We start from the raw sequence: 247,625 nt of genomic DNA, 5'->3' as shown, positions 1-247,625 counted from the left end.
AACTTAGTAACCCTCCTCATCTCTGGGCCTCGGTGTCTCGGTCTGTACCATGAGAGGGTTCATTAGATGCCCCTGAAGTCTCTCTAGCTGGGCTGTTCTATGACTGATCCCAAGGGCAGTGCCCCAGGCATAATCTGGGGTGGGAGAGAAGACAGAGTGTCACTGGGGTTTGATCCGAGTTCTGGAGCAGCTGAGAGTCCGGCTGAGCTCAGTGTGGGCAGCGTCGCGGTCACTGATGGAGGAACCAGGGAAGTTTCTTAAAGGGGGCAAAGTTGGTGTTAGCTGGAGGAGGGTCAGGGTTTGGATAGGTGGAGGGGGTTGGAGGCATTCTGGGCTGGAGCGATGAAAAAGTTGGGCTTCTCTGACCTCTGTGATCCCCTGAGGCTAAAAGAAAAGGCTTTGAAATCGGGCTGGCAGGAGTTTGACTCCCTGACCCGCCACTTAGTAGTAGCTGCGTGGTTGCAGACAAGTTCCTTCCCCTCTCTGGGTCTGTTTCCCCATCTGTAAAATGGGGGTAATACCTGGGGGGGAGGGACGGGGTGGGCGAGGGGCGGGGGCCTGGGGCTAGGTGGTGGGGAAGATTAGGACGATGCTGGGAGTGGTTGGCCGTGGGCCGAAGTCTGAGGGGCCCGGCGGGCCGGTCAGAGGCTTGGAAAGCGGCACAGGCATTAATACTGTTGTGTAAAATGGGGGGTAATACCTATTAAGAGGGCTTCATACGGTACCTATGGTTTCATTCCCCAGCCCCTGATGCTTCTGGCCCACTGGGGCCCCTGGGGGCTAAAAGCGTGTGCTTCTCCCCGCAGGCGTGTCTATCCTCATGGGGCCCATCCTGTCCCTCATCCCCCTGGCTGTGCTGTTTGGCATCTTCCTCTACATGGGGGTCACATCCCTCAGCGGCATCCAGCTCTTTGACCGCTTATTGCTTCTGTTCAAGCCGCCCAAGTACCACCCGGTCGTGCCCTACGTCAAGCGGGTACAGAGCCCTCCTGGCGGCCCGGCCCAGAGTGGGGTGGGGGGTTGCGGGGTGCCAGGGCAGGGCGGGCGGTAACCCCAGCCTCTGCCCGCAGGTGAAGACCTGGCGCATGCACTTGTTCACGGGCATCCAGATCATCTGCCTGGTGGTGCTGTGGGTCGTGAAGTCCTTCCAGGCCATCTCACTGATCCTGCCTTTCATCCTCATTCTCACGGTGCCTCTGCGCCGCCTCCTGCTGCCGCTTATCTTCAGGGAGCTGGAGCTCAAGTGTGTAAGTGTCTGCTCCCCTCCCCTCCCCTGCGCCCTCCACCCCCACCCCCCGCAGAGCTGCAGGGGGCAGGGAGGGGTCATCCCCGGGGCTGGCAGAATAGGAGGGGTGGGTCTGGAAACAAAGGAAGGCAGAAGGGCGCAGAGGTTAAGGTCTGGGTCTGGGGCTTGCGTCCAGATCCAACACTGCCTCGTCCTAGTTTCTGACCCGGAACAAGTGGCTTCCTTTCTCTAAGCCTTGGGTTTACTCACCTATAACAGAAGTAATGGCAGGGTTGGAGAGAGTTAGGAAGCACACGGGCTGTGTTCCACACGAGCTGTCCTCACCGCTGGGGGACTGGTCCTGTGGTCTTGTAAGTCATTTTGGACAGAGTCTCTCCTCCAGTGGAATGCTTCCACGATGTGACAGTCGCTGTGGGGCTGCCCTGGCGAAGGGGTGCCCTGCCCACCCTCTGTAGGCCTTCTCCTGCCGGGGCACCGGATCCCCGGGGGCTCCTCGCCCATTGGACACCGCTCATCTGGACCAAACCTGGGGGCCGAGGGGGCAGGACATGACTCGTCCAAGGTTCAGAGAGAGCCAGGCCCTCTCCCTCCAGAGGTGCTGTCAGCACTGGGGGGAGGGCTCATCTGCCCCGCCTCTCCCCGGAAGCTTACCCTCTCTCCTGCTACTCTACCCTCCAGCTGGATGCCGACGATGCCAAGCCAAACTTTGATGAGGAGGAAGGTCAGGATGAATACAACGAGGCGCCCATGCCCGTGTGAGGAGAAGGCCCAGGCCTCAGAGCCCCCTCCACCTTCCCGCCTCCCCTCTCTCCCAGGAAAAGCAGAAGTTCATGGGTATCTCATAGACTCTCATGTCCCTCCTGGGGTAGCAACTGGAGCCCTGGGGCTGTGGGTGGGGATGGAAGGAGTGACTAGTAAACCAGCTTTTATGGCTGGAGATGGCCAGTAGGGCCCACATTAGGAAATCCACTGTGTAGTCCCCTCCTGCTGCCACACTGCCACGTGGGGTTCCCAAGCTGGAAGGCTCTGATCCGAGCCAACGTCTTCACAGCCAGCACAGACAGGGGCAGTGGCAGGGGAGGTGGAGGGGGTGAGGTTCAAATTCCTGCGTGCTGTGTGACCTTGGGCAAGTCCTCCAGCCTCTGCTTCCTCTTCTGTAAAATGGGTATAATTATAATAATACCCACGCTACAGGATGGCTACTGAGGACCAAAGATAAATGTGAAAAAGGAGCCTTGTCAACTTTGAAAGGACTGTCAGACGGTATCTTCAGGCTGGCCCAAGGTCACACAGCTCCTGAGCTGTACAGCTGGGGTTTGAACCAGGTCTCCTGACTCTGAGGCCAGAGCCCTAGGCTCTACTTTAGTTACCCACCTTCCCATGCCTAGAGATGCCCCTGCTGACTCCCCTTCCCTATTCCCACCCCCATCCCTTGGACCCTCTCGTCTGGGGCAGAGGGAGGTGTCCTGGTGAGGGCAAGGAGCAGGTGAAGACGCAGTCAGGGCGGGGAGCCAGGACTCCTAAGTGCTCACTCCCTCCTCCCATGCTGTCACTCAGTCATGTGTTCATTCATTCTGCAAACACTTACTGAGGGCCCTGGTCCCTACAGATACAGGGGCAACCGAGAAAAGACTCTGCCCTGGGGTGGGGAATGGGGGTGGGGGGGGGGGGCGGGAGGCGGTGATGCAGAGTCTGTGCTAGATTTGGATGGAGGGGGTGAGATCAGATGGGGGGGGAAGGGAGGGAGGTTTGTAATTTATTGTTTGCGTATTTCTAAGAGCTTTCATTGTACTTCGGCTTCACACAAATGCCCAGGCCTCCCGTTGGAGACGCACTGCCCACAACCTCACCCCAGCTGAATCTTGGGGAAAACCCAGATTTGACCAATGGGGGTAAGAGACAGTGGACTCTGCAGAATAGGGGCATAATCTTTTTTTTTTTTTTTTTACAAAACAAAAATATAAAAAGAGTGGAAAGAGCTGGAAGCGGTGAGAAATGGTTGAAACGGAGAATCAGGTGCCTTGGGCGCCCGATGGGAGGCTCTTGGGTGCATCCCTGAAGGCTGACAGCTGCCTCTCACCACTTCCCCATTCTATGCCTCAGCTTCCTCATCTGTAAAATGGGGACGATAATGGTACCTACCTTGTAGGATTCTTGTAAGGATTAAATGAGACAGTGCATGTAAAGCGCTTGCTTAGCACAGCCTGGCCTCAGGCCTCAGAGGAAGCGCTCAATCAACCTTCGCTGCTGGTATTGTGATCCTCACTGGGGTGTCCCTGCCCCCTCCCTCCTTCTGCTCCTTGAACACTGCTCAGGAAAGTGGAAAGAAAGTCGCCCGCACTGCTAGCACCCTTCCCCTTGATGCTTGGGAGTAGGTTTTGCCAATAAATGCATCTGTGGTGGAGTGACTGCCTTGCTGCAATTTCCCTCCGAGAGTCGGGGGTCCAAGGGGTTTTGGCCGGACCCTGTGGACACGGCACGCATGCCGTGGGGCTGGTCCCCAGAGTAACCCAGGGTGCGGGCAAGGAGGGCCAGGCTGGGGGGTGGCAGGGTGTATCCTGGGGGGAGGGATACAACTGGTGGCCCTGAGTCTTAGGGTGGAGAAGGCCAGCCGCCAGTGAGAGGGTGAGAGAGCAAGGGAAGACACATTACGCTCTGGACATCCCTCTTCAGAATGAACAAGACCCAGTGGGGGGAGGGGCTGAAAGGACTGTCATCCGGTATCTTCAGGCTGGCCCTGTCCCTTGTACCATGGGCCCCACATCCCTTGGGGCCAATCAGCCCCTTGGCTTGCACGCATCAAGGTGGGCAGCGCCTCTGAGGGGCCTCGCCAGGGAGGGAAGGCAGTTTGCGCTCAGTTACGCAGGAACAGCGTCTCTTGACCAGCTTTTCCACTGGCCCTCACTCTGGTCCCCGTGGAAGACCACCAGCTTCCAGCAAATCTAGAAGGCTTCTGGGCCAGGTGTCACCCCCTGGCCAGGAGGGTGCCAAAACATAAACCCTCCCCACACTTCTCAGCCTTCCAACGAGAGGTCAGCGCAGGGCTGGGCCGCCTGGCTTCCTTCCCTGCATCTATATTTACTTGCCGCCTATCCCCAGCTGACCCCTCCCAGGCTGCCCGGGACAGCCGCCAAAGGGCCAGAGAGCTACCTTGGCCCCAGGGAGAGCCGTCCTGGCTGTCCACCTCCTGCAAACAGCAGCTTCATGTCTCCACAGCAGCTGGCCCGGTCCTCAGGGCTCGCCAGAACCCCACTGGCCACCTTGAGCAGGCAAGGCATTAGGGAAGCGTGAAGGCCACAGAAATCAGTCCCATCGACTTCCTGCCTGTCCTGAGGCCTTACTCCCTTTGTGCTTCCGGCCACCCCCAACAGATGCCCTGTCCCACTCTCTCTACTGCCCACGTTTCCTCTAAGAGCTGTCCTTCTGCCCCCTCCAACCCCCCAATACATACACACTCCCTCAACATCTCTGCAGTTTTAAATCCTGCTCACCCACTCAACCCTTTCTCGAAGACTGCCTCAATGTGAATGGGCTGCCGAAACGAGGTCCACACTGCAGTGTGAACGCAAAATAACCCCCCTCAAGGTAAGAGAATAATTCAACAGAATCCAAAAGCTATACACCTGAAGACTTTCTCTCTTTTTTTTAAATATTTAAAAATTTTTAAGTAAACTCTACTCCACACATTGGGCTCGAACTGAGGACCCCAAGATCAAAAGTCACATGCTCCACTCAGCCAACTACGTACTCCTATACCTGAAGATTGCCTTTTTTTTTTAATTTGAGAGAGAGAGAGAGTGCGTGTGTGTGTGTGTGTGTGTGTGTGTGTGGAGGAGAGGGGGCAGAGGGAGAGAGAGAATCTTAAACAGGGTCCATGCTCAGTGGGGAGTCTGACGCAGGACTCCATCCCTAGTCCCTGGGATCATGACCTGAGTGGAAATCAAGAGACAGTCACTTAACTGACTGAGTCACCCAGGGGCCCCTGAAGCTATTTTTTTAATAGGACTATCTATGGTAACAAAAAAAAACTAGAAAGAGGCCAAATACTCTGTAATAGGAGGGTGGTTAGTAAATTATAGCAAATCACCCTACCTCAATATGATAGGCCACTAGGCAGGCCTTACAAATAATAATAATGAGGGGCGCAGGGCACCTTGGGGGGCTCAGTGGGTTAAGCATCCGACTTCAGCTCAGGTTGTGATCTCACAGTTCGTGGGATCGAGCCCCACGTCAAGCTCTGTGCTGACAGCTCAGAGCCTGGAGCCTGCTTCCCATTCCATGTCTCCCTCTCTCTCTGCCCCTCCCCTGTTCACACTCTGTCTCTCAGAAGTAAATAAACATGAAAAAAAAATGATGAGGGGCACCTGACTCGCTCGGTCTGTAGAGCATGTGACTCTTGATCTTGGGGTTGTTGGTTCAAGCGCCTACTTAGGAAAAAGACCCACAAAATAATAATGATGATGAAGAAGCTGCTGAATCAGCTTGGTGCAATCACGTGATCCTGGGCCTCTGAGGCCAATGAGTTTGGAATTCCAGCTTTGTGATTTAGTTGGAGAAGGACAGAAAACGCCATCTGCATTTGTAAAACGGTGGTGGTAACGATATTGACTTCACAGTGTTATTGAGAGGATAAATTGAGTTCACCCGCCTCGAGGTCCTAGCCCGGTGCTGGCCTTTATTTTATTTTATTTTATTTTATTTTATTTTATATTTTATTATGTTTATTTATTATTGAGAGAGACAGAGCGCAAGCGGGGGAGGGGCAGAGAGAGCCGGAGCCACAGAATCCGAAGCAGGCTCCAGGCCCTGAGCTGTCAGCACAAAGCCTGACGCGGGGCTGGAACCCACAAACAGTGAGATCATGACCTGAGCCAAAGTCGGATGCTCAGCCAACGGAGCCACCCAGGTGCCCCCGGTGCTGGCATTTAGGAAGCAAAACGTTTATTCCTGTTTCTTAAGCAAAGCATGAAGTGCTGTGACAGTCAAGGTGACAGCCATGCAGGAAAGGATAGCGTGCCCAGGAACGAAGTTTAGAGGCTTAGACGGGAAATATGAAAACGCCACAGTGGTAGAGTTATAGGGGTATTTTTTTTCCCTCCCTTGCCTGGACTTCCAGGGCAAAGGGTTAAATTCATCATCCTCAGTTCAGGGTAGATTTGTTTGTTTCATCTTTCTCGCAATGCTTCCAAATGAATCTCAGACGCACCCTTCAGCTGTGCACCTTCCCACCAACACTGATCATTTTCTTAACCAGCCGCGGTGCCACCATCACACCCAACAAAATGAGCACTCGTGCCTGATATTATCAAATATCCAACCTACAATAAATTTCTCAAGATGTCTGCGCTTGGGGTGTGTGTGTGTGTGTGTGTGTGTGTGTGTATCTGTCTGTCTGTCTGTTCTTATACATTATCAGCATCATGTTCTAGTCCCGGCTCTGTTGGTGCTGTTTCTGCCCCACACTATGGTTTTAGGATCCAAAGGTGAACACTGAGTTGCCTTAGCTCCTGTGTGGTGCTCCATGGAGCACCTTACCTTCGGCTTCTTCTGTCTCCCAAGAAGGGACACCTTGCTGCACCCTACTCCCCTCCCATAAATGACTTGCAGCGTCCTCAGGCTTGTCCCCTTCTGGTTCTGGTGAGAACCTCTTTGGGTTATGTATCCAGGGGCCAGGGGTGGATGTGCTAGGTCATAGGGTATAAATAGGTCTGTCTTGACCAAATATGGCTATATTCCTCTCCGCGTTGTCTGCACCATTCAGCACTCCCACGGGCAGCCCACGAGGTTCCTATGTCCCCATATTATTGACATTATTCAGCCCTTTTGATTGTTGCTAGTCTGACTGAGGAATTACCTCATTGTTCTTTGTTTTTGGGGTTTGTTTGCTTGTTTGTTCTTCTGCATTTCTCTGATCACTGTAGAGTTTGAGTATCTCTGCATTTGCTGATTAGTCTTTAAGATTTCCTATTACAGGCGCGCCTGGGTGGCTCAGTCGGTTAAGCGTCTGACTCTTGATTTCCACTCAGGTCATGATCTCATGGTGGGTGAGTTCAAGGCCCTCATGGGGCTCAGTGCTGACAGCTTGGAGCCTGCTTGGGATTCTCTCTTGCCTTCTCTCTCTGCCCCTCCTCTGTGCACGCGCACTCTCTTTTTCTCTCTCTCTCAAATAAATAAACTTAAAAAAAAAAAAAAAGATTTCCTGTTAGGGGCGCCTGAGTAGCTCAGTCAGTTAAGTGTCTGACTTCGGCTCAAGCCATGATCTCACGGCTCATGAGTTTGACCCCCGTGTTGGGCTCTGGGCTGACAGCTCAGAGGCTGAAGCCTGCTTCAGATTCTGTGATTCTGTGTCTCTGTCTCTCTTTGCCCCTTCCCCGATCTCTCTTGGGCACTCTCTTTCTCTCAAAAATAAATAAACATTAAAAAAAAGATTTCCTATTATATAGGGGCACCTGGGAGGCTCAGTTGGTTAAGCATCTGACTTTGGCTCAGGTCATGATCTCACAGTTCGTGGGTTTAAACCCCACATCAGGCTCTGCACTGACAGCTCAGAGCCTGGGATTCTCTCTCTCCCTCTCTCTCTGCTCCGCCCTGACTTGAGCTTTCTCTCTCTCTCAAAATGAATAAATTTTTCAAAAACTTCAAAAAATGATTTCCCATTATATACACGGTTTTGTCATATCATTTGGTCATATTCTTACTGAGGTTGATGCTTTTCTAGGTGTTGATTTGCAAGACATTCTCTATCCTTTGTTGGTTTGAGATCTCGTTAAAATATTTTCCCATTTTGTCAGCTCTGTCTTAATTTTGTTTACCTCGTTGATCAAATCTTTAATTTTGATGTAATTAAATATACCCAAGAGGAAGAGTTTGGACTTGATTCGGTAGACACCAGGGAGTCATTGCAGGTTCTTGAACTGGGGAGTGACATGATTAAAGTGAGGCACTTGGGAGCTATATACAGGAGGGACTGGCTGCAGGGAGGCAAATTGAGAATCTGAAGGTAAGTGAGCCAATAGCAGAGGCAAACAGACATAGCCCCCACCCTCACAGGCCCTGCGATCAGCACAGGACCATGGCATTCAACAAGAATGGTGAGGATTTGCACAGAGTGGTGGGAGCAGAGCGGGGCTAGAATTAGGCGTGGCTTCCTGGAGGTAGAGACATTTGCTCTGATTCCTAAGGGGAAAGTAAGAGCTGGCCCAGTGATGAGAGAGGGGGAACATCTTCGGGGAATAAAGGTCTAGAGAATGAATATATTCAGGGGTGCCTGGCTGGCTCGGTCAGTAGAGTGTGCAACCCTTGATCTCGGGGTCTGGGCCTCATGTTGGGTGTAGAGATTACTTAGAAAGGAAAAAAAGAAAAGAAAAGCTCGGCAAAGTCAAATGACATGGTGGAAAGCCTGCCGGGTTGGCAGGCCACAGGGTGACCTCAGAAAGTTGTTTCTTTCCCAGGCACCTGGGCCCAGAGCCAGATGACAGGAGGTGAGGAAGAGCTGGTGAGAAAGCAGAAGCAGGAGGTGTAGGCCATGGTTGGGGAGCTTGGCAGGAATGGGCAGGCAGAGAGAGCCCAGCTGACTCTTCTCCAAGGTGATCCAGAGACTGCTTTCCAGGTAGGGAGGACACATTCATAGGCACGCAACCATCTCTCTTTAAACCACATCTTCATATTTTCTTTTGTTGTAAAGTTTCTGTATTTCCTTTTGAGAGAAAGAGAGAGAGTGAGAGAGAGAGTGTGAGCAGGGGAGGGGCAGAGAGAGAGGGAGAGAGAATCCCAAGCAGGCATCTCACCGTCAGCACAGAGCTCAATGTGGGGCTCGAACTCACCAACCATGAGATCCTGACCTGAGCCAAAATCAAGAGTTGGATGCAGGGGCGCCTGGGTGGCTCAGTCGGTTAAGCGTCCGACTTTGGCTCAGGTCATGATCTCACGGTCCGTGAGTTCGAGCCCCGCGGCGGGCTCTGTGCTGACAGCTCAGAGCCTGGAGCCTGCTTTGGATTCTCTGTCTCCCTCTCTCTCTGACCCTCCCCCGTTCATGCTCTATCTCTCTCTGTCTCAAAAATAAATAAACATTAAAAAAAAAATTAAAAAAAAGAGTTGGATGCATAACCTACTGAGCTACCCAGGTGCCCCCCCATCTTTTCAATTATTAAAAATTTGTATGTGAAACACTTAAAATTATAGAACTATCTAATTCAGAGAATAAAAGCCTCCAGAAAACCTCTCAGTAATCACTCACTGTTAATCATTTAGAATATTTTCCTGCAGATTGACTTATATGGGAACACTAATTTACCTAGTTTAAGAAAATAGATCATACATAACTTTTAAACACAATTTCAGGGGCACCTGGGTGGCTCAGTCAGTTGAGCATCCGACTTTGGCTCAGGTCATGATCTCACAGTTCTTGAGTTCGAGCCCCACGTGGGGCTCTGTGCTGACAGCTTGGAGCCTTGAGCCTGCTTCAGATTCTGTCTCTCTAGATAATCCCCAATTACAGTAGGAAACCACAACTCTCTCAATTAACCATAGAACAAGTAGGCAGAAAATTATTAAAGATATAGAACACCTGGAGTGCACTATCAACCTACTTGACCTAATTTATGTTTGTAGAGCCTTCCAACCAATTATAGCAAAATACGCATTCTCTTTAACTACACCCATTCACCAAAATAGACTATGTTCTGGGCCATAAAACAAACCTTAACAAATGTGAAAGAATTGAAGTCAGAGGAAGTATAATCTATGCCCATCACAGAATTAAATTAAAAATCAGTAATGGGGGGTGCCTGGGTGACTCAGTCGGCTAAGCCTCCGACTCTTGGTTTCAGCTCAGGTCATGATCTCATGGTTTCATGAGTTTGAGCCCCACATCGGGCCCAAGCTGACCGTGCTGAGCCTGCTTTGGATTCTCCGTCTCCCTCTCTCTCTGCCCCTCCCCGACTCGCGATCTCTCGGTCTCTCTCAAAATAAATAAAATAAACTTTAAAAAAATAAAAAAATAAATCAGTAATGGAAAGACATCTGGAAGAAAAAAAAAGCCTAAGTATTTGGAAACTAAGCAAGTCACTTCTAAGTAACCCATGGATCAAAGATGAAGTCACAAGGGAAACAGAAAATATTTTAAACTGAATGAAGATGAAAACAGATCAAAATTTGTGAGATGCAATTAAGCAGTGCTTAGAGGGAAATAGTATTAAATACTTAGGTTAGAAAATAAAAAAGATCTCAACTCAGTAATTTAAGCTTCTACCTTAAAAAACTAGAGAGGGATGCCTGGCTGTCTCAGCTGGTGGAGAATGTGACTCTTGATCTCAGGGCCATGAGTTCAAGCCCCATGTTGGGCATAGAGTTTACTAAAGAAAAAAAAAAAAAACTAGAAAAAGAAGAGCAAATTAGAACCAAATCAGGCAGAAAAACGAAATAATAAAGCTAGAACAGAAATCAATGAAATTGAGTATAAATAAGAGAGAAATATAATGAAACCAAAAATTAGTTCCCTGGGAAAAAAATCAATAAAATCGATAAACTTCCAGCCATGCTTACCAAGAAAAAAAGGAGAAATAGAAATGATAAATAACAGAAATTAGAGGGCATCACTACAGACCCTAAGACATAAAAGGATAGTGAATGAATACTACAAACATAGCCATACATTTCACAACTTAGATGAAACTAAATTCCTTGAAAAACATAAACTTTTGAAGCTCATTAAAAAAGAAATAGAGGAGAACCTGGGTGGCTCAGTCAGTTGAGCATCCAACTCTTGATTTTGGCTCAGGTCATGATCCCAGGGTCATGGGATCGAGCCCGGCGTCCAGCTCCATGCTGAGCATTGAGCCTGCTTAAGATTCTCTCCCTCTGCCTCCATCCCTCTCCCCAGCTTTCATGCTCTTTCTCTATCTCTGTCTCAAAAAAGAAAGAAAGAAAAAAAGGAACAAAGAAAGAAAGGAAGAAATAAAGAAAAGAAAAAGAAATAGAGACAACAATAATAATAAAACAACCCAATTTAAAAATGAATAAAGGACTTGAATAAACATTTCTTCAAAGAAGATCTACAAATGACCAATAAACACGTGAAAACATGATCAACATTACTCATCATTAGGGAAATACAAATCAAAACTACAATGAGATACCAGCTTACACCCATTAGGATGATTACTGAAAGGAAGGAAGGAACAAACGAACGAAGGAACAAAGGAAGCAAGGAATGAAGGAAGGAACGAAGGAAGGAAGAAAGGGGAACAGAAAATGACAAATGTTGGTGACGATGTGGAGAAATTGGAACCCTTGTGCAATGTTGGTAGGAATGTAAAATGGTGCTGTTGCTATGGAAAACAATATGGTGCTTCCTCAGATAATTAAAAATAGGATTACCATATGATCCAGCAATTCTGCTTCTGGCCATATACCCAAAATAATTGAAAGCAGGGTCTCAAAGAGATATTTGTATACCTATGTTCATAGCAGCAGCATTCATAATAGCTAAAACTTGGAAGCAAGCCAAGTGTTCATTGATGGATGAATGGATAAGCAAAATGTGGATGGAATATTATTTACAATGGAAATTATTTACAAAAGGAAGGATTTTTTTTAGTTTTAATTTTTTAGTTTTAATGTTTATATATTTATTTTCTGAGAGAAAGAGAGCAACCTGGGGAGGGGCAGAGAAACAGGCTAGAGAAATTCCAAGCTCTGAACTCGTGAACTGTGAGATCATGACCCGAGCTGAAACCAAGAGTCAGACCCCTAACTGACTTTGCCCCTCCCCGCTCAAAATAACACGTTAAGTGAAATAAACCATTCACAAAAAGGCAATGTATGATTCCATTTATGGAGATACTTAAAGTAGTCAAAAATGATGAAGACAGAAAGTGGAATGGTGGTTGCTAAGGGCTGGGGGGAGAAGGAGCAGAAAGTTACTGTTTAATAGGGACAGAATTTCAGTTTTACAAGATAAAAGAGTTCTAGAGATAGATGGTAGTGATGGTTGCATAACATAAAGCAGTAAAGATGGGGTGCCTGGGTGGCTCAGTTAAGCAACTCACTTCGGCTCAGGTCATGATCTCACTGTTCATGAGTTCAAGCCCCGCATCAGGCTCTCTGCTGTCAGCACAGAACCTGCTTCGTATCCCCTATCTCCCTCTCTCTCTGTTCCTCCTCCACTCATGTACAAGCATGCTCTCTCTCTGTCTCAAAAATAAACATTTTTTAAAAATAGAAATAAAAGGGGCACCTGGATGCCTCAGTCGGTTAAGCGTCTGACTTCAGCTCAGGTCATGGTCTCACAGTTTGTGGGTTCGAGTCCAGCATTGGGCTCTGTGCTAACTAACAGCTCAGAACCTGGAGGCTGCTTCAGATTCTGTTTCTCTCTCTCTCTCTCTGTCTCTCTGTCTCTCTCTCTCTCTCTCTCCCCTCCCCCTGCTCATGCTCTGCCTCTCTCTGTCTCTGAAAAATATATAAATGTTAAAAAAATATTTTAAATAAAAATAAAAATAGCAAAGATGGTAAATTTTATGTTAAATGTGTTTTGCTACCATTTTTAAAAACGGGAAAAATAGGGGCACCTGGGTGGCTCAGTCAGTTAAGCATCTGACTGGCAGGTTAAGCCTGCCACCCAGGCACCCCAGGAAAAAAGCTGTTTGTTTTTTTTTTAATCAATAAACCTCTAGCTAGGCTAACAAAAAAAAAAAAGAGAGAAGACACAAATTGCTAATATCAGAAATAAGATGTCATCACTACAGATCCCATGGATGTTAAAAGGATATAGAGGTATATTCTAAATAATTCCACAAATTTGATAAATGGATGAAATGAAACAATTCCTTGAAAGGATACAATCTGCCCAAATTCACACGAGAAGAAATAGACAACCTGAATAGGCCTATATCCATTAAAGAAATTGAATCAAAAATTAATAATCTTTCAAAACAAAAAGTACCAGGCCCAGATGTGTTCATTGGTGATTTCTACCAAACATTTAAGGAAGAAATTAAATCAATTCTGTACAATTTCTTCCAGAATATAGAAGCAGAGGAAATACTTCCTAATGCGTTCTGTGAGGCCAGCAGTACCCTAATACCCAAATCAAAGACATTATAAGATCAATATAGATCAATATCTCTCATAAATATAGATATAAAAATCCTCAACAAAATATTAGCTAATTTAATTCCACAATGCATAAAAAGAATTATACAACACAACCAAGTAGGCTATCCTTCACATATGTTGGGCTGGTTCAACATTCAAAAATCAATTAATATAATCCATCATATCAATAGGCCAAAGAAGAAAAACTACATGATCATATAAATGGATGAGAAAAATCATTTGACAAAATTGAATACCCATTCATGATATAAACTCTCAGTGTACTAGGAAGGAATCCCCTCCATGTGATAAAGGACATCTACAAAAAACATACAGCTAACATCATACTTAATGGTGAGCAACTCACTTTCCCACTTAGATTGGGAACAAGGCAGGATGTACCTATCCTCTTGCCACCGATTTTCAACATCATACTGGAAATCCTAGCTAATACAATAAGAGAAGGAAAAAAAAAAAAAAAGGAAAAGGTACACAAATTGGGAAGGTAGAAATAAAACTGTCTTTGTTTGCAGATGACATGATTGTCTATGTACAAAATCAGAAACAGGGGCACCTGGGTGGCTCAGTTGGTTGAGTGACTCTTGATTTCAGCTCAGGTCATGATCCTAGGGTCATGGGATAGAGTCCTGAGTCAGGCTCTGAGCTGAGCCTGGAGCCTGCTTAAGATTCTCTCTCTCTCTCTCTCTCTCAAATTAAAAAAAAAAAAATCAGAAAGAACTAACAATAACAACAATAAAAAACTTCCTGGAACTAATAAATGATTATAAAAAGATCGTAGGACACAAGGTTAACATGCAAAAGTCAGTCACTTCCCTATATAACAGCAATGAACAAGAGGAATTTGAAATAAAAAATGTATTATCATTTATATTGGCACTCAAACTGAAATACTTAAATATAAATCTAACAAAACATGTACAAGAACTGTATGACGAAATCTACGAAACTCTGATAAAAGATACCAAAGAACTAAATAAACGGAGAGATTTCCAAGTTCATGGGTAGGAAAGCCCAATATTGTTGTCATTCTTGCCTTTTTGATATATAGATTCAAAGCAATTCCAATCAAAATCCCATCAAGTAGTTTTGTGGCTATTGGCAAACTGATTCTAAAGTTTATATGGAGGGGCAAAAGACCGGGAATAACCAATACAATATTGAAGGAGAAAAACAAAACTGGAGAACTGATACTACTCAGCTTCAAGATATACTAGAAAGCTACAGTAATCAAAACAGTGTGGTATTTGCAAAAGAACAGACAAGTAGATCAATGGAACATAACAGAAAGCCCAGAAATAGACCCACATAAATAGTCAACTGTTGGACAAAGGAGCAAAAGAAATACAATGGACGAAAGACAGTCTTAAAAAAAAAAATTTAATCTAGGGGCACCTGGGTGGCTCAGTCGGTTATGTGTCCGACTTCGGCTCAGGTCAGGATCTCACCGTTTGTGAGCTCGAGCCCCGCATCAGGCTCTGTGCTGACAGCTCAGAGCCTGGAGCCTGCTTCCGATTCTGTGTCTCCCTCTCTCTCTGCCCCTCCCCATCTCATGCTCTGTCTTCTGTCTCTCAAAAATAAACATTGAAAAAAAAATTTTTTAATATATAAAAAAAATTTAATCTAATTAGACCTTATATCTGTCATCAAAAAATTAACCCAAAATAGATCATAGATCGAAATGTAAATCACAAAGGTAGGAAGATGTGATGTATATATATCCAATGGAATATCACTTAGCCATCAAAAGGAATGAAATATTGGGGACACCTGGGTGGTTCAGTCAGTTGGGCATCCGACTCTTGGTTTCGGCTCAGGTCATGATCTCATGATAGTGGGGTCCAGCCCCGAGTCAGGCTCTGTGCTGACAGTGCACAAGGAGCCTGTTTGGGGGGCGCCTGGGTGGCGCAGTCGGTTAAGCGTCCGACTTCAGCCAGGTCACGATCTCGCGGTCCGTGAGTTCGAGCCCCGTGTCGGGCTCTGGGCTGATGGCTCAGAGCCTGGAGCCTGTTTCCGATTCTGTGTCTCCCTCTCTCTCTGCCCCTCCCCCGTTCATGCTCTGTCTCTCTCTGTCCCAAAAATAAATAAAAAACGTTGAAAAAAAAAAATTTAAGGAGCCTGTTTGGGATTCTTTCTTCTCTCTTTGCCCCTCCCCCCTGAAAATAAATAAATAAATAAACATTAAAAAAAAAGAATGAAATCTTGCCATTTGCAATAACTCGGATGGAGCTAGAATGTATTATGGTAAGCGAAATAAGTCAATCAGAGAAAGACAAATACCATATGATTCCACTCATATGTGGAATTTAAGAAACAAAACAGATTAATATATGGGAAGGGGCAGGGAAAGAAGAGAGGGAAACAAACCACCAGAGACAGAGAACAAACTGAGGGTTGATGGAGGTAGGAGAGTAGGAGATGAGCTAGATGGGTGTTGGGTATTAAGAAGGACACTCAACGGGTGCCTGGGTGGCTCAGTTGGTTAAGCATCTGAGTTTAGCTCAGGTCATGATCTCGCAGTTTGTGAGAGCCATGTCGGGCTCTGTGCTGACTGCTCAGAGCCTGCAGCCTGCTTCAGATTCTGTCTCCCTCTCTTTTTTAATGTTTATTTATTTTTGAGAGAGAGAGAGAGAGAGAGAGAGCACAAATGAGGGAGGAGCACAGAGAGAGGGAGACACAGAATCCAAAGCAGGCTCCAGGCTCTGAGCTGTCAGCACAGAGCCCAACGCCAGGCTTGAACTCACAAACTGCGAGATCATGACCTGAGCCGGAGTCAGACGCTCAACCGACTGAGCCACCCAGGTGCCCCGGTGATCACTTTTTAGATAAAACAACACCAAGGGCATGAAAGACATAATTGATAAGCTGGATTTTATTAAAATAAAAAAAGTTCTGCTTTATGAAAGACAATGTCAAGAAAACGAGAAGACAAGCCACAGACTGGGAGAAAATCGTCGCAAAAGATACATCTGATAACGGACTATTATTGAAAATATATAAAGAAGTCATAAAAGTCAACAATAAGAAAATGAACAACCTGATTGAAAAATGGGCAAAAAATCTGAACAGACATCTCATCAAAAAAGATATATAGAGGGCAACTAAGCCTATGAAAAGATATTCAACATCATATGCATTAGGGAATTGCAAATTAAACAAAGAGATATCATTACACACCTATTAGAACGGCCCAAATCCAAAAACCTTGACAACACCATTTGGCGATATCATTAATGTCCAATATATTTATATTCTATGATGCAGGAATTCCACTCTTGGAAATATACCCAGGAGGAATGTATGCACATATCCACCAAAAGATACGCACAAAAATGTTTGAAGCCGTTTTATTCTTAATAGTCAAAAACTAGAAACAACCTGAATGACCATTAAAAGTAGAAAGGACAGGGGCCTGTCGGTTAAGTGTCCGACTTCTGCACAGGTCAGCTGGTGAGTTCGAGCCCCAAGTCGGGCTCTGTGCTGACAGCGCAGAGCCTGGAGCCTACTTCGGATTCTGGGTCTCCTTCTCTCCCTGCCCCTCCCCTGCTCGAGCTCTCTCTCTCTCCCAAAAATAAATAAACATTAAAGAAAAAAAGTAGAAAGGACAAACTGTGGTGTATTTATACAATGGAACACTATATAGCAACGAAAATCGATGAACTTCTGCTATATGCAACATCACAAATTGATCTCAGTCGTAACATTGAGTGAATGAGGCCAGGTGTAAAGGAGTACATATTGTATGATTCCATGTACGTGATGTGAACTCCAGAAACAGGCTAACTTTATCAATGGCGATGGAGCTCAGAATACTGGTGATATTTGGAGGGGAATATTGACTTTGAGTAAGTTTGCTAGATGCTAGAAACATTCCATACCTTGATCTGGGTGTTAGTTACATGGTATATATGTATACTATGTATACATATGTAAAAATCAGGGGCACCTGAGTGGCTCAGTCGGTTAGGCATCCGACTAGGCATCCGACTTCGACTTTGGCTCAGGTCATGATCACACAGCTCATGAGTTCCAGCCCTGCATCGGGCTCTGTGCTGACGGCTTGGAGCCTGGAGCCTGCTTTGGATTCTGTGTCTCCCTCTCTCTCTGCCCCTCCTTGGCTCGTGCTCTCTCTCTTTCTCTCTCTCTCTCTCAAATAAATAAATAAATATTAAAAATATATATGTAAAAATCAAACTGTGAACTTCAGATGTGAGTACTTCATTATCTGTAAGTTATACCTCAATAAAAAAGAAAAAATAAATAAGGAACAGTAGCTCAGGGGAAAAAAAATGGAGGCTTTATGTCATTATCTTGAATAAAAATTTAAAAACGGAACATTTATTTTTTGAAAACATTTATTTATTTATTTATTTATTTATTTATTTATTTATTTATTTATAGAGACAGAGCACCAGCAAGGGTGGAGTAGAGGGAGAGGGAGAGAGAGAATCCCAAGCAGGCTCTGCACTGTCAGCACAGAGCCTGACTCGGGGCTCAAAGTCATTTACCGTGAGATCATGACCTGAGCCCGAATCAAGAGTCCAATCGATGCTTAACTGGCTGAGCCATCCAGGTGCTCCAATGTTATGTGTATTTTAATGTGTATTAGAAACGTTCTGGAGCGCCTGAGTGGCTCAGGTCATGATTTCAGGGTCATGGTATCAACCCCTGTGTTGGGCTCCCAAGCTCAGTGTGGAGCCTGCTTAAGGTTCTCTCTCTCTGTCTCTCTCTCTCTGTCTCTCTCTCTCTGTCTCTCTCTCTCTGTCTCTCTCTCTCTGTCCTGCTCATGCTCTCTCTCTAAAAAAACTTAATTGATTAAATAAAATACACATAACTTGGAAAATAATGTTCATTGTGGAGCATCAAATAAATAAAAATGACTCCACGTACACTAGGAATTCAAGTACCACACTTTGGCTAACGCATTCCAGGCACACTAGGGGTTTGATATGAGCCGGGTGCTGGGATACTGGCAACCGAAGGAAGGGCTGGGGCCAAGTGGAGAGTGTGTAGCTAGGATTATGCCTTGTCACCAGCTTGGGCTGGAGTTGTGGAATGCTGAGGCTCTGCTTGAAGGTACAGGGCAGAAAACTGGAAAGGGGGGAGGGTACAGTGAGAGAGGGGGCAAAGAAAAAGGACCAAGGGCAGATTCCCTCATGCTCTGGCCCATAGCCCAAGTCCTAGACTCCTGACCTCACCAGAGACGCAATAGATGTAAAACAAGCCAATTGGTTTCCAAGTGGGAAGAGTGCCAGCCGTGATTCTTGCTGCCCAAGGAATGAAAAATCAATAATAATCATTTTTATGATTCATGTTCATCCTGTTTTATTCCAGAGCACTTTACCGAAAGGCCCCTTGGCCCAGCCAAGAAGTTCAGGGACGAGAGCCAGGACACCTGGACTCCAGATCTGTATGTGGAAGACTTGGGGAACCTTCTTGGGATCTAAGTTTCTCAATTGTGGCAAGTGACACGGTGGAATATTCTACAGTGTACATGTATCATCTCAGTTGACCCTCCAACCCCCGAGGGGGAAAGCAGAAAACATAGGATTGCTGTTCTCATTTTACTGATGAGGAAACTGGAATCAGATGAGGGTAGGAGACTTGATCACATGCACACAGTTAAGAAGGTGGGAAAGCCGAGAAACTGGGAGCTGTGACTTCTAACTCCAAAGGCTTTGCTCTTTCCCAGTCAAAATAAAAAAGTCAGTCCCTGCCTTCTCCAAGTACAGTGTGAGATGGCTTGATCCTACAGCAAAATGCTCTAAATATGCTGCAAGGGCAGAGCCGGATTTGTGGAGACCTAACTTGTATAATTGGGGGGTGGGGGGGGTCTTTAACAAAAATAATACCAAATGATGAAACAAAATTAAGTACAGGGCACCTCACAGGCCCTTCGAAACAGGGCCCATTAGCTTAAGCTTCATTAGCATCAAGGTAAATCGGCCTCTCCTACGTGCCCTGCCGACTAAAAAATCCGGTCACACCAGATCTTTGACAGGGTTTTCCTCCCTGCCTGTAAAACGTGGCAGATGTGGGCTGTGGAAGTCCTGGGAAAGGAATCTCATTGCTCCCAGGAGACATGAGGAATTACAGCAGCAGTGAGGCCGCTGAGTGAGGATAGAAAAGGCTGTGTGCCAGGGGAGAGTCCAAGGGGCCGGTGACCCAGTCGGACGAGATGTGGGCAGTTAGCAGTGTCGGGGTGGGAGACGGGCAGCCCGCGGGCCCCGGGAGCCTGGAGGCATGGCGCTGCCCGGGGAGCGACGGCCCAGACCGCAGGCTCGTCTGTTGGAAGCAGGCGTTCTTCAGTCTTCTGGCTCCCAGCGTCCCGACAACCCTTCCTCTGAGGAGAGGAGGCCGGGACGGGCGACCGCAACCGACGGCAGCGGGAGGGTGGCTGGTGGTCCCCGCCCAGGCCCTTCGACACCCGCTCCGCAGGATGGTGGAGTGCCGGAGGCCTACGCGAAGGCTGCCCCGGGGCGGCTCAGGCGACGAGGCCCGGGTGCCAGGCTCCCCTCGCGGCTCCCCGCCGCCGCTGGAGGGAGAAGGGGGGAGCAGCGCCCGCGGCCTGCTTTCCCAGGGCTGGCCGAGTCTTTTTGACAAGCTGATTGCATGGCGGGGATTGGCTGGTCCGGGCGTGACGCCGGTAACAACAAAGGTGGAGTTGGAAGAAATTAGATTAAAGGAGAGGGAAAAAAAAAAAAAAATTAAAGGGGGAGCTGGCAGGGGACCGGAGGCAGAGACCGAGGGGGAGATGCGCGAAGCGCGGTCTCCCGGCTCCCACTTCGCCCCGGAAGCCCCTTCGCTCAGACCCAACGGGATTATGCTCTCCACCCTAACCTCGGCCCAACTACCGACACCAGGGTTGGGGGGATGGCTGCTGCTTCTAGAGAAATCCCAACTCCCACCCTGACACCCTTTGCTACGGCCCAGGGGGAGAACTTTTTGCTCGGACTCCTCGGATCCTAAACCCGGCGGAGGTGAGGGGCTTTGAGAACAACCAGAGGCTCGCTCCAAAACCCGGAAGGCCCTCGCGGGAAGCCGAGATCCAGCGAGGCAGGGTGCTCCCCCGGTTTTTCAATGTGTTGCAAATCTAAGAGCTTCTTTCTTGCCTTTTCTTTTTCTTTTTTTTTGTAACGCCCCCCCTCCTTTATCCCCCACCCCCTCGCTTTGGCTTCAGGGTTGCAAAAGCAAAGAGCAATAAAAAAAAAAAAAAAAAAACCCGCGCACACACTCAGACACACACCAGTGGCGACAGGGGAGAGTTGGAAAGACGCAGGAGAGAAGCAGGAGGCAGGAGGCAGTGGGGAGGGAGCAATGGGAGCGGGAAGCAGGCAGGTTCCCTCGCAAATCCCCCTCCGGCCCCACGTCGCTTCGCCGGCCCCGGCAGGGGAGCGAAGAGCCGGGCTAGCAGATGGAGGAGTGGAGCTCGCTCTAGGCAGCGGGCTTGGCCGGAGAATGGAGGAGCCGCCAAGCGACCGGCTGATTGGAAGAGAAACGCAGAGCGATGGAGGCGGGGGTAGGAGGACGATTTCTCTGCGGGGACTGGCGGCGGCGTATACGCCCGGGTCGGGCGCTGCAGAGCTTGGCTAGCTTTCAACCCGCGCTCGCCGGCTCCAGCCCCGCGCGCCCCCACCCCCAGCCCTCCCGGCGGCTCCGCAGGTGAGTGCGAGCTGGGGGCAAAAAACCCCAAAAGTCTCAACACGCCAACCCTTCCCCCCCTTCAAAAAAAAAGAAAGAAAAGCATTTTTCTTTTTCTTTTTTTATTTTCCTGCAGCCCCCATCGCGGTGGGAGGGAAGGGGTAAGGCGGAGTGGCCCGGAGGAGGCGGAGGGGCCAGGCGAGGCCGGTGTGGCCCGGGAGGCGGCGGCGCCGAGGCGGCTCTGACGGGCGAGCGCTCGGAGCGGCGCTGCGCTGCGCCGAGGCGGGCGGGCGGGCGGGCGGAGCGGGGCGGGCGGAGCGCGGCGCGTGGGGCTCGCCATTAGCCGTCGCTCCGCTTCGCCATCTCGGGCTTTGTCTGGCGACTCGCTGCCCCGGCGTCGGCTGCGGCGGAGCTGCGGCGGAGCTCTTCGGCCCGCCGCACCCCTAGGTGCCCCTGGCCCGCGCTCCCATTCACACGCTCGGTAAGTGAGCCCGGGCTCCGCGGATTTCGGGGGAGAGGGGTTGCTGCGAGTGGCGGCGGCGCCGATCTCCATGCGCCCGGGCAGGCCTGGGGAGCCATGCCGGGCTGGATTGAACCGGCTCCCAGAGCGGCTCCTCCGCCGGAGCCCATCGCCTCCTCACCTTTTCCGGGGTGTAAGGAGCAAAGGGAATTTTTTATTATTTTTTTTAATTCGCAGGGAGGGCATTTTGTCGGGGTAAAACAAATTTTTTTTATGTAAGTTTCGTGTGTGTGTGTGTGTGTGTGCTGTTCGGCAGCAAGGGGACCGCGAGGCAGGCACCGAAGACTGGCGCCGCGATGGGCGTGCGTGCGCCCCAAGCCGGTGGCCACGCTCCGGGGATGAGGGTGGGCGCGGAGCGCCCGCTCCAGGAGGCGGGAGAGGGGAGCTGGTGAGGACGGCCGTGGAAGCCCGAATCTGAGCTGGGAGGACTTGGGGGAGAGCTCCGAAGCAGGGCTGCAGGCACCCCTTCAGCCTTCCCAGCCGCCGGGGGGCCCCTCCAGGCACCCTCTCGCGGCCGCGCCTCGCGCCCTCCCTCCCGCGCCGGCCGAGTCTGCTAGTTCCCCCGCGGGTCTGGCGAGGTCGCTCTCGGCGCCCGCCCGCCTCGGCTCCGAGCCCCGCCGCCATCCGGGCGGCTGCGTGTCTCCCTGCCCCGGCCCCCCCCCCTCCCCGGCGGCAGCAGCAGCAGCAGCAGCCGCCGCCGCCGCCACCACCACCACCACCAGCACCACCACCACCACCACCACCCCCCTCCCCTCCTTCCTTCCCTCCGCCTCGGCCGCCCGGGTCCCCCCAGCTCCCGCCCCTCCTCCCAGCTGCCCCCCGCGGAGCCCGCCCGGGCAGGCTGTGGGAGGGAGCGGAGCCGGCGAGGCGGGCGGGCTGGCGCTCGCTCCCCGGGGGTCGGTGTGCGCTCTACGGGGAAGGACGCGCTCGCTGCCCCGCTTCTCCCGCCCCCCCTCCCGCTCCTCCTCCTCCCTTCTCCCTCCTCCTCCCCGCTCCGGCGGCGGAGGCTGCGGCGGCGGCGGGGGGTGTGCGAGCTGAGGCCGGGGCCGGCGGGCGGGCGGCGGGCGGCGGGCGGGCTGCCTGCAGGCGGAGGGCGCTGTGCTTTGTGCTTTTCGCCGCGAGGAGCAGCAGGCAGCAGCAGCCACAGCCGCCGCCGCCGCCGCCACAGCAGCAGCCGCCGCCCCAGCGCCGCCGCCGCCGCGCCCGGAGGAGGAGCCGCTGCCGCCGCGGGAGGGAGCTGCGGCTGTGCCCGGCCGAGCGGGGGAGGGCGCCGCCGCTCAGAGCCGGGGAGGGAGACGCCGGAGCGGGAAGCCCGGAGGCCGCGCTGCGCCGGGTAACCGAGGCGGCTGAGGACGCGCGCCGGGGTCGGGGCCGGGCGGCGGGGAGCGAGCCGCCGGTGCCGGAGACGCCGAGGGGGACCCGGGGCGCCCTCCAGGCAGGGGACTGGACGAAAGAGGATCAGGGCACTGGAGAGGACGCCGAGAGCCGGGGGAGGGGAGGGCAGGAAGCGAGGCCCGGGCCCGGGCCACGGGCAGAGGAGCCCGCGCTTCTCCGAGCCGGCAGGCGCAGTTCTCGCCGGCCGCCGGAGGGGGCGGCGGGGCCGGTGAGCGCTGCGCCCCCGCCTCCCGGCCGCCGTCCTCCCGCCCTCTCCTTGGCTCGGCTCCCCGGAGGCCGGGGCGGGGGCGCCGGCGGGGCTGGGCCGCAAGCTCGGGGGAGGAGGCGGCGGTTCCCGCCGTGGTCGCGCCTCTGCGCCGGGCTCCTCCGTGCGCGTCGGGGTGGCTGGGCGGTGGCGGCGCCTCTGGCCGGGGTGGGTGGCTCGGGGGCGGGGGGCAGGCTAGGCCGCTTCTCTCCGGCTGCTCGCCCGCCCAGGCGGGCGGGGACGGCGTCGGGAGCCCGAGAGGGGGGGCGGCGGGAATCCGGATCCGGTCCCCGGGGGCGGTGCGGCCGCTGCGCTCCGGGGCCGGCGGCGGCTGCGCTGCGTCCGGGTCCCCGCCGGGTTGCGGAGGCGGGGGGAACCGGCCGGGGGGAGGCGGGAGGAGGAGACTGCGGCGCGTGCCCGCTTTCGCGGTCGCGCGCGCCCTTTACCCGCCCTTCCTCCTCCCCCGCCCTCCAGCCTGGGGCCTCCCCGGGGCGGGCGCACGGAGGAGGAGGAGGAGATTTTTTTTTTTTTTTTTTTTTTTTTGGCCCGGGTGGGGGAAGGAGGGTGGAGGGCGGGCGCTAACTGCACGCGGGAGCTGGGAGCAGTCTCTCGCGTGGGCAGGGGAGGGCGCACGCGGTGGAGCCGGGCTGCAGGGGCTGGGGCGGGGGGGGAGGGGGGGCGCTCCCACACCCACCGACCCATTGGGTCTACTAGGGTCTTGGCAGTCTCCGTGAAAGTGTGGACTTGTGCCCCCCTCCCCTTTGGGGGAGGGAGGAATAGAAAGTCCCTCACCTCGCATCCCGCCTGAGTGGGGACTGGTATCTCTCCTAAAGGGTGAGGTGGTTTTGACCGCGGGTTGCCCGGCCAGCACGACCCGAGGAGGTGGCTGGAGGAGGTGGCTGGACGGCTAAAGAATGAACGGAGAAGCTGACTGCCCCACAGACCTGGAAATGGCCGCCCCCAAAGGCCAAGGTAGGAGCTCTTTAACTTAAGCTCTCTTTTTCACATGGCTGTCTGCAGGGTCCGCTCTCCTTCAAAAGGGTTGCCGTCTGCATTCTCTGAACTGAGATGAGGTCGGTGTCTTCAGTTTTATGAGTTAAGTTCGACCAAACCCAAATTATTTGGCCTTGAGACAGTAAGCTGTATTTTTCACACTCCGTTTCCTCTCTTAGAGAGGGAGAGGGAGGCCTGTGCGAGCCTTCTTTCTGGGGTTCCCAGGCAGACCCCAGTGTGCCCTCTCTACACCCGGTGTCGGGGAATGGGAGGTAGGACGAGGAATGTGGGGGGGAAGAGGGAGAAAAGAGGGATTGGGAAGGCTTTTCAGGTTTTTATTGTTATTAAGAGGACAAGATTTTTGGTGAGGCAGGTGGAGAGAGAGGATGTTTTGGTGGCTTTGAGGCTCCAAGCCATAGGCCGTCCATAACTAGACCCTACCCCATCCAGTAGGGATCCCATGGAGGGGGAGGGGGCAGGGGGTAGGATGAAGATGAGCATCTGGCCATGACTGTGGGACACTGAGAGGAGAAAGGATTATGGGTCCATGTGACCCACCCTGCGGAAACCCTGACCAGATGCAAATGCAAATGAAGAGCCCTTTTGACTACTAGCCTTGGATATCTGTTCTCGTATCTCACCTTCCAGAGTCACCAACCTCCAGGGAGGCCTTCTGGAGCTGTATTTCAGTGACTGGAAATCGCTGGTTCAGACCCACCCCTTTTTTTGCCTCCCTAGGGAGTTGGGCTCAACTCCCTGGATCCGGGGGGTTCCGGTTCTCCCTGGAGCCAGGGCCCTTTGCCCACCTGCCCGTCTTGCCTCCCAACTCCCCTGTATGGTTCTTCTGTTTCCACTCCATTTTTCTTACTTGCCCCAAATTTTCCTTTGGTCTTCCCTGAGAGGCCAAGAGGGAGTGGGGGATGATGGGATACCCATGTCTTTAAGGTTAGTTTCCAGTTACGCTGGAGAAAAACGTCTGCGTGGATTCTCCTTACTGCCCACACTCCATCCTGTCTTTGCACATCTCCGGTGTCTGCCTAGAACTTAAATTTGGCAACACGTATCAATGTGTTGTGCCTCCCTCCCCTCTCCCAGTAAGTTAGCTGTTTTCCCACCGAGCCCCAAATCACTGTAGCTCATTTCTTCCTCTCCCCTGTAATAAATAGTAGCCTGTGGCGGCCTAGCATGTTAGAAACGGTTGTAGTCTTGATGCCTTCTGGACGGGAATCCCAGCTCTAATCCATATGGTCACAGTTTTCCCTTATGACAAGGTCGTGTCTTGTCCGTGCCTTCCCATAGGAGGCAACCAGGGATGTGGGGTTCTCTGGGAAAGAAGGACTAGGGAAGAGATGAGGGGAAAGGATGGAGCTGGGCATGACTGCCTTTCTTTCCCCTCCCCAGACCGCTGGTCTCAGGAAGACATGCTGACTTTGCTGGAATGCATGAAGAACAACCTTCCATCCAACGACAGCTCCAAGTTCAAAACCACCGAGTCACATATGGACTGGGAAAAAGTAGCATTTAAAGACTTTTCTGGAGATATGTGCAAGCTCAAATGGGTGGAGATTTCTAATGAGGTAACTGATCTCCCCCCCCCCCCTTCCTGACACAGCTACACGAACTCTGCCTCAACCTTCCTGGTGGGGGAGAGGAAACAGAAGTCTGTAAACAGGAAGGAAAGAGACCAGGCGAGGTGCTCATGTGGTCGCCCTTGTGCGTTTGGGAGGTGGCATGGTTGACAGCACTGGCCTAGAGTTCTCAGTTCTGCCACTTTCTAGCTGTGTGGCCTTGAATACTTACCGTCTTGGAGCTTCTGTCGCCTGAGCTGTTCTGGGGATTGAATGAGGTGCTGGCATGGACAACCACGTCGAGGTCAGGTGGTCACCTTGTTGCTGTCCTTTGGTGTATACGGACTGCCTGGTCCTCTGCAGTAGGCATGGGCCAGCGCCTGGGTGCCTGCCTGGGGTGTCAGGGGCTGTCTGAGTTGTGTGGCTGTTGGCCTCTGCTCCTCCCGTGATAAATTCAGCCTAGTGGAAAATAGAGGAGACCCGCTGGAAAAGGGGGTAGGCTCTGGGGTGGTGTTTCCCTGTCCTGAACGTCCTCTTGCACTCACTTCCCTTCTTCCTCCAGGTGAGGAAGTTCCGTACGTTGACAGAATTGATCCTTGATGCTCAGGAACACGTTAAAAATCCTTACAAAGGCAAAAAACTCAAGGTGAGTTTCCAAGAGGAGGAGCATGGCATGTAGGAGAGGAATGGTCCAAAGAACGGATGCTGTCTGACCTTCACCGTGTCCTTGACCCTCCTTCCAGAAACACCCGGACTTCCCAAAGAAGCCCCTGACCCCTTATTTCCGCTTCTTCATGGAGAAGCGGGCCAAGTATGCGAAACTCCACCCTGAGATGAGCAACCTGGACCTGACCAAGATTTTGTCCAAGAAATACAAGGAGCTGCCGGAGAAGAAGAAGGTGGGGGGAGGGGGGCTTTGGCGGGAGGAAGGGAGAGGCAGGGAGCAGCTGGTGTGGTGTAGGTCAGCCGTCGGGGGGGAGGCTCAGACAGAGGGACTCGGCTTCAGGGATACGGGTGGGTCAGCGTAGCAGAGTGTAGGGTCTTGGGCAGCCACACTTGATCTCCCCGTCCCACACACCGTCAGGCACGGGCATTGTCGAAGGTGTAATCCAAACTGAAGCAGGCGCTCAGACCAACATTTTGCCCCCCGGACCATTCACAGCGTTCTCTCACTCGGCTCTGCCCCTGTGCACGCGTCCTCACTCTGAGGCTGGCACAGCAGGTCCACCCTCTGACATTTCCCAGTGTGGTCTCATTTGATGTGTGCCGTATCCTTGGAAAGGTAACCCCCCGGAGGAGGGGTTGTTCCGATCCTGTGGGCAAGGAACTGAGGCTCAGGTGGGACTCGTGTCCCGGGTCCCACAACTAGTGACAGCAGAGCAGGACTTGGGTCCGGTGCTCTTCTCACTGCCGTGTCCGTCCGTACGTTATCAGGTGGGCTTCCTCCGTACGCATGTTCGCCCAAGGACATACCTTGTCCTTTGGGGCCTTGTGCTATCCCGGGCCATCGGAGATCCTTAACCTTGGGCGGAGGTTACCCGAGTCGCCCAGGGCAGGGGTGGACACGAGCGCAGTGAGGTCAGGTGGACCCTCACAGAAGCTGGCAGCAAAGCAATGGAGGAGCCTGTAGCAGGGCCCAAGGGAGTTGGGGTGGGGAGAGAGACAGACACCGCTGGTGCTGGACTTGCAGGGTGGAGCCAGGGAGAGGAGTCGGGGAGGGGCAGCGGGAGAGGCAAGAGGGCACGTTCGCCGGAAGAGGAAACAAAGCCATAACCCAGCCGGCACACCACGCGCAGCCCTCTTCTGGTCTGTGTACTCTGGCTGCAGGCTCACGTGCCCTTGGTTCTGTGCCCAAAAAGGAGCCAGCTTGGCTGGGGGAAACCGGCTGCCCAGGCCAAGCAGGAGTAGGAACTGGCGGAGTTCTCCTTGACCCCTCTGATGGGGATGTTGCAGAGCTGGCTGCCCACACGACGCCCAGACACACACGGGATGGGAGGGAGAGGCAGAGGGTCCAAGGACCAGGGAAGGACAAGAAGCTACATGGTAGGGTGGACAGGGTGCTGGCCTGGGGGACGCAAGACTGGGGCCCGGTCTCCTGACTACCACTGAATTGCTCTGTATGTGACCTTTGGTAAGTTACTTCGTTTCTCTGGACGTGGTCTTTACCTGAGGTGCAGAGAGTAAGCCCGATCCGTCCGGTGCCTTCCTGTTCTGAAGGCTGCTGAGTTGTGTGAGGAGGGCCAGAATTGGGGCAGGGTAGGCTGGGCGCTGCTCCCTGTCTTCTGCAGGAACCACAGGGGAAAGTGAAGCTGTCCCTTCCCGTGCCTCGTGCCTCTTCCGTGAGAGGCAGGGGTTAGGCTCGGTTGTCATGAGCCCCTGGTCCCTTCTAAGGCTGACTCTTGTGAGTGGGGGAGAAAGGAGAGCTGGACACCGAGTGGGAGCCAGGACAGGAGGCAGATGAGGAAAGGAAAGAACGGATTGGAAAGGAAGTTTGAGGAAGGAGCCTGGAAGAAGGGATTGGAGGCAGGGAAGAAGGTGATGGGAGGGGGTTAGGAATGGGAACTGGATGTAGTGGCTTGGGAAGAAAACCCAAATTCAAGAGACAGATCTATCGGAATGTCATTTACATTGCAAGAATTCACTCTAGGTTCCTTCAACACCATCTCCCCTCAGCCCTCGAAAACGGGGTCCAGCCTGGCCCTGTGGGCCACCCCTGAGGCAGCAAACCATTATCAGCTGCCACAGACATTGGAGGATCATTGGAGGAGGGAATGATCCGGAGGAGGCCTACACCCCCCCCCCCCCAGCTCCTCATCATGGAGAGTTTTGCGGTGCTGGGGAAAGGTGGGGAGGTAGGGTCAGGGGGAGTCCCAGCCCGGTCACTGCTCACTGTGACTGGCTACGGTTGAGTCTCCCCAGCCCACTGGAAGGCAGGCCACCATCTCCTGCGAGCTCATGCCACCCTCTGTCCACGTCACCACTGGGAGGCAGAATAGCTAGCAAGGAGGACTCGGTGGTTTTTATAGCTCAGGCTTTGGGTCTTGGATGACCCCGTCCCCTCCTCCCCCAGATGAAATATATTCAGGACTTCCAGAGAGAAAAACAGGAGTTCGAGCGAAACCTGGCCCGGTTCAGGTAAGGCAGTGGAGCCCAGAGGAGGGCCACAGGGCATTGGGTGTGGCAGGATAGGGTGACACTGACCAGAGCCTCGAGTTTGCCATTTGTGAGGCATGGAAGATGGATGGGTCATGTGTAGACCCTAGTGGGTCACGCTCAAGGGCAGGGACAGGCAGGCGGCTGCTGTCCCAAGAGGCCCCGATTGATAGGCCTAGGAGCCTTGGTGGGTGGGGCAGCTAGACGGGGTCTCCCGGGCAGGATTCCCCCCGCACCCGCTGATTGTTGCTCCCCGTGCCCTGGCTAGGGAGGATCACCCTGACCTAATCCAGAATGCCAAGAAGTCGGACATCCCCGAGAAGCCCAAAACCCCCCAGCAGCTGTGGTACACCCATGAGAAGAAGGTGTATCTCAAAGTGCGGCCAGATGTGAGTGTCCGGCCAGGGGGTGGGGATGGAGGGCGCACGGTGGTGGCAAGGGGGGAGCCGCGCCAGGTCGGCCGGGCACGGTGCAGGGGAGCAGGAGAGGAGGCCCCTCCCCAGGGGTGGGCTGCATGGACAGGGCCTGGGCCAGCTGGCGTGCGAGCGTGTGCGTGCGTGCGTGTGTGAGCCTGTCCCCTTGCACCCAGGCGGGACCCCCGCCTCTCCACCTTCCCCTCCTGGCCTGTGGGGGACACTCATGTGACCTCCTGTGGCCTGAGGGGGCGGGGGCCTCTGTGCCCCCCTCCCCCTCCCCTCTCCCTGCCCCTGGCTGCCTGTGTGTGTCTGACGGCTTTTGGTTTGCAGGCCACTACGAAGGAGGTGAAGGACTCCCTGGGGAAGCAGTGGTCTCAGCTCTCGGACAAAAAGAGGCTGAAATGGATTCATAAGGCCCTGGAGCAGCGGAAGGAGTACGAGGTTAGGCTTCCGCTGCGCTCCTCCCCATCCGGCTCTTCAAGAGCCTCTGCCCTCCGTCTCTGTGACCTCCGCACTCTGCGGGAGGCGGTCACTCCCTGTCCCTCCATTGAGGGAGGGGCCTTCTGGGCCCCTCACCTCTGCCCCTACCTTCCCCGCCCCCCTCCCCTCCATGAGATCTCAGGCTAGGGCAGGGCAGGGCACCACGTCTCGTGTGACATAGCAGACACACGGCCACCCCCCCAGCTTTGCTCCCTGCCTCCCCTCCCCAGCGGCTCTCCCCCCTCCCCGGCCCCGGCTAACCCCACACCCCGTTGCCCTCCGTCCCCCCACCTCACTCTGCAGGAGATTATGCGTGACTATATCCAGAAGCACCCCGAGCTGAACATCAGTGAGGAGGGCATCACCAAGTCCACCCTCACCAAGGCCGAACGCCAGCTCAAGGACAAGTTTGATGGGCGACCCACCAAGCCACCTCCGTGAGCGCTGCCCTGGGGTGGGGTGGGCGAGTGGGCAAGCGGGCATCTAGGGAGCTGGGCCAGCAACATTGGCCAGCGTCCGAAGTTGAGGAAGCCTGTCGCCTTGAGCCGCCCCGGTCGCTCAGGGAGATGCTCCTCCTTTCCTGCTGGTTCTGATAGGAACAGCTACTCGCTGTACTGCGCGGAGCTGATGGCCAACATGAAGGACGTGCCCAGCACTGAGCGAATGGTGTTATGCAGCCAGCAGTGGAAGCTGCTCTCCCAGAAGGAGAAGGATGCCTATCACAAGAAGTGTGACCAGGTGAGCTATGCTGAGGAACTTCTGGAGACCCTTGGGCCTGGCCTCAGAAACCTGAAGCATGACATCTGGCCCCAGCTAGGGGTCAGTCAGGGATTGACCAAACGGATCTTGGGCGCCTGCTACAGACTCGGTGGTGTCTAGGCCGATGTCGACCACCTATAGGGGAAAATGAGGTCCTGTCCGGGTTCTGGACGTTTTGCAGAGGACTATTGTCCCTTGGGAACTGGAGGGCCTGACCCTGACTCCCCCTTCCTTCCCCAGAAAAAGAAAGATTACGAAGTGGAGCTGCTCCGTTTTCTAGAGGTGAGCGTTGTTATAGGCGGGGCATTGAGCAGACAGGCATTGGGATGGAACAAGTCCCTTTGGACAACCTGGGAGCAGGCTGGGAGCCACGTGCACAGCCCCATGCCACCTCTTGTCTCTGGACCAGAGCCTTCCTGAGGAGGAACAGCAGCGGGTCCTGGGGGAGGAGAAGATGTTAAGCATCAACAAGAAGCAGGCCACCAGCCCAGCCTCCAAGAAGCCCTCCCAGGAAGGGGGCAAGGTGGGCAGGGGGCAGAACTGGGGCGGAGGGGGGGAGATGGGGCTCCCCACCAACACCCCATGGAACCCGGCCCTCTTGGTTCACCTGTAGGGAGGCTCAGAGAAGCCCAAGCGGCCCGTCTCGGCCATGTTCATCTTCTCTGAAGAAAAGCGGCGGCAGCTGCAAGAGGAACGGCCCGAGCTCTCGGAGAGCGAGCTGACCCGGCTTCTGGCCCGCATGTGGAACGACTTGTCGGAAAAGAAGAAGGTCAGGCTCCCTAGGCCAGAGGGGCTGCCGGGCCGAGACCAGGCCGCTTCTCCCCCAGGGGCTAGCTTCACTTCCTCACCCTTGGCCTGTGTGAGCCACACGTGTGCCTGAGCTCAGAGCGAGTGAGCGAGTGAGTGAGCTTAGTGAGCCAGGCTGGGAGCTTCGCAGGCCGGAAGGCGGGAAGCTGTCAGCTGAGGGCTCTGGCTCCCTGGGGAGCAGAGCCGGTTGGCGGGCTGAGCCCCAGGCTGGAGACATCTGCACCAGCCCACGCCTCTGCCTCTGCTCTGCGCTCCCCGCCCTTGCAGAGGGGGTTGGGGGGGGGGGGACTTCAACTGCTGGCTGAGGAACGCGCGCCCCCTTGGGGCGGCCGGAAGGCTGACGCCACTGCCATCCCTCCGCAGGCCAAGTACAAGGCCCGGGAGGCTGCGCTGAAGGCCCAGTCGGAGAGGAAGCCAGGCGGGGACCGCGAGGAACGGGGCAAGCTGCCTGAGTCGCCCAAGAGAGCTGAGGAGATCTGGCAACAGAGCGTCATCGGGGACTACCTGGCCCGCTTCAAGGTGGCAGGGAGCTGGAAAGGGGTTGCTCAGCAGGCTGCCTACACAGGCCACCTCTGGCCCCAGGGGACCCTTGCCATAGCTGACACCCCTGTTTGTCTCCAGAATGACCGGGTAAAGGCCTTGAAAGCCATGGAGATGACCTGGAACAACATGGAGAAGAAGGAGAAACTGATGTGGATTAAGAAGGCAGCCGAAGACCAAAAGCGATACGAGGTGGGAAGGGTTCTGCTGTTCGGCCCAGTGGGCGGGGTGGAGCTGGGGCCGCCTCCCTCCACTGCACTGGTGGGAGCATCCTTTTGGGTGGGCAGCTTTCCTCCCTGGGTGGGCCGTGGACCCAAAAGGCCCAGCCTCGGTTGTGTGACCCCGAGCAAATCTCCCAACTTCCTTTACTGAGCCTCGGTCACACATCAGTAAAGTGGGGACAGTGATGCCGGTCACGTGGGTGCAGTTGTGACTGCACTTTCGAGCAACGGCGCCTGACCCAGGTGTGAGCTGTTGGGAAGTGGCTCCCTGGCTCTGCCTCGGTTTCTCCTCCTCCCCCGGGACGTAAAAGGAGAGCCGGCTCAGGCACTGATGGCACGGGGCAGGAGGTAGGAATGTTTCTGGGTGGGAGGGGGGGTGGAGCGAGTGTGACCTTTCTGGGCGTCCCCGCAGAGAGAGCTGAGCGAGATGCGGGCACCCCCAGCTGCCGCGAACTCATCCAAAAAGATGAAGTTCCAAGGAGAACCCAAGAAGCCTCCCATGTGAGTCCCGTGTCTGGAACCCACCCTGGCGCTGGGGAAGGTCACGGCTGAAGGGCTGCTGGGCCAGGGTCCTAACCCTGCCTGCACCACCCCACCTCCTAGGAACGGTTACCAGAAGTTCTCCCAGGAGCTGCTGTCCAACGGGGAGCTGAACCACCTGCCGCTGAAGGAGCGCATGGTCGAGATTGGCAGCCGCTGGCAGCGCATCTCCCAGAGCCAGAAGGAGCACTACAAAAAGTTGGCAGAGGAGCAGCAGAAGCAGTACAAAGTACACCTGGACCTCTGGGTCAAGGTGAGCGGGCTTGGACCCTGGGAAGAAGGAGGCCTCATCTAGTTGGTCCACATTCATGATTGCGGTCAGCGTCCTAGCAGCCCTGTAGTTGCTATTGAAGTCCCAACAGTTGCTATTAAAGAAGAGAAACCAGGGCTCAGAGAGGTTAGGTAGGTTACCCAAGGTCCTACAGCTAGTAGGTAGAATAGTCCAAATCAGATTGTCTTTTCCTACTTCCATCCAGGACCAGAGGACCTCTCCCAGACTCTGGTTTGGCCCCAAGCCTCTGAGCTCCCCTTCTGTCCCTTGGTTGAGTGGTCAGATCTGTAGCGGGAGAGTCCCCTGTGTCCCTACCCAGCCATCCGGGCAAGTTCGCCAGGGACCCTGGGAAATAGGTTTAGGTTAGCAGGGTTTAGGTGGGCAGAAGTTTGGGGAGCCCCAGACTGCCTCATCTGTGACTCCAGGCTTGTTGGGTGGGAATGATGATGCCAGGCTATGTTAGCCATTGTGGGGGTGGCGGGGGGAGGCTTCTCTGAGCTGAGGAAGGCCCTAACTCGAGCCTGCACTCGGGTAAAACAACAGGAGGGACAGGAAAACCAACAGCCCTAGGAGAAGGTAGCTTAGAAAAGGATTCGGGGCATCTTAAGCAGTCGTATGGGAGCTGTGTTCTCAGATCCTGGGCGGGGGGCTCTCTGCGGAGGCCCAAGGTATGGGGAGGGAAGCAGGGGTAAAGATGGGACGATGGCATGTCAATGCTTAGCCCACTGCCTGGCTCTTGGTCAACACGCTTGGTCAGCAGAAGTTCAGGGGGGCGGGGGGGGGGGGGGCGTGTTCCAACCTTTCCCTCCTCCTCTGTGTCCCACAGAGTCTGTCTCCCCAGGACCGTGCAGCATATAAAGAGTACATCTCCAATGTGAGTCGGGGAGCAGGGCGGCGCCGGGGAAAGGAGGGTTTGGGGAGTCGTCGTGTGGAACTCACGGCGGCTCCCTTTGTCTGTCTCTGGCCTTCCCTACAGAAACGTAAGAGCATGACCAAGCTGCGAGGCCCGAACCCCAAGTCCAGCCGGACCGCCTTGCAGTCCAAGTCGGTAAGGAGCTCCGCCCGGCCGGGGGAAGGCCAGGAAGGGGTCTGCGGTGCCCCGAGTGCCGGGGCGGAGACCACTGACGCACCTCCTTCCCTCCCAGGAGTCTGAGGAGGACGAGGACGAGGATGAGGACGACGAGGACGAGGATGAAGAGGAGGAGGAGGATGAGAACGGGGACTCCTCTGAGGACGGCGGGGACTCCTCCGAGTCCAGCAGCGAGGATGAGAGCGAGGACGGAGACGAGGCGAGGCGGCCGGGCATGGTGGGAGGGTCGGGCGGACCTTGCCACGAACTCCACCCGCTGACTGCCCGCCCCTTGCCCCCCAGAACGAGGAGGATGATGAGGACGAGGACGACGACGAGGATGACGACGAGGACGAGGACAACGAGTCTGAGGGCAGCAGCTCCAGTTCCTCCTCGTCGGGAGACTCCTCGGACTCTGACTCCAACTGAGGCTCAGCCCCACCCGGGGCTCCCCTCCCCAACCAACCACCTTTGTTTCTCCCCCATGTTCTATCCCCTGCCCCCTGGCCTCCCCCACTTTCTTTTTCTTTTTCTTTTTCTTTTCTTTTTTTTTTTTTAAACAAAATACGGTGGGGGAGGGGCTGGAGGAGCCCAGGCCAGGACTCTGCTGCCTCAGAGACATCAGCCCTGGGGGGCCCTCCAGGGAACGCAACCATCAGACTGAGCCACCACTGGACCGGGCCGGCCCACCCCTCTTCTGCACTTGCGGCTCCGTCATGGACAATGGACCTGGGAGTGGGGTGGGGGGTCCCAAAGAGTTCGGTGAGGCCCTCTACACCTGCAGCCCAACCCATGGGAGGGTGGAAGCTTGGGGAAGACCCCTCCCTTCCCAGAGGGGCTTGCCGACTGGACCCCTACATTGGAACTGGAGGCAGGGAACAGGTGGGGAGAGGAGGGTGGGTGCCTAAGAGCAAACAGGCACTGCCCCATAGCCCTCTCCCCTGCCCTCTGCAGGAAGGAGCTGCCTGGACCCACTCATGGGGGGAGGGGGCAGAAGTGTTTTTTATATATGTGTATATATTTTTTTTTTTAAGCTCTGAGCTGTCAACGAGACGTTTCCTACCGATCTCGGCTGCCGTCTCTGTTGTCATTTCTGGGAGAGGGTGGGTTTAGGGGGGTAGGTTTGGGACTTTTTTAAAACGGTCTTGGCACGAATGGAAAAGTGTGTGTGCGTGTGTGTGTGTGTGTGTGTGTGTGTGTGTGTGTCGCCTGTACATAGCATGGGTGCACCTGTGGATGTGTGCAAAGGCACGTGTGAGTGTGTGTGTGGAAGAGAGAAGGGGGAGCCCGCTTCAGTCTGTGAATCTGGTTGAATGGGTTGGTGAGGCCCAGGGAGACGTTGATCCTGGTGGGAACAGGCTGGGTCAGCCCCTTTCTCCACATCCTCTGCTTTGCCTAATCTCTGATTCAATTTGGGGAGGGGGGTTACTGAAGCCACTCTGATGCTTCCTGTACCTGCTTCCCTCTGCCAGGGCTACAGGACTCTTAGCTGCTGCTGGTCTCCAGCAGGGCACTGGGGAGAGGGACAGATTGGGTGGACCTGAGAGCTTCTACTTGGTGGGAAAGGCCTTTCCAGTTCATCTGAGAGGTTGCCTGGCCACCTGAGGCTCAGAAATTGGGCTTCAAGCTCTTAACACACATCCCTCCTCCCTGTCCCTCTCTCTTCCAGCTCCCCACCCCCATTCCCTATGATTTCTCAGGTCTGCTCCCTTCCCCACCCCTCCAAACCCCCAGCTGGGGAAGGGGTCTGCAAAGGCTGCTTTTGCGGCTGTCCCTTTAACCCTTCCTGGCCATCTCAAAATTTGGGGTACCCTGATTCCTAGAACCTTAGTAAGCCAAGCCACCTGGTCTCTGTGGATTTAAATTTTTTAATTTTTGATTAAATTTTGGCGCCTTTTTTTTTTTCTCTCCTTATAATCATGTCAATGACCTATTTAATTGGGGCTTTGTGCTTTTCTGCCTTCTCCCCCTGAATGAAAGTCAAGTGATGGGGGAAGAGTGGGAATTCTACCCAGGAGGTGGAATGGGAAAGGTGGGTCCCGCTCCCAAAGGAAGGCAGACAATCTGCTTTGCCTTGGACATGGTGCTGGGGTTGGGGGAACTGGGGGGGGGGGGGGACACTCCCCGCTCTCACTCCCCTTCCTTTGTCCTGACCCTGACGCAGGGGTTCATAGGTTCTATTTCTTCCCAGGAGCCCCTGCAAAGAACCCCACTTCCCTGTTTGAATGCCCCTGCGCTGTTGTGTTTTAGTGGAATGTGTTTTCATTTAAAAACAACTTTGAATGGGGCGCTTTTTTTTTCCTGTTTTAAAAATTGAAAAATTCTTACAGTACAAACAGGGCTGTGGGGGTGGGGGTGTTGGTGCTGTAAGAGGTCACTCTGAGTGCATTTTGGCACTGGGATGGGATGGTTGGAGTCAGAGGACCCCCCCACTCTCTCCCCTTTTTTTCTAATATTTAAGGAGTGTTTTTGTAGGTTTCAACAACAACCACAACTTGAATTTGTACCATGGGAGGTGGGAGGGAATGTCTTAGAGGTGTCTGCCTAAGCTTAAGGCCAACTGTAGAAGTTTTGTTTTCCCTCTTTTTGTACAATAAAGCAAAAAACAAAGGTTTGACTGCTGTCTGGTCACTGGAATCAAGGGCAGGGTGTAGGGGTGACCCAACAGGTTCAATGGGAAAGACTTGAAGTCTGGCTTGTTTGCGCTTCTCTCTAGAACCAGCTTTCTCTTGCTGAAGGCTCCACAGGCAACCTACCTTCACATTGTTCTGGGTTGTTACTGAGCTTCCGATTCTGTCTGTACACCTTGGGTTGTCAGACCACTAAGGACTCGGAGAATTTGAGGGAACAGGTAACAATATTTTCCCCCAGAGTGCGTTGCCTTGGGAAATTGGGGGTGATGATCAGCTTTGCATGACTAGGGTGAACCCTGACCCTAATAAGGGGTCACTTTATGACTATTCGCCCTAACCATGCAAAGGTTTATCATTGGGAGTTGGGGTAACTCTCCCACCTTGAGCCGTCCGCCTCTCCCAGGGTTAGAGATGACTTTCCTAACTCCACCCAGGGCTCTGATAGGAAGTAGGCTGAACCTAGACGATTCCTCTGAAGTTAAGGAAGATAGCCTTCCTGGAGTGCCTGGGTGGCTCAGTTGGTTAAGTACCCCACTCTTGGTTTTGGCTCAGGTCATGATCTCATGGTTGGTGAGATCAAGCCCCGCGTGGGGCTCCACACTGACAGCACGGAGCCTGCTTGGGATTCTCTCCCCCTGTCTTCTGCCCCTCCCCTGTTCACACTTTCTCTCAAAATAAATAAACTTCAAAAGTTAAAAAAAAAAAAAAAAAAGTGAATCCCTGCACAGGCCTTGGCTGGATTCCTGGAGCCACCGACGCTGGAGACCTAGGCCTCATCCAAGAGCTCTCCCTTGGCCCCACACCTTTCTCCTGTTCTTGGTCAAACTGCTAGAAAACTCACTGCCCTTTGTGGTCTCCATTTCCTCACCTCCCCTGGGGTGACTCAATTGACCAGCATGTTCATCATCCCATCTGGTGGACACCTGTCCATCTCTTGACTTCTTGGTCTATTCTGCAGGCATTGGTTCCTCCTCGTTCTATCCTAGGTGTTCATGTCACCCTATGAACCTCCGATTGTCACCCGTAGGTAACCAATCCAAAGGGTGGTATCTCCAGAGACCAGTCTTCCAAGCTGCAAATCTGTGTAGATTTCTGTGTGCCCTCTGGAATATCTGCCAGGCACCTCACCTCAAGACCCAAAATGATCGCCAACCATCTGGTTATTCAATCTAGAAACTAGGGTGTCAGCCTTGACTTCTCTCTCGTTCACCTCCATGTTCATTTGCTCACCTAGCCCTGTCCATTCCTGTGTCTCTCTCAAATCTGTCTACCCTTTCACCATTGCTGTCATCCCCATCCTATTCAAGGCCACCACCATCGCCCAACTTCTGCAAAGACTTCCTAAAACTGGTCTTCCTGCTTGTACTCCTGCCCCCTCCGTCCATTCTGCACACAGCTACAAAAGTTATCTTTTAAAAAGAAATCTCATGACCTCTGTACTAACAACTTGCATGACTCTACAAGGCCTGGCCCCTGCTTCCCATCTCCCACCTTCGCTCACCCACAATGATCCAGCCAAGTGTTCTCTTTTGTTCTTCAAACATGCCTACCACAGGGCGTTTGTACTTGGTTCTTTCTGCCCCAGATGCCAATCCCTCAATTCTACACATAGCTGGTTTTCTTAACCCTCAGGCTTCAGATTAAATGTCACCTCACAGACAGGCCTTCCCTAACAACCCTTTCTGGTGAGGCCTCCTCCTACATCTTGTTTCTACTATTTGTTTGTTTCTTGTCTATCTCCCCAAGTAAAAGACACTTAACACCTTATCTGCTTGTCCATTACAGTAATCCCAGCACCTTTCAAAGTGCCCTGGCACACAAACTTGACACTCAAGAAACATTTGTCGAATGAGAGACAAAGTATGGCTGACAAGGCCCTGGCAGATCTGTTGCCCCTGCTGCCTGTTGCCTCTGCCCAACCCCAGCTATGCCAGCCATTCAGGTCTCTCCTCCAGGGCCGGTACCCATTCTGCCTATACACATAACCATTCCCTCTGCCCCCATGTTCCTCGTCACCTCACTGTGTAGTTAATTCAGGGCTCCCCTTAAAAGATCACTTCTCCCGGGGGGGGGTCTTCTCTGACCCCTTGACAAAAACATCTTCCTGTCATTTGTCCCCCCCCTTTTTTTAATGCTTTTATTTATTTTTGAGAGACAGAGAGAGACAGAGCATGAGTGGGGGAGGGGCAGAGAGAGAGGGAGACACAGAATCGGAAGCAGGCTCCAGGCTCTGAGCTGTCAGCACAGAGCCCGAGGGGAGGCTTGAACCCATGAACCATGAGATCACGACGTGAGCCGAAGTTGGACGCTTCACCGCTTAACCAACTGAGCCACCCAGGTGCCCCCAGTTCCTTTTTTTTTTTTTTTTTAATGTTTATTTATTTCTGAGAGAGAGAGCAAGCAGGGAAGGGGGCAGAGAGAGGAGACAGAGGATCTAAAGCGGGCTCCTTGCTGAGAGCGGAGAACCCAAGGCGGGGCTCAAACTCATGAATTGTGAGATCATGACCTGAGCCAGAGTCAGATGCTTAACCAACTGAGCCACCCAAGTGCCCATGCCATTTGTTTCTTCAGCAGCCCGATGCCTTCACAGTCTTGTTTCACCCACATCAGGCTTTGCTGGGGTGTAGACTCTACTAGGATAAAGTCTGTGGGTTTCTCTGGCTCGCTGCCCTAACGCCACGCCCTCACCCACGGCCCAGACCAGCACGGTCCTCAGTATTTGCGGGCTGCTTGATGCTACCTGGGGAGACCAGGCATGTTCCCAGAGAGGTCACCGCCACAGAGCAGCCCAGGCCAGGGCCTGGATGAACAGAACCATCCAGTTGTAAAGGAGTTGGTGTGAGGATGGCCACGGGTGGGAAAGTGAGGAAGTATTTAGGTAAACAGAGAGGAGACAGGAAGGCTTCTTGGGCATGTGTAAGTTCCTCAGGGCAGATACACTGGGCATATTTAGAGACTAGGAAGCCGATCAGCATCACTGGTGTGGAGAATTCCTGATTCACACTTCGGAGCTTCCTGAAGACTTGGCCTCATTCTTTTGCAAGTTCAATGACCTTCAGAGTCTCCACCAGCTCATCCCACAGCACCTACAACATAAACCAAGTCGAACTTGTCATTCTCCTTATATCCTCGCATCTCCTCCTCAGAGCTTAAAGATGTTTTCAGGGCCTCTTTGTCCTTTACCCCATATACCCCAATTGATAATTATCCACATACCAGAGTGATTCTACTTAAAATTCAATCTGGTCACGGGCACCTGGGTGGCGTAGTTGGTTAAGCATCCGATTCCTGGCTTCAGCTCAGGTCATGATCTCGCAGTTTGTGGGTTCGAGCCCCGCACCAGGCTCTCTGCTGTCAGCACAGAGCCCACTTTGGATCCTCTGTCTCCCTCGCTGTCTGTCTCTCCCCTGCTTGTGCTCTCTCTCTCTCCTTTCAAAAATAAATAAACATTGAAAAAAATTAAAAGCTGGTCAAATGAGTCCTTCCCCTTGAGGACTCTTCGTGGCCTATAGGGTTTAAGTCCATATTGCTCAACACACCTTCAGTCCTCTATGGTCTGACCTGCTCACCTCCTGCTGCTTCCCCACTCATTCCTGTGTTCCAGCCAGTCCCCAAACTGAGCCATATTCCTGAAGCTTGCTGTTTAGGATGTCTAGTGCCCTCCTAATCTCCCACTACAAAAAGCCTTTACTGACCAACTCTCTTACATCATTTTATCTATCTTTCTGGCCACCCCATCCCCTGTGCATCTCTGTTTTTATCACAGTGTTTGGCAATTATTTTCCTACAGTTTTATCTGACAAACTGTGAACTTCTTGAGGAGGCACAAACTGTCTTATTTCATCTTTGCATCCCAGCACAGCGCACCGTAAGAATTCTTGCAGGGCACGTAAGAATAACAGGTAAGATTTATAAAGCACTTACACTGAGCTAAGAGTTTCACATGCACTGACTTGTCAGTCCTCACAACGACCTAATGAGATAGGCACTATCATTATACCCAGTGACAACAGAGGAAACTGAGGCAACAGAGAGCTCATTTGGCCAAGTTCATTTTTCAAGTCCACAGATTTAAATTCTAATCTGACTCCTGGTCTGAAACACTTAGGATTATTGTCGCAATAAATGTTTGCTGAAGACTAAACAGCCAGTGACGGTCCCAACCAAGTATATGAAGACTTTCCTCGTTTAATCTCATCTTCTAGGGGGGAGAGAGCTGTCAGACACCCGCTCCAAAACTCCAGACCTAGAGAATAACCCAGATTGAAGCGCTAGTCTGGGTATCGGTGCGGCTAGGAAAGGCCCTTTCCTCCAGAAGGTAATGGGGGACTGTGAGAGCCCGCGGATACGGGCACACCCAGGGGAGTAGCACTGGGTCGGGGGAAGGGTCTGGCTAGTGCCGGGCAGGCTGGCTGAGAGGTGGGGGTCCAGCGTGGGTTCCGGAAGCAGGAAAAGCGAGCAGGTGTGGGATCTAAATTAGGCTGAGGGCGGGGAGGGCGCTCCGCTCAGAAGGGCACAGCTCGGCCTCCGCTCTCAGTGGAGGACCCTCATCTCGGGCATTCGTTGGCTCGCAGGCCTGGAGTGGGCTGAGACCCGCCCAGAAACAGGGGAACGGAGGCTCAGACGAGCCCCTTTGGCTCCATAGGTTTTCTGCCCTGAGGTGCTAACAGAGCCCCACTTCAACTCCGGCCTCTTCAGAGAAGTGGCTGCACGCTTCGGGGTAAATGCCGGAGTGGGGGCGCCGGGGGACTACACGGGGCGGGGGGGGGGGGAAGAGCCGGGAGCCCCGAGGGAAGGGCGGGGGAGCCTGGGCCGGAAGGCGTCCCAGGCTCGGCTGGGAGCCGGCGCTCTCTTTCGACGCCACCCGCTGCCCCCGCCCCGGAGCCGGCCGGGACGGCACAACGTCTCCGCCCCCAGCGCACCGCGCACCTCACCTTGAACGTCGCTCCACCCACCGCCATCCTATTGGGCCGACCGGACCGAGGCGAGACGGCGATTGGCCGAGGTGGCTCCAGAAGGCCCCGCCCATCTCCCCGCCCCCGTCCCCGTCCGCCGGTACTTTGGACGGCGGCGTGGCGCCCCTCCTCCCCGCCCGGTCCCCGCCCCCTGGAGCAAATGCTGCCGAGCTGCGGCCGCGGGGCAGATGCACGCGCTCGGGCCCTTCTAGCAGGCGCGAGCAGTCGCTGGGCGCGCGAAAGCGAAAGAAGGAAGAGGAAGGGAGGGCGGGGGCGGGGTGTTGAAGAGGGGCGGGAGGAGGAAGAGGAGGAGGTTGGAGCGCGCTCGCGCTTGGCCTCGCGCCCGCGCGGAGGGAGGGGGAGAGGGGCGCGCGCGCGCACGCTCGCGTTCTCGCTCGCCCCATCCATCCATCCTCCGGTCGCGGCACGCGCGCGCGCTCCGGGCTCGCGCCGCACCCCCCGCCCGGGAGAGGCGGGCTGGAGTGGGGGGCGGGGGGAGGGGCGCGCGGACGGCGCGCGGACTGCGCGCGGGCGGGGTGAGGTGAGGAGGAGGAGGCGGCGACGGGACGAGAAGGGAGGGGAAGGGGCCATGGCCGCCCGGTGAGGCGGCGAGGCGGGGGGGCGGCCCGACCCCCCGGCCCCGGGCCCTGGGCCCCGGGGAGAGGCGAGGACGGACCGACGGACATGGGGCTCCGGAGCAGCCGCCGCCGCCGCCGCCGCCGGAGGACGCGGCCCTGAGAGGCCGCCGGGCCCCGGCGCGGCCCCCCGGGCGGGGTGAGTACGGGACGGAGACGGGGACGGGGGAGGGGCCTGCGGGGGGCGGGGGGCGGGGCCCGAGGCGGGGCTTGGGCCCCCTCCCCCCAGGTCTGGGTCAGCGCCCCTTCCCCTCCCCCCGGGCCGACGCGGAAACGCCCGGCTTCCCCCGGCTTCCCGGCCCGGCCGGGGCCCCCAGCTCTCCCCCTGTCTGGGTCCCCCCTGGGCGGGGCAGGGCCGGCCGGGGAGGGGGCGCGGGGCCTTTGTTAGGGAGCCAGGCCCCAGCCCCCGGGACAATAGAGACACCCTCCCGGACTCCTCTCCCCGGCCGGCTGGGGCTGTCGGCGGGCGGGGAAGGAGAGGGGCCGGGACGCGTCCCACTCTGCCCACTCTCTAGGGGTCGGTCTGTCCCGGACCGGCGCCGGCCTCGGGCGGCTCGGCTCTCCTCCCCCCAGTCGGTATGATGCAGCAGCAGTGCCGCAGGGACGGGGGAAGAGCCGAGGCCCGGCCTCCTACCCTCCCCAGTGCCCCTGGCTCATTTGTCAGTCCCCACCCCACTCTAGGCCGGCAGCTCCTTAAACTCGTACCCACCGTTCAGAGGGGCCCCGGACTGTGGGCGCTGTTTCTGAATCCTTTGGTGGGGATTCCTGGACTTTGGGGCTCTTGGAGAGACTTCCGGGCTGGTCCTGAGGGAGGGAGGGTGGTTATCTAAAAGAAGAGCAGGTAAGGGGAGTGCCCACTCCTGGCATGCCATCCCAACCAGGCTCTACCCCCTCTTCTTGCTCATGGGGGCTAGAAATGCTCCTTCGGCTCTAGGTTTCTGTGGGCTCTGCTCCCCTTCCGTGGTCACAGGCTTATTTCAAGGGAAGACAGAGTGGGGTGAAGGTTGTAGGGTTCTAGGGCCGTTCCTACTTCTGGTAGCAGTACCCCCCCAAGTGGACATCCTGGCTGAAAGCAGAGGTGACTCTGAGGAGAGCCTAGGGAAGGGGGGGGGCGTATTTAGGAGTCTGTGCAGTTCTTTGCCACACCCTGTGGGTTTGCTTTGAGGCCTTAGAGTTCCTTCTCCTCCCCCTGCTGCATTGCACCATGGGTATCGAAGAGGGGTTTGAGTTTGGGGGACCTGGGTTGAGCTGCTGCCTCCTATAGACCCAGACACTGACTGGCAGCCGAGTCCAGGGCCTGAGTTCAGTCCTGGGAAAGACTAGGCCGCCTTTGGGTTTCGGGCCCTGCAGGACCATCCAGGCTTAGTGAGCCTAGGCCTTGGGGAGGGGTATATCTTGATGCCAGGATTAAGCTCTGGGCAGTGAGGTGCAGAGGGGAGGTGGCAGTCTTCACAGGTGCCTTGGACTCACACCAGCACCCCCCACCCCCGTGTGTGCAGCCGTGTTGCCGCCCGCTGTGCTATGAGCAGTCAGAGCGCCGTCTCCACAAGAGTTTACAAATGAAAATGGAGGAAATGTCTTTGTCTGGCCTGGATAACAGCAAACTAGAGGTGAGGGCTCCCCCACGTGTGCCTCTAGTTCTTTCTCTTGATGTCTCTACGTCGCTATATCTGGCATTCACACCAAAGAGGAATTTGGGTAGTCAGCCTGGTTCCTTAAAGGGAATAGCCAGCCGAAAAGGTCCAAGGCTCCGGAAGAAGAAAGGACGCGAAGTCAAGATGGGGAAAATGGCAAAGAAAGCATTATTTTTGGCCAGGGCGAATTGGCAGACTTGGTTGGTGAGAGAGAGTTGCTCTCAGTCCAGGGGGCTGTGACTCTCCTGACCGTGGATGTTCTCCCCTGGGCCCAGGCCATCGCTCAGGAGATATACGCGGACCTGGTCGAGGATTCTTGTTTGGGATTCTGCTTTGAGGTACACCGGGCTGTCAAGTGTGGCTACTTCTTCCTGGACGACACGGACCCTGATAGCATGAAGGATTTTGGTGAGCTTCAGGGTTGAAGGAGAGCAGTCCAGCCCAGCCCCGGGGGCGCTCGGAGGTCCCTTCTCTGGAAACTGTGCCAGAAGTAGTGCCTGGAGCTCCTGTGAGCTTAGGCAGGGGGGTTTCACGAGGCCACGGGGCCATGGGCGGGAACACGAGGTGAGGGTCCCCTGCCCACCCTGATCGCCACGCCTCTCCTGTCCCCAGAGATCGTGGACCAGCCGGGGTTGGACATCTTTGGACAGGTTTTCAACCAGTGGAAGAGCAAGGAGTGTGTTTGCCCCAATTGCAGCCGCAGCATTGCCGCCTCCCGCTTTGCTCCACATCTGGAGAAGTGCCTGGGAATGGGCCGGAACAGCAGCCGGATCGCCAACCGCCGGTGAGGGCTTCTCCCGCTGCCGGAACCAGAGCTGCGCGTCTTCCGTACCCTGTGCCGCGGTGTAGTCCCTCGGGGGCGTTGGTAGGGCACAGAGGGTGGCTCGTGCTTGGCCTCCGACGCTGCACTGTACCCGTGAAGTTGGGGGCAGAGAGGTGGCCGCCTTGACCCGTTCTCTCCCCTCCCGTCGGCAGGATTGCCAACAGCAACAATATGAACAAGTCGGAGAGTGACCAAGAGGATAACGACGACATCAATGACAACGACTGGTCGTACGGCTCAGAGAAGAAAGGTGTTTGGGGATCTGGGGGAACTTGGGGGGCATTGGGGTGAGGTGGCAAGTGGGAGTTGGGTCACAAGTTATCTTGAATGAGGAGGAGAGAATGCAGCTTTGTCCTTTTCCGTAGAGGTCCTTAAATTGAGAACTTAAAGTGACCCTGTCCTTTGTCCTTTTGTCCTACACAGCCAAGAAGAGGAAATCAGACAAGGTGAGAGCGGGGGCAAGCATGAGGGAAATTTGGGCGAAGGACAGACACCCTCCCATTTGGGCAGGGAGTCCTCGGGTATTTTGACTCAAGTCTGAGGTCATCGGGTGCCTCTCTGGGTTTCGGGATGAGGGTGTCTGTGGTGGGCAGGAGGGCAGCGGAGGCCCTGGGGGAATGGGGGAGGAGGGAATATGGGTAGATGGGCCTCTTACTGGGGAGGAAGAGTAGGAATTTGAGGATGTTTCTTTGTCAAATCTTTTTTCCTTCCCTGGGTTCTCGGCTCCCCCTTATCGTTACCCTTTCCCCAAAGCTATGGTATCTCCCATTCCAGAACCCCAATTCCCCTCGAAGATCCAAGTCTTTAAAACACAAAAATGGTAAGTGGGTCTTGAACAATGGGAGCGATTCTAGCTGTGTCTTCTGGGACTCATTGCCGGAGGGTGGAGGTGGGGAGCTTAGGGGACAGGGGTATCGAGGGAGGGCCTGTGATCCTTCTGTCACCCCCACTTCCTCTCTGGTTATTTTCAGGGTTCTCTGTCTGTACCTCTGCATCAAACACCCTTCCCCTTCTTTTTTCTTCTTCAGGGGAACTTAGCAATTCGGATCCTTTTAAGGTGAGTAGGTGCTGCCCCTCTTAGGTTCTCTCCCGTTTTTCTTGTTGGGAGTTGGGTGGGATTTGGGCAGGTGGGGTCAGGATGCTGATGGCCCGAAGCACTAGATGGGGTATTTAGGTCTTGGCATGTTTTCGTTCTCGCTGGGTCCCAGCCCCTCCCCGATGAGCAGGTGGGGTGGACAGAATCACTGGAGAACTGCTGGGCAGTCCCATGTAGAAAAGGATGAGAGGGATGGGTTCCCTGTCCTCCCCTCCCCCCTCCCTCTTGGGCTGCCCCTTCTCTGACCTGTACCTTTGGTTCTCGCCCAGTATAACAACTCAACTGGGATCAGCTACGAGACCCTGGGGCCGGAGGAGCTGCGTAGCCTGCTCACCACGGTGAGAGACCAGGGGAGGGAAGGCCCTTGGGAGTGGGCTGGAGCCACAGGCGGTGGTCACGTCCCTGGAGGAGGCTGGTGACAGCAGGCAGGGCCATATAGCTCACTCTCTCTGGAATTAGGTTTCCTGGCCAGTGGTGGTCTGGGACTGTCTGTTCTGGACACCCCGGGGCCGTTTCTGCTCGTGCAATCTAGAGTTTGTACAGAAGAGAATATCTAGTGTCTGGAGTGGGCTCCCCTCCGCCCCTCCTTTCAGCTTCTGTTCCTCTTCCAGCAATGTGGGGTGATTTCTGAACACACCAAGAAGATGTGCACAAGGTGAGCTCAGAACCTAGCAAAGGCGCCCAGGGGCCTCCTGCACACGCATCCTGGGCATGGGGTGGGAGTACCCTTGGACTTCAGCAATGGGGCCCCCGCTCCTCCCCTCCCTCCTCTAATGGTCAGGCCTTAGGCCACAATCTGGGGGCACTCTGTGTATCCCTCGCCTGTCTGTTTGTCCCTCCTCTGTTGAGGGAAGGGGCTTCACCTGAGTTCCTCCTACCCTTCTTCCTGCCTTGTCAGGAGGGTCTGATTAATTCTGTCCTTGCCAGGTCCCTGCGCTGCCCCCAGCACACAGATGAGCAGCGGCGAGCCGTGCGGATTTACTTCCTCGGACCCTCAGCGTAAGTGACCCTCTGAGAAGGGTGGTGGGTTGTGAAAGATGAAGATCGTGATTGGTATCCCTCAAGCCCTTCTTTGGCCCCTTCTCCTTCCAGCGTCCTTCCAGAGGTCGAGAGTTCCCTGGATAACGACAGCTTTGACATGACTGACAGCCAGGCCCTGATCAGCCGGCTTCAGTGGGACGGCTCCTCTGATCTCTCACCCTCTGATTCGGGCTCCTCCAAGACGAGTGAGAATCAGGGATGGGGTCTAGGTAGGTGATACATCTGGGCCCCCTGGTCTCTCTGCCCGAAGCCGAGGACGTGGGGACACCTGCGTTCTCCTGACACAGCCCAGCCCTCATCCCGCGTGCCTCTTTCTTTTCAGGTACCAACAGCTCAGAGTCACGGAAAACCAAGAAAAAGAAATCCCATCTGAGCCTGGTAGGGACTGCCTCCAGCCTAGGCTCCAACAAGAAGAAGAAGCCAAAGCCACCGGCACCCCCAACGCCCAGCATCTACGATGACATCAACTGACTTGGGTGCAAGGGATAGCCTTTGGCTGAGCAGAGCCCTCTCTCCCAACCCCCACCCAGGTGGCGAAGCCTGGCAAATGGACGGCTGCTGGGGGTTTGGGCTTGGGAAGCTTGGTGGGCCAGGCAAGCAGAGGATCCAGTTATGCGCCCCTGGGGGGTGTCAGGGTCCTCTGCGATGGAGCACGACCCCTTGGCATGCAGGACTCAGACCTGGACATATTATGCCTCGGACATAAGTTTGGTGGGGAGGCGGTTTTCCTATTTATTCTGTGAGTTACTGGATGTCCAGCTAGGCCAGGGGCCTGACCTGGGCACTGTGCCAGGGCACTGCCTGCCCCCCACCCCAGGAACTGGACTCAGCCCTGCCGAGGAGCATCGCGGCTACCCGGGAGGCTGTGGGCTGGAAGCTGAGCCTGGAGGGGGCCTCCCCCAGCTGCCCTCAGCAATGTGAATGGGTCCGGTGCTTGGAGCTGAGGGGCAGGGCTGGGCGTGTCCTGTCTGTGTGCAGAATCCTATCAAATGCCCCCAATCCCAGGGGTAGGCAGGCACAGCAAGCTGTCTGCTGAGGTGGGTGTCCAGAACTGCCACCGCCTTCCCTGCCCCTCACAGGGGCAGCCCTTTCCCCTCAGTCCCCATGGGCCTCCTTGGCAGCAGGAGCTGTCCTTTTGTTGTTGGGTGCCAGGAAAGGGCCTCCAGCCTCTACAGCTTCACGGAACGGGCGAGGGGAGGGTAGGAAGAGGGAGCTGTGTATCAAAATGACTCCCCCCTACCTTTCCTCCCTGACCCAGGGCTGGTGAGGAGTGGGGCCCCAAGGTGAGAGGGAACGGTGCTGCTTTATTTGAAATGTTTTCTTACCTCATTCCCTGCCCCAGGAAGGGGCCCAGCCTCACCCTCCTGGGGTGGCCCCATGTTCCTCCTGCCTCCCCTGCCCCACTGCCCTAGCAGGGCAGCCCAAGTTCCCGACTGCTGCTTGCTACCCCCCTCTTTCACCTTGACCAGCTTCAGTTCCTCTCTCAATGCTCCTGCCTCCGAAGCCTGCCCTGTTTCCCCTTCCTTAGCCGCTTTTAAGTTATTTATTCTGTACTTGTGGTTTGGGGCTCTGAGGAAAATCCTGACCTTTTACCTCTCCCCCCTTGCTAGGAGTGGGGTGGGAAGAGGCTAGTCTCCGTGCTCTGGGTCGTCAGTGGAGGGGGAAGGGGTGTCATGCCCTCCGGTGGGACTACCCTGCCAGCGCGGCCACCTGCCTGGTCTACATCCTGAAGAGATACGCCATCCTGCCTCCATGTGGGCGCCATCACTCCCAGGAGCCGAGCTGGAGGACTGCAGTCTTTGCTGGGAGCAGAGCTGACTGATGACACGGCACGGAGTTGACCCTGAGCTGTGTTCTCTGGCATTTGCTGGATGTGTCCCCTGCCCTCTTCCCAGGAGGAGCCATCCCACATTTGGGTAGCTAGTACCCAGGACTGGTTGGACTGATTTGGGTTAGGGACCCTAGAGGGTTAAGGGAACAACAAGAGCTAGGGCTGCAGTACCCTGTCTGGAACCCCAATCTCCCCTCCCCCCCCCCCCCCCGGGTGGTTCTGATTGTGGCTGACGCCTGGTTACAAATTGGTTTTTAACCCACGAATTGTGATTATTTTTTAAAAAGCCAAACAAATTTTGGCAGGAGTTAGAATAAATCCTAGGGCCTGGGCTCCTCTGTTCTTGACCCTCTGTAGCCTTCTCCCTCTAAGGGGAAGCCAGAGGGGAAGGAGGATTTCAGCCAGCCTCCAGCCTGCTTCCAAATGAAGTCTTGGGAGTGGGTTGAAGGTGAAGGGAGGAAGGCCACAGGCCACTCTCCCTTCTGAGAGGCAGCTGCAGCTCAGGCCCTACCATACCCTTTCCCCTCTGGCCTCTCCCTTTCCCCCTTCTGGTTGGAGGAGGGAGAAGTGGGAAGTAGTTTGGGAACTGGTTTGTCCACATCCACTTCCCCATTGTTCCTTGGCCCGCCCTCAGGGCAGAGCCCCCTGCCCAAGCTGGGTAAGAGATGGGCTTGGTCCAGCAGGGACCCTGAGGGAGCAAACCCTTTTCCTTCCGGGGAGAGTGTGCCCCCCCCTACCATGTAGTTGAACAGGGGCTAGGAGCTCCCCACTCCCCTCCCTCTAACAGCAGGCTGTGTGGGTTTCAATTCCCATCCTTCCCACCCCGGCTAGGTGTCGTCCACCCTGTATCCTATCATGTGTCTGAGTGTGTGTGGGGGGGGTTCTGTACTAATTTCCATGGCCGGTGGCTTTTCCTTCCATGCATCACTCCCCCCCGCATGCCCAGGGGCCACCCGCCTGGCATTACCGCATGCTGGGGTCATTGGGGGAGGGGGGTGGGGCTCACGCTGTCCTGTGGTCTTGAGATTTTTATTTTTGCATATGTAATCCATCCTGTACAGGTAGCTAACTTTGTAAACGCTGTGTATTTCCCCCGCCCCCATGGCTGCTGGTGTAAATAAACTGCATTTCCCATTGGTAGCCCAGCCTATCCACCCTCATTACCATGTTGATGGGGACAGAGCAAAGCCATTCTCTTAATGTCACAGAAGGAGGCTCCACAGCCACAAAACGGAACTTTATTTAGTCACAGACACTGACCCTCCATCCATGAGCCCCAGAGGCAAGGGCCTGGGGCCCAGGGCTCCATACCCAGAGCTCGTCCTTGGAGCTGGGCAGGGTAGGACACTGGCTGAGGGCCAGAGCTGTCTCTTGCTTACAGCCTTAGGCCTAGGGTAGCAGCAGCTGTGGCTTGGCCTCTCCCAATGCTGGGGGCTTGGCTTTGTGCCGCACTCCCCTTCCTGACTGAGCTCTATAAAGGACTATTAAAAAAAAAAAAAAAAAATACAAGCAAAGTGCTTTGAAAAAGGGGAGAACACTGGAAACTATCCAGAACACAGAGAACACCCTATTCCTGCTACAGGGGTGGAGGGAGAAGGTAGAGGCGGCTAGGTGCCTACAGGGGAAGCGGACACAACCTTCATTCCTGCTGTGTGACTTTAGTCTCAAAAGATGGATATTCCCTTAAGAAACAGAAAAATTCTCCAGGCTCCCTACAGAAGTATGCTGGGGCCATGCTGAGCTGCCCTGGCAGGCAGCCCTGGGTACTGAGGAGCAGACATGCAAGACAATGGAAAGAGCTAGGGCCACAGCTGGGAGGGAATCCTCCGAGCCCCGGCTGCCCACTGAGCTAGACCGCCAGCTCAGCTCTGAATTTCTGGACCCTAAAAGTGAAAGAAGATGACGTCCTCGTTTTCTACCTGAGTTGTGCTTGCACAGAGGGGACGTCTGTACCCTCGTGGACGTGAAGGGGAGGCCCTGTACCTGCCTCCTATGTCCTAAGGAGGAGGACCCACCACATCCTTTCCACCCCTCCCTCCCAAGCCCTTGGGCCCAGCTCTGGCCAGGAAAGGGGGGAGGCCATAAAGAAGGAAGACCATGCCTTTCATTTTCTCCCTATATCCTTATCGTCCATACATCCCAAATACTAGGAAGCTGAAAAAGACGGTGACCCCCACCAGGGAGACGGTGGCAGGTGCTGTGAAGAACTGGCGGTAATTGATACGGAAGTACCAGACCACACCCAACAGCACCACAAACACGGGCACCATGAGGCTGCCCACACTGACGCCAAGGCTGGGGGGTTCAGTGGCCGAAGAGGGGGCCAAGGATGCTGAGGGGCCTGGAACAGCTGACCCTGGGGGGGAGCGGTGGCAGTGAATCACACAGTTGTCGGTAATGTTCAGAGAACGCAGTGTGCGGGCTGGGTCCTGCAGCAGACGGCCCTGGTAGATCAGTTTCATCTGGCTCTCTTGTCCAGGGAAGTATTTACTGTAGGGATGAAAGAGGCAGAAGGAAACACAGAAGGCGAGGAATGAGAAGGCAAACAGGCCTGGACTGACAAAGCAGGGCAATGAGGGGAAAAACCAAAGGGTGAGTTTCTAAGAAGCATCCTACGCAATCCTAGTGGGGGCTGGATGGACCTGACCCATCCCTGCTGCTCCCATGTGGACACCAGCCTCCTCCCAGGTGGCCAAGGGCTGAGGGCACGGGCTACGAGAAGCCTCCCGCTCTCCAGGCCACTCACCTCTTCAGGGCACCCACGGTATCCTCCGGCCTGGCCACAGCCAGCTCCTCGGTGTCATTGAGGAATTTGAGCCGCACATTGATGAGGCCAGGGCTGGGGGGGAGGCAGCTGCCATCCTCAGGTCTCAGGGGGGCCTCTGGACTGCTGCTTTCTGGGCCCGCTTGTCTTTTGGTCAGGCCTTGGATGTCCAGCAGATGCTCAAGGCTCGGCTCAACACCACCCCCGGCTCCGGGCTCCCCTGTGGGGTCTCCCCCACCTTCGCCAGCCTCTTCAGCCTTCTCGTCATTACCCTCTGACGGATGGGGAAGTTCAGTGGGCTCTGGGGTGCCTTGGCCCGCTACTAGATGGTCCACGTGTCCCAGGTGGAGGACGGATGTGTCGCCAGCTGACACAATGGTGCCCAGGAGCTGGTTGCTACCGCTGTCTGCTACGTAGGTAGAGAGCCAAGCTAGGACCAAGGCTAGAATCAGCACCACCACACCTGCCACCACAGTCACCTCATTACCCACACCCTCAATGAGGGTGACATCAGAGAGCTCCATGGCCTGGCTGCTGACTGGGTCGACACTGCAGGAACAAAGGGGGATAGCATAAGCAGGGTACGTGGGGTTGCAGCCAGGTCCCTAGTTTGTTTACGTTTTAACTGAGCCAGCCCTGAAAGAAAATGGGAGTTCGGCTCCCCATAGAAGGGGGAACAGACCTTCCTACCTCCGGACCCCCAACCTAAAGCTAAGGACTTCCCTTTTGTCTCCAATGTGAAACACTAGCTTTCGGGATCCACACCTTCCCTCTCTCACATTTCAACCTCCCGAGAGCATGGATCATCAGGAAAACCTCAGGACTTTGTTGCTGCTGCTGCTGCTGCTGCTGCAACTCGTCGTTGCTTTTTTGGTAGGCGGGGAAAAACATTTGCCTCTTTGAGCCCTGAGTTTCTCTAGGATTTCTATCACTTGGTCCAGCAACTATGCCCCCCCACCCCCACCCCGAGAAGCCTCCAAGGAGGCTTCAGAGAGACCAAAGAGCCTGAAATATTTCATTCTAGGGCTTTCTGGAAACACAGTGCGGCCACTCTTGCCAGATTGTCTCATTTGAACCCTACCTCGTTCGTGGTCACCTATTCAGGTGCAGGTGTCAAGAACCAAAAAAACATTTTTTCACCAGAAGCAGAGTCACAGACCACCCCAAAGGGACAACTGTGTAGGGCCCATCAGCAGACATTATGCAGCAGGCACTGTGTCTCCCGCCTCTGAAACACTTCCGGCGAGCCCTAGGGAGCGAAGGAGGACGGACACCAGAAACACCACCCTTCTGGGTCATCGTAGGCTCACGACTGCAAAACCACTACCTAGGTGGAAACGACTTGGAAGAGATTCCAAAATAGCTCTCACAATCCATACCTGTATCTCTCTTCTCATACCGTGTAGTTTCTCCCTTGGTAGTTCCTTAGAAAGGCAGGAAAGCCTTTCTTTTGCTCCTTAGAGGACCTACTCTTTCCCTTGGAGAGTGTGCTGTTTTCACAGCTGTCCCGGACAAATCCGATCGGATGATTATCATTAATAAACTATTCTCACGATACCTATAACATTTCATTACACTCATCTACTTGTCCATCTCTCCCTACTAGATTTCTGGATGACAAGTATTTTTCTCTGTACCCCAGTGCCTAGCATGATGCCATAGAAACTGCTCAAAGAATATGTGCGTGACATGTCAACATCTGAATAGCTTCCACATCCTTATTTAGAACATGGGCCCTGGAGTGAAAACAAAAACAGAACACTAATTACAATCCTGCTCTTGCCTCTTACTAGCTCTGTAACCTCGGACAACTTTCTCAGAGCCTCAGCTTTCTCATCAGTAAAATGGGGTTAAAAATAGCACCTACCTCATAAGGTTGTTTTGACGGTGACGGGAAATCATCGAAGCAAGATACCTAGCACAGGGTCTGGCACATGGCAACCGTTCAATAAATAAATGGTAGCAGTTACTTCTCGCTCCCCAGACTAGCCCCTGATGGTAAGAAGGTTAATGTCACCAACCCTGATTTACAGAAAAGGAAACTGCGGCGAAGAGAAGCGAAAACGACTGGCACAGACACAGGGAACTTTCGGGGGCAGGGGCCAGGCAGGACCCCAGGTCTCCGGCCTCAGAGGCCTCTGCTCTCTCCTCAGCCTGTGAGCGACACTGACGGCGCGGTGAGGAGGGGTCCCGACCCTGCGTTTTCTGAGGCGCAGGCTCCGCGTTGGGCGGTCCTATTCCCGCGGCGCCGGAGAGAAGTCCGTGGGCCCACCTGAGCCGAAAGGCTGCCCGGTCCCTGGCCAGCAAGCTCAGTTCTCCCAGCCCGTAAGGGGTAGAGTCGGAAGAGGGGGTCACAAACCATCCACACCCCTCAAACTTCGGGGCGGGGCTGAGGGCCTGGGGGCGGGGCTTGAGTACGCGGGGAGTCATGGGAAATTAAAGGGGGCTTGGACCAGTACGGTGCCTGGATAGGGAAGGAGATCCTCACCAGCAAGGGCCAGACCAAGTGTTTTGATTTCGCCAGGAAGGCCCATGGACTCACCTTTCCGTAGGGGCCGGGGGAGGGGCTGGCTATCCCCGATTCTGTCCAGGGTCCGGTTTCTTCCGGCTTCTCCCGGAAGCTGTTTGAACCAGAGAAGGAAGTCCCGCCTCCGCGCTTTGCACTGATGACGTAAATCTACGTAAGGCGGGCTGACGTAAAGTATTCTTTAAATAAAAGGGACAGGTTTCTCAGCGGAAGGAGGGGCGGAGTCACTGTTGGCGGGATCGTCGCCCTCCCGGGGCGGGGCCACACTCACTGGGAGGGGCCTAAGGAACCCATGGGTGGGGGCGGGGCCAGATGGGATTGGGGGAGGTGCTTGGGGGAGGGCGTGGCTTCGCGTCTGGAAAACTGAGGCGGGCTGGCACAGCTGGGCAGAACGTGAGCGGCGCTTCCCTTGTCCCAGCCTGTTCTTCCGGTCTTGTTCCCAGCCTCCCGGGCTGATTGGATTTAATACTGCTCTGTCCTGTGCACTGAGTTCCTGGTTAGCGGGATCAGTGAGGACTGACCTCCAAAAGTTCAACTCAGGCTAGTCTAGAGACAGACAGGAGGCAATTTAGTCACCGGCCGGCTGCTCCAAGAATGTGGCCCCAGGTAGCGTGGGCCTTGGTGAATAAGGCGAGAAAGCATTTCAAAGAAGGCACAGATTCAGCGCAGGCTTAAGGCGCAAGAAAAGGAGCACAGAAAAAGACAGGGGGAAAAAGGTTCATCTCCCAAGAACTTATCCGGATTTTTGCAATTAAAATTCTTTCATGGGGCGCCTGGGTGGCTCAGTCCGTTGGGCGTCGAACTTCGGCTCAGGTCACGATCTCGCAGTCCGTGAGTTCGAACCCCTCATCCGGCTCTGCGCTGACGACTCAGAGCCTGGAGCCTGCTTCGAATTCTGTCTCCCTCTCCCTCTGCCCCTCCCTCGCTCACACTCTGCCTCTCTCTCTCTCTCTCTCTCTCTCTCTCAAAAATAAAATTCTTTCGGGGGTGCCTGGCTGGCTCAGTTGGGGGTGTGAGTTTGAGCCCCACATTGGACATAGAGATTATTTAAAAAAAAATTTTTTTTTCCAAAAGACATGCTAGGATTTTTGTCGTTTTCTGGTGAACTACTGAATGAAGTATAAAAAAGGCAGACAGGGGTAAACTTATAAGTGAAGAGCTGGTGGTTTTCACCAATTGAATACCAGTGGAACCCACACTCAGATAAAAACATAGCAAATGACCCCATAACCCCTCTTCATGTCCTTTTCCAGCCACTGACTTCTGTCACCATAGATTAGTTTTCTCTGGTTTTGTACTTTGTGTAAATGGAATCAAACCATCTAGCTTTTTTCCCCCAAGTCTTATTGTGAAATACACATAAATTTACCGTTTTGACCATATAATTTATTTATTTACTTACTGGTTGATTTGTGTTTTAGAGAGCATGTGCAAGTGAGGGAGAGGGGCAGAAGGAGAGAGAATCTTAAGCAGGCTCCACACTCGGCATGGAGCCTGATGTGGGGCTTAATCCCACAACCCTGGGATCATGACCTGAGCTGCAACCAAGAGTCGGATGCTCAACTGACTGAGCCATCTAGGTGCCCCTATTTTGTTTATGTAAGTAATCTCTACACCCAACCTGAGGCTCAAACTCATGACCGCGATCAAGATCAAGAGTCACATGCTTTACCACCTGAGCCAGCCACGCGCCCCCACTTTAACCATTTTAAGTGGCTAAGTCAGTGGCATTAAGGACATTCCTAATGTCATGCACACATCACCACTATCCATTTCCTATACCCATGCCTCCTTCCCACCTCTATTATACTTTCTATGAATTTTCCTATTCCAGGTATCTCATATAAGTGGAATCGTACCAATATTTGTCTTTTTTGTATCCGGCTTATTTCACTTAACCATGTTTTCAGGGCTCATCCATGTTGTAGACTCTACCAAAATGTCATTCCTTTTTCAGGCTGAATAATATTTCATCGTATGTATATAGCACATTTTCTTCATCCGTTAATCTGTTAATGGACATTTGTGTTGTTTCCACCTTGGGGCTATTGTGAATAGTGCTGCTACGCACATTGATGTACGAGTTATCTATTTGAGTCCCTGCTTTCAATTCTTTGGTCTGGCTTCTTTTGATCAACAGTACGTTTGTGAAATGCAAGGTATTTAAAAAAATTTTTTTTTTACGTTTATTTATTTTTTGAGAGACATAGAGAGACAGAGCACAAGTTGGGGAGGGGCAGAGAGACAAGGAGACACAGAATCCGAAGCAGGCTCCAGGCTCCGAGCTGTCAGCACAGAGCCCGAGGTGGGGCTCGAACCCACAAACCGCTAGATCATGACCTGAGCCGAAGTCAGACGCTTAACCGACGGAGCCACCCAGGGCCCCAGCAAGGGATTTTTTTTTTTAATGTTTATTTATTTTTGAAAGAGAGGGAGAGCACAAGTGGGGGAGGGCAAAAAGAGAGAGAGGGAGACACAGGATCATAAGCAGTCTCCAGTTTCTGAGAGACTGTCACAGGGCTCGAACGCATGAACCGTGAGATCATGACCTGAGCAGAAGTCGGTCACTTAACCAGCTGAGCCACCCAGGTGCCCCTGAAAGGTAAGGTATTGTTTTAATGTCTGCATATGTGTATTTTGGGGGGGTTAAAATATAGTGTTTTTATTTTGAAGAATGCTGGAGGGGGCAGGGCATCATAATATAGCTACACGGAGTTTTGAAGAGTGAATAGAGATTTATCAAGCAAAGTGCCAAACAGAGAGAGTAGCAAGTTCAAGGGCTCTCAATAAATACTTGAGGGAACGAATAAGCCAATGAGCTGAACCACTATTAGCGCTCTTGAGAGTTTATTATGTGCCAGGTACTGTGCTAAGTACTTCATATACATTATCTTATGGAGCCCAATCAAGTAGCTCTTATTATACACATTTTATAGGTTTGGGAACTGAGGCTCACAGAGAATAAATAATTGTCCACATGAGGCCATTTGTGCTGTAGCTAAAGTCATCCAGTGCCTGTGCTCGAGCTGTCTCTTTCTCTCTCTCTCTGTCAGTGTGATCTAATTGTCAGTATTTGGTCCCTTCCTTTTTTCATTAATTGTATACCATGAAGCGTCTCCTATGTCACTGAATATTTTTATAGCATCATAGCATAGCTTTAAATAGCTGTTCAACAGTATTATCTTCCATGTTGCACCGTAATCTTTTTTAATGTTTATTTGTTTTTGAGACAGAGAGAGAGAGCATGAGCGGGGGAGGGCAGAGAGAGACAGAGACAGAGACAGAGAATCCGAAGCAGGCTCCAGGCTCTGAGCTGTCAGCACAGAGACCAACGCAGGGCTTGAATCCACAAGCCGTGAGATCATGACCTGGGCCAAAGTTGGACGCTTAACAAAAATTTTTGTGTGTCTTTGATGACAGATTTTTGTACACATCCATGATTTTTTCCCTAGGATAAATTCCTAAAAATGGAATTGCTGGATCGAAGGGTGTTCACATTATCAAGGTTTTTGATACATGCCCTCTAGCAGGTTGTACCTATTTCCATTCCTATAGCAACGTGAGTGGCACCCACTATTGTTTCCTTCCCCCAAAACAGGGTGGAGGCTAGAGAGAACGGGGATTAATGGGGGGGAGGTGCTGAGAATACTGATACAAGATCCTACAAGGAGGAAGAGCAGAGGGAAAGGGGGAAGTGAAAATCAAGGCCATCTGAGAAGGGAATACTTGACTGAGCAGTGACCTCTGAAGCCCAGGAGGGCAGAGCCAGTGGCCAGGGCTGCCCTGCAGAAGAGGCTGGAAATCCGGCTTTTTGACTGCCCCAGCTATCTGACTAATCCATCTGGGGACTAGGCACAAACACTCTCGTGTTTCGTAAGCTGCATGGACCGACTTCTGCCAGGACGCTTATCATACTGTATTGTCGTTTTTAATTTTTTTGTTTTACCAAATTCCTTAAAGGGAGGAGCTGTGGTTTTCGTGTCCTATTTATTTATTTATTTATTTATTTATTTATTTATTTATTTATTTTTACTCCACTATCCCCCCAATCGATTCCGGTGCCTGCCTACAGGAGTTACTTGGTCAAGATATATTCAATGAATGATGGTTGGATTCAGAGAAGCTGGAGGGAAGAGATGGGGAATTTGAGAGAGTTCTCTTCTCTGCTGGCCAAAGGTGAAGTCCTAAGACGGCCGTGGCAGGGAAGAAAATGGATGGAACAGAAGAGGAAGAAGGATTGGCTAGGGGTGAGGTAGACTTGGAATGCTCAGCTGCTGGGATGAAGGGCTGATAAAAGTGGAGGTTGGGCATAATGTATAGAATTGTAGAATCACTATGTTGTATACGCGAAACTAATGTAACGTTGTATGTCAACCATACTTCAAGAATACAAAAAATTTTTTTAAAGTTTATTTATATTTGAGAGAGAGAGAGAGAGAGAGCAAGCAGGGGAGGGGCAGAGAAAGAGGGAAAGAGAGAGAATCTCGAGTAGGCTCTGTGCTCCTTGTGCAGAGCCCTGAGAGCCCAACACGGATGCTTAACCGACTGAGCCACCCAGGCGCCCCCAGAAGTAGACGTTTTTTATGTTTATTTATTTTTGAGAGGGGAGGGGAGAGAACAAGTAGGGGAGGGGCAGAGAGAGAAGGGAACAGAAGGTCTGAAGCAGGCTCTGCGCTGACAGTAGAGCCCAATGCGGGGCTCGAACTCTCAAACAACGAGATCATGACCTGAGCTGAAGTCAGACGCTTAACCCACCGAGCCACCTAGGTGCCCCTAAACATTTTTTTAAAGAGAAAAAAGAAACCGGGGAGGTTGAGTGTAGCAAAGGATGCATTTTATGAATGTGGAGAGAAAAGGACAAGAAACAGTTAAGAGTGTTTTGAAAGGGGCTTTCCGGGGCACCTGGATTGGAATGTGTACAGTAAGTCTGTTTTACTAAAACTGCTCCTTCCCCAAGCACCCTGTGTCATTCATCCATGTTTGCCAATCTGATAGAGAGAGGCGTGTCTGTTCCTTTGATTTCCTTCATTGGCTTACTAGAGAGTTTTCCATTTTTCGTATTTCTTCAATCACTTTGTCAATTGATTGTTTAGGCCTTTTGTGTTTTCTTCCCTTAAAAAACTTTTAATTTCACAAGAATCCATGGGTACCTGTTTCTAAAAAATTCAAATATGAAAAAAAAAAAACTTAAAAAAAAAAAACCCCACATAGTGGCAGGGTGCCTGGCTGGCTCAGTCATACAGCAGGAGACTCTTGATCTCAGGGTTGTGAGTTCAAGCCCCACACTAGGCGTGGAGCCTACTTCAACAACAACAACAACAAACACATGGTGGGATTGAAATTTTTTTTAAAAATTTAAAATATGGACCATATATTTTTTCTTTCTTTTTTAATGTTTATTTTTGAGAGAGAGAGAGAGAGAGAGAAATAGAAGAGAATAGAATAGAGATAATGAATAGAAGTCCATGTCTGGACTTCTAACCCATAGGAACCGTAAGATAATAAATGTGTGTTGTTGTTGTTGTTGTTGTTTAATGTTTATTTTTGAGACAGAGAGAGACAGAGCATGAGCGGGGAAGGGTCAGAGAGAGAGGGAGACACAGAATCCGAAGCAGGCTCCAGGCCCTGAGCTGTCAGCACAGAGCCCGATGTGGGGCCCGAACCCACAAACCACGAGATCATGACCTGAGCGGAAGTGGGACGCTTAACCGACTGAGCCACCCAGGCGCCCCTTAAATACAGACCGTGAAATGCCCCACTGTCACAGTCCTTCTCCCCTCAGAGGAGAATTTTTGGGCACCTGCCTCTGGGCCTTTCTCTCTTCATCTGCGATCGTGGGGTCTGGTTTTGTTTGTTTGCTGGACGTATCGCATTCCGACCTATTTTTTTCTCTTCAACAACGGCCTTGAAAATCTTTCCAAGGTAATACCTCGTGCTGGTCACGTGGAAGCCCTCCCCAGTTCTTTCCTGCTGGAGAGACTACCCTTTGTAAGGGCCGCGTTGTACACCAGAGTATGGATTTATTCACTATTTCCCGCTTCGTTGTGTCCTCCTTGCAGGCAGTGCTGGGGCGAACGTTCCCATGTGTGCCAGCCTTTTGTGTAACTGGGGAGCAGTGCTTAAGGGTGCCGCTAAATCGCCCACTAAAAAGGCAATTTCCCTTCCCACCAACAGGATGAGCAAAAAGTTCCATCTTCCTGGGCACTGTGTGTTATCAGTCTTTACCAATTAATTCCCTCAACCTGGTGGGCGAATAATATCTTATTATTGTTTCAGTTTGCATTTTCCTGATTGCTGGCGAGGTTGAGCATCGCCATTCATGGATTCGACAGATATTGGAGGGTCCACTCTCCGCAAAGCCCTGCACAGGCACCCAGTCACCAGTGGTGAATAAACCAGATACTGTTCCTGGGGCGCCCGGGGGCTCAGGCAGTTAATCGTCCAACTTTGGCTCAGGTCATGATCTCGAAGTTTGTGGGTTCGGGCCCCACGTCGGGCTCTGTGCTGACAGCTCAGAGCTTTGGATACGGTCTGTCTCTCTCTCTCTGCCCTTCCCCCGCTCTGTCTCTCTCTCAAAAATAAATAAACATTAAACACAAACAAAAAACCCAGATACTGTTCCTATCCTCACAGATGAAGGAAGTGAAATCTTTTAGTTGCAGATTTTCCCCCCAATATTTTGTCTTTTTTTAAAAAGTTTATTTATTTTGAGGGGGGAGGGGCAGAGAGAGAGGAAGAGAGAGACTCCCAAGCAGGCTCCACGCTACCAGTGGGGGCTCGAACACATGAACTGTGAGATCATGACCTGAGCCGAAATCAAGAGTCAGACGCTCAACTGATTGAGCCACCCGGGCACCCCCCAATATTTTGTCGTTTACTTGTGCTTAAGATTTGGTGGTTTTATAACCAAATAATTTTTTTTTTCTGTATGCAATCTATTAATCTTGTATGCTTTCACCCTGGAAGATCTTCTCCTACCCCAAAATAACATACATAATCTCATGTCTCTTTGGGGGTTTTATTAAGTGGGTATTTTGTCACGGCTGTAAATAGAACAGAAGAGGCAGAGCTCACTGGGGTCTGCCTGCTGTTAAGGGGTGGACCCCTCAGCATCCTCCCCAGAGAGCGAGGCTCCCAGCTTGGGCCCAGGACTAGAGAGGATTTCCCTCTCTTCTCTTTGGGTCTGCGAATTTAAAGCAAAACTTTATTCCAGAAAGGAGAGGTTGCCTCTCTGCACGCCAAGGTACAAAACCGTCCTCGTGTTGGGGGAAGGGAAGATCCTCAGATGCAACTCTCCCCGGAGGAGAGTGGGCCAGGCGACAGCGGCAGGAGGCGGCCCCCAGGACTCCTGACCCATCTCTACCGTGTGACTCCAGGTAGTAATGGCAGGGGACAGCCCAGGTCCCTCAGCAAAAGGACTCTCCTGCGGTGGGTACGACAGGCTCAGGGTCTGGCAGGGGCCTTCTGTTTGTTCTTACACCCTTTTTCCTATCAGAAGAGTAACAGGTGCTCCGTGCAGAAAACTTGGGAACCACGGAAGAGCACAAAGGTGGGGTGAAAGAAATGGAGTGAGGGGGACCTCAGCCACATTTTTTTTTTTTAATTTTTTAATGTTTACTTTTGAGAGACAGAGCGTGAGCGGGGAAGGGGCAGAGAGAGAAGGAGACAGAATCTGCAGCTCCTGTCGGGGGCTCCAGGCTCCGCGCTGCCAGCACAGAGGCCGATGTGGGGCTCGAACCCTCGAACCCTCGAACCCTCGAGCCATGAGATCATGACCTGAGCCGAAGTCGGACGCTCAACCGACTGAGCCACCCAGGCGCCCCGTATCTCAGCCACATTTCAATCTCACACATCCACGCTTTGATTCTGGGCACAAGTCATTTATTTGCATTCATAACAACTGCTTTGGCTCAAAAGGTTCCTCTTAAAGATGAATGATGGTACTTTAGACTCTGGGGCCGGAGGAAGAAGTGAGAAGGGGGACAGCTGGTGGCTTGTCCTCCTGTCACAGGCCCTTAGAGACCACAAGTGTAGTGACCATTGTTTAAGACACCATGCATCACTGCACGGGGGGCACAGGGGGGCACGACCGTAAACAGGTCCCAGGCATCACGCATTTATTCCTTCCTCAACAACCATTTGCTGAAATGCCTGTTCCAGGAATGCAGTCCCGGTCTCAGCCAAGCCGATGCAGACACAGGCTCTTATTTTTAAAAGTGCAATCCAAAGAGGGCTCTGAGGAGATCGTGCTATTGGGCTGATAGCGCTATTTTGTCCTCAGCTTCGACCAGGCCAAAAAAATGCGGGAAGGGTACACCAGGCAGAGGGAACAGCGCATACAGGTGCCTGGAAGCGAAGCAGCGTGGCTCTTATCCAGCAACCAGCTGCTAAGTTTGCTAAGGCTGGGTCACAGGAACCTCAGAGGGAGAAGGGGGGGCGGGTCAGAGGACCAGAGAGCTTGGCGGAGGCAGCGGTGGAAGATGTATCAATCTTACTGAATTTGGATTTTAGCCTGCAGGTAGTGAGGAGCCGCTGAAGGGCATGATCAGAGTTGTGATTCCCAAAGGGAGTTCCGGCATCCTTGCCGGGCATGGGTCTCAAGACCAGGCAGTGAGGTCTTCCCGTCAAGCAACAAAGGCAGTTCGGGCAGAGGCAGTGCAGGTACAGGCAGAGTCTGTGACTCTTGACGAGGCCAGACAAGTACACGGGTGGCAGGGGATGGGGGGGACAACAAGGATCCCCCCTCCTCGCCTGGGGGCCGGGTGGATGGCGGGGGGGGCATCCATGTAAGCAAAGGAGATGGAGGTGGGTGAAGGCGGAGTGTGCAGACCTTCCCATCGGACAGCGGAAGCCCGGGTGGGGTTGGAGGTCAGCAAGCAGCTCGGGAAGCCGCCGGAGGGATGAGCTGGCGTGGGGCTCACTGGATACGCCCCTCAGCACGCAGCATCAGGTAGTCCCTGAGGACGGGGGGCAGTGGGAGGCTGGCGACGGCCTGGCGGCAGCGGCCACCCAACTGGGCCCGCACAGCCAGCCGGGCCAGGTGCTGCAACCGCCTGGGCTGGTTCACCATGCACAGGGCCGAGGTGTAGAAGGCTTCGTGCTCCTAGGCCAGGAGTGGAACGGGATCAGATGGCCCAGTACCCTTGACTCTGACCTCTCAGGATGACCTAGAGCTGGGGGCCCTGGGGGCATTTGCAACATGCACCCCCCGCCCCAGGTGTTTGGTGCATCTTGAAAGACTCAGATTCAGAGCCCAGAGGCCCGGCAGGGGTCATGGGAGATGGGACCGCGCTGTAGGGCAGGGTCTCAGCCATGACTGCACCCACGCCCAACTCCAAAGATGCCAACACAGCCCGCTGATAAATGCCCGTGCTGGCACAAGTGACAGAGGCAGGAGAGGTGTGTGGGATTAGAGGTTGTTCTGAGGTTGTTCTCCCTCAGAACAGGAGGGGGGCCCTGGGAAGCCCACCCTGGACGGATAAGGCCTGGGGCTCATCCTTCCTCTCCATCTCCCCCAGAGCCCAGGAAGGAGCTGTGCCCCTGGGGTGGACATGCTTACCTGCCACAGCTCTGGGAGCACTGCCTCCACCCAGGTATCACAGGATGGGACATAAGGGTAGGCATTAAGCAGGACTTCCAGGGCCCGAGGGAAGTTGGCACAGTGTTTCAGCATCTAGGAATCAAAAGAGGGTCTTAGGGTCACCATGGCTCTCCCAGCCAAGGGCAGACCCAAGCCCAGCCGAAGCCGAAGCCCCATTCACACCCAAATTTGGGAGGCTAAAGTCTGAGTCTCTCCCCACTCTTTCCCATGCCTCGGTTTACCCCACCTTCAAGTGGGCTGCAACCTGTTGGCCCCAACCAGTCTCCTTGGGAGCTCTCTTCTCCTTAGACACACTCCCCTATAGCCCTCAGTGGTCCTTTCCAAGGTGGGGACAGACGACCACAGAGCCGGGCTCTCAGTCTCTCGGTCCCCCTCTTCCCGGGGGGGGGGGGGGGGAGGGAATTCCAGCCGTGAGCTCCCCACCCAACTCGGGCCTCCTTGCACAGGCCCTCCCTGCACACCTCAGGGCGCACAGGCTCGGCCCCGTAGTCAAGCAGCGCTGAGAAGAGGACCTCGGGCTCCCAGTTGGGGGCGTCCTGGACGGCCTGCAGCGCGCAGTCCATGGGCGTGTGGCCCGCCCCGTTGGGCACTCCAGCGCAGGCCCCGTGGCGCAGCAGCAGCTCGGCCAGGCCCCCGCAGCCATTGGCACAGGCGTTGTGCAGCGGCGTGTGGCGCTTGCGCCCGGCAGCGCGGGCATCTGCCCCGGCCGCCAGGAGCCGGCGCGCTGCCGCCTGGTGACGTCGGCAGCTGCCTGGGCCCTCGGCCCCCGCGCACGCCGCGTTCAGGGCCGTCTCGCCCTGGCTGGTGCGCAGGTGCACGTTGGCGCCGTGCTCCAGGTAGAGGGCCACGTGCTCCTCCAGGCCGCGAGCCGCCGCCACGTGCAGGGGTGTCATCTCGCTGTCCTGCGCCGCCAAGTTCACAGTCGCGCCCGCTTCCAGCAGCAGCTTGGCGCACCTGGGGGCAAGGCGCAAGGCCCAGAGGCCAGTGCTGAGGGACCAAGGCCTGGCCTGCGGTCATCCCCTTCCCCCTTGCTTCCCATCCCGCTCGCCTAGAGGCTGGAAGCGAGCGTGGTGTGCACCATCAGACTCACAGAAGCCCCAGGACAGACGGCAGAGCTTCAAGGCCTATCGATGTCACCAGGAACATCTCCAGGGTTCAGATAAAACCTCAGCCAAGAAAGGGCTCGGCACGGCCAAGGACCCACAGCAAGTTAGAGGCAGCGTCAGAATTAGTACTCACTGCTTCAGACAGTTCCTCCCAGAATCTATTTCCTCAGTAAATTCTAATCATGGGCTAATTTTTGTTTCTGAAACCTGACTCCCCAAGCGGATTGGGACCCCGCCCGCCGCCCCGCCCCAGGGCCTGGTTCTGATCCCCTTGCCAGTGGTCTCCTAACATTTTGATAGCACAAAATGTTTTGAAAACCCACTACTGTGTCCGTGATGAATGTTACGCATAGAAAATTAGAGTATGAGACGGAAAGAAAAAGAAATAGAAGTCCTAATATTTTCTTCATGCCTCCAACCTGGAAGACCACCCTTCTGGACCAGTGATATCCACTCAAGCAGAGGAAGGCACCTGAAGACCCACCCGCTCCCCTCTCCCCTAGAGAAAACAACAAAACCCAGATTTTAGGGAGCACATGTTTCACGGTCTTCCAGTCCCTGGAAAAATTATAGGCCAGAACACTGTTGAGGCAAACATACATCATTAACCACCACGGGGTAAAACAAACACGAAACAAACTCCATTAATGATGCAATGAAACTAACAGTAATTTATAATTAAAAAGCCAGAATGGGAGCCACCGGAAGCCCAGGAGCAGAGCCGGCATCCCCAGCAAAACCCTGATGACCAAGTGTCAGTGTCCCTCCCCCAAATGGCCAGTATTCCAGCCCCCCCTCCCCCCTCCTCAGTTCACAGATGCAGGAGGCTCCATGCTCCGTGGCCAAGAATGGAGTAGCAGCCCAGTCATCCGTAAACTTTATTTCCTCAGTCAGTTCTAATCATGGGCTAATTTTTGTCTCTAAATACTACACTTAAATAACACTTAAGTGTCATGATCTCGTGGTTGGGGCGTTGGAGCCCCACGTCGGGCTCTGTGCTGACAGCTCGGAGCCTGGAGCCTGCTTTGGATTCTGGGTCTCCCTCTCTGCCCCTCCCGCGCTCGCGCTCTGTCTCTCAAAAAAAAAAAAAAAAAATGAATAAAGATTAAAAAAAAATTTTAATGAAAAATAAATAGATAACACTGGAGAGCTCACTCAGGAGGGTTTCGGTAAGTTTCACTTAAAAGGATAAAGTCAGTTGGAAAGTGCACCGTGTGCTTGTAAGAATTCAAGAAAGGGATGGAAACTTAGAATCACTTGGGTCCATCGCTGATCTAGATCCAGCTGGGGAGAGGTCCCCAGCATGTGGGCTGTGGAGTGTCTCCCAGAAGCCCTTGACTCCCTACCACTGCCAGCCCTGGCTGGGGACCTGATTTGGAAAAGTACGAATACCGTCATGTAGGGGGGGGGCCAAAACCCTGTTAATCTTTTTTTTTTAAGTTGTTTTTTTTTTTTTTAGTATAGTTGACACACAATGTTACATTAATTTCAAGTGTACAACTTAGTGATTTGACAAGTTTATACATTATTCTATGTTCACAAGTGTAGCTACCGTCTGTCCTGTTACGTCGCTATAACAATGTTCCTTATGCTGTGCCTTTTATTCCCCTGCCTTATCCATTCCGTAACTGGAGACCTATATCTCCCCCTCCCCTTCACCCATTCGGCACAACCCTCGACCCCTGGAAAAACTTGTCGATCTTAAAATTTGGGAGGAGGAGGTGTGTGTGTAGCCGGGGCTTGTACTAAGGTTGGATAACACTGGGCTACATCTTTCTTGATGCCTGCCTTAAAACAGGTAGGAATTTGGCTACAGAGGATGCATAGAGGCTAAGAGACTGTGGTTGGGATAGGTTTTCCAAAAAAGCAACAAGGCTTCTGCCCCCTGGGCTTAGCTCACATGACGGACAAGTTACTAAAACTTTTTGAGCCTCAGTTTTCTCACCCATAGGATGACACCTGTCTCCCAGGTTGTTGTGAGGACATGTGTATGTGAGGTGTTTCCCCTTCTTCCGGCCATGTGAGCTGGACACACACACACACACACACACCCCTCCCCTGGGCACCTACTGCAAGGACTCAGGGGCTGTGCAGAGGTGCAAGGGGGTCGTGCCCTCCTCGGACAACACGTTGGCCTTGGCACCGAAGGTCAGCAGCAGCTGCACACAGTCAGACTGGGCCCGGGCACAGGCCTCATGCAAGGCTGCCCGGCCTCCGACCCGGGCGTCCAGCTCAGCTCCCTGCCGGATCAGGTGGCGGGCACAGTCAGTGTAGCCTCGGGCAGCAGCGATGGTGAGGGGTGCCGTCTGCTTCGTCTTAGGCGTCAGCACCCAGAACCCTGGGGAGAGGAGGCAGTGTTGGGGGCGGGGTACGTGATATCCGCAGGGCAGGTTGTGGCATGCAATTGACCCTGGCCTTCCCTCTGCACCCTTGGCTGAGCACGAACGCTGTGCAGGGCTGTACCTACGGAGAGGGGCTCACTCAATATAAATTGGGACAGCCTTTTATTTTATTTTACTTACATTTTTAAATTTTTATTTGAGAGAGAGAGAGAGCACACACACGAGAGTGGGGGAAGGGGGCAGAGAGAAAGAGAGAGAGAGACAGAGACAGAGAGAATCCCAAGCAGGCTCTACGCTCAGTGTGGAACCTGACTCGAGGCTTGATCCTAGGTGAGATCATGACCTGAGCTGAAATCAAGAGTCAGACATGCTCAACCGACTGAGCCAACCAGGCACCCCCAAGGGCTTAGGACGCAGATGCCTAATATCCAACTGTAAGTTGTTTGCATTACGGTGAAGGAGATTCCTGGGTTTGCCAAATTTGGGGTAAAGCATGCTTTGTTTTTTATTAGGATTGAAATTAAGGCCGAGTTCCATTTGGGGATAGATATGCTGCAGGATGAGACCAGGATACCCTGGGTTGGGTCACATTTCTAACAGTTAAGGCCAAGCAGGAGTCTGACGCTGGCAGTGACTGTGAGAACATAAGCTCTCCGAGGATTTTGAGCCCCCAGGTCCATGTGTGGGATTTGAGGCAATCTCTGTCGGTCTTAAGAGCAGGGCAATCTCAGTTGAGGTATTTGGTTTACACGGACAAACCCACGGGTCAGAATAGCACCTAAGGAAACTCTCTGGCAAGTACACAAAGATGTTCATCATATTGCTATTTAAAATAATTTTCTAAAACAGGAACCCTATCTACCCAGTCTATTTGGGGGCTGGTTATATAAATCATGGCACACTCATACAATATAATTTATGCATCTATTTAAAATATTATGTGGAGGCGCCTGGCTGGCTCAGTTAGTGAAGTGCGTGACTCTTGATCTTGGGGTTGTGAGTTTGAGCCCCACATAGGGTGTACAGATCACTTAAAAATAAAATCTTACTTGTTTTATTTAAAAAATCTTAAAGCGTTTATTCCTTTTAGAGAGAGAGAGAGTGAGTGGGTGCATGTGTGCACGTGCACAGGGATGGGGGGACAGAGAGAGGGGGAGATGGAGAATCCCAAGCAGGCTCAGCACTGTCAGCACAAAGCCAGACACGGGGCTCAAACTCACAAACCATGAGATCATGACCTGAGCAGAAATCCTTAAAAATAAAATCTTAGGCGTGCCCGGGTGGCTCAGTCGGTTAACCGTCCAACTCCCGCTTTCGGCTCAGGTCATGATCCCACGTTTGTGAGACTGAACCCTGCGTCACCTGCTTGGGATTCTCTCCTTCCCTCTCTCTCTGCCCCTCCCCTGCTTGCGATCGTGTTTACATGACTCTCTCTCTCTCTCTCAAAATAAAAAAACTTAAAAAAAAAACCCTTAAATATGTGTGTGTGTACACACACACACACACACATATATATATATATATATGTATGTATTCAGAGAAAAAAATGCATTAGAATAACTGTTCCCATGTAATTGATATGTTAATATAACTTTAACTCTGAAAAGACATACAAACCGCTAACTATGCTTCATCTCTGCTTAGGAGGGAGCTAGAATGGGCTGTAGGAAGGAATGGTCAAGGCTGTGGTCGGGAGGGAGGCGGCGGGGACAAGGCTGTCCTCTTCCCCACCCCCACCCCCACCCCCTTACCCTCCCTCATCTTCTGCCCCACTGGGTGCTCCCTACCCTGTTCAGCTGACCAGGCCAGCTGGTTGCTCACAGTCTCCACAATCATGTTGGCAGCGTCTTCATCTTGGAACAGGGCTTGGACCTGTGGCAGGTCACCGGAGAACAGAGCATTGTGCACGGCCGGGTCTCGGCAGCAGCGGCGTGGCCTGGTGAGTCGGGCCCGGGTGCTGGGGGGGCACCTTTGGCTTCGGCACTGCTGGGCCGCAGCCCGCCGCCGGTCCTCCCACTCCAGCCACTCCCGCTGCAGGCGGAGCGCGCGCAGCGCGGAGGAGGTGAAGGGGAAGGTCTCCTCTGCCATGCGGAGGGGCCCAGGGGTCTGGGCAGTGGCAGCTGGGCACAGCCCGGTTCCCTCGGCCGACTGCCTCCCTCGCTCTGAGCAGCCACCCTGCCCCTCACTCGTGACCCAGCAAGAAGAGCAGCTGAGGCTATAAATAGGTCCTTCGCTGGTTTAGTAAACACCGCTTGCCCAGAGTCGTGATCCTGGTGCAGAGAAGGTGTTGGGCCAACGCCTGCCCCGGCTGACAGCCTCCCAATGGGGCAGTGGCCCTCAGCTGAGGCCATCCGGGACGGAACTTCATGGTCAGCATCCCCTACTTCTCTGGAGAGAGCATCTTGGGTTGGCAAGGGCCGAGGGGAGTGAAACAGTCAATCTGGGAGATGGGCAGGACAGGGAGGAAAGAGCCTGAGTGCCCCCGCCTCTCAGATGTTGGCTGGAGGGCGGAGCCCAGCCCAGGAGATACGGGCAGGTGGAGACAGGATGCAGCCAGGTCTTCCAGCGTCTGCCTGGAATAACTCTGCACACATATGCACAGGGCTTTGCAAGTAATTACATTACCTTTACGTTCATCTTCTTTTTTTTTTTTTTGATGTTTACTTATTTATTTTGAGAGAGAATGTGCAAGCAGGGAGGAGCAGAGAGAGAGAGAGAGAGAGAGAGAGAATCTCAAGCAGGTGCCTCGCTGTCAGCACAGAGCCTGATTCAGAGCTTGAACCCACGAACCATGAAGTCATGACCTGAACCGAAATTAAGAGATGGATGTTTAGCCAACTGAGCCACCCAGGCACCCCAACTTTTACACCCATCTTCACTCCAAGGGCCATACTTCCTGGCTCACGGAGGTAAAAAGCTTGGTTTTGACAATAAATTATACAATCAAGCCACTGATCACACTTGAACACCTCTGAGGTGGGTGGTTTTATGTCGGTTTTAACGATGAGGAACTTAAGGGGAAATTAACAAGGGAAATTACTGGCTCCAAGGTCACCGCTTGGAGCGGAGCCAGGACTAGGACCCCAGGTGGCCAGACTGCATAGATGGTGCACTTTGGCTCCAGCTGCTGTGGCCACATGAGGGCGGACAGTGGTGAGAGCCTCTCCCCACCCTCCCAGCAGGCCAGCATGATCTCTAGAAACTGCCCGCAATGAATTTTGTGTCCCCGCCCCCCCCCATCCCCCGGCACCTAAAAGGGCTCACCTGCCTGCCAGGCAAGGGGTCCACCTGGCAACTGGGCACTAGGACCAAAGACACCTACAAACCACAAACTCATTCACCAAGAGAAAGCAGCTGTCCTTCCAGGAGCCTCTAGGGGGAGGAACGAGGCCGTGAAATAGCACTGGCGGGTGCTGCGGCCAAGACGGGGAGAAGGGGAGGGTACAAGGGATGCCCCAGCCTCGGCTGTCCCAATCCCCGACCTCTCCCAGTGTGCTGGCAGGAGGCCCCTCGGCCCCTCAGGGCCAGCCGAGCCCCACGGCGGCCCGGTCCCTCTGCGCCAGCGCTGCGGGCTCTCCTGGCCCCTCGGCCCGCAGCGCCTCCTCCCCTCCCTGGCACCGCAGCAGCCCCTGCTCCCTTACCTCCGACTACTTCCTCCCCCTGATCCCTCACACAAAGTCCCAGCGCTGCTTCTCGCACTGTCAGTCACCATCTCAGTGCCCTTAACTCAGACGGGCCCAGCCTCCTGCTGTTCCTTTCTCTGGCCACAATCCCTCTGCTCTGCCACCCAAGTGGAGGGATCTAAAATGGTTCATTTCCTAGCTTGACGGTGTCTGCTGGCTTCCAACAGCTGCCCTCTCCAAAGTGAAGCCCGGTTCCTCGGGCCCGAAGCATCCTCACTGAGGTTCCTCACCCTTCCCTGCCACTCCCCTGCCCCGCGCTCCAGGGGGACTTCACACGGACTTTGCGAAGGACCTAGCCCAGTGTCCCGTGGGCAGAAGTCGGCCATGCTGGGCCAGGATTTATTCAGCTGGGTCTCTGCGGCCCAGCAAGGGCCTGGCACACAATAGGTCTGGATGTGGTGTTTAGAAGCGCTTGGCTGGCAGCAGGCTGGCCCCTTATGTGTAGTGCATTGACTGAGGGCCCTTGTTCTCTGCCAGCCTGAACACTCATCTGCCTGCCCAAGTGGGTGGCAGCAGCCTGGGCTGTTTCCGGCACTGCCCTTACCCTGCTGTTCACCCACTCTGGCCCCAGCTTCTTGGTGGTATTCCAGGGTGGGGGATCCCAGAGGAGGAATGACATCATGCGCAGCGAGGTCTTTGGAGATCCTCAGAGAAAGGCGCCTCTATAAATGCGGCTGTGATTAACCCTGTTGGAACCCATTTGGTGTTTTAATTGCCCCGCCAACGGCCTAGCTCAGCACCCACAGCTGGGTTCCCAGGGTTGGGAGCCGATGGGCCGGGTGGGGCCAAGAGGGGCCAAGGTGGGGTGGGTGTCCCCGTCCTTCTGAGGCACACAGTGGTCATGACGTGTAGGGTGAAGGGCTGTGTTGACCTCCTCAGCCCCTCTGCAGCCTTCTTGTCTGTCACGCAGGCCTGAAGGTGCTCTGACTACAACCCAGTCCTCAGAGATACCGTGTGTTGTCTCCTGTCTTTAGCCTTAGCTTCCTGAGGGCAGAAAATGGAGGCTTTTACTCCAACCCCCACACAAACCCCCAGGGAGCCCAGTTCTAGTGGCGGGAACAGTGCCAGGTGACTGGATGCCCACCCTGCCCTCTGGGAGCTGAGCCTGTAGGGTAAGGAAGGACACAAGATTCCAGGATGCTGGTCAGGACTGTGAGCGGTAGAGAGCGGGGCTCAAGGGGACTGAGTGGGGAGTGGTATTGCAGGCCAAGGGGCACGGAGCGGTGTAGGTACCGGGCGACCCCCCAGCACAGGTGGGCTGTGTCCCAGATCTGAGCTGCGTCAGCAGGGCTGGGGAATTCGCAGTGGCTAGAAGAGGGAGAAGTGCAGGATCTGTTCAGGTAGGAAGGTTGCTAGCAAATTAGCCCCTTCTTGCTCCTGGGTTTGGAACACAAAAGCCTTTTAGAACAGGGCCCCACAGCAACCAGAAGCCAGCTGAACATGGCGTTCTTAAAGCACTCGCTCACTTCAGCCTTGACACAGGGATCCAGGGGATCAGCCTTTCTTCGGGAAGAAAGAGATTAGCGCCTTCCCCCAGAGCGGCGCCAGACCCACCGGAGGCCTCAGACGCACAGCAGCTTAGGGAAGGCTGAGGCCGACGCAGGGGAGGCTGGCAGTCAGACTAGGGTCTTTAACCCACACCCCCTCAACCACGAGCTGGGGGACAATTCCTTTCTTCCCTTCATTCCAGAGAGGAAAACAAGGTTGGCAACTTGGTATAATCACACCTTGTACACATGCCCCTTGTCCAACTCTGGTCTGAAAGGTAGCACAGCAAAGCTACAGGACAAGGCACTGTTGGACAACACAATAAAGTAGCGTTGGGTTATGACCCGACACATAAAACAAATACCCACGAGCCCACACTGATATAAATGTAGGACTGAGTAAGAAATGAGGGAGAATCCCCAATAATCTATACAGACATTCTGCCCTTAGAGAGGGTAGAACAGGACTCCTCATTCCTCAGCATGGGCAACACCTAGTGACTTTCTGTCAAAGAGGACAGTATGAAAAGAGAGAGGAAAATTTACAGTGGAGAACCCTGACAAACGCCTCCTTCAGCCAGGTGGTCAAGGTCAACATCAACCCTTGATGTGTGGTTTTACTTCTGTGGTCTTCCTCCACAAGACACGTAGCCCTAGTCTCATCTTTTTTTTTTTTTTTTTTTTTAATGAGACAAATTCCAATAGGGGGCCTCCTGGAATATGCTGGACCCATACTCTTCCAAGCTGTCAAAGTCATAAAAAACAAGGAGAGTCTGCCAGAGCCAGGAGGAGCCTGAGGAGACAGGACAACTGAATGGAATGTGGGGTCCTGGACCAGAAAAAGGACAGCAGGGAAACTGTAAATCTGAAGCAAGCACAAAGTCCAGTTAATAATCATCATGTACGGATACCGGTTCTTTGGTTGTAAGAAGTGTCCACGCTAACGTAAGATGCCGACAGGGAAACTGGGTGTGGGATACACAGGAACTCCCTGTGTTACCTTTGCGATAATTCTGTAAATCTCAAACTGTCTAGAAGAAAAGTTTATGAAGAAAGAGACAGAGAGAGACAGAGAGAGAAGGAAAACGAGCGGCTTGGCTCTGCCCTGGCCAAAGCCCCGCCGGCAGGACAGACAGGACCAGGAGCAGCGAGGGTGGAGGGGAGAGGGAGGCGGGCGGAACAGGCAGCTGCTTTATTTCAGAACAAGACACCACAGCCACACCCCTGCCCCCCAACACCTTGGAACCTTGGGCACGGGTGAGCTGGGCAGCCACAGGCCTCAAGAGACAAAGCAGAGGGAAGTCTGAGTGTGTTCCTTCCCCGACCGGAGGGACGGCCGCCACTGCTGTGGTGTGGCTCCTCAGGTGTTCAGGGGATAGGGAGTAAGGAGCTCAGGGGCCCCCAAAGTCAAGGTGAGGCAGAAGAGTGCCACACCTTCCCTGACGGCAGAAGGAACGGATGCACCCAAGGGCTTGGAGGACAGAGGAGCAGAAGGGCCACCCCTGGGCTGAGTTCCGGTATGAGTGACAGCAGCGGAGAGTCCGAGGGACAAGGGCGTTCCCAGGGAAAGCATCCAGGGTGGGGGTGGCCATAAAAGTCCTCAGCTGTGTTTATTCCCCAGTCGTGCCAGGCCTCCTCTCTCCCGGGGACCCGATCAGACACAACCGGGGCCTTGCTTGGGTGCTGAGAGGCTGCCTGCTCACGGTGGGTGCCTTGCCTCAGGGCAGTCCCAACTGCTGGTCCCACAGAAAAAGTCCTCAGGGAGCTCACTCAGGAGTCCATCTAGGTCATCTGCAGGGGGAGATGGAGAGGGTAGGCAGACTTAGTGTCAGCGTTAGGGTTCCACGTGACTCAGATCTAAAGCTCCTGCCCTTCAGGGAGGCCTGGACCAGGCCACACAGTTGGGCAGTGGTGACCGCACTAATGGGCCCGAGGCCGGCCTGACTCCCACCTTCCCTCTGCTTCCCACACACACACACACACACACACACACAAGGGGTACGGACAAAATGCCTGGGCCGTTCTGTCAAGAAAGACGCTTTGCCTAGGCCTCAGTGGTTCCTCTCTTTCCATCCAGAGTGCCTGAGCAGACAGACGTTCTCTAGTGCTACCCTCTCATTGGCCAGAGGGAGAAAAAAGGCGGGGAAAGCCATTTGAGGTGTTCAGAATCATTCCCTAATCATTCAGAAGCATTCCCTAATCTGGTTTCTCACCTCAAGAGCGTGAGACAACATCATCCCCTTCCCCAAAGGGCATTCAGGGGCGTTTGGAATGAAAGTAACTGACCCTGACTGTAGTTCTCAGACGGGTGCTTGTGTCTGAGAACTTGGAAATGGAGCTTGGTACTGTTACTGCTGACACAGCAGCTAACACATACTGAGCGTGTGCTGTACCGGGTGCGGGGCCGCACCCGCCGTACTCACCCCTTCCTTCCAGTCCTCACAGTATACTTCACGGGGCAGTTCATGGTGCTTCCTGTTAGAATCCCCACTTTATCTGAGAGAACCGAGTTCAAAGAGGTCAAACGGCCTGCCCGTGGTGAGCCTACTCAAGCTCCATCCCATGCCAGCGCCACGGCTTCCAGCTAGAAAACTCCCGCGCCACGGACGGGATCAGACCGCCCGCGGAGTAAGTCGGGCTGGAAACTACCCCTGCAGAGGCGAGTCTGGTCTGTCTCAGGGCACGTGATAAACATGGCTGCTGGAAGGATAGAAGCCTGTTTGGGGGCATTCAGAATTTGATTAAGGTGACCAGCCCCATACTCGGGGAAGTGGGACTGAAATTTGTAACAAAAAAAGGTGCCTCTCACTAGCTACATTAGGACGGTTCGGGGAAACTCTATATTTAATGAAGGGGAATGAGCAATCAGTGAGGGCCCAGGAAACTGGGAATCAGAGTAAGAACGAGTATTGGCGTCTCCAGGCCCTGTCCAGCCACCACGAGTAGTTGTCCGCTCGGCATGTCTGTCCCTACAGCGGAGTCGTGACACCAGCCACAATATCGTACAGGCAAGTCTCCTCAGTCTCACTCCCTGACCACCGGCGACCTTCTGAGGATGGTTTGGCTTGTCAGCAAGCTTACTTACAAGGACATTCCAGAGAAGATTCCAGCATAAGGAGTACTTTCTCATAGGCTATAAGTAAATGGGCTCTGTGGTTTATCCGTTGGTCTAACGCGAAACTGGTTCATGTGAGACACTTAAAGATTTATTTATTTATTTAAGTAACCTCTACACCCGGTGTGGGGCTTGAACTCACAACCCTGAGATCAAGAGTCGTACACTGTTCCGACTGAGCTAGTCAGGCGCCCCTAACGCGAGACACTTACCCATAATCTCAATGAACTGTGAGGCCAGACAGGGTTGAATTTATGGAATCGAAAAGCTAAGGCGCAGACTTGGATTGTGCTAGCTTCATGTGGGGGATGCTGCCCCCCGAGGAACAAGCTGGCTGTACCCTAACCCAGTATTTGGGCCTCTCGGGTCTGTGTCCTGGTCCCACACGGACGTGTGAGTCCTCAGCACCGCCTGCAGGGCCTCTGAGCTTGGTCAGGATACGGCAATCTGCCTCTGGGGTCTGGCCATCAGCCCACGGAAGACTCAAGCTGTGGCAGAAGGACGGTGCCGGTTCATCTCCTCCTTGTGGCTAAAAGCACACGGCGTGGAAATGGGGGAGACCTGTGGCTCACGCTGTATCTGCTTTATGTGGCCCCTATCACACCGGTAGTTAGTTCGGGGCCTGCAGCCTGGCCAGAAAAGACACCGCATACAATTTCTGTAAGGTTGCGTAAGACCCAAAGATTCACAGGAGGAGGAGAAAGATGCAGCCAGGTTCTTCTGGCTGTGCTATTCAAGAGGAAATAGAAGGAGAACCTCTTTTGCTCCTGGGGAGCTGACTCCCTTACCTGCTTCTGGGAGTTCTTCCTCAGGGGATGCCCCTGCTTCTGCATCGTGCGCTGTTCTGAGGCCTCTTCCAGACTTCGCAGTCTCATGGTGGAGGCTGCCAGGGAAGCTCCCTGGGTCCTGGGGACAGACACCCTGGTTACTAAAGCCTGTGCTCTGGATACCCCTCTGGACAATTCCACATCCACCCAGACGACCTCAATGGAATAGGTGGGGGTTCAGGAAAGACAATACAGAGGAGTGTGGCAGGGGCCAGTCACCCAGGGGAGGGAGATAAAAATACCCAACACCCAAAACAGCAGGTAATTAAAAAAACAAAACACTTTTTGGGCACTCTTCTTTCCTAATTTTGTTGGCATCTGGTGCTTTAGGAAATCTATATATAGTTGGAGCAGAGAGTGAAGAAGCCATTCAAAAATATGCTGAGGAGTTAGCCTGGGATTAAAAAGCTTTTAATAATGCCCACACTAGCTGATATATGAGCAGGTAGTGGAAATTAGTAATTAAACTGTTAACTATGGTTAGCCCTAGGGGATGGCAGCGGAGAAGAGTAAGTTACAAGCTTTGCTTTATTCTCTGTACCATTTCGATTTTTGTCAAGGGGTATGGATATCTTGAAACTTAAAAAGAAAGATGATCTTTTGGAAGCAGGGTGATTTTGAGAAAATGTGGAAGGTTAAGGGGAAAGATAAGAGAAATGGAAGTAGGCCATTAGAGCCAAGGGTGGAGCGTGAGCAGAAGTCATCAGGTCTAACCCTTCACTTCAGAGATGAAGCAACAGCAGGGGCAGGGACGGGACTTGCCCAAGGTCACGTTACAAATTACCAGCAGAGTGGGGACATGACCCAGGTCTCCTGACCTCCAGGCCGGGCCACGATAACAACCCAGGATCCCGGGAAGTGTGGAAGTGGCCACAGAGGGGACACTGTGTGCCAAGTCAAGGCCAGGCTCTGCACTCTTAGCCTGGAGTGGAGCTGCCTGGAACCCCGGGCTCCTTTAGTTCCCAAGGGGGGTGTCCCCACCTGGGTTCTGTGTGGGTGCCGCCTCACCTAGCATAGGTGGGGGCCAGGAGGGAAGATGCAGACTAAGTGCCAGCTCACCCGACAGTCTGAATGTAGCTCACTGTTCTCTGCCACCTGTAGCAGATCTGAGCCTCCGTCACTTACTGAGGGCCACACCCTCTGGGGGACGCACAACTTGCTTAGTTCTCAAGTGACTCCTATCCTCTCCAGTGCTCAAGCCTGCCATCAGATCACGATCCCCAAGAAGCCAGCTGCTCTAGGTCCTGTTACTGTGCCATCTGGCAGGCGGCTGGACCAGGAACAGAAGGAGATGACCCTGTCCCCAGAGGCATCTCTTCACCTCAGGGCAACTGCCCCCTTCACACCTCTGCTCCCCAGGGTGAAGGAGGGGAAGACACCAGAATATACAGGCAGAAAGCGGATCTCCCGGGCCCCGTTCCATCCCGCTCCTCTTACCTTGGGGAAGGGCGGAGATGGCTTGAGGAAGTTCCCATCCCCAGAATCTGGGCCGTAAATATGGACCAGGTTGTTGGGCGTCACGTTGAGGTAGTGATTTCGGAGCGAAGGAGAAAACACTCCAACCTCGGGTCGAGGAAGGGGAAGGTCAGTGCCCTGACGGGGCGCTAAGATGCTGTCCCATGCCACCTGGTCCCCGCCTGCCTCTCCCTCTCTGGCTTCTGCACCAGGCTCACCCAAACCGCTCCTGCCCCCGCCCTGTAGAAGCACATACCACACCCTCCTCTCCACACAACACAACCCCCCCCCCCATCCCCATCTGCCCCACAGAATAGGAGGCGGGGTCTAGCACCAGCCCAACCATTCCTGGCCTGGGGACCGGGGAGGGAAGGGAGCCAGACGGACAACTCAGGGGCTTCTCCAGGGTTGGGAGGGTTGGAGAGGAGGTCCGCATTTGGAGCCCCCCATACCTGCTTCAGCAGCAGCACTGAGCCAGGCTTCAGCTCACTCTGCCGGGCCTCGAGCAGCAACCTGTGCACCGTGCCCTGCATCTCTCCTGCAAATACCGCGCGGCCCATCAGTCTGGGTCAAGGACAGCGCAGTGACTGGTTTGGGCCCTGGCTGGGAAGTGGGCTGCTCACTGCCTCAATTTTCCCATCTGCAAATGAAGAGGGTGACTCCTCCTCATCTCCTGAACTCCACAAAGGCCACTCATCAGACACCCCCAGGACCTAACTTCTCACCCGTGGGGTCCTTGAAAACCACACTGGCGTCCATCGTGCTCCGACTCAGGGACTTGATCATCACTGCCATGTTGGGGACCTTGTTCCTGGGAAGCTGCCTCAGGGCTGCCTGGTTACAAGGAGAGGCATTTGCTGAGCAAGCCACATCCCACCTGTAAGGTTCCCAAGTGCACCAGGGCAACCGGAGGGGAGGAGGGGAGGAGAGTACAGGTGTGGTGATGCTCTTTTTGTGGGGGGCAAAAGGGCCGTCTGAAGGACCCATCCTGTCTCTCTCTAGCAGACCCGAAGCTGGCAGGTCCTTTCTGCCTCCTGCTTCCTTTCTCCAGCATATACGTATTTATAGAGAGCTACATCACAGCAGGCCACCAGAATGTGTCTGCATATGACCCTTGACCTCTAGGGAGCTCGATGGGTAACAGTGTGCTTACCCCCGCCTCATCCAGGGCCTGGATGTGCAGAGACATAGCCATAACCCACTTCCTGCTTCCACCTGTGCCTGATACTGTCGATGCTAGTGAAATGCTAGGTGAGCCGAAGATGATACAACCAAAAGGGACTCCGTGCTGCTGCTCAGAGACAGGCCTGGGGTAAGAGGGAGCAAACGGACAGCCCCTTTCCTAAGGTGGAGTAGGACAGCAGGTTGGTAGGAAGGGTAAAAACGGTCTTTCTTGCACATCTCAGCACTCAGGACCCTTACCTTCCGCAGCACCATGACGATGCTATAGGTACAGAGAAAGCAGGTGGGGTCTCTCTCCTCCAGGCCCAGAGCAGATTTCATGGCCAGCCAGGGCCCTCGCCCAAAATCCTCCTCCACCGACGCCTGGGAACTAGTAACAATCTGGCACCACAGAGCAGAGGGGGAGCCTGTGTTAATGGACCCACCTTGCTACAGACCTTGACTGAGACAGGATGGAGGGGTGGGAGGGAAGGGCACATTCCCTGCAACACGGTAGCCAGTCTCTGCTTTCGTTTATCCCCTAGGTCTCAGAATGGTACGTGAGATCTGGTTGCACAGCACATCTTTCATTTAACAGCAATAGCAAAGGTGCTCCTTGTTTATTTCATTTCATTTTAGGGCACCTGGGTGGCTCAGTCGTTAAGCATCTGACTTCAACTCAGCTCGTGATCTCACGGTTCATGAGTTCGAGTCCCACATTGGGTGAGCACAAGCCCGCTTCGGGTGAGCCCCACTCTCTCTCTCACCCCTCTTTCTCTCTCTCCCTCTGCCCCTCCTGGGATCCTCTCTCTCTCTCTCTCTCTTTGTCCCTCACTCACTTGCACCCTCTCTCTCAAAAATTTTTTTTAAATTTTAAATCAGTGCCTGACTTTAGTTGTCCCGAAGCAAAAGACGGTCTATCCATGCTTGTCTCTTGTGTAACGGCCTCGAAAAGTCTTAGGGCCAGGGAGCCCCCACTTACATTGATAGGCTTTCACAGTGCCTTAAGTCATTTCGAAACAGTCATATTTTATTTGGGATGCCTCTGGCTTAACTATTAACCTTCTTATATTAAAAAATGCTCATATTAAAAAACGCCTGGGTGGCTCAGTCGGTTAAGCATCTGGCTTCGGCTCAGGTCATGATCTCGTGGTTCATGGGTTCGAGCCCCGGGTTGGGCTCTGCGCTGACAGCTCGGAGCCTGGAGCCTACTTCAGATTCTGTGTCTCCCTCTCTCTTTACCCTCCCCTGCCCGCACTCTGTGTCCTCTCTGAAAAATAAACGTTAAAAGAAAAAAAAAATGCTTTGAACCCAGAGGAGTATTTGCTGCTTTGGACCTGAAGTGGACTGATAGATCTGTGGAACTACAGCAAAGAGAAAAACTGCTAGCGAATTAAAAGCAAAAGTGGGTGTGAGGGCAGAGTAGGTCAACGAGAATCCCAGTGAGGAGGAAGGATGGGTCTCCCCCACCAAAAAGGAATCCACTGGAGGCAAGATGAAGGCAGATCGTTCCCCACTCAATTCTCAGAAACCTGAGAGGAGGGGTTCCTGAGACACAATTTCCTAATACCTATTACGCTCCCCTCCCCTGAGGAAAGACGGGAGTTAGCTGGGCCTTTCTTTCTTAGAGGAGTAGGGAAGACTGGACCCCTGGCCTCGGTCAGCATCAGGACAGGCTTCACTTTGTGCCAGGAGAATCGCCACTTTCCCAAACGGCCTTCGCCACGTGCCCTTTGGTGCGTCACCGCGGGGAGGCCTAGCAGCATAGACTGCTTCTCAACTCCTAAAACGTGCAGGGATGTCCCTTACTCTTAAGTGATGCCCAGGAAGTGAACATCCGCAGGGAACCAGTTACCTCAGCCCGGAATTTAGCCAGGGCACCATGAGTCGGAGTCTGGGGTGTGGAAACCATGATCTCCTCCAGATTTTTCCCACTGTGCTGCAAGGGGAGAGAGAAGAAGGCGAGAGCGAGCTCAGCAGCTGTTATTTACAAGTTGCAGCTTCTTGTCTGGGTTACATAATGAGTTCAGGAAACTATCAGGGACAATTAACACATATTACATCTCTCCTAACGAAGTCTCAGGAGCCTCGTTGGCAGCTCAAAAAAAGATGCTTTGGGGACTGTTTTGGGAATGTGAGGGAGCTGGAGCTGGCCCAGGAACAAAACCCAGGGCTTCGTGAAGGAGGCAATGACCCGGATAGAGAGGCCTGGGCTAGGCAAAGGGGCAGCTTTCCCCAAATCCCTTCTCAGGGACCGAACCCTTCCCTGCAGAGATCTAGCCCGGGAGGAAGGTAGATGGCCTCCTTGGATTTCCCTTAAAGTGCCAGCGAAGAGCAAGGAACAGGCAGAAATTATCTGAACTGCCCTAAAACGTGAGAAAAGGAGTACACCAATCACCACCAGATCAGACCCGCAGAATCCCGTTATCTGGGATCTGATCCAAGATGCTTTGACGGATACTGTCCCTCCACCACCGCTGAAATTCAAACTCTCAGCACAGCCCGGCTTCCCCACGCCGACCCCGCACACCAGCCGCAGTGAGCTGTTCTCTGCACCTCTGATGGCATCTTGCTCTTACGCCGCTGTGCCTTCGCACACGCTCTTCCCGGTCTTGCCACCGCTGACATGCCTCCCGGAGAGCAGCCTTCCTACACACACCTGTTAACCTCCTAGCCATCCCTCCAAAGCCCACTCGGTAAGCATAAGGAGTCCAGTGTCTCCCCTGCACCTAGGGAATGACCTCTACTCACACTATGCATTTTATGTCTAATCGCTCGTTCGCGTCCGCTTCTTCCACTGCACTGGAACTACTTCTGTTTTAACCTCTGCATTCCCAGTTCCAAGCGAACTGACCAACACATACAAGTCCTTAGGAAACACGTGAATTAATCTGCCTTGCCTTAGTGCTAGCAAACAGTAGGGGCTCAACAGAATAAAAGTTGTGAGGTTCTCAGAGCCAAAGCACCTCTCTCGCCTGTGGTTTTTCAAGCACTTGATTCTTTCTTCCCACTTTTTTTGACTTCTTCTACCACTTGGAAAGCACCCCTCTCTGGGGTGCCTGCGTGGCTCAGTTGGTTAAATATCCGACTTCGGATCAGGTCATAATCTCGCGGTTTGTGGATTCGAGGCCCGCGTCAGGCTCTGTGCTGACAGATCCGAGCCAGGATCCTGCTTCGGATTCTGTGTCTCCCTCTCTCTCAAATAAAATAAACATTAAAAAAAACAAAACAGCCCTCTCTCTGCACTTTCTCCTTCCCTCCCTCCCCCAGGAGTGAAGATATTCTGGGACCAGATTCTCCCCCTTGTCCCCGCAACGTCCTGGACCCCTTCTGCCAACGAGAACCTGTCACTCACCTGGTGGGGCAGGATCCCTGCGGGGCCGGGGAAGCGGCGGGTTTTGGTGCGGGCGGGTCGCTGGGGTGTCCGGTTGGCAGCAGTGACCAGCTGCACCAGGTGGTTGGTGACTATGGGTGGCTGGAGAACTGCTTGGGGAACCAGGGAGGAATGGGGGCTCTTTGGGGTGCCGGCAGGACACTTGACGGAAGCCGCTGGAGCTCGGGGTTGTAAGGGGCTCCGAGGAAATAACGCAGAGATAGTCCTCGAGGGAGTAGAACAGATCGAGTTGGGAGTTCGTGGACCAGGAAGGTGAGATTTGCCACGCAAGCAGGCATTTGGACGTTGGAATGACTGACCAGGGAAAGGACTTTGCGGGCTGCTCTGAACAGGCCGGCCAGCAGCTTGGAGAGGCTGTGCCGCTCGAAGAGCAGGCCCCTGAGGGCAGGCTTCCGAGTGGGGTTGCTGAGCAGGAACTGTTGAGGCAGCTGGGGTAGGAAGGTTGCTCACGGCACCGGGTCTCAGGTGGGGCTGTGCAGTCCTACAGTAGACCCCAGGTGCTGGGGGCTCATCGTCGGCTAACATGACACTCGTTATGTGGGAAGCAGGCGTGGGCCCCTTTAGGCAAGACCTGCTCAGCTCAGCTACGCGAGCCTTTTTAGCCAAAGCTAAGTCCTCCTGCTGCCAGGTGGGCGGGATTCCCGTGGCCTCACTGCTGATTCCAAGTTCCAGCTCCACGCCAGGCCCCTCCAGCTCCATGCTTGCCAGGACCTTATCAAATTCATCTTGTTCAGGCCCCTCAAAGCCACTAATCATCTGCTGTTGGCTCTCAAAGGTGAGCAGGGGGCGGGAGGCTGATGTCTGGGGTCTCGCTGGCTCTTTGAGCACTTCTGGCAGGGACACTCGTCTCTGATGGCCAGTCCAGCTGCTAGAAGTCGAGACAGGCCTTAGGGGGGCTGTTCCTATGGAAGGCGGGTCCCTGATGGCCCTGGGCATGCTGGAGGTAGGAAGGCGGAGTCCCAGGGCCGACGGGCCCAAAGCCTCTGAAGGAGCAGTGGGGCATGACGGCAGCTGCCCAGAAGACTGTGCCGGCACGGTCTCCTGTGGCCTAGAAGAGACAGGTCTCAGGCATCCAGCATTCAAAGGCCGTGAGCCAGCAAACTCGTTCTCTGCATCCTCCACAGCAGATAAAAAATCCTACAAAGAAGCAGAGATAGTGGGTCTTGGCATCTGGAAATCAACAAACACACTCTGTCTCTCTTTTTTTTAACGTTTATTTATTTATTTTTGAGAGAGAGAGAGAGAGAGAGAGAGAGCACACACCCACACATACAAGTGGGGGGTGGGGCAGACAGAGAGGGAGACAAGAGAATCCCAAGCAGGCTCCGTGCTGTCAGCACAGAGCCCAACACAGGGCTTGAACTCATGAACTGTGAAACTGAGCCAAAAATATGAGCTGGACACTCAACCAACTAAGCCACCCAGGTGCCCCAAAGGAACACTCTTGCTCTTACTTTCATGCATGTGGCGTGTATATAAGCACAGATACATGCAAGTGAAAAACCAAGCCATGAAAGACAATGGTGGAGTCTCTCACCATCTTTGACCTTGTCCATGAGCCCACCTCCAGACTTTTTTTTTTTAAGATTTTATTTCTAAGTAATATCTATATCCAACGTGGGGCTCAAATTTACAACCTAGAGATCGAGTCCCATGCTCCACAGGGGCGCCTCGTGGCTCAGTCGGTTAAGCATCTGACTTCATGGGGCACCTGGGTGGCTCAGTGGGTTGAGCGTCCAACTTCAGCCAGGTCACGATCTCGCGGTCCGTGAGTTGGAGCCCCGCGTCGGGCTCTGGGCTGATGGCTCAGAGCCTGGAGCCTGTTTCCGATTCTGTGTCTCCCTCTCTCTCTGCCCCTCCCCCGTTCATGGTCTGTCTCTCTCTGTCCCCCCAAAAAAATAAAACATTGAAAAAAAAGCATCTGACTTCAGCCCAGGTCATGATCTCGCAGGTTGTGAGTTTGAGTCCCGTGTCAGGCTCTGTGCTGACAGCTCAGAGCCTGGAGCCTGCTTCAGATTCTAGGTCTTCCTCTCTCTCTCTGCCCCTCCCCTGCTCATGCTCTGTCTCTCTCTCCTTCAAAAATAAATAAATGTTAAAAAAAAAAAAAAAAGTCTCATGTTCCACCCACTGAGCCAGCCAGGTGCCCCAGAATGTTTCTGGTAGAAGCCTGGAGGTGATGGGATGCCTGGCTAGCTCAGTCGGTGGAGCATGGGACTCTAGATCTCAGGGTTGTAAGTTCAAACCCCACGTTGGGTATAGAGATTAGTTAAAAATAAAATCTTTAAAAAAAAAAAAGGAAATAAGGAATGAAAGAAACATTGTTTTAAAAAAAAAATTTTTTTTAACGTTTATTTATTTTGAGACAGAGAGACCGAGCATGTACGGGGGAGGGTCAGAGAGAGGGAGACACAGAATCTGAAACAGGCTCCAGGCTCCGAGCTGTCAGCACAGAGCCCGACTCGGGGCTCAAACTCATAGACCGCGAAATCATGACCTGAGCCGAAGTCGGCTGCTTAACCGACTGAGCCACCCAGGCGCACCAAGAAAGAAACATTCTAAGGCTAAGTCTTCAGGTAGCTTCTCTCGGGGGACAGGGAAGCGGTGGCAGTCAGGGGAGTGGCAGGAGAAGCAAACATACCAGGGCACAAAGGAATCCAATCACCCAAGGCCACACACCCATCTCAAGAAAACAAGCTTTCTGGTGTCCAGCCTGTGCAACAGGGGTCTATCCAGCTGGTCATGCTGCCTGTTCTCAACGCACTCCTCCCCCCTCCTCCACCACACACACACACACACACACACACACACACACACACACACACACAGCCTTCACTAAGCCAGAGGCCTTGGATCCAGCAAAATAGGCAGAAGTTAAATATAGCTTTTCAGGCAAGTTAAATTAAGTATGGATTCCAGTTGGGAAGCAAGGTGAGATTGACGCCTTCGAGAGCAACAGACCTGTTCTGAGGGTGTTTTTAAGTTAGAACTGCTGATTTAACTGACAGGAAGGTCCCCTCCACCCCCAACCCGTGCTGCTGCATTGGAGTGTCTGGGCCAGAGAAAGGTTTTTTCTGGCTTTGTGTATTATCGGGGGTGTAGCATACTCTAGCAGGACTATCAGCTAGAGCTGATAGATTTAGCAATAATAACAATATTAGAATTACAGCAGCAATAAAATCCTGATGATCCTGGAGGTTGACAGATCCCTTTTCTCCTAAAGAGCTCACTCACAGGGGTGCCTGGGTGGCTCAGTCGGTTGAGTTTCCGACTCTGGCTGAGGTCATGGTCTCGCGTCTGTGAGTTTGAGCCCCGCGTCGGGCTCTGTGCTGACAGCTCTGAGCCTGGAGCCCGCTTTGGATTCTGTGTCTCTCCCTCTGTCCCACCCCACCCTCAAGCTCTGTCTCTCTCTCTCTCTCAAAATAAATAAATAAACATTAACAAAAAAAAAGAGCTCACTCTCATACATGATGTCATCTGCCTTGGGAAGGGGGAAACGGACTGGCCATGGAACAGAAACTTGAACTGTCAGAGTCCTTCACTCTTCTTTTTTTTTTTTTTTTTTTTTAAGTAATCTCTATGCCCAATGTAGGACTTGAACTCACGACCCCAAGATCAAAAGTCACATGCTCTACCCACTGAGCTGGCCAGGCACCCCACAGACCTTCATTCTTTTAAAAAAAAAAAACTTTTTTTAATGTTTATTTATTTCTGAGGCAGAGAGAGCCAGAGCATGAGTAGGGAAGGGGCGGAGAGGGAGGGAGACACAGAATCAGAATCAGAAGCAGGCTCCAGGCTCTGAGCTGTCAGCACGGAACCTGATGTGGGGCTCGAACTCATGGACTGTGAGTCATGAGACCTGAACCGAAGTCAGTCGATTCGTGACTGAACCACCCAGGTGTCCTGAGACCTTCATCCTTAATCCCGTTACTGGCCCAGCCGTCCTACCATCACCTGGTAAGAACCAAGTGGGGCACTTAGCCACTTTTGCAGCCTGTAAATACACATCTACAAAGCTGAAAGACAAGGACAAGGACACATCTCCTCGACAAAGCTGGCAATTTTGAATTTTTTTAAAAACCGAATTAGGGGCGCCTGGGTGGTGTAGTCGGTTAAGCGTCCGACTTCAGCCAGGTCACGATCTCGTGGTCCGTGAGTTCGAGCCCCGCGGTGGGCTCTGGGCTGATGGCTCAGAGCCTGGAGCCTGTTTCCGATTCTGTGTCTCCCTCCTCTCTGCCCCTCCCCCGTTCATGCTCTGTCTCTCTCTGTCCCAAAAATAAATCAATGTTGAAAAAAAAAATTTTTTTTAAATAAAAAAAAAATAAAAACCGAATTAAAGTCTCCAAGTGATAACAAAAACATGTAACAATCTGAAACCATGCCGGGTGCCAGGGACCATGTAAACATTTTACCAGAATTCTCGCAATGAATTTTCACAATGGCCCTAATAGATATTATTATTCCTGTTTTATGGATTCAGAAATGGAGACTCAGAGAAGTTAAGTACCTTCACAGAATCAGGATTAGAACTCATATGTGCCCCTGTCACTATGTCTTAGGGCTTCTGTGAATGAGCAAAGCCAGAGACTGATTTTTAAGGGGTCTGAGGAAGTTCTGTTTTCCCTTTCAAACCTCAGGTTCCAAAAGCCTCAAAAGAACTGTGAAAAGGACTGTGGGGCCCCTGGTGCAGCATTCATCACCATACTAGGTACAAACTGGGCATCTGGACAAATTCTAAACGTGATTTTTATTTTATTTACTAAACATGATTAAAAAAAATTTTTTTTAATGTTTATTTTTGAGAGAGAGAGGCAGAGCATGAGCAGGGGAGGGGCAGAGAGAGAGACACAGAATCTGAAGCAGGCTCCAGGCTCTGAGCTGTCAGCACAGAGCTTGATGTGGGGCTTGAACCCACGAACCTGTAAGATAGATCATGACCTGAGCTGGAGTCAGATGCTTAACTGACTGAGCGCCCCATTCCTAAACATGATTTTTAAAGCACAGAGCTGGGAGACAAAAAATAGGCTGGAATGGCTTGTCGCCGATAAAATAAAGCAATTCTACTCTATAAATGCAGCTTAATAGTTTCCACATATGTAGACTGGAATCAGGAGGCGAGGACCTCACCCGGATTGTTGGTGCTGTATTCTTAAGCAGGTTAATTTACCTATTTGGGTTTTACTCACTTCAATCCTACCTCTTTCTGAAAAGGATTTCAGGTAGCAATTTTGGGCCTCCCAGAGGAAACTATATCCATTGGATCTGAGCAGAAAGAGAGCTGTGGGGATGGCTAGCTTATTCAGTGATCTCTGACTATACCCCCAGATTAGAAATAGCCCTGCCTGGGCCCATCCCTAGAAGTCCTGGTTTAATTGGTGTGTGTTAGGGCCTCAGCAGGGGTGATTCTAATGTGCTGGCTTCCGATCCCTCAGTCTAATCCCTCATCTTCTGAGAAAGAGGGAAGGGAAGAGCCTCTGGAGCAAAAGAATATCCCTCATACTGTAGAAAACACAAGGCCAGAGAATGAAGTAATTTTCCCTGGCTCACATAGCCACTTGGCGACCGACCTCAGGCCTCCCGTCATCCAGTCACTGTGTTGTCTCTGGCTCCCATAAACTTTCTTTCCCACCTCAAGTATGTCATCGTAAAGGTGAATCGAATCATCCACATAATATAGCTTCCAGGCCAGGGCCCTTACCATTTAGGCACCTCCCGTCTCTGGCTTTGTGTTTCTAAAACGGTTAAGTAGGCTGTTTACATGTCTCCTGTTTTCTCAGCCTCTCACAGACACAAAAGCTATACATGTCAAAAGAAAGGAGGCTGGGGCAGGCTGCTTCAAAATGTTCTGAGTCTGGGTGTTTACAACTCAAGACCTCCTCTGCTATCTCTGATCACCAACACTTCCTTACCTCATCTTCAAACTCCTCTTCCACAGTAAACAGCTTCTGCAAACTGCATGCCTGAGAGGAAAACAAAGCAATTGAGGTTGGAGGAGAAATTCTGCTTGCAAGTACATTCTGTCCTCACTACGCTTCTTTCCAATTCTAACAGGACCACCAGGTGTACTGTTTTTTATTTTTATTTATTTTTTATTTTTTTGCTAGTGCTGAGGGAGGAATAAGGGATGAGGAGGGGAGAGATGGGATTTACTTAAAGGCTCGGATGATTTAGAATCCCTTCTTGTAAAATAACCCACGCAGATCCAGCTGCATTAGCCCTGGGAGAGGGGGGAGGAGGCAAGAGGAAGGCTGCCAGAGGGAACCTGGGTCATTCTTTGGACTCCGCGCCGTGCACATGGGCTTAAGGATTTTGCAACATCCCAAAGACCTGGCCTGGGGAACCCATGTCAAACAAGAGAGAGGTCACCATAAATCCAAGCATGCCCAGCGGTGCTAGTGGCCTTGTTTCTGAAAGCCAAACCAATGGTTTCCTTCTATCTAATCCCATGCCCCAAAGCCAGCGTCCCAGGAGGGTAGGATGTCCCAGTCCACGGTTCCTTCTTTCTAGGCAGCAGGGCTACTGTGGCCAGCTCTTAGACTGGCGTCAAACTCAAGAGCAGCGGGCTGTGCCTAAACCCCGGTTGCCAAAAGAGCAAGAGCTACAGTTAGGCACCCCCACCCCCACGCGTCCAAGGATCAGAGTGACCGGGTTAGGGGAAGGGGGTGGGGGCTCTGGAGGCGTGACCTTTGAACCAACCGGGGAGGATGACCAGGAGTTCTCCAAGAAGAGATGGAAGGCAACAGGAGGGAAACTGAGGCCCAGAGAGAGGGAGGTGTGTGGCGAGGACCTTCCCAAGGGTCTCCGGGCAAGCACTGACTAGAACCTAGGTCTCCCGAAGCCACCAAGCTCTGACCCAAACCCTAGCCGGCCTTGCAGCTAGCACGAGAGAAGGGCTGGAAGCCAGAAGGCAGTTCTGCGGCCTCGGGCGCGGCATTACCATGGCGACGGCCGGCGGGCTCCGGCGAGGGGGGTGGCCGGGAAGCCCCCGACTCGAGGGGTCGCCGGGGCCTCGGTCTTGGTTGCGGTGGGAGCGTCGGAGTCCGGGCCGCACGGTCTCTGAGGCGAGGTCGGAGAAAGGCTACTCAGCGACCCTGGCGGGGGCCGACAAACCCGGGAAGCCGAGCACCAGCGCCCGAGGCCACTTTCGAAGCGGCCGCGACTCCCGAGTCTCCGCCCTCTTAAAGGGGCTGGCCTATTTCTATCCCGCCGACACAAAGGCCCTTCCTCCGTCAGTCTTCCGCCTCGGCCTTAAAGGGAAATGAATGGGCTCTCGGTCGCCCCCCAGCGGCCCCTCGGGTCAGGTCGGCGGCTTCAACAGGAGTTCTGCGAGAGCAGGCTGGGAATCCTGGGTCCCCGGTGCCGCCCACACCCTCCTCTCTAGAGTTAAGCACACCAGGGACCTGGCACTAGAGCGTGAGTCTCATTCACATCAGAATCCGCCCCATTGGTCTGTCTATCCATTCATCTGTCCATCCATCCTTGCAACACGTAGGTATTAAGCAAAGATGTTCTTGGTCTTGCTCTTTTTACCCTTCATAGTTCAGCTTAGATCTCAGATCTTCCCTGTCACTGGTCTCTCAGGTAACATCCCTCCACCCATGGTTTACATCTTTATTGTGTGTCTTCCTCACTCAAATATGAGCTCTCGGGTTTCAGCACCAAAACCAAAACAAACCAATCAAACAAACAACAAACAAGCAAAAAATATGAGTTCCGTGTGGGCAGGGACTTTGGCTTGTTCAGCTTTGTATCTCCAGCACTTAGCACAACGCTCAATAGAATTATTGAATGAATGACACAATGACTACCGTGTATCTGGCACAATGCTTAACACTGGAGACAGAGACGTTAAGAAGAGTCCTTGTCCCTCAAGTTCACAAGTCAAGGAGACATAGGTCAAAAAATAGTCTAGGATAGTTGTGCAGAGAGATGCACAGGGTCCCAGTGAGCTGGCATAGCTAGTTAGCTCTTATCACTGAGCCAGTCCTCAGTCCTCCTGTTTTCCTTCTTGCTTGTCACTATAGGGAGTGACATGAGAGCCGCATAGTCATTTATTTGTTTGTTTGTTTGTTTATTTATAAGTAGGCTTCCCACCCAGCTTGGAGCCCAACATGGGGCCCGAACTCATGACCCTGAGATCAAGACCTGAGCTGAGATCAAGAGTCTGAGGCAAGGGGCGCCTGGGTGGCTCGGTCAGTTAAGCGTCCCACTTCGGCTCAGGTCATGATCTCACGGTCTGTGAGTTTGAGCCCCGCGTCGGGCTCTATGCTGACAGCTCGGAGCCTGGAGCCTGTTTCAGATTCTGTCTCTCCCTCTCTCTCTGCCCCTCCCCTGTTCATGCTCTGCCTCTCTCTGTCTCAAAAATAAATAAATGTTTAAAAAAAAAAAAAAAGAGTCTGAGGCTTAACCAACAGTGCTACCCAGGTGCCCCTAGAGCTGCATAGTTTTGAGGACTCAAAAGGCAGGAGGAAGGTAGCTGATTCAAGTTCTTAATGATGTGATCTTGGATCTTCTCTAGGGTGGCCTGGACTGGCCTCACCTCTGGACAGCCGTCATAGCTTCATATGGACCAGTTTACCCATCACATGTCAGAATGGAAGCCAAAATGGCGATGGGAGGTGAAAGCTGGACTCCTCTCATCCAATCTGGGAATTCCTTCATAGCCTCTGTGTTCGTCTGACCTGGGACCTCCTCTCCTTACTGGAATCCTGGGCACAGCTCTTCCTGCTTAGCTATGGATGATCCTGGAGACCCAGTCTCAGGGCCCCTCAGGCATCCGGGCTCTGTCAGCTCCAGCTGAAGGGGGATCACAGACCCCAAAAGGCCAAGAGGACTAATAGCAACTCCTATCCACACTGGAGTCTGAGGCTTCCAGTATTAATCACGAGCTCATTTTGTCTCCACAAAGATCCCATGAAGACTGAGGGGCCAGTATTATTTTACAGGTTAGGAAACTGAGGTCCAGGGGATAAGAGACCCCCTGAGGGTCACACAGTCACTTAGTGGTGGATCTTCTGATGGGAAATCCTATTTTCTCCTCCATCACTTTTCTAAGTTAAATGAACTTGGCCATCTACTGCCCCACCTCTTGTTAGAACCTGGATGGAGTTGGGGATAGGTGGTTGGAGCAAAGGGAAAATGTGGACCTGTGACATTTTAGAGAGGAGATGGCAGGACACAGTGAGGAGGTGGTCTGCGATTTTACAGTTGGGAAGGACCCCCATACTGAAGGGTCTCCCTTCCCCCAAATCAAATGTCATCTTAAGGGAAAAGCAAGGATTGGGTCTCCATGGTGATGGGACCTCGATCCTTTTCTCCCTCCTCCTAGAAGAGAGGTTAGTGTTCACTCTAAGAACCAGCCTTGAGGATGATGGAGACTCAGGCCAAAGAGGAAGGGGTGGGTTCCGGGAAAGGGCAAAGTGGTCTGCCCGGACTTGGGCTAGAGGGCCACACGAGAAGACACCAGCTCCCCAGCTATGAAGTGGGGTACAAAAAGGAGTGAGTGTAGTGAGAGGGTCTTACTAGCACTCTGATGCAACCCGTTATAACAGCCAGTACTTCCTGAGCACTGTTCTGGAACTTTCCATGTATTGGCTCACTTGATCATTGTAACAAGCCTCGACATAGGTGCTAGGACTACTTCTGCCTTACAGAGGAGGAAAAGGTCAATGTCTTGCCCAAGCTCCTATAGTTAATAGGTGGTGGAGCTGAGATGAGGAAGCAGGCAGTCTGATTCCACACAGGTTTAACCACTATGTCGTTCTGCCTGTTAGAATTCCAAGGAACGGGGTTCTTAACCTGGGGCTTCAGGGAATATAAGCCCCCTATAATTATAATTATGCGCAAAAACTGTGCACCTATGCCTATATGCCCTGTTCTGAGCGAGAATCCGTGGCTTTGATTACATTTTCAGGGGTCAGAAACCTGTTGCCTTGCTCTTTCTTGGGACTAGGATACACCCCAACTCCCCCATCCCCATCTATCCCTCACCTTGTCCAGATGCCTTCCAACTGTATGTACATCAGGGCTTACAAACTCCCACCTGAGCTATGGTGGTAGCTTCCTGCATGGTCTCCCTAGTCCAAGCTCTCTTCCCTCTGTCCATTCTTTCTAACATGCCAATGGGATACTATTTTCCATCATAAAAACATTTCAGTCCTCTCAGTTGCTGAGGGATGAGATATAAAATCCCCAGGGCCTGCAATGCCCTGGTGTGTGCCTCCCTGCCCTAGCTCATCTCTCAACCAATCTCCTAATCAATACCAATCCTTCTCCACCCCACTCGTTCTTCATGCCCTGGCTCACAGGCTGCCTCCTCTAAGAAGCCTTCCTTACTGCCCCAGGAGATCTTACTGAGAAGGTAAGAGAGCTTACCTTCTCTTTGGTTCCCTGCATTTTTGGCCTACTTCCATTATGACTTGGGTCTCTTATATACCTTGTATTGTCTTTAGGCTTCCCTCACACCTCTCTGCTGGATTTCAAACTCCTTCAGGGCGACAACTGTGGCATTCCTTTTGTGAACTGGTACTTGGAATAGGACTTGAACACCGAAGACACTTAGCAAGTGTTTGTTGAATGACTTAATGCCATTTGTCAAGAGGGAATATAAATGAATCTGCTTACTTCCCCAAATCCCTGCAGTTGCTGGATGAGGAGACTCACCTTCTTAGGTACAAAGGAGGATGCACCTTGAGTGTGTATGTGTGTGTGTATGGGTGTGTGCGTGTGTGTGTGTGTGCACGTGCACCAATGCCAGTGCATGTGTGTTTGCAGACAGCATGCTGCATTGACCATGAAGTTAAACAAATCTTGGTTTGTATTTGACCCTGTTGCTAACTGGCTGTGTGACAGTTTGCGTTAAGTTACTTTTCTTCTCTGAAACTTAGGTGCCTCATCTATAAAAATGGGACAATATACCTTCCTTGCAAAGTTGCTGTGAGATTAACTGAATTAACGCATCGAAATGGCTAACTCCATGCCTGGCACGTTGGCAGGGACTCAACAATGTGGGTTCCCTTCCCCCCTACTTGAGTTGGCAAACATGTGCTGAGATTTGTTATGAGAACCACATGGTTTGAGTTTGTATCTATTTCAGCATGTTTGCAAATGCATTTTCCCCTAACTTGTATTTTTATTGTACCAACAGTTGTATGTGAATCGGTGTGCTGATGTGTGTGTGTGTGTGTTTATGTTTAGATTTTCCTTGGTATGGACATTGTGAGTCTCGCGTGGCCACGTTGGCAGGTGGGTGCTGTGTGAGCGTGTGTATGGAATTAAATGACTGTTGCGTGCTGCATAGTGGGTGGGGGTGCTGAGTGTCTGGGCTGGGGGAGGGCTGATCTGTTTGTGTGGCTTTGTGTGCGTGAAGGTTGTGCAGACCAGCGCTACTGATAGACCATTCTGTGTTGATGGAGGTGTTTTCTATCCACTCTGTGCGACGGAGTAGCCACTAGTAACCTGAGGCTTTGAGCACTTGGAATGTGGCTAGTGAAACTGAGGAACTGAAGTTTTTTGTATTTAATTTTAATTAATTTGAATGTAAATAGCCATGGGTAGACTAGACAGAAACCTCAAGACTTGTTCTCCACAGACCAAGTGGTGTGCATCCCCCTCCGTCTTATCCCAGAAACCCGTCTATGGGGGCACTGACCCCAGCAGGTAAGTGGACCCGCTGGAGCCCCGCCCCCGCGCGCGCGCGCGTGTGCGCCCGTGTGCGCGCCCGTGTGCGTGTGTGTGCGACAGTCTGAGTCGTACAGAGGGGGCTGCTGCAGCCTCCCCCCCCGCCCTCCAAGTCCCCAGGAGAGCAGTGAATCAGCCTGACAATGAGGTGAGTCATTCATGAACTGCTCGGCCGACCCAGCAGGCGGGAAGCAAACGTCAGCCAGCCTCCCAGCCCTACCCCCTACAACCCCCCAGTGGGATCGCTCAACCCCACGCACTGCAGATGTTGAAGAAACTGACGCGGGCGAATCAAGGCACCAAAGCTCATCTCCTCAGCCCCTCCCTCTGGTTTGCAATCCATTCATCCCCCAGCCCCTTTCTCCCGTCGGGTGGCGGGTGGCCTTATGAGTCATCTCAAGATCTACGCCCCCAATCCGACACCCACCTGCTCTAGCCTCTCCCGGTTGGTCTTCCTCCAAGGTTGGGGGAGGGGGAGGGGAAAGGAGGCTGGACCCCTGGTGGGGTGCCAGGGTCCGCCTTTGGAAGCCAGACTGACCCACTCAGAGCTGTGGGGGTGGGCAGGACTCTGGGCAGGCTGCAGCTGGCTGGATCTTGGAGAGCTGGCATCCAGCTTGCTTGGAGGAGCTTCAAGAGGAACAGGGGGTGGCAGGGAAGGAGTTCCTGAAGTGTGCTGCCTCGAGCACCTGTGGCTGGTGGTGGGGGGGGGCAAGAGTATTCCTCTGGTTTCCAAGGAAGTCCTACATGGTGTCTCCCCAGTATCCCCAGTACCTGACAGTCTTCAATGCCTGGTAGCTTCTCTCCTCTGTACCCCCCCCCCCGCTTGTTCCCCCTATCACCTATACACCGCCACTCCCATGTCAGCCTTCAGCCGTCAGTCGTCTTCTCTTGTACTGAACCCCCTACCTGAGGCTTCTGACTTGGACAACGGGTCCCATGGTAGTGTCCCTTACTGGGTCGGAAAATACTATCCAAAGCCTTAAAAATGTGTAGACCCTTTGACAAAACAACTCCACTTCTAAGAATTTATCCTAAGAAAATAATAATTGAAGGGCGCTTGGGTGGCTCTGTTGGTGAAGCGTGGGACCCTTGATTTCAGCTCTGTGCTGACAGCGAGAAGCCTGCTTGGGATTCCCTCTTTCTGCCTCTCTCTCTGTCCCTCCCCTGCTCACACTCTGTCTCTCCCAAAATAAATTTTAAAAACTTAAAAAAAAAAAAAAGAATTTGTGGCTTTATACAGGAGAAAAACGATTTATTAAATGTTTAAAAAAGCAATTTGTGGGGCGCCTGGGTGGCGCAGTCGGTTAAGCGTCCGACTTCAGCCAGGTCACGATCTCGCGGTCCGTGAGTTCGAGCCCCGCGTCGGGCTCTGGGCTGATGGCTCGGAGCCTGGAGCCTGTTTCCGATTCTGTGTCTCCCTCTCTCTCTGCCCCTCCCCCGTTCATGCTCTGTCTCTCTCTGTCCCAAAAATAAATAAACGTTGAAAAAAAAAAAAAAAAAAGCAATTTGTGGGCACAGTCATGGGAATTAATTGTAAGTGGGTACTTATTGGGGTGATGACAATGTTTTAAAGCTGGATTTTTGTGATGGTTGTACAACGTGGTAAATTTACTAACAAATATTGACTTGTACACCTAACACGGGTGACTGTTATGTTATGCAAATTGTACTTAAAAGTGCTTAAAAACTCCTGATAAAAGCCATTTCCTGGGCTGTCCGCCATTAAGGTCAGTCTTCCAAGGGGATCTGGGGCGTGGATGCCAGATAAAATAAAGGACACCCACTTAAATTTGAATTTCAGATAAGGAATAATCTCTTAATATAAGTATAAAAACAAATAAGTTTTAAAAAGTTATGAACTTAATATAATAAGTATACAAAATTATTCTTTATCTGAAATTCAAATATAACTGGGCATCCTGTATGTATTTTTATTTGCTAATTCTGGCTACCCTCGCCTGGAGTCCTTGCTCCTGCAGGTTTCCTGGAGCAGGGAAACAGACTTGGGGGTGGATATCTGGGCTTGCACCCCCACCCATCCCCAGGGCAATTCTATAAAGCCTGGGAGTGTGAAATGGGGAGCTCAGGAGCCAGAAACAGCAAGGTGAGAGAGGGTGGGGAAGGAGTCATTTCCGGTGAGGAAGGTGAGTACCTTGCCCAGGGAATGGGAGCGGCCAGTAGCCTATCAACCACCTCAGAAACCCTGGAGTGGTAACACCGAGGTTGCAGGGGGAGGGGAGGGGGTTACCTGGAGCCTAGCCGGCCAGCCTTTCACACAAGTACTGGGTGTCAGGCCCCAAGGACGCAGTGAGGAGGATGTTGTCCATCTTTAGAGGTGATAAAACAGATTCGAAGAGTTTTAAGTACGTTTCCAAGTTCATGGCTAGGAAGTGGCCAACTGGGTCTTTATACTCCGTCCTTGGGGTGGAATCCAGTGGTTAAAACAAGCAAGCTCTGGGCTCCACTAACCTGGGCAATAGCTGCACCCAGAATAGCCTTTGTTTTTACTTTATTTTATCTTTTTAAGTTTATTTATTTATTTTTAGAGAGAGAGCACGAGCAAGCGAGGGAGGGGCAGAGAGAGGGAGAGACAGAATCCCAGCACTGTCCGTGCAGGCCAAGCAGGCTCCCTACTGTCAGATCACGCATGACCTGAGCCAAGATCAAGTGAGATCATGACCTGAGTGATCATGACCTGAGTGAGATGACCTGAGCCAAGATCAAGACCCAGACGTTTAACCAACTGAGCTACCCAGGCGCCCCAGAATAGTCTTTGTTTTTAAACAAATGCCCAGCTTGTTGTAGGAGCCATGACGCTAGCTTTCCCCAGGCGTGGCCGTTGCTGAGTGTAGAGACAGGGGTCTGGGCCAGGGAGGCATCTCCACTTACTGGGTTTGTGGCTTTCGGCAGGTTTGTTAAGTCTCTTGAACTTCATCTTTTTTTTTTTTTTTTTTAGATAGAGAGCAGGCGAGAGTGAGAGAGACTCTTAAGCGGGCTCCACGCTCAGCATGGAGCCCGATGCGGGGCTTGATCCCAGGAGCCTTGGGATCATGCCCTGAACCGAAACCAAGAGTCGGATGCTCAACCAGCTTAGCCACTCAGGCGCCCCTCCTGAACCTCATCTTAAAAGTGAGCTACTAACAGTCACACCCACCTATGGGTCAGAAGATGACACCGAATGGTACAGGGAAAGTCTGTTGTCTGCTGCTCTGTCTGCCAGGCACGATGGACGCCCTGCTGCTTAAGGATGATGGAATGTGCCTTCCAGACATATGAATCAAGGATTTCCTGCGGAGGTCCTGGGTCCTCAAGGAGTTTCCTGGAGAGAGATGACAGAGCTGTCTCTGCCCGTTTGGGGAAGACCCCCTCAAAGCTGGGGAGACCTCACCTGGTGCTGTACCCAGAGAGCCTGGGTTGTGCCCTGGCCTGCCACATACTGGTTGCTCAACCTCCCCGGTCCTCCTCTCCTTGTCTAGAAGATGGAGTTCATAATATCGACCTTGTAGAGTTGTGAGAACGAGAACATAGGAGACAAGGCCCTTCAAAAAGGAAGTCGCTCGACAAATATTTACAAGAAGGGGGGGCGAAACGTGTGTCACCTGAAGACTGTTTGCTGGAGGGAAGGCAATTAGGCCGGGTTTTGAGTGGTGATAGTCCTTGCCCCTCCACGTAGCATGTAAGTCCATGTCTTGTTCTCTTTTGTTTTATGACCTTTGGGCCAAGAGGGTCTTCCAGAATTAGAGGGTCCCACCCTCCAATCACAGAGGGGAAACTGAGGCTCAGAGAGAGCAGATGATTTGCGTGAGCTTCTAGGCCAACCTGACCTGTGTCTCCCAGACTCCCTCCTTCCCCACTGTTCCATCTTGTTTTCTGGGGCTCTGTTGTTTCCAAAGGATCATAAAGTTCTGAGAGGGCAGGCACATTTGCATACTCTGTTCCCTCCCAAACACCCATGCTCTGCCCAGAGAAGAGCTTCTGGAGGAACCTGCGGACATGTGGGATGTGACTGACCACAGCTGTCGCTTCCAGTCTTGTGTTCGTGTGGCCTCGACTCTTGAGCAGGCAGAGAGGAGCCCTGTATAGTCCAGGAAATCCCGGGCCTCATTTCCAGGTCCCAGCAGGGATGTGGGGGAGAGGATAGGCTTCCTTTTCAGCCATCCCCCTGGACCTCCTGCTCTTCTTGCTGTTAGAGGGGTAAGAAGGTTCTGTGTGAACCGCTCCAGGCTCCTGGGGGGATCTGGGCTAAGAAGCATTGTCTTCTGTGCTAGGCCTTCTGGTCACCTGCTGTCCCTTAGCAGGTACCTACCTGGCTGCTGTGGGAGGCTCTTGGTAGATGTGACCAGAGGACTGGCAGAGAAGCTGCTCTCTCCACCCCCCCACTCTTTTTAAGTTTATTTATTTTGAGAGAGAGAGAGAGAGAGAGAGGCAGAGAGAGAATCCCAAGCAGGCTCTGTGCTGTGAGCACAGAGCCCGACACAGAACTTGATCTCACAAGCCATGAGATCATGACCTGAGCAGAGATCAAGAGTCAAACGCTTAACCCACTGAGCCACCCAGGCGCCCCTCTGCTCGTTCTCTTTGTGTGTGTGTGTGTGTGTGTGTGTGTGAATGCACCATGACAAATTGTGGTAGCTGCACCCAGAGCAGTCTATTTTTTTTAATGTTTATTCATTTTTGAGAGGGGTTAGCGGCAGAAAGGGAGGACAGAGGATCTGAAGTGGACTCTGTGCTGACAGGAGAGAGCCCAATGCCAGGCTTGAACTCATGAGCCACGAGATCATGATCTGAGCTGAAGTTGGACGATTGACCGAGCCACCCACGCGCCCCCAGAACAGTCTATTTTAAGCAAATTCACGGGGCCTGAGTGGCTCAGTCAGCTAAGTGTCTGACTCTTGATTTCGGCTCAGGTCATGATCTTGTGGTTTTGTGAGTTTGAGTCCCACGTCAGCCTCTGCGTGCTGACCATGCGGAGTCTGCTTGGGATTCTCCCTCTCTCCCTCTCTCTCTGCCCTTCACCCACTCACGCTGTCTCTGTCTCTCTCACAATAAATAAATAAGCTTAAAACAAACAAACAAACAAATTCATACCTTAATCTATGAGCCATGATGCTGGCTGGCTTTCCCCAGGCTTGGTCATTACTGAGTATGGAGACAGGGACCTGCTCCTGATCTCTGGTCCAGAAAGGCAGGAGCTGGGTGGCGTAGGAAGGGACAGAAAGTGTTGAGGGCCAGGTAACACTCAAGTGAATGACTGAGGCTCTCACCTCCAGCAGGCCTTCTTGGTTTTGGTTTTGTTTTTGTGAGCTACAACTGTAGAATTGTTGGCTCGCAGAGCTGGAAAAATCCTCGGAAGTTAGCCATCCAATCATACCATTTTACCGATGAGGAAACTGGCAGAGGAATGGCAGCTTGCCAGGCACCTGTCACTCTTCCCCCAAAACATCTCAGTCAAGATGACTCTTCCTGGATGCTGGCCTGAAAGCAGTTCCCTTCAGCCCTAAGCCCAGAGAAGAGGGCCCTAGGGGAGAGGAAGGAAGGGCAGGAAGAAGGAACTCCTTTTCCATCCTTCCTTCTCAACTTCACCTTGTTGGACCATCCAGAAAAGTCTCTAGCTGGAAGGAAGGGAATCCAGTCCAACCCTCTAATCCTACAGATACACAAGCAGAGGCCCAGATAGAGGAAGGGACTTATTCAGGGTCACACAGAGAGACCTGAGCCAAACTCAGGCATCCTGGGGGCAGTTTTCATTATATTCTGCACAACTCTGACGCCTTTGCTTTATGCCTCAGGGCACATGAATTGTTTGCCCTGAAATAAACTCTTCTGCCCCTAGAACACATTGTAAACAGCCCAAGGGCAGGACTTAAAGCATCTCAGGGAATGAAGGTCCAGCCCAAACTTTGAAGTCCAGCTTTATGCTGGATGTGGTCACATCTGCCATCACATCTAATTTGGAATTCACAGAATGTCAGAACTGAAAGAGACCTTAGAGAACAGAAGTCCAAGTCCTGTTTCCCAGATAAGGACACGAAGGTCCAGAGGGAAAATGACTCATCCAACAACACACCGGGATAGAGCTGATCTTAGGACCCAGATTGTCTCACTTCCTGTCCTGTTTTCTTATTTTTTTGTGCAGTCCCCACAGTACCTTGCACTGTGTTAGCCTCATAACCTTTCAATATGCTCAATAAGTTCTTGCTGGATGGAATAGAAACAAGGTGCCTTATGTACAAATCACCCTTGGTAATTGACAAAAGACTTAAAGAATGTACATTTCCTTTGATAAATATCTAGTAAATATCTATTGCTTGGGCTTATCAGCTCACTTTTCCCTTGTTCTATATTATTTTCTGCCGGAGGCTATATTTAGGCACAATTGGACTATTTCCACCCCAGGCACTCTTTGGAGGCCAGCAAGACCACTTAAGTGCTCCTCCACCATAGACTGGAACTGACCAGAGCCTCTGGAATCCTGTCTGTGGATCTGAGGATTTCTACTGCATAAGAAATTCTGGGTGAGAGTTTGGAAGTAAGGGTGCCCTGTCTGTTCCCCAGGAATGCTAACCTTATCTTTTTAAATTTGTATTATTTTTTTTTTAATTTATTTTTAAGTAATCCCAACACCCAACATGGGGCTTGAACTCACAACCCTGAGATCAAAAGTCATCTGCTTTACTGAGTGAGCGGCCGACCAGGTGCCCCTAGGTTATGCTAACTTTGGAGGGCCTAGGCCTGGGTGAGCCAGAGGGGTGTGGCAGCAACGGGTGCTATCAGTTCAGGAGTGTCCACTGATCGGGGAGGAAGCTTGTTCTGTCTCCTGGTCCAGGTACTGGCCAGGGCATTTCTCATGATTCCAAATGGGAGTTGCAACTCCCATAGTCCTTAGCAACGTTGTTCGCCATCCTTATTCTTCTCCCCTGATGCTTCTGCTTAAAGTCCAGTAGCGCTGCCAACCTGTCAGGCTAATAGGTTAAATGTCCAGCTCTCCTCCAAGATTGATTTCCTTCCTACCAAGGGGCCAAATTCACTATTGGATCCCAGGGACAGAAGTTCCCTAATCATCTACTAGGTTCTATCTGCAGGCTCCTTCTACATTGGGAAACTGAGGCAGCATTTGAGACAGACCCCTGATCCCTGTTTCCATGGTGAATGGTCTTAGCAAGGGCCTACTCTAGGGACTCATAACAAAAGACAGTTTTATTTTCTGTGAGGAACTCTAAGTTCCTTAAAGGCAGATTCATTTCTGTATCCCCAGCACCTACCACAGGTACTCAAAAACATAATGTAGAGTGAGTGCAGGATTATTTAACCCCCGCTTACCTGAGAAGGGGAAATCTGAGGGCTCCTCAGGGCGCCTCATGGTGAATTCTTATAACCCCTGGGGTATTTGGCCCCTGGGGAACCGAGGTGATAATCTCAGGGGCATCTGGAGGAGACACCTAGAGTGCTGGGAGCCCAGCCCCTTCGGGCCCTGTCCCTTGTATTTGGGAGACAGACGGACCTGAGTTTGAATCCCAGTTCTTGCCTGCGTGAACCCTGTGACGTTGGGCGAGTCAGCTCAGCTTTGCTAGGCCTCAGTCCCCTCGTCTCTGGAATGGGAAGGGCCTGGCCAAGGTGCTCTGTGACAGTTATTGACATCTATCATCCCACATGGGGAGATTCTTTCCCCGTGTTCTGAGATCTTCAGAGAAGAAATTCTAGAGTCTTCAGTATCCTGAGGCCTTGACTGAGTACCTGCTATGTGCAGGGTGAAGTGCTAGGTACTGGGAAAGCACAAAGAAATATGATCTTATCTCTTTTCTCAAGTGGCTTATACTCTTTTTGGGTAGGTAAAACATGCACTGGGAAAGCAAAATCCCAGCCCAATCCAACCCAACCCAACCGCCCTAGAGACAACAACATAAGGTTGATCAAGAGTAACAGCAATTGGGTGGCACCATCTTTATGGGGTGGAGGCCAGAGGATCCCTGTCTTGGAGCGACAGGGGATGACCTGGGCGGGGGGGGGGGGTGGTCTTTCTGCCCAGAGTCCATTGTCTAGTCAGAATGTGCTTCCTTTGGCTTAATGTTTTTTTGGTTTTTTTTTTTTGGTAACATTTATTGATTGAGAGATCGAGTGGGGGAGGGGAGAGCGAGGGGGAGACACAGAATCCGAAGCAGGCTTCGTGCTCCGAGCTGTCAGCACAGAGCCTGATGTGGGGCTCGAACTCACGGGGTGCAAGATCATGCCCTGAGCTGAAGTCCAACACTTAATGGACTGAGCCACCCCGGTGCCCCAATTTTTTTTATGTTTATTTACTTTGAGAGGGAGAGAGAGAATCCCAAGCAGGCTCCAAGCTGTCAGTGCAGAGCTCCATGTGGGGCTCAGTCTCATGAACCGTGAGATCACGACCTGAGCAGAGATCAAGAATCTGATGGCTTAGCTGACTGAGCACCCAGCCACCCCAGCTTAATCTTTTAATACTCATTCATTTCACTCAACAAATATTCATTAAGTCTTTTTGTTGTTGTTCCAGGCACTGTGCTGAGAGGAAATGTAGGGTTTCTGCACTCAAGAAGCTTACAGTTTAGGGGAGGACACGGACACTGAACCAAAAATGCCATAAATAGGTACATATTTGCAAGTTGCTATCAGGGTCAGTTAAAGCATATAGAACAAGGGGAATTAATTTAGCTTAAGAACCAAAGAAGGCCACTTTCAGGAAGTGATATTTTATTGAGTTCTATGGATGAGTAAGAGTTAGCCAGGCAAAGAGAAGAAGGGAGTGGAGCATTCCAGAAATTAAAAAAAAAAAAAAAATAGTGTATGCAAAGGCCCTGAGGAGCAAGGGGCACACGGTTCAAGAACATAAGAGAAAGCCAGCTAAAGGAAGAAAGGTGAGGTGGGTAGGGACCAGATCATGTAGAAGCTTCTAGGCTGTTTGTTTTTTTCTCCAAGTATGAAAAAAGGGCTGGCTGCAGCAAAATCCCCTGGGGTACTTATAATATCTGTGGTCCCATCCCCACTGAAAAAGGTAATTTGTAGGTACCCCAAAATTTGGAAACCACTTTTCTGGGCCAGATACAGATTTCAGTGACAAAAATGGAAAGGTTTTAAGCCCTCCCTCTATTAGATGTGTGTTCTTTTTTTTTTTTTTTTTTTAATTTTTTTTTTCAACGTTTATTTATTTTTGGGACAGAGAGAGACAGAGCATGAACGGGGGAGGGGCAGAGAGAGAGGGAGACACAGAATCGGAAACAGGCTCCAGGCTCCGAGCCATCAGCCCAGAGCCCGATGCGGGGCTCGAACCCACGGACCGCGAGATCGTGACCTGGCTGAAGCCGGACGCTTAACCGACTGCGCCACCCAGGCGCCCCAGATGTGTGTTCTGAAGGGGTTACCCTGGCTTTGGAAGAACACTGGGATGGAGGCAGGGAATGGACCTGTCATGGAGGCAGCTAGTATTTCAGGTGAGGTATGATTTGTTTTAGACCAAGGGGTGGGGTTAGAGATGGGTCAGAGTGGACTGATTCCCGAGACACTTTGTAGGAAGAACCTTTATCATTCATTACAGAAACATTTATTTCGGTCATTTACTTTTTCTGATTAAGTAAATCAGATATACAGAAAAACTTCAGCTATACAGAAAAAGATGAAGAAAGCAAAGGTAAATATTTAGGTATATATTATTTTAGGCTTTTTTATATGCATACGTATTCAGACATATGGATCTAGCTTGTCGTGTACAATAATGAAACAGTTCTGTAATGCTGGATCAATGATTTTCTTTTTTTTTTTCTTTTTAAAAAATTTTTAACGTTTATTTATTATTGAGAGACAGAGAGACAGAGCATGAGCAGGGGAGGGGCAGAGAGAGGAGAAGACACAGAATCCGAAGCAGGCTCCAGGCCCGAGCTGTCAGCACAGAGCCCCACGGGGGGGGGGGGGGGGGAGGGGGCTGGAACTCACAAACCAGGAGATCATGACCCGAGCGGAAGTCAGACGCCCAACCCACTGAGCCACCCAGGCATCCCCGGATCAATCATTTTCAAGAGAACAGGGTATCGTGTGCATCTTTCAGGTCAATATAGACGTGCATAATTTTTAATGTCTGGATGGTATGCTGCTTAGTGGGTGTACGCCAGTTCCCTACTGATGACTAGTTAGGTTGTTTCCAACTTTTCACATTATTATAAAGAACCTTCTTACCTCTGTACTTATTTTTGAACGCAATTCCCATTTCCTCAGAAAAAACTTTTGTTAGTGAAATTACCGGTCATTGACAAACTGTCTAGGTTTAATTACACATACTCATAGAGTGTCCTAAGGGGAGTTGTAGAGGAGCAGGGCATCAAAGTCGGGAACCGGAAGTCTTCCTTTTGAAGGCCTTGAACTGTTACAGCCATACTCTGCCCTTTCTCAGTTTCTCCTTTCCCTGGCAAGGATGCAGTGTGGGCGGTGGGATCTGGCGGATTCGGGACCTGTGCCAGCCCTCCGCCTCCAGCCTAGCCCCCTAGGTGGGGTCTCGGCGGCTCTCCTAGTCCCTAGGAACCCATCTCCAGTTGCCCTCCCCCACCGCGGGAGGACGGGTCAGGGAGAAGCTTAGGCAGGCAACGATTGCACCATCCACGGTTTGAAAAGGAAGTCGAGGGAGCGCAGGGAGGAAAGTCGAGCGTCCCAAAGGCCGGGGCCCAGGAGTCAGACCGGGTCCCCTGCAGCGCTCCTTCCACCCCTTCTCGCAGGGCTCGGATCCCTTGCCTTCCACCCCCTCCCCAGCCCAACCCTTTGCTGGGTGTCGGCCCTTTAAGAACCTATCCCGGTGGCGCTGCTGGCCCCGCCCGGCGGGGAGGGCCGAGAGGGAGGGGAGGAGTTGGTGGTGGCTGAAGCTAGGGTGTTGGGGGGGGGGGGTCTGGGTCTATTTTTAGCTCTGGGTCGGGTCACGTGACGGGAGTGACGTCTCCGAATGTTGTTGTTGGTGGCGGCGGCGAGCGGAGCCGGAGGAGCCGCCGCAAAGATGGAGGAGCCGTCGAGGAGGCGCTGCCGCTGCTGCCGCCGCCGCTGCTGCCGCCGCCGCCCGCGAAGCCGGAGCTCGAGCCGCAGGGGGTGAGCCCGCCGAACCACCCCGGATCCCATCTCCCCCGGGTGCCCGCGACGCGAGGCGGCGCCCCCTCCTCCTGCCGTCGCTGCCCGCGGGCTCCCCGCGCGCGCGCCGAGCTCCGCGCCCCCCTTCCTTCCTCCCGGCTCCCGGTGCCCGGCGGCGCCCCCCGGGAGCATCGCCAGCCCGCGAGCCGGGCCTCGGGGTTATTGCGCGCGCCCCTCCCCGCCACTCCCGTGCAGGGGCGCGTTCCCTGCAGGTGAGGGAGGGGCCCGCCTCCCCGCGACCCGCACCCCCAAATGGCCCGGAGACCAGCCGGGGCTTCCTGATTTGCCCCTTCCCAGGCGGCGCATGTTGCGTTGCAGAGCGATTTGAGCCCTGCACCCGGATTCTATGCAGACCCCTCTACGCTGGACACTCCTTTCTTGGTACTCTGAGGTGAGGGGCGCTGCCCACCCCGCAGCGCTTCCACCCAGACCTAAGAACGCATCCTTGATTTTGTGTCCTTGACTTCCGTGCGTGAGGAGGGGGCCTGTGGGCCCACCTTACTTCTCTCTCCCATTATTCTCACCCCCTCCCCCGTGAGGCGTTATTGCGTTTGTTCCCACCCTCTCCACCGTCTGACACCCTGGGGCCAGAGAGAGATGAAAGCTACCCTCCTTCCTGTCTGGGGTGGATGCCCCCCGTTTTTAATCCTGGATCTGTATCTCATAGAGGCAGGGTCTGCTCTTGCCTTTTAACTTGAGGGAGGCTGCCTCCCTACCCCACCCTTCTCTGGGGCCCTGGGGAAGATGAGAACGGGCTGGGTGATAAGGAATTGATTTGGGAGTCTGGTTGTTGGGGGGAGAAGAGGGGAAGGTGGGGGTGCCTCATTTGGGGGAAGAGGTGACCATCTGATACCTCCACTGTTGGCCTTCTGAGATGAGGTGTGTCCCCAAAGAGGAAGGGGTAGTAGTGGCTGCAGTTACTTTGGGGGGGGGTGCTCAAGAGACCCACCACCCTGACAGTGATCACTGTGCTTGTGGGGCCTGGAATTAGTTTTGGCAATTTGGGGTGATGATGGTGATGGTTGGGTTCACCTGAGAAGGGAGGATGATGCCAGATCTGAGGAACAAAAGGAGGCAGGGGATGGGAGATCCAGGAGGCTTGGCCAGAGGGACTCCTGGCCAGACTGCCCTGCAGGACTGGAGCTGGAGACTGGGTCTTGCCCCGGGCCTCTTCAGGTTCCGAGGACTTAGACAGAAGGGATCCTCAGTCCGAGTTCAGGTGCGAGGGCCCCGGAGTCTGTGCTGGCTGTTGAGATGCTGGGCTGGGCTGGGCTGGGCTGGGGCTGGTGGGTGAGCCATGTTGGGGGCTGCCTGCTTCTTCCTTCCAGTCTTCTCTCCTTCCTAAAACACAAAGCTTGGGACATCTTGGTTTGCCCCCTGCCCCTTTTGAATCCTCTCTTTGCTCTGTCTCCCCTTGGACTTAAATGTGGACTCTGTCTTGATAAGGCAGGCGGAGGTCTTTCTGAGTTAGAGGGGTGGGCCCCCAGTATCCCCACTCTGTCCTGTATATGCATGTCAGGGGCCAGAGAGACAGAGACCAGGTGTAAGTTACTTGGGGAGCAAGGCTGGAGGACATGTTAACTCTGTGCCAGCCTTCCCTTCCTCCCCAGTATATCCTCCCCAGTAGCTGGACCTAGTAATGGAGGTGGGGGGCAGCGGTATCACATGCCCCACCCACTCCAAGTAGCAGCAGAGACAAAGGTTTGCTTTCCTTTCCCTAGGGGTGGCATCTTAGCTATGTGTTTAGAAATGGGGCCTGGGGATGGGGGGTGGTGTGGTTTGTGTTTCTGCCTAAGGGGGAGGGGGATCAGCTATAGGAGCTGGGGGGAGTGCAGTCGGTGCCGAAATACCAGCTGCTCTTTAATAATTAATTCTTCCTACTCACATCCCTTTGAGGAGGGATGTCTGGAACACGGCATCAGGCTCAGCCAGCCTGCTAGAGGACGCACTCCTGTTGGGGGGGGGTGGGGGAGAGACTGCGAGGGGGGGCGGTTCTTGGCATTTTTGGAGCACTGTCGCTTGCTCATGAATGAAAACCTGATGCAGCCCATGAGGGGGCCTATTGTAGTCGACTTTGGCTAATTAAACTTTCTCTGCCTTTCTTCTCCCCTACCCCACCTCACCCCAGCCCCCGCCTCAGCCCTTTCTTGAATGAGGACCCTGTCTGGTAGTGCTGGGGAGGGGGGTATCGGTCTGCCTGAGGTTTTAGGGCAAACAGACCCGGTCTTCTGCCCTCTGCCTCCACCTCCTCCCTCCCTCCCCTCTCATTCCCCCCCCCCCCCTTTTTTTTTCTAGAAATAGCAGCCTCCTCCATCTGGCTTGTGCAGATGCCTGGAGCTGCGTCTGAGCAGACAAACAGAAATGGGCCGATTGCAAAAATGAATTTGTCAGCCTGGTGCCTTTTTTCCTTTCCTGTTCTCTCCCCCTTCCCTTAGTTTGGGGCCTAGAGATCCAAGTCAGCCACCCCTCCTGGCTCTGATAATCCTGGGTTTCTGGTGGCCCAGCTTGGGGGAGGCACAAGGTGGAGGGAGCTCTTGGAGGCTGGGGAAAGTGATCTGCCAGGGCCACAGTCAGCAGGGGTCAAGATCATAGGTCTTTTGTGCCGGTGGGATGGGATGTCTGGGCTTGCAGCTTTCTGATGAGGTCTTTGCAACTGATCTCAGATTCTGGGTAATCTCAGGTTCACAGGGTTTGGTTCAGACAGCTCCACCCAACTGTCTGTGACCTGGGGAGGGGACCCCAGGCTGCAGTGCTCAGGACCTGGGAGAAGGCTCCTGTTGGTGCTGGAGTCCAGGTTCCAGAGAGGCTGTTGAAGGGACACCTGACTCCCCAGGAATTCTGAGAGAGTTGTTTGAGGGACAGATCCCTGCAGGGCAGCCCTGTGAACTTGTGGCCTTGGGGTCATTACATTGTTCCATGCCTCCCTTATTTGTCTGCCCTTCTCCTCCCACCCTCTGCCAGAGTTTTTATTACTCATGAATGGGGTGGGGGAGTCTTTGCCCTACCTCCCCTGGTTTAGCCATGAGCTTGTGGGGTGAGGCGGGGCCGGTTTCCCTCATTCCACGCCCTGCCATCCTGGCTGGAGGTGGGAGGTGGGTTTGGATCCTGGAGTGGGACAGAGGTCTCACTACAAGAGAGAGTTGATGGGTTGGAGACTGGGCTCTGGGGGTCTGCCTGCTGATGATGTCACGGAAGCCAGGCTGCTCACTGGTCAGGCATCAAAGTGTTCTGTTACCCAGAAGTGACACCTCTCTCCGTCCCTCACTGCCCACCGAGACCCTCGTATAACTATAGCCAACAGTGGAGTTTTTGCAGCAGAGGAAGGACCAAAGAGCCAGGTTTTAACCATTCCCCTGTCCTTTTTCCCTTTCATGCCCCACCCCAGACAAGAATCTTTGCCTGTCCGGATCAGGCAGTGAACTCTGCTTTGTTTCCCAGGGAGGCCCCTGTTCACTCAGGAGGAGGCTTGACAGAGGGATGGGGGCGGGGACGGGGGGGAGAGACTCAAAGTTGATCTTAGGTTTTGTACCGTTGAGGTCCTGCCCCTTCTGAGTGTGCCCTGCTATGGAGGTGCCGAGATGGGCTGGGCCACTCGGGCTGCTGGGAATCGTGGGAATTTCTGAACGTGTGTTCCCCAGCCCACGGGAAAGGGTGTGAACAGGACTGGGCGCCAGCCCTGGGGTGGGCACGGGCTGAGCTGCCTGCCCACGCGGGCCCGGCCAGGGCACCAACAGCCCCACCTGCTACATTCCTGAGCTTGGCCTGAGCCCTGTGCAGCCTCTTTTGTCCTTGCCCCACATCTGTGCCTGCTGGGAACAATTCAACCCCTTTACTCTGCCTCATCCTAACTCCCCATCTGAGTGCACCTTTCTCCAGCTATAGAGTGCAAACCTTGTGGATGAAAGCAGGGGACAGCAGGCTTAGGAAGACTTGAGGTCTTCTGTGTGTGTGTGTGTGTGTGTGTGTGTGTGTGTGTGTGTGTGTGTGTTTCCTGTGTCCGGGCCATGCCTGACTCCCTGGCTACTGGCTCCAAATGGACCCCTCTCCTGGAATCCTTGATGGCAGTGCAGGGCTTACTGAGAATTAATCCTGCCAGGAGGTGGGGCTGTCCAGGGGGGAGAGCTGGTTGCTTGTCCCTGGCTGGGGGAACCAGGTGAGGGCTTAAACATATACCTCCTTTCAGCCTCACTGGATCACTCAGCTACCTAGTTTTCACTGGGTATTGGAAGACCTGCCTTCATTTGGATCAGATGAATGAGATCATGTCTGGGGTGGATCATGGGCTGTTTAGGGATGGGCCCAGGTGGGTGCCTGTGTAGCGTCTGAGGCTTGAAGAGTACCTGTGGGGCTGGAAGGGGGGTAGCGAGTTGCTGAAGGAGTGAGGCCAGGTTGGAAAACTCACGGTCCTGTAATACTGGGCTGTCCTCCATTATTGTGTTGGTCTGGGCATACCTGTTATTGGGGTCTTTGGTGCCTTGGTACAAACTGGAAAGAAGGTGTCCCTTATTCTGGGTGGTCTCAGCCTGGCTGACTCATTGCTTGGCAGGCAGAGAACAGGTTGGTCTTCAGACCTCCTTGCACAGGGCACAACCTGTACAACACACGCAAAGCCCTGGGTTTGGGCCCTGGACCCTAGTCCGGGGAGTGCTAGATGTGGGGTGCGTGTGTGTGTCTGCTTTTCCAAATCCCTGGAAACAGCACGGGTTATGGGTAGAAGAGGCGGCTACCCTCTTTCCTGGACCTGTTGTTGAATGGGGGAGACCAAGACAGAAACCCTTCACGATTCCAGAGTCGGGTGACACGAGGATCAGAGAGGAGGGAGAAAGTGACTGCGTTCCGATCCCAGCTCCGGCTTCTGGGGCTGGGGTACCAGTTTCTCCCGTAACTTTTGCCAGAGACTCCAGATCAGCCTGCCTCGCCCCACTGCCGTAGACGGTTCAAAGCCTCCCTGCACTTTTTTCCTTTCGTGTACACCCAGTCCCACATCAGGCCCCCTGAGCGAACGAGTCTGTAAGGTCTCCCCACCTGGTAGTGGGCACTGTCACCTGAAAAGGAGTTTGGGTGTGGCTTCTGTAGCCATTTCCCTTTCCTCGAGTGCTGGCAGCCTCACCAGTTAGAGAAGAAGCGAGGGTCTGGCTGTTTTTGCTGATTTCCTCTGGGCCCCTGGGGCAGATGTCCCTCCTTCTCTTCCCCAGGTGTAAACTCACAAGCCCTGAGGTCTCCTTCAACTCTCATTCCTGAGTTGGGGGCCTCTAACCCTGCTCCGTCTCTCCCTAGGGATGCCGTTCTGAGTGCCTGACTGCCTCGCCCCGAAGGATGGCCTCTGATGGGCATTAGAGGCACAGCGGCCCCGGGCTCCTGTCCCGTCCGTCTGTCTGTTTTCGTCTGTCTCTCTTGACATCACCGCAGCTCCACCCCCTCCCGTCCCAGCCCCCAACGCCAGCTTCCTGTGGGCCCAGAGCCGGCATGAACTCTCCCACCGAGTCGGGTAAGAGCTGGGAGGCCAGAGAAGGGCACCCTGGGGTGGTTTTGGCTAAATGAGCTTGTGTGAGTTTCCAGCCAAGGCCAGCTGACCTTTGGGGTCTGAGCTGTAAAGGAACAAGGGGGGTCAGGAATGGAGAAGCCTTTGGAGAAAAAGACGGAGGCAAACCTGAAGTTATTGACCATGGGGTAGAGCTGGAAATTGATGAGCTGACGGTACAGCTTGGCCCTGGGAGGACATGGGTCCAACTCTGTCCCCATGCTTACCTTCTCAACTAGGGAGCCTCCAGTCCCCCTTCTGCCCTGCCCTGTTTGCCAAGACAGGCAGGCCTGAGAAGGGGACATGTATCCCTGAATGTCTCTGGGCCATCTGAGGATGATACTGGAAGATTTCCTACAGCAGCCGAATGCAGCTTCCTTTTTTGTGGTGGTGTTTCTCCTCCTGGTGGAGAGTTTCTCTGTGTTCCATGTTTTTTTCTTAGTGGAGGTTCTCAGGGCCTTTGGCCTTAGCCTTTGCTGGGATGTGTGGTACTGGGATGGAGGGGTGCAGTGATGCGTTGGTAGAGGAGTCTTGGCTTTCTCCTTTGAGTCTGGGTACCCCCTCTCTTCTTGGGCCCTGGATATGGTGGGTTCCTAATTTGGGGTCTTTGGCCCTGCAATTTCCTAGTCCCCTTTGCTCCTAGGAGGCTGCCTCGTACTGCCAGAAATAGTCTATGGGTGAGTCTCCAGGCAGATTTATGGATGGGTGGGTCTGGGTGTATGCCCATGAGGAAGTGTCCAAGTGGCCCGAGCTGGACCCTCAGGAGTTTCACAGGAGGGTCATGGGTCAGTGTGGTCAGAGTAATAACTACCTTCTTTCCCTGGCTGTCTCCTTTGGCACAGTCTTAGAGGGTCAGAGTCCATCATGTTCCATTTTACCGCCCCCCCCCCCCACCCCAGCCCAGCCTGTCCCCCACATCTTTTTCCGTAGGGGTAGAGGGATATTTCCCCATCTTGTAGAGGCAAGACAACTAGGGCCTAGAGATGAAAACCCATTTGCAGGATGGAAGCAGCATCAGGATCCAAGGCTTCTCCCATCTCATTGCTGATCATTGATTTGCTGGACCTGATGCTTTCTTAAAAAAAAAATTTTTTTTTATTATGTTTGTTTATTTGTTTCTGAGAGAGAGAGAGAGAGAGAGAGAGAGAGAGCGTGAGCGCACACAAGCGTGGAAGAGGCAGAGAGAGAGAGGGAGACACAGAGTCCAAAGGAGGCTCTAGGCTCTGAGCTGTCAGCACAGAGCCCGATGAGGGGCTTGAACCCATGAATCGTGAGATCATGACCTGAGCCAAGGTTGGGTGCTCAACCTACTGAGCCGCCCAGGCACCCCTAAAAAGATGGGTTTTTTAATGTTTATTTTTTTTTAATTTTTTTTTCAACGTTTTTTATTTATTTTGGGACAGAGAGAGACAGAGCATGAACGGGGGAGGGGCAGAGAGAGAGGGAGACACAGAATCGGAAACAGGCTCCAGGCTCCGAGCTATCAGCCCAGATCCTGACGCAGGGCTCGAACTCACGGACCGGGAGATCGTGACCCGGCTGAAGTCGGACGCTTAACCGACTGCGCCACCCAGGCGCCCCTTTAATGTTTATTTTTGAGAGAGAGACATAGTACAAGTGGGGGAAGGGCAGAGAGAGAGGGAGACAGAATCAGAAGCAGGCTCCAGGCTCTGAGCTGTCTGCATAGACCCTGATGCGGGACTCGAACTCACAAACTGTGAGATCATGACCTGAGCCAAAGTTGGATGCTTAACCAGCTGAGCCACCCAGGCGCCCTGGACCTTGGCTTTCTGTTGTGGGGACCCAGTGCTGGCGCTCTGTGGCAGAGGTCCTGACCAGGGTCCTGGGGGTTCTGTAGACTCAGGGAAGCTGGCAGCTGGGGGGATTGTTTGGCTTTGCGCCGTTTGTTTTGGTCAAGGTTGTGCCCCTTCCCCTTTCCAGCATGACATACTCAGGGCATGGGCCGCTGGCAGAGTAGGGCCCCGGCTGGTGAGGGCTGTGCTCTTAAGACTCCCCACATCAGCTTTGCCTGCTGAGCCCCCTCCTGCAGGGTCTTTGTTTCCCTTTTGGAGCCTCTGGTCTCTGTCTTTGCCTTCATTCAACCTGTGGGGGCTGTGGCGGGAGTTAGACAGGAGTTAGACGTGGAGAGGTCTGGGTGACTCCCGTGCTGGGGGAGGCTCTGACTTCCTGCTTCCTCCTCTGAGGTGGGGCTGGCCAAGGGAAGGGAGAGGCCTGGTGGGTTCTCCGCAGTCCCGGGCCCACCTCAGCTGGGCCCTGTTGCAGCATGGTCACTTGTGCCCTGGTCGCTTGTGCCCAGCAGCAGGGCCCAGCTGCTCCTTTCCTCTGAGCTACTGTGCTGACCTATCTAGGCGCCACCTGCAGTCACACCGAGCCTGGGTCAAACCCTTGGTCAAGGGAACAGAAACTGCCCGGAGGCATCTGGCTGTGGCTTGGGAAGGACATTTCCCAGCTTTGGGATTTTATTCCCTTACGGCGAAAGGCTAAAAAACATCACCCTTGGCTAGATGCGGTCACTAGGTTGCCTTGCCAGATGCTGGTGGCCCAGGTTCCCCTGGCAGCTGGTTCTGCCAGGGCTGGTAGGAGTGTGGTGGTAGATGGAGGTGTCCACCAGCGCAGGAGGCAGGCAGCCTGGGAGTAGCTGCTGAGCCTGGCCAGGAGGGGCCTCTGGGGCCTGGAGAGCTGGCCTCACCTCCTGGCTGGTTTTCCAGATCCCCCCAGCAGGGGGAGATGCTGTCTTCTCATGTTTGGGAAGGAGTTAGAGGAGGAGGGGGCCAAGAGACTGGGAACCACATTTCAGGACTGTGGAGAGGCCTCAGAGCTGGGGATCGTCGCCCGGAGGCTCTTCCCGTCCAGTTTTCCTGGGGCTCCGGGGCTGCCTCTCCTTGCGGAGGAAGAGCTGCTCTGGGCCGGGGGCGGGGGGTGGGGGGGATGGCTCGCCTCCACACAGCTCTTCCTTTTTGAGGGGCCCCTGCGTCTCCTGTTCCCAGGGCTCAGAGTGGTATCTGGGCTGGGGCTCCTGGTGCCTGTGCCTGGCACGGGCCTGGAAAGCACGTGCCTTTGGCTCCGCAGAAGTAAAATGAAACTGTAGCTGGGCGGGTGGGTGTCCACTTGGCCTGTGGACACTCTGAAGGGAGCCCCAGAAAGAGCGTGGGGCCCTGGGGCTGGGGACAGAGGTAGGAATGATGAGAACGGGTAGTGCCCGGGACCTGGGTGCCCTGGCCCCTGAGCACCCCTCCCCCTCTCCTGAATCCCCGAAGACTCCCTCCTCTCTCCTTAGGGCACAGAACAGCACTGTTCCTTGGTTCCCTCCACTCTCTCAGGGTGGGAGCTTTCCTATTTGGCCAGTGCTTGCTGAGTATCCCCAGCGTGCCCAACCCTGAGCTCAGCCTGCGGAGGGGACACAGAAGGAAAATAGAAGATGGTCCATCCCTGCCCTCCTAACAAACGAGTTAGTGGGAGAGAGTCTCCTGGGTGAGGGGCGGCAGGCAGAGGGAGCAGTTTGCTTCTGGGGCTCGCCCCTCCTCCCCTGGGGGTAGGAGCTGATTGACTTACCTCTGGGCTGGGCTGAACGCCAGCATTTGACCTGATTTGCCTCTTTTGCCGTCTTGGGAGTACAGGCAGAGGCCATTGATGGGGCCGCCTGCTTCCCTGAGGAGGCCACTCCCTGGTGTCTGGCTTCTCTTCGGGCCAAAGGGGGCTCAAGGAGCGAGGCTTTCTTTATTTTTCTGGAACTGGTCGTTTCTGCTCCCCTCAGTGGGGTTGAAGGACTGACAGAGCCTGCCGCCTGTCTGGGCTCAGACAGGCCAGGTTGGAGGAGATGCCCTGGCACCTGGGACCTGGGACCGAGGCCTGCTCTGGTCCCTGCCCCGTCCTCTGTGCTGTTGCCCAGAAGGGAGGGCAAGAGTGAGGCCCGCCGTGGGAGCCAGTCTGGATGGCGGCAGGGCCCCAGGAGGAGGCGGCCAGGTTCCTTATCCCCAGCGTGGGAGGGGAGACAAGCTTCATGACAACACCTGCCTGGCCAGCACCTCCCAACACACTCCACACTTTCTCTCCTTCCCTTTCCCAGGAAGGAGGGAGGGAAGGCAGCTGCCCCCTCCGGGTGACCAGAGAAACTGGGGCATGGGTGTGGGGTGGAGCCAGGAACCTCGGCGTCCTGCCTCCCAGCCTCGGGCTCAGGCTCTGCCTCTGACGCCCCCCCCCCCCCCGCCTTAAGGGGAGGCAGGCACCCAGCCCCGAGAAGGAGAAAGTGGGTCAGTACGGGCGTGGGCCTGGGGTCTGGGAAGTGGACTCTCTACTTAGATGCCCCCTGGCACACCTGTGCTTACTGTAGATTGGGATCTGCTCCGCCCTCCTCTTCCCTGCTTCATCAGTCGAAAGGGGTTGAAGGCTCAGATGGGACGGCAGGGTCAACCCTGAGGGGATGTGAAAGCTGCCAAAGTAGGTGTTCACGTTTTTCCGGGACTTGGTTTCAAATGGGAGGCTTCAGCCAGCACCTAGCGTGGAGCCTGGCACACGGCAGCTCTGTCTGATGCCATGGGGCTGACGGGCTCCAGCATGATGGGGGCTCAAAGGGCAGGAGAAAGCTGGAGGGCAGGCAGGCCTGATGTCCCCAGGGCCGCAGGGCACCTGGTACCCTCCCTCGATCCAGGGTGCTCCTGAGCCAGCCCTCGGGTTTTCACTGTGCACGAATAAGATTTGCTTTCTTCTCTTAGGTCAGGGCACTACCCCAACCTTTTGTGCCCAGGAAATGAGAGCCTGGAGGAACTCAAGGAGCCAGCAATGGCCTCTTCCCCTCCTCTAGATTTGGAAGGTTAGGAGGCCTGAGGCCGGCCTCTGAGGGAGGGAATGAGATCGTTGTGGTCTGGAGGGGATGGTGCCAGCTGCCAATGGCGTTCACGCACCCTAGGCTTGGTGGGTGCTCTGTGAGGTTTGTGGGATGACACATGGCGGGGCTGGATGCCTGGTGACAGAGAAATGAACCACGAGGAGAGGGGCTGTAGAGTGGGAAACGTTGAGGGTTGGACATGAGGAAGACCTTATTGCATCACCTGAATCTCAGAAGGAGAAAAGACACTTGTTCTCACCCCAGGCCTCGTCTCCACCTCCCCTGGAGGATTCTGGGAAGTGCGTTGAGGATTGTCTGGTTGTCTGACGCTTTGCTTCCCACTTCGTGCTGTTACAGGAAGTCCTAACAGTGCTGGGAACTGCCCCGAGCCCCAGGCTCTGGCCACCTCTGGTTGCCCAGTCTCCTGCGTGCTCGTATCTTTCCTATGCAAGGAGTTCTCTTTCCTTAGGTTTCTGGCTGCTCCAGCTTCTGGGGGCTCTGCTTTTGAGGACGTCCTCTCCTCCGGAACAGGGCTCCCCGACCATATTCTCCTGTGCCTGGGGCAGGCAGAGAGAGCCAGGACAGGGCTAGCCAGCCCTTCTGGTTGCTCCCAGCGTGGGTGGGTGGAGTCCTGAGCTGGGAGGGGCTCCTGCCCCTGGCTCTCCGGGCTGCCTTGAGTCTGCTGCCCATCCCCTCACTGAGGGGACTTTGGGTTTTTGCTTCCCTCCCTCTTTAGAGAGTCTGGTTGGCCAGGATGAGGTTGGGGCAGGAGGTGGTGAATGAGGTCCCCAGACCCACCCTGAGATGTGTGCCAGCGCCAAACCCCTGCGGGGAGCACTGCCGCATCACCATTTTTTTAGAGTCTGCCTTGGCAGAGAAGCTGAAGCTCCAGATCTTTGTTCGGGTCCTGTTTCCCGCCCTCCACCCCAGTGTCCGTCTTATTGTGTGAGATCAGCTCGTCTAGCGCCTGGGAAAGCCCATTTCTGCCACCTCCCTGTCTGTATGGTCCCCCACCTGAGGGCAGGAGGCCCCTCTGCTGTCATCCCTGCTTGGCAGAAGCTGGCTAGAATACCGGGCTGCAGGAGCCACGGCTACCATGTCCTTGGTTGGCCAGCTCCTTCAGGGCTCCTGACAGGAGGGTGAGGTCATCCAGTCCAGGGAGAGGACAGGTGTCCCTGGCTCCGTGCCTGGAGTTGGGGGCAAGGAGGGGCCAGGAGGGGGCTCCAAAATAGCAACCGTGACATCAGGAAGGGGGAGGGGGACCGAGACCCAGGAATAACCAGGCTATTAAAAGGCTCCAGTGAGGTCAGGGGGCCAAGTGGGATCTCTGTACCAGTGGGAGGTATAACCCGAGGAGAAGGGACGAGCCAGCAGTGAGCAGGGTAGGCGGGTGTCACAGGTCCTCGTGTGCACTAGCCCTAGGTCCCAGTAAGGCCCCAGGAGCATGGGCTGCCGTGCCAGGCCTGGAGCCGGTCGGGAAGGGCTGGGTCCTGGCAGCCTCTGGAGTCTTCTTAGAGGGGCTCTGTCCTCACGTGTCTTCCTCCCTGGGTACTGGGGGTCATCGTACCTGTGAATGGAAACCCTGGGGCAGCTTCATGTGTTCCTTTGTGTAGGAGGCAGTGGGCTGTGGTGGTTAGCACTCAGACTGGAGCCTCAGACATCCCGGCCTTACCATTTAAGCAGCTGTATGACCTAGAGTGAGTGACTTCATCTCTGCCTCAGTTTCCCCATCTGCACCTATCTCCTGAGGTCATCGTGCAGAGTAAACGAGGTGATGTATGTGCTGCCGTTAGCATCGCACCTGGTACATAGCCAGGGAGGAGCTCCGTGTGCCCAGAGTGGGCAGGTGCCCCCGCCCCCCGCCCCGCCTCCCCCCCCCACCCGCTCCCTTCCATGGATGCGGCAAGGCCTATCGAGGAACTCTCCCTGCCCCCTGGAAGGAAGTGGAGCAGCCCATGGAGGCGACACCCCTAGTGGGTAGGAGGGAGCTGCCATTTAGCTGCTGCTCAGGGGTCTCCCTGCTGGTTGAGGGGGTGGGGAGGCACCTTCCAGCTCCGAGGGAGGGCGGAAGTTAAATCAACTCCCATCTGGCTGTTAGAAGGACTCCAGGGAAGATGTGAGGTTAGGCCAGGTGGCCCTGTCTGCCACCCTCTCCCAGACCCTTCTGGTTTCTTTACCTGCTCTGATGGCGAGAGGGAACATAGAGATGGAATCTGGCTTTTTGGTCTCCAGCCCCTCGCCTGCCAAGAATAGTGCCAGAGCAGCTCCTGAACACATGGGTCCTCTGGCCTGTGCCCTCCTCCAGCTCAGCCTCTGGCCACCCGGTTCTGTGGCCTTGGCCCTGAGTGCAGGCCCTCCCCTGTTCCCATCCCCCTGCCTGGCGCTTCCTCCTGGGGTGGAACGCGCCTCCCCCCCCCCCCATGGGGCCTCCGCCAGGCCCGGGCTCCTGGCAGCCGGCCGGCGGCTCCCTGAGCATGCTCCACCTATTTATAGACAGGGCCCTCCCCCAACTGCTATTTCAGTCTCCTGCCAGCTGCCGGCGGCTCATTCGGGAAGGAGGAGCAGGGAGCCAGGCCCAGAGCTGTCACCCAGGGCTGGGAGGGAACACAGAGAGCCCGCCTGCCTGCTGAGCTCCCCTTCCTGTCCCCTGAGCGCCCAGCCATACCCCGGCTCCTGGGAGCTGGGGAAAGGCCAGTGGTCCCATGCCCCTCTAGAGGAGAACCGGGCCTGTAGCTCCAGAGCCTCCTGGCTCCTCCTGCCGCCAGGAGTGCCCGGGCCGGATGAGGCACCTCCCCACAGCACGGGTCCCAGCAGCAGTGGCCTAGGGGAGCCCCTGAGCAGTGAGGGCCCCGCCCGACCACCTTCCCTCTGGCCGCCTCCCGCCTCTGGCGGCCCCCTCCCTGGCATGCTGCTGGTGCCCAAGGCTCAGGGGCTCGTGGAGATGCTGCAGACCATCTATGAGACGGAATCCTGTTTCTCAGCAGATGGGATGTCAGGCCGGGAACCATCCTTGGAAATCCTGCCTCGGACCCCTCTACACGGCATCCCTGTGGCAGGTAAGTGCTTTGCTGTCCCCGCCTGCCCTCTGCCATTGGGCATCCTTGTCCCTGGGGCTGAGCACCTGGCTCCAAGCATCGCCCAGACGGGGTCCTGCTTAGATGTTTTTGGAGGGCTTTGTTGAGAATGTGTGGTCAGGGGAGCCGTGCTCACTGACGTCGGCTCCCCTGCCCTCCCTGGCCCAAACCTGCCTTCCCGCCGTGCCCTCCAGCTGCACTCTGCTGCATTCTGGAGTCTCTTTGGCCTCCGGCAGGGTGGCAGGGTCGGCGTAAGCTGCTGGGGGCTGTGGAGTACTGGAGGATCCTGGCCTAGTTGGCACTGTGGTCAGAGGGGAGGAAGTGGGTCAGTGACCTGCCTCCCAGCGGCCTGCTCCCCAGGTCTGGACAGGGGCATGAGCCATAGCTGAGTGTTCACGAGAGTAAAGGCCACCCCAGCTCCTGTGACTGAGTTCTTGGGGGCGGTGACTTCTGCAAGTCCCCAGTCAGGAGTTCCCCAGATGCGAGGCAGTTGTGGTAGGGTTGGGTAGAGGCTGGCAGCTTTGGGGTGTCGGGGGTCTTGACTTCCTTAGCTCCCCATCTCTCCTTCCGTCTGGCCTTGATTTCATCCCATCTCATGACAGCGAAGGCGTGTCACTCTGATTCTTAAGGGCTTGAGGACCCCCTAGGACTGCCACTTTATCAGCAGGGACATTTTTGGCTCTTGCCGGGGGGTGGGGTCCCCCAGAGCTGGGCCACTCCCTCCCTCCCTCTCAGGAACCTGTTGGCAGCATGAGGCCTTTCTGGCACAGCCTTCCCACCAGGCCGGCACCACAAGATGCTTCTTCTAGGGAGGGGCCTGCTGGCCCCATGCCCGCTTGGCCCCTCCTGGCAGTGCCTTGGTGCTTGGGTGTGGGTGTCTGTGTGCATATGTATCAGGAGTCTTTGCCTTTGGATAGGTGGGTGTGGGTCCCAGGCTTTGAATTGGAAGGTGGGAGCTGTGTGCCTCCGTGGGTACCTGTGATTTGGCTCTAAGCTGTCCAAGGATGAGGTTGCAGCTGAACTAGGATACGTGAGAGGATGAATGTTTTGGGAAGTTTTGGAAAATCTTTGGGATAAGGCCTGCCATCTGCCTGGGCAGTGATGCCCGCAGTGTTTCCTAGGGAAGGGGCATAACCCTGGGAACCAGCCCTGCAGGGTGCCCACGCAGGCCCCTGTGTTGGGGGCATGACCCTGGGGGCTGGCCGTGCAGAGGACCTACACTGGGAGGGAGTATGAACACAGGAGCGCTCTAACCCTGGTCTGGATGAGCCGGCGGCTCTAACTGAAGACCTGGCCTGAAGCCCCTGGGAGTCGAGCTGGTCTCTTGGAGAGCAGAGGACTGACTGTGTAGAGCATTGCTTGCAGGCAGATGCCATATCGGTCCACCCATCCTGCCCTTCTCCCGCTGTCCCTTGCTTCCCAGCAGCAGCTGGCGGTTGGCCTGAAGTTTCCTCCTCAGCATGTTCTCTTACCTTCTTTCAAGTTAGACCTCAGAATCCTTGCGGGCTGGAACCCTGCTACTCTTATCCCTTCCCTGAGCCTCCTGTCCTTGCATAGACCCCCCCCACCCCCTGCCAGCATCTCTCTCTAAATCCCTGTGCCCCCGCCACACGCACACTGCCTAGCCTTCTGATCGGTGGTGTGGTCCATGCTGGCAGGAGGGAGGTGTGAGTCACCTCAGCGGCTCGGGGAGAGGGCTAAGAATGTTCCCCCTGCGCAGCTCTGATGCTGTGTCTGTGACGCGGCTGGGGACAGATATAGGCCTGGAGCTCGGCTGCCTTGTTTTTTTTTTTTGGACTCTGGAATGTAAATAGATGTTTCAAATAGAAACGCTTTAACCTTTGGGTTAAAAAAAATCCACCCCGGATAAACACGGCCATGAGGGCCCAGGCAGCCTGGTGTTCCCCCACCCCCACCCCCTCCCGCCTCCTCTCCCCATCTCTTGATCAGTCTCCAGACAGGATGCAAAAGCCTGTGGCTAAAAAAGCAGGTGTCCAGGGACGCTTCTTGGGCAGTGTGTGTCGCCAGGCCTCCCCAGCCCGACGGATTGGGGAAGAGGACTTTCCGGGGTGGCTGTCTACCCTGGACTCTGCCTACTCCAGTGGCAAATCTTGGGAACCCTATTTTAGGGCTATCCTTCGCTCCGTGGGCTGTCTTGTTCCCCGTCACTTAGCACAGTGCCTGGCACATGGGTGAATGAATGTTGCTTGAAGGGCTGGTGTCCAGAGCTGACGTCAGGATTCCTGGGTTCTATTCTGGGGCTTGGCCCTCTGGGTGAGTAGACAGATACGGTGAGTTGCCCCCATGGGAGAGCCAGAGCCTTGGCAGGGGGTGCTCCCGGGGGATGCAGGGCACTCTTTGCTGTTGCTGCTTGATGAGGGGCACAGATTGCAGCTGCCAATGGTGCCATCAGAGGTCTTCCTTGACGGGCGCGGTCTCTGCCTGGCCCCTCTACAACAGCCCAGCCCACAGTGGGCACTCCCCTCACTCAGGCCTGGTTGCAGCTTGGGGAGCCTCGGAGCTTGCACCCCCGTGTGGGATTCCCAAAGATGCGGTTCTGGGGGATCCCCGTCACCCTTCTGTGGGCTCTGGATTCCCCTGTGGCCTGGACTGGACAGAGCTGATGCTTGGGCATCGTGCCGGATTTTCTGAGCAGGCATGGAAGAGGAATCTCCTTTACCCAGTGAGGGAGGGTGTGAATCCTGCCTGTGCCAGGAAGGGATGCTCTGAATGCTGGGAAGTGCCATGGGGTTGGGGTTTGGTATTGGGGTTTCCCCTGGATATTCTCATTCACGTTCTTCAGGCCATTCCCAGCTTGGCTGGGTGTGTGGGTGTGTAGGTGTAGGGGTGCGGGGAAGGTAGGAAGGGCGAGGCTCAGGTGGGAAGGGAACTAATATTATAATGCACTAAGTGACAAGAGTATCAGGTGCTTTCCTTACCTCGTCTCTTTTAGGAAGATATTATTAGCCATGTTGTACGATTGAGAAAGATCAGAGAGGTTAAGGAACTCGCCCAAGGTCACAGAGTAAGTGACAGCTGGGATTCAGATTCAGGTCTCTGTGAAGGGCTGCGGCCAACCCACACAAGCGTTCCTTTGTGCACCTTTTTTAGAGGGGGCCCTTCTTCCAGGTGGATACATCTTCATGCCAGGGCACGTGGCTTAGCAATTGGAGCGTGGGCTAGATTTCAGCCCCAACTTGCCCCTTTAAGTCGGTTGCTCTTTGTATACACAGCGTGTATACACAACCTGCCTTTGTGCCTCTCCAGTTTGTGCTCCTGGAGAGTAGAGACCAGTCTGGCTTTGGGGGGGACTTCTGAGGTTTCTGAGAGGAGACTTTGTTCTCTATGAGTAGTGGGGAGCCACTTGGTCAGCTCTCCCCCTCCCTGCAGGGATTTCAGGAGAGAAGCGGGCTCAGGAACAAAGTTGAACACTCCATCGCATTCAGACAGCCTCCCCTCCCCCGCCCCCCCCCCCAGCCCCTCCGACTTCATCACCTCTTCTTGTTTTTGAGACCCTCAGCTGTCCCTTCCCTGCTGCACAGCTGCCAGACAGGAAATCAGATTAACTGTGTCCACACACACAGCTGTAACAGCTGTCAGGTTCGCAGCAGAAATGAGTGCAGCCGGACCGGGGACACGGTGAGAAAAAGTAGTTCTCCAACTTTCAGTCGTACCCAAAATACCAAGGGAATATATTAAAATGCAGAGCTCCAAGGCTTCGCCCCTGCCCTCCCCCACTGAAGGGTTTGGATTCTGTAGGGCAACCCGGGAACCAGGATTTGGGACGCATGTCAAATGGTTCTGATGTGTGTAGACCCGGCCTATGCTTGGAATAAGGGCTGTGTGGACAGGAATCATGTGGACGGGGTCGTGGGGCCCGGCAGCCTGCCTGTGGATGTCACCAGCCTCCCCGGAAGGCCTCAGTGGGCTCTGGGACTCCTCGGAGAAGGGTTGACCGCACCGGGAGGAAGGCTGTGGCCCCGGTCAGAGTCAAACACAGCCCCCGGCCGCCTGGCGGTCTGCGGAGGGGGGATGTCTTGAGACGCTGGGCAGCAGGTGTGTGAACCCCAGCTGGGGTGGAGGATTATGGCAAGTGGCCAGGTGGGCAGGGCACCCCGCTGGATGCTCAGGGCCGCGTTGTACTTGCGGTGGGTGGGTTGGGGGGGGGGTGGGGGCAGAGCCCCTGCCCTGGGGCCCCTGCTGTCCACCCCAGGTGTGGAGTGAGCAGTCCCAGCGACAGCTGCAGGCTTTGCGATTAATGCGCCTTTTAACTGCTTCTCGCTTGGTGCCCCAGTGTTTCCTGGAAATGGTGGGGCTGGGAGAAGTGAGTCTGTTTCTCTTCCAGATAGCCGTCTGAGATGAGCGAGTAACTCTCTCTTCACCAGTGAGAGATGCTCGTGCCTTGCACCAGGACTCTCTGCACCCCCTAGGCTTAAGGTCCATCAGAGGCCCGGTCTGCCTCAAGATTTCTGGGGGTTCCAACCACTCAGCCCCCTTCTCACTGGTGCTCCTGGACTCTGGTGTTCTGGAGGCCAACGGGGTGCCCCATCTAGATCCCTGCATCCTTAATGCAAAGTTTGGCTCCTCGCCCCATCTCTCATTAAGTGCAGGAACAGCCCTCAAGGTTTCTCCTGTTTGTTTGTTTGTTTGTTTGTTTGTTTGTTTTTTCTTCTTTTTTAGTGGGAGGCAGATGGAGAGCCAGAAGACCTGAGCTAAGCCTTAGCTCCCCTGCCTCCCTTCCAGATGATGTTGGACAGATCTCTTTGATCTGTGGCCTCACTGTCCTCTGTCACTTTGGGAAGTTGAGTTGCTGATCTGCAAGCCCTTCCTGCACTGATATTCTGAGAGTCTCTGAAGTCAATTGCACGTTGCTTCTGCCTTTCCAGAAGAGGGGCCCAGGAAGATGTGGGATGGTACTGGGGAGACAGTTGGAGCCTGCAGTGGAGTGAGGTTAGATACCAGAGAAGGCTTTCTGACTGCTTGGAGTCGGGACCCCCAGAGCAGGGATCAAAACCTTTGCTCCTCTGTGCTAAGCAATGCTTTTGAGGGACCAGAGGGATGCCACGGCCGTGGGCTGAGCCGCAGAGGACAGAGCGGCCCTTCTTGGAGGTAGCAAAGCAGCAGAAACGGCCTGGATGTGCTGTGGTTGGGAGGAGGCCGTTCCCAGGATTCCTTCTCTGGCGCTGGGATCTCTCGCCGCTGGCCGGTCCAGTTCACGTTGTGCCCCATAGGCAGGGCTTTGATCGGGACAGGACCACAGAGTGACCTTGCAGCAGGCTGAAATGAGAGAGCTGAGGCCTCGCTCTGGCGGGGGTCTGAGCTTGGCGTAGCGCTAAGTATTTTGTATCATGCACTTTAGAAACATTCTGAGAAGTGGTCCCGAAATCTTCCCCTAGACTGCCAGAGGGGTCGAGGATAGAAACAGATACCAGGAGCCATTAGTAACAGCCCTGACTAGCATCTCCTGAGATCTTCCCGGGCACAGCGCCAAGCTCCCCGGCGTGTCCTCCCCTGAGCCTAAGCGCTCTGGGAGGAAGGTACTAGTCTTACTCCCATTTCACAGATGCCCGCACGGAGCACCGAGAAGGTGCTCGGTGCCTTGCCCTGGGAAGTGGCGGAGCCTGACTTGAACCCTGGCATTCTCTTGCTCCAGAGCCCTGGCTCTTAACCATCATGTGATGTGTCTGCTTGCGTTACATGAGAAGCTGTGACGATTGCTAGGTGAGAGTCTTCCCCAGCTCGCACATGTGGAAATACCGTCTGAATTGTGGTAGAACCTGTTGAGCCTAAATTGGCCTCACTAGTCACGTAAGAGCACAGAAATAGATCATGGGAAACCGTCCTTGGTGGGGAGGAGTCATCGGCATCACGGGGAGGAGTGTGAAAGGCTGTTCCCTGCCTCCTTCCCAAAGGCCGAGGAAAGGACAAACCCCTTTTCCCATTCTCCGGAGGGACAGAACGAGGTCATTAGCCATTTAAGGAAGCTGCTGACTGCCCCGCGTGGAGAGGGAGCTCCTGAGGGTACGGGGTGCTGGTGGAAGGTGCCGCCCGCACGTTGCTCTCCAGTGGGGCCAGTTATCCAGGCTGGCTGGTGTGGAGGGCCCGGGATGCCCTGCATTGGAGCCAGGCTGTTTAGGTTAGTGTTCAGAGGGTGGGATTCCCTGCTACTTAGCCGGTGGAATCTTCTACACAGCGGCCTAAGAGGTTTGTGCAAAAGAGGGGGCCGAAACAAATGATCTCAAAGGCCTTTTTCCCCCCTTCCCCTCTTTTGATAGGGTAGCTCCTTAGATCCAGGGCGTTTCTGCAGAGGCCTCATTCTTTTTTTTTTTTTTTTTTTGGTCCTGTTTATCCCAAACAGCTCAGCGCACCCCTCTCTCACACTCTGTGTACCCTGGGTCCCTTCCTTCTCCCCTAGCCTTCTGTGGCTGGTGGCTCCTGGGAGCAGGGTCTTTTTAGAGCCCAGCGTTAAGCTTTTTAGGTCTGTTGGACGGGTCCACTTGCTGTGCTGGCCCCTTCCATCTACATCTTCTCCAGGGGGAATGAAAGGTGCCATCTATCCGCTGCCAGGGTTTGGGTGACAGGTATTCTGGAGTTGGTGATTTCTCCATTTGAGGGCTTGGAGCCGGGGCATGGCTTGCAGTATGCTCAGAGCAGGAGGACAGCTTGGCCGTGCCCTGGAGCACCCAGATTTGTTTTTCGTTTTGAACCCTTGTTCCCAAAGTACCGCGAAAACCTGCTCCTCCTGTCCCAGAGCTCCTGCCCGCTCGGGGGCAGTGTCCCTCTTTGTCTGGACACTCCTTTTGGTCTCAGGCTGTGCTGGTGGCCGTCCCAGAAGTTGTCCCGTCAGCACCTGTACTATCTCCCCCTGAGGAGCCAGGCTATCTCTGCTTGCGCCGCCCGAACCATCTGCCGTGGGAGCCCCAACTGGGCTGCTGGGGTTCATGGAGAGGTGGGAGACCCAGATGGATGGGAGAGAAGTATCATCGTTAAGAGTTCGCCACTGCCCAGGTGTTCCTGTGAGCTAGGCAGGGTGGCCCCTTCTGAGCCAGCGCCTGGTATGCGTGGGGCCACTCTGATGGCTAGAAATACGCAGCCCTGCCCACTCACCTACCTGGGCTGGGGCTTCTCCATGGTGGCAGTGTGAGTCAGTCTTGCAGAAGGCCGAGGACAGGATGGTATTGCCACTTTTTCCTAAGGCCACCACTCCCAGGCAGAGGGGTCAGAATCCTTCAGGAGTAGAGTATGGAGCAGGGTAGACCTGGACCCTTCCAGCTTCCCTCTGTAGGAGAGATTACTGTGTGGGCTGTCTGGCTTCCACTCTGTTCTCTACAGCTCTCTGTCAGAAGGAGGCATGGGGGCTGGGGGAAGGACCCAGGGCCTTGCCCTCCCAACTGATCCCTCTCCTGGCCTTTCAGGGGGCTCTTTGCTAGCCAGAGTTCCCAGCCTTTCCTCTTAGGGAATATTCCACCCCACCCCCCTCTCTTCCCTTTCCAACGTCCTCCCACTTTCTTGGTCCACCAGGAGGCGGTCGAGAGCCTTCTCCTATCTTGACACACCCATTTCTCCCGCCAGGTGCTTGGTTCTAATGGCAGCCACCGCCACCTGCTCTGCTCATGCCAAGCTGGCAGAGGGCACAAATCCTCTAGGGGGTGCAAGGCCAGCCGGGCTCTAGGTTTTGTGCCCAGCAGACTTCACCCAGGAGGTTCTGTGCCTCCCCCACATCCTTTCCCTGACTCCAGCTGCCCAGCCGTCACCCCTTCCATCATAGATGGAGCCAGGTTATGACCCGGCAGAGCCCTGGGGTGCTGCATTTTGTCGAGGCCCTCCCAGGGCCTGCAGGTTAACATTCTCTAGTTGGCTGTGCTTCCTGCTTGCATGGGAACAAGGTTGTTCCCGGAGCCCGTTGGCCGTCCTGCCACCTGCATACCAATGGGGCTGTGGCTCCCACTGCATTGGGGCCTAGCATCTCTGCTGTGGTGGCGGCTGCGTGGGAGCCCTGGTGGGAGATTCCCCTTGCCTGATCCCGTGCCCTCTCTGCAGGGCTCCTGCAAGGGAAGCCAGCACTGCTGGCTGTAGTTCCATCCCTAGCAGGGTTATCTGCTGGGAGCCAGGAGTGCTTGGACCCCTGCCCTTCCCTGGGCGGGCAGGCTGGCAGGCATCCGGCTCCTGCAGCCCCAGCAGCCCCAGCACCGCCGGGAGCAGCAGGTTGAAGCCTGTCCTCCTCTTGGCTGAGTGGTCAGAGTGCCACGGGCCAAGCCAGCCTCACTGAGGAATAGATAACTCTCCAGCCGGCTTGGGGCTTTGTTGAGCACTTCTAGTACTGGGGAGACCTGAGGCTGGCTGCTGATTCCTTGCTGTCACCCTGCTTTGCACCCTGGGTGGGGTCGGCCACCTCCAGAAAAGCCCTTTGCAGGGCCTTTCCGAGGGCGCTTCCTCCGGGTGCTGGGGCAGGACGTGGGTTGGGAGGGAAAGTGAGCGAGTGTGTGTGTGTCTGTGTATGGAACCCCACCCTCCTGGCCACATCTGGCCACTCCTGCACATGTGGCTCTGGCCTCGTGGCCACAGAGTCGTCAGTGTGGCTGGCGGGCAAACCGCAGAGGAATGTGCCTAGCAGTGCTGGGCGGAGAAGGGGCTGGTGGGGACCGAGATACTCTGCTCAGGCTTTACTGTCCCATCCCCACCTCCACTGGGTCCCAGGGGCCATATTCAGGCATAAGGGTGGTAGTGGGGCCTTAGCCTTCAGCAGGCTTTGCCCCTGCCTGGGTGACACTCATTCAGTATGGGTTCCCTGGAGAGATCCAGGCCCATGAGTTGCACAGGGTCTAGAAGCCTCTCTTAGCTCAGCCCTTAGTCCTCTCCCAGCTCCCTCTCCACTCCCGATGAGGATCCATGATGGGGGCCTGGGCAGACCCCTGCGTACGAGGGGAGGAGACACTGGTAGCCACCAAGATGTTGGGGTCCTTCCTTCTCCAGGCCCTTCCTTGCCACAGGAAGGTCTTCCCAGCTCCCTGTGGCCTCCCTGGGCTGGAGTGAGGAAAGTGAGGGCTTTCTTTGGAGAATGAAATGGAAAAGAAACAAGGTGGGTCGGCCCTGCCTCTCTCACTTCCTCCTTCCTAGGCAGTGGGTAGCCTGCCTTCCCCTTCCTGCTGGAGGCTCTGTGGAGTGTGGGTTGGGCTTGGGGCTCCCTGCTGGTGTGGTGTTTGCCCAGTTGCCCTGGCAACCACGGGGCAGTGGTGGGGAGTGACATTCAGTGACCAGAGGACAGTGTACAGGGATCAAGAGGTCGAGACCCATGCTTCCCATAAGCCCATTGGAACATTTGCCTCTCCCTGGGGCCCCCTCAGCCCATTGCCCACATGGGGGCCTGGACCCGAAGTCTTGGGACCCAGCAGACCGCTCCACCCCTTTCCCCTCCCCAGCGGGTTCTCCCTGAGACCAGAGTTCTGAGATCTCTGCCTGAGCTCCAGCCTCCGCCCCCCTTGCCATTACCCTTCTTCCTGTCTGATTCCCTTTCCTTTCCTGTCTCCTCCTCCCACCTCCTCCCTGCGCCTGCCCGCCCATTCTCTCATTCCCCCTCCCCCCAGGCACAGCTGCTGTTTGGCTCACTCTATATATAGCGGCATTTTCGGGGTAATTACAATAAAACTGTTGAAAGGAGATAATCCAGCAAAGGAAGCAGAGTCTGACTCCCAGCCCCCTCCTGTCCCTGGTTTGGTGCAGCCCTGCACCCCCTTTCCCTGAGTCCTCCTGCTCCAACCCCCCCCCCCCATTCTTACAGCCTCTCCCTTGGGCCCCATCTTCCCTAGCTGGGTGTGGAGCAGAGAAAAGGGGAAAGGGTACGGGTGTCCTGAGGTCCCCACAGGCTTCTCCTGGGTTTCCCAAGCGCCCTGGCTGCCAGCCCCATCAGTTCTAGAACCAGCCTCTGTGCTTCAGTTTCTTTAGGTTTCTTGGCAGGGAATGTGTGATGCTGAGAGGTGGGGAGGAGGCATGGGAAGGATAGTGGTTAGAAGCCTAGGGTTTGGATTCACATTCTGGTTCTTTGATCACCTGGCTGTGTGTGTTTGGTCATGTACTTAAACCTTTTTTTCTTTCGGGGCACCCGGGTGGCTCAGTTGGTTGAGCGGCCAACTTAGGCTCAGGTCACGATTTCACAGTTTGTGAGTTTGAGCTTCGCGTCAGGCTCTGTGCTGACAGCTCCGAGCCTGGAGCCTGCTTCGGATTCTGTGTCTCCCTCTCTCTCTGACCCTTCCCTGCTCATGCTCTGTGTCTCTCTGTCTGTCTCTCTCAAAAATAAATAAATATTAAAAAAAAATTTAAAAACCACAACAACCTATTTTTTTTCTCTTTTTAAGTTTATTTATTTATTTTGGGGGGTGGGGAGACAGAGACAGAGAGAGAATCCCAAGCAGGTTCCACACTCAGCCTGGAGCCCGAGTCGGGGCTTGATCTCACGAACGGCGGGATCACGATCTGAGCTGAAATCAAGGGTCAGACGCTCAACCTAACCGACTGAGCCACCCAGGTGTTCCTGTACTTGAACCTTTCTAAAGCCCGGCTTTCTCGTTAGGAAAGTAACTCACGTAAGATGCCCAGTGGTGTTAACAATACGAGACAATGTATTACGCGTTGAGCACTCACGATCTTCCAGGTGGCGTGCTTCACGCTTTTGCGTATTTTCTTATTGAAGTTCATGGCTTGGACCTCAATTACGGAAGAACACTGATTCTGTGGAGCAGAGGGCTTTGACGGCCTCCACCCCCCACCCCGCCTGCCATCTATTCTCTTGGGTCTAGTGGGCCTGCCGGGGAGCTTTCTGGGCCCCCAGCATGGCTGCCACGGCCTAGTAGCGGTAGGATCGGGCTCACTGACGCCTGTCTCTTCTCCCTGCAGTGGAGGTGAAGCCGGTGCTGCCGGGAGCCATGCCCAGCTCCATGGGGGGCGGGGGTGGAGGCAGCCCCAGCCCCGCGGAGCTGCGGGGTGCCCTGGCGGGCCCTGTGGACCCCTCACTGAGGGAGCAGCAGCTGCAGCAGGAGCTCCTGGCACTCAAGCAGCAGCAGCAGCTGCAGAAGCAGCTCCTGTTCGCCGAGTTCCAGAAACAGCACGACCACCTGACGCGGCAGCATGAGGTCCAGCTGCAGAAGCACCTCAAGGTGAGCGAGGGGGGCGCGGGGGGGCTGCCCAGACCTCCGACCCCCGCCCGGACCTGGCTCACCCCATCCCTCCTTCCCCCTGCCCCCCTCCCTGTGCCTCTGCAGCAGCAGCAGGAGATGCTGGCGGCCAAGAGGCAGCAGGAGCTGGAGCAGCAGCGGCAGCGGGAGCAGCAGCGGCAGGAAGAGCTGGAGAAGCAGCGGCTGGAGCAGCAGCTGCTCATCCTGCGAAACAAGGAGAAGAGCAAAGAGAGTAAGGCCTGGGGCCTCCCGCTCCTGCCGCCCCCCCACCCCCCGCCCCCAGGCTGTGGGCTCCTGGCCCTGAGCACCCAGGTCAGCGGCGCCCTGTCCTGCAGGTGCCATCGCCAGCACTGAGGTGAAGCTGAGGCTCCAGGAATTCCTCTTGTCGAAGTCAAAGGAGCCCACGCCAGGCGGCCTCAACCATTCCCTCCCACAGCATCCCAAATGCTGGTAATGGCCCTGGGCGGGCATGGGTCACAGAGGTGTGTCCCCCCCCTCCCCCCCCATCAGGGGCTGCCCGGTTGCAGGATGGCAGGGGGCTCCTGGCCGGAAGCCAGATACAGGCCCTGCGATCTCTCTCGGGAGACGAGATTGCCACCCCTGGCTTCCCTCCTTGTTCCCCTCCCCAGATCCACTTCCTGTCCCTTCATGCAGTGGGTATTTCCAAAATGTGACTGCCACTAGGTGGCAGGCCCAGCTGGCTGGGTAATAACCTAGGTCTGTTTCCATCCCCACCCCGTACCCCCCCAGGGGAGCCCACCATGCTTCTTTGGACCAGAGTTCCCCTCCCCAGAGTGGCCCCCCTGGGACGCCTCCCTCCTACAAACTGCCTTTGCTTGGGCCCTATGACAGCCGCGATGACTTCCCCCTCCGCAAAACAGGTGAGCAGTGCCCAACCTGGCCTCCCAGAGTATGGCTCCTTGGAGGTAGGGGTGGGAGTGTGAAGGGGCCAGGCTGCAGGCGTGTGCGCATCCGTGTAGCTGTATCTGAGCCCTGCCTACCTTCTCCCTAGCCTCTGAACCCAACTTGAAAGTGCGTTCGAGGCTAAAGCAGAAGGTGGCTGAGCGGAGAAGCAGTCCCCTCCTGCGTCGCAAGGATGGGACAGTCATTAGCACCTTTAAGAAGAGAGCGGTTGAGATCACTGGTGCTGGGCCTGGAGGTAAGGGCTCCTCTTTTGTTCCTGTTCTGAGGTCCTGGGAGTGGGGGGTGGCTCTGAGCAAGCCCAGGTGACAGCCAGTTCTCCCATAGTGTCGTCCGTGTGTAACAGCGCACCAGGCTCCGGCCCCAGCTCTCCCAACAGCTCCCACAGCACCATTGCTGAGAATGGCTTTACTGGCTCAGTCCCCAACATCCCCACTGAGGTACAGGCCTGCTGAGGGCTGGGCGGGCGGGCCAGAGCTGCTCTGTTTCCCTTGGAAGAAGGAAGGCAGCTCCTTCCTGTCTGTCTTGCTGAGAGTACCCGGCAGGGACCTCTCCGCCCATGTGGACAGGCTAGAGGGACCTGTTGCCTCTAAGTGGGATTTGTCCCATGGGCCTCTGAAGGACTATGATCTCTCAGTACTGCCCAGGTGGGGCTTGGTGTGGGGAGCGGGGAGCGAGGCACCATTCAGAGCCCTCGGCCCCAGGTGGCCCCCCCTTTGCCTGCTCTCATGCCCGTCTCTCCCGACTGCTCCCTAGATGCTCCCCCAGCACCGGGCCCTCCCTCTGGACAGCTCCCCCAACCAGTTCAGCCTCTACACGTCTCCCTCTCTGCCCAACATCTCCCTAGGGCTGCAGGCCACAGTCACTGTCACCAACTCGCACCTCACGGTAAGTATGAGGCACACGCCCCATCCTCCCTCTGGTGTCTAAGTTTGTGGTCCTGGGTGCCCCCAGCTGGGGTTTTTGTCCTCACAAGGCCCCGAAGGAGATCAGATGGCCTTCCTCAGAGTTGGGGGGTGGGAGGTGGGTGGGTGAGGGATGCCGATCCAAAGTTGGCGGGACTGGGGATGGTATGTGCCTCTCCTTCATTTCCATCTCTCTTTCCCTCCCCCAGGCCTCCCCGAAGCTGTCAACGCAGCAGGAGGCCGAGAGGCAGGCCCTCCAGTCCCTGCGGCAGGGTGGCGCGCTGACGGGCAAGTTCATGAGCACATCCTCCATCCCCGGCTGCCTGCTGGGCGTGGCGCTGGAGGGTGACACCAGCCCCCACGGGCATGCCTCCCTGCTGCAGCACGTGCTGCTGCTGGAGCAGGCTCGGCAGCAAAGCACCCTCATCGCTGGTGAGTGGGGGCGGCAGCTGTGCGAGGGAGTGGGTGTCAGGCTCCTCCTCCGAGGACGCGAGGCAACCACCAGGGAGTAGCCGGGGACACTCTTCAGCTCTACCACAGCTCCCCTCCATGGCATCGTTGATTTCTTCTGTATCGCGTTGCTCGGACATTATCGAGCACCTCCAGCCCGCCAGGTGCTGTTCTCCACGACATCGATTGCTGCGATGTGCTCAGGTTCCAGAGCAGTGCCGTCCAGTAGAAATACAACACAAGCCACGTGTGCAACTTAAAGTTTTCTAGAACCGCATTAAAAATATATATAAAAAGAGGGGCGCCTGGCTGGCTCGATCAGCAGAGCATGTGACTCTTGATCTCGGGATTGTAAGTTTGAGTCCCGTGTTGGGTGTGGAGCTTACTTAAAATCTTTTTTTAATTTGAATTAAATTTCATTTCATTTCATTGTTTTAAAGTTTATTTAGAGAGAGAGAGAGAGGGAGAGAGCACACACACATGCACAGGTGTGCACGTGAGCTTGTGAGCAAGGGAGGGAGAAGGAGAGAGAGGGGGAGAGAGAATCCCAAGCAGGCTTCATGTTGTCAGTGCAGAACCCAGTGAAGGGCTTGATCTCCCGAACCGTGAAATCGTGACCTGAGCCGAAATTAGGAGTTGGACACTTAACCAACTGAGCCATCCAGGTGCCCCAGAATCTTTTTATTTTTATTTTTCATTTTTTTTTTTTTATTTTAGAGAGCACACAAGTGGGGCAGAGGGAGAGAGAGAGAGAGAGAGAGAGAGAGAGAGAGAGAGAGAATCTTTAAGCAGGCTTCATGCTTAGTGTAGAGCCTGACATGGGGCTTGATCCCATGACCCTGGGATCATGACCTGAGCTGAAATCAAGAGTTAGACCCTCAACCGACTGAGCCACCCAGGCACCCCAAAAATAAAAGCTTTAAAAAAATTGTGAAAGGAAACAGGTGAAATTAACTTTAATATATATACGTACACATACATATTTTTAAGATTTTATTTATTTAGTTATTGTGCACACCCAGCGAGGGGCTTGAACTCACAACCCTGAGATCAAGAGTCTCACGCTCCTCTGACTGAACCAGCTGGGTGCCCCAACTTTGATATATGTTTAATTCGCTAGGTCTGGAATATTACCATTTCAACATATAATCAATATAAAGGGTTACCTATGAGACCATTTACTTTGTGCTTCATACTGTCTTGGAAATCCAGTTGTGTATTTCATGTTTAGAGCCCATCTCAGCTCAGGCCACATTTTAAGTGCTCAGGAGTCGCATGTGGCTGCAACTGTGGGATTGGATGGCACGGCTTTGGGCAGTCAGACCATAAGCAGCCGGTGGCATCAGAAGAGGTTCTGCTTAAAAGACAAGTGATCCTGGCCCCCAGACTTCCCCACCTGATGGGATCCTTGTCTATGATCAGGGGGGTCTCGTTGCCGTTGGGGAAAGCTAGTCCTTGTTCAGCCATACTGAGGGCCTAAGACCGTATGTGTAGTCATAAGGGAATCAAAGAGAGAGAGTGGTGAATCCAGGATGGCTTGCGGGAGGCAGTGGCTCTGAGCTACAAAACTGTTGCATTGTGGGGAGGAGGAAGAAGGGGGCTCAGGTTTGGGGGCAGGGTGCCCCAGGCCCCTCCAGGGTTTCTCCTGATCATGTCGGTGGTGGTGTTCCAGGAGGGGGAGAGCCTCGGGGTAGAGGGGGGCAGCCCGGAGCCCCGACAGTGATGGTTACTCGCCTTTCCCCACTGCACAGTGCCACTCCACGGGCAGTCCCCGCTGGTGACAGGTGAACGTGTGGCCACCAGCATGCGGACAGTGGGCAAGCTCCCGCGGCACCGGCCCTTGAGCCGCACTCAGTCCTCCCCGCTACCCCAGAGCCCCCAGGCCCTGCAGCAGCTGGTCATGCAGCAGCAGCACCAGCAGTTCCTGGAGAAACAGAAGCAACAGCAGCTGCAGCTGGGCAAGGTGAGCTGGGGGAGGCGAATGGCCAGGGCTGTGCTGGGGGCAGGACACCAGACGGCACCGGGCTGGCAGGCAGGGAGCGGGGGCTGACGCCCGGGGCCACTCCCCACGCCGTATCTGCTCTGAGTTGCCACCTTGCCTCTTGCGGAAGCTCTGTACCGGCAGGGCGGCTACCAGGGAGAGGCAAGGAGAGGACGGACCCTCCTGAGCCACGGGCCGCACGGTTGCTCCCCCTCCCAGCCGGCGTGTCCCTTTGCTCTGCTCCCAGATCCTCACCAAGACTGGGGAGCTGCCACGGCAGCCCACCACCCACCCCGAGGAGACAGAGGAGGAGCTGACTGAGCAGCAGGAGGCCTTGCTTGGGGAGGGGGCCCTGACCATCCCCCGGGAAGGCTCCACGGAGAGTGAGAGTACGCAGGAAGACCTGGAGGAGGAGGAAGAGGAGGAGGAGGAGGAGGAGGAAGAGGAGGAGGAGGACTGCATCCAGGTCAAGGACGAGGAGGGCGAGAGCGGCACCGAGGAGGGGCCCGACTCGGAGGAGTCCAGTGCTGGTTACAAGAAGGTGCTCCCTCCACCCCGGCCCTTGATTGCCACCCCTCTGTCCCCTGCAGCCCCTTCCCATCTTTGCCTTTCCCTCTCCCTGGTCTGCGCTTCCCAGGCTTTCTGAAGAGAGCCAAAGCAGAGTGGGAAAGAGACAAGGGGCTATGGAAGGGGGCGCTGCTTGTGTTGGTCTCAGAGCCATCTGTGCCCCAGTCTGCCAGCCCCTCCCTGTGTCTGTGTCTGCCCTTGCCACAGGCTGCTTGTGTGTGTGTGTGTGTGTGTGTGCGCGTGCGCGCGCGCACATGGCCTGTGTATCTGCGTTTCTGCTTGCGTAGGGCCGGTTGCGCATTGGTCTCTGTGAGCATGCGCGTGTGTACACACACACCCCCGCTGTTACTACAGTCCCCCTGCACCTAGAACGCACTCCATTCATTGCGGACACAGCCGAGCCCTCCGGGCCTGACTCATCCTGCCCCCTCCCACGCCCCCGTCCCTCCCAGCCTCTTACCTCAATGCTACTCTGGCGTGACTCATCCCTTCCCCCCACCCCCCTATCTCCTGGGAGGTGGAGATGGTGAAGGCTGGAGTGCCTCCTGTCCCTGGTGGGAGGAGATGGGGGAAGGGGGAGGTTTGGAAGAAAAGGACTGGAACAGGGGCCCCTTTGGAGGGCCCGGGACATTTGCCCTCACTTGCGTCTCACGCTCCCTCCCACTCTCCTCTTGCCCAGGTGTTCTCAGATGCCCAGCAGCTGCAGCCCCTTCAGGTGTATCAGGCACCCCTCAGCCTGGCCACTGTGCCCCACCAGGCCCTGGGCCGCACCCAGTCCTCACCTGCTGCCCCTGGGGGCATGAAGAGCCCCCCAGACCAGCCCACCAAGCACCTCTTCACCACAGGTGAGCCCCACCCCCGCCAGCTGTCCTTCCACCGTGTGCCAGGGTGCCTGTGCATCGTGTCTAGCCTCGTGCGACCCGCTGAGGGACCACCTGTTTTTCGCACCATGGCCACATAAGCCCTTGGGGCCCTGGGTGAAGAGAGCTCACTGTCTCAGTTGGTCCCTGCCCTTCTAGCTTCCTGTCCTCCTCCCTGTGGGGTCAAAAGTGAGGCCTCAGTCCATTCCAGAAAGCTTTCCCACATGAAGCTGCCCTATGCTGGGCTCTGAGGGGGCACAGTTGCCTGGGGATGGTCCTGCCTCACCAGTGGGGTGTGGGGGGCTGGGGGAACGGCACACGGGCTGTGACAGAGGGGGGAAAGGTGGATGTGCCCTGAAGGGAGTAGAGTGTTGAGAGCATGATGTGCAGAAATCAAAACCAGTGGGGGGGGGGAGGGGCCTGGGTGGCTCAGTCAGTTAAGCGTCTGACTCTTGATTTCAGCTCAGGTCTATGATCTCAGCTGAGATCCAGCCCCGCATCAGACTGTGCGCTGACCGCGCAGAGCCTGCTTGGGATTCTCTCCCTCTGTCTCTCTTCTCTCCAAATAAATACATAAACATTCAGGGGCAGGCTGGTTGAGGCTTGAGGAGCGGTGGGGGGGCTTTTGACGGGCGGTAATGGGAGAAAGGAACCGCAGGAGGAGAGAAGAGGGGCCGGTGTGTGGGAAGGCGGCTGGGGGTGGCCGGGGTGGCCATGGGGAGGTACTGGGGCCAGGGCTGACTGGGGAGAGCTTGGTGAGCTCTGCCGGGGATGGCAGTGGCTAGGCTGCCGTGGCCCAGAGCGGTGCTGGCTGACGGGTATGTCTCCGGTCCAGGTGTGGTCTACGACACGTTCATGCTGAAGCATCAGTGCATGTGCGGGAACACACACGTGCACCCTGAGCATGCCGGCCGGATCCAGAGCATCTGGTCTCGGCTGCAGGAGACAGGCCTGCTTAGCAAGTGTGAGGTGAGGGAGCCTCTCCTTCTTCCAGCTCCCTGCCCCCACCCCCGCCGCCCAAACCCAGCCAAGGCCTTTGTGTCTCTGTGTCCATGAGGCCTCTCTCTGTGTCTTCCTCATTTTTCTTTCAACCCCTGACCTCAGGGTCAGTCCCTTCGGCCACCTCTCGGTTCCATCCCTCATAGCACATTTTGCCGAGCGGGGGTGGTCCCGGACTGGGGTACGTGGGGGGCCAGGGCATACAGTAAAACCTGGGATTGTGAGGAACTTATTCTGCGAGTGTTCCACAAGACGCCTCTAATCAATTTGAACTTGATAAACAAGCGATGTCTTGCAATACGAGTGGTACGGGACGCCGAACGTCACATGATCACCACTGAGCCAATGGTTCTTGAAATTCGCTTTGATATACGAGTGCTTTGGATTATAAGCATGTTTCCGGAACAAAGTATGTTCCCAAAGCAAGGTCTTACTGTACTCTCTCAAAATCCTTTGGATCTCTTAAGGCCAGAAAGCAGCTTCATGTGTCCCGGGTGGTAGGACAGAGAGAGGGTCTGGGCACCAGGGAGAGCTGGGCCTTCAGTGCATCCCCTCACTGGCCTCTTCTGCGCTCCCCGTACAGCGGATCCGGGGTCGCAAAGCCACACTGGACGAGATCCAGACGGTGCACTCCGAATACCACACCCTGCTCTATGGGACCAGCCCCCTCAACCGACAGAAGCTTGACAGCAAGAAGCTGCTTGGTGAGCCAGCAGGCATGGGGCAGGCTGTGTGCGCTGCCCTGGGGGATAGGGAGCTGTCAGCGTAGACAAGTGGGTCCCAGTGGGCACAGATCATACCCTTGGCCGAGGTGGCACAGCCGCCACATTGCACACCTCCAGGGGGTGCCATTCACATAGACCACCGTGTGGGTGGGGTGCATTGCAGGAGGGTGGAGGGTGGCAGGTCAGGCTTAGTGATGGGGGAGGGCTTTGCTCGTCTCCCTAATCGATCCATGCCCCTTTTTCCCTGCCTTCTGCCCCAGAGGTAAGGTGTTCCCGCCTGAGGACAGGGGACAGACCTCTCCCGACTGGCGTGGGGTGCAGAGGCCTGTTCTGTGCTTGGGTCTGGCCTTCTTTTTTTGGTGCTGGAGCTCACTGCCCTCTGGAGGCCCCAGCCTGTAGCTTTGGCACTTGAGGCAACTTCCAGAGTAGCTTTGTCCCTCTTCCTTGCAGGCCCCATCAGCCAGAAGATGTATGCCATGCTGCCTTGTGGGGGCATTGGGGTGAGTAGGGCACCTGCCAGTAGGGATGGATGGGCGGCACTCCCAGCTCTTGCCCCCCACCCCCCTTTCCCGCCCACCATGGCCGCTGGCCCACTGTCCAGGTGCCCACCCCCATTCTTGCCCTCCCCCTGCAGGGGGCACGCTGAAGCCTGCTCTCCTGCCCCCGCAGGTGGACAGTGACACTGTGTGGAACGAGATGCACTCCTCCAGTGCTGTGCGCATGGCAGTGGGCTGCCTGGTAGAGCTGGCTTTCAAGGTGGCAGCAGGAGAGCTCAAGGTGAGTGTGTGCCTGGGGCCTCGGCATCACGTGGCCTGGTCCTGCATCCTCAGGGGTAGAGGACGGGGGCAGCCTTGGCTTTCCCCTGAGCAAGCAGGCAACCTGAACTCTCAGGTGCCAGAGTGGGGGGGAGGTGATGGCTCCCGGGCCAGCCGGGGGGGTGAGTGGTAAAGAGGGACTGGCAAAGAGGCACTAATATCTGATGCTCTCGTGGGTCTCTTGAGATCAGAGGTGGTGTCTACGTGCCCACGTGGCCTGCGGCTGTGTTCTTAGTGTGTGGGATACATGTTTTTGACCTGTGTTCTCTTCCCTGCCTGGTTTGTGTTTCTCTCCTCTGCGTCCACCCCTTCTGTGGCCACCTTGCCTGTCTATCTGTCGTCCCCGTCCCCCTGTCTGCACCTCTTCAGAATGGATTTGCCATCATCCGGCCCCCAGGACACCACGCAGAGGAATCCACAGCCATGTGAGTGCCACACCCGCCCTGCCCTAGACCCGCTGCCCTCCTCCCTTCCCGTCTCCCTCTCAGCTGAGCTGATGTGTATCTTTTGCTCATGCAGCAAACAGTCTGCTAAAGCTGACCTCCCCCATCCTTTTCTCCCCCCACCCACCAGGGGATTCTGCTTCTTCAACTCTGTAGCCATCACAGCCAAACTCCTACAGCAGAAGCTGAACGTGGGCAAGGTTCTCATCGTGGACTGGGTAGGCAGGGGGCTGGTGGGACCAGGGTCAGCCTTCAGGAAGGCACCCCCCCCCCCAACACTGCCACCTATTCCTTAGGTGCCCACACTGCTGCTGGGCCTGATGACTTCCCTTGTATCTTCCTGCTGGAGCATCAGCCCAGCCCTCCCATTCCCATGGGCCTCCCTCCTTGCTAAGAGAGACTCAAAAGTGGCCTGAGCCCCAGTCCACCTTGGCCCCGACCTTGTAGCCTCAAGCAACCAAGATTTTCTACCGTGAACAGTGTAGACTGTTGCCACCGTTGCTAGAGGTACTCTTGACTGGGGTTGGCTGTGTGCCAGGACACACGGTACTGCTCGTGGCTCATATCGAGTGGTAGGAGTTAGGATGTGCATTTCTATAAATGGAGACACACTGAGCTGTTGGGTGAAATAGCCGACCAAAGTCACAGAGTTTGGGATGTTGGCACTGTGCTTCGGATGAGACCTTTTGGCCCCAGCACTTCTGCTCTTGCTCCTGGGCGCCACTTCTCAAACCCCGCCTCTCACGGCAGAGGGAAAGGCACCCGCCACTGCCCATAACTGGGAAGTAGCCAGGAGCAGTGCTCATCAAAGATGAGGACTCTTTGAAGCCCAACTTTGGCTTAAAAACTCAACGTAAGTTGGGTCCTTCGGAGTGTATCTGCTTTCGGTTCCTTACTAGCCTTAAGGTTTCCCTCCACGCTGTTGAGGACAATGGTGCAGGGCGACCCGCCGTATTCGTCCCACGGCTTTGTATCTCTTCTGTACCGTGCCATGTTCTGGCCCACAGACCCTGGGTAGAGAAGTGTGGGGCGATACTGTTGCGGACAGAACACGCTGCCTCGCACCCCCAGAGTTCACCTTAGGGTGGAGGTGGGGAGCAAGTGGAATTTTGACCGTTGGGCCCGAGACTGGGCCTTCTTTCTGACGCTCCCACCTCTGCCGTCTAGGACATTCACCACGGCAATGGCACCCAACAAGCGTTTTACAATGACCCGTCTGTGCTCTACATCTCCCTGCATCGCTATGACAACGGGAACTTCTTTCCAGGCTCTGGGGCTCCTGAAGAGGTACAATTCCTGGATTCAATCAAATATGGGGCCCCTTGGGGAGGTAGCAGAATGGGACCTAGCAGGGAGCCAGGGAGGCCTGTGGTGGTGCTGATATCCAGGGAGGCCGGGCTTCTAGCGGGAGGACCACGCAGGCCAACTGTCCCTCCACCAAGAGCAGCAGTGAGTGGAGTAAGGGCTGGAATCAGGGCTGAGGGCGGGGCCGTTGTCTGGGATCCCCAGGCAGTGAGAATAACCCCTCCCCACCACGCTGCCAGGTTGGCGGAGGGCCAGGTGTGGGGTACAATGTGAACGTGGCATGGACGGGAGGTGTGGATCCCCCCATCGGAGATGTGGAGTACCTAACGGCCTTCAGGTGGGCACTGAGAAGGGCCAAGGGCAGGGTGGGAGCCCCCTGGGCCCTGCCATGGGAGGGGCAGAAGGCACTCAGGTTGGTGTGGGTGAGGGGTCTTGTCTCGGGGGGGGGAACACAGAGTGAGGGGAGGCCTGGCCTAGCCACCTGCCAGGGTCAGCTTGGGCCCTCCCTTTGCAGGACAGTGGTGATGCCCATTGCCCACGAGTTCTCACCTGACGTGGTCCTGGTCTCTGCCGGGTTTGATGCTGTTGAGGGACACCTGTCTCCACTGGGTGGCTACTCTGTCACCGCCAGATGTGAGCTGCTGGGGGATTGAGGGAGGGCGTGGAGCAGGAATAGACTGGCATTGCGGAGGTGGGGAGGAGGAAAGCGGAGGGGCAGGTCCAAGACCGTGGAATCATCTTGGAGGGGCTTCCCACTCCCTCTGCCAACCTTGGCCTTGGGGTGGGGGGCAGGCATGTGGATGTGGGGTAGCAGAGGGTAGATCTCCTCCCAGAGCCATAGGGGTGGGACTTGTTGATCCCCATGTTTCGGTGGTGCTCCTTATGACATAATTGGAATTTCTTTTAGCCCACTCGTTCTGTTGTGTCTTTATTTATTAAGATTTTTAAAAAGTTTACTTATTTAAGCAATCTCTACACCCAATGTGGGTCTCAAACTCACGACCCTGAGATCAAGAGCCGCATGCTCCACCGACTGAGCCAGTCAGGCTCCCCTGTTCTCTTTTGCCTTTAACGGAGCATTTAGTCCGTTGACATTGAATTTTATCGCGGATATAGATCTGGGTTTAAATCTACTATTTTATTTGGTACTGTTTGTTCCGCCTCTCACGTTGCTTTTTCTCTCCTTTCTTATCTTCTCTTGAATTTTTTTTTTTTCCCAAACCATTTTGGTTTCCTCACTTCACCCATCCCTAAAGGTTTTGGCCACTTAACCAGGCAGCTGATGACGCTGGCAGGGGGCCGGGTGGTGCTGGCCCTGGAGGGAGGCCACGACTTGACCGCCATCTGTGATGCCTCTGAGGCCTGTGTCTCAGCCCTGCTCAGCGTGGAGGTAAGGGATGCAGGGAGGCACTGGGGGAAGTGGACTAGTAAGCCAGGGGGTGAGGGCCCAGGGAGAGGCCAGTAAGGGAGGGCCCCTTTCCTGATTAAGCAGCACTGAGCGCCCTTGGGAAGGTTTTCCTGGGTTCCAAAGACACCCGGTGGCTAGGGAGGGCTTTCTGACTCAGGGTTCCTCCTGGGTTCCTCAGGGTTCCTTTCTGCTGTTTACCCTTGTCACGGGAGATGGTTGGGGCTGAATGGGGTGCTCAGAGGGCCAGGCACCGCCACCCACTCCCCACCATAAGCCGTACGCCTTCTCTTCTTTCCCCTGCCAGCTGCAGCCCTTGGACGAGGCAGTCTTGCAACAAAAGCCCAACATCAACGCAGTGGCCACGCTAGAGAAAGTCATCGAGATCCAGAGTGCGTGGGGACAAGGCAGAGAGGCTCAGACCTCGGCTTGCCAAAGGGGCAGAAGCTTGTGGGCCTGCCAGGGCTGGGGATGTAGTATGCTTTCTGTCCTCCCTGATCCCCGTCTACCCCTCGTCCACAGGCAAACACTGGAGCTGCGTACAGAGGTTCGCTGCTGGTCTAGGCCGTTCCCTGCGGGAGGCCCAGGCAGGGGAGACGGAGGAGGCTGAGACTGTGAGCGCCATGGCCTTGCTGTCGGTGGGGGCCGAGCAGGCCCAGGCTGCTGCAGCCCGGGAGCACAGCCCCAGGTAAGGTTCCTCCTGACCTCTGCCCTCACCCAAGCTGGTGCCCCCACCTCAATGCCCCTCCCTGTGCTTGTTCCCACAGGCCGGCAGAGGAGCCCATGGAACAGGAGCCTGCCCTGTGACACCCTGGCCCCCGTCCCTCTGGGCTTCATCATTGTGATTTTGTTTATTTTTTCTATTAAAAACAAAAAGTCACACATTCAACAACGTGTGCTGTGTGGGTCTCTCAGCCTCGCCCCCCCACCCCCCGCTCCTCTAAGCCGCCTCAGGCCTCCTGCCCAACTCCCCCCAGCAAGACCCACGTCTCCACTCTAGAAGTTTGCTCCCCCTGAAAGGTACGGGGGTGCCCTTTCCAGCCTCACCTCCACGCTGTGTCCCGTACCCGCTTCTCTGCATTCTGTCCTTTTCCACCTTGGAGACTGGGCCGGCTTAAAGTGGGTGTGGGGCCCAGATAGTACCTTCTAGTTTTGGAGTCTCACTAAGTGAGGAGGGAACAGTAAGTTTGGTGCCTTGGCTTCAGCTAACTGGGGGAAATGCCTTAATTTCACCCTCCTCCCCTCTCCAACCTCAGGGGAAGATCCGGAAGGTTGCTCTATAGTCTAAGATACAGAGTGGAGGGGAGGTGGGCTCCCACCCCGCGATTCCCCACCCTTTTCCCTCTTTGTTGTCCTCACCATCTCTGCATAGACCCCTTCTCCTCCTCCTTTCTCCTGGCCTCAGCACCGGGGGAAGACTTGTGCCCTAGGATGTGGGCCTGTGGTCTGTGGGCAGGGCTGTCTGGCCTCCTACTCCTCAGGACCTCTTTGCCCTTCCCAGGGGTTGGAGAGGGTCAAAGTGTGTGGGGAGGGATGGGGCTGGACTCCTGGGTTCGGAGGGACCAGGAGGAGTCTTAGAACCAGGCTTGCTCTCAGCCTTACTCTGTGGGCTTCCCTGCCCCTCTGCTGGCACAGCCTGGGGACGGGGAGGTGGTCCCTGCAAGGGCCGGGGGTGGTGGAGCCTCCAGGCTGGTGAGAGCCCCCTTGCTGTTCAGGACCAGATTTCCCCAGCTACCCAGTGGTCACTGGCCCACCTCCCTTCTGGGGCCTTTTACGTTGAAGCCTGGGGATGGTGAGAGTGGGGTTTCTAGAAGGGGGCAGGGCCAGAACCCAGGAGTCTGCCCTCACCTGTAGCTTCCCTTCCTCCTGGGCTGCCTCTCCTGGCCACTAGCCCAAGGGAGCTAAGACCAGGAGGGGCTGGGGGCCCGCAAGGCCTAGGGAATGCCGTCTAGCCTGTAGGAAACCAAAGATGGGAAGTGGCTCCTAGGGGGCTGCGTGTTCCTCGGTCCTCCTGTCAACACCACATACACTTCTTTTCTGCCCCATCCCGAGGGCCCCCCCGCCCCGTCTGTTTACATATTATCCTAACGGGGGCCTGAGTAGGGTTGAGGGAGCCAGGGGAGGGGCAGGAGCCCCACCACCACTGATTCGTTGCGTGCTTGTGTCCTGTGTGTTGTTAGTGTATTCTAGATCCTCCTGGGGGATGTGGATGGGGCTAGGCCCAGTGTACCAGGCCTCTCCATGCCGAGCCCCAGCTCCAGGCCCTTCTCTCTCTCCCATGGCTGGTCTGGTTCTCATGTAAACCCACTCCTTGCTTTGTCTCCCTGGATATGGATTTCAGTTAAGTATTTTGTAATCTGTTAAACTGTGTGTCCTTATGTAAATAAACTTGTTTCTGGCAGTGCCTTCTGGGGCTGATGTCTCTCTTCTCTGGGCTTCCAAATGGAGTAGAGGTTCCCATTCCCCACCCTGGCTCTTCTTTTCTCCAGCCCCTGGACTGGCCAATTTAGGAAACAGGAGGCTGGGGTGGGAGGGAGTGGAGTCTCTGTCCTGTAGATTAAAGACAAGGTGTCACTGAATGTAGCCATAGCATCTCATGGGACCTCTCTTGTGGCCTAGCCGATGATGCTGGGCCCAGGCTGAGGGTCTCTGGAAACAGGCGTTGTGGGGGGAGGGGGAGTGTACAACAGGTGGCCTGGCAAGGGTCTCACTTGCACACACACAGGCAAGTTCAACGGAAATGGGCGCATAGGCAAAAAAGAAATCCAGATGTATTCAAGGGCTTTTATTGGGGCCTCTGTGAACCCCTCACAGTGTTACAGGAGCCCACTGGTCTTGATGTTGCCTTAGCTCTCCGGGGACTCAGGGGAAGGCAAAAGGACCAGCATTTTTGGGAGAAAGAAGGCCCTTTGGGGTGAAGACCAGATGCTGGAGAAGTGGGAGACTGAGGATGACCAGGGCCTGTGGGAGCTGGAAGGGGATGGGGCTGCCTCCTGGAGTGGGGAGGGAGGTCACAGATCACGGAGTGTTGGCTTTGGCGGGGGCGGGGCAAGTGGCAATAGGAGGCACTTGAAGTCAGGAAGAGCGGATGGGTGGTATTTCCTGGGCACTGAACGTGTGCACCACCCAGGGCACAAGGGCCAGGACGAGGCATGGCCAGAGGGTGTACTTGAGGAAATTGAAGATATAGAAAAGGCTGATCTGAGGTGGGTAGCCCAGCCAGTCCAGGGGGCCCAGCAGCCCCACGGCCAGCACAAGACAGACTATCTTCTGGCCATGTCCCAGGTATGCTCGCCGTACCTGGGCATAGCAGGGAGAGTGCAGGGCAATGCCCAGACCCAGGGCGGCCCCTGAGTCACGGCTCAGGGAGGCAAAGGGCCGGCTATCCAAGTGCACCCACTCAGGCCGCTCACACCACTTGGAGGCCAGACTGATGGACCTGTGGGGAGGAGGGGGTCTTTGCAGGAGAGACCTCCCCCCTCTGGAACCTAGAGGGCCAATGGCTCTCAGCCCCTTTGGAGTCTACCCCCATGTTGTGCTGTGACCCCAGGAGAGTCTGTGTGAACAGGTCACATGTTCCTTTTTGGCTACAACAAACCAGGGACCCACCGGGCTGGGTACGGGTGAGGCACAACGGGCTCCGGCCTGCCCAAACTTCAAAGCAGGACTTACCAAGAAAGATCCAGGCCCAGTGTAAAAAGGGTCCAATAGATGAGGCTGGCACCCAGCAAGAGGGCCAGTGAGGTCAATCCATAGAAGCTTAGCTCCCGCTCCATGGGTACCCGGGGGGCCATCAGCCAGCCCAGCGCAGCACCTAGGGAAGTAAGGTGACAGCAGCTTCAGGGAGTTTGGGGGATATGAGCCCCCTGAGCTGAAGGGCAGCTCGGCAGAATAGACAGGTATAAAAGGGCCTTGGGGTCAGCTATACGATGGGAGGATCCTATACGGGTCCTCCCACTGCCAGTGGCACCCCGTAGGCCCACCATGTTGCCCCAGTTGCTCACCAGTAATTAGGCCAGCCAGCACCTGGTGGGGGAAATGTGCTAAGAGGAAGACCCGGGACAGGCCGACCGCCAGTAGGAAGGTGCAGTAAGCCAGACTAGGTATCACCCTCACCCAGCGGCTACAAAGAAGAAAAGCAAATGGTTCAGGGGGTGTCCACACACAGCTTGGCTTCCCTCAGCACCCAAGCGCTTCATGGTTTGACCAAATGCCCCCAGGGTCCCCAGAACCCCAGCTCCCAGGCTGCCCTGCTGCTGCGCTTTTTGGGTCCAGGGCACCATCACCCCTGTCCTCCTTGGTAGGCAATGCCAACGTGTACCTGTGGGCCCGAGTGGCCACCTGGGAAGAGATGGCCGTCATTATGGGCCAGAGCGCTGCTCCTGTGATCATGCAATGTCCAGAAGGGCTGCCTGCCGGAGGATCCAGAAGATTGAGGTCAGAGGATGAGAGTGGAACCCAGGAGCCCCTGGCAATGGCTGAACCCCGTTGCCCACCCCCTGCATTGGTCCATGGCTCTCTCTGCCCTGAAGCCTTCTTCACCCCTGCCTGAGGCCACTGCTCTCAGGCTTCTGCTTTGTCTCTCGGATCTACTCGAAACAAGGTGGGCAGCTGGCACTCTAGCACGGGTGCCCTCCTCTGGAATTCAAATCATTCTTCCTGGGGTTTCTTAGTTCTCTGGGTCAGTAACTGAGAGGCTGGGCCTCTGGTTAGGCCACCCTGGCTGAAAAGTACTCTGAAACACTCACTGAACCCTAACCACACTGGGACAGGGAGATTTGGGGCTTCCCACCTGGACCAGTTTCACAAGAAGCAGGGAACTGGTGGACCTGGGCTGGGGCCTGGCTGTAGTAGCCAGACTCATGGACCCACCAAAAGGGCCTGTCTCCAAACAGAAGCCTAGAAGAGAACAGACAGAAGATGACATTATATGCGCACGCAGCCAGGGGAACAGGCGGGAGCAGAAGGATCCCCGGGAGTACTCTGGAGGGCCTGCAGGGTGGAGTCGGAAAGGGAGTCCAAGTCTGTGCGTTACCTTGCCATGAGTTTTCACCTTGGAACGGAAGAACACATGCTATTTTTAAAGAAGTGATAAGGAGGAAAGAGATTGTGTGTGTATGTGTGTGTGTGTGTGTGTGCGCGCGCGTATGCACATGCACGCTCTGAAATGCTCACTAGTCCCGCTCTTACTCCTCCCACTGCAGGGCCAGCTCTGCTCTTCCCATTCCTAGAGAGCCCAGGACTTGACTCTTTCTGTTGCTCCCAGACTCCCCACTGACCCTCCTGAATCTTCCTCCCTCCAGTTCCCAAACTCCAGTCTGAATTACCCACACGTGAACTCCTTGGGTGAGACTCTCTTGTTTGAGAACGGGAGTGGGAAATGGACAGAGGAGGCTGAGAAAGAATAAAGAGGACAAAAAGCTCAAAGTCCCCTGGCTGGTGACTTCACTGGACCCTGGGAAACCACATCCTGAAGAGGCGAGGCTGCTGTGGCCAGAAAGAGGAAAGGCAGGAGAGCAGAAAGATGCTGCTGGGGAGGGAGACAAAAGGCACCTGCCTCTCCTCACCACTAGGTTCGCACGCCAGGTGCTCAAAACACACTTAGGAAATGAATAGGAGCTTTGTCACTTGTTGGGGGGGGGGGGCATTGAGAATGTCTACCCAAGGGAGTGGTCTGTCCTGTCGGGAACAGTAGAGGGGGAGGCTTATACGGACTCTGAGCGGGGAGAGAGCACAAAGCAAAGGGCAATTAGGCAAGAAGGAAATGAGTAGACAGCTGTTTTTCCATTTTCAGGAGGAATGAAGCCTTTGCAGGGAAGAGTAGGAGGGAAGGTAATTCCTATTTTGTTTTTCAGCAAAGTCATTCCAGCCCATTCAAGTGTCTCCTATGAACTCCCTTCCCTCCCCCAGGCAGCAGAGGTTGAGGTGAGGGGAGGCACAGCTCCCCGCTGCACCCAAGAGAGACCTGGTGGCACAAAGAGATAAGGCCTGGGGGCCCCACCCACTTGCCTGGGATTCCTGGCTTCTAAGTCTGTGTGAAGTCTACCAGTGAATGAAGGAGAGAAGGAAGAAAAGTGTTCCCTGGAAGGCAGTGCTTTTCAAGTCTTACTATGCACTGCAATCACCTGAGGTCCCTGTTAAAATGCAGATTCTGATTCAGAAGCTCTGGCCTGGGGCCTGAGATCTTGCATTTCTAGCAAGTTTTCAAAGTGCTTCCTATGCTGCTGGTCATGGTCTGGGGAAACATACCTTAAATTTTGAGCCCTCTGCCCTTAGCTGCTAGTGTAAAGCCTGGCACAAAGCATGCTTCTTAACAACTATGTCAAATGAATGAATAGATGAATGAAAGAGTGAGCTGACAAGCAGGACCTTTTGCTACTTAAGTCACCACAGATGCTTCTTAAAATACAGATTCCCAACCCCTTCCCTTAAATTTCTAAGTCAGTATGACTGCGGTGGGATGAGGTATTTGCGTTTTAAATATTGCATTGCACCCCTTAGGTGATTTCTCCCATCAGGCCTGTTTGAGAAACACTGGTCTCATGAGTAAGATGGGGACTCTTAGGTCTGAGTCCAAAATGCATGAAGATGCTCAAAGGAAAAAGTCAGGGACCCGGGGGTAGGGGTGAAGAGATCTTAAGGCCATGGGTTCAGTGGGGCGGGGTGGTGGGGAAGGTCCGAGCCTTTGAGGCACCTGCTGAGGGAGATCAGGGCTTGCCCAGGACTCAGGGCCTTTGGGGGTGGGGGACCAGGACGCCGAGGGCTTCGGTGTCTCACCACTTGAAGACGAGGTTGAGCCACTCGGTGATGAGGCTGATCCAGAGCACTGCGATGCCCACGCGGCGGGAGGCGTAGTAGGCCGCGGGGAAGTAGAACAGAAAGAGGCTCTTGGGATCGCCCAGAAAGGTGACCCAGAGCCACACGTTTTCCAGCCAAGGCAGCTGGTTCTGCAGCGCCTCGGCCATTGCGATGCCCGCGCCCAGCGTGGACTCCATGGCGACCGAGGGACCGGCCGGGCGGGGGTTTGCTCTATGGTGGAAGCCGAGGAGTGTCGGAGACGCGTCGGAGACGCCTCGGAGACGAGGATGCTGCTCTCCCCGCTGCCGTCCAAAAGCCCACCTTTCGGAGCCCTAGGCCCCGCCCCCTGCCAGCGACCGGCACAAGCCCCGCCCCTCCCCGTCCCCCCCCCCCTCCCCCGGTAGTCCCTGACTCGCGCGAGCCCGGCCTCTAGCCGGTACCGTTTCCTCTAGTGTTCCACCCGGGTCTTCCTTTCTACTGGGCAGCGCAGGGGACAAATCTTTGCGAAGGCGTTTCCGCAAAGCCCCACGTGGCTGCTGTTGCCGGCACGTGGGCATTGGGCGCAGAGTCGGCTCCCGCTGCTGTTCCGGGTCAAGGGAAGGACTAACCTGCGGGTGGGCGACGTGCCCAGGGTTCTTGCTTTGCTGCTGCGAAGATGGATGTGTAATCTCCAAGGTCAGGATTCCTTCCAGACCAGACCTCTTTTCTCCAGTATCGCTGCCCTCCAAAGATATTCTGAGATTTCTTGGAGACAGCGCTACGGAGACTCCTCCGAGGAGCCACGCATCTCCGGTCGGCGCTGAAGCGGGGCTCTACATTTTCAGACACCGCTAATCGGCCCTTGCCTTTCTCCCCCAGCCCAAGAATCTCCCGCCCGAATTCGTCCGCTGTTGATTTGGAAGCTGACAAATAAGCCTCTTGATTCTGAGGCGTCTAACCTAAACGCTTGCGAATTCTTACACATAGCAAGCAGTCCAAGTCTCACTTCCACTTCTAAGCTTGCTTTACCTCCCTCCTTGCCTTCCAAAACCCCGCTGGGCAGGTAAACCATGAGGTAGTAGCTGGGTTGGTATGGGAAGAGGAAGGGCACACACCCAAGGCAAAATCTGGAATAATCCTCTCTAGGAACACACACGAAATAGAATCCTCACCTATTCTAGGTGAGGTCCTGCCTAGAGGCAGAGTTGGGGTGGGAGGAGACTGTTGAGTGGCTCCCCAGTTCCTTCCCACCTCAAGCAACTTTGTTCTTGGAGAGTTTTCTGCTGGGTGAATAAAAATGAGAATGTAAATATGGTTCTTCTTGGGGAGAAATTAATTTCACTAATTGAAAAGGTGTGGGGAACGGAAGCTGGATATAAACGTCACTTCACTCCCTTGCTGTTTTTCATTTGTCCCAAGGAGAAAGCCTACATTTTCTAGGTCTTTGAAAGTTTGCCCAGGTTCTAGCCAGACAACCTTTACCAGCCTACCCCCACAACTCCATTTCATAATATTTCTGAGCTACTTTATGTTCCTTGAAATCCACAGGCTCTGTCTCCTTTTAGAGATCTTGCATGTCCTTCAGGTCTCAGATTTTTTCACTTTCTCCAGGAAGCTTTCCCTAACAGTACCTGGCAGTCATATATATGAAAACTATAATCACAATGCCATATAAAAAGTGGAGCGGCAGTTACATGTGACTTGTGGGGGTCAGAGTTGAAAGTTCTCTGAAATACCACAACTAAGAGGCATCAGTATATTTATTCCTATTAAATGATTGGACTAATATATGCCCAACGTCAGGAAGTTGATGCCTCTTGAAGGGCAAGGAAACACTTTCGAACTGTGTTCAAGTTAAGTAGTGCCAGGGCTGGTCTTTGCCTTCACCTAGAGAAAGTTCAACCTATTGTTATTCATATATGAGGCTCCAGAATTTCTATAGGGTGGTGGGGGTGGGATGTGGGCAGGTAGGTGGGTTAGGGATGGAAACTGGTGATGACAGGGCTGGAAAATACACTTAACGTGTTAAAACTGTCATAGATCAGAATGGTCACTAGTAGGGTGAGGGGCAAAACTCCTGCCCCAAGGCCATCTTTGTAATTCCTGCCCTTTGCCTGGCTTTCTAGAGAGGGCAAGAAGGGAGATGGGGAAGCATCTTGAGTTCCAAGGGTGATGGGTGATCATGGAGGATCATTTATTAAAGACCTACTACATGCCATTCATTTGTACCCATTATCTCACTTAACCTAACGACTCTATAAGGTATTATCTAATACAGTAGAGCATCAAATAGAACCATCTTGGGGAACAGGTAGACCGAATTCTTTTTGGTTGTGCGACCCTGGCCAAGTTTAGTCCAAGACATCAGTTTCTTCATCTGTAAAAGGAAGATGTTGATTCCTACCTCAAAAGATCGTTGGATCATCAGTAAGTGATAATACAGAAGAAATAAAGATACAGGGTCAGGTTTAGTAATTTTCTCAAGGTCATAGAATTTAATAAGTGGCAGACCTGGGATCCCAATCCCAGTTTAGCTAATCCTATAGCCAGTGTTCTTTCCATTGCCACTTTGTAACTGGGTATAATCATTCTGAGCAAATTTCCTTAAGTCCCCCGGGTCTGGGATTCCTCATATGTAAAATACAGAGTTCATTCATTAAACTCTTGTGTCAACGTGGACACATAATGGAGACTGCAGCTCCCTCCACCTTCCCCTTCTCATTCAACGTAGGTTATTTATCTTTAACTTCTAAAATGGACTCTGCAAGCACTTTACCAAGCGGGCGCACTTGCACAAACACTCAGATTCTCCTTTATTTCCTCTTCTTTCCTTTTCCACCTAGGCTCCCGCCCCACCCAGCGCCAGGCCACGCCCTGGCGTGTGACGTCAGCACGCCTCGTGCGTCGCGTCGCGGCGCTCACTGGGGGCCCGGCTTTCGCCCGCTGCTGCCGCCGCCGCCGCCGGCCGCGGCTGCTCTCCCAAGATGGCGGCTCCTCCGGGCGAGTACTTCAGCGTTGGGAGCCAGGTGTCGTGCCGGACGTGCCAGGAGCAGCGGCTGCAGGGCGAGGTGGTAGCCTTCGACTACCAGTCCAAAATGCTGGCTTTAAGTATCCTTCGCTGCGCGGAGCCCGAGGCCGGGCCGGCGTGTATGTGCGGTGGTGGGGGGGTGGGGGACGACGGCGGCGGCTGGGGCCCTCTCCGGGCCTAGGGGCGACCGGCTACCGCGGCGCCCGGAGCGCATGCGCACGGCCCTGAGCTCCCCTCCCCCTCTTCGTGTGTCCCTCGGTCCGCTTTGGGGACCCTGTCTCCCACCCCTTGTGGGAGCTGGGCCCCGAGCGAGGGTCAGTGGGTGGAGGGGGGCTTGACACGCGGATGCTTTTTGGGGGGAAACGCTATGAGAGGGGACACAGTCATCAGGAGAGAGGGTGGTCGTGGGAGGGGGCTGGTGGATTGGAGCCCGGATGGAAGGGAGGCGGGTAGAATCATGTGGGGAGGGGGTGTGTAGAGTAAGGATCTGCTAGTGGGGCAAGGCTATGGAGTTTACGAGGGGGTGTCTCCTGGTGGGATTTAGTCCAAGGAAGGGCGGTGGGGTGGTGACCAAATGGGCCTTGCCTGCTTTGGGGAAGAGTAACTGCAGGACAGTTTGTATTTGAAATGGGGATAGGGGCTTGTTTTGCTGGTGCGTGTGTATGCGTGGTGCTGTTGGGGGCGGGGAGTACTGAATTAGGTTCCTCAGTCATTTGAAGATTGCTGTTTTGAGGATGTTTGCACTGGAAACCTGGTCCAGAGAGAAGACCACGTTTTTTAGGGGCTTATGTGGGGTTGTGTGGGTTACAGGTGAAAGAGTAAGTTAATCTTCTCTTGCTCAGCCCAGCACATGGAGTCCTGACTTTTCCATAGTAGTTGCCTCCCCTTTTGGAAGTGGCGGTGTTAAACAGAATGGAAGAGAAGGCCTGCTTCTTTGGGGGTGGAAATGATTTCTGAGTTACTCCAGGAAACTCAGTCTTGGAAACAAAATACTTCCTGGTTGTAATAAATGTGCCACCCTTTCCCCTTCTTTTTAAGCCACAGGTGGGTTTATTTGGATTTTTTTTTTTTTTTTTTGAGGCGTAATCCTTTATGGCATCTTTCAAAAGGAAGTTTCCTACTGAGTGCTGCATTTGAGTGGCAAGTATTTTAATTTATTTAACCACTAGTTGTAGATTTCCAGTTTAGGAAGATGTCCTCTGAACATCTTTTTTTTTTTTTTTTTTGTAAAATATAAAAACTCAGACCTAGATCCTGTGAGACCTTTTACATTAGTGGAAGGGTTTTGGAATGAGGAATTACTTTTAATTGGCATGTGATATGCTCTTGATAAATAGTTGGAGGATGGGTGAGTGAATGAATGAATGGATACATAAACAAATGGGTTAACTGGCTGGGTCACCTTGAGTGACCCTCATTCCCAGTGCTGTAGTTTTCTCTTCTGCAGAATGGGAAATCTGAAATCTAAAAAAGTGAAAAGAGCAGTATCTAGATATAAGAACTATTATACCAGGAACAGAAAGTACCGCCTCTCCTGTGTGATTCCTTAGGTTCAAGAAAAACTATATATACAGCGTTAACACAGCATTATGCCTCCATACGACCAGTAGAGAGGTGACAGAAACCCTTTTTGAGGCTTCCAATTTTAGATAATACTTGGCTTTGAAAAGCTTGAGATCTTTTGGTTCTGGGGTTTTGAGCGGGTGGAAGGTGACAGGCAGAGATTTCCTGAGGAGAGCTGTGATTCTTGTGAGGCTCCCCTGCCCCCCTCTTGCTCGTGACATACCTTTTACACCAGCCTTGTGTGAGTTGTGTTCTCCATGCCCCTATTTTCCTTAACTTTATTTTCTCACCAGAATGTCCCTCTTCCAGTGGAAAGCCCAACCATGCAGACATCTTGCTCATAAACTTACAGTATGTTTCAGAAGTGGAAATAATTAATGACCGAACAGAAACCCCTCCTCCCCTAGCTTCACTCAATGTTAGTAAGGTAAGGACTTGAGGGCAGTTCTGGCTCTTTAAAATGGTGGGAAAAATTGAGACTCATTGACCCCTGGTGGTACATACGTTGTCCATTGTTTTTCACGTTTTCATTGACTTAACGGTTTGTTCTGATAACCTTTTTGAAGAAACACCAATTTAAGCTTTCTTTTTATTCCTGCATGCCTTAAAAAAATTTAAGAAACCTTTTAATGCCCAAGTAAAGAAATAAAGTTGCAAGCTTACTTTTGTCCTTTGTGAAAGAGGGCTTTTTTTTTTTTTTTTAAACCTGGAGTCCATGTGCGAACTTTTGCTGTTTGTGGGGTTGGGTAGGGGCGTTGCCTGTGAACCTCCTGAAATTGTGTGTATGTGTGTATGTGGTTTTGGGTGAACACATGGAGTATTTTGGAGATTCTCAATTCATGACATACAAAAAATTGAAAACTACTGCCTTCAAGCTTCATTTTTGTCTTTATGTTTGAATTTTGAGGTCTGATACAATTAGAGGCTTAGGATATTTTAATCTTGGATGTACGTACTGATATCTGGGAACCCTCAAATCACTTTTTTTGACTCTCCCCTTCTATCAGCCAAAGTTCACGTATTGTAATAATAATACCACTCCATGCCTTGTAGTCTTTGCTGTCCTTGTATTTGGAATGCTCTTTCTTCCAGAGTGTCTGGAGCCTCATCCTTCAGGACTTAGTTAAATGGCACCTCTTCTGAGAAGTCTTCTCTGATCACAGAGGCTAAAGGAATTTGCCCCCATTCTCTTTACAGTACCTTATCTTCCAGAGTTCAGGTGACATAGCATTTATAGTCCAACTTGGGACATTTTTGAGAGGAAAGCAGAGTGCTTTTGTTTTACACTGAGACAAGCATAGATCAGTGTATCCTGGGCAAATTGGAACTTTAAGGTTACCTATTCGTAGTCTTTGTATAATTATAATTGTGTGTCATTTGTTTACTTTTTTATCTCACCAAACTTTGTTCTGTGAGGATGGGAACCATACCTGTTTTGCTCATGGCTGAATATACAGAGCCTTGCACAGGATAGGTGCTTAATATTCTTTGAATAAATAAGTTAGACCTTTGATTTTAATAGCAGCTGCCTTTCCTTTAGTCTCTTGAATTCGTATGGTGGAAGTTTTTCCCTCTAGAGGAGTCTTGTAATAATGTATATTCTCTTACCTCTCTTGGGAATGTGGTGTGTTGGCTACAATTCAGCAAAGCAAGGAAACACTCAGGCAGCTGAAACAATAGAGGGTAACTGAGGCTGGCAGAATATACTTACCTCAGATTGGGAGCTCCCTTTCAGGTTCCAGAGAAATACCACTCGTTTTTTTAGTGATGGCTGAGGACAGATTCAGAAAGGTCTTGGGTTCCGTATTAAAGGCTATTGCATATAGAACGTCCCAGTCTTGGGTGCCTGGGTGGCTCAGTCAGTTAAGTGTCCGACTCCTGATTTTGGCTCAGGTCATGATCTCTCGGTTCGTGGGTTCGAGCCCTGTGTTGGGCTCTGCACTGATCGTGTGGAGCTTGCTTGGAATTGTCTCTCTCTCTTTCTCTCTCCTTAAAAATGAATAAATAAACATAAAAAAAATATTTCCATTCTTAGAAACTTCTAGATTTTTGAAACCCTGGCTTAGGTACCTTCTAGAGTGTAGGAGTTTTTTGCATCGTCTTCTTTTGGCTGAAGAGATTTTAAAAGATGCAAGTGAAATAGTTTATTCCTCATATGTTGAAAATAGGCTCTGAGTTAGTTTTTATAGGGTAGGAGAAGTCTGTCACTAAATAACTAAATCTTTAGTGAGTAGTAGAGGAAAGGTTATCTGAAAGGGATGATTTTCTCTAATGTAAAACATAATAAGTTTCTGCTCTTGTGACCAGTAAGTGCCACCATTTATCTGAGAGGGCTTGGAGTGTTATGGGTGGGACTGTTAAAAGGTCACTCTCTTATGTTTGACCTCAAATAGAAATAGTTCTTGGTTATTTAATTTTGTAGATTATCTTTGCCTTTGGGGTTTTGCTTTCTGCTGCTCAGTTTTAGCTTATTAGCATTGTTGTAAACTAGTTGTTTACCCACCCTTTCAAGAAAGTGGTTGTGTCATAGGTTGGGGAATATCAGAAATTTTTACTTTTCTTTGTGGCCTGCTTGCCAAGTCTTGAAAAGGGTTTGTTTTCTGGAGAGAGGAGTCAAACTAAAAACTAAAATTAGGTTGGAGGGCTATCTTTGGATTTCATTTATTCCCTCTTTCATTTGCAGAGATGTTTATGAGTAAGCTTATATTGGCTTTCTGAAACCCAGCGTTTGAGGATGCTTTGCGATTCCTCCCTGGATTCAGTTAGAAGAGCCTTCTGCACTGTTATTGAAAACTTAATCTGGGCAGCTGTTTACCTATTGATTGAATGCCATGGAAAGTTCATCCCATGGAAGAGCATGGACTTGGGTTTTTTTCTAAAGATGGAGGATTGTTTAAGCGTGTTAGAACTAAAGTGCTCAGAGATCCCTGGAAGAAAACTTGCTGCTCACAGTGTGGGGAAGCACCACCTGTGTGTACCACTTCCAGTGGAAGATACCATCACATGTTGGCTCATGTTGCTGACATAGTAAGCGCTCTGTTTAATCCTGTTGATATAAAATGGATATTTGTTTACTCTGACCCAGCAGGAACTGGAAGAGAAGGTCCTTCAATAAAAGAAAATACTTAATTCCAGCCCAACTAGAGAAGGTACGAACTAGCAGTTCTTAGAGATGAGCCTGTTTTGTTTTCAGTTGACAGTGTACTGCAGGCTAAGAAGTCCTGTGTCTACAGGGATGTGGGATGTGAGAGGCAGCTTGGAAGAGGACAGTGGGGTTGCTGAAGTTCATGAGTATCACTCGATCTACTCCACGGTACTGTTGTACTTTTAAAGTGTTCTGAGTGTCCTGACTATAAGATAGAAGCATTTCAGCAAAAATACAAAAGCACATCAAAGCCAGTCATAAATGAGGTTCAGATTACTCACTATGTGGCTTTTTAGTTTATTCTGTCATGAGGAACTTAAATACTGCTTTAGGGTGAGAAGAACCCTAGGGTCCCTGTGGCAGAATGAAGTTGGGTGTTTCTTAACAAGTTCTTTTGCATTGATTCAGCATCTTGTTCCCTGGGGATGAAGACTGCCCATGGATTAGTAGTGCTCTCAGGAGATGATTTGGGACATGTCAGCATTAACAAGGGTCTCTTTTATGTAGCATTATAAAACATTTCCTGAAATCTGTTTTGTGTAGGTGTTGTGGTAAGCTCTGTCGGGGACCACATTTATTTTTCTAGAGCTTTACAGATTACAAAGAGCTTTGACACCTCTCATTTCATTCTCACCACCACCATGTGATCTTTGTAGTATATTCTTTTCCTTTTCATTTAACAGGCTTATTAGTTTAAGTGACTTGTCTAGGTTATATGGCCAGTAGTGTGGGAGCTCATGTTTTTATGTGCCATTCTCTGAACTAGCAATTGGTAGATGTCTCATTTAATGCTAACGATAGTTCTTATGGTGTGGCTACCATCACCATCTTAGAGAAGAGTAAACTGGAGGCTCAGAGAAAATGAGTCACTAGCTCAGTGTCCTGCAACTCGTGATGGAGCTGGGATTTGAACTCGGGTCTAATATTTTGACTGCGAAGTCCCATGTTAAGTAATGTTTCTACGTAGAGAGAACCTCTGTATTGTGTGGTCAGGAGGAGTGCGGTCTAGTAGAAAAAACGGGCTACATGGGTAAGTCTTTAAAAGTCACTTCTCTGCCTCTTAACCTTACTGAACATCAGTTTTCTCACGATAAAAATGGGATAATGTTAGTGTCTATCTCATAGAGTTGTTATGGGGATTAGGTCACGTTGACTGGAATTGGCAAATGTTAGTTCTGTTCTTTTGCATTAGCTTTGTGTAGCCAACTGATGTTCCTTGAATTATGGCATGGGGGCAAGATCGGGAAAAAGCGGCAGTATGACAGCGGGAAGGCAGCTAAGAACATGAATGCCATTGCTATGTCATTCTAGCCTGGATTTGGTCTGACATTCATTCAGATATCCAAACTTGCCAAGCCAGGACTGGGGAAAATCAAAATTGTATTGAATACCATTAATATGTAATGTAGTTAAAACGTGTTTTTAAGAGATGTCTTCTTGGTGACCAGAATTAACTTGAACTTCCAGAGCAGTGTTATCAGGTGGCATAGTTAAGTGAACACTTGGCCGAGTACTGGAGTTTAGAGTGAGCAGTCACACAGCGAAGGAGGCTGTGCTTTTTTAGCCTCTGAGATTCCTGGGAAAGAACTCACCGACACAGCCAAGGCACGTGTATGTATTTGTTTAAATAAATCATCTGCATTGAATGAGATGTAAGTTCTCACTTTGCTGAGTTGGAGAAGACTTTCTTGAGATAGTTGTATGTTGTGGGGGGAGGCAGGGAAAGTGACAAAACATCAAAAATTGAAATCCACAGGTAAGGTGTCCACCTCCCTTACCAGACCACTGACTAATTTTTTAGCTTTTTTTATCCATTTATTACCCATTTATACCTTACTAACAAGCAGTGAGTTATCTGATGCAACCAGGAAGAAGAAAGAGATTGAAAGGGCTTATCATTAGCCCTTGGTAATGAAGAATGAGTTGGCTGCCTTTGAATAAGAAGGGTATTTGGAGATTGGTGGTGATTGTGGGGAGGTCTGGAAAGAAAGGCTGAGAAAATGGAAGAGTCACAAAGTTGACTTTTTAAAAAAACTGACCTCGGGGACCTTGGATGGCTCAGTTGGATAAGCATCCTACTTCGGCTCAGGTCATGATCTCAGGGTTTGTGAGTTCGAGCCCCGTGTTGGGCTCTGTGCTGACAGCTCAGTGCCTGGATCCTGCATCCGATTCTGTGTATCTCTCTCTCTCTCTCTCTCTCTCTCTCTCTCCCTCTCCCCCCCCCTTTCCAATTCTGCGTGTCTCTCTCTCTCTCTCTCTGCCCCTCTCCCGCTTGTACTCTGTCTCTCTCTCAAAAGTAAATAAACATTAAAAAAAATTTTTTTTTTAAACCTGACCTCAGTGCTCACCTTTAGGTATGATGTCACACTGAGGGAAGACCTGACTCTGACTTTTTGTTTTGAGTTCTCCCAGTTCAAAGCTAATATTTAGCATAACCATAGACTTTCCAGTGATGTGAGGGTTAATCCTCAGTGTGAGTAAACTCCTGGGGTAGTTAATAGCTACTGCATTGTGGCCTGCGTTCATGGACCTATCCTGTTAGCCAGGTCCTTGACCGTATTGTGACCCTAATGTATTGGGGTATGGAGTTCACACCAAGTAGAATCAGATGGCCTGATTTTAGGTTATGTGTATATTGGTAGGAGGTAGAAGGTGTTCATAGTATGTGTAAATGGGAAGGGAAAGAACTACTTTTCTAGAGAAAGCAGGATTTTTTGGTCAGATAAAATTTTTCTAGCCTCTAGGAATCGCGTCTAACCTATTGGCTCCTCGATTAGAATATATTGTCAAGTGCCCAGTACTAGGTTAGAGTCCACCAGTAAGTTTTGCACCTGGCTGTGAACAGACACAGCTGTTCTTCATGAAAGTGTCATGAAGGTAGAGGTGGGGGGTGACTGCTGAGTGACGGGACATGTTAAGTAGTGAGTGGTGTCAGATGGAGTCAGAGAGGTAGAATGATTGACTACCATTTCAGAAATCACTAGTCTGTTGAAGGATGTCACGTTCTGTGGCATTTAAACTTTGGGGTCAGACTGACCCCCCTGGTGGGGGATGCGGTGCTCTAGGTGAGGGCTCATGACTCCATTCAAGCTAGGGTGCATGGCTGCCAGCTGACTCTGTGAGCCCTCGTTAGGTTACGGTTTTGCTTTGGAAGGGGGCTTTCTTGACATTACAGGGTGTGGGGACAATCGCTGTCCACCTGAAAAGACAAATTGCTGTGCTCGAGTGACTAGCGGAGGTGTGCCACAGGTGTGTTATTGAAGGCATGTCTGCACTCTTTGACACAGAGATGATTGGCAATAAGGATTTTTCTGGTGGGTCAGTGGTGGTATCTCTTCTGCTTTAAGAAAGGGGCATTCTAACTGGTTTGGTCTTCCTGCTACAGAACAGGCTTGAGGGGAAAAGGCTGGGGGGAAAGGTGATGCAGTCAAGTTCTAGCATTGGAATTTTGAGACTAGCTTAGGTAAATACCAGACACTACCCTGGAGAGGGAAGCAAATTGTACCTGAGGTGGGAAATGAAAGGATCTGCACGCTGTGTCAGAAGCTAGCAGTATGTGTGGTAGAATGTGGGGAATTTAAAGAACTGGGTTCTTTTTGCAGCTGGGCTGTTAGTAATTTGTGTGACCCTGTGTTAGTCACTTAACTGGAACCTGGATCTGTTAGTTCTATGAATCTCTAATAGTCTAATAGTTTCTGTTCCTTTTATCCTCCTTTCCTCTTGCTCCCCCTTCCTTCCAGGTGCTGGGAATGTCAAGATGATTAACACTGCCTTTGCCCACAAGAATCTCCTGTTTGGGGGCGCCTGGGTGGCTCAGTCAGTTAAGCATCTGACTCTTGATTTCAGCTCAGGTTATGATCTCACAGTTCATGAGATTGAGCCCCGTGTCAGGCTTTGCACCGACAGCATGGAGCCTGCTTGGGATTCTCTCTCTCCCTCTCTCTCTGCCCCTCCTCCTCTCTTGCTCTCTCTCAAAATAAATAAATTAAAAAAAAAAAAAGAATCTCCTGTTTGTTGGCAGGGTGAGGGAGAGCTGCATTTAACTAGTGCTGACAATGTGGCAGGGTCAGTGTTAGTGGGGGTGTGAGCGAGGTGCTGTGAGAGCATAGAGCAGGGGGCAGCAAACTCTCCTGGAAGGGCCAGATAGCAAATGTTTCAGGTTTGTGGGCTGTACATTCTGTCACAACTACTCAACTTTGCCTTTGTAGCAAAAGCAGCCATAGATGATATGTAAACAAATGGGCATGGTCTTTCCAATAAAGCATAACTAAAACAGGTGTTGGGCTGAATTTGGCCCACAGGCTATAGTTTGCCAGTCCCTGGCATAGAGTAGTAAACATTTTAGGGAAGGCTTTTCTGATGTAACAATGGAGTAGGGTCTTGAAGAATATTCGATAAAAGGAAGGAAGTTAAATGGAATCCAGCGGATTTGGAAGGTGCTCACTTTGTCCATCTCTGCAATTGGGAAACTTCTTTTAGTAAGCTAACCCGGAGGTTGGTTGTTCTCAGGGAGTAAAGGGATGAGTTGTGTGCCATATTGGTGTTAGGTGCTTTCCATGCTTACTGAACTCCCAACAGTAACCCTTCAGGATGGGCCCCAGATGAATGAACTGAGGCTCTGGAGAGGTTATGCATCTTGCTCAGGTTCGTGCAGCTAGGGCGTGGTAGGCAGGGGTTTGAGCTGGAATCTAGGCGTAAGGGGGTGGCTCTTCTATTTTACTCTGCTTTCTCTCTTTTCAGAGCCCAGGAAAGAACAGTGCATGGCTCTTTCACTATCATGAATAAGATCAACTCTTTACTCACTAGATAGTGCACCCATTTTGGCATGTGAAGGGGAAAGGGATTTCCAATAGATTATTCCAGTTATATTTTGAAAGATGTCTTCTTTAGGACTTACAACCTATCTAGCAGCTCTTACAGAAACCAGAAAGGGAAGCACTGAGCCCATTGGCTAAAGGAAGGTTGGATTGTATGAATTTTTCTGAAATGACCCACAGGCCACCTTCTCTGTGCTAACAGTAATGATGTTTTTTTTTTTTTTTTTTTTTTTTTTTTTTTAATTTTTTTTTTAATTTTTTTTTTTTTTTCAACGTTTATTTATTTTTGGGACAGAGAGAGACAGAGCATGAACGGGGGAGGGGCAGAGAGAGAGGGAGACAGAATCGGAAACAGGCTCCAGGCTCTGAGCCATCAGCCCAGAGCCCGACGCGGGGCTCGAACTCACGGACCGTGAGATCGTGACCTGGCTGAAGTCGGACACCTAACCGACTGCGCCACCCAGGCGCCCCAGTAATGATGTTTTAATAGCGATGTTAACAGCTAATATTTGCACAGTGCTTTACACTTAGTGCTTTCACCCAGACTGTCTCCCTTAATCCTCACTGCCATGTGTGAGCTGGCTAATTTGAGCGCACATTCTCAGAGATGGGTTGTTGAGATCAAATTTCAGCCTATATCCCAGCCAGTTTTCTCTCTGACAGGGCCATGTGCAGGTTCCATGGCAGTGCTGGTTTCAGGGTCTCAGGACTAGGAAATTACTCATTGTCCTGGAGGTTTAGTTTTCTGTTTAGCTATGAATTGTGTTTGGTGACATAACTTACAAATAGCTGACAAACTCTTGACTTATTGACAACTAGTTTTTGTTTTAAACCCAGTGAAAGAAAAAGCTTTGCCTATGGAGGGGACTGTGACTCCAGGCTGGTCTGTATTGTGCAGCAGCTACATCATGGTAACAAGGATGGTGTTGAAGCTTGGAGATTTTAGGTGGGGCTGCGGCCCCTGGATTTGCATGTTGTTTTTCCTCGTAGTTCAAAGCACTCAACATACCTTAACATGCAAGTACAAGAGACTTGCTTGACTTAGCTTCCCTAGTCTCAGCCCAGTCAGAAAATGATGGGTCCATGGGGCATCTGGCTGGCTGGCTTGCTCAGTCAGAGGAGCATGCAGCTTTTGATCTTGGGGTCATGAGTTCAAGCCCCACATTGGGTGTAGAGATTACTTAAATATTAAAAAAAAAAAAAAAAAAAAGATGGATCGAGGGAATACCTGTCATTATTGGTCTGAACTGCTTTCTTATATAATGTCTGTTTTCTGAAAAGCATTCCTGCAAGTTACCTTTAACAAAAGAAATAAAGGATGTCCTTGAAGTTTAGGGTGAGACTGAGGCCCTTTTCAGAAGAGATACCCTTTACTAGAAAGCAGACAGCTGTGTTCTGCACTGGGGACATTGATGGAAATGCCAGAATGCGCTGACAAAAAGAGAAGGTGGCAGCTAAGTTTTAAAATATTTTTCCTTTCTGGAAAAAAAACTTTTTTCCTTTCTGAAAATACTTTCTTTTGCATTTAAATTTACATTTTCAGCAGTCATTTAGACTTCCTTAGGTGGAACTGTTTATAGTGACAGGGTTAAGAATGCAAGCTTTGGAGTCAGACTGGGTTCCAATCCACTCTCCCACTTGTGGCTTGGTAGACTTGGGCAGGTTTCTTAACAGCTGTGATTAGTTTCTCCATCTATTAAGTAGGAGGAATTTTAGTCCCTGTTTCATAGGCTTGTTGTGCAGATTAAATGCTGAATACATGTAAAGTGTGTAGCTTGGTGCTTAGGGCGCAGTAAGCTCTCACTCAACAAGTTGGTTCTTAGAATTTTAATATTCACTGCCAGGCCTCTTGGGCTCTGCGGTTCCTGTTTGATTCAGTGTTTTGATTCATTATTATGTATTCTAGGACACAACGGCAAGTGGGATACTCTATTTTTGGAGTTCCCAACCATGCAAAGTATGGTTCTTCTTTACTGTTTGTAAAGAACTGTATTTTATTGAAACCAGCAGACAGGAGCTTTCAGCTAGGGAACAAGAAGACTTGGGGATATTGATTTGATAGTTGGAAGAAATATTTTTGCGAGCCCGCTTATTGCTGGCTAGGAAGAAGGGCTTTCTAAGAGTGCACCCCAGAATTGAAGCCACAGAAACAAGCGTGGGCCCTCCTGATGACAATTGTCCTTCGTTGCTGCAGTCTGTCTTCCCTCAGCCTCCACCAGGCCGTGCGGGCAGCAGCTGCGGTGTTTCCTAACCTCTCTGTGAGGGCAGCTGGTTGGAAAGCCCGTGTACACAGAGAAGACAAACTGAGAGTGGCTCATCAGAGTCAGTAGGTCACATCCAGCATGTTCCTCCTTTGGACTCTGCTTCCCTTGTTGTATCAGCTGTCACAGCCTGTTAAATACTTGCGGTAGGAATCCCTCTGGGTTCCCCACAGCACCTGTGCTTTCCTGGTCTGGGTGTGTGGAAATAAGATGGCCCAGCTGGTGACTGAATAACAAGATGAAGTGCATGGTGCTTGGATTTTGTTGTTGTGGCTGCTTCCTTTTCCCCGTGTCACTGAGTGCAGGAGGTGTGTGTCACTGGTGTTCATTAGTTCACTCACTCAAGGGTTACCCAACAGCAGGCGTGACTGGATGCCTTTTAATATTGATGTGCTCCGGTGTCAAGTTCCTGTACTTTTCTCTGTAGCCCATGTCAAGTTGCTATATATAAAATGGCCACAGGAGGAAGTGCTGGTTAGTAGACAGGGAATCACTTTTTCACCGGGTCTCGTACAAAATAAAAGGAGAGGCATGTTAGCACAGGTTGTCTTGTGCAGTCATTTCATTTAAGCCACATGCATGTTAGTGACACATATTTGTGGGGTTTTGCTTCTCAGTTTGCCTGAACCCAGTGTTTGTAAAGTGGTGCCTTTAGTATTCTCTGAGATTCTAACCAGTTAGTGCTTCAGATTTGATTGGAAGAGAGGCCAGCAGCTAGCATGTTTGCATTGAAAATAGATGTAGTGTGGTGACGGTCATTGAATTAAAAAAATCATGATCCTGCTAACCTTTCCAAGCTGAGAAGGCACACTCTCCACCTCTACCGAGGGCAGCTTCCATTGGTTCCCTCTAGTGGTTTGACAAAAACTGTAAACTTAGTATCTTGGAATAACTGGACCATCTATACGTATGCATTAGTTTACAAAAATGTGGGGAAATTTACATCTGTGTAACTGCTAACTTGAGGGTGGAGTGATAGTTATTTGCTTTACAAAGGGACGCTTATCTATACTTTTCATGGGTTTTAAGGAACCTGCCTAAAAAGAACAAGGTAATCTTCTTCCCTTCTCAACTCCAATTTTGAGAGAAGAAAGACTTCTAGATTCCTTTTGTGAGGGTAATCTTCCTTGTGCCTAACCGATTGGATCCTTCCTTCGTAGAAGAAATTTACCCCATTTGTACAAGTTCCTGGTGAAAGCATATCTGTAGAGCTGAATGTCAGATTTAAGCATTTTTCAGATTGCCGTGAAAATACAGTTCATAAACTGACAGCTGGAGGATTCAGGGTTTGCAGTGCATCCAGACCCCCCAAAGCACAATTGCAGGTCCAGGTAGAGTAGTTGAGGATATTGGGGCAAATTGAAATAACAGCTTACTCTGATTTCTGTTGACTTTTCTGAGGTTTGTATATCATTTAGCATTTGGGATCTGTTTGCACTGTGACTTGAAATGGAGAATTACCCAGTTTATTCTCCTTTGCCTGCAGAGCCTTTAGAAGAGGTGTTTTGGGGGGCTAGAAGTGTATTTTGAAATCATTGTTCTCTAGTCATTGTGTTGCTATTACTCAGGCTGTCCAAACGAATCACTCTGGCTAAGATTTATATGTATTTCATTATGCCTCTGGCAAAAATTCAAAAGTGGCTCCCAGCCTTTCTACCTCCTCTTCTAGCTTAATTTGTCCATTCCATTCTTAACCATTCTGCATAGGTGCCTGGTTTCCCTGAGCCAGTTCCTCCCACTGAATGGGTCATGTTAGGTTTTTAATCTACTAGGTGGATGACAAGGATGTTTTGCTCTGGTATCCGTATTGTCTAGTCAACACAAGCTTTATAGACGCAGCTTTGTCAGACCCAACACTGGGAGATGTTTTTGGTTTTCGGGGATAAACATTTTTTTAAAAAAACCTCAAAATGTGAGACCCTCCTGCTTGTTCATGGGGTAAGATAAACATCTGCTTGGTCACTTGTGCTTCCCAGGAGCCCCGTAGGAGTGTGGTTAATCCAGGGGAGCTTTTGTTGCCCCTGGTTTTACCTTCTGTCTTTGGAGACTTCAGATTTGTACAGGGTGTTTGAAAAATGAGAGTCAAGGAACCCCCTTGTTATCAGGGTTTTCTTGGTGATTGAGTAAGTTTTGCCTGTTGCTGCTTAAATCACACCGGCAGCAGCTCTCTCTGCAGAGAGACCGAGTGTGCTTTCTTGCTGCCGCTGGGATTGCCCAGGCTCCAGGGGATATTGTCAGCCCTGTGCATTGATTTCTCTGCAGACTCTGGCCTGGTGGGGCCAGATTGGCAGGACCAGGCTTGAAAGATTATTTATTTACTCCTGCTTTATCTCTCTCTCTCCATGTACCGGGGACCATGTGAGAAAGGATCTCCAGCTTCCAATCACTGTAGTTTTGGCCTTTCTTCCCTCTCTGCCCTAGGGAGACTGAAATGACCCTGCGCATGACTTCTCTCTTCGGTGCTCACACCCCTCCCCCCCTCAGATCTTTGAAGCTCAGAGACAGGGCTCCCCATGACCCAGTTGAAGGTCTCCTTTTCTCTTCTTCATAGTCAAACCCACACCTTAATAAAGTGCTTCATTTTGCTAACAAGCGATTAGACACTTTGCCTATAGAACTAAATTTGGTCTGTGGTTTGAAGGGTCACTGTTAGGCGGAATATAAATGTTTAAGAATTCCAAATGTCTAGGTACTTTGGGGATGTGCAAGAGGTATGATCTCTATCTTAAGGAGCTGGTATTTGGGGACAAATTATGTGTGTTCACGTGTGTGTTTGTGTCTGTGTTTGGTGAGCTGCAGCATCAGTATACTAAGCCCTTAATGGGTCTGAAAAATCTCTAACTCATTTGTTTGACTTTCAGATGCATTGTCTGCCTTTCATTTTAACCGTCTTGTCCAGCATATTTGTTGTGTCTTATGCTCTAGCGAATTTGCCCTTCTGGAGTCTCTAGCAACCAGTAGTGTAGGGTGGGGACTAGAAGTGTGTTAGAGGGGCAGTAGGGGTTGATGGGGCAACCCACCCCTGTTGGGAGGGATTTCCTAGATTTTAGTAGACTGCGGTATTCCCCCCCTTACCTGCAGGGTGTGCATTCCAAGACCCTGGAGGATGCCTGAAACCATGCATAGTACCGAGCCCTGTATCTACTGGCTTTTTTCCTGTACATACATACCTATGATAGTTTAATTTATAATTAGGCGCAGTAAAGATCAACAATAGCTATAAAATGGAAAAATTGTAACAGTGTGCTGTCCTGACAGTTACGTGAATATGGTTGTCTCTCTCTAAATACCTCATTGTACTGTTCTTAGTTACCCTTCTTGTGATGATGTGAGGTGATAAAATGCCTACGTGAGGAGATGAAGTGAGGTGAATGATGTAGGAGCTGTGGTGTAGCGTTGGGTTACTGTTGACCTGATGATATGTCTGGAGGAGGATCATCTGCTTCTAGACCGAGGTTGACTCTGGATCAGGGCTGGGGGTGGGTGGGGAGCGACTACTGTACTAGATTTTACTAGAATTTCTTTTGATCAGTCTGTGAGCATTCCACTAGAGGGCAGTTAAGGAAAGACATAAGGTAGAATGTGGACCATTCCTTTTTCTAAAGAGCAGGGTAACGGTAGCTCAAGTTGAAGGTGGACAGTATTGGGTTAGGTTTACTTGGGTCTTGGCTCCCCATGTGAGCACAGATAGTGTGGTACCAGAAAGATAGTCTTTTGAACCTCATATTCTGGTCTCTGAAGGTGTTGTAGACGTTGGTTTTTAAAACTGAGACTAGCAGTGGCTGATAAAAGGTCTTCATTCTCTCCTTTCATAGAGATGTATGCATTACCTTTTATCTGATGGTCACTTCCCAGTCCCACTGTGTAAGGTTGCCCTGCTTTATTTTCTTCCCAGCTCCTTGGCACTGTCTGTAGTTACTTTGTTTCTGTTCGTAGTCTGTCCAGTCCCGGCGGCAGTGCTGTACTCTAGTTCAGCACAGTGCATGTCTGGTATGTGTAGGCACTTAGTAAGTACTGGATGGAAGGAATGTCTGCCGCAGTGGCAATAACCCCTCAGGCATATTATGTATGTGTATGTTTCGCTTTTGAACTCTGAGAGAATTGAATCTACCAAACTAGTCTCTTCCAGCCTCCTTTCCTCAACAGGTCCTGACTGTTGGGAAGAATGAAGGTGAATGCTTTTCTGAGTCTCTTTCCTCTCCCCCACCCTAGCTTGCCAGCAAAGCACGGACAGAGAAGGAGGAGAAGCTGAGCCAGGCCTATGCAATCAGCGCTGGTGTTTCCCTAGAGGGCCAGCAGCTCTTCCAGACCATACACAAGACGTGAGTTGGGGGAGCATAGGGGTCCCTTGTCCCCGGGGGCAGCGCTGCCAGGCTGTGCTGTGTGGGTAGTTGTGTTCCCGAAAGTCAGCAGAGATGCTGGTTAGTGTGTCTGCAGCACCTTGGTGTCCAGGGATGTGGGTGTCTGTTGCCCTTCCATACAGGAGAATGGTGTAATCATGGACAAGTTGGTTTTTTGGGGCTTCAGTTTCTTCATGTGTAAAACTTGGTTTGGGATTAGATTATCCTGAGTCCCTTTCAGAACTGGTATTCCATAATTTAGAATACGGGGCTTCTTTCTCTTTCATTATTTTGACCTTGTCATGCCTTTCTCCAGAAGCTGATGGGGTTTTATTAAGGGAGTTACAAGTCTGTCTCTGATTGTACACTGGGAGAAACATAGGGAGTTAGGGAGAGCAGAAGGCCACCTTATTACCACCTCCTAAAAGACATTTTGTCACAGCAGAAGTCATTTGACTCTCCACTAGCTTCCCTAGCTGCCGAAACACTGAAACATTTGACACTCCCCCTCCCCCCTGCTGCCTTCTGTTACCCTATTTAACCACCTGGGTCTGGTGCACAGATGGCAGCTGGCATCAGAGCTGTTCGAGGCCATGGTATGAGTATCTGAACATTTACAGGTATGTGAAGGAACTCTTAGGAATATCAGCTGCCCTGTGTTTCCCCGAGTGTGAACTGGAATGGGTTTTCCCAGTCTGGCAAGTGCCCAGCTGTCTGATAACTGAGAGGGGCCGGTTTGAGGAGCAGTTACTGTTTCAGGAGGTGGGTGGCAGAGTACAGATCACAGGAAGATGGGGGGATTTCTTTTCCTGTCTTTCTAAAGGTGCCGTTTCCCCCCAGGCCAAAGGCTGGCAAACTCCAGGTAGTGGGCACATCTGTTCATTTGTTTATGTATTGTATTATCTGTGGCTGCTTGTGTAGTACAGCAGCAGAGTTCAGTAGTTGTGACAGAGGTTGTATGACCCTCAGAGCCTAAAATATTTGCTGGCTGACTCTTTATAGAAAAAGTTTGCCAACCCCCTGCCCTAGGCTGCTACTTAAGTTGCATCTAGTGGCCTGAGCCTAGCTCTTTATTTGAATTCAATTTGGTTTGGACTTCTGAGGCTGCCACCAAGTTTTTTCTGGTTTTCCAGGTCCCTAATGCTTCAGAGTGCCTCTTCTGGGCCCTTATCAGAATAAGTACACATCAGGTCATTGTTTTTCCTAGCCACTGGTGCCCAGGAAATGTGTCGTGGCTACTCTTCCCTGTAGGCTGCTGGCATCTAATTGTTGGCTGAGTTGTGAGCTGAGAACTTGGGGTCAGTTTCCTGGAGTTACTTATTCATCAGGCAGGAGGTGTGGGATGCCGCAAGAGGCAACTTTCACCTGCTCTCTTCTCCTTCCAGCATTAAAGACTGTAAATGGCAAGAAAAAAACATCGTAGTCATGGAAGAAGTTGTTATTACACCCCCATATCAAGTGGAAAACTGTAAAGGCAAAGAGGGGAGTGCACTGAGCCATGTACGCAAAATAGTAAGTAAAGGAGCCATGAACCTTTAGAGAGAGGATGATTCCTTGACCTTCACCCCTCCCCAGCATCAGGGCAGGACACTGTGCTGAGATCCCTGCCTCCGACCTACCAGCCTGAGAGCAGCCCTGCCTAGCCACCTGCCCCCTGCACTGCAGTGCTCTGGAGCTTATGGTTTGGCCACTTCTGTGGGGATGGAACCCGCTGGGCAGCATGCGGTAAAGCAAGCGGCCAGCCCCATGTCCTCCCTGGCATGGCTTTTTGGAATTAGCCAGACCATTCTGTGGTATTGCACCTGAGCAGTTCCTCTCATCCCAGTCTGGGTTCCTCTCGGGAGGAGCTGGTTGGTATAAGTCAGTTGCTGTTGGGTCTCTGACCCTGCATATGTCACATGACTATCTAGGTTGCGTTGTAGCATTTAGGAAAAAACGCTCTGAGGGTTGAGGGACCAATGTCGTGGATGTAAAAAGTCCAAGACTGCTAATTCCCTATTAGCTTTTCATTCTGCACTTAGATGAAGAGGGGCGAGGCAGTTTGGGACATAATAATCTCCTTTCATACTGTGTTTTAGCTTACAGACTCACTTTCTTCTAGATAGTCTTGGCCAAAGCTGCAACAAATGTGGTTGAAACAAGAGGCCCCTGCCTACCTTTGGCTGGCAGGACCAGCAGACAGCGAGGGCAGAGATGCCTGAATAGTCCGTGAGGCTGTGGAGACCTGGAGTGAACTGTTGGGGAGGCCTCGGTGCCCATCTCCTGTTCTGACCTAGGCTGAACTGGTCTCTTTCAGGTTGAAAAACATTTTAGAGACGTGGAAAGCCAAAAGATACTGCAGCGTTCACAAGCCCAGCAACCACAGAAGGAGGCTGCCCTGTCATCCTGAGTCCACACACACGGAGGACTCTTCCAGCATCCAGCCAGCGAGGCGATGGTGGTGGCTTCGGCGGAGGCAGGCCGGGGGAGGGAAGGGATCCTATATTTCCTGTTGGCTCTTGTTAACAAAGGGTCAGCATTTCCAAATCTTAGACTTGAACAAACAAAACACCCAACAAAAAAGAACAAGAGAATAATTTAAAAGTTGAATCATTACTTGACTAACAGACTTCGGTCCACCATGTCCTTTTCACAGTCCCCTTCTGGAACAGTCACCTTGTTAATTTTATTTTTGAAAATTCCTTTCCTGCTCTGCCCTTTCACCTTTGACTTTCCTAGTCTGTCCCTGCCATTCTGTTTTTATAAGTGGCTTCACTTGCCTTCTGAGTGATTGAAAGAAACTTTTACATCTCTTCCAAAATAAAAGTAACAAGTTGACTGTGACACTGAAGTCGAGACTAGAGCAGCAGACAGAGGTCTCACTTTAAATTTGTCTTTGGTTTTCTTTTTCTTTTTTTTTTTTTCTTTTTTTTGCACAGGGCATGGCTTGAATTAGTTTTATTTTTCTTAACTTTAAATATATATATGAAAATATATATTAAAATGTTCTCTAAATATTTTCTGCTTCTTGCAGGTCTCTTTTTACTAGATCATGGCCGCTCTTCCCACCTCCTCCCTTCGAAAATAAAAAATGTATTCCCCTCCCCACCACCTATAGCCAGGCAACTAACTTGACTTGGTTCACAGCAAGAATCTTCTGCAGCACTTTCTAGAGCCGGTGTTTGCAGGTGGGATTCGGCTGTGAGGGTTCCTGATGGCTTTTTAGTCTTTAACTGTGTGTGTGTACCAGTCTCACATTTGGCCAAAACCTCAGGATTCTCCCTCTGCCTTTTGTCTTACTTCACGGTACTAGAAGAACTTCCTCACCACACTCCTGTCTCCTAGATGGGAGAGTCAGCTGCCCTGTCTCCTGTGCCCTCTGCAGGAAGAACTATTTTGCATGGCACGTCTCAGCTCCTCCTCGAAGGATGATTTTCTTCCTAAGAAACCTGGAGCCCACCTCTCTCAGTCTCTCGGAGTCTGTATCCAGAGCCAGTAGCCCAGGAGAAAGCTTGGGTGACCTGTAGTTTCTCTGCTCCCACCAACCTCCTGCTTTTATGCCCTTCCCCACCCCCCTGAAATTTTACAAGCTTATGATAGTTTGTATGTGCTCAGCCAATGGGCAGAAAACCTGGAGAGAATTTCTGGACTTTAGCCCACCAGTTTGTCTGGTTTGACTAACCTGCTGAGTGCTAAAACTGGCACCTGTTGCCCCCATGCCTTCAGGGCAGCCCAGGGGGGCAGAGTGTGCCACCAGCTGAATGTCAGGCACCGAGTGGGAAGTGGGTGATGCTCATGTGACTGGCTAGAGCTTTGGGGGTGGGGTGGGGGGTAACTACTATCTTTTTGGCCATGATCTCTTTCCCCTTCCTTTTTTTTTTTTAATTAAATAAATGGATCAAAATTAAATAATTCAAGCCCTGCCTTCAAAATGAATTTTTTTTTTTTTAGTATTGTTTAGCAAAAACAATAAAACCCAAATTTTTTTAACCATCACTCATGTCTCAGGTTTGTACGTGCTTTAGAGACCCCAGGGGGGAGCGGTGTGAGGGGGGAGTAAGTGTTTGGTAATCTTTCCCTTTAGATTCTCTGCTTCCTACTCTTTATTCTCTCTCCTTCCATCTCCTGGAGCTCTCCCAGTGATAATAGTGCAAAGGATATAATTTAAGAAAGGGATCCTGGGTTGGGAGGTGTGTGTGAGTGGGGTAGGGGCACAGAGGGGTGGGCACGTATGCAAGGCTGTTTGTTACGGCTGTTTGGAAGAAAAGGGAAGACTGATACGTGTACTTGCATACCCACTTGCCATTGGCAAGATCTAGATTATTTTTTTTAATGTTTATTTTTGAGAGAGAGACAGAGCGTGAGTGGGGGAGGAGCAGAGGAGAGAGGGACACAGAATCCAAAGCAGGCTCCAGGCTCTGAACTGTCAGCATAGAGCCCGATGGGTGGCTTGAACTCACGAGCCGTGAGATCATGACCTGAGCCCAATCAGATGCTTAACTGAATCAACCACCCAGGCGCCCCTGGCCAGAGCTAGATTTAAAGTACCAGGCCTTCAATTTAGTCTGCACAGAAGTATAAGCTTCTGGAGAAGGTAAAAGGGAGAAAGGAGAGGGACCTTGTAAGCTCCAGAAATGCTAAGAGATGCCGTTAAAGTAGTGTGAATCATGGAAACTGGAAGGCTGGAAGGAAGCTCCGTGTCACATGTCCCACACCATCACTTCCTCCCCTTTAGGTCTATGAATGGGAGACAGTAGATAGCAACGGTTTCTGGTAGGAAGCACTTCAAGAGGTGGAATTAAGGTCGAGTGAAAGGCAGGGAGGTGAAGAAAGAACAAGGGTTTTGGCAGCATGAATAGTTGAGCTCAAATCCCCACACCTCCCATTCTTCACTTTGAGGCTGTGGGTAAGTCAGTTCATGAGTCTGAGCCTTAGCTTCCCCAACTGTACACATGAAACACCTACCCATTTCCTAGGATTGGTGTGGAAGTTAAAGATACTTCAGCTGCTTGATACCTAGAAGGTGCTCTGTAAATGTTAATAGAAATGTTAGCTGGATCCTGGGATGGTTGAGTCTGGGGTTGAGTTTGGACTAGGTGATTGTCAGAGGCTCCAGCTTTGCTGTCGAAGTCTTGATTTTTATTTAAAAAAAAAATTTTTTTTAAGTTTATTTATTTTGAGAGAGAGTGAGGAGGGAGGGCCAGAGAGAGAGGGAGAGAGCATCTCAAGCAGGCTCTGCACTGACAGCACAGAGTCTAACACGGGGCTTGAACTCATGAACCGTGAGATCATGCTCAGCCGAAATCAAGATTTCGGACACTTAACCTACTGAGCCACCTAGGTTCCCCTGAGGTCTTTCTTAGATGGCGTTTTAAGTGAAGCTAATACATAAAGCAGTCAGGCAAGTGGGGAAGGGGTCTCAGAGCTCTGCCCTCTGTCTCTCACAGATCTTACTGTATCGCTGCTCTGGAGTCCCAGGAATTCCTTTGATTGTATTTTGAAAAGCCCTCATTTTACAAAAGGAGAGTGGGTTCCGCAGGGTTAAATGACTGCTGCCTGTCGTGGTGGAGCTGGAGCAAAACCCCAGCCTTTTATCCACTCGTGGACTCCTGTCACTGCTCTGTGACTTTCCAAACTGACGGCTTATGCGTCGCTCACTTGTTTGCCAGGTGTAGGATGGAACACAGGACTGGGTGAGGTTGCCTGCTAGGTTGGAAGCACCCTGAACTGTTGAAGAGTATAGTGCGGGGGGCTCGCGTCTCTGATGACACATGTACAGGTTTTGCAATGTCTCCTTGGTTTTGTGGCATTCTCCCCCACCCCCACCCCCACCCCAGTGCACACGGACCTCTCCTCCCCAGCACCTGATGACCTCCCACTGCCACATGCCTTTGAGTTTACTGCTGCGTAGAACTGTCTGTAGGGCATACGTAGCCTTCCTGTGGTGAGTTGATACTGAGTCTGTGCTGTTAAGAGTCTGAGCAGCTTCTTGGCTGCTTTGAAAATTGCTCAGGCACTTCAGTATTAGGTCAGGGGCTTCAGCCCGGAGCCAGTGATTCAGGGTAAAGGCTCCTTGACGTTTTTGAAGCTAAGAATGTGTGTGTCGCAATCTGTTCTTCCACAAGACCTACTAGTTAGTAAAAGATGTAGAGAGCTTTCAGTCCTACACCTGGATAGACTCGGCTGTCCGTTGATAGGATATTGTGGTAAGAATGTATAAGGCCAGGACCTGCCACGTTGCAGGGTAAGCAGTGGGGAGAGTGGCAGGGGCAAGTTTGGGAACTGGGATTGGCCATTGTCTGCGTGATGGATTTGCTTTCTCACCGCTGCTGGAGTCTGCTCGTGCCAGAGAATTCCCCTTTGAGAACCTCGAAGTCACCGCCATGTACTGCTTAAACTTAAGGGGTTTGACATAACAGCCCCAAGTACTTAACAGGTGAAAACAGCCTAACAGTTTGGGCTGATCCACTGGTCGTAGACTGCCGCTAGGTAATCAAGTTTCAAAACGAGTTTGTTCTTTTATATTCTAAAAGCCTTACGTGGTTCATAATACGGACACTAGAAGATGAGGCAGGGGCGCCTGGGTGGTGCAGTCGGTTAAGCGTCCGACTTCAGCCAGGTCACGATCTCGCGGTCCGTGAGTTCGAGCCCCGCGTCGGGCTCTGGGCTGATGGCTCGGAGCCTGGAGCCTGTTTCCGATGCTGTGTCTCCCTCTCTCTCTGCCCCTCCCCCGTTCATGCTCTGTCTCTCTCTGTCCCAAAAATAAATAAACGTTGAAGATGAGGCAAACATTTTCCCTCCAGCAGCCCCCTCCCCCCCCATTGTTAACATCTTTCATGCCCTCCGGATTCTAAGACACTTCTTTCTCCCTGCCCCTTGCGTTTCTGACAGTGCGGAGTGCTTCACAATGTCAGAAGAAACTTGCCAGTTGGTTGCCTTGCTCTGTAATATTAGCATCTCAGGAATTGTTCTCTAGGAAAGGTATGGGGCTAGGTGATCTCTCAGATGACTCCCAGCCTATCTTATCTCATCTGTCTTACCCTACAATGCCTTGCTTCAAAGCCACCTGTGAAGTCATCCTTGACTTTTTAATTAGTAGAAAGTTATTCCTAGAATTGTTTTGTAGCACTCCTGTGGCATGTATGACTTACTTATAGTAACTTGTTCAGGTTTCTCTTGAGTGGTCTAATGGGGGGATTTTGAGGCTCCAAGGCAGAAATAGTGACTAACTCATTTTTGTATTATTCCCCAGCACCCAGCCATTGTATGACTGAAGGTAGACCTTTGAAAGTTACCAGTTCAATAACTAGATGAGTTGCCTGAGTCACGTTGACAAGTGATCCAGGACTGACCGTGATTTGAGGAACGCCTGAAGTCAAGCATGGCAAGAGGACAAGGGACCAGTAAAGGACGTGGGAGATGAGCGAGGTGGAAGCAGCAGGGCTGTCCCTCAGGTTTATGGAGAGCAAACTTTGGCAGCTGGGACCAACCCTGGTCAGGTTGTGGCCTTCCTGTCCCATTTTCCCTGCAACTCTCAGTTTTGTTGAAAAGTCTAAAGTGGAACTAAATCTCTTCCTAAACAGGCAAAGAGAAGTGAGGGGGAAGTAGATTTCTAGTGACTTCTCTCTCAACTAACTTCTCTTCCCTTTCTCCCAATTAACCCTTCTGATGCTGACTTCAACAGTTTTGTTTTTTTGTTTTTTGTTTTTTTTCAGTTTATTTTGAGAGAGACCCAGGGAGCACCAGTGGGGAAGGGGCAGAGAGGAAGAGAGAGAATCCCAAGCAGGCTCCATACTGTCAGTGCAGAGCTTGACACGGGGCTTGATCTCACCAACCAGGATATCATGACCGGAGCCGAAATTAAGAGTTGGTTGCTTAACTGACTGAGCCACCCAGGCACCCCTAATTAAAAATTTTTTTTTTTTTTTTTTTTTTTTTTAATTTTAGAGAGCACAAATGTCAGTTGAGGAGAGGGAGAGAGGGAGAGAATGTTAAGCAGGTTCTATGCTCAGCGCAGAGCCCAACGTAGGGCTCAATCCCACCACCCTGGGACCATGACCTGAGCTGAAACCAAGGGTCACCCGACTGACTGAGCCACCCAGGTGCCCTTCTAGCAGTTAGTTTTAGCAGAGGGGCTATAGTGGCCGGCCCCTACTTTTTCTAATCCGGCCCCTTTTTTTCTGGTCTCTATCAGAGTTTCGAGCAGCTGCTCATGCCTAGTATAGGGGTGTACGTGTACTGCTCTGAAGAGAATATTCTGGGATGGTCTCTGAGCTGCCATTTAAGTAGAAATCTGAATGAGGTGCCAGCCAAGAGTACTTGGAGAGAGGGAAGAGCTAGTGCTAAGTTGAAGGTGATAAGAACTTGGGGTGTTTAGGAAATGCTAGAAGATAGGTTGGCTAAAGCCTAGTGAGCCAGAAGGAGGAATTGGCAGGAGCTCGATCATGCAAGGCCTTCTTGCCATTGTAGGTATTGGAGTCTGTCCTGGGCACAATGGGGAGCTGTAAGGGGGTTTTAAGCTGCTGAAGGCTTTAGTCTGGTGTCAGGTGGCAAAGGGAAGCAGAAAGACCGCTGCAGTAAGAGCCTGTTGCAGAAACCCAGGTAAGACGCGGTGGTGACAGATGACTTCACGACTGACAGGGCTTGCTGATGGATATGGTTTGAGGCCAAGGTGGTGAGGGGGAGAGGAACGGAGAGTGGCTTGTGTGTGGATGGTGAATGGTGGGAGAGGAAGAGGTTCGTGGAAAAATCAAGCCTTATTTTGTCATTTTTGTCTTGCCCATGAAACTAACGAGCAGCTGGCAGATGGGCAGCTGAATGACAAGCCTGGCGTCCAGTGGGGAGGACTGGGCTGGAGCCAGGTGTTTAGGAGTTACTGTCTTATTGCAAACTCCGCGAAGATGGGAGGTGAGAACCGTGGCCACAGAAGATGTTTTGGTCTCTGACAGGAGGGTGCCTTTCTCCCACCATGAAGAAGGCAGGAGAAGACAATACAGTTGCTGGTGGGTTCGTAGATTTGGCAGGGAGGTGAGGGTGAAGGAGCACGTGTCCAGTAGTTCAGTAAACACGGGTAATGCCATGATTGCTCAGGTCCGTACTCGTGCATTTAGGGTTTAACCAGATGCCCATTGTGTGACTTCATGTTCGTCACGTCAAGTGACTTAGGTGCAGACACAGAAGGTGGGTAGCTGGGTACAACCAAGGGTGTTCTTCAGGTCTGTACGATGGAGGGAGACGGGAGTTCCGCTGAGGATATCTGCAAGGGAGTGGTTATAGTAATGGGACCCTTCACCCCTACAGATGGAGGCTGTCATCAGATACACTTTGGTTTTTGTTCAGATTAGGCTTTCCGAAAGCGTCCTGCTGTCATCCTCAGGTCCTGGCTATAGGAAGGATATGCACCCGTGTAAATCCAGAAGTCAGTGTGTGAATATTGTGCAAATAGAGGATGCTTCCAGTGCCAGGGATGGCCCAGGCAGTATCAGAAGCTCAGCACTTACAGACACCAGGGATGTTAGAGTTCATATGGAATAGTCCAGCCTTCCAGTTGAACTATCCTCCTCCATAGCATCCTTGACAGCTTGTCTCTACTTGAATACTTTTTTTTTTAACGTTTTTTTAAAGTTTATTTTGAGAGATGTGTGCACGCAAGTGGGGAGGGGCGGGGAGAGAGAGAGGGAGGGAGGGAGAATCCCAGGCAGGCTCCGCACTGTTAGCGTAGAGCCCGACGCGGGGCTCGAACTCCCAAACCGTGAGATCATGACCTGAGCCAAAATCAAGAGTTGGACGCTCAACCGACTGAGCCCCCCAGGCACCCTTCTACTTGAACACTTTCCTTGATGGGGGAGCTCAGTTGCTTTGAGAAGCAACACATGGTACTCTGCCCTTTTGTCCTAAGCAGCAGCTCATTTCTAGAACTGTGGCTGGAGCTTAGGTCTCCTGCATGCTAGCCCTTGCTCTTCAGGATGTTTCCTTTTCCTCGCAGCCCCTGGGTAAGGGGCACACAGATATGACTGGGAGCTGTCTTGTTTTCTCCAGTGAAATGGCTTTTTTTTTTTCAGCCAGCTTTTCCAACCTGTTAAGAGTTTTTAAAAAATCTTAACTCTGTAATATAGCAGTTATCCATCCCAGTGTTGTATTAGTTCCAATTTGTATAAACTGTCTTCTGTGTTTTCATTATCCCGAGGGATATGATGAGAGACTTTAATAAGATCCAGATGTTTGTCTGCAATAGTCATCTGGTTAACCCTATCAAAAAAGGAATTAAAGTTGTCTGAGTGGAACTTATTTTGCGTGCACTCATGTGGGCACCTAGTGTCATCATGTTTTAGGTGACCGGTCACACAACACGCTCTGAATTTTAACTGTTGTTAACACTTGTCTGACTTGTGAAAATTGTAACTTTTGCTGAGCTCGTCTCTGGCAACCGTCTGTAATATTTTCTCAGAGATTATTGTAATTTATTTAAAATTTTTTTTCATGTTTATTTTTGAGAGAGAAAGAGAGCAGGAGTGGGGGATGGGCAGAGAGCGAGGGAGACACAGAATCCAAAGCAGGCTCCAGGTTCTGAGCAGTCAGCACAGAGCCTGATGCGGGGCCCGAACTCACAGACCATGAGATCGTGACCTGAACTGAAATCAGGTGCTTAACCAACTGAGCCACCCAGGCACCCTTATTATAAAAATTTTTAATGTTTATTATATTGAGGGGCGCCTGGGTGGCTCAGTTGGTTAAGTGTCTGACTTTGGCTCGGGTCATGATCTCACAGTTCGTGAGTTCGAGCCCCATGTCGGTCTCTGTGCTGACAACTCAAAGCCTGGATCCTGCCTTGGAATGTCTCCCTCTCTCTCTGTCCTTCCCCTGCTTGTACTCTGTCTCTCTCTGTCTCTCAAAAATGAATAAATGTTAAAAAGATTAAAAAAAATATTAAACATTAAAAAAATTATATTGAGAGAGCACATGCAAGCAGGGGTGGGGGGAGTGCGAGAGAGTGACAGAGAGAATCCCCTTTTAATTTTTTTAAAAAGGATTTATGTAATCTCTACCCAAATGTGGGGCTCAAACTCTATCAACTGAGCCAGCCAGGCACCCCTCAAAGATTATTGACAGTTTTCAAAATTTTCACCATAATTTCTCTGAGCCAGATCCCTTGAATTAATTCAAAGGGGCTCAGATCTGATCAACCGATGGGTCAGATTCATATCCTAAGTTGATGGTGGCTCAGCTCTTCTTCCCTTTCTGAAGATCGTCTGTGTTATTCACCTGTAGACCTTAACTTCTTCGAGGGGTGTTTGGCTGGCATGCGGGACAGCGGCCCAGTCTTTGGAGCACTGTAGTTCAGTGGTCAGGAGCATGGCTGGATTCAGACAGGTCGAGGTTGTAGAAGATTGCACCTCAGCCACTAATTAGCGGTATGACTTGGCAACTTCTGTATCCTTGCCAAGCATTAGTTTCCTTCGTAAAATGAATGTCTCAGTTGAGGATTAAATGAAGCCTTTAATGAGACGCCAGGCCCTTGGTAACCAGCTCTTCCATATGGCCATTATGATTCTCTTAAGAGTTTGCTGGGTGGGGCTGGTGAGCACACACACTAGGAAACCTAGAAAGTAACTTGTTTGGTTGGCCTCCTAGGGCAAGGCAGAAGAGCTGGGTACAGACAACCTGGCCCCAGATCCCTCTGTATTTCAGAAGGTGATGCTGGACACTTCTCGAAGACCAGAACGGGGTATCTCAACCTTCGGCCTAGTGAGAACAAGAGAGAACGTCTTCCTTTGTGTCTAGACAAGACCTAGCTGAATTATAGATGGTGGCAGATGTCTTAGGCAGACAGTATAGTATATATAGAATGAAAGAGGAGATGCCTGGCTCCTTCCTGACTTGTGGATCTGTGATGTGGTGACTTGAGGCCTCCAAGGTCCTCCAAGCTGCCATCTGGACAAGAGATAGAGCAGGGTGTGGGGCTCGGGGAGAAGGCTATACGGTGGGATGAGAGTGGCGTTCTTAGAAAAGCAGGGCAAAGCCCTGTTCCCCTGCATATAAAGCCACAAGGCCTTGGAGATTTCCTCAACCTGCCCCCCCCTTCACCCCCCAATCCTCGCTCAGCGCTGTGGCTACCCTGAGAGCTTCTCTCTTTACTGCTTGGGGCTGGGGTGAGGGCAGGAGGGCAGGTAACTAGAGCTGAAATCTCTCCACTGTCATTCCTGGGCTGGGGCTGCACTCGGCAGGTGGTGGTGCCAGGAACACTGGTGAGTGTGTTGAACTTCCATGGCCTGAGGCCCTGACCTCGGTGGTCAGATTAGGCCAGCATCTAGGTGGTCAGATAGGGCCAGGATCTCGGCGAGGCTGTGTCCTCTTGCAGAACGACGACTCTGCGAATGTTAGCCGGTTGAGTGACCAAGGGCATGTTTAGGGGCAGGAGAAGGCAGAGTAGCTCCTGGGCTGTGTGGGAAATAAGTGGGGGTGAGGGTGGGTATGGAGAGGGAGTAAAGAAGGGGCGCCGGGGATTAAAAAGGCCATCTTCCCTGATTGCTTTTCATTCTAGTAGGAAGAAGGGAATGAGAAGTGGCTGGGGTGGGGGATCAGGGTGCTGGGGTCTCAGGCTGTGACGGCTCTTGCCAGAAGCCTCGGTAGCACGTAAATTTGTGGGAGATGGAGGCAGGTGTCCTTAAGACCATGTTGGGGCACGTGGCAAACGGTGAGACCCCTGCATGGTGCCTTTATTTTTCTCCCCCTAGCATGCCCACACTTCCCCAGAGTCCTGGGTGAAGGAGTCAGGCACGAAGATCGATGCATCCACGAGTGCCTGGGGCTGGTGTGGCCGCTTCCTCACAGTGGCCATGGCCACGGTGGTGGCATCGGCCTTCCTTGGGTATCCGGCGGCAGCATGCCCAGCACCACGCACCCGTCCAGCTGCCGGCAGTGTTGTGGACTGCGGGGGCCTCTACCCTCTGAGGCTCCCTCCCAGGCTCCCTGGCAGAGTGGCTGTCATAGCTGCGCCACGATAATCCGAGTCACCTGCCAGGAGGCTCCTTCCAGAGCCTGTGGTGACCGGGTGCTGCTGTTTCTCACAGTGTCCTGTGGGATCCAGCTGCTGGAGCCCTGGGACGCCTGGGTTTCCTGGAGCGGCTGCACCTCAGCCACAACCAGCTGGCCTGCCTGCCCCTGGACTTCTTTGCCAGCCTGGGCTTTGTACGCCGCCTGGACTGCTCTCACAACCTGCTTGTCACCCCGGACCCCAGCAGCCTGTGGGGCCTGGGGCACCTAGAGCAGTTGGACCTGAGTCACGACTGGCTGACCAAGCTGGGCACAGCCAGGCTCGGGGGCCTCTTCTGTCTACACTGACTCTTGCAGGCTGGGAACCGCTATCTGGGGCCTGGCCACCATGCCAGGCCTGGAGGTCCTCTCTCTGACTGGGGATAACATCAGTGAGCTAGAGGCTGAGCCCTTTGTGGCCTTGTTGGTGCTGGGCGTCCCCTCTCATAGGTGACTGGCTGTAGCACTTTGGTTTCAAGGTGACAGGGGACATCTGGATGGTGGGCACACAGCTGCTGCTGGCCAAAAACCAGGTTGCACGACTGTGACCTGCAGTGGGCCTTTGGGAAGCTTGGTCCACCTGTGGCACTTTTATGGGTGGCCGACGTGGGCAACCTGACACATGCTGGCCCTGGGCAGTCAGGGGTGGTGCTGAGCAGCGTGGAGGCCCGGCTCTGCCTGGCTGAGACGACTACCACGCTGGGTATCCTGGGCACCATGCTGGCCACTGTGGCTCTGGTCGTGGCAGAGCGCAAGTGCAGGCAGGGCTTCAGAGGAGCTGGGGGGTGGGAGAGCCCTCTGGAGAGGTGGGGGAGGGGCGCTGCAGAGAGAAGTGGAGGCAGCTGGAGGAGGGAGAGCGGATAGAGATGGGGAAGGGCTGTTCTTCAGAAGTCTTTACAGCTCAGTTGTCACCCCAGGCAGGAGTGGGAGGAGTGGGGGGCAGGGGGACAAATGGCTGTGTTCCTCTCCCAGAGCCTCTGACCCGCCCATTCATCTATTCTCTGACCTAGCACAATGTCAGCATCTTTCTCAACCCGAGAAAGAAGGATTTGGCCCTTAGTGCTTCTCAACAACCCTCTGGGGACTAGGGCAGTAAAAGGTGGAGCAAGACCAGAGGGAACTGGGGGTGGGCTGGGAACCAAGGGAAGCTTGGTTAATCCTGGTCTCCTGCCCCTCCCCACACATGTCCTTGGCCTCTGTTGTTGCTAAAGTCATGAGGATGGTGGGATGGGGTAGGGGTACTGCTCCCGTGGGCAACACCCCAGTCCGTTCCAGTTGTCCTCAACACCTTAGCTCCTTTCCAAGGGCTGTGCATCTTGTCACATTTAACTCAAGGATGGAGCCTGGGAAAAACAAAACAAAACAAAAACAATTGAAAACTTGATTCTACGCTATGTGCCTGTGGAAAACTTAACGTCATGTGTTTGTCACTGGCACGTGGGCAGAGATAGACAAAATGGCCTTTAATCCAGGCCTTTTCTCATTCCCTTTGCCTGGAGATTCCTTTCCCCCACCCCCAATCCCAGCATGCACATACACAATCCTGTTCCCTAGTTTTTTTTGTTTTGTTTTGTTTTGTTTTTTTGCATGAATATATCTATCCCTCCATCACATTTCTGTTATACCCACTGTTTATCTCAGTGACTTTGTAAAAAATGTGAGAGGTGTTTTGTTCAGCTTTCACTGGCTGATTGGGAATGTTTAATTCACATTGTCAGAAATACGGTTTGGACACGAGGCCCCTCTCCCGACTCCAGGGAACTGGAAACAATCAGACCTGAATTAAACAGTCTAGTGGGAGTGCTTGTAGAGTCTTAACTTCAATATGGGAAGATGAATTTGTGTTGCAGGGTGGTAGGAGGGTGCAGAGAGATGAGTGGGGTGGCTTTGTGGTGGCAATCCTGGAGGGCCGGGAACTTTTGCCCACTTATTCAACTAATACTCACTGAGTACTATGAATGAGACATAGTGGCAACATCCTTTGTTCTTGTATCTATTTAGCACATGTTTCCTGAATGCATCTTACACTAGGCTGTGAGCAGAAACCTTGCCCTAATGAAACTCACAATCTATTGTTAATCTGGTCGTTAGCAAAGAATCCCAAATATATAATTAACAATGTGCTCAGGGATTCAACAGAAGGGTACCCGATAGTTATGAAAACATAGAGGAGCTGAGAATACACAAGGAGGCCAAAGGAGAAGCCAGGAGGCCAGTTGGAAGCCTGCTGCAGTCAAACCAACAAAAGATGGTAGTTTGGGCTAGAGCAGGAGCATTGGAGCTAGAGAGAATACACTGATTTAAGATGTCCCATATATCCACATCAGATTTTATTCCTCTCAGGGGACAGAGGGAAAGCCAGACTTGTCTACAAGTGACCTAGCCAAGGGAACACCTTACTCTGAAATTAAACAAAAGTAGAGAGATTTTGTGTGTGTGTGTTGCACCCTACTATGAGCTAGTACCCACACTGCCACATGTACACATCAGAACAACCCTGAGGTAGATGTCCTCTCCATTTGAGAGGTGGGTCTTGGAAAGTGTAGGTGATATACTCAAAGTCACAGAGTTGGGAGTTAGGATTGAGCCCAGGTCTAGCATCAGTCAAAGACTAGTTCGCCTCATTACGTCAAGTTATTGCCCATGGTTCTGATAAGGAACCTTCCTCTAGTCTAGTTTTCAATTTTGCAGCCACACAAGGGATCCTTTAGTCTCCATGAGCGGCGATTAAGGCCGAACTCCCAGTTGGAACACCTCCTTCGGTCCGGAACTAGAAAGCGAGAGCGTTGTTTCCCGTCGGAAGGGAAAGATGTTGCCCCCTCGCCCTCCTCCGCTCCTCGGGACCCGGAAGCTGCGTGTCGCATCCCGGCGCCGGCCTCCCCGTCGGGAGTGACGCCGCAGCGGACTGCCCTTCTCCAAGATGGCGTCGAAGATGGGTTCGCGACGGTGGATGCTGCAGCTGATCATGCAGCTGGGTTCGGTGTTGCTCACACGCTGCCCCTTCTGGGGCTGCTTCAGCCAGCTCATGCTGTACGCTGAAAGGGCCGAGGCGCGCCGGTGAGCGGGCCCACGCGGCCGCCGAACGCGGTGGGGGGCGGTACGGCCCGCCCCAGGAACGGGGGTGCGGTGAGGTGGGGAAGAAGTTGGGACCCTTGGGCTGGGGAGGGATTGGGACCTTAGACTTGTTAAGGGCTCTGGTCTGGGGCAAGGTGGGCATCGGGCGTAGTGCCGGGGTCCTGGCCGTGAGAAGAGTCTCCGGTTTGGGGGAGCTTGGAGCTTGTGGGAACTCAAGGGGTCGCAAGGCTCTTCTCCCGCTTCATCCTGTCCCCGTTGCTTCTTTTCCTCTCCGGCTCGCAGGAAGCCCGACATCCCAGTGCCCTACTTGTACTTCGACTTGGGGGCGGCCGTACTGTGCGCCAGCTTCATGTCCTTTGGAGTGAAGCGGCGTTGGTTCGCGCTGGGGGCCGCACTCCAGCTGGCCATTAGCACCTACGCCGCCTACATCGGGGGCTACGTCCACTACGGGGACTGGCTGAAGGTGAGCACCTCGGCCTAAGGGGAGATGGGGATAGGGAGCCAGAGGCCAGTGCCCCCGGGGCAGTTGGGTAATGCATGGTGCCAGCTAGGTGCACAGTGTGAAGCCTGGGAAGGCAGAACCCCCGGGCTTGTGGACATTATTACAGACTGGAAGAATGAAAGGAACTTAGGGACCACACAGGACTGCCTTTCAGAGTGTGAAAACCGAGGTGGGAAGATGAGAAACAGATTTTCCCAGGGTCACATCACAGATAGCATTGCAGGTGAGACCAGAACCCAGGTCACCTAGTTCCCAGAACCCTTTAAAGCATTAGTTTAGTAATTTCAGACTATAGGGCAAAAGGGACCTTGGAGAGTAACCGGTTGCAACCATCTGATTTTTATGAAATTTAATTAATCTTCGTGCAGCATTTAAACCTTAAAACGCCAGAATGCAGCCTTGGAGATAAGCCTGGACAAAGGCACTACCCACCCTCAAGGAATGCACTGTTAATCCAGTAGAGGAGGCAGAAGTGTGAACGGGATAGTGAGACCAATGGTTTTCTTAATGGCACAGACTCTGTACTATATAGGAGAAGGAACATTGGGATTCGAGTCTGCACACCTGCAAGTAGAGATGGATGGGGCAACACTTGGCATCTGGATTCTGCCACTTTCTGTAGGACCTTGGCCAATTTTATGAACCCTGCCAGGCCTCAGTTTCCACTCTGATTAAAAGAGTTATCCTTGTCTGCTGCACCTGCCCACCACACTTGGAATTGGTGAAAGGGTTTATCAGATGGAATGGGGTGTATAGAGGTGGGCAGTTCAGTGCTCTGGACAGCCGGGAGAAATGTGGTGGCTGCAGTTTCTGACTGGGTCCCCTCACCTCGGCCTAGGTCCGTATGTACTCGCGGACGGTTGCTATCATCGGCGGCTTTCTCGTGCTGGCCAGCGGCGCTGGGGAGCTGTACCGCCGGAAGCCCCGCAGCCGCTCCCTCCAGTCCACCGGCCAGGTGTTCCTGGGCATCTACCTCATCTGCGTGGTAGGTTGGGGGACTGCTGGCTGGAAGCGCTTGCCTGGGCATGAGGTTTGAGCCCATGCCTGGCAGAGCCCAGGGACGTGGGCATGTAGTTCCCAATGGTCTGCCTCCTGGGAATTGCCTCAGTCAGCTTCTGGGCCTCGGGTTTCCAGGGCCTGAGACCTGGCTGAGAGTCCCTTCTTCCAACATCGTTGCACTGGGGAGAGAAGACATTGGCTTGACCTGTCAGTCCCAAGCCCGAGAGTGAGGAGAATGAGACGGACCGGTCCTCTCGTGGATTCAGCCCCCAGAGGGCTGGGAGAGGGGGCCAAGGAGAGGTTTGGTGGGGTCCAGGCCCCAGATGGGGCTCTACCACTCAGAGTTGATGGAGGTTGACTAGGGTAGCCAGTTATGGTACTAGTGGAGGACCTAGGGGTGGGCCAGTGTGGGTGGGGACCTGGACAGGCTCCGGGTCGCTTGGCCCCATCTCAGTTACTGGGCACCATATTCCACACGCAGTGCTGTGTATTCAGAGGTGAGAGCCCCAGTCTGGCTGTGGAGACACACTTCCGTCCTTCTGAGCGGCGCCCCCCCCAGGGTGAGGAGAGATAGGCCCTAATCTCGTGAGCTCCCGAGTCTGTGAGGGAGACGCAGGTCCTACTTTTCAGAGAGCCCCAAGTCCGAGATGGGAGCCAGAAGCCCAGCTTGCAGAGGCTGACTTTCAGGTGCCATCTCAGGGGCAGCGCTCCCCAGACAGGCTCCCCCGCCCGTTGGAGAGACTTAGCAGATGTGTGTCCCTAGGCCTACTCACTGCAGCACAGCAAGGAGGACCGGCTGGCGTATCTGAACCATCTCCCGGGAGGGGAGCTGATGATCCAGCTGTTCTTTGTGCTCTACGGCGTCCTGGCGCTGGCCTTCCTGTCGGGCTACTACGTGACGCTGGCTGCCCAGATCCTGGCTGTCCTGCTACCCCCAGTCATGCTGCTCATTGACGGCAACGTTGCCTACTGGCACAACACACGGCGCGTTGAGTTCTGGAACCAGATGAAGCTCCTTGGAGAGAGCGTGGGCATCTTTGGGGCCGCTGTCATCCTGGCCACTGATGGCTGAGTTGCACGACAAGAGGCTGAGACGGGTGCAGGGAGCCACTGAGGGCCACCCTGCCTTCCTCCTTGCTGGCCCAGTTGTTTCTTTATGCTTTCTGCTCTGTTGGTTTGGTTCTTTGCTATGTGTGTATGTGTCGGTAAGACGCAGGTCTCTTCCCCAGTGCCTGGGCTCAGCCCTTGGGGGTGGGAACCCTGAGGATGATGCCTTACGGGGTTGTTTTTTCCTGTTCGTTAGGAGGAGAGCTGAGGCCGACTGCTCCCTGGGTCTGCTGTCCCAGAGAAGGGAGTACGGCAGGGCTCAGGTGGGGGTACTGAGAGTGGGAGACAGAGGAAGAAGACTGCTCACGAACCGGAAGTGAGCAAATGTGAAAAATTCCTTTTTGAACCTGGCAAGAGCAGCTGGGCTCTACAGTGCTTTTTTGGAGACTGAGAGTGCATATATGTGTGTTGATGTGTGGATCGGGCCGGGAGATGCTGAGGGGTGGGGCACCACAGGAGTCACGTGAGTTCTCAGGGTATGCCAGGGGCAGAATCCGCACTAGCTGTTGCCCCACCTTGAAAGCAGAGCAGGCCCCAGTCTGGGGTGTGCAGGGGTAGGGCGGGCATCGGCCAACTTCCCGCCTCCTGCCTTCTGTTTCCAGCCGTATGGTTGGCCTGGTTGGGGTGAGTGCCCTCCCAAACACCAGACCACACAGTCCTCCAAAAATAAACATTTTATATAGATGTTTGGCTTTGCTTCTCCGCTCTCCCCACAGGGCACTTTGCCATTGGCTGGGATTGATCTTGGGTTTCTTGAAAGACCACATCTGGTTAAGCCCCACTTTAGTCCTCCCGTGATCTCCGCCCTGTTCTGAGAGTTCCCACAATCCTTGGCTTTCTGGTCAAGACCCTCCCTGTGGTCTGTTTTTGACCCATACCCTCGGTCCCTGTGTTGTAGGTTGTCTTGTCCTCCCCTTTTCGGTCCTCCTGCTTTCTTTTGAAGAATTCTTGGAGGGCAACGAGAGGGGGAGAGCTAATGTTAAGGTTCCCCTATGAGGGTTTGACATCTTACAGATGAGGAAATGGAAGCACCAAGAAGGCAAGCAGCTTGCCTCCAACCGCAGAGCTGGATTCTAGGTCAGGCCTGTCTGATGCCTGTCCGTGCACAGCCGTGCCCCCCACGCCACCCCTCTCCCGAGGGAAGTCGGAGGCTGCTCTGGGGGTTTGGTTCTGTCGTGGCCCCTGCTGTGCCGTGGTGGTCTTTCCCCTACTTGTCCATGCACTTCCTGATTGAAAGTAGCCTGGCGGCCAGCCTGGGGCCTGGTGCATCGTGGGGGCCAAAAATGCGGAATGTAACCTCTGACTTTGGGCTCCGGGAGGCTGAGGTGTTCCCCTCCCACAGATGCAGACAGCCTCCAGTGGGGCCTAGGGGAAAACATGCAAGTCTGCGCTTGGCTCAGAGCCTGGCTTGGAGAGACAGCTGCGGCTGCTGTCGGTCTGGTCTGTGGGGTGGAGTACGCTTCCTAACTCCAGAGTAAGGGAGCCCCTCGGGGGGCTGCTGACACCCAGCTGAGGGAGACGGTGGCAGCATTGATCTTGGGGGCACTCCGTCTCATTGAGCTCTCCTCTTCCCCCTGGGAGTCCCCTGGTTCCCCGGCCCTCGGGATCTTGCTCTCAGAGGGTCACTGCTCATTTCTTTTCAAGTGTGTTTTACTTCACTCTCAAGACAAGTGTTTGTGTTTTAATTGAGGCCTCCTGGAAAGTTGTAAGACCCAAAAGAATTAAAATAAGTGGTGGAATATCAAGCAAATGAGGGTAATATTGTGGGCAAGGGAGCCTCAAGACAGCACAGCGGCCAGAAGACTGGCCCACCTATAAGATTAGCCCTGAGTGGAGCCCTGGAAGGCAAGGCCCCCACTCCCCCCCCCCCCAAGATCTCTAGACTGAAAATTGAAAGCTGTCTGGTTCTAGCTTTGGAGCCAGTGGTGGGGGGGGGTGTCTTGGGCACACCCTTCTTCCTGTGCTTGTCCCCACTTGGGTGCCCCCCTCTGGGCAGAGTAGAGTAGGGGCTGCTTCCTCCTCTGCAGATCCTTAGCCAACAAGCTTGGTCCAGCCTGCGGCTGCCTGGGGTCACCTCCAGCAGGCATGGCTTTTGGTTCACCCTGGTTATCCCAGGGCCTGCGGGGCTGGTGGTGAGGGTCAGCTGCCTGGGTCAGAAGCCGGCTTGCAGAAGGAGTCGGGCAGCCCCTTGGCATGGTTGACCAGCTCATAAGAGTCCCGGATGTCAGCCAGGCCAAACCAGAAGAAGATCCACTGCTTGTTGGAGAAGCTGCCATCACTGTGTTTGAAGTACCTGATTGGGGGGGGGGGGAGGGGGGAGGAAGGATCTTTTAGGGCAAGGCCAGTGCTCACTACTCACTGGTTATTTTGAGGACCTACTACATGCTAGACACCCTGCTATTATCTGAGCCTGAGGGCGGGGCTCTATCCCACGATCATGACCTGAGCCAAAACCAAGAGTCAGATGCTCAACCCTCAACTGACTGAGCCCCCCAGGCGCCCCCCAGGGGTGGGGTTCTTGTTCACCTCTTGGTGCCCACAGACCCCGGTGAACGGATAGTTGCAAAAGGAAAAAGAGAGAGGAGAAAATGCTCCGCTGGAGAAGCAGTGGGCCTGGGGTCAGAGCTTGACAACTGGACCTAGAATGAAGCCTGGAGGGTCAGGATTTCTCAAGACTCCGGGAGAGTCGGGGAGTGTCTTCAAGGAATCCACTGCAGCGGGCAGAGCGGGGTTAAGTGTGCTCTGCTCGAGGGGGAAATCTCAGGCTCAGTGTGTGGTCTGCTCCCTTGGGGAATGTCGGGCCTCACAGAATGGGGCCTTTTCCTTGGGGGAAGCCCGGCCTTCTGGGGCGTGGCTGTGGAGGGCGGGGGGTGGGGCGGCCCGGAGGCGGGAGGAGCGGGACCTACCAGGGATTGATGGGGTTGGTGACCCGGGAGCGCCAGAAAAGCGTCTGCAGGTCCCGCCGCAGGCACTCCCACAACATCTGCCCGGAGCCTTGGCCCTGGCGGCTGGAGCTCACCACAAACTTGTCTAGATAGGGGGTGCCCCCCAGTACGGGCTCCGTGGTCAGAATGGCGGCCGCGTTGTACCTGGCGCAGCGGGGGAGAGGCAGGCTGGGACCTCCTTCGGCCCCAAGCTGCCCAGCTCTGTCCCTCGCCCTCTGGGGCTCGCAGGCTCACCCCTCAGAGACGTAGACACAGTGCAGCCGCGGGCGCAACGAGGCCAAGTAGTCGTCCCGGAGCTTCTTGCCGAAGCTGGCGTTGACCAGGTTCACTAGGCGGCCCTGGTCCAGGCTGTCCAGGCTGCGCACTCGCAGCATCCGCTCGGCGTTCTTGAACAGGGTCCCGGACCCTGGGGGTGGGATGGAGGAGGAGGTGTTAGTTTCGCCCAAGAGCCAGGTCCCATCCGCTCTTGCATTTGCGCGTCCTGGCGGGGGTTCCAGGTAGGACAGGGACTCGGGGGCTCGTGGGACAGTGACCCTCTTTGGAAGACCTCCACAGTGAAATGCGTTCTGCGGACTGCATAGATACGTCGGTGATTTTCACACTTGGAGATGCTTTCCCCTGGCAGTTTGTCCCTCAACGTCCGTCCATCGCCTGTGGTCCCACTTACTTCCCCTAGACCCGCCTACCTCGCGGAAACCCTGTCTCCAGCCCCTGGTCTCCCCGCCCCTCCTCCAGTTCCCGCCCCAGGTTCCTAGCCTGGTCGGTCCCACTTGGCGCCGGTGTCTATCCACCCTGCCCACCTGCTCCGCGCTCACCTCCCCCAGGTGCAGCCAGAGCGGAGAGCTTGTGGGGTGGCGGCCCCCTGCGGCTTCCTGACTGGCAGAAAGCCACCTCCCCTGCTCACTCCTGGGACCCAGCCCCCCTTCCCTCCCCCCCCCAGGCGAGGCCCTCACCCTTGTTGCTGAAGAGCTCGGTGAGTAGTGTGCTGGCAGCGGTGATGACGGCAGAGGAGTGGTGTGGCAGGCGGCTGAGCACGTCCACGATGAGCCTCATCTGCTGCCGTTCTTTGGTGCTCACCCACTCAGCGTTGGTCACCAGGTCCAGATCGGCGGGCAGGTTCACGTTACTCAGGACCTGCGTCCGGGGCCAGGGGGTGAGCCTCTGGCCGGTAGCCGGCCACGACTGTGCTGCTGCCCCGCAGACCCTTCCTCACTGACCCCTTTACCCTCCCTTCCTCTCGGAGTCCTAGGCCGGGGAGGGTTCAGATTTGAGCACCACTCCACTCCCGACCCACCCGGCTGGAGAATGACTCTGGGGCCCGTCTGGGAGGCGGGCAGGGAGCACGAGAGGGGTTCGGCCAGGCCCAGAATCGCGAGAATGGGGCCGGTAAAGAGGGGACACACCTTTTGACTGCTGTCGCGCAGGCCGCCTGTGGTATTGAGGAAGATGATTTTGGTGGGCTGGAGCGCCTTGGCTAGAGCCGCGGTCACCTCCAGCGAGTCGAGGAGCACGGAGCGCCGTGCGGTCGTCTCCCCGATGGGGCACAGGATGGGGATGCTGCCCGATTCCAGGCACCACTGTAGCAGGTCGGTCTCCACCGAGACGATGCCGCCATAGCTGTGGGCCAGACGTGGTGCTCAAGAAGGCTCCCACCAGGCCTGCCGGGCTGGCAGGGGCGGGCGGGCGGGGTAGCGAGATCTAAAGACGCCCGGCCGGGAAGACCCGCACTAACCTGGCATGTGGGGCTGGCTCAGCCGCGCTCAGCACCGACCCGCCACCAAAAAAAGGCACGGCAGTGGCAGCGTTGTGCCGCAGCTCATCCACCAGCACCTTGCAGTTCTGGGCAAGCTGTGCCTTGGCCTCCCAGAAGGAGAGGCAGCCAGAGGGCGCCGTGGGAGCCGGCAGCCCGAGGACGACTAGCGGCTTCATGTCCATGCGCTGCAGGAATGCCAGGGCGAAGGCCAGACTGGTTACCGCCCGCCGGCACTTGAGGACTTCCTCGTCCACCTGAGGAGGAGTGAGCGTTCAGGAGCCGCGACATTGGCCCTGACTCCTGCCGAACCTGCTCACTCCAGCAGCAGGGGGCCCGTGGTGCCCCTTCCCTGCCCAGGAGCAGTCAGGTCCCATTTCTGGCCAACGGCGAGCACCTGCTCCGCCCTTTGCCCTGTTGGGTCTTGCCATCCTCTTATCTCACACTGGTGTTCCTCCCTCTGTGCCTCCCTGCGACCTTGGACTCTAGGACTCCTTGGGGGGAGGGGTAACCCAGGCGGCTCCCGTCCAGGTTCCCCATTTGCCACCTGAACCCCTAACTGCGCCCGCGGCAAAGGGGAGTTCTCCAGCGCATCACACTTGGCGGATCAGGGGCCTCAGGCTCCTCACCCGGGGCCGGGCGTGAGACTGCTGGAGGAGCGCGCAGCCTCACCCAGTCCGCGGGACACTTGTCCCGGCTCCGTCGCGCCCCTTCCCGCTTCCGCTGCGCAGAGTCTGCGGTCGGTCCCGCCCTGCCTGGTGACACGTTGCCGCACAACCCCGATCCCCTCGCTGTGACACGGCCGGCGCCGGGCTCCGCTCACCTCGATGACCGCGAAGGGCCTGTCCGCGGAGTGGTAGCAGGTCTGGAACTGCGTGAGCCAGTGGCGCGCCTCCCCGGGGCTGGCCCCGCACTGGTTCAGGAAGGCCTGGATGTCCCGCTGCACCAGCGAGCGGCCGGCCGCGCGCCCGGGAGGCTCGGGGGGCAGCGGGGGCGCGGGGGGCGGTGTCCACTCAGGCTCCTCCGCGGCAGGCGAGTGGGTGTCGTCCCCGGCCGCTTCTCGCGCGGGCTGGACGGGCGCCCAGGCGGTGCTGAGCCGGCGCCCCGGGCTGGTGCCCCTGGCCGCCCGCCGTCGCGCGCTGCCACTCAGCCTCCGGGCGCCCCCAGTGCCTCGGGGACCGCGCAGCCTTCCGCCCACAGAGGTGGCTCGCAGGGCCCAGGCCACCCGCGCCGTCGCCATGACAACGAGAACGACTGGCCCCCCCACCCCCACCCCCCAACGAGTGCGCTTCTGTCCGCAGCTCCCGGCTCTGGGGGGCTCTTAACCTGCTACAAGGAGGGGCTGGACCAGCCGGGGCGGGGCGCAGACTGGGGGCGCAGAGTAGTCTCTGGGTGCCTTTGAAGAGGGTCAGGCCATGGGTCAGGGGGCGGGGCCAACAGAAACCCCCGCCCCCGCGGGGGACGGAACCCACTAGTGCGGGTCACGAGGCAGAGATAAACCGTGGTGGGGCGTCTTTAATCTGTTGCCAAGGCCGGTTCCAGGAAGGGCTCGGGGGACCCTGAGTGGCTTTGGCAGTCTGCGGGGTTCTGGATGATTAAAGGGGAGTCCGATGAGGGCAGGAGGGGAGAGCAAAGTGGCAGTTACCGTGGGACTGAGGAAGGAGACCTGAAGGAGAGGTGGGGAAGAGTGGAAAGAGAGTGGGGGAGTGCCAGCTCTCTGTTGGAGGTCGGGTGTGCCTCTGTCCTGTCCTCTGAGTTCAAAGAAGATCAGGAATTATGGGATTACCAGGGTATGCCAAGCTCCAGACGTTGGGTACCACTTTGAAGAATTTTGTCATATTCTCAGATCACCCCTTATTTTTTTAAATTAAAAAAAAAAACGTTTATTTTTGAGAGAGGGAGCAGGGAAGGGGCAGAGAGAGGGGGACAGAGGACCCGAAGTGCCCCCTCCCACCCAAAGTCCCAGGCTCAACTGACTCAGCCAGCCCTATTTTTTTTTTTTTTACCTTGTTTGAAACTAGCCCATGGGTTATATACCAGACCATAAGCACTGTGAGGCCAGCTTCAGTGTTTCTCTTCCTCCTCTTATGACCACCAAAACCTGTGTTCAGATTTGATGGGAAAGGGAACCGGAGGGTAAATCATCCTTATTAGTAATACAGTTTTTATCTATCTATCTATCTATCTATCTATCTATCTAAAAGTTTATTTATTTATTTTGAAAGGGGGTGTCGGAGAGAGAGAGAATCCTAAGCAGGCTCCACATTGCCAGGGTGGAGCTCTACTTGGGGCTGGAACCCCTGAACCCACGAGATCATGACCTGAGCCCAAACCAAGAGTCCAATGCTTAACTGAGCCACCCAGGCACCCTTAGTATTAAAGTTTTCAAGTTTAAAATTTATCCCTATCGAAATTGTAACTAGAAGGCCAGTATCACTTGCTCTAAACAGAAGAAAGCCTTAAGAATAAAGCCAGAATTGGGGCGCCTGGGTGGCTCAGTCGGTAGGGCGGCCAACTTCGGCTCAGGTCATGATCTTGCAGTCCGTGGGTTCGAGCCCCGCGTCAGGCTCTGTGCTGACAGCTCAGAGCCTGGAGCCTGTTTCGGATTCTGTGTCTCCCTCTCTCTGACCCTCCCCTGTTCATGCTCTGTCTCTCCCTGTCTCAAAAATAAATAAAACGTTAAAAAAAAAAAGAATAAAGCCAGAATAAAATATTATTAAATTCTAGCTGGATAGTGTTTCCTGCTCTGCTGGTAACACAGAAGGCTGGCAGGTGCCCAATGTCAGAGGTCCCCTGGGCCCCTGAGAGACTTTCTCCTGGGTCAAAAAACAGCCAACACATGTAGAATGGTAGGCACTGGGCAAAGCGCTTCATATGTAGTCCTCACAGTGACTCCAGGATGGGTATTATAATGCCCATTTTATAGATGAGGAAATCAAGGCACAGAAATATGTGAGGGTCAAGGTCATTCAGCTCATTAGCAGTGGAGCTGCTCTTTCAAACAAAGCAGGTCTGCTCCAGATCCATGCTCTTAAGAGTTGAAAAGGACAGCAAAAACTTTCACAGAGTATGATTCATTGTTACTTGATATTGTATCCACCCGCTGCCCGAGAAAGCTCGGGGTACGCTATCAGTTGGACACATCCTGCATTCAGCTACACTGGGAGTCCCACTCTCTGCTGTTGTAGAGTAGGACACCAACTGTAGAGGAGCAGTGACTTGACCAAGGTCACCCAGCTGTTAGTGTCATGGCCAGAGGCTAGTCATCCTGAGTTCTCACCACTGCTCTTCCCTTCCTTCTACCCAGCTCTACGCTCCCGGTGCCGGGAGTCAGGACTCTCGGGGCGCTGCCTGAATGGCGAGTTGTGGCCTGAGCTGCTTCTCTCCTGAGTATCCCGGAGGATGCTGGGTGAGCACACCCTTCCCGGGATCTCCTGCCAACACCCTCATGCACGCACCAACACGTGTGCACGGCCAGCACATGCATGCACTGTCCCAGGCAGGAGACTCCTGGCAGAGGGGTCGGAGTTGAACTTGTGACCTCTTCCACTGACTTTTCCATTTTTCTACTTGGAAATTCCGGGTTTCATTAGACAGTGAAGCATGGAGAGTCTGTACCCCCTACTGTGGGGTCACCTCTGGGGCCTTCTTTCTCTTCCCACTTTACTGCTGCCCACTCCCTACTTTCCTACACTTCCCAGAATCCATCAGAAGAGGTGGTCCTAGCTCCAGGAGACCTAATCGTTTTCCAAGCCCCTCTTCTGAGCTCCCACCCTCCCTGGCCCCATCCTGCACAGGATTCCTCCTTCTCTGTTTCTCCCACCTCTGCTACGCTGGCTGGGTCTCTCCGCCTGAGCCCTGGCCTCTCTTCATTCCTCTCCTCCCAAATGTACGCCCCTTCCAGGTCCCCCCCTCCCTGCCGCGCTGCAGCTGAGGCCTGCCTCCTGCCAACTCAGGGCCTATGTGAGGGCAAGGATGAGTTTCTCCCTTCAGACTGGGGCTCCCCTGAGGGCAGGGATGATTGTCTCCCTCCTCAGACTGGGGATCACTCATTTCAGTAGCCAACAGCATCAACCCCAGTGCCCCTGGGCTAGTGGGGCAGACCCTGGCTGGGGAGCTGCTTCCCACTGCTTTGGGTGTTAGCCCAGAGGGCCGTGTCCCCAGGCAGCCAATGGGCCCAGGGATACCCTGGGTAGATGATTAACTCCAGGCCCAATGACCCTGGGGCCACTGTGTCCCCACTGCCTCTCCCTGGGGTAAGGCCAGCCTCTGGTTGGAAAACTGACCCTGCTTTGTGGGGGGGATGAATGTGGGTGTATGAAGTCAACACCCCTACCTGACCCTACCGCTCTGAATAGAAGGCCTGCAGGATCACTGTCGGTCTGGGGTTCCAGCTCGAATTTTCTTTACGTTTTTTTTTTTTTTTAATGTTTATTTATTTTTGACAGAGAGAGAGAGAGAGACAGAGCATGAGCAGGGGAGGGGCAGAGAGAGAGGGAGCCACAGAATCCGAAGCAGGCTCCAGGCTCCGAGCCATCAGCACAGAGCTTGGACGCGGGGCTCGAACTCACAGACCGTGAGATCATGAACCGAGCCGAAGTCAGATGCTCAACCGACTGAGCCATCCAGGCGCTCCCCGCAGCTCAAATTTTCTTTGTTCCCCTCTGAAGCAGGCCCTTGTTTCGTTTTTCAAGGCAAAAAATGTTGTCACCATGCCCGGAATTGGGCTCCGGTCTTCCCTCACCAGGCCCTGGGTCCTGGAGATGCTGGGGAACAGACACAACCTTCCGACCCCTCCGGATACTTCCCCTCAGCGGGGGGCACTCAGCCTTGAGCACAACACCCAGCTGTCGTCATGGACAGCTACAGGGACACTCAGATCTGGGACATGAATGTACAGACTTTTGTACACACACACACACACACACACACACACACACACACACCATACAGAGGTAGAAACAGACACCCTTCCTGAGAGCACATCCATCCACCCACGTGCAGAGGCACAGAGCCGTATTCGTTCACGGGCCTCAATGGTGCCTGGCGCGGGAGAACTGTCCAGTAGACGTTTATGGAACGAACGAACGAATGAATGAACGAGCAGAAGGCAGAAAAAAAGAGGTGGGGGCCTGTGGAAAGGGAGACCTGGCTCTGTGGAGTCTGTGTCATGGGACTGGCCCCAGGACTGCCCAGGTGGCCCCAAGGTGGCTCTCCATCTGTGAGGGGGCCGAGCCCAGTGGGAATGTACGAAGGCCTTCTGCACCAGCCGCAGTCTTGTGAGCATGCGCTATGCGTCAGGTAGTGAACGGGGCACTCTGAAGATGTCCCACTTTGCCCTGGCTCAGGAGGTTGGAATCTGCCACTTCCTCGGCTGCAAAGGTTTGGGCAAGGCATTTGACTTCTCTGAGCCTCCCTTTTGTCACCTGTAAAAGGGGGGAAGAGAACAAAGCTTAGTCTCTTCACGCAGTAGTGAAGACGAAAAGTTCTCTGTGGGCATACAGTCAGCAAAATCCCCCCCTGTGGGACACAAACGCCCTGGTTTCTTCAACCAGTAAATTATAAGAGTAGGAAAGGTGGAATTGGATGAAAAGATGTGTTTTTTTCAATGAAGTAATTTCTAAACCCAACGTGGGGCTTGAACTCACGACTCTGAGATGGAGGGTTGTATGCTCTACAGACTGAGCCAGCTGGGTGCCCCAAAAAGATGTTTTTGAAAGTCTCCGGGCACCCGGGTTGCTCATTTGGATAAGCATCTGACTCTTGATTTGGGCTCAGGTCATGATCTCATGGTGTGTGGGTTTGAGCCCCGCATTGGGCTCTGCATTGACAGTGCAGGGCCTGCTTGGGATTCTCTCTTTCTCCCTCTCTCTCTGCCCCTCCTCTGCTCATGCACATCGGCTCTCTCTCTCTCTCTCTCTCTCTCTCAAAATAACTTTAAAAAAAAGTCTCTTTTAATCCATGTTTGGATTCTGACTGAAACAAGCCGTAAAAAATTCGACAATTGGAAAAATTTTTTGCACATAGGATATTTGAGCTATTAATTTTTAGGTGTGCTATGATTGTGTGTTATGTTTTTTTTAAACTACTCCAAGGATTTTAGCGTGCATACTGAATATTTATAGATGAAATGGTAACATGTCTCGCATTTGCTTGAAAATACCCTTGGAGGGGAGAAGGCAGGGTAGGGGAACAGGTGCAACGGGGCTGGCTATGAGTCAGAAGTTGATATCTGTTGAAACTGGACAGCGGGCACAGGGGATTCATTATACTATCTCTCGACTCCTATGTATGATGAGACGGATGAAAAAAAAAAGTTCGGTGAATTCCCATATGCGCAAGTTACCAGCCTGACACGTAAACACTCAGTAAAAGCTAGTTTGCTTCTTCCATGAGTAGTTTGCCTTCAAGGCACAAATGTGTGAAATGGTAAATACTCCACAAATACATAATTTATGAGTGTTTCAATTCCAAGTGTGCCGTGAGCCTCTTGTCCAGCAGGGGACTCCCTATTCTCTGCCTCTCTTTCTGGCTGCTGCTCTGGGGGGTTGCTAAAAGGAGGAAACCATCAGCAGTGTGAGGGAGTTATTGCAGACCTGCAGACCCGTTAGCGTCGAGACCTCTGAGGTGACAGAACACACACACACACACACACACACACACACGCACACACACACACAAAGCAGGGGCGGGGGGAGAATTTGTCCATACCCTATGATAACCCTATGATAGGAAGTCTTCCTACAATTTAGCATCTCTGGGGGTTGGGGGTATTTAGAAAAGGCTACTGTCTTGAAGGTAATAATGGCAAACCCTTCCTCAGGTGCTATTCTAAGCCCATGATACATATTCACGTAATTTAATTCCCACACTAACACCATGAAGTAGGTGTTACCATTATTACAGAGATCCTAGGAGTGGATTTTAGACAAGTGGAGGTCAAGTGCTTTCAGGGCACAAGTGGAGCTTCCTAGCAGACGAGTGGAAAAGGACCTTGGAGCTCAGGAGAGAGGTCAGGGCTGGCGAGGCCCTGGAGCAGGTGATGAATGAAGCCCTGAGTGTGGCCAGGAGCTGCCAGAGAGGGGCTGTAGAAAGGGGAGAACACATGGAGAGGTAGACGGGGGCCCGCCAGAAATCACCCAGAATCCACAGGGGGAGATGTTTCAAGAAGGAAGGGGCACAGATGCTTCAAACCCTGAGAAAAGGCTATTGGCTTCACTCACGCGTGACTTTTCCATTTCAGTGGGATGGGAAGGGGACATAGGGTGGGAAAGCCAGGGAGCAAGTGGTTGGAGAGGGGCCTAGGCTGAGCCCATAGGAAATCCTGGGGGAATTGTGGCTGGAGAAAGAAACAGAACCTCGTTATTCAAAGTATGGTTCACGGCATCACCTGGGAGCTGGTTGGAAATGAGGAATCTGGGGCCCTCTCTAGGCTTACTGAATTAGCATCTGCATTTTAATGAGATCCCCAGGGGATTCTTTGGGCATTAAAATCTGAAAAGTATTGGAGCAGAGATGTGGGCTGGCCCCTAGAGGTCAAGAGAGGTGGCATTCAATATGGGGATGTCCCTGGTGAGTTTGAGGCCAAGGAAGAGTTGAAGACGCTGGGGAGGAGCTAGACTCAGGGGTGACGTGGTTACGGCTTTGTGGGGGTTGGGTGTTGTGTGGGGCTCGTGGGTGAGGCAGTAGTCCTGGGTGGTACTTTCTGGCCCGCGGATGAGAGCTCTGGAGGGATACCCATGTGTGTCTCCCCCAGAGGAAAGAGGAATGTGTAGAGGCGCTCGTGTGTGTGTGTGTGTGTGTGTGTGTGTGTGTGTGTTTGAGGGTTTAGCATGTGTGAAGGGTGAGGTGTGGGGCAGAGTTCATGTGTGACTTTTGTATATTTTTGTGTTTTTATATGCCAGAAGTCAGCAAATGGACGTTTCATATGGCTCATCTTAATATACGCATGTCCCAAGGTGAAGTTAACGTGTAGGCAGCGATTGTGGGGTATCAGGGCTTAGGAAACTGTCCTGGAGTTGAACAGCCAGCCTCCTGGACTCAGGGAACTCTGGGCGGTACCCCACCTGTCCTCAGTGGATAAGGACGCGGGTTCCGTCGTGCGCCCGCAGATTGTAATTACACACTCTTGCCACGAGAGGGCAGTGTCGGCCCGGCCTGGAGGCACGAGGTGCGCTCCTTCTGAAGTTACAGCGATTCGCTCTGCTCGAGGGGGCGAGTGAAAACCCGCCCTGGGCAGCGGGTTGGGCGGGGGGAAGAGGGGGTGTTGACTTTTGGTCCCCTGGTGCCCAGGCTTGCCGCCCCTCCCTCCGGGTTCTGGCTGCCCCCATCCCAGCCAACACCCTTCCAGAGCCACCCCATCTTCACGCGTCGCTCTCGCATCGCATCTGGAAACCCCAACCCTCCTGCTTGAAGACCACCAGCCCGGGGTGGGCACTTGCCCGGGAGGGCAAGGGAGGTGGGGAGGGTAGGGAGGGTAGGGGAGGTGGGGAGGGTAGGGGAGGTGGGGAGGGTAGGGGAGGGTGGGCGATTGAGGGTGCAGCCAAAGGGAGAGTCAGGGGTAAAGGCATTGAGAGGAGTGGGAAGTTTCACTGGGAGCAAAGGTGGGAAGAAGGGGCTCAGCCGTCCTCAGTCGGGACACATGAAGGGCTCTCCCAGTATGGACCGGGCAGGGTGCTGGGCGAGTGAATCCGGGGGCAGGGCTCGGGCCCCCTTGCCTTCATCTGGGGTCAGACCCCATGCGTTGGAGTCCCAGCCTCACAGAGTGGCCTCGGGCTTGCTTAGAGCAAGACGGTCCCTCCCACTGCAGGGATCTTTTGTTTCCTGTTCTCTGTGGGGAGAAAGCTGGCTTCCCTTCCATTCACTGGTGACTCGCTGGTCTTTGCCTGTGGGACTGAGAAACCCCAGGGAAAGTACCAGCGTTCCTGAGCCCGCTAGCGTGGCAGGGCCAGGCCAGGGCACGGAAGGGAAAAGCCCAGGGAAGGGAGGCCAGTGGTGTGGGTGCGGCTTGAGGCGACCAGGGCTTGGAGGAGCAGAGTGGCCCGACCTCAGTTGGGCTCCTGCAAGTTCAGGGGTGGGGCGGAGGTGGGGGATCCCAGGCAGAGACCCGAGGCCTGAGGGTGGGGCTGGAAGAGGAGCTGGTGGTTACGTGTTTAGGGTATACTTAAGAGCAAACAAACAAATAAACAAACCAAACACTTCTTTTTTTTTCATCATAAAAGTAATTTAGGGGGCGCCTGGGTAGCTCAGTCGGTTAAGCAGCCTACTTTGGCTCAGGTCATGATCTCTCGGTTTGTGGGTTTGAGCCTCGTGTCAGGCCCTGTGCTGAGAGCTCAGAACCTGGAGCCTGCGCCCCCGTCGGTGAGTTCCAGCCCCACATGGGGCTCTCTGCTGTCCACACGTGGAAACTTCCGCCTTGGAACCTCTGTCTCCCTCTCTCTGCCCCTCCCCTGCGCGCTCCCTCTCTCTCAAAAATAAACATTAAAAGCATCTTTGTAAGTAATCTAGGAAAATTACTGAAAACTGGATAAATAAAACCTCCCTAGTCTACTAATATAGCTGCTGTTTGCCTTTGGTCTATTTCTTCCCAAGCTCTTCCACATTAAACAAACAAACAAATATGGCTGTGTTATTGTGCACCTATAATTATTTTCCTCATCTTCACTTAGGATGGCAGAAACAAGGGCACCTGGGTGGCTCAGTCGGTTAAGGGTGGGTCTTCCGCTCAGGTCGTGATCTCATGATTCATAAGTTCGAGCCCCGCATCGGGCCCTGTGCTGACAGCTCAGAGCCTAGAGCCTGCTTCGGATTCTGTGTCTCCCTCTCTCTCTGCCCCTCCCCCGCTTGTGCTCTGTCTCTCTCAAAAATAAATAAAACATTAAAAAAAAAAAAAAAAGGATATCAGACACATTTTTCTTTTTTTTTTTTTTAATTTTTTTTAACATTTATTTATTTTTGAGACAGAGAGAGACAGAGCATGAACAGGGGAGGGTCAGAGAGAGAGGGAGACACAGAATCCGAAACAGGCTCCGGGCTCTGAGCGGTCAGCACAGAGCCCGACGCGGGGCTCGAACTCACGGACCACGAGATCATGACCTGAGCCGAAGTCGGACGCTCAACCGACTGAGCCACCCAGGCGCCCCCAGACACATTTTTCATAGTAGGTCCTGTATTAGTTTCTGAGGCTTGCCCTCACGAAGAACCACAGCCCGGGTGACTTGAAATAGCAGAAATGTATGGTCTCACAGGTGGGGAGACTGGAAGTCCTAGAGGGAGGCGTCCACAGGGCCACCTCACAACCCCAAGATCAAGAGTTGCATGCTCTGCTGTATATTTGTACATACACTTACTAGCCTTATTTATTTTTTTTCCGGGCCGAGAGCTTATTTTGCAGGTAACATTTTGTATCCTGCTTTTCCCACTTAGAATCCAAGACAGGCTCTCATCTCATATAATTCATAATCATCTTTTGGGCAACTGCGTGATGTTAACACTATAGGAATCTATTAAAATTTAATATTGAACGTGCTGTTGTTAGATATTTACGATGCTTCCAAGTTTTCCCTGTGATAAATAAACTGAGGTACACATTTTTGTGCTTCTATTGCTGAAAGAAGTCTCTTTCAGTAAGTGGCCAGAAACTGAATTCCTAGGTTAAAGTGTGTAAATACTTTTTCTTTTTTTTAAACGTGTCTTCATTTTTTAGAGAGAGTGAGCCGAGAGGAGGGGCTGAAAGAGAGGGGGACAGATGATCCAAAGCGGGCTCTGGGCTGATAGCAGTGAGCCCCATGTGGGGCTCAAACTCACGAACCGTGAGAACATGACGTGAGCTGAAGTCGGACGCTCAACCGACTGAACCACCCAGGCGCCCCCATGTACTTTGAATGCTCTTGAATTTTTGGAAGTTGCTTTTCAAAAGGGGTCATACCAATGCCCACTCATTGTGCGTGAGCATGAATGAGCAAGAGTCAGACACCCAACCGACTGAGCCACACAGGTGCCCCAATTTTATTTATTTTTAAGTCTTGAAATCTTACCAGGTAAAGCACGCTATTCCGTTTTGTCTTTTCGGGTTACCAGGGATGCCATTTGTTCAATGTTACCTTTGTCTGTTCATATCCATTTATCTTTTGGGGACCCTAATGTTTTCCTTCGAGATCTGTATAGTCACTTAACATATAAAGCATTAGCCTTTTCTGGGGCGCCTGGGTGGCTCAGTTGGTTAAATGTCTGAGTCCTGATTCTGCCTCAGGTCATGATCTCACGGTCGTGGGATCAAGCCCTGAGTCGGGCTCCGCACAGAGCGTGGAGCCTGCTTGGGATTCTCTCTCTCTCTCCCTCTCTCTCTCTCTGCCCCTCCCTTGCTCATGCTCTCTCTCAAAAATAAATAAATAAACTTAAAAAAAGATATCAACTCCTCATATCTGCCATATGGATTTTTTTTTTTTTTTTTTTTTTTTTTTTAGTATGTTGGCTCTTTCATTTAAAAACGACTGGTTGGGCAACGTGGATGGAACTGGAGAGCATTATGCTAAGTGAAATAAGTCATACAGAGAAAGACGGATACCATATGTTTTCATTCTTATGTAGATCCTGAGAAACTTACCAGAAGACCATGGCGGGGAGGGGGGGGGGGCGGGGAAGAGGTTAGAGAGGGAGGGAGCCAAAACATAAGAGACTCTTAAAAACTCAGAACAAACTGAGGGTTGATGGGGGGTGGGAGGGAGGGGAGGGTGGGTGATGGGTATCGAGGAGGGCACCTGTTGGGAAGAGCACTGGGTGTTGTATGGAAACCAATTTGACAATAAATTTCATATTTGAAAATAAATAAAAATAAAAACGACTGGTTGGGAAATGCACATCAAAACGACAGCAAGGCGCCACCTCACACATGTTAGGATGGCTACTGACAAAAACACCAGAAAATAACAAGTGTCGGTGAGGATGCGGAGAAATTGGAATCCCTGTGCGCTGTTGGCGGGAATGTGAAGCGGTGTAGCTGCTATGGAAACAGGCGGCGTTTCCTCCAAAAATTAAGGTGGTAAATTTTGCATTATGTGTATTTTTCTGATGTCTGTTACGTGTCTTTTGCTACATAAAAAAAAAAAAAAAAAACAAACCCTAGGGAAGGAGAAAATATAACAGATATTCAGTAAAAAACTTAGTTCTACTCTGTAAAGTATTTCTGTGTGCTGGGCATGGAGATTATAAAATCAATAAGATGTCCAGGTGCCCACGGACCACGAGGATCGAAATAGAAACCAACACTCACAACACAGTTTCATCTGTGCTTTGATAGAACATGGAGCAGTGGGGGGCCGGGAACATTCAGGGGCAACAGCCAATCCACACTGGGTAAGGTGAAGGGTGGGGGCCAGGTGAGGGAAAGTTCCCTGCCGGCTGGATCTAGGACGGGTGAGAAGTGAGCTCGGCAAAGAGACGCGGTTCGTGCGTAATTTCAGTCACGTGTTTATGACACACACATGCGTTTAACGCTTCTGTGGGCAAGGTTGGTGACCTTTCTCTGTGACTTCGTCCCGTGTTTTCTTTACACTCACAAAGCTCTCTTCCCTCGAGAGGTCTGGTTGTTCTTTCTTCCCGATTTTCTATGGTTCAATTTACTTTTACGTGTAACTCTTGAGTCTGCCTGGAAATTACTTCAGTAATGGGCAGGGGGTGGGGGGATTGGGGACCCCAGTGGGAGGGTGGAGAGACCGAAAGGGGATGTTGGGTGGCTGCAGGGAATACTGTGTTCATTCTGCTGTCCTCTTTCCTGACATGGTGGCTCAGGCTCCCACACCGAGGACCGTCTCTTTTCCCTCTGGTTGTTTGAGGGGATAGGTAGGGTGGGTATGTAGCCGAGGTGTATCACTGGAGGTGATAATCCAGTAAGACCACGGGTTGGCCTTGAAGTACGAAGGATGTAGGGAAGACGGCTGGAGGACTTCTGATGTAGGGATTGAACAGGATGGGCTGGAAGTGAATGTGGCATCTCTCTCTCTGCCCATCCCTGCTACTCAAGCTATCACTCCATCTCAGCTCCCACTTTTCCCCCCTCCCTATAAATACAGTTGACCCCTGGGATATGTGGGTGGCTCAGTTGCTTCCAGGTCTGACTCTTGGTTTCAGCTCAGGTCACGATCTCATGGTTTGTGAGTTGGAGCCCCGAGTCGGGATCTGCGCTGACAACGTGAAGCCTGCTGGGGATTCTCTCCCTCCCTCTCTCTCTCTCTGCCCATCCCCCACTTGCACTGTCTCTGTCTCTCTCAAAATAAACTTTAAAAAAATGTTTTAAAAAGTCACTTAAAAAAATACAGTTGACTCTGGAACGACGCGGGTGTTAGGGATGTCAACCCCCTGCACAGTCAAAAATCTATGTATGATTTTTGACTCCCCCAAAACTTAACTACTAATAGCCCACTGTTGACCGGAAGCCTTATGGATAACATAAACAGTCGATTACACATATTTTGTGTGTTATAATCACACTATATTGTGTTCTTACAATAAAGTAAGCTGGAGAAAAGAAAATGTTATTGGGACGCCAGAGTGGCTCAGTTGGTTAAACGTCTGAGACCTGATTCTGCCTCAGGTTATGATCTCACGGTTCATGGGATCAAGCCCCGCAAGGGGCTCTGCACGGACAGCGCAGAGCCTGCTTGGGATTCTCTCTCTCCTCTCTCTGCCCTTCCCTCACTCATTCTCTTTCTCCCTCTCTCTCTCTCTCTCTCTTTCAAAATAAAGCAACTTTAAAAAATGAAAAAAATTATTAAAAAAAGAAAATCATAAAGAAGAGATGTAAATACCTAAAGAAGAAAAATTATTAAAAAAAGAAAATCATAAAGAAGAAATGTAAAATACATTTACAATGCTGTACTGTATTTATTGAAAAGGCCCGCAAGTAAGTGGATCGTATAGTTCAAACCCATGTCGTTCAAGAGTCAAGAGTAGTTTTTTTTTTTTTTTTAATTTTTTTTTTCAACGTTTATTTATTTTTGGGACAGAGAGAGACAGAGCATGAACGGGGGAGGGGCAGAGAGAGAGGGAGACACAGAATTGGAAACAGGCTCCAGGCTCTGAGCCATCAGCCCAGAGCCCGACGCGGGGCTCGAACTCACGGACCGCGAGATCGTGACCTGGCTGAAGTCGGACGCTTAACCGACTGCGCCACCCAGGCGCCCCAAGAGTAGTTTTATTTATCTGCTTGTTCCCTTGTTTTGGGCTTTGTTCTGGCTGGACCATAGGTTCCTAGAAGGCACACATCTTGTCTGCCTTGCTCCCTGTCGTGTTCCCGGTGCCTGGGGCAGGGACTGGCACAGAATAGGTGCTCCTGGAATGTGGGTGAATGAATAAGAGGAAAGAATGATCTCTCTGTGCTGCCCCCCGTGGGTGTGGGTGTGCAGAAAACCAGGAGGAGCTGCCATTCTGAGCTGTCTGCTCCAATGCCTCTGGGCAGATTGCTGGATGAGGGACTGAGGATCTGGACCCCCGCCCCCAGTCTGGGGCAGACCCCTTGTGGTCTGGTTTTAGGGCCTGCATTCCATGGGCGGGGGCAGGGAGGCTGAAGACCGGAAGGAGCCTCCCACCCCCAGATGCCCTCTGTAGCTGAAGCTGGGACTAGGTCGGAGATGGGGCAGAGGCTGAGCCGCTGTCTGGGTCCAAAGGGACAGGGCTGGGGGAGGCAGGGCTGAATCATGGAGGCGGCTGTTCCTGATGAAGTTTCCTGTCTCAGGGGCTCAGAGACATTCATTACAGCCAGGAGGAGAAGTAATTAAGCCACAGAGCAGCAGGGGTTGCAGGGAGGGAGGCCTGATTTCCTGGGGTGGCTCCTGGTGCAATTAATAAGGGTGGAGGCGGGGAGAGCTCTGCACGGTCTGGGCATATTGGTCATAGAGACATGGCTTCAGGACCACAGTCACCTGCATCTGTGCTGACCCCCACAGGCGCGGACACAGAGGCTCGAGGAATGTGTGGGCGTCTGGCTCCAGGAGGACGGCCTGAGACAGAGGAAAGAGCTTGGGCCTGGGGCCAGACTGGCCTGAGCTTCCGCCCTGGTATCCGTTTACCTGCTGTGGGACCTGGGGCAAGTTGCTTAACCTCTCTGAGCTTCAGTTTCCTTATCAGTAACAGGGAGCTGACAACGCAGACCTTATGGGATGGCCATGGGGAGTAAATGTAAAATGCTTAGCAGTGTGCCTAGCTTGCAGCAGACACGCGGAGCTGGGATTCGAAAGCCAGTTTGTGGTGGCTGGGCACGACAGTGCATCCACCTGCGAGCAGGGCACCGGATGGAGGGGCAGGGGCGCGCAGGCTCCCTTGACAGTGGCACACGGTTCCGAGTGCTGGGGCAGGCGTAACAGCCGTGGGTCGGGTTCATGGCCACCTCCTCTGTGTTTCTGCTCCATTTTCTGTGCTCCTTACAATGACCTTGCAAGGGTATTATTCTTATTCCCATTTACAGGTGAGAAAACTGAGGCTCAGAGAGGCAAAATCAGTGGGCTATAGACTTGAGACTCCACTTTAGGCCTGTCTGGGGCCACAGTCCTCAAATGACTCTTCCCTTTGGACTGCAAGAAACCCGGGGAGAACCACGGGAGCAATGGGGGCACCTAGCCTCCTCCTCAGACACCCCAAATGCCATCCCTCTGGGACAGACACTTGGGCATATGTCTTCAGGAGAAAAAGACCTGGGCGCTCACCTCCCTTTATGGGCCAAGGGCCCACCGTGTTGCCCAATCCTGGCCAATCTTGAGTCTCTGCTCCTCCCAGGCACTGAGCCTGGCGCAGGCGCTTTCCTTGCTGAGACCACAGCCCTTCTGGGCTCTGGTCCTTCCTCCGGTCTCATTCCTGGCTAGAGGCTGCAGGGGGGAGGGGGAGGGGGCCGGGCTTTGGGACTAGGGTAGGAAGGTGTCAGTGGAAGACATTAAGTTATAGTCCTGGGCCGACAAGATGGAGGGAGAGGGGACAGGGAGCTGGGGGACAGGACGAATTCCCGCCATGCAGAAGGCAGGCAGGAAAGAAGGGGATGGCAGCAGGTGGGGTTCGGGTGAGACACCCGTGGGCCAGGGTAGAAGTCCCTGCGGGGGGGGGGAGGGGGGGCGGGGAGGTGACCAGCCTGGGGCAGCTTTCAGGAAGTCTGGGGCCCTGGGAGGAGGAAGTGGGGTCTCCTCCCCCAGAGCAAACTTCAAAAGTACGGTTCCCTGGCCCGGGCTAGGGTGCCGAGAAAACAAAGAGAACAATGTTTGATGGATTATACATTTTTTGTGTTCTTATTTCTTTTGTTTGTAATTTTCTCAGTTACAACTTTTCTGATTATGAAAGTAATATCCATTGCAAACTATAAAAATTCCGTAAAAATATAAAGAACAAATCACCTGTAGTTCCATCCCAAGAGACAACTATCCTTGACATTTTTACGTATAGAATATCTCTGAGGGATTTCCTTCCATGTATAGGCATATATATATATATATATATACCCACATATATGTATATATACATATATGTATATATGCACGTATATGTGTTTGTGTATATATGTATATACACATACACGTGTATATATGTATATACACGTGTATGTGTATGTGTATATGTGTATACATATATATATGTATATATATATATATGAGAAAGAGAGAGAGAGGGACTTGGAGCCTTTCTGTATGTACTATTTTTTTTTAATTTTTTAAAAAATTGATTTAAATAATCTCTACACACAACATGGGGCTGGAACTCACAACCCCCAAGATCAAGAGTCGGATGCTCTTCTGACTGAGCCAGCCACGCACCCCTATACAATTTTTTAAAGTTTTTATTTTGAGAGAGAGAGAGAGAGAGAGAGTGTGTGTGTGTGAGTGGGGTAGAGAGAGAGAAGGAGACAGGAAGAGAATCCCAAGCAGTCTCCATGTTCAGCTTGGAGCCGGCCAGGGGCTCGATCCCATGACCCTGGGATCATGACCTGAACCAAAAGCAAGAGTCGGATGTTCAACTGCCTGAGCCACCCAGGTGCCGCTATAATTTTTTTTTTTTTTGTACTCAGCTTTTTTCACCTGTAAGCATATGTCCTAAATATTTCCATGTCGTTCAACAATTTTCAAAACTGTGATTTTTAACGGCTCCATTAACATAGTACATCTTTCATACGTGTCATAGTTTACCCATTGTTGGACATTTGGGAATTTTGTGTTTCCCTTTTTGTGTGTGTTTTGTTAATTACCGCTGTGCTGAGTATCCTTGTACTTAACCTCTGGATATATCTACTGTTACCTTCACAGAAATGGAAACCTGGATAAAAGGTAGCCACCCATTACCCTAAGCCAGCATTCTGAAAATTCTCCTGCAGGTCTCATCTCTAGTGTTTGCAAAGGGGCTGGTCATAGCCTGGGCAGCACTGGGTATTATCATTGAAAAAAAATCTTTGCCCCCAATTTTTTAATAGGAAAAAAAGTATCTCTTTCTTTTAATATGTACTCCTTTGATTAATAGTGAAATAGAATCAATATTTTTCACATTTTTTGGTGACTTGGTTATTGTCCTTGCTCACTATTTTTGAAGTTTATTTATTTATTTTGAGAGAGAGAGAAAGCGTGCAAGCACCTGAGCAGAGGATGGGCAGAGAGAGAGAGAGAGAGAGAGAGAGAGAGAGAATCCCAAGCAGGCTCTGCACTGTCAGCCCAGAGCCCGATGCGGGTCTCCATCCCTCAAACCGTCAGATCATAACCTGAACGGAAACCCAGAGTCAGACACTCAACTGACTGAGCCACCCAGGTGCCCCACCTTTGCTCGCTTTTTAAAACGGGGGTCTCGGTCATTTTGTTATTGATTTGTAGGTACTCTTCATATATTCCAGATCTTAATGCTTCTTTAGTTTTATATGTTGTAAATACATTCTCTTAATTTCAAAGCCTGCCTTTTCACTTCGTTTTTTTATTAGATAGAAAAGTGTTCCATATTAACGTAGTCCCACGTACACAGTTTTTAAAATATTTATTTTATGTGTTTTGTATTTAGGAGGGCTTTTTCCTTTTTCACTATGAAAGTCATATAAGCACTTTCGTACAAGTTTGGAAGAGTAACAAAGTCATGCCCAGAACCACCGCCTCATGCAACCAGACTGGATTTAATTAAGAGCAAAATCGAGATTTAACGATCTGGCCAGGTCACCGGTCTAGACTTAGGCGATCAATTTCAGTGACCTCAGCGCCCCGACTGTGTGCCTGACATCCAGATGCCAGCTGCCTCCCCCGATGTGCCTCGGCGTCTTCCTCGGTGAACTCAGTTAACCACGGAGGCCGGACTAACTCGCTGGTCTCTTAGGAGGAGGAGGCCAGGGTAGGCTCTGGGTTCAGAGGGTGCCAGGTTCAAATCCATATGCTAAGGTTTCGAACCTAAGTAAGTTTCCACCTCTGCAAAATGGGAATAATAACAGTACCTACTTCCCTGAATTGTTGGGGAAATGAAATCAGATGCTTGTAATGCTTCTCAGACAGCCCTGCAGCCCAGTTAAGCCTCGATCAAATTACATACCTCCTCCTACTACTGTAATTCCTGACGAGTCTCCTGCTCCCACCCATTGGGAATCCAGGTCAAGACATGGGTCCCTGGCTGTGTCGTCGCTGCCACAAGGGGAAGGTGGCTCAGGGCAGACAGGGCTGGTAGCCGAGGCCCTGGGAGAGGAGGGACGAGGGCTGATGGGTGGGAGCAGGGCAGCAGCGACGCAGGGCGCTGGGGAGGCTCCAGCCTCCCCGGGTCGGGGCCCTCCTGTGACCCCATCATCTTTCCGGATCCGCGGGCCGATTGGAGGCGGCGGGGTGCCGGGAAGTGGGGGGTGCCCTCTGCTCCCTCCGGTCCTTATCAGCGCTGGCCGGATGAGCGCGGCGGGGCGAGGGGTTCCGGCACGGCGCGCTGATGTTGTTGCGGGAGATAATGTGTTTGCGGGAGATAAGCGCTGCGCGGCAGCTTTCCGGCTCTGTACACAGACGCCACTTAGCTGTGCAAACACCTGCCGCTCGCCTCGGGCTGGCAGCCTGCGCAGGACCCCCGGGGAGGGTGGGGCGCGCGTGCGACCGTCGAGGAGGTCAGCCAGCGGCCGGCAGGGTGTGGGGTGTGGGGTGAGGGGTGGGAAGGGTGTGGAGTGGGTGGACCGGCACGCGGGTGTCCCTCTGCAGCATCTAGGTCCCCGAGGGCTAGAACTGGGTGCGTGCTTGCATGGGAGGGTGGGCAGTGGGTGCAGATGGGCATCTGAAGGACTCTTCCCCTGATGTATGAACACCCCCCACCCCTCGCGGAGTAACAACCCTCACACCCAGCAGTGTCGCCTCCAGCCAGGCCCCTGGGATTAATCCACCCCTCGCTATCAGGTCTCACCTTCGTCTCCTTGGGGGCCAGGCACCCAGACCCGTGGGGTCCCAAAAGCCAGTGGCCTCTGGCTGTATGTGTCCTGGCAGGGCTGGGTCTGTGCTACACTGATCAGCCTCCAGAGCTGGGGGCTAAGTTGGGGAGGGGCCTCCCTGGGAGAGCCCCTGGAAGGTGACCACGCCCTCTCTCCGCCTCCTTCATCCCAGGGCTGTAGCTCTGCCCCCTAAACCCTCCTTGGCTCCCTGTTTTCCACTCCCAGCTGCTTTCAGGACCTCAGCAGGACGCTGGAAGCCACACTCGGTGCCACCACCATTCTTCTCCTTCTTAGTTCACCCTGTGCCCAAGGTTGTCTGAGGGACAAACCGTCTTCTCTAGGTCAAAATGAGCAGCTGCCCCCAGACCAGGGAAGCCTACTGAACAGACTGGTCCTAGGTGTTGAGCCCAGATGCCCAGTTGAGCACAGAATCTAGCTTGGCCCAGCCTCAGGCATACGCCTTACTGACATCTCATTAGCTTGAAAGACTGTCCACGTGTTTCTGCCACATGCCCAAATCTGTTTTGTTCCCTTAGTACTCCTGCTTTGGCCAGAACCTTGGCTAAAGCTTCTGTTTTTGCCCGACTCCTGCCTGAGAGCAAAGCCACCAAGTACTAGCATACAGGTTGTGCACTGCACAAGAGCATCGGATCTCGGGCACCGTTCACACCGTAGACATAGAGTAGTGTATACGAGCATGTGGTGATCTCCTCATCAAGCCCTTGATCAGGCCCAGCTGGTTAAGATTGGGTGACGTCAGGGAAGGCAAGTCACTTTACCTCTTTGTGTCCCATATCTTTGTCTATGAAATGGAGACTCATTCATGTCTTTGTCCAACACACATTTACTGAGGCTCTTCCCAGCCTGGCACTGGGCTGGACGCCACGATGGAGAGAAGTAAGTCAAGGGCACTGTAGGCGAGGTGCCCACAATCCAGGCGTCAGATGGGCAAACACCTCTGCCCTTTCAATGCAGGGTGTTGAGGGCTATGCTTTTGGGGGGGCGCCCAGCCACAGAGCAGGAGTGGGGGTGACCTCGGGGAGGGTGGGGGGCTTTAAATATTGATGGGAGCCGTGGTTGCTCTTCCCCAGAAAGATGTCCCTTCATACGAAGTTTGGGCGGGTCTGTGGTGCCTGTGGCCGGGGCAGCTGGCCTAGAACGGGCTTCAGGCCAGGGTCCTCCCGGCTGGGGACAGCAGCCCCTGCGTCTCATAAGGTGCAAGGGGGTGTCAAGGAGAGGCCCCCGGAACCCTAGTTTCCGTGCAGCTGGCCTGGGCCTCGGTCTCCCCGAGAGGCGCCAGGAGGGCGGATGGTGCGTTGTTTTCTGTTTTCCCCTGGCTCTGCTGTCTCCTCCCCGCTCCCCTCATGGATGACACAGACTGAGTCACACTAATGGCTTTCCACGGAGCCCTCAGAACTAATGAAGCTGCTAACAAGTGATTGAGCAAATGAGTCGACAGCACTTTACCACTCCACCGAGGGCCACGGAGCAGGCCACGGGCTGCACAGGGGACGTGGAATGGAGTAGGGGTGAAGCCTGTCACTGGGCTGGGCGAGGGAGGTAAGGGGGAGACAGGGAGATGCCAGAGGTTCTGGGTGAGGGAGGAGAGGACGGTGCGTGGAAAGGGAATTGGCGAGAGCTCTGGAGAGGGGGGGGGGGGAGACGCAGGGGGCAGAGATGTAGAGAGAGGAGTGGAGGGGGTATTGGGTGTCAGGGGCTGGGGTGAGGGTCCCCCTCTCTGCTGGGCACTGGGGGAGGGGTGCAGAGATAGGAAGCCCAGGCCTTGGCCTTGAGACCACAGTTTGGATGGGGAGGGAGACAGGTGTATCCAATTTTTTTATGTATCAAAAGAAGCCTGTGACACGGGCTTTGTTACTGCCTTTGTGCAGCGAGGTTCAGAGAGGTCAAGCAACTTTCCCAAAGTCACCCAGCTGAGATGCAAGCGAGATTCAAACCCAGACCGGTCTGACCCCAGAATCCGTGCCTTTTCCACCACCCTTGGTGTGCAAGTGTGTGGAGGGGAAGACATGATCAGAAACCACTAAGGACAGATTACTCTGGGTTGATCTGATTTGCCTCATTAATGGAATTACTTGGACGGAGGTGGGGGAGGTGCTATAGACTCCTTGTGTCTGGACTTCAGCAAGGCGCTTGGCCAAAATTTCTCCTGACATCCCGTGGACACGAGGGTGATGTATGGGTGAAATGGCCCAATGGCTGAAAGAATTGCTAATTAGATGTGGGGCCGTTTCTAAAGACAGTTGATGGCCCAGCAGAGGCTGTCGGTGGGAGAGAGTGACTTTGAACCATGGGACTCTGTCTTTGGTCCTGTTCTCCCTCACAGTTGTCGTTTTTTTGTTTTTTTCCTTTTCCCCTCCCTTGTATTTATGTTTCACTATCCAGGCAATATATGTCTATTGTAGAAAATTACAAACTATGGATAAGCAAAAAGAAAGAAAAAGCATCCTGGATCTCACTAAGAACATTCCCTGAACGGTCTTTTCAACTTGCCGTAACTTTGACATTTTTTTGTTTTATTTTTGTTTTTTGTTCTTTAAAAAAAAAATTTTTTTTTAATGTTTATTTATCCCTGAGACAATGCGAGAGACAGAGTGCAAGCAGGGGAGGGGCAGACGGAGGGAGACACAGAATTCGAAGCGGGCTCCAGGCTCCGAGCTGTCAGCCCAGGGCCCGACGTGGGGCCCGAACTCACAAACCGTGAGATCATGACCTGAGCCGAAGTCGGACGCCCAACCCGACTGAGCCACTCAAGCGCCCCACTTTGAAGTTTTTTTGTAATGAAATGTTGAGGATAAAAAAAAAATTCCTAATAAGGGGCCCCCAGCTGGCTCAGTCAGACGAACATGTGACTTTGGATCTCGGGGTTGTGCGTCCAAGCCCCACACTGGGTGTAGAGCTTTCTGAAAAATAAAATCTTAAAAAAAAAAAAATCCCTCCACAAAACATAACTCTCTGTTCACATTTAGGGTGTATCCTGCCAATCTCTTTATTGCAAATAATAGCCATAAAACGTAGCATTTTATCGGGCATTTACAACGAGCTGGCAACGGTGCCGAACATCTTACAGACACCATATTAAATCATCATAACACTTTATGGCTAGTTTTACGATCTACTTTTCACAGATGACAAAGCCGAGGCTCAGAGATGAGGCAGCTTGGCCACGGAGGTAGGACCGGAAGGAGCACAGTCTGAACCAGGATTTGCCTGGCTCTGGAGCTGAACTCTGAGCTTCTAGAAGACCCCACACTCTCTAAATGCACCTGGACCCTCTCCCCACAGTCTGTGCCTTCTCACTTCACCTCCTCCTGGGAGCTGTTTGCACCTGATGATCATAAATCTTCATGCCGCTTCTCTTCTGCACAAAATCATCTGGGGACACCACCTAGGGGGTGACCTCACGAAGGCACAGACCCCAGTGAAGCGGGATATTCTCCTGGTCTTTAAGTCGCCCCCAGCCGGCATTTCTCCTGTGTTCCTTATACGGGCAGGTGCCTCGGCTTCGAAAAGACAGGAATTTATTTGAATGCTTTTTGAAAGCTTACTATTTACCACGCACTGTGTTGAGCTCTTTAGAGATAGTAACTTTAAGAAAGTGGTTAAAAAATTAATGTACGGTAAAACTGACTTCAAAAATTTTTTTAAACATTTATTTATTTTTGAGAGACAGAGACAGAGCATGAGCGGGGAAGGGGCAGAGAGAGAGGGAGGCGCAGAATCCGAAGCAGGCTCCAGGCTCCGAGCTGTCAGCACAGAGCCTGATGCGGGGCTTGAACTCATGAACCAGGAGATCATGACCTGAGCCGAGATTGAGTTGGACGCTTGACCGACTGAGCCACCCAGGCGCCCCTTAAAGGTTTTTTTTTTTTGATGTTTATTTATTTTTGGGAGAGAGAGAGAGAGAGAAAGTGAGCAGGGGAGGGCAGAGAGAGAGAGAGAGACAGAGACAGAGAATCCGAAGCAGGCTCCAGGCTCCGAGCTGTCAGCACAGAGCCTGACGCAGGGCTCGACCTCATGAACCATGAAATCATGACCTGACCCGAAGTCGGAGGCTTAACTGATTGATCCACCCAGGAGCCCCTGATCTGTTCTTTATCACCATAGTTTTGAGAATATCCTATAACTGGAATTACACGGTATGTGACCTTTTGAGACAGCCTGTGCACTCAGCCTAATGCCATTGGCATTAATCGAATTTATCCTGCATCTCAAGAATTCATTCCTCTTAATTGCTAAGTAGTAAATATCCCAATATACGAATGTAATGTGACTTGTTCATTCAGTCACCCATTGAAGGACATCCGGATTGTTTCCAGCTTAGGGCAATTATGAATAGAGCTGCTGTAAACATTCGTGTACAGGTTTCTGTGTGGACACGTGTATTCTCTAGGATAAATGCCTTGCAGTGGGATTTCTGGGTCATACAGGGTCTAAAGGTTCTAAAGTTTAACTTTAGGAGAAAATGCCCATGTCTTTGACATCTGTCTGAAGAGTTTCCTTCAGCAACTCTTTTAGCGTAGATATGCCAGCCGCAAATGCTCTTAGCTCTTTTTTTCACTGAAAATTTCTTTTTTTTATAAAGATTTTATTTTATTTTATAATTAAAAATTTTTTAATGTTTATTTTTGAGAGAGAGAGAGACAGAGTGCAAGCAGGGGGCAGGGCCGGGAGAGAGGGAGACACAGAATCCGAAGCAGACTCCAGGCTCCGAGCTGTCAGCACAGAGCCCGACGTGGGGCTTGAACCCACGGACCGCGAGATCTTGACCTGAGCCGAAGTCGGAAGCTCAACCGACTGAGCCACCCAGGCGCCCCTTAAAGATTTTATTTTTAAGTAACCTCCGCACCCAACGTGGGGCTCGAACTCACAACCCCAAGATCAAGAGTTGCAGACTCCGCTGACGGAGCCAGCCAGGCGCCCCTCGCTGAGGTTTTCCTAACCTCACTTTCATTATGGAAGATATTTTCACTGGATGTGGAATTCTGGGTTGACAGCTTCTCTCAGCACTGGAAGAATGTTATTCCACTTCCTTCTGGTCTCACAGTTTCCGGTGAAACATACGAGGTCGTTTGCATAGTTGTTTCCTGATGAACAACTTTTTTTCCTCGGCCGCTTCCAAGAGTTTTTTGGCTTTGGCTTTCAGGGGTATGAGTGTGATCTTAATTTGTCCTGTTTGGGTTTGCCGAGGTTCTTGGATCTGTAAATTTAGGTCTTTTGCCAAATCTGGGAAGTGAAGTTTTCAGCCATTATTTCTTCAAACTTTTTTTTTTTTTTTTTTTTTTTTTTTTTTTTTTTGGTAGCACAGTTTCTCCCTGCCTTCTGGAAGAACTGTAGGTTTACTGCTCAGGGCCCGACCCATGGAGTACAGCTGAGGGGGTGAGCTCAGCTCGTGAACAACTTGGCCAGGTTGCTCGGCCCTGTGTGTGATTTCTTTCGTGCTTCTCACTTCCCGGGACTTCCCTTCTTCGTTCTCCAGGGAGAAAACGGGGGGGGGGGGAGGGGGTGCTTGAGTCACTGTCTCTGCTGCACACTTCCTGGGACTGTGCCCGGGTTCAGGCTCACCCCTATCCCCTTGGGACCGTAGCTGTTTGATCAGAGGGAGAAGTTTTCCTCCCTCAGAGGTTAAGGTGTCAGTGGGCTCACTGTCACCACTGCCACTGCCATGGAACTGTCGCGAGGGGTGGGGGTGGGGGCTGGGGCAGGAGAGAGGCAGAAGAGAAAACCAGGGGCTGCACTACTCTGAGTGTTAGACCCCCTCTTTCGCCCCTCGAGGCAGAACCAGAGCGTTTCTGCGGGCGATCTCTCTCGTCACCGCAGTGCACGTTCTGGATTCCCGGCTGTCTCGTGTCCAGGCTTCCTCAATTTGGCTTAACTGACTGAGCCACCCAGGCGTTCCCGGGAAATTCAAGATTAAGACACTGGTAGGTGCAGGGTCTAATGAGAACCCCCTCCTGGTTCATGAAGACTGTTCTTGTTATGTTACTCATGTGGCGGAAGGGCTGAGGGACCTCTCTTGTGTCTCCTTCATGAGTCTTCATAACCTAATCCCCCACAAAAGGCCCCACGTCCTAAGAGCATCACCTTGGGGGTTAGGATTTCAACATACGAATATTTGTTTCTCTTTTTTAAAAAATGTCATTTATTTATTTTTAAGTTTCTTTATTTCTGAGAAAGAGAGAGAGAGAGAGAGATACAGCATGCGAGCAGGGGAGGGGCGGAGAGAGAGGGAGACACCGAATCCGAAGCAGGCTCCAGGCTCCGAGCTGTCAGCACAGAGCCCGCCGCGGTGCTCGAACTCACGGATCTCGTGAGTCTCGGATCATGACCTCGCCCAGGCGCCTGTCCCCATACGAATCTTGAAGAGTCACAGACATTCAGCCCGTTGCAACTAGGCAGACGATAAACATAATAAATAAGTTATTATATAGTGTGATAGAAAGTGGTAAGTGCTGTGGAAAACAATCGGGCAGGTGAGGAGGATGGGGGGGCTGCGGGGAGGGTTGGGTGTATATTTATTGGCACAGAAGGAGGTCTGCGACGTATTGTTGAACGACAAACGTAGGCCAAAACCCAGCATATCCGGCATGTCACCCTTTATACCGTTGGATAAAATGTGTTCTACAAGCATTAAGCGGGGGGGGGGGGGGGGGGTGGCGCCCCCTCAATCAGCTGTGATTTCAACTGGCTTCTTCGTATTCCAGGGGAATATCACAGAATAAAGTTAAACCCTTTTATGAAGAATTCCTCTGTGGCTCCCCCCTCCCCCCCCCCCCCAGTTCCGAGACCTGCTGCTCATTCTTTGATTTGCACGGCTCTGTCTCCAGACTTCCGAAGAGTCATTCAAGCCATTTGTGGTTTCCGGGGCTGCTGCCTGAAGCGATGGGGATCCCGGGAGATTTGGGGGTTAAGGCAGGGGCCAGCTACCGATTTGACCTCTCTGTGCTTCAACTCCATCTTCCCCCCAAATGGGGCTAATTATGTCTGCAGTGGAGACTGAGCTCATGTATGGCAGCACTTGAGAAATGTTGATTCATTATTTATTTATTTGTTTTCAATGTTTATTTATTTATTTGAGAGACAGAGAGAGAGCAGGTTGGGGACGGTCAGAGAGAGAGAGAGAGAGAGAGAGAATCCGAAGCAGGCTGCAGGCTCCAAGCTGTCAGCTCAGAGCCCGATGCGGGGCTCGAACCCGTGAACCACGGGATCATGACCTGCGCCGAAGTCAGGCGCTTAACCGACTGAGCCCCCCGGGGGCCCCTGAATCATTATTTTTGCTCTCTAGGTGACATGGAGTTCTAGATGACTGGGAGACAACCAAACGGATACGTCTGGGACAGAGGGTCATATGGGTCAGGCGCTCAGCACAGGAGCAGGTGACAAAGATTTGGGGATTCTTAGCACAGGGGGCTGTGGCATAATAAGAAATATATATTTGGTCTTCGTCCCGAGCTCCTGAGACAGAGCTCCTAAGTCTCTTGGCATTTCCCGGGTGAAAGGAGTATCTTTTGTTTTAATGAGGTGCCTCTTGGTGAGTGGGCCTCTAGATAGCTTCGGGGGGGGCGGGGGCTGGTCGACAGAGACGCCAAGCCTTGCCGGGAAGCCTGGAACTTCCGGCCCCACCCCCATCCCCAAAGAGGGCAGTGGCTCCTGCACTCAGGACCCTTTCACACCTTCCCCTACGTCCCTCTTTGGCTGCTCATTTGTATCCTTTAGAACTTCCTTTATAATAAACCAGGAAATGTCAATCAAGTGGGTTCCTGAGTTCTTTGAGATGTTCTAGCAAATTGTCAAACCTGAGGAGAGGGCCGTGGGGCTCCCAGATTTATAATCAGAAGTCCAGGAGGCTCGGGGCGCCTGAGTGGCTCAGTCAGTGAAGCGTCCGACTTCGGCTCAGGTCAAGATCTCACGGTTCGTGAGTTCGAGCCCCGCGTCGGGCTCTGGGCTGACCGCTCAGACTGGGGCCCGCTTCAGATTCTGTGTCTCCCTCCGTCTGCCCCTCCGATGCTTGCACTCTTGTCGCTCGCATTGTCTCAGAAATAAATAAACATTACCAAAAAAAAAAAAAAAAAAAAAGCAGTCCAGGAGGCTCAGGACTTTCGGTGGCGTCTGAAGTAGGGGGCAGTTCTGTGAGACTGGACCCGTCAGCTGTGGGAGCCCTGCCAACCTGACGTGGTTCGCATCAGAATTGAGTCAACTTGTCCAGCACCCACCTGGTGTCAGGAGAATCAGAGCATTGGCTGTGGAGGTTGGAGAACACCACAGAGGGGGGTTAAAACCGGGGGGTGAGGGGGGAAAGATGACATCCTCATGGTGAGGACCTCATATCCTGGCCTCCTTCCTGGTGAAGAATGACCACGTGACCAAATTCTGGCCACTGGCGTAGGAGCCGAAGTGACATGTGCAGCTTCCTCGCTTAATTAATTATGAGAGAGAGAGAGAGAGCGGGGGTAGAAGGGCAGAGGGAGAGAGAGAATCCCAAGAAGGTTCCATGCTGTCTGTGCGGAACCCCATGCTAGGCTCGATCCCATGACCCTGGGATCATGACCTGAGCTGAATTCAAGAGTCGGCCCCTCAACGAACTGAGCCACCCAGGTGCCCCCACCATTGTCTTTTTAAAAGGAAAATCCTCGCTCTCTACTTCCTCTTGTCATTCCCATGAGCTGGAGTGTGGATGGGGGGGGGGGGTGCGGGGAATGAGCATCCTCCCAGCATACAGATGAATGCAACAATCTTGGGGTAACAAGACAAAAGGTGCCTGGGCTCCTTGTGGGTCAGAGCCAGGACCAGAGCCCTACCTCTGGACCATCCACCAGCTCAGACCCTTTTATGAGAGGGAAATAAACCTCCATGGTATTTAAGCTCCCATTATTTGGTCTCTGTTCAGGCAGCTGCACCAATATTTTAACTTAATATTCCCACTCGTTCACTGATTCAACAGCCATTTCCTGGGTGGCACCACGTGAGACATCCAGAGTCACAAAGTCTCAAACAGCCTGGGTTAGAATTGCTTCTTCCCAGAATCACGTCACTTTCAGGACCCGAGTTTCTGTACCAGCAGCACAGGCCTCCTGTGACTGTAGGTCCCCGAGACGTTCCGGACTCAGGCCGGGGGCTCCTCCCCAGGAACAGGAGCATTTATGCGGTGGGAGGGGGGGGTGTGCACAGGCCTTCTGGGCAGCGGCCGGAGCCTAATTCAACATTTCAGCAATTCTCCGTTCAGCCTTTTCAAAGCCCCCAACTTAGTTTTCAAGGAAGCGACTCTTTCAAGTGAGCGCATCACATTTCATTAGTTTGTGTAATATTTAATTGAATTACACGGTAATAGGATTATGTGATTATAGGATTACAGTGACAAGTATACCTGGCTGAAAGAGGCTCGAGATCCAGCCTAGTCTTGGTAAACAAGCAACTCAACCCCGGGGTGGGGGCAACTGAAGTACCTGCTTTTTGAGACCACGGGGTCGGCAAACTGTGGTCCCGAGGGTCTGTTTCGGTTACGTCCTGAGTACAAATGGTCTCACAATGGATGCTTTTACATTTTAGACGGTTGGAAAAAACAATCGAAGAATATTTCATGACGTGAAAATGACGTGAAATTCAATCTTTAATATCCACACATAAAGTGTCATTGGAGCACAGCCACGCCCGCTCGTTTCTTTTGCATAGTTTTATGGCCGCCTTTGTGCTACAGTAGCCAAGTTGAACCGCTGAACAGAGACTAAAATATTTACTGTTTGATCCTTTACAGAGAGACTTTGCTGATACCTGTTCCAGAGAGAAGCCTGGGTCTTGGGAATCCACCATGCCACAGGCATCTGTCGCTGCGTTTTACAGAAGGACCAACAACTCTGGGTAAGGGAGGGTCTCCTAGGAGCACTCCTGTCGTAAGACGTGAAAATCCTTTCTTTCTTGCCATTACTACCTCCCCAACCCACCCCCTAGATATAACCAGAATCCAAGGTGTGACAGCTTCACGCCTTGACCCTGGCCGAGAGCCAGAGTGTTTTTAGGCAACAGGACATTTACACTTGTGACAAAACGAACAAGCTTGCATTTCGATAAGCACCATCATGGTAGCCAATGTTTTCCTGGGCTACGGCTAGTCATCAAGGTGACACGGAGAGTTTCACATGGACTAATAAATGAGGAGCCTTAAAAATCAGAGAGCAGACAGGTCCACTGCCTAGCTACTGTTGGCACCCATTGATTTTCTGCTGTCTCCTCCAGGGGACTTTCTTGGCTAGATGAAAGGTTGTCAGCACTGTCCGGACATAATTGCAAGTCATGGGGAATGTACACCTATGGGGAGTGTATGTGTGTGTGTGTGTGTGTGTGTGCATCCGTGACACCATCGAGTCATAGCTGGATTATTGCAGCAGGTTCTTGACTGGCTTCCCTGTTTTCTCTCCTCCTCCCCCCCGTCCCCCCTCCTCCTCCTCCTCCTTCTTCTTTTCTTTCTTCTTCTTCTTTAAAATGTTTTAATTTTTTTTTTTTGAGAGACAGAGTGCGAGCGGGGGAGGGGCAGAGAGAGAGGGAGACACAGAATCCGAAGCAGGCTCCAGGCTCTGAGCTGTCAGCACAGAGCCTGACGTGGGCTTGAACTCCCAATCCGTGAGATCATGACCTGAGCTGAAGTTAGATGCTTAACCGACTGAGCTACCCACGCAATGCGCCCCCGCCCCTTTTTAAAGTTTATTTATTTATTTTGAGAGAGCAAGCAGAGGAGGGACAGAGAGAGAGAGGGGAAGAGAGAATTCCAAGCAGGTTCTGCACTGTCAGCGCAGAGCCCAATGTGGGGCTCAAATTCACGAACCTCGAGATCATGACCTGAGCCCAAACCAAGACTCAGACGCTTAACCAACTGAGCCACCCAGGAGCCCCAAGGCCTTTCTGCTTCTGACCTTGCCCTCCAGTCTATTCTCAATACAGCAGCCAGGATGCTTCTTCAAAACCCAAGTCAGGGGGTGCCTGGCTGGCTCAGTGGGTGGAGTGTGTGACTCTTGGTCTCAGGGTTGTGGGTCGGAGCCCCACATTGGGTGCAGACATTACTTAAAAGGTAAAATAAAATCTTAAAAAAAAAAAAAAAGCACCTAAGTCGCACCATGTCACTCCTTGGACTGAAGCTCTCATGTCATTCTGAGCAAAAGCCAGAGTCCTCATAGCAGGCAACAAGGCCCTACATAATCCAGTCCCCTCCTGCGTCCCTGATCTCTCCTTCTAACAGCCCCACTGCTCACTGCACTCCAGCCACATGAGCCTCCTTGCCCTCCTCAAACTGCCAAGAACACTCCTACCTCAGGGCCTTTGCACTTGCTCTTTCCCCCACCTGGAACATTCTTCCCAAGGTAGAAAGAAGGTAGGCATTCCTTCAAATGCCATCTTATAGGTGAGGCCTTCCCTAACCCCCCAACATAAAGTAAGCCCTGTACACCCCAGGACTCTTTATCCCCCTTACCCTGACTTCTTCCTATAGCACCTCTCATAATCAGACATGCTCCACGCTTTCTTGTTTATTTACTGATTTTGTATTTCCCGCCTCTAGAATGTAAGTAAGTTCCATTAGGGCAAGGATTTTGCCTTTTGGTTCACTGCTCTGTCCTCTGTGCTCTTCATGGTGCCTGCCACTGAGGAGGGGCTTAATAAGGGCTTGTTGAATGAGGATTGACTCTCTCTTACTGCGTGGCAACTTGCTGTCCCTAGGACCTTGGGCCTGAGGTCTTGCTGAGGGTGGAAGGCAGTGGTCTAGCACTGCCCAGGACGTGGTATATCACAGAGAGCCTTTGTGTGGGGGAAAGTGGGGGACGGTGGGTGCGTGGTGCGGTGGGGTACAGAATGCTAAGCCTCTGGGGATGCATGGCACGGGTCATCTTATCTTGATGAGTGACCCTTGAGCCCACTGGGTAAGGGGACTGCTCAGCTGGGGTCCAAGTTCCTGGCCTCCCTGATCCCTGGAGTGGCCTTGCTAGGTATTCTGGGAACGGGGATCAAGGCAACCCCAGTGATTCTGCCCCCGCTACCCTTTGAGGACAGGTTGGAGGCAGATGCTGGCCACAAGTCTACAATAACCATTATTTGTAGTTTCTCCTTTTATGAATATCAGTCCCCCCACCTCCCAGACATGTCTAATAGCAACTGAGTCATGGGTCAATGATGGTGGCGGGTGTGTGGGTGGGTGGGGGGGTAACTGAGCCTATTGATCGAGGGCTGAGACATCCTCCCCACTAATGAACAAGTTAATAAACTCTTCAATGAGGAGGTGGTGATTAATGAACCAATCGGCTTGCCCTGTAATTGGGAAGTGGAATCAGAGGGCGGGGCGAGACGGAGGGAGGTTTGTGTGGTGTGGGAGGCTGGCTCCCGGTCCGCCCTGAGGGACCTTCTCAGGTCCCTCTCTCTTTCACTCTAAACGTAAAGAGGGAAGCGACTTCTTTAGGGGTGGTACCCTGAATCCGGGCCTTCCCCAGTGCCTTCTGGCTCCTCTGTTTCTCCTCCGCTCCCACCTATTCTCAGACTCCATATTCCTGAAGGCGTGAGAAGGTTCCAGGAAGGCCACCATTTCCCTTGGGGCATTTCACAATCCCTATCATCTCTCTCTGCCTGGGATCAGTACACTAGAAAACCCCTGTCACCACCCCAGCTGGTGCCGCTGTGTCCCCAACCCCCATACTCTCAGATATCTTGTCCCCTTTAGCCCGTAGGGTCTTGTCCAGGGTCTGACCCCTGGGTTACAGCTGCCGTAACCAGCCCCCTGGCTGTCCTTTCCATCCCAAGGGTGAGCACCTGCCTCTTTCTTTCCATGGCCATCTGGAAGAGTGTTCTTTTATTTTTGCTGTCCGCTCCCCCAACTGGACCCAGGCTTATCCCTCTGTTTTCCTCCCTGTCCCTGTGTCCTGGGAACTCTCCAGACTGGGGCTCTACGTGGGTCGTGGAGTGCCTCCTCCCTTGGTTTGGGGCTCCCCGGTGATACTGCTGCTCCCCTCCCCTCGGACTGGGGATCCCCAAGGGTATGGCTATGACTCTCCTCTGAGACTGGGGTTCCTGGAGAACAGGGCCAAGGCCTGCCCTTGGGGTGAATGATTTTTCTCCTCCCTCTGAGTATAGGGTCTATGCCCTCTTCCGCCTCCACACTCAGCGTGCTGCCCTGGCCTTTCTTAGGGTGTGCGGGGGCCCATGGGGCCTGACTAGTTGATAAGGAGCCATTTCCGGAGAGTGCAGGTGATTGAACCTGTAAAAAGATGATTGAGGGAGCCTTAGACTCTCCACCTTGAGAGAGCTCTAAAAATAACACCCACGGCCATCTGTCCTAGAGGGCGGAGGGGCTGGCCCACAACCAAGATGGCCCCTCCTGCCCTCAGGGGCCGATGGGACAGAGGGAAGCACTGGGGGCTCTGGCCAGATGGGGGAGGGGAGACCTGGAAAGGGCTTTATGGAGAGACTCCCCAACAACCCCCTTTTTCCAATGGGGGGCACGTAGGTCCGATGCGGCTGGCCTCTCCGAAAGGGGAGCAGGCCCCCAAATTAGCCTCCCCTCCCCTTCCCCCATGCCCACCTTCTGAGCCCTGTGGTTGATCATTCCAGGTAGTGAGCCTTTCCGCCCCTCGGCCGAGAGGGCCCTGCCCCAGCCCTTTCCTCTTGTTTGCATCCTGGGTTCCCTCCTCTCTCAGAGCTTCAGTTTCCTCATCTGTAAAAACGGGGATAAACTCAGCTCATTGTGTCGTCGCGCTGAAATCCTGTTCTGCCCAGTGCACAGTAGGTGCCTGATAAACAGTGGGCCCTTCCTCTTTCTTTCAAAGGCCCTGGGTGAGGATCTCGGCCTCAGACCCCGGTGGAGACGGCAACGGGCTGGGGAGAGTGGCACGTGCATGGGCATCACTCAACCTGAGAAGACAGCAGAGCCTGGGTACCACCTGGATGGGGAAGGGGTGAACTGCTTTGGAGGGGATCTCTGTGCCAGGCCTGCTCGGGCCGGGGGGGGGGGGGTCTGTGTGTGTCAGGCTGGATGTGCAGGTGTCAGACTCAGCTGCTTCTGGGGGGGACTGGCCTCTGCCTCCTCTCAACTCTTCCCAACTCTTTCACAGAGAAGGGACATGGTGGGGTGTCCAGAGAGGCCTCTCCTCCAGGATCATAAAGGTCAAGAGTCATGGTCATGGCTCCTACCCCACCTCCAGTAGAAAGGGGCTTTCCCCACAGATCCTGCCACTCCTCAGTCCCTCTCCAAGGTATTGCTGAGCGAGGTTGCCTTTTCCACAGAATGGTCACAGGTCCCACTGGCTGGAGGTCAAGGGTCCGGTCTGTGTCCCTTATTCCCACCCATGGGCAGGCTAGGGAAGATACAATCTCATCCCTGGCCTTAGGGGCTGCCCCAGGAGTCTAGATACAAACGCTTCACCTCCTCAGGAGGCTACACCTGCTGTTGGGGGGCTGTGGGGTGAAGATGGGGCTCAGGCTCTGTCCAGAGTCTGAGTTTGAGCCTGGCGCCTGCCCCCTCATCTCCTACAAGGTGGAGACATCACGCACTGTCTGGGTGGAAGCTCAGCGGTCTGGCAGGGGTGGAGGCAAGGAGGAGGAAGGGCCCTCCCCACGCCTCGAGCTCCCCCCCCCCTCCTCGGACTCCCCCTCCCTTCCCAGACCGGGGATATAAGCCCCGCAGGGAAAGCGCTGAGCAGAGGAGGAGGCCACAGCCCGACCTGCAGCAGTCCAGCCCTTGGGACTCCTCTCGCCTTCCACCTGCTCATCTCCGCTTCCAGAACTGTCGCCGTGAGTGGCCCGGGACCAGGAATGGCCTGTTGCCGGGGAACCCGGGCTATTTTGTGGGGAAACTGAGGCTGGGATGGTGGAAACTGGGGCTGAGTGGCCAGCATAGCCCTTTATCTCTAGCACGGGCGGGGGTTGGGGAGGCCGGCAGGGCTTATGCCTCCCTGACAGGGAAACTGAGGCACAGATGGGGCAGTGCCGCAGAACACACGGCGAGCCAGCAGCTGAGCCTCGGTCCGTTGGCGGTCCTGCACAGGCCGGGAAACGTGGGCCCCGACGGCAGGCCGCCTCCCGCCGTCGGGTGTCGAGGCGGGGGATGGCCCACGACCCACTGCCCCCTCTCCAGATGGTGACCGTGCGCCGGCCGTGGCCCGCCGTGGCCACAGTGCTGCTGGCCCTGCTCGCCTGCCTGGGGGCGCTGGTCCACGCCTACCCCGCCAAACCCGAGGCTCCCGGCGAAGACGCGTCGCCGGAGGAGCTGAGCCGCTACTACGCGTCGCTGCGCCACTACCTCAACCTGGTCACTCGGCAGCGGTGAGCGCGTGCGCCGGCCTCCGAGCCGGGTCCCTGGGGCTCCCGCCCCCTCCTCCCCCTCCGCCCGGGGGCGTGCCCGCGGCTGACCCCGCCCCTCCGACCCCGCCCCCAGGTACGGGAAACGCGACAGCCCGGAAGCGGTCCTCTCGAAACTGCTCTTCCCCGACGGCGAGGACCGCCAGGTCAAGTCACGGTAAAAGCCCCCCCCTCCTCCCCCCCCCCCCGGCCACCCGTCTTGTCCCCTAGTGCTCGGTCTGGGATGTGCGGCCCCACGGAGCCCCCACCCTGGCCCCACCACCTGGCGTTTTCACGCCTGGATCCGAGGCCGGCTCTGGGCGATTCCTTTCCTTTCCGTCCTACAGGCCAGAAGGCGCGTACATGTGGTGACGACCCCAAGGCCTCCTGGGAGACACGCCGACTGCACCGACCTCGTTTGCATGTGTGCTCCCGACCCCGGAACCTGGGTTCCTCTCGCTGCCTACTGTGCCTGGGAGGGGGTGGGGGTGCTGGATGGGGTCTTCATCCCATTTCTCCGTGCCCCCGGCCCCTGGGCTGGAGGGCTGTGTGTGGTCTTTCCCTGGTCCCCAAATAAAGAGCAAATTTCACTGAAACGGAATGTGTGCGTATTTCCTTTCCCTTCTCCTTCGTGGAGGTGGCATCCGGGGTGGGGGGGAGGGGAGGGTGGAAGGATCGGAGAAGACTGGGCGCCCCAGACAAAAGACTTCCCAGGACAGGGCTGGGAGCTCCCCGGGGCTCTGAGCTAAGAGAAGACACTGTGGCCCAAGCAAGGGGCCTCGGTGGCACTCTCCTGTTGGGTTGGAAGTGGGGCAGGTTGAAAGTTCCTGACAAGGGGCAGGGAGGAGCCGGAAGGAGAGCTGGGACAGGATGGGGGGCTGGGGTGGAAGGGAGCCGGCTAGGCAGCCTAGGAGAGTGGCTGGGAGCAGAGATGGGATCCAAGATGGGACTGTGGAGGAAGTCATGGGGCAGGGGGCGGGGTTGAGGTGCGTGTATGTGTGCTAGGAGGAGGGGTCATTTCTCACATCTCCCATTCCCTGGGCACGAGGGGCAGTGGGAGTGTGGAGGGTGCCCTTCCCTTAGCAGTGCCCTCCCCCACGTTGCTGAATTCCCACTCCATGGCTAAGTCACTAACTGTGCTTTCCTAGTGACAAGGCTATGGGGACACCCTCCAGTGCTGCCCCCCACCCCGCCCTTCTCTAGACTGGACACTGAAGGCTGAAGGCGCTTGGGACGTCTGAACTGGAGTCTGACCCAAGTCCCTGACCACTCTGTACGGATGACAGAAGAATCCCAGAGCTTGCCTGCAGGCTGATCTTCCCTGATACCCTTCCTTCCCAGCCCCTTTCGTCCAGGAAGCCTTCCTGATTGTCCCTGATCTGCACACTTCCCTCTGAGGCAGCCCAGCTCTCATGGCCGCTGCTCTGTTCTGTCCATGTTGCTGTGCCCGGTCTCCCTGCTAAGTCTGAGGAACCCCTGAAGGACAGGCCTATGTCTGCCCGCTCAAACACAGCCTCCTCCATCTGTGGGTTCTCACCTGGGCCTCTGGGGCAGCAGGACACGGACAAGCCCAAGGCAGGGAGCTGGGGGTGGGGGTGTGGCGGAGCATTGGATTGAAGCCCAAACCCCAGACCCAGAGAGGGTCAGAAGGTCGGGAAGGCTGCGTGCGTCACTTCGGAGGTAGGGGTCTCGCAGGACTATTTGCACTTAGGTGGCTATGGGAGGAGAGAAGATCCTAGGGGGCCGGGGCTCTGACTCTCTCCTCTTCCGTGCTGCTACCTCGAGTGGAGCCGGAAGGGTGAAGTGAAGGCAGGCCCGGGGCCTGGTGCACATCGCAAGCGATGCGGACTCAGATGCTCCAAGCCTTTGTCCAGGCCACTGTCCTGCCTGCAAGGAAAGGTCTGGAAATCAGCTTCAGGGTAGTATTCACCTCCTCCCAGAAGCCTCTCCTGATTTCTCGGGGGTAGAGTTAGCGTCTCTGGTTCCGTCTCCCTACTGCCCTGTCACTAGCCGCTAGCCGCTTCCCGTGTCATTTTGCCCCCCTCTTCTCTCCTCCCATCCCACTCCCTCCGCACCAGGAGAGGAGGGGTGGGAACACAGAATGGCTGCCATGAGCTTTGGTTCATTCTGTGTTGTCAGAGGAGTGGGACGGTGCGTGCCTGCATCGGTGTCCATGGTCGCCTGGCTGGCGGCCTGCCTGGCGGTCAGTTTGAGGCTGAGGGAAGAGACCCCTGCTGTGAATTATGTGCGACCACAGACCGTTTCAGTTTGACACGTCTGGTTGACCGCCAGTGACAGGGGTGCACCTGTTCCCTTGGAGTATTGAGCCGGTGGATTAACCAGACCCCACCCATGTGGCAGCCGGAGGGGCCTTAGATGTGATATGAATGGTGACAATAATAGCTACCTTATGAAGGAAGCACTTACGTGCTCTAGCACCGAGCTATTTGTCTTACGCACACCGTATTGCTAGAATATTGATTTGGCTTTTTTTTTTTTTTTGAATTTTTTTTTTCAACGTTTATTTATTTTTGGGACAGAGAGACAGAGCATGAACGGGGGAGGGGCAGAGAGAGAGGGAGACACAGAATCGGAAACAGGCTCCAGGCTCCGAGCCATCAGCACAGAGCCCGACGCGGGGCTCGAACTCACGGACCGCGAGATCGTGACCTGGCTGAAGTCGGACGCTTAACCGACTGCGCCACCCAGGCGCCCCGTGATTTGGCTTTTTAAATAGAGGGAGAATCAGCAGTGGCTTGAACAAGACAGAAATTTCTTTCCTCTTTTTTTAAAAAAAATTTTACTGTTTTATTAATTTTTGAAAGAGAGAGAGAGAGAGAAAGTATGAACAGGGGCGGGGGGGGGGGTGGGCAGAGAGAGAGGGAGACACAGAATCCGACGCAGGCTCCAGGCTCCGAGCTGTTAGCCCAGAGCCCGACACGGGGCTCGAACTCACGAACCGTGAGATCATGACCCGAGCTGAAGTTGGCCGCTTAACTAACTGAGCCACCCGGGCGCCCCAGAAGTTTCTTTCTCTTTTATATAAAATTTAAGTGGCATCTGGGGAGTCAGCAGCTCCCTTCCCCGAGGACATCCCGAAGCCCAGGGTCCTATTTTGTGGCATCCCAATGCCCTCCTCTACATGACTGAAGATGGCCCCTCACCCCCTCTGTGTTCCAGTCAGTGGGAAGGGAGGGAAAGGGGAAGTGCAGGCGTGCTGTCTCTATGCTGCGTCACAGTGACCCTCAGACTAAGCAGTCTCAAACAACCTTTTCATTTCACTCATGCTTTTGTGGGTCAGGCTTGGAAAGGGCTCCGCTCGGCACCTGCCACTTGGAATGTTTCACGCAGTGACAGTCAGAGGCTGGCTGGGGCTGCGGTCGGGTGAGGGCACCCCCGTGGCTGACGCCCAAGAAGGCTTCCTCGCGTGGCCACTGCTGGCTGCTGGCTGGGGGCTCGGCTGGGTCTGCTGACCCCGCACCTGCACGATATTGACGGGGGAGTGGGACCTACACGGTAGCTGGCTCCCCCAGGGTGAGTGCTCCAGGAGGATCGAGGAGGATCCAGTGACTGGGGATTCCTGGGGCTGCTGTGACAAAAGACCACAAACCGGGTGGTTTCCCAGCAGTTCTGGAGCTGGGAAGTCTGGAACCAAGGCTTTGGCAGGGCTGTGAAGGAAGGGTCTGTTCCCGGCCTCTCTCCGTGGCTTGTAGACAGTTTCTCTATTTCTTCACCTCGTCTTCCCTCTCTGCACGTCTGTTTCTGTGTCCAAATCGCCCTTTTATTTAAACACAGCAGCTGGGGCGCCTCGGTGGCTTAGTCGGTGGGGCGTCTGACTTTGGCTCAGGTCACGATCTCACGGTTCGTGGGTTTGAGCCCCGCGTCGGGCTCTGTGCTGACAGCTCAGAGCCTGGAGCCTGCTTCGGATTCTCTGTCTCCCTCTCTCCCGGCCCCTCCCCCACTCACACTCTGTTTCTCTGTCTCTCAAAAATAAATAAATGTTAAAAAAAATTTAGAAGAAAACAACAACACAGCAGTCACAACAGAATAGGGGTCCACCCTGCTCCGGTCTGACCTCACCTTAATTAGTTACATCTGCAATGACCCTATTTCCAAATAAGGTTGCATCCCGAGGTACCGGGAGTTAGGATTTTGACACATGAATTTGGGGGTGGGGACACCATTCAACCCATAAACGACCGTCTTTTATGACCTGGCCTCACAAGCCACATATCACCTTTCCAACTCTGTTGGTCAAAGCGGTCACAGGCCCGCCCGCATTCGAGAAGAGGGGACACGGACCCCATTGTAGAACTACACACGGGATAGGAGGTATTTCTGTGGTCATTTTTGCTACAATCTGCCTTGGGACCCCACGCCCACTCCTAGAAACAGAGCAGCAAGAGACACGTAAACGCGCGTCTCATTTGGTTAACACTTAGTCACGTGGCCCCACCTCACCGGGAGAGCAACCCAGGAGAGGTCTTTAGCTGGGTGGCCCTGTGCCCAGCTCAAGCTCTTTTATTATTATCTTTATTAAAAAAAATTTTTTGTTTAGCGTTTATTTTAGGGGCGGGGGTGCAGAGAATCCGAAGCGGGCTCTACCCCGTCAGGGCAAGGCCCGATGTGGGGCTTGAACTCACCAATTCATAAGATCATGACCCGAGCGGAAGTCAGGCGCTCAACCCACTGAGCCACCCAGGCGCCCCTCAGGCTCTTTTACAGAAGGCAGCTGTCCTGATCACTATACCACCAACGCCTCCAAGGTCTTCTGTGATGGAAAGAGGAGAGAGTGAGTATTGGGGCAACTCGTGTTATCTGTTACAAACACGATCTCCTTTGAACACCGTCTGGAAATCATCTGGGTCCATCTCTTCATCAAGCAGGTGGGAATCCTGAGAGTCTGAATCTGAGCTGTCACACGGGGCTCTCCCCCACGACTCCTTCAACGGCAGGAGCCCACGGCTGGTGCAGGGGCCTCAGAGACGAAAGATCTGGATTCGCGTCCCGTCTGCCATTAGCAGCCGTGTGACCTCGGCCTCGTCATCTCATTTCCCTGCCCACATTTCTTCACCGGTCATTCGGGGAGACTTACACCTTGAACGATAATAGTGACAGTTCGCTACTTTAAGGGGACTCAGAGAGGTTATGTACTTTGCCAAAGGTCACACAGCTGGTGGGTGGTGGAGCTCGTGAGGAGTTAACTACAGCCCAGGTCAGCTGGGCACAGCCTGGCACAGGCTTATTAACACCCTCTGTTATCCTTCACTCTTCTCCTCCACTTCCAACGCTTCTCCAAACTGCTGTGACAACTCTCCCTTCCAACTACCCCAAGGGAAAATCCCCCTCCTTCCCCATCCAGCCCCCGCTTTCGGAAAAATCTAGGCTGACGAGGATAGGATTTATATTTGCAGGTGCTGTGGGCAGGAAGGGGAAAATACTGAATTCTGTGCTGCAGGGCCCTGGGTGCAGTTGGAGTCTCCCGGGGGGAGTAAAGTAGGGGGCAGAGTCCAAGCTCCAAATGGGTGACCTGAGCCCCTAGTCGGGCCTGAGTTGATTTCGAGGGCGTGGAAGCGGGCTCAAGGCGTGTGCGTGTGTGTGTGTGACAGCTATCTTCAGCCTAAGGGTTTCTCCAGGGAAGAGGGGACCCCCTGGGTTCCTGGCATCTGGGGGCAGCCGCCTTTCCGCACCTTTGCCGCGACCACCCAGTGCGGGAAAGAGGCATTGGCCTAAGAGCTGGGCCAGGCCGCTTTGGAGGCAGCCTTGGGACAGGTGGTCATGGAGGGTGCGAGGCTTGTCAAATTCCTGCCCTTGCGGTCCTGTCGCCTATGTGGGGACCCCCCATCCCGCTTGCGACCGCACCCTCGGCCTCACCCTGGGACCCCACGTGTTCCTGGGGTGTTCCTCGCCTAGTTTCAGCCGAGCCCTCACCCCACCCCCAACGCTGCCCAGTGGCCATCCTCCCCGTCCTAGAGGGCATGGGGGTGGGCAGGCGGAGAGGGGGGTTTTCATCTTCCTTCAGTCTGCCTGCCGGGAAGTACTCGGGGCCTCCTCTAGGCAGGGCTCCACAGCAGACTTTGGGCCTATGAAGACGAGTGAGAAGCGTAGCTCAGTTCTGGAAGTGGCCAGACAGCTCAGAAAGCACATCCACAGCCTCTTTCTCTTTGCCCCAACACCCCGGAGAGGACCCAGAAGGGGAATCTGTTGTTTGCAAAGGAGAAAAATGAAAGCTATAGGTTCGGTTGACGTGGTGGAATACACGTCATTTCGTAGGCACAAGACACAGCTCTGCATGGCTCTGGCACTCAGGTCAATCCCCAGATCTACCCTCTGTCCGAAAGGGCTCCGTCCTGACGGGGGTAATGGCAAACAGGTCCCACCAGGCTGTGATCTGGCGGGAGGCCAGGCCCTCCGATCTAGGGTTGGAGCCTGGCGCCCCCTGGTGGCACAACGCAGCCTCTGCCGCCTCGCCACCCTCGTTTTGCAAAGTGGGCCCCAGGGCCAGGGCTTGCCCAAACAGACGCACCTCCCAGTTTGCTTTTGGGATGTAAGCTGTCGTCCGGTGAAGCATTATTGTTCTTCTTGTTACCAGAAATCAGAATTGAGAAAAACAAGGGGCGCCTGGATGGCTCGGTCAGTTAAGCGTCAGACTCTTGGTTTCAGCTCGGGTCATGATCCCAGGGTGGTTGGTGAATTCGAGCCCCACTTGGGGCTCCGCGCTGCCAGTGTGGAGCCTACTTGGGATTCTCTCTCTCTGCCCCTCCCCCACTAGCTCGCTAGCGCGCTCTCTCTCCCTCTCGGAATAAATAAAAACTTAAAAATAAACAAACAAAAGAATTGAGAGAAACAAGGCAGAACATTGACATTTACTGAGACTTGCTTTTTTATCCTCACTGTCTTACGGAAAATCAGAACTCAGAGAGGCGGAAAAAGGACTCTTGCCCAGACTCACACCAAGCCAACGGCAGAGCCAGGATGTGGACGTCCCGGTAACCCAGCCAGTTACTGCTCCTGGGCCTGAGCTGGGGAGGGGGCTGGGGTTGAGGGAGGGGCGCTTAGTAGGGCAGACCCAGCGGCTCCTGGGGGGTGCAGGTGAGGCGGCACTGCTGGGATCGTGGGGTGGGGATTCTAAGCCAGAACTTGAGTCTTACGCAGCTGTGTGGTCTCGGGCAGGTGTCTTCACCTCTGTGAGCCTCACACTTCTTGGCCCAAAAGTGGCCAATTATAAGGATACTTTGACAGCCCCACTTAGGAAAAAGGAGTCCAGATTTTGGAGTCAGGCGTTGTTAAACTCTGGATTTGCCAAGGACGAGTTACGTGGCCTGAGGCTAGTTACTTAGTATCTCTGAGTTGGTTTCTGAGTCCGTGCCCAGGAATTGTCGCAAGGACTCGGTGAGTTGATGGGGCTTGGAGCACGCTGGAAAATTCAAGGCTTTGCACATGATGCTGGTTTCATCAGTGGCTTGGAAAGGAGCTCTGGGAAATGGGTCTGGCACCCGATCCCCCCACGCCAGTTCCCCCGACCCCAGTCATATCGGTTCTCAGGTTCACCCTACACACCAGCGGGGAGAAGGTTCCGCCCTGCCTGGGTCCCCACTCCTTCCCACACTGTCTAGTTACCTCAGGCAACCGCCCTTTTCCCCCTCTGTTCTCCTCACGACCTGGAAAGGAAGTCCAGACTCGGTCCTGGAGTCTCCTACCCAGAGCCTCAATCTTAGGCCCCGGAGGGATTTCATCTGAGGATCCCAGTTAATCCCCAGGAGGCCTGAGGGGCTGTCCCAAGGCCTAGGACCAGAGCCTTTCAGTCATCCTGAGGTCCTAGAACCCACGTCCTCCTGGAACCAAGCCTGTGATGGTGCCTGGGCGGGGGCCCACGGGAGACTTACCGTGGTTCACTTTTACCTGTTATGCGGCTGGCCTGGCACCCACAACACTGCCCTGGCCCCCTCCCGGCCCTGGCGTTGTGGGTACCAGGGAGACGGTGGGAGGAGGGGTGAGGGCAGGGGAGTGAGAGAGGCTGACAGGAGGCGGGGACTCTGGGGGGCTGAGGGCTATAAAAGGGTACGGCTGAGGGGCCCGGGCACCCTTCGGCTTGAGGCAGGCGTGCGCGCGCGCACTCAGGACTCAGGGTAAGCGGTCTCAGCCGGGGTGGGGGCCAGCCTCTGCAGACTCCTTGGGCCTCGGGCCTGGGATGGGGGAAGGACTTGATGCCTTGCAGAGCAGGGGTGGGTGTCGGGGGTTCTGAGGTCCTGCTTGGAGTGGACTCTACACCTGGACGAATCTGCCACCCTGGAAGAGCAGTCTGCTGACCAGAAGGCAGAAAACGTGTGCGGGGAGTGGGTGGTGGCCACGCACACAAATGTGCGTGACCGTGACCTGGGGGGGGGCGGGGTCTGAGCGTGCAACCGTGCCTATCGGCTGAGGGTGACACGGGCGACAGCGTCCTCTCCAGGAGCTGTACCTGGATGTCAACCCTGGCGGCGGAGGGGGGTGGCAGACCCACGGGCTGGGGATTTCGGTCCTTGGGTTCCCAAGTTCATTCTGTGTGCTCCCACTCGGTCGGTGAGCTGGAGCACCCCTACATCCCACCCCGCGTCTGCCTCCTCAGAGCCACAAGGTTCTGGATGTCGTGAGTCCTGGCTCCCCTGCCCCACGTCCCCCTCGACTGTGCCGAGGGCCTGGCTGAGCTCCGGCTGCTGGGCAGGTCATGACCTGGCTGTCCGTGCTCCCCCGGGGCAGGGTCTAGCAGGTGGGGTGGTGGGGGCCGAATAGCCCTTCACTCTGCCGGTTTGTCCCCAGGCTTGGACAAATGAGTGATGGGTCAAGGGGTCGGGCAGGTGGACTCAGCTCTGCCTCTATCCTCCTGCTCCTCGTTCCTCAGATGCCTGTCGCCCGCCGCTGTCTCTCCCTGCTGCTCCTGTCCGCCTGTGTGGCTCTGTTGCTGCAGCCACCGCTGGGTGCCCGGGGGGCCCCGCTGGAGCCGGTGTACCCGGGGGACAATGCCACGCCGGAGCAGATGGCCCAGTATGCGGCCGAGCTCCGCAGATACATCAACATGCTGACCAGGCCCAGGTGTGTGCGAGAGAGAGGGAGAGAAATCCCCGTCCCCGTGGCCCTGACCCATGAGCCCAGCCATGCTCTTGGGAAAGCAGAGCATGTCTACTGACCAGGCCTGGAGCCCTGGGCCCTGGGTGGGATGGTGCCCAAGGGTGGGCCTGAGGCGGGTGGGCTGGCCCCTGGGCACAGGTCTTCCCGCCTTCTGCCTCTCCACGCCCCCCTCCCCCCCCCAGGTATGGGAAAAGAGACAGAGGAGAAACGCTGGACATCTTGGAGTGGGGCTCTCCCCACGCAGCTGCCCCCAGGTAGGTTTGCTTCCCTGCTGTGTGTGCCCAGGTCCCCGGGGGCTGTAATGGGGGTGGGGGGAGGGGAGAACACAGGCCCAGAGTTGGCCTGATGTCTCGAGGGCGCAAGGACTGTCCACCCCCACTGCCATGTCCTGCCCTCTCCTCACAGGGAGCTCAGCCCGATGGACGTGTAACGCCACCGCCTGCTTCCTCTGGCTCCAAGGGCAGTGCCGGCCCAGCTCTCCCCTCTGCGCCCTTGGCAATGGCCAAAGCTTGCTCCCCGCTGCTCCTCCGCAGACTAAATAAAGCAAATCAAAGTCACAGCTTCTCTGTGTGTCTCTGTGGACCCCTGGGGGGGACCGGGGGGGGGGGGGGGGAGGAGCAGGCCCAGTGCTCAGGAGAGAAAGGGGGAGGGGAGGGAGGCGAAGAAGGGAAAGGAGGGTATTGTCAACGATCCAGAAGGTCTGTGGGGTCTTCAGAGCCCTTCAGCTCCTCCTCCCCACTTCACAGAGGGGCAGGCCCAGGGGAGGCGGGGACTCCTTCAAGGCCATTCAGCAAGTCAGTGAGGCTTGAATTTTCCCATTTCAGCACTTTAGACTTTCCTGGTCAACAGTCTGATGACAGCCCTGCCCCTAAACGTACCCTCTCCTCCACCAATTCTTTCCTACACCCAGGCAATAGGTGAAGTACTAATTTATACTAAAGTGTCCTTGACACGGGGGTGGGGGGGTGGGCAGGGGCAACGGCCCAGCCCTGAGGAATGACTGGTGCTGCATCAGCGGCATTAAGAGCCACCCTTCCCTGGACAGGTCAGAGATGTGTCACTGTGCACGTTCAGTAGGAACACGGCTCATCAGGGGGCGCGGGGCCCGGCAGAAGCGTGGCCGGTGGAGGGGGACTGTGACAGGGAAGGATCTGGAGATGGGGTCATGTGCAGACTGTTGGGAAAAGGAGCTTACCGTGTGCCAGGCGCATTCAACAACGCTGTGAGGGAGATACTGTTAGCCTCACTCTACGGAGGACGAAACCGAGGCTCAGAGAGGTGCAGCCGCTTATCCAAGGTCCTGCGCAGACAGCAAGCTAGTAATACAGGGCTACGGCATTGGCTATAGAATCAGATGAACTTGGGTCTGATTCCAGGATCTGCCACTTTCTGTCTGTGTGCTTTGGGGCAGGGCTATAACCTCTCTGAGCTTCAGATTCCTCATCTGTAGAGTGGGAAGGATGACAGGGTTGTCGTGAGCATGATGTGAACTAACACATATAAAACACTTAGCGTGGTCCTCGACCCAGGTAAATGCTTAGTAAATGGGAGCCTTTGAGGGGCAGACTGGTTTACAGCTCCCGGCCAACCAGCTGCATCCACGAAGCATGTAGAAAGATGAGCAGAGAGGAAACGTGTTTCAAACACGCAAAGCTGCACTTTCTGGAAGAGGGTGACGGTGAACTCCGCGTGGCTCCTGGATGGGGCTCTGGAGGGCAGGCTTTCCGTGATGAGAAGGAAGCGTCTTGGGAGGACCAGAAACTTAGAGAGAACTTGTCCTCAGAAGTGGTGGAATCCTGGTGTAGGAGCTGCTCACGCAGCTGCAGGAGGGGAGGCCGCAGGGGGAGTCGGCCTTCTGGGAGGAGGTTGGGTTAGCCGAGAGTTCCAGCCACCCCCAGGAGTCCAGTCTTCGGCTTCCACACTCTGGTTCCATGAGGCTGAGGACCCGGATTCTGCCCCAGGGAGGCCAGCACTGAGGATAAGTCTCGAGTCTCGGTGGGCCCCAGTGCCTTCTCCAGCCCTTGCCCTTCTTGGACACCTTGAGTAGGTGGGATGGGACAGTGTGTGTGTGTGTGTGTGTGTGTGTGTGTGTGTGGCAGCTATGAGGCAAAGGCATGGCTGAAGGTGATTCTCAAACCCAAGTGGGTGGATGGGAGGGGGCCGGTTTCAGCAGAACAAAGTCTGAGTTTGGATGACGGAGGCCAAAGCCCCAGAATTTTCTCTGGCAGCTAAGGGGATAGGCTCTGAACAGGGAGAGAGGTAGACACTTCCCCGGGGCAGGAATTAGGATCCTGCTCAGGACACACTTGTGTGTTGAGAATTGGCTCAGGAGAGGTGCGTCTGCTGCTGACAGCCCCTGCCCCTGCCCAGGCCTTCTGATGGCCACCAGCCCCCAGAGGAGAGTGGCACCCTGGCACCCGGCTTCTCAGGGACAGGCCCCAGGCTGGGCTCCTGCCTCTTCCTCTGCTCTGCTCATCGCCAGAGGGGCTGAGGCAGACCTGCAAGGAAACGCAGGACACATTCTTTACCCTGAGGGGCAGGCAAAGGCACTGCGGCTTGTTCCTGTGCCAACACGGACATCTGGGCTAGCATCAAAGCTTCTGTGGGGGGGGGGGGGGGCGGGGAGGGGTCATGGCTGAAGCCCCTCCTTTGAGGTTGCTGGGACGGGCTCCTCTCACCTCTGCTCGCCCTCTAGTTAGAGCCCCCTCTAATGGTGCATGTGTGTAAGGTGAGGGCAGGTGGCTGGGCTGCAGGGAGAAGGCGGGGAAGAACCGCAGGGGAGTCTTTTTCACTCGCAGTAGGCGCTCCAGGGTCAGCTCTCCCCCTTGAAGGACAGGTCCCCTTCAGCCTATGGCCCCCAGAAGTCACCCCCCAGAAGTCACCAAAGCAGCAAAAGATTTCTCTTTATTGTTCTCACTGGGGGTGGGGGAGGTGGGCAGGTAGGAGTTAAGGCTCCTCGCGGAATATAAAGCGGCTCGGCGGGGCGGGCGTGGAGACTTGAGCCAGGCATCTAGAGGTCAAGGCCCGGCCTGGAGAAGGAAGTCCCTGCGGCTTCGGTATCCCCACCCCCACCCCAGGGGCTTCCTCTCCCTCCAGCCCAACCTGCCCCCAGTTCTGCAGCTCCCGATCGATCGATCGATCGGTGCCAGCCTGCCCAGGCTCTCCTACCTGGGGCCCTGGGAGGAGGTCAGTGGTTAGGGTTTCCCGGTGTTCTGTTGGGGAGGTTTCCTAGCATTCTCTGGTAGCGGTTTCACGGTGTTTGCTGGTGGACTTTTTGTGGTGTTCGCGGCATTCTTGGGGTTTTGAACGTTTTTTGATTTCTTGGGGTCCTTAGACTTCACGCTGGGGAACACACGTCTTTGCACAGATCACGGGGCGGCCAGGAGCGGTGGGTGGGGGTGCGGGTGGCGTCCGTTTCCTCCCCCACCCCCACCCCCTCCGTCCTCCCTCCCGCTCTCTCCCCCCACCCCGCCCACCTGCTGTTGAAGAGCTTCTCCAGGTACTTGTTGAAGTGGGCGAAGTTGGAGAGCCAATCGGCCGCCCTGGGCCCGGGGGGCTGCGGCAGCCGCAGTTCCTCGCCCAGGGCGCCCAGGGCGCCCCGGGGCCGCAGCAGCAGCAGCGGCAGCAGGCACACCAGGACCAGTGCGCACGCGCAGCGCAGAGACGGCGTCTGGGGGGGGGGCAGACAGAGCCGCGAGGGAGGGGCGTGTCACGTGACGCCCACTCGGGGGCCCCGTGGCCGGGTGGGCGAGCCCCGCGCCGGCGCTCAAGCTCAGCGGCGCGTCTGCCTCTGGGACGCACACAGGCGCGCGAGGCCGTCAGGGACATCCCGGTGCCCAGGTGTCCCTACCGAGAGGGGCGCAGCTGGACCCGCAGTGATGCATCTGCGCGCGCAAAGCACCGGGGAAACGCAGCTGGCGGGCATGAACCGGGACGCGCGCCCTCGGATGGACCGGGAGGACTGCGTGGAGCCAGCGGTCAGCTCCCCCCCCCCCCAACCTCTCTCTCTCTCTGTCTCTCTCTCGCCTCCTTGCTGTTCCTCAAAAATGCCAGACGGGCCGTTTTCCAGGGCCTGGAAGACGTCCTCCAGGGGCCCGCAGGGCCAACTTCCTCCCCGCCTCGGGCATCAGCTCAAAATCAACCTCCTAAATGGGTCCCACCCCTGTTTACAATTGCAGCCCATCCCTTCATCTGGTTCTACTTTCCCCCTCCATTTCACCTTTAACCTTTATATTCTGTGCTTTTAAAAATTGTCTTCATCTCTCCCAAGAGGCACGCCCCGCCCCCTGCCAGTGGAAGCACCATCACCCCTGGGCCTTTTGCCTGTTTTGCTCACGGATGTAGCACAAGCACCTAGAACAGTGCCTGACGTTTCGCAGGTGCTCAATAAAACATGTTACGTGAATGCCTAATGTGGCCACATCCTGGAAAGCCCGCCCGGGGATCCCCACGTATGCCCCCAGCCGTGCACGGAGAATTTTGTGCTGGCGACCCACGCGCCCGTCTGGTGACTCACAGACTGTGATGCCCATTCACTTAATACACACCCTCCAGGGCCTCCGGGACCCTCAGCCCTCTCTTGACCAGGCACGCCCCTCATCCTCCCTGCCCAAAGCAGGGGCAGGAGACCCTGGCAGCTGTTCTGGCCATCAGATTGGCAGAAGGGGCTGCCCTGGCCTCACTCCTTCATGCCCTTAGTGCCTAGGGAAGGGCCCTTGGTGCCAGCCTCCGTCCCCAAGCTCCTGGAGAGCACAGCTGACAGGGGTCCCGGACTTGGCCATCAGACATTACCATGGTTCTGGGCAGGCGCAGAGCGGCACAGCGGAAGGGCATCTGTCCAGGATCCCCCGGGGCTCTTTATATCCATGCCCCCTTCCCCGCTAAGGTCCCCCCACCCCAGCTCGGCTTCCTCCCGCCCCTGTGTCCTAACCTGGGAGTTGGGAACAGGGAGAAAGCGGGGGTGGAAGCACATGGACTGCCAGCTGTCCCGACCCCGGGCACAGTTCCTGCCAGGGGCCCAGAGGTGTGGGCGGCGGAGGCGGGACGCACTGGGGAGGAGGGTCACGTTTTGCTTCGAGTCTAAAGATTCTAGGGAGGGACAGTCTCTGGGGTTGAGAAGGGGCTGAGCTTTGCCCAGGGGCTGTTCTTGGGGTTGGGAGGGGGCTGTGCTGAGAGACCAGGTGCGCTTCCCCCCCACCCCCAGCCGGGGCCTCAGCAGCCCTACTCCTGGCTTCAGGGCTGCTGGCAGGGGCATGGGTGAAGTTAAGGTTTCTGCCTTTAGGATTGCAAGCCCTACTGCTCATCCTGGAGATTTTCACGGCCTGTGTAGCCACCTTGGAGACCCTGATGGGAGACCTGCAGAACTTTCTAAAGTGTGGTGGGCCTTGGCTGCCTCAGTGATGAACTCAGGCCTTGAGCTGCCTCAGGTCACAGAGCTTTGGCTGTGCGGCCCGTCAGGGCCCCTCTACCTGCCCAACGGTGCTGCTTTTCTGTGGCGGGGTTGTAAAAAGCGGACTGAAGCTTTTTCATGCCAGTCCCTGTCTCCCTGCTCCCCGCCCCCAGAAGGGACACAGTAGGAAGAGCAGGGGCTTCTGGGTAGGAATCCTCACTTTACCACTTCCTGGCCGTGTAACCCTGATTAAGGGGCATTATCTCCCCTGAGCCTCCGCATCCTCACCTGTGAAATGGAGCTGACCACACCAATAGCCTTGGGGTTGTTGTGAGCAGTTGAGTAGGATGATGTAGCTGAAGCCCTTGGGCAGCTTCTGGCACACAATGATGTGAGCCCCCCCACTCAGGGATGCACCCTCTGCCCCCATCCTCACTTCTCCCTTGGGGGAAGGGATGAGAAACTCAATGTCAGTGTCACCAAAGTTTCTACGATGCTTCAGCAGCCAAGTGAGACGGGACTGCGTTCCCAGAGAGCCAAGACTCTCAAGAAAAAGAAATGAGGTTCCTATGATAAAATTCCATAGTGCAGATTGGGAGGAGAGATGTAGATATCAGTGTAGATATCAAATGTAGGTATCAGATGTAGATATCAAATCCCAACAAATGGGCCATATATATATTTAAGTTAGTTTACTTTGAGAGAGAGAGAGAGAGAGAGATAGCATGCCCTTGCTCAAGCGAGGGCAGAGCAGAGAGAGACTCCCAAGTACTGGCTCGAACTCACGAACCGTGAGATCATGACCTGAGCCAAAATCAAGAGTTGGATGCTTAACTGGCTGGCCACCCGGGTGCCCACAAACAGGCTATCTTTTATTTCATCTAGGCACAAGCCCACTGTTGATGACCCCGTGCCTGAAAGAGCTCAAATGATGTGTCCTCGTACAGCCTTGGCTTTGAGGACCCAAACTGCCCTTACAAACCCCAGGGCTTTCACTCTCAGTCCCTCACTCTTCTCCACTCACCTACTCATTCCAGGAACTGTCACGTTTCTGAGGGATGGTGTTCCTCTACCCTCCTTCCTGGCAGAAGAAGAGAAAATGCTTGATGGGGTGAGCAGGCTGGAGAAGGAGGCAGAAAGCACTGAATATTATTATCACAATCACAAAATATTATCACAGTCCTCGTAGCCCTGCCGAGTATCTTATCTATTTATTTACTAATAACTGATAATCACTGCAGTTGCTCAGTTCCGGGTACCGGGAGAAGCTCTCTGATGCAGCGTCTCTAATTTCAGTGACGCCTGCAGGCATCATCAACTGCTTTTGCGTTTGAGGAAACGGACTCAGAGAAGTTATGAGACTACCCAAGGCTAGTGGGGCTGAGACGCGAGCTCAGGACTGTCTCAGATCTGGAGAAGCGGTCCCAGCTTCTTGGAAAGCCACCCTGTCTCTGTCCCTCGGGATTCAGGCCATCTGCAGTTCGGAGTTCCCCTCGATCACTTCTCAGTCCCTTGGCCTGTCAGCTACTCCTGACTCTGAGTGGGGTTTCTCGCCATGCTCTGCGCCCCCTCCCCCCTTTCCATTCTCCCTCCATCTGCTTGGCTCTGTTTCTCCTAGACGCCTTTTTGAGTAAACTCTTCCCTGTTCCTCCAGGTCTGGTGGTCAAGACACAGGCACTGGTATCAGAAGGACCTGGGTTCCAAGCCTGGCATAATCGCTCGTTGGCTGTGTGTCCCTAGACAAGTCGCTTTGCTTCTCTGATCATGGTGTCCTCAGCTACGGGGGAAACACCAGGGCTAGGTCATGGGGCTATTGGGAGACGAAGCTGAGAGAAGGATTCTCAGGCTTCCGGCCCCAAGTCTTCCTTGAATTTTGTGAGTTGTCCCAGGACCCTTCAGAGAACCCCCCTCTTTTGCTTCATCTGGTCTTAAATCGGATTTTTACTTGCTACGGAGCCAAACCAAAGCAAACTGAAAAAAAAAAACAAAAACAAAAAAACTTTGGCTAACAAGCCTTCCATTATTTCCTGGATTAAACCCAAACTTCTTAGCATGACGTTTGAGGTCGCTCACAATGTGACCACAGCCCACTTAAAAAAACACACAAAGCCTTCAAACACAATTTCATAGGAGTATAATTTAAACACAATAAAATTCGCCTATTTGAAGTGTACAGGCGGATGAGTTTTGACAAATGTGTAACCACCCCCACAGTCAAGACACAGAACATTTCCATCGCCTGAGCTGGTTCGCTCCTGCCTCTTTCCAGTTCATCTGGCCCCAAATGACTAGTGATTTGATCTCTATAGATTAGTTTTGCCTGTTTCCGACTTCGTATAAATGGCATCAAACAGTCTGTTCTTTTTGTCTGGCTTCTCCCACTCAGCATAACGTTTTTGACATTCTCTTGTATTGCCAGGCACATCGGCCATTTGTTGTTTTTTTTTTTTATTGCTGAGTAGAATTGTCCCTGGATGAGGATGTACCGACCATCGGTTTATCATTCCCCTGTCCTGGAAGTTGGCTTTTCCACCCACTCTCTTTAGCCACATCACCTGCTCGTGGGCAGGTTCTTCCCTCAACGTACCTGTCCGACCCTCCGCCTGTTAAGACTCCAGTGGCCTCCCGAACAGCTCTGCACTTTCGTACCCCAGCCCTCGCTTGTCCCTTCTATCTGGAATGGGCGTCTTCCACTCTTCTGCCCGGCACAGTCCCAGGTGGGACTCCCTTCTGGCCGTTCCTTTTCTGCGAAGCCTCCCCCGTCCCCTCCCTGCCCTACCCCGGGGTCCTTGGCTCCTCTGCAGAGAGGATATCCGGGTATCGAGAGGCAGATATCCACTAACTAGCCTGGCAGTCCTCACCCGTCCGCACGCCAGGCCCATCGTCTGATGATGACCCCTTACCTATTCCCATCCTTGGCTGTACACTGGAATGACCCGGAGGACTTTCCAACTACCACTATACGGTCCCGCCCCCAGAGTCCGCACTGTGTAATCGATCACCCACCTGATGGCAGGCAGGGCTTTAGGTGCTGGAGTTACAGTAGTCAATGAGCTAGAGTCACTATCTTCAAAGAACCTCACAGTAGTGGGAGTAGGTACTTCTCGAATGGACTAGTTAATAGTTCAAGAACGATCTACCAAGATACCACCTCTTGGAAATCCCTGTTGGGGACTTGGGGCCGGAAGCCTGAGGGTTTTGGGGGGCGCCTGGGTGGCTCAGTCGGTTAAGCGTCTGACTTCCGCTCAGGTCACGATCTCACGGTTCGTGAGTTCGAGCCCCGCGTCGGGCTCTGTGCTGACAGCTCAGAGCCTGGAGCCTGCTTCGGATTCTGTGTCTCCCTCTGTCTCTGCCTCTCCCCCGCTCATGCTCTGTCTCTCTCCTTAAAAAATAAATAAAAACAGGGGCGCCTGGGTGGCACAGTCGGTTAAGCTTCCGACTTCAGCCAGGTCACGATCTCGCGGTCTGTGAGTTCGAGCCCCGCGTCGGGCTCTGGGCTGATGGCTCAGAGCCTGGAGCCTGTTTCTGATTCTGTGTCTCCCTCTCTCTCTGCCCCTCGCCCGTTCATGCTCTGTCTCTCTCTGTCCCAAAAATAAATAAACGTTGAAAAAAAAATTAAAAAAAAAATAAATAAAAACATTTTTTAAAAGTTAAAAAAAAAAAAAGAAAGAAGGTTATTAGCCCCTTTATGAGCAGAGTGGGAAGTTGTCAGCTTGGATACGTATTTTGATGGAGTGGGAAGGGAATTCAGGAAACGGATTCCAATTCCCAAACCTCCCATTTTGTAGATGAGAAAAGCCAAGGCCAAGTAGCCAGGTTTTCTGCACTCGAGGAGGAAGGGGGTCTCTAAAAGCCAGAAGGTTCTTGCCTTAGGGCTTCACTGCTAGCCACTCTTGAGAACTGCTCAGCTGTTGTCATGCCCAGGGTCGGATGCCAAGTTAATAAAAGATTTAGGACCCACTCGCAAAAGTATTTTAATCAAGCCTAGACAAATTCAAGATTACTTTAAGCTGTGACGGATAACGGCGAAGGATTAGCTAGAAAGACTACAAATTGTGCCTAGAAGTTAATTTCTTGTAATGCTGATAATTTTATGCACTGTCTTAAATTAAGTCGCATTTAAATGTTATGTAAGTGCAGCAGTTTCTGTGAGTTATCGTATTTTTGTAGACTGGAGAACAATTTATAGAAAACTAAGCAAGTTTCTTTACTAACAAAACCTGCTAAAGCTTAGCTCTGCCACTTGCTTGCTGTGCGATCCTGGGCAGACAAGTCACTGAACTCGTCTAACCTTTCATTTCTTCGTCTACGAAGAAATGAAAGCCAGAAATAGTACCTATGAAGTAAGGCGCAGCATCTACGGTGGAGCCCGAGGCCGCACGACCTGGGGCCAAATCGCCGCTCCATCACCTAGCAGTGGAACGCCTCTGGGCAAATTTCTTAGTCTCTGTGGCCCCCAGTGCCTTCATCTGTAAAATGGGGTCATAGTAGTCCGCCTCTCGACGAGTTGTTATGAGGACCAAAGGCATGTATACGGGCGAAGGGACTGGAACTGTTGCGGGCCGAGGGTTCACAAACGGCCGCTGTGGTGCGGACCGTGGTTGGAGCACGGAGCGGCAGCCCACGAGTGCAGGATAAAGCTTTGAATTATGAGTAAGCTTTCTGAAAATTAAAAGGAGGCAAATCTCAGCCGTGGGGGTGAAGTGACTAGGCAAATGCCCCAGACACAGTGGAAAGGAAAGAGCTACCCCACTTCTCCTAATTCCATACTATCTCTCCTCCTCCCCCAGGAAGCATGGAATAGGGCCCATCTGGCCATCTGGCCCAGGAAGTAGGAGGCTGGGGCACTCCGGTGCTGTCAGAGTTCAATTCTCACGGCAGGCACTAGAGACGGCTCGGGGCAAAGCAGGCTTTGCGTGTTAGCTGTGACCCCGAAAGTGGTGACCTCAGACAGGAGAGTGCACATCGTGGGCCCAGTGTGGCTAAACCCCGATGCGGAGGGCAGGAGAAGATGGTGGTGGGGAGGCTTGGAGCTGAGCAGTTGGAGCCAAGCAGGGCTGGGGGCGAAGAGCCTTTGCTGTGTGTGTCAGGGGAGGGGCAGAACACGGATCGGGGCCTGGGGCCTCCCTGCATTCCCGGGAAGGGGCCATGGCCAGGGCATGCCCTGAGCAACGTTGCCATGGTTCACAAAGCACTTTTATGTGGGTCACCCGCTCCAGTCTATACAGAGCCTGTGAGATGGATATTACCCAGCCCAGGCCAAACTGGTCTTGCCTGAAGTCTCCCAGCAAGCCGCCCTAATGATCTCCACGGCCCCGTCCCTTCTGTCTCTGCCCCAGCCCCACTCTTGCAGAGTGCTCCCTTGGCCCAGGGTGTGGGTGCGTGCATGCACGCCCGCACACGCAGCCCTCTTCCAGGTCACCGATTCAAGCAGGGACACCCCTCTCTCCTTTCTTTCTGTCTCTAAACAACAACTCAAGTGCCTCACACAGCCCACAGGGCATACGTATATTCCCACTGTCTATAGCCTCCCTCCACTCTCTCCCCCTTTGGCCCCTCATCCCTGCCTGTCCAGGTCTACAGGAGCAGTCCAGGGCATAATCGGTTTACGAGGGTCTCCAGCAATGGATATTGGGTTTTGGGGCTACTGGGGTGGCTAGCAAGACTCCCTCCCACTCTTAAGGTCTGCACTGCCTTTTGCAAGTTCGTCCCCACTCTGGTGATGGGCTTCTTATTCCTGGCCCCCTGATATGGTGTCCACAGCAAAGCCCTCGGCACCCTGGTGGGGGAAATGGAGGAAGAAGAGGAAAAGAGAAGTGGGTGGCACAGACAGGGCTGGGCAAGGTGCCACCAATGGTTGTGTGGGCAGCGGGAAGAGGACACACAATCCATACCAAATACCTGGGGATCTAGAAGCCCTGGGACGTCCCATGCCCTGGAGGACCTGAGGTCAGTTATGGGCACACCAGATATCCAGAGGCAGAGATTAAACATCCACTGCCCAGAGGGCACCTTGCTAGAGCCTCTTCGACCCAGACCCAAAGGGGAACATTTTCGGAGCACTTTCTGTGTGCCTTGCATTGTGGCAGCCACTTTACATCTGTCCTCTCCCAAGGTGGAGGCTGTTATGCCCATTGTACACATGAAAAAAATTGAGACCCAGAGAGGTAACTGGCCTGGGACACACACATCACCCACGTATATATATGCAGTGAGAGTTTCAAACTTGTTTGTTTGTTTATCTATTTATCTATTTACTTATTTTATTGAGAGATATAGCCAATAGGAAAGATTTCCAGAACAAGACTGGCAAGTTGCAGCGGTGGGGGGTGAGAAGTTGAAGCGGGTGGGTGTAGACAGACTTGGGATAGCTGTTGGCGGCCCCTGCTGGCCATTATCGGGAGTGTAACATCACTCTACACTGCGCGAGAGCTGCCTGAAACTCACAACAGCCGCTCTCTGTGTCCTGATTCCCAAAGCCCTGGGATGAACATCCACCAGAGGAAAGCCTTGATTTTAGGGGAAGCAGAGACACTGCCTGCACCCTTGTGACCTGCGGAGGCTGGAAGACCGAACTAATTACAGACCACTGAGAAGACTCTATCCCCCTCGCCCTTTCCCCCTTTTCCCAGCACGGTGGGCAGCCACTGACTGGCATGGGATGCGCTGTGAACCTCTCCAACCGGCTTCCCTTCTCAGCTACTCTATCTCCCACCAGTAGTACCTCTCATTCCTTGGGGACCGCTTACTGCACCTCTGTTATGACATTCAACTATACCACCAGGCACCCCCCGCCTCCCCGATCTCCACCCCAGTCTGTGAGCTCCAGGAGATCAGGAGTCACTGAACCTGGCATCCAAGCTGGCATCTGACTCGGTATGATGGAAGCTGGCCCCTTGTCTGAAACAGAATAGGAGCATCCTACTCTGCATCAAGAAATTCTTCTCCCCACACCAGAACCTCACCGGGCTGTTGTGAGAATCAGCTTATCAGTTGTAAGGTCCTAAAAAGATGTGAGGGGCTGGCATTCTGTAAGGCCCTTTTAGAAAGATACTTGTTGACTGACTACTGGGGTGTGTATGTGGGGGAAAGCAGCTGGTAAAAATAACAAATTGGGCTCCACCTCCCTCGTGGACCAGAGTCTGGGATTCCACCTTGTCCTGGGGATCCTGAATGGAATTGAAGGTTTGTTATGGGTTGCTATGGCATAATAGCTGCCTGATGGAGAAGTAATTAATATTTTGGAAGGATTCAAGATCCTTCCACTTCCCAACCAAATGCAATGAGCTGAGTGATTCTCTGCTCAGACGTGGACAGGTGACAGTGGAGGGTAGCCTTCATAATGGGAAGGGGACTTTTTTTCTGAGTTGAATTAGGAGGATCTTCTGGTTTGAGGGCTGAGGAGGGGGTTGACAACCGTGCTCCAGCAAGCTTCTGGTTGGCAACTGAAGCCTGCAATTCCAGTATTCACCATCTGGGGTCGCTAACTACCTTTCTTCTTCTCCCTCAGTAAGGGCGGAGAGCATGGATGCTCATGGCTTTCAGCAGAGTTTGGCCTGGTGTTATGCCTTTTCCCTATACCTATATAACCAAGAGCCCTCCAGAGCTCATCAGGGGTGAACTGAGTCTCTTGGGGCCCTGGGGCCAGTCTCCTGCTTCCTGGATGGAATCGCAAGTCAAGCCCATTTCTGAGATTTCCAAGCAAGATTCCAGGATGTAGACCATTTCTCTCTCTCTCTCTCTCATTTAAAATGTTTATCTTGAGAGCGAGAGCGTGCACGTGCAAGTCAGGGACCCGCAGAGAGAGAGGGGGAGAGGAAAAAAAAAAAAAAAAGAATCCCAAGCTAGCTGTCAGCGCAGAGCTGACTTGGGGCTTGATCTCACATGAGGTCATGACTTGAGCTGAAATCAAGAAGCAGAGACGTAACGGACTGAGCACCCAGGCGCCCCTTTCTTTCTTTCTTCTTTAAGATTTTTTTTTTTCAACGTTTATTTATTTTTGGGACAGAGAGAGACAGAGCATGAACGGGGGAGGGGCAGAGAGAGAGGGAGACACAGAATCGGAAACAGGCTCCAGGCTCTGAGCCATCAGCCCAGAGCCCGACGCGGGGCTCGAACTCACGGACCGCGAGATCGTGACCTGGCTGAAGTCGGACGCTTAACCGACTGCGCCACCCAGGCGCCCCTCTTCTTTAAGATTTTTAAAAAAATAATTTTGACACTCA

General features: G+C 53.5%; 13 protein-coding genes and 1 non-coding gene across 33 annotated transcripts in view; 8 read left to right on the top strand and 6 right to left on the bottom strand.

The window, feature by feature from the left end:
* SLC4A1 (solute carrier family 4 member 1 (Diego blood group)) overlaps positions 1–2,898 on the top strand; it is a 16,531-nt gene extending 13,633 nt beyond the window's left edge. For all 3 annotated transcript variants that reach the window (XM_047093401.1, XM_047093399.1, XM_047093400.1), the window contains exons 18-20: positions 807–976; positions 1,071–1,247; positions 1,925–2,898. In XM_047093401.1, the coding sequence (XP_046949357.1) occupies positions 807–976; positions 1,071–1,247; positions 1,925–2,005 (428 nt within the window). In that variant the 3' untranslated portion in view covers positions 2,006–2,898. The remainder of the gene's footprint in view (positions 1–806; positions 977–1,070; positions 1,248–1,924) is intronic.
* Positions 2,899–20,537: 17,639 nt separating this feature from the next.
* Positions 20,538–36,588, top strand: UBTF (upstream binding transcription factor). 6 transcript variants are annotated; one of them, XM_047093312.1, is made up of 21 exons: positions 20,538–21,019; positions 23,991–24,129; positions 25,552–25,727; positions 26,281–26,364; positions 26,462–26,617; positions 28,789–28,853; positions 29,140–29,260; positions 29,618–29,728; positions 30,071–30,204; positions 30,364–30,505; positions 30,767–30,808; positions 30,936–31,049; positions 31,140–31,295; positions 31,697–31,852; positions 31,955–32,065; positions 32,507–32,595; positions 32,698–32,887; positions 33,732–33,779; positions 33,882–33,953; positions 34,051–34,194; positions 34,278–36,588. In XM_047093312.1, exons 2-21 carry the CDS (start codon positions 24,072–24,074, stop codon positions 34,401–34,403), a joined length of 2,295 nt encoding a protein of 764 aa, XP_046949268.1. In that variant the 5' UTR covers positions 20,538–21,019; positions 23,991–24,071; the 3' UTR covers positions 34,404–36,588. The 6 variants fall into 6 exon arrangements, with proteins under 6 accessions (XP_046949268.1, XP_046949267.1, XP_046949266.1 ...); XM_047093311.1 differs by lacking the exon at positions 20,538–21,019 and adding an exon at positions 21,297–21,479; XM_047093310.1 differs by lacking the exon at positions 20,538–21,019 and adding an exon at positions 22,770–22,851.
* Positions 36,589–42,314: 5,726 nt separating this feature from the next.
* On the top strand, positions 42,315–49,762 carry ATXN7L3 (ataxin 7 like 3). Of its 4 annotated transcripts, XM_047093285.1 has the most exons (13): positions 42,315–42,336; positions 43,697–43,807; positions 44,107–44,239; positions 44,444–44,615; positions 44,807–44,904; positions 45,078–45,100; positions 45,408–45,474; positions 45,626–45,711; positions 46,020–46,088; positions 46,362–46,405; positions 46,678–46,749; positions 46,843–47,000; positions 47,114–49,762. In XM_047093285.1, the coding sequence occupies exons 2-13, from the start codon at positions 43,757–43,759 to the stop codon at positions 47,260–47,262; spliced, it is 1,122 nt and encodes a 373-aa protein (XP_046949241.1). In that variant the 5' UTR covers positions 42,315–42,336; positions 43,697–43,756; the 3' UTR covers positions 47,263–49,762. The 4 variants fall into 4 exon arrangements, with proteins under 4 accessions (XP_046949241.1, XP_046949245.1, XP_046949242.1 ...); XM_047093289.1 differs by lacking the exon at positions 42,315–42,336 and having other exon boundaries at positions 43,298–43,807; positions 45,429–45,474; positions 45,683–45,711; XM_047093286.1 differs by lacking the exon at positions 42,315–42,336 and having other exon boundaries at positions 43,298–43,807; positions 45,429–45,474.
* An 82-nt stretch (positions 49,763–49,844) lies between these two features.
* Positions 49,845–53,994, bottom strand: TMUB2 (transmembrane and ubiquitin like domain containing 2). 5 transcript variants are annotated; one of them, XM_047093291.1, is made up of 4 exons: positions 53,929–53,994; positions 53,254–53,378; positions 51,369–51,935; positions 49,845–51,112 (listed from the first exon to the last, which is right to left on the bottom strand). In XM_047093291.1, exons 2-4 carry the CDS (start codon positions 53,286–53,288, stop codon positions 50,746–50,748), a joined length of 969 nt encoding a protein of 322 aa, XP_046949247.1. In that variant the 5' UTR covers positions 53,289–53,378; positions 53,929–53,994; the 3' UTR covers positions 49,845–50,745. The 5 variants fall into 5 exon arrangements, with proteins under 5 accessions (XP_046949247.1, XP_046949248.1, XP_046949250.1 ...); XM_047093292.1 differs by lacking the exon at positions 53,929–53,994 and having other exon boundaries at positions 52,468–53,867; XM_047093294.1 differs by lacking the exon at positions 53,929–53,994 and having other exon boundaries at positions 52,766–53,867.
* Positions 53,995–62,830: 8,836 nt separating this feature from the next.
* Positions 62,831–69,050, bottom strand: ASB16 (ankyrin repeat and SOCS box containing 16). The gene is made up of 5 exons (XM_047093232.1): positions 68,750–69,050; positions 66,691–66,958; positions 63,976–64,468; positions 63,473–63,586; positions 62,831–63,016 (listed from the first exon to the last, which is right to left on the bottom strand). Exons 1-5 carry the CDS (start codon positions 69,048–69,050, stop codon positions 62,831–62,833), a joined length of 1,362 nt encoding a protein of 453 aa, XP_046949188.1.
* A 4,173-nt stretch (positions 69,051–73,223) lies between these two features.
* On the bottom strand, positions 73,224–89,203 carry HROB (homologous recombination factor with OB-fold). The gene is made up of 10 exons (XM_047093592.1): positions 89,019–89,203; positions 87,991–88,041; positions 82,046–83,221; positions 80,546–80,629; positions 78,952–79,092; positions 78,255–78,363; positions 77,982–78,067; positions 77,512–77,637; positions 76,036–76,153; positions 73,224–73,923 (listed from the first exon to the last, which is right to left on the bottom strand). The coding sequence occupies exons 1-10, from the start codon at positions 89,019–89,021 to the stop codon at positions 73,832–73,834; spliced, it is 1,986 nt and encodes a 661-aa protein (XP_046949548.1). The 5' UTR covers positions 89,022–89,203; the 3' UTR covers positions 73,224–73,831.
* A 15,501-nt stretch (positions 89,204–104,704) lies between these two features.
* On the top strand, positions 104,705–141,755 carry HDAC5 (histone deacetylase 5). Of its 5 annotated transcripts, none has more exons than XM_047093272.1 (27): positions 104,705–104,842; positions 110,159–110,369; positions 118,233–118,304; positions 129,213–129,472; positions 129,578–129,722; positions 129,826–129,940; positions 130,241–130,371; positions 130,503–130,649; positions 130,739–130,851; positions 131,168–131,299; positions 131,526–131,748; positions 133,518–133,729; positions 133,995–134,288; positions 134,994–135,159; positions 136,010–136,143; positions 136,757–136,877; positions 137,349–137,398; positions 137,568–137,675; positions 138,083–138,138; positions 138,287–138,374; positions 139,324–139,443; positions 139,701–139,798; positions 139,976–140,094; positions 140,718–140,851; positions 141,174–141,258; positions 141,389–141,554; positions 141,634–141,755. In XM_047093272.1, the coding sequence occupies exons 2-27, from the start codon at positions 110,348–110,350 to the stop codon at positions 141,671–141,673; spliced, it is 3,351 nt and encodes a 1,116-aa protein (XP_046949228.1). In that variant the 5' UTR covers positions 104,705–104,842; positions 110,159–110,347; the 3' UTR covers positions 141,674–141,755. The 5 variants fall into 5 exon arrangements, with proteins under 5 accessions (XP_046949228.1, XP_046949229.1, XP_046949227.1 ...); XM_047093273.1 differs by having other exon boundaries at positions 118,230–118,304; positions 129,581–129,722; XM_047093271.1 differs by having other exon boundaries at positions 118,230–118,304.
* Positions 141,756–143,636: 1,881 nt separating this feature from the next.
* On the bottom strand, positions 143,637–147,994 carry G6PC3 (glucose-6-phosphatase catalytic subunit 3). 2 transcript variants are annotated; one of them, XM_047093276.1, is made up of 6 exons: positions 147,644–147,994; positions 145,659–145,765; positions 145,188–145,278; positions 144,871–144,989; positions 144,539–144,680; positions 143,637–144,305 (listed from the first exon to the last, which is right to left on the bottom strand). In XM_047093276.1, the coding sequence occupies exons 1-6, from the start codon at positions 147,859–147,861 to the stop codon at positions 143,942–143,944; spliced, it is 1,041 nt and encodes a 346-aa protein (XP_046949232.1). In that variant the 5' UTR covers positions 147,862–147,994; the 3' UTR covers positions 143,637–143,941. The 2 variants fall into 2 exon arrangements, with proteins under 2 accessions (XP_046949232.1, XP_046949233.1); XM_047093277.1 differs by lacking the exon at positions 144,871–144,989 and having other exon boundaries at positions 144,191–144,305.
* Positions 147,995–150,592: 2,598 nt separating this feature from the next.
* LSM12 (LSM12 homolog) lies at positions 150,593–169,380 on the top strand. Its single transcript, XM_047093488.1, has 5 exons — positions 150,593–150,751; positions 152,528–152,661; positions 166,670–166,779; positions 168,183–168,309; positions 169,094–169,380. The coding sequence occupies exons 1-5, from the start codon at positions 150,628–150,630 to the stop codon at positions 169,184–169,186; spliced, it is 588 nt and encodes a 195-aa protein (XP_046949444.1). The 5' UTR covers positions 150,593–150,627; the 3' UTR covers positions 169,187–169,380.
* Positions 169,381–182,728: 13,348 nt separating this feature from the next.
* TMEM101 (transmembrane protein 101) lies at positions 182,729–187,232 on the top strand. Its single transcript, XM_047093567.1, has 4 exons — positions 182,729–182,865; positions 183,166–183,346; positions 184,224–184,370; positions 185,148–187,232. The coding sequence occupies exons 1-4, from the start codon at positions 182,729–182,731 to the stop codon at positions 185,454–185,456; spliced, it is 774 nt and encodes a 257-aa protein (XP_046949523.1). The 3' UTR covers positions 185,457–187,232.
* Positions 187,233–187,630: 398 nt separating this feature from the next.
* NAGS (N-acetylglutamate synthase) lies at positions 187,631–191,426 on the bottom strand. The gene is made up of 7 exons (XM_047093588.1): positions 191,010–191,426; positions 190,169–190,443; positions 189,840–190,053; positions 189,390–189,570; positions 188,671–188,842; positions 188,398–188,580; positions 187,631–187,784 (listed from the first exon to the last, which is right to left on the bottom strand). The coding sequence occupies exons 1-7, from the start codon at positions 191,424–191,426 to the stop codon at positions 187,631–187,633; spliced, it is 1,596 nt and encodes a 531-aa protein (XP_046949544.1).
* Positions 191,427–192,191: 765 nt separating this feature from the next.
* On the bottom strand, positions 192,192–192,324 carry LOC124522263 (small nucleolar RNA SNORA61). Its single transcript, XR_006964726.1, has one exon. It is a non-coding gene; the product is annotated as a small nucleolar RNA SNORA61 (small nucleolar RNA).
* A 32,376-nt stretch (positions 192,325–224,700) lies between these two features.
* PYY (peptide YY) lies at positions 224,701–225,499 on the top strand. Its single transcript, XM_047093548.1, has 3 exons — positions 224,701–224,888; positions 225,001–225,081; positions 225,251–225,499. Exons 1-3 carry the CDS (start codon positions 224,701–224,703, stop codon positions 225,273–225,275), a joined length of 294 nt encoding a protein of 97 aa, XP_046949504.1. The 3' UTR covers positions 225,276–225,499.
* Positions 225,500–233,784: 8,285 nt separating this feature from the next.
* PPY (pancreatic polypeptide) lies at positions 233,785–234,441 on the top strand. The gene is made up of 3 exons (XM_047093317.1): positions 233,785–233,975; positions 234,194–234,265; positions 234,417–234,441. Exons 1-3 carry the CDS (start codon positions 233,785–233,787, stop codon positions 234,439–234,441), a joined length of 288 nt encoding a protein of 95 aa, XP_046949273.1.
* The last annotated feature ends 13,184 nt before the right edge of the window (positions 234,442–247,625 follow it).

Source organism: Lynx rufus, unplaced genomic scaffold (assembly GCF_022079265.1).
Source record: "Lynx rufus isolate CCGP_SWC_20201006 ecotype Redwood Valley unplaced genomic scaffold, mLynRuf1.p SCAF_34, whole genome shotgun sequence".
In the NCBI taxonomy this organism is placed as follows: Eukaryota; Metazoa; Chordata; class Mammalia; order Carnivora; family Felidae; genus Lynx; species Lynx rufus.
This window is presented reverse-complemented; position numbering and strand designations above follow the sequence as displayed.

Bases quoted from the DNA above. Each gene is read 5' to 3' on its own strand.
- TMEM101 (XM_047093567.1), top strand. From the start codon at position 182,729: ATGGCGTCGAAGATGGGTTCGCGACGGTGGATGCTGCAGCTGATCATG. The intron at 182,866-183,165 runs GTGAGCGGGCCC...TCCGGCTCGCAG, and splicing joins GAAAGGGCCGAGGCGCGCCG to GAAGCCCGACATCCCAGTGC. The intron at 184,371-185,147 runs GTAGGTTGGGGG...GTGTGTCCCTAG, and splicing joins GCATCTACCTCATCTGCGTG to GCCTACTCACTGCAGCACAG.
- PPY (XM_047093317.1), top strand. From the start codon at position 233,785: ATGCCTGTCGCCCGCCGCTGTCTCTCCCTGCTGCTCCTGTCCGCCTGT. The intron at 233,976-234,193 runs GTGTGTGCGAGA...TCCCCCCCCCAG, and splicing joins AACATGCTGACCAGGCCCAG to GTATGGGAAAAGAGACAGAG. The intron at 234,266-234,416 runs GTAGGTTTGCTT...CTCTCCTCACAG, and splicing joins CCCCACGCAGCTGCCCCCAG to GGAGCTCAGCCCGATGGACG.
- PYY (XM_047093548.1), top strand. From the start codon at position 224,701: ATGGTGACCGTGCGCCGGCCGTGGCCCGCCGTGGCCACAGTGCTGCTG. The intron at 224,889-225,000 runs GTGAGCGCGTGC...CCCCGCCCCCAG, and splicing joins AACCTGGTCACTCGGCAGCG to GTACGGGAAACGCGACAGCC. The intron at 225,082-225,250 runs GTAAAAGCCCCC...TCCGTCCTACAG, and splicing joins GACCGCCAGGTCAAGTCACG to GCCAGAAGGCGCGTACATGT.
- NAGS (XM_047093588.1), bottom strand. From the start codon at position 191,426: ATGGCGACGGCGCGGGTGGCCTGGGCCCTGCGAGCCACCTCTGTGGGC. The intron at 190,054-190,168 runs GTTAGTGCGGGT...TCTGGCCCACAG, and splicing joins GAGCCAGCCCCACATGCCAG to CTATGGCGGCATCGTCTCGG. The intron at 188,581-188,670 runs GTGAGCCTGCGA...CCGCTGCGCCAG, and splicing joins TGTGTCTACGTCTCTGAGGG to GTACAACGCGGCCGCCATTC.
- UBTF (XM_047093312.1), top strand. From the start codon at position 24,072: ATGAACGGAGAAGCTGACTGCCCCACAGACCTGGAAATGGCCGCCCCC. The intron at 30,205-30,363 runs GTGAGCGCTGCC...TGGTTCTGATAG, and splicing joins CGACCCACCAAGCCACCTCC to GAACAGCTACTCGCTGTACT. The intron at 30,506-30,766 runs GTGAGCTATGCT...TTCCTTCCCCAG, and splicing joins ATCACAAGAAGTGTGACCAG to AAAAAGAAAGATTACGAAGT.
- G6PC3 (XM_047093276.1), bottom strand. From the start codon at position 147,861: ATGGAGTCCACGCTGGGCGCGGGCATCGCAATGGCCGAGGCGCTGCAG. The intron at 144,990-145,187 runs GTACACGTTGGC...TCTTCTTTGTAG, and splicing joins GTGGCCACTCGGGCCCACAG to CCGCTGGGTGAGGGTGATAC. The intron at 144,306-144,538 runs GTAAGTCCTGCT...TCCTCCCCACAG, and splicing joins CTGGGCCTGGATCTTTCTTG to GTCCATCAGTCTGGCCTCCA.
- LSM12 (XM_047093488.1), top strand. From the start codon at position 150,628: ATGGCGGCTCCTCCGGGCGAGTACTTCAGCGTTGGGAGCCAGGTGTCG. The intron at 150,752-152,527 runs GTATCCTTCGCT...TTTTCTCACCAG, and splicing joins GTCCAAAATGCTGGCTTTAA to AATGTCCCTCTTCCAGTGGA. The intron at 152,662-166,669 runs GTAAGGACTTGA...CCCCCACCCTAG, and splicing joins CTTCACTCAATGTTAGTAAG to CTTGCCAGCAAAGCACGGAC.
- TMUB2 (XM_047093291.1), bottom strand. From the start codon at position 53,288: ATGATTTCCCGTCACCGTCAAAACAACCTTATGAG. The intron at 51,936-53,253 runs GTAGGTGCTATT...TTGTTCCTGCAG, and splicing joins CGTCAAAACAACCTTATGAG to TGTCGACCCAGTCAGCAGCC. The intron at 51,113-51,368 runs GTGAGTGGCCTG...TCATCCCTACAG, and splicing joins ACCGTGGGTGCCCTGAAGAG to TAAATACTTCCCTGGACAAG.
- HROB (XM_047093592.1), bottom strand. The intron at 76,154-77,511 runs GTAAGAGGAGCG...GTCTGTCCCCAG, and splicing joins CATCTCCGCCCTTCCCCAAG to GACCCAGGGAGCTTCCCTGG. The intron at 73,924-76,035 runs GTAAGGGAGTCA...CTCCCCCTGCAG, and splicing joins GGAAGAACTCCCAGAAGCAG to ATGACCTAGATGGACTCCTG.
- HDAC5 (XM_047093271.1), top strand. From the start codon at position 110,348: ATGAACTCTCCCACCGAGTCGG. The intron at 130,852-131,167 runs GTACAGGCCTGC...ACTGCTCCCTAG, and splicing joins TCCCCAACATCCCCACTGAG to ATGCTCCCCCAGCACCGGGC. The intron at 140,852-141,173 runs GTAAGGGATGCA...TTCCCCTGCCAG, and splicing joins CAGCCCTGCTCAGCGTGGAG to CTGCAGCCCTTGGACGAGGC.
- ASB16 (XM_047093232.1), bottom strand. From the start codon at position 69,050: ATGGCAGAGGAGACCTTCCCCTTCACCTCCTCCGCGCTGCGCGCGCTC. The intron at 63,587-63,975 runs GTGTGCAGGGAG...TTTGATTCCTAG, and splicing joins CCGAGCCTGTGCGCCCTGAG to ATGCTGAAACACTGTGCCAA. The intron at 63,017-63,472 runs GTAAGCATGTCC...CTCCTGGCCTAG, and splicing joins TGCTCCCAGAGCTGTGGCAG to GAGCACGAAGCCTTCTACAC.
- ATXN7L3 (XM_047093285.1), top strand. From the start codon at position 43,757: ATGAAAATGGAGGAAATGTCTTTGTCTGGCCTGGATAACAGCAAACTA. The intron at 44,240-44,443 runs GTGAGCTTCAGG...TCCTGTCCCCAG, and splicing joins TGATAGCATGAAGGATTTTG to AGATCGTGGACCAGCCGGGG. The intron at 45,475-45,625 runs GTAAGTGGGTCT...GGTTATTTTCAG, and splicing joins GTCTTTAAAACACAAAAATG to GGTTCTCTGTCTGTACCTCT.